Here is a 227,029-nt window from a genome sequence, read left to right as displayed (position 1 = left end):
TCTTGATGTGTTCACATAGTTCCTGCTCATCTCCACTGCTTACACATAGTGAGATTATTTGATCCAGTTTTTTTTTTTTGTTTGGTTGATTGGGTTTTTTGGTTTTGGTTTGTTTGTTTGGTTGGTTTTTGTTTGTTTGTTTGGGTTTTTTGTTTTGTTTTGTTTTTGTGGGTTTTTTGTTTTGTTTTGTTTTTGTGGGTTTTTTGTTTTGGTTTGGTTTTGTGGGGTTTTTTTGTTGTTGTTGTGGGTTTATTGTTTTGGGTTTTGGTTTTGGGGTTTTTTTGGTGGGGTTTTCTGTTTGGTTGGGGGGGGTGTTTTGTTTTGTTTTGGACAGGGGATTTAACTGTGAACAATTCCTGGCTTTTGGCTCCAGGCCCCATTTTGTAGAGGGGAAAATTCCGCGGGAATTCTCATAGGTAACGACTAATTCTAGGATTGCTTTGTGTGAGGTTCGCCACACCGAGAGGGCCCGAAAACAAAAACCCGTTTATCTAAGCATTCTCTTCCTCGCACTTTTCTTATTCAAGGCCAGACTTTAGCCCCCATCACGAGCACGGCTTGTGCTCTGCGCTCCCCCGCAGCAGTGTCTGAAGGCTCTCACAGAGCGCACCGAGGCTGGGTGTCCTCAGCAGAAAGGAGCCCCAGTCGGTTCTCACTCAGCGCCGAGTGCAGCCCGGCCATGGCCCGTGTCCCGCTCACACCGGGACTGCTCCCGCTCCTCCTGCTTGGTGCGTGTTGTCCCGAGGCGCGATGGGCGCGCACCTCCGAGCCGCGGCTGTGCATGTTAGAGCTGGGCTAAGACAGCTCCACAGCCGTGAGAGGCGGTTCTGATTTCGGCCCCAGCCGCCGTTCGGGGCCCGGCGCCGTCGGGGCTGCGGGTCCAGCCCGACCCGGCCGGAAGCGCCCTCAGCGCGGGCGGCGGCGCCACCTAGCGGCGGGCTGCAGGGGCTGCCGCGCTCCCCTCGGCCCTCGGGACCGACCAGCCTCCGGGATAAACCCCCTCAGTACCGTGACACCGACCCGCCTCCGGGATAAACCCCCTCAGTACCGTGACACCGACCCGCCTCCGGGATAAACCCCCTCAGTACCGTGACACCGACCCGCCTCCGGGATAAACCCCCTCAGTACCGTGACACCGACCCGCCTCCGGGATAAACCCCCTCAGTACCGTGACACCGACCCAGCCTCCGGGATAAACCCCCTCAGTACCGTGACACCGACCCGCCTCCGGGATAAACCCCCTCAGTACCGTGACACCGACCCGCCTCCGGGATAAACCCCCTCAGTACCGTGACACCGACCCGCCTCCGGGATAAACCCCCTCAGTACCGTGACACCGACCCGCCTCCGGGATAAACCCCCTCAGTACCGTGACACCGACCCGCCTCCGGGATAAACCCCCTCAGTACCGTGACACCGACCCGCCTCTGGGATAAACCCCCTCAGTACCGTGACACCGACCCAGCCTCCGGGATAAACCCCCTCAGTACCGTGACACCGACTCAGCCTCTGGGTAAAACCTCCAAAGCAGGCCTGCTGTCTATTTCAGCTCACCAGCACTCATAAGAAGGACTTTTATTCACAGAGTACCAGAAGGAGACATTTATAGGAAGCTTCAGGGAAATAGCACTGACTTTGGAAAGAAGGGTGCTGTTATTACCTCCCCAAACCCTAAAAAGCACCACCACTTTACTCACACCCACAAGTAAGCACTCCACATAACTTGCCAAACAACAGCAATGTAAAATCTTTGCCTAGCTAGGTCTGGGAAGTTTATTGCTCTCGTTTTCCCAGAGAGAACAGCAGAGCAAAGCGGTGGATGCTGGCTGGCTGATGGTGTGCATTTCCTGGAGAAAGCACAGGAGGGGGTGGATAAGGCAAGGCCTCCTGACAGCATTTGGAAAGGCAGTATCATTTTCTTGTGGAGGGATGTGGCTATTTGAAAAGCTGCAATACCTCTTGGAGTGGGAGAGAAGGATACTCTCTGCAAACCTTCCTTCTACTGGGCTGATTCTCGCCCTTTGAAAGATACATCCCATTCCAGCAGCCTGTATGGATGGATCTACAAAGAGCTTTTTGAGAGCTGAAGCCTTCTGGAGATGCAGAGCCCTGCCTCCAGAGGCCTGCACTGACTGGGGGCAGCACCTGCAGAGCAAGGGGGATCAGGCAGCACATCTCATCCCACAGAGCATCACCTTTGAAGCACCAAGACCACATCAGGCAGTTTAGGTAGAAAGAGAGCAATTGTGAATGCACCATTTCTTCAATGTTTTGTGTCTGGCCAGGCCCTGAGAGTTGTGGTGAATGGAGATAAATCCAAGTGGTGGACAATTGCTAGCAGTGTTCCCTGAGGCTATTTTGGGGCCAGTCCTAACATCTTTATTGATGATCTGGACATGAGGATTGAATACACCCTCAGTAAATTTGCAGATGACACTAAGTTGGGTGCAAGTGTTGATCTCCTAGAGGGTAAGAAGGCTCTACAGAAACATTTAGATTCAACCTGTTGGCTAAGGACAACTGCAGGAGGTTCAATAAGATGGAAGGCTGGGTTCTGCACTTGTGTTGCAGCAACTTCAGGCACAGCTACAGGCTTGAGGGTAGTGGCATGAAAGCTGCTCAGAAGAAAAGGACTTGGGCTTAATAAGAGGCAGCAGTGTGCCCAGGTGGCCAAGAAGGCCAATGTCATCCTGGCCCGTAGCAAGAATACTGTGGCCATCAGGACCTGGGAAAAGATCACGTCCCCACACTTGGTAGTGGCGAGGCCACAGCTCAAGTACTGCTTTCAGTCACTTCAGAACATGTCCAGAAATACTTGTGAAAGATGTGGAAAACTTGTCTTATGAGGAATGACTGAGTTTATTTAGTCTCAAGAAGAGGAGGCTCCAGGGGGACCTCATCACTCTCTACAACTGCCTGAAGAGAGCTTGCAGTGAAGTGGGGACTGGTCTCTTCTACTCTGCCAACAGAGAGAACAAGAAGAAATGGCCTAGAGCTGAGGCAGGGGAGACTCAGATTAGACACTAGAAACATTTTCACTGTTAAGGTAGACAAGCACTGGAATAGGTTGCCCAGGAATGTGATGGAGTCACCACCCCAGAGGTGTTTAAGAGGCATCAGGATCTGGTGCTGGGTGATGTGGTTTAGGGTTACAGTGGTAATGCTTGGTGGATGGTTGGACTTGATGATTTTGAAGGTCTCTTCCAACCTTGGTGATTCTGTGATTCTGTGTGTTGGCATAGATGCCCAACACATCTGAGGGAGCATGCCTGGGGCAGCTGTAGACAGACAGGAGAGCAGGCAGTTGCTTCACCAGGACCACAGCTGTTAGAGAAAGTGGCCCAAACAGCACCATGTAGGAGAGAGACCACCCCATTACTCCCATATGTCCATCTTCCCCTCTCTAAAGAGACCTTCTAAAGGTGGAAGCTAGTTTATTCCTATTCCCCAATACTTCAGGAAGCTGACTGCTCCTGCTTTTCCCACAGCTGGGGAAGGTGCTGTTACACTACTACCCAACATGCTGCCAAGTTCAGAGCAGGAGCCCTGGTCAGAGAAGGCTGGACAGGGCACAGGCTGCTGCCATCCCCCAGCACTGAAAGTGCAGTCCACTGCCTTGAAAAGCCAAATCTCATTCACCAGGTAGGAGCCAACATCCACCCAGAGGCTCAGGCCCTCAGACTCAGGCTCTGAGGCACATCTTGGCTTTATGAAGCTCAGTGACATGCTCTTTTCAGATGGTGAAACAACAGCCTGATTTTTTTAATATCTCTATCTCACTTCTAGCTCCTGGGTAGTGAGCTAAGGCACTCAGGCAGTACGACCAGCTGCTGACTGCAGAAGGGGTAAGCACAGAGGGACAGCCTGCTGGACACATCACTAACCCTCAGGAAGACACTGTATCGAGGTAGAGAAGGCAGCATTCCTCTCACAGTTCTGTATAAAGGTAAGTATGAAAAAGGCATTGAAGGAATCAATCAATCAACCCATCCATACATTACAGTATTTATTAGTTGTTTTAACACATCACCCAGTGGTAGACACATCCAGAGATGGATGAGTTGACTCTGGAACACTTCTGTCCCCAGCCCATGAGATTGGCCATGGGCTGGGACCATTGGCAATGCCTGACACACTCTGCAGGACAGAGCTGGACCCTGCTCATGTTTTAGGGTTTGAGGCAGTAGCTAGTCGAGTTAAATAGATTGTTTAATATTGCACAAGAGACACACCACAGGTAACAGCCATTAAAGTTCATGGGATTCAGTTCCTTACATCACAGAGGAGAAGAGAGAGCCCAGGCAGATCCTCTCCCTACATAACCTTAAAAACAGCAGGAATTTTCCATTTCAGTGCTGTTCCCCTTAAGTAATCGATTAGGGTTTCCCTACAAAGTAGCAGCAGGTTTGGGCTCTGCTTTTCCCCAAAACTGGGGACCATGGACAGGACAGTGCTGCTTTGAGAGGAATTTCCCTACATTTTTTCCAAGGAGAGTCTTGGTGCATACAGGATTCTATCAGTCCCCAGAAAGGAAGTGAGGCACAAGGCAAACCCAAGTGATGTAAAGAAGAAGGAAAAGTAGAACTGCAACCCCAAGGTTTCCAGCCTCCAGCCTCTTCCCCTTTCTCCTGTCACCAGCCTGCCACAACCTGCACCTCACTCTGGCATACCATCTACTGTAAGGCAGGAACACCAAAGGCCAATGTGCAAGTTACTCTGAAGGTTGTTACCCACAGTGATCTCTTCCTAAACCCCATCATATCCATCCCATCAGGCATTAGGCTTCCAGACAGAAGCTAAAAGTTTCCCCTTTCCCTTTCCCTCTCCCTCTCTCCCCACTTCCATCCCAATCTCTTCTTCCATCCCTTGGTTTTAATTCCACTTTGATTTCTGGGCACTTCTCAGGTAAGTCTCCCTGAAGAAGTTGTAGAAGAGAGCCAATAAAGTGGTATACAAGACAAATGGAGTGAGAAGCATTGGCCAGTTCATATGGCAGCCCTTATCATTCCTCCAAAAGAAGAGAAAGATGTTAAGTATTACAAATACTGCCATCTGCACAATCTGTGAAGTGGTGATTGCCATCATGATGGGTTTGGGTACCCGGAAGCCCATGGCTGTCACAGTGTAGTAGAAGTACACCACAGAATGGATACTGAGATTCAAGGCTGCGTTCCACGCCAGACCACTCGCCATAATCTTATAGCTATACCAGGATATAATCATTGTGAGAAGGTGGTGGTACCAGTGGAGGAAGATGAGCTTCTTTTTCCGGAGAACAATGAACAGAGTGTCACCTGGGGTTGGGGGAGAGATGTATCATTAGTCAGGTGAAAGCACAGCAGTTGCACAAGTTATTCACATGAAACAGAACCAAGCAAGCTTCAATGCTGAAGCCATTATGTGGTTTGATCCTACCAAAACCTAGGTTTCTGTTGAAATAATCTGTATTGAAAAACATAATTTAAGCATCCTACCTTCTGGCATGTTTGTAGTGTAAGACCCCCTTGCTCCAGGCTTGCTTTCCCAGATCTACCTGCACTGCATTTCCAATAGGCTCTTCTTTTACTTCTCTTTTATGAAAACTGTGTGGAAAGCCCAGTCCTCCCTGCCTGTCAGCTGTCCCCTCACCACTGTCATTCCATTGCAGAACTTCCTAGTCGAGGCACTGGCCTGGGGATCAAACTACAGCAGTAACATCAGGCTGCAAGCCCCTGGAGAGCAAGCATATCATCCAAGTTGAGCAATAGGGAGTAAGAAAATGAGTTACACATGCAAGGCTAAGCAACCCTTTTTTCCAAGTAACATTTGGAAAGAGACCTGTAAAAGAAAATCTGCTTGTAAAAGCAAAGCAGTTATAAACACACAGGATGAGAAGTTTCAGACTCACCCATTTCGACAAGTTTGCTCAGTGCAAATAGATAGATCCACAGCTTGGAAACAGGGTGGACAAAGAAAGATTTACTACACACTGATTGCTTAAATCCCTTGTTGAGGAGGAGGAAGGCCATCTGCTTCCAGATCCGCCAGGCTGCAATGATACTGCAAGAAAACCAGAGGAGAGCTGAACACTGTTCCCAGGGCCTCGACATACCCTCTGACAGCCCTGCATCCATGCATGTTTAGTTGACTCCATCTTGATCCTCAGGGCAATCTTGGAGATATTTAATCAAACTTCTGCCTTCTTAGACTTCCTACGAGTTTTAGCCAGGATTTAAAATCTATTCCTGCAAGACAAAGCAGCATCAAAGAGTATTCCCTCATTACACCCTCTATTTCCACTGCCTGAAGAAGCACTTGAGCAAAAGCTGCCCCACCTGATGAGAAAGGGAGGACAATTTTCCTGATGTCCCACCTTTTGACATGGGCCCACAGGACAGGCCCAGGGAGCACTTATAACCTCCTGTGGCAGGCAACTCCTACAGCTTATGGGAAGAAATACTACTTTTTCTTTGTTATCAGCCTACATGTTTCATTCACACAAGCTTGTCTCTGAACAGACCATGAACAACTGTCTCTTGACCTCTCCTCTCCCACAACATGTGATTTTACAGACCAATGCCATACCCTGCCCTGACAGAGGACAAACAGTGTCCCTTTGACCTTGTCAAAGTCAATAGGAATTACAGAGGCAGTAATCTAGTTTTTCTCTGTCCCACCAAACAGACAGAAATAGTTGTGGAGATTAGTGGAATTTTCTAAAATGGACATCTGCTTGTTTAAATACAGAGCATGGGCTGAAACATTTTCATGGCCACTACAGGAAACCTTTACCATAAGACTACACAGTTTGAAAACACATTTTAGATTAATGTTTTGTGCTTCTGTGAGTGTATCAGAATTTCCCCCCACCTCCTCCACAATGGGATTAGGAAAATGGGAGGGGAGGGGGAGGCAAGGGAATAGAAATAAATCTAAATTTTAAAGAGAAATAGACCTCAAATCAAACTTGCAATTTGCAAACTTGAAACTTCTTTGAATGAGGAAAGATGTCCGCTCTTGTAGGCTTCAAATCTACCCACTAATGATTTCCAAGCACTCTCTCCAGCAATACTTTTGTAACTCAGTAGAGTTGCTGGAGTATTTCTGGTGAGAAATAAATGACTTCTATAAGCAGGTCACTCCCCTAGTTAGAAAGGGCCTTCAAGAGGAAAACTAATTTATTTCTCTAGTGATGCAGTGGATAACCAGAACTTTCCATCAATCCAGTTCTGAGGGAAGACCTACAGCTGTCTCTAGATTTAGCAAAGGCTCTTACCTGAACAAAGTCAGGCTGAAGGACCACAGGACCAGAGGTGCACGCAGATTGAAGGGTCTCCGTTCCTTCATGAAATGCTGGATTCCGAAGATCAGGATGAAATAAATAATACAAAAAATAAAAGACTTTTGCCTGCAAGTAAAGAAGAGGGAACAGTCAGGAAAGGACTGACCTATTTTTAGCCAGATTTTGTAGCCCTGGCAAAGTACTCTCACCAAGAAACAAAAGATCTCCCATTCTCATGTTAATATTGGGTTTGGTCACAAGAAAGCTTGCCCTGACAGTGAGCAAACAAGAACCCTGGGGACTGCAAAAAGCAAAGCGAATTGCTACATCATGGAGATTTCTACAAGACCTTGCTGGGATGAGGCAGGTTCTGATAGCCTGTGAGCAGGATCCAAAGCAAACACATCAATGCATTTTATCCCTTTACACATGAGACTCTACAGGCAGAGGATGTACAGGATGTCTAAAAAGGCCAGTTTCATGTAAGCTAGAGCCTGAAGTGCCTTGTGTTACATCCCACATTTTCCAAGGCTTTAGTGCAGCATGGCAGGGCTGACTGCCCAATTTGCCAGTGCAAGAGCTGCAGTGGCCATCCGTGAGTGCTCTTTGCCCTCTTGCCATGTCAGCATCTCCCTACCAGCTGCAGCACCACCTGGACCACTGTTTGCTCTGCCACATGTCCTGCTGCATCCCATCCTCCACAGCCTCAGGTATGCAACCAGAGACCCCCGACCTTCTCCTCCTTGGAACTGAAGATCGGCACACCCGTTCTGCTAAAAGCAGCACAACCCGATAGGGTTACCCAGGCTCTGGAATTCACCAGGTTCGCAACCTCCTCTCCTCTCACCAATTCTCCTCCATCCATTTCTTGGCTGCCAGGTGATTGAAGTTCTTCTCGAAGTCATACTCCCCCAGCGGCTGCAGTTCCGACGGGTCAACGCTCTCTTCCATATTCAGCATCCCCGGGAGCGACCCGAAACGAGTCAGTCCCGCACGCTTCACCAGCAGATATAGTCCCGGGAATGCGCTCCGCCCCAACATCACATCGCGGCGGGGGGCGGGACCGGGACCCGCCCGGTCCCAAGGGGAACCGGAGCCTCCCACTGCCTGCGCTGGGTAAGGCTGAGCGGGAGGTGCTCCTGTTCCCCATCCAGCCCAGCTAGTCCTCAGCAAATGGGCAAGGTGATTCCAGCACTGACACCAGCAGCAGGTAGAAATTCCCTTACACTGGCTGCGGTTATCTGCTGTGTCTTCTTCACTGCAGACGGAAGCATCTGGCTGCTGCTGGAGGCTAGATGGGTTCTGGTAATCTCCCACTTCAGTTCCTGCAGCTGAAAATAGCTCTAGAACAGCCAAAATGCCCTGAATGCAGCATATCTCATTGCACCCTCTGGTCACTTCACTCATCTTGGTGTCTCTCCCAAGTGTCATGTCTTTGCACGTGTGCAGCAGCTGCACCCTACAAAGCTCACAGACTTGGGAGGGGTTTTCCTCATGCAGACATCACTGCACCTGCACACAAATAATCTGCTTAACTGCTGCCTCTTCAAACAGGCGAACATTTGCCTGGGTGAGACATTTCATATTGTTGTGGAATGCTTTGGGTAGAAAGGGACCTTAAAGATCATCTAGTTCCATCCCCTCTGTCATGGGGAGGGATATCCTTCACTACATCAAGCTGCCCAAAGCCTTATCCAGCCAAGCCTCGAACTCTTCTAGGGATTGAGCATCCAGAATTTTCTCTGTATTTGACAGTGCAGAAATGTGAGAAAGTCAGGAATGAATTTGATGTGCAGGAATTTAAATCCCTTGGTGATTTTTAAATCACCCCCGACTTACACTCCCCATTTTGGAGAGCACTTGCATGTATCTGTGGAAAGTTCAGCTTATACATGTCAGCAGCAGTGGTTTTACCATACCCTACTCAGAGAAAACACTGTTTACATCATATGTGCTCCCACTGTGCCTTGCACAGCTCTCACCTTAGTGTTTCCAGCTCCAAGGGGGTGCTTCAGGTCGAGGATTGTGCAGTCTCCATTCCTGGGTCACTTGTCTTTTATTGCCTATTTTGAGCAGTAACATCACCAGGCAGAATATTCAGCTACATGCTGAAGGAAACTTTCATCTATTGCAAGGGCTTCTGTACACCACAAGACAAGGTGCAACCACCAGTAAAGCCAAAGGTAAGAGCAGAGAAGCAGCAGCTCAGTAACACAAGCTTTTTGCACTTCTAATGCATACAAGTTAATGTTCAGTCTCATTATTCAGAAGCAAAGCCATGTTGGGAATATTATAAATTTATCCTTCTCCATGCTCTTGACAATGGTTTCGCTGTTGCTGACTTCTTTGCCTGCATATTGTCTGTGGATTTGCTATTCTTATATGTTGTACAGTTGTTAGCTGTTTGAGACACCACAAGTACAAAATACCAGCTTGTTTGACCTATGCTTTAGACACTGTTAAACAATGTCTCCTTTACATAAGACACCATATGAGAAGAGAAAAAACCTTTAAATACCTGTTGAGAGATGCAAGGATGAGTTGCATTAACTGAGTAGAAAATGTCCTGATATCAACATAATTTCTTATTCCTAATCTAATCCTAGGCTCAGTAGAGTTTTCATTTTGAAACTGTTCCATGCCACATGAACAAGAAAAAAGCCTCTCCTAGGGCAGGTCTGTCCATCCATCTCTCAGGTGGTGGTATGTACAGTTACAGGAGGAGCTCATGACTGCAGCTCTTTGGTGCCACCTGAACAGGCAGCTGGCAGTCCTTCCCAAGTGTCTCCTTGGCAGATGGGAACAAGAACAACACATGTAATAAACAGAAGCACATAGCAGGGATGAAGCACTTGGCATCCTCTGAGGCACATTTCTTGCTTAATAAGGCAGGATTTGTCACAGACTGAAATCTCACCTGCACAATCCAGATGCAGTTGTGACATTCTTGTTATCCTCTTTTCTCCCCGCTGTCAAATAAGTCTGTCTGCACTCCTGGATCTGGCTGGATTAGCATGCAGAGAGCTGCCCAGTCCAGTACCTGGTCACGGGCTCTGCTCAGAAACACTGTTGGACTCAGAATGCATTAGAAGCTGACATGCAATATAGACATGAGAGGCGACTTGTAAAAAACAGATGAGCTTGTTTTCACACATCACAGTGAATTGCACAGAGCTCAGCTGCTGCAGGTGAGGAAGCAGAGCCCCAGCAACACTTCATACAGAGCAGGAATATCAGGGCTGCAGCGCTGAATCAATGGGAGTGGAACACTTCATTCTTCTGTCCTCTAACTGAGTGGGAAGGAGACAGAGACCTATGGAACAGAAGCTTCCATGTCTTTATTTTGAGCCCAAAATGGCTAGGTAGGACCTCAAAGAGTAAGTACAATTGTGTGAGGACCATGAAATAACATTGTGGATCTCTATGGAGAACTGGATCTGATTAGACTGCTTCTACAGCATTTCAGAAATAATTCTTCTTTGAGGTAGCCCTAAATAGATAAAATTCTCACTTAAAACTTAAATTGCTATTTTCAACAAGAATTTCAGTTTTCTCGTAAAGATTAACTTTTTCACCAATACACTTGAAGAGAGAACTAGTTTCTGGTATGATGATTGAGCATCACCTATACTCTTGTTTGCCCTGTGGTCAAGAGTACAAGAGTACTGATTTTTGCACAAATACCACATTTTTATCCTAAGTCTTTAAAATTAATTTCCCGTAACAGGATAGTAAACAACAAATAGACTGTTTTGGTAGTAGATAGCACATTTGCCTTCTGTCAGCATGACAGAACATGAACCTCTGAACATTGAGAACATGAAGATACTTGTGAAAGACTCCAGGCACTGTTCTGAATGAGGAACAACAAGCCAAATCCTAGTACAATCCAAAGTGCAGGAAGTGGTTTCTAGAAAGACAGTATTGTAGTATTCTTTTGTAAGAATACTACAAATTAAGAAAACCAATACTTTAGGCAAGATAAAGGACAACAAGCATTTACAGCTCCCTAGCTCACAGATCAATGACTTCCATTGCAAGTGACACAAAAAAGACAACACAGAGAAGTCTGTAGGACTTAAACATAGTGGGTACATGGCAGGAGTCAAGAGAGCAGCTACAATAACTAGAACGGGGCAAAACATTATAACTGTGTGGGCCAGAGGCAATGTGGCCACCAAAGTCTTCAATTCCCTGTTGACTAGCTGACTGTCATTGTACTGCCACCAACTACCTACCTGATCCACACAGGTGGGGACAGGGAAACAAGGAGGCAGAGTTGTTTTTAAAAAAAAAAAAAAAGAAGAAATAGTTCCAGGTATGATATGCCAGTTCAGATTGGCCTTAACTATGAGACCTCTGACAGTCTGCAGGACAAGAGTACACACAGAGTCAACCTCACTCAAGCTGGGCTTTGCTGATCTGATTTACACTGCCATCTCCACCAGTGCAGAAGACACAGGTTTTTGCCTAGGAAACAAAGCTTCTGCACATAACCACCTCCATTCAACTTGTTGTACTGCCTGTGGTTGTTACTTGTGATTTACACATCAAAACTGTGAAAGCCATGGGGGAATCTCCTTGCACAAGCACTGCAAGCTTTCATCAAAGCTTAGGATAATGGCCTGATTCCATATGACCCTCTTGACCACAGAGAATATGACTTCATATATGGGCCTTCCCTGGGCAGCTTTTTCACCAGACTGACCATACTATGACAACAAAGAACAATCTTTGTGTTCTTGATCAAAATATCTTTTGACTCCTTTGCCACCAACAGAAATGGCATGACAGGTAAGGCATGATTTTACATGTATCACAGTTTGTTTTAATTAGGTTTAATAGGTAAGAAGAAATGGTAAGGATAAGGAAACAAACCTTCTCTCCTGATTGATTCCCTCCCTTTGGAAAGCAGCCTAGTTTTAACACATATTGCAGCAAAGACTTTGACATAAAGTGCTGGAGGAGTTACCCTGAGCTGTTATGCCTACACTCAGCTAACACAAAACTTAGGCCCACACAAGTGGTGAAACAGTAGAATGAATTGCCCAGAGAGATTGTAGATGTCCTGTGTCTCAAAACATTCAAGGCTGAATGTGGCTCTCAGCAAGGTGATTTTGTTAAAGATATACCTGTTCATCTCAGGGGGTTTGGGACTGGATGATGTTTGGGTCCCTTCCAAACCAAACCATTCTATGACAACCTCTAGATACAAAACCTGATGCAAAATGAGATATCATTTACATCTACTGGCACTTCATATGTGGGAAGCTCTGAAAAGTTGGGTTTTTTTTTGGAAAGAACAACAGCAAGTAATGCAACACAATAAATAGAATAGCTATTTGAAAACCAAAGCCTCAAGCACACAAGCACACACATTTTTGCATAGATTGAGACTTCATAACAACCAATCTACAGAAGATTATTAATAACTGGCTTGGGTAAAACCCAGGCAGTGGGCATCACTTGTTTCAAGGAGAGGGAAGAGTTGCAGTGCAAGTGCCAGAGGCAAACAGCTTCAGTCAGGAGGCAGGCAGAAAACTCAGGGAGGACTAAAACCTGTGCAGATTTACCAATTTGCCTTTAATGTCTTGCTTTGTCAAGTTTAGCTATAACCCTTTCTCCCAGCCACCATGGCACAGGTGCATTCCTTTGGAGATGCAAGAGAACACAGGGATAAACACCAGCAATCAGAGCTGCAGGAAAAGCTGGGTTCCGGTGAGCATACCTGGACCTCGATGCCTCACAGGTCTGCTAGCAAAGGGCACCTCTGGCACCAGGCACCATGGCTTGTGACACCAAGGTCTCCACAAAGGGGTTCTCAGATCTTTGGCCATTAGAGGGGAGCAAACACTGCAAAAGTGCAGGGAGGTATCACCTCCTGAACAGAGACCCAAAGGCAAGAGCAGGCAGGGGGCTTGCTGTGCCTCCTCCTGACTCTCTGGAGGTGTTAGCTGTCCTCCTCTGTAAAAACGTGTCCTCAAGCCCAGAGGGAAGAGAGGATCCCCTGCTGTTTGCAAGCAGTCCATCTATCTTCCTTCTGCTTCCCCAGCCTCAGATGGGCTTCATTGCTTTGCAAGAGTCACCCAAGCAGGCTGGCACAAATAGTTTGGGTTTAACAATTGCACAGTATCAGAGGAAACAATCCTTCCTTGCAGCTCCCTGCATGATGTTTCATTAGAGGCCATTAAGAGACATGGATCAGCAATAGCATCTCCTCTTTGTACCCTGGCAAGATACAGCCATAATCAGCAGCCCTTGTATCTCTATCAGACCTTCACTGTGCAGTGTTTAGGCATGGTCCTTCTCAAGGACATGTGTGATGATCAAGAAATTTGGGTATTTGAGAACAATTTTGCATAGAGCAAGGCAATGTACTGTCCTTTCATGCATACATACATACTTTTAAATTAAAGATACCTTCTGGGGAACACATTGGATGTGACTGCCTTCCCTCTGCCATGAAAGACATGAAAAAAACCCAAACCAGATGCAGTGAATGGGAATATGAGACCTCTCAGAGGGGACTACTTGGAGTCCTTTCTAGTGGCCAAGTTATTCTTTGCTCTCTGACCTAGTTACTCTTACCACTTTGAAAGATCTTAGAATAAAACCTAACAAAGGGGGGTAAGGGTTAAACATCCTAAGGGGTAAACAAAATGCTGGTGACATCAGGAGCTATTAATCCAAAGATGTCATAATCTGCAATGACCCTTCATGAGAATGCTATCAACTCTACGCTGAGTTACAAATTTCATGTAAAGCATCCATGATGCAAATCACCTCTAAGGAGCTCTTTTGTTGATACCCTATCATTTACAAACCCCTTTGCTCTCTAAAGCCTGTAAGTAGGCCCACTGGTGTTTGGAAACATTGATTAAAACAAGTACATTGAGTGGGCAGCTGGGCTTTTGCCTGGAGTTGCTGTGTCTTCAAGCTTTGTTTGGACAACTATAGTTGGATACACACAGAGAATCTAGAAAACCTGAGATTAGCAGAGAATCTGCTAATTTAATTTGTCAGTGTTTTCACAGTTGAAAATTTAGAGATGGAGACTAGTTTAACAAGTTCTTGAACCAACACTGGTACAGAAATCCCATTGAAGGACTTCTGATTAAGATCAAAGGTGTCCAACAACTTGTTGTGTGAACAACTCAATCAGCTATGCCTTTATCACAGAAGCCTCAAAGCTCAGGCTGAGTTTAAGAACATCTATAAACATTCACGCACATATGTATTTGTGTTTCCTGAAGTGTTCTTTAGAGAGAGACTTTGAACAAACATTCAGTATTTCTCAACTAAAATTAGTCCTGCACCTTAAATAAGAGTAAAACAAAACAACATCACAGTAACATTATTGCATAGATAAAATTGCCAATGTGAGCTGTTGCCTACGCTGGTCATGATGTGTAAGAGCTCTCCACCCTGCATTCTCAGAAATACAAAGCACTTTCTGCTTTGCTAAACTAAGCAAAAATGTCCAGGTTTGTTCACAGCCAGATCTTGTCAGATTTCACCACTCTCCACTTAATGATACTTGTGCTCCAGTCCCCAGTTGAATCATCTGCTGTCATACTTAGCAGAAGTTACACCAACACCAGACATGCACAAAATATCACCTCTTTCCTCTGACTGCAGTCTATCAAGACTGCAGAGTCCAGGTAAATTTGCCAATCCCAGATGACAATGAGAGCACAAAACCAAAGCTCAGTGCTTTGCATTGTAGAACACCTTGGCTACAGAAATGGGACTAAAGTGCTATTCCTCTAATCCCAGCAGAAAGTGTTTGTTTCTGCCTTTTAACAAAACTAAACTAATCAGCATTCTTTCTGCTTCGTTCTGCCTTGAAACTAATTTGATCCTCACTAAAGTTTGGATTGCCACCACCAGTTACCTGGCACTTTTTGCAGAGCCCCTTCTGAAACATCTTTGGAAAGTCCTGATAATGAGAACTAACATTCCTTTACCCAGTTCTGAAGTGATAGTTAGAAGACTCCTTGGTTAGCAAGGTATGACCTGCAAGGAGAAGTGTCTTCAAGCCTTTGTTCAGCATTTGGGTTTTGTTCAACTGATTTGTTAGAAAACTTACTGTGATGCAACTTCCCTGATCAGACCCAACCTCTCCTTACAGTATAACTGCTCCCTCTTTTTGCTACTGGGCAGTCCTGACAAAAGGTGGATGAGATATAATCCGAACACCCGATTGTGAAAGGTGTCTCTGTGCTGCCCAAAATGTCTGCAGTTGTTTCTTCAACTCCTCCCTACTTCATCACCCAAACTACAGGCAGGGTTTTTAAGATCAGCTTTTATCAGTTTTTTTCCTTTACTCTTGCCAAGGCCCTCAGCTTCTTACCTGTTTAGTTTTAATGAAAATTACCCATTCAACCGTCCTTACCAGTCAGTTTAGTTTTTAAAAATAATAAGAACTAATAATAATAATATTAAGAACTGCTGTTCTTAATAGCAGTCCATGTAGATCATTGGTGGATTCAGAGCATAGCCTTTAATATTTCCCTGCCTATAGCCCAAAACCCAGCATTACCATTGCCTGAACTAATAGATGACCTTACCCAAAGCTTTGCAGGAAGGGCACTGAAGTTCAACTCCATCCATAGCATCTGTTGAACTACATAGGCATTATAACACAAGGTATACCATTTGCAGAATGTGTAATATTGTTTCTTTTCCTTTTTTCTCCAGCAAGATACACAGGCTAATCTGTGTTGTTTTCAAGACTGCTTTGGCTATTATTTTTTTGTTTATTGATGCACTTGTCTAAAAGCAAATATTATCTATGTGGGGCTGTCATTGCTCTTGTGAACCATATGATTCTGTTTTCAATAAGTCCTCCAACCTTCCTTGTTATCTTGGATTTCTCAAAGCCAACTTCCTTTGAACTACAGATCTATGGTTCTGTATATCACTATAGCCACACTTATCTCTTCACAATCAAGCAGGATCCCTCTGCTTTTCCAGAATTGCCAATAACAGAAGAAAACTCAGCTCTGCAAAGCTCTTTACTAAAATAGCCGAGTTTTGCATCAGCACATGTATCTTGGAAGAACTTGTCTTATAGAAACTCTTATAACTGAATTCAAAGGAGACAAGATTATGCTAGTCAACAGCATCAGTACCATGGCACTAGCACAGATATATTGCTAAATAGTAATTCAAAAGTTTTCTTTAAAAACGTTACTACAATGGACACCACAGAGAGCTGATGTAAAAACCTGAAAAATAAGTGGTCCCAGCTGCAGCCCACCCAGAGTCTTTTATAGCAGCAGGTAGAGTGGTCCTGATGGGGGTAAATGAGCTCAGCTGGAGTGGGAGAAGCATCTTAGCAGCAATCCCTGAAAAAGAGGGAAGAGGCTGAGAGAGAAGGGAGGAGCTTTCTGCATCCTGAGACATCTGTCAGCTATTTGGAGTGATTGGCTGCCCTCAGCTGTCCTGGAAGGTGTAGTGCCCAGCTCCTGGCTGGTGTGTAATCTCTCTTTGGTGTTTGAAAGGATTTGGGAAGCCCTTCCAGAAGCACAGCTTGAGAAGAGCCATGGACATTTCTGGTTTGAGATCGTGCCTTCCCTGAGTACCTGGGAGAAGGCTGCTTTCCATCTGCTGCCTTCAGGACTTGTGCAGTTCCATTTGCTGTGACACAGCCCTGAGGAGGCCCTGGTGGGGACAGAGGGGCTGGCTCGATCCAACAGTGCTCTCGATGGCAAATGGCCACGATTGGGACTGGGGACTCACAGAGCTTGGCTCGTTGCCTTCCCCTGTAGGAAATATTTGTAACCTGGAAGCATCAGAGAACAGCACTGCCCACACTCTCAGGAGCATCACAGAGCTGCATGGGGGCCATGAGGAAGATACCCACAGGCGGAGATGAGAGGCTGGGGCTGAGCCATGCACAGGCAAAGGGAAGGGGTTCCTTCACAGAAGTACTCTTGGATTACTGTCATTAAACGGTGGGTAAATAAAAATCATCATTTTCTCTAGGCTTTCCTCTGCCAGATGGAGTGATTCACACTCGCCTGCAGAGGGAGACAGCTCCTCTTTATTAGCCGAATTTTGTTGACACAGTTTGGTGCTGCCGCCTTACTAGGCTAGAAAAACCAGATAGAGAATTGATGTGGCTGTTCGGCAGCCAGATTCTCCCATGGAGATGCTGCCAGTGGTGTGCGGAGACCCTTCCAAAGCCAGCGCTGGGGCTGGAGCAGCAGTAGTTTATGAGTTGGTGGCAAGGCCTTCAGGCCTGCTGTGTGCTCCAACAATGCTGCAGCTGCTGGCACTGGGCTATGGAGAGGAGTCACAACAACAGGAGCCATGCCAGCGTGGGGCTTCACCCCTTCCCTATTCCCCACAAGGAGCTGCTCCCATCAGAGGAGCTAACCGTAGCCCAAGGTTTGGGCAGAGCTGCACAGCCATCACCTGGAAAACACATTCATTCAGGGTGTTTCCAAGCCAGGACGGCTCCCAGTCACAGGACTGCCATGCCTCTCTCAGAGCAGCTCAGTGAGGAGCTGTGGGGCCGGGTGAACCTGAAAAGCTGGCTCAAGAGTGCCCCAAACACCTCCCTGCTGCACTCGGGGCCCTTGCAGGGAGATCAGCGCACAGCACCAGGGCTGGGGGTGCTGCTGCATCCTCCAGGTGTTGCTAGACCCTGCTTGTGACCTCCTGCCCTGCCAGGAGCAGGACAGAGGGACAGAAGGCAGCTTGGCACACTGGGCCAAACTCAGCTGGGGTTGCAGCTCTTGGGTGAGGCTTATTTAGTCTTCTGAACAGTATTGACTCACATCCTACTTTTGCTTGAGGGGGAAAAAAAAAGGCAAAAAAAGATCTCGCTCCCTGCTTGCTGTCTCATAAGCCACAGTTTCAATTTTTTAATTTCCCAAGTTACACCACAGCCCTGCGTGCCTGCCTCAGTACCTGTGGCAGGGAGGGCATTTAGTAACTGCAGGCATCGTGCCCAGAGATCAGGCACCAAGCTGAAGGCAGAGCTGCATGAAGGATAAAGCTCACCTACATCCCTTCCCCCACCGTGGCTTTTAATGTGTGTGACAGGCTACTCATTATTCCTAATTTAACTTAATAACTAGCTTAATGCCTTGCTATACTTTCATTCTGTATTGAATACTGAAAGAATAACAAGGAGAAAAGTAAAGAGAGAAAGCTATGTGTTTATTAGGAAAATATTTACAGAGGACAGAAATAAAGCTGGAAAAGCTAGAGGAGCCTTAGTCTTTATTAAGTTCATTCAAATACTTCTATAAAATCATCTTATAACTTACAGAATGGTTCCTGACAGTTTCTAAGTCAGTACACAGATTTTCTGAGGGAAGTCTTCTTACTTCATGGGTACGTTTTGAATGTCCACTTCTTACTCACAGGGTCCTTGGCCAGGTTAGTGCTTTACTCCATTAGAAATAGTTGTCACCAACATGTGGAATAATTTTTAATAGACTATATATATATATATTGACTCTCTGGATAGACATGCCTCAACTCTGCAATACCTTTGGGAATGAAAGCAGCCATGAGAAGTTCAAGAAGTTAAGAGCATGTCTGATAGGAGACAACACGCTAATGCTGCATGTGGTGCTCGCTTGAACTTCCTTCTGAAATGGAGAAGAGCAAGGACGAATCACAAGAAAATAGACTCACATTTCTGTAAACCCACACAGGCTCTTGGGTCTCAAATATTTGTCTGCTCATTTGCTTGCAAACAAAGCAGTGTGCAGGTCTCTGTCGTCATCAGGCCATGTTGCCTCCACTGGGTACCTGTTTGCAAACATGGTGTGTTTGTCTTCTCCCTCTTTTTTCTTCAAGTTCAAAAATGGCGTGTTTGTCTTCTCCCTCTTTTTTCTTCAAGTTCAAAACAATCCAACATTGTCACCAAGCTGCAAGCTTGCCAACTCTCTTGCTATATTCAGCCTAATCTAAACATCCGAACTCTCACGTAGGCAGCAGTAATGATCTCCTTCTTCCACCTCAGAGATGACAAAATGCCCCACCTCCACCCCCTTGCCCAAACTCATCTGCTAGGAGATGACAACAAGGTCACTATAGTGCAACTGGAAAAAGGCAGGAATGCTGAAAATTTGTGGCAGTATTGTTTCTATCTAAAAAAACCCCCAAATCCTATCAACCTCTTAATTTCAACTTGCAGACAGAAAGGTGCTAGGCAGACAGTGTTCCTATTACTTATCTCCAATACCCATTTTCCCACAAATATATAGTAGCACCTTGCTCTGATCTCCCTCTTCCTGCCCTTGGGGACTATTAGGCTCCACAGTCTCAGCTCAGAGGACATGAAGCCACAAAGTGCTGCTACAGAGCAAGGTTGATAGATCACTCAAAGTCACCTTCACCTAAGCCCCTCTGCAAGCTGAGGGCTGGGGAGGGAAGCACTGCTTGGTCTCAGAAGAGCCCCCAAGCCAGAGCCAGGCACTATCCCAACCTAGACCAGCCCAGGAGCCCAGCCAAACTGCAGTAGAAACACATCTTTCATCTGGAAAAAAAGCCCACGTGGAACAGCAAGAGAGAGCAGAGCCTAGAACCAGCAGTGAGGGCAGCTGTGGAAGTGGGGTTACTCTCCAATTACAGCTGCCAGCACTACAGTGGCCCCAGTGGGAGCATGGAACAGAACCCTTGATCCTCAGTGTGGGACAGTGGCAGTGGACAGGTTGTGCACCCCATTTAGGTTTGCCCTGGAGTCCAGGGTGAGTAAAAACACATTAGGTGTCACTCCATACCACAGCCCAAGTGGGGCAACAGTATTGTCTGTTCACATTGAAAGGAGCAGAGCTTGCTGCTTCTGAAAATGTGGTGTATGGCCCATTGCCTACGACTGGCTGTTGATTCTTTGGTCCTGGCATGTGCATCTGTTCCAGATTTTCCTTTCATTACAGGTTTGGAGATGCTATGGGCATGGGTGTGTGCCACATGAAGGCAGAGGAGGGACTGCTTGAAAGCCTGCAGAAAGGCCAAAAAAATTGCTGATGGAAGTATGTGAAAACCATAGTAGCAGTAATGAGAAGGAAAAAACATTTTAATTTTGCTTGAACAACTTTCTGTTACAAGAATCACAGGTTCACATTAAACCACGACCAGAGAACTGCCACATGGGAGAAAGAATATAAGTTTATTTTAAAAAATAATAATTTAGCTCAAACACAAACAGGATTGCGGAGTGTTGACTGAAGCAGGAAGAACAATATTTATCCACAGAACTTAAAAGATCAATTTTTCTCTCTTGTAGATGATACTTTCAGCGCCCTTCCTTGTCCACAGCTATGCTTCAGTTTCTCATCTGCACTTAAAGGCATCCTGACTCCTGGGGCTCTTAGTAACAAGGCAGAGGAGAAATGGTGTCTCCTGCACATGAAATGCTGTTCCTACCTCCAGAGCCTCCATGATCCAAAAAGCCAGAAGAGCAACACCAGCATCTAAACCAATGTGCAATACAAAGGGAACAACTTGCACTCCTCCCTGGAAGTCTACCTACCTATGCCCCATTCCCAGCATCCTGGCCAAGTGCTCCCACCCACGCCTGAATTCACCCCCCCGCCCACAGGTGCTGTACACAGAGGTGTAGACACAGGCCTTTGCAATACTCCTCCCTCTCCTTCTCTTCTCATCCAGACCTGCAGATCTTTCACCTCTCTCCCTGCCTGCATGCCACACATTTCTTGGCACAGCAGCAGTTCATTTCACAGTGATGGGATATGCCCTGGAACATACTGGCCACTACTGAAGTTTTTTCTCATCTGTGAAGTGGCCTTTCATGCAATTGCCATTCTGATACACAGGACTGGCCCCCTTCCTTCTGCACCAGACCACAGACTTGTAGAGAACAAATCCAATAGCAGCCAGACAGAGCAAGAGAAGAGCCAGTATGTCCAGGCAGAAGTACTCATACAGGGAGAGGTCGTAGACAGCCGGGCGAAGGTAGGGTGCCCCATCATGACGAAGGATGTACTCCAGCCAGTACACTGTCCTGTTGAGAGCATGCATTGGTCTGTCCAGGTGCAGGGCTGAGATATGCTGGGCTGCTTTTCTGTAGCTGCAAGGTAAGATGACAGGATGTTTACCTTTTGACAGAAACCTCATACCTGAGAAGTGGCTTAAGACATCCAGTGATGCTTTCAAATCCAAAATTATACCTTGGGAGAGGGGCAAATTTCTTCCTTTATTCTTCTGAAAGCCACTCAGATGGCACTCGCCAGCCATGAAGGCACAAGCCAGAGTGTATTTTACTTTGTGTTTTGTTAACAACACTGACAGTTTGGCTTGCAAGCACTTGTTCAGTGTAGTCACGTGTATGGTACTTTCTGAGGGGAGCTTGCACCCTAAGACCTCACCCAGCATCAAGCAAAAGTTACACACTTGATGAGTGGCCAAAACCTTCTAGGTACCTAATTGCAAAAACTCTTAATAGGTAAGAAATATAAAATATTTTAAAAATCAAGCTCTCAGCATTTAAAAAACCAGCAGTTGCATATGTTCCATTAAAAAATCAGGAGCCCTGTGCCCCTCTTCTGTTCCTGCTCTGCTTCTAGGAAAAAGCAGAGTATATGATTGACAGAAGGAGCAGATGGAACATTACCTGCAGCTCCCTCTGTTTCTACAGAAAGTTTTTGGAAAAGTCCAGGGAGGTCCCGATGGGAGGCTGTTATTTCACTCTCCTTGATGACAGCCTGGCATTAAGAGAAGAGGTCTGGGAACTATCTCAGAAAACAGGTGGGGTAGGGGTCAACAAAGACACACTGATCCCTACACACTGTCTGCACCAAGGAAGAGCCTGATGCTTCCAGATGCCTCACCTGGGATCAGAGATGACTGTGATGACAGCCTGGTAAAGCTCCTCTTCTTTTACTCTGCTCCAGTCCATGAGGATACCCATGCCCTTCGCCTGCACTCTGGTCATGATGTCAAACTGGTCTCCATAGAAAGGAAATCCCACCACTGGCACACCGTGATAAATTGCCTCGAATACACCATTCATCCCACAGTGGCTGACAAAAGCTTTCACGTTGGGGTGGCCTGCAGGTAAATAAATGGTAGCAAGTCAATGTCTTCCATGCTGCAACAGGGCTACCAGGGAATTCCTCAACATACAATGTTGATGTATGTTTAGGGAAAAACAGGCATGCTAAGCAGAAAGGATGCTACCATTTGGGAATACATCTGGCTTTTGGCAGCCCAAAACTGCTGAGAAGGGAGATAGGAGCCAAGCAGCTTCAAGCAGTTGTTAGGAGAGTTGTTCTGTACACAAGAAGCAACAGCCTTAGATCCACACAGGTGCTGCTATCCTTATGTGCCTTTGCTGTGGTTTGGGCTAAACTCCAGGGTTGTTGCTAGTGGCACACACATGCACAGAACCCAGCCTTACCTAACAGGTCATTCTGGGGCAGCCACCCCATCATCAGCGTATTCTCACCCAGGTTTCTTGGCTTCTGACCAAAATATCTGTGGGAGGAGACAGAGGAAAGAAAAAGGGAGAAGATAAACACACAGAGAATAATAATAATAATAAATTCAATCAGATCAAGAGACAGAAAGCAGATCCTCTGATTTGAAACAAATCACCCCTCAACATTGTTTTTCATCCAAGTCAAGTGCAAATGAATCCCGTTCCCTTTTCACCTCCACACCACCCTCTGCGGGAGGCGAGCGAATGCACCAGCCATCTTCTCCACCAAATCGCCTGGAAGAGCTCGGATCCCAATGCCAAAGGAGACAACAACGACGCCCGCCTCTGCTGCTTCCACCCAGAGACGCAGACCCTGTGGGCAAAGCACACACAGCTGCCCTGAAGTACTGCTGCAGAAAGGCCCTTCCCACTCTTGCCTCCGTCAGGAGAAAGCTGTCCACAGAGAAGAACAAGCAAAATCACCCAGAGCACAAAGCTACACAGTTTTCACCATGAAACGAACTCCAAAACCGCTGTGATTTTTGTACCCAGCCACAGAGAAATTACTTGAGCACCTGTTGGTCTTGGGAGTTTGCAGGGAGGTGTCCAAAACCTGCATTTCATAGTATTATCTCCTGCACTGGAGGTATCACAATTACTCTTTGACAAGAAGGGTTCTGGAAACAGAGGAGCTACACAGGAACAGCCAGGGCAGAGAAGGAAATTGGAGTAAAAAGAGGAAGGCTATTTTCCCATTACCACTAAGACAGGAGGTCTGTCAGGGTCTCTAGATGTAAGCTGATACAAGAGAAAAACATCACACAGTCAGGAACAACTTCTTCCTGGAGAGTTCCTACAAACTCTCCAATGTCAAAGGCTCCTGGAGGTGGCAGGAAGCCTTGCCATCTTGACAGGAGACTTTGATCCATCCTTGATAGCTACTCGCAGATAGCAGATTTAGTTTTTGATCACTGGACAGAGAGGTAGCTACAGATCCAGTAAACCCCACAGTTATTTGCCCTTCATTTAGAGGCTGCCTGTACTGCTACATAAACAGGCCTGTATCTAGAACACAGTCTGTACTTTTTTCAACCAAAGCCAGAAGATAGAAGAAATCAGCAACCACAGCTGCTGTGAAGCAAACACAGACTATTCCCTCTCATGCCAGGCTAGGCTGAGCCTATTGCTCATTATGAATTCTGTCCTGCTTCAAGTTTCCCATATATTCCAGTGAAGAACCTTTTAGGGAAGTTTAATAAAAATCTCTTTAAATATATATACCTTCTAAAATAAACATGTAGGAGAACATGAATTAAAAAAAATATTAAAAGAGTAAAACTAGAGTGATTAATTCAGAGTATTAATTGTAGTCTAAAAGTTAGAGGATCAGAGTAGAAAAGAATTATAAAGCACATCTTAGTGCTACTCTGATGTTACAGGGATATTTCTCCTTTGTTGGATGCTTCAGAGACTCAAGCCCATCTTTTCAGAAATGCTTAGAATGCCCTAAAACAATTCAAGAATCAAAAAGTTTGCAACAGAGATATTTTGATTTCTCCTTTCGAGTTTCACATCCTTTGAGCAGTACAATCTTTGAAATTGCTACAGAAGAGAAAGTGCTGGCTTTCCTTTTCTAAATAAAAGTACAATGACTCCTAAAGCAGATGACTATGTCATCCATTATAATTGGGCCATAACACTTAACATTCAGAAACTGCAGTGAAGTTACCAGGGAAGCATGGTTGACCACCAAATGTTCTCACTTTCTCTCAAATACATATCTATATTTAACCAAGTCCTAACTAGAAGCAATCAAAATCTTAGTGTTTCAAATAGGAAGAAATAAACATTTAATTACATTTCAGATGGGATATTCTTTAAGGTGCACCTAGACCTACAGAGGCTCTCTCCTCTGCTGCTATCCCACGATGTGAACGCAGACACACCTGCCTGCTAGCATGACAACCACCACCTACTGCAGGGCTCTGGACTTATCTCCATCATTCTTTCCTCAGGTGCCCTGGGGTCTGTTCTGGAAGCTGTGAAGCACATGAGTAATGCCCTAGCAAACAACTCCCTTCTTTATGAGGCAGGTGTGTACGTGGCCAGGTTGGACCAAGCCAGAGTTTTGCAAGAGCTGTGAGGCAGCCACTCTCTGACACAGCTTTCGGAGCACCCTACGTGCGTTTCATTACCTGCAGGCCGTGGGCAAGGCTTGTGTGCAGTCAGACACATCTGGAGAGATTCTTTTTAAGGCACCTGATCTCACTTTTTTTTAACTGAAAAATATTGGCATTCACAACATCAGTTAAAGTTGCCATCAGAGATCTTGACAGGCCTCTAATAAATTGAAAGTTGAAGCCTTATCTCCATTTCAGATCCTTAGTCAGGACACCGGGACATCCTGATTGCCCAAATTCTATTATCCAGGCTTATTTCCCCTCAATGTTTGTAAAGGTGGTAGGACAAGTTTTATTCTCTTCCAATATTTCAGCCAGAGGCGTTAGGAGCTTGTCTCTCTGGATTTATTCCTGGGATTAGTGAGGCATAGGATGGAGGAAGCCTTGAGGAAGTTTTCAGGACTAAACCTTGAGAAAATAGGGATGATACCCTTCAGTTTTCCACATTTTGTGATTCTGCACTGAATTTAATGAAGGAACAAGAATAGCCCTTCCCTGTGGTTTCTTAAGACAAGGGCAGAAATGCTCTGTGAGAAATAGGGTGAAGGAGGAAATTTTGGATTAACATATCAGTGACGAAACAAGGAAGATTAATTGTTCTTCCCTCTTCCACTTTAGCATAGGAGCAAACAAACTATTCATTATCAAGTCCCAGAGGCAACACTTTCATCGTAGTAATTCCACATGCCATTTTACATGGACAGTGAGGCCAAATCCCACTTCAGAGTGGACCACTTAATTCCACATCTTCCCTGCAGCCTGACAGCCTTCAGTGTTCTCCATCTTGCTGATGCACCTACAAGCACCAAAACACAGCAACCTTCCAGACACTTGGGGCTTCAGAACTTTTACAAGATTCTTCCAAACAAGATCAGAACTAAGTAGCTTCCCCATTTGATGTGCAATCATAGATCAAAGCTTTCTTGTACTTACCACTGGAAGGGGCTTTGCAGGCTCAGCAAGGATCCCCCCTGTGAAAATGACATGGGGGAGTGTTGGACGGGGAAAGTCCAACACCACATCATTACAGAGGAAGAAAAGACTAGTTCCATGAACAAGGTCCAACATGGATGTCTTGGGCTCCACCCCATGCTTCTCCATGAGGCGTTCAAACTTGGGCAGGATGACCAGTTTTGTAGCCACACGAGTGATTATGTAGACTAGGAGATTCCAAGTTCTACCAAAAAAGCCCATCCTATCTGTCATCAGGGAGTTGAATTCAGGGACATAGGCAATGGGGGAGGTGGCACCAATCTCTGCTGGGAACCAGAAACCAGTGGAAATCACAGCATATTTGACGTGCAAGATGTGAGCCAGGATAAATCCACACATCTCGTTGGGATCCACCAAAAGTAGGTCAAAGTTCTCCCACTGGAGTTTCTGCAGAATGGTAGAATTTCCCAGTACTAGGTCACAGTTTTCCAGGTACTTCTCCAAAAATGAGAACACCTCCAGAGAGGTCATCTTCCCTTGAAAGACACGCTTTATCTTCTCCTGCACCCAGGCATCTGCGCTCTCTGTGCTGAAGGTACCCCAGTACCTCTGCAGGCGGAAGCCAGGCAGGGAGGCTTCCACATCCCGACCCTCGTGGAGCAGCAGCACAGGGTCATGGCCCCGCTCAGTCAGCGCCTCTGCCACCCGCATGAACACTCGCAAGTGGCTGTCAAAGACTATGGTGGGCATGATCAGCACCTTGGCACTGTGAGAGGGCTCCACAGTGAATACAGTCACTAGGACAAGAAGAGCAGCAGAGCATGGTAGCACCTTCATCATCTTCATCACTGCAAGGAGACAAACCATTAATGTTGTATCTCTGTCATGCACTCAGCAACTAACAGCTGTGATTGTAGCTGCAAGCCAGGACTCTTGAGCTGGGAAAGGAGGGCAGTCTGGAGTTCTTCACTGGGGAACATCCCTCCCCATCCATTCTGCCTTGCCCTATTTAAAAAAAAAAAAAAAAAAAAAAAAAAAAAAAAAGGCCAAAAACAAACCCACAAAAATATCCCAACAACCAAAGTGAGATATCAGGGGAGTTTTCCAGAAAACCTCTTCTCTGTGCTTCTAAGGCTCAAAAGCCAGCAGACTGACTCGCAGAGAGGTACTGAGAGTGAGTGGCTGGAGGAGCTATGCTGGGTCACAGCACCAGCAGAGACACGTGCTGCTCAGTCCCTATTTACCGCTACAGAACCAGCTCAGCTGGATTTTATTTTTATTTCTGTCCAGCCAGAACAGCTGGTTCTCTCTGAGCCCTTGCTGTCTGTGCAAGCTTGCAGAGAGGCCTGCAGAGCTTGGTGGAAATGCCAAGAGGTGTGCTCTGGCTTTGGCCTTCATACAGCTGGCAAGGCACCTTGCTCAGCACACACGGGGCAGGAGCAAGTCCAGGTCACAGCAGGACCCGCTGACAGGAGCCCAGAGAGCACAGCAACAGTCGGGACAAAGAGCTGCTCCAATATGGATCAGTCATGGGAGGCTCTGGGAAAAGCAAAGCAGAAGAAGGCAAATCCAGAAAGCAATCCCAGAGATGACATGCAACAGCTGTGGCACACTGATGCCCCTTAGTCACACTCCTAAAGCCGTCATCCCCTCTTCAGTTTAGTGAAACACCCAAGATTTCTGTTGTGTAAGGGATGTTGCTACATCACTGGAAGCGAACGCGCCTCACCCACACCTAGCATTATTTTGGGAGAAGAATTATGTGATAATTATTTGGGAATAGTCAGAAGCACGGTAGTTTTCTGAGAGCCCAGTTCAGACACGCTAGGAAGCATCAGTGAGAAGAGGAAGAAGTTACAATGGGAACAACTAGAAGTGGATTTTGGAGGGCCCCCACACACTAAGCCCCAGTGGGGCTGCAGGGATATAGTAGAGTGGAATTTGGTACAAGATTTTCTGACAGCACCTCCATTAGTACTTGATTGATGAAGAGGTGGGAAAGAAAGTAATGGACAAGATTCTGCTAAATACAATCTTCAGACTACCCTCAGCAGGCTTCTCTCTGGCTAAACTAAGCACATAAGGGTGTAGAAATGAGAGAATAAAACTGCTCTGTTCTTTCTCCATTGCTTTCTTGTCCCATGTGGGGACAGGACATGGGAAAGAAACAGAACAGCTGCTAGTTGGGACCCTCCCCTGTTTCAAAGGCAATTCCTGCTAGTGCTTAGACTCCCACCCTTCCCACCCAGGGTCAACTACGTGGCTGTGCCTGCACAAGTGATTAAAAACATGAGAAAAGCTAACAGATACCAAGAGGGTAATTGGACCCACAGAACAAGAGCTCCAGGAGAATGTACACAAAGCTGATGGGCTGGAGGGGAGGAAGCATAAGTTCTGCAAGGGAAGTAAGGATCTGCCAAGCATTCTGCCTCCCTAACAGCAGGAAACAGGCTGTCCTGTGACAAAGTGTGGGTCACAACAGAGCTACAGCCCACAAAGCTGGTCTAGTACTCAGATTACTTGAAAGGCCCAAAGGGAACTTATCCTGCCCAACATCTGGGAAGGTAAAGCATTTGGCTATGACACTCACAGCAGATCCAGGAGCACATACTGCTTCCAAGAAGCAAGGGAAGGATGGCAGCAATATACTCCTGATCTCTTCTGGGATGACAGGGAGTTAAGGACAGAAGCAGGCTTAGGCTTGTCCTGGGGCACCTAGTGGGTCATACTTGCATTTAAGTGTGCCAAGAAGAGTAGAAGAGGTTTTATATGTGGGGTAGGGTGTTTTCTCATTGGGCAACAAGTAAAAGATGAAGAAATAGTCCAGGTAAAAGGTATACTTATTTAGAGAAAAAAAATTGTCACCTATCTTCAGCTAGGACTGTGTTCTGCCATAGACCTACGTGCCAGACATTGCTGAGACCCTCAGCTCAGCCAGGATCCTCTGGGGACTACCAAAATTCAAATGACAAGTAAGCTGTCAATCTCAGCCCTCGGGTCAGGGCCAGATGCTGACACAGTGAGACTTGAAAACTGCTCTTGGTGGTTTCATCTCTTCCAAAATCAGGAGCAATCCCTAAAGATGCTGGCTCAGGAGCCTCTTCTCCCTGCCCAAGCAACAAGGGAGGCTATAAATCTTGCTAAGAGGTGAGAGGATGCCAAGCTGCAGGAAAAGACCTTTTTTCCTACTTCAGTTCAATACCACCAGAGATAATCTCTGTTCTGTCCATGCCCAGAAAGGTACCCTGGTCATAGCCCCAGCCCTAGAGCTGTGCTGGATACACCAGACACATCCCTGATTTTTAGTTCTCTATTGGGGTATAATGAAGGCTAGCTACCAGCAAAAAGGGCACAAGGGCTCTCTGTCCCTTGTCCAGCAACTAGTCATTGTTGCAGTCTCATAGCAAAGGGAAGGAAGTCCTAGCCCTAGACAAGGGCTAAATGGCCCAGTTGAGGGAAGGCTCCAAATCCACCTGCTCACATCACTGGTTAACCTTTTACTAACACTGAACAAAAAAGCTGCTCCATGAGCTCTGCAGTAGGATCCTCCAGCCTGAGCAGCTGCTGTGGCCAGTGCAGCACAGGCTCAGCCCAGCTGTCTGGCTATGGGAGCTCAGCTACTGCAGGCAGGTAGTCTTCAACAGAAACCTTCAAACACATGGGCATGGAACTGTGATTCACAGTGAATTCACAGCTTATGCCTTGTGAGAGGTTCAAAATCCAATAAATGACAAAAAGTAAATGACAGATCCCACATTGGGCCTGAGAGCAAAGTAAACAGAACCATCTCCTTGTTTGTGGTCTAGAAGTGGCTATATCACATAAATACTGCAAGAGACCCTTCCCTGTTTGCATGATAAGTGCTTGGCAGAGCCATGCCAGCTGGCTGATTTACACAGAGCAATGCCCCGAACATCACAGTTAGCACTGGCAGCCAGAGTAAGGGTTCAAGGGAACTGTTGGAAAAGCCCATGCCACAAACGTCACAAATGTTTTAAGTTTCACTGCTGTAGCATTCAGGGCAGAGCAGGCACCTCAGTAAAAGCACGACCTGTGAAAGTCAGACTGTCACTGCAAGCAGCAGCATTCCCCCTACCCTGCACACCTGTCCACTTTCAGCTGCTGAGAAATTGCTTTCAAAGCCACAGCAATGCATTGACACTGAAAAGTGAGGCAGCAAAAAGTAAGCAGAGAGAGCACAGCCCTCTGAAATGTCCCTGAGGAACCTCTCACTGGGCTGAAATTTGTCCCATGATTTTGTCCTGTTTAACATGTTTGACAGGGTATGGCTTTGGTATTGATGGAAAATAGCACCAATCAACTTAAGTGAACTAACTGAACAACTACAGCTCTAATTTAATTCAGGTGCCTTTTATTAGGCTGAAGTACTAAAACTTCTGATGGGGAGCAGTCTAGGCAAGAGCCCCGCAAAGAAAAGGCTATGAACAGGCTCAAATGCAAGGTCTGTCATTTATATCTCTCCCTCACTTTTTTATATTACCTAGTTCCTGCTCAGGACCTGGAAGCCCATATACCTGGGACTTTATTAGTTCCCCTCCTGCATCCTAGTCTCTATACAGCTCTTGCCCACAGTAAGAAATGTTTCCACTGCAAACTTCTCAGGAGTTAAAAAAGCAGCAGAATTAACTGAAAACCAAAAGCAAAAGATATCTTCACCCAGATGCTCTAAACTCTTCCTGGAATAAGACACTGAAGTTTGCTTGTCCTGTTGGGTATGATCTAGAAAAACCAGGACCATCTGCTATTATCACATTGATGACAACCAGCCCAGATGCAGCTAATTTATGGAAGCCAAGACTCTGCGAAGGCAGGCAAGTATGCAGCTCCAAGAGCAACTTTGTCACTGCAGGAGGGTATTGCTACAAGCAGGGGATGCCCAGAGGAATCCCTAGTAAAAACCTAGACCATACAATACTGTAAGAAGCTAACAAAGCACAGTTTGAAACAGGGAAGTTTAACCATCACTCATATCCAGCTCAGGGCTTGGTGGGCATCTGTGCTCTGGTTTTGGTTTATCACAGACTCTGACTTAACCAGAGTCACCTGGGTAAATTACACTAACACTGAAATATTATTATTAGCAATACAGTATACTAATCACAGTACACCAATACTAGCATTAGTATTTTAGTATAGAAAACAATGATAAAGGAAAAAAACCCCTTCATATATAAGCATCCCCTGTCAGTCTACAACCCTGAGGGTTTTTTAAAATATTGTTTGCATGTAGTGCACACAATGAATAGCACACAGATAGTCTGCTCAAAACAACATAGCTTTCTAGCATTTTTCCTTCTATGTATTCATGGCAGCCCATGACAAGCACAGAGAATGAAGGAAATCAAGATTCCCAAAGGACCAAAGGGCACAATCACAGCAGTGATCAGGTCAGCATCAGAATGATTTATACTTTTCACCATATTGGTGCTACTGCTGCCATAAAACACCAGAAGTGCTCTGGCTCATCTGTTTTGGACAGAGATTGATGCAGTCCCCAAATAGTTCCTAACTTTTGGTACTTTGGACCATCTTCAACATCCTTCCTGTCTCACTAGAGGAAGAAGTTCTACAGGCAAGGTGGGAATCTGTGGGCTAACAGGAGGTTGCCAGATGATAGACCACTTCCAAGGAACCATGATACTAAAGGAAATACTGGTCTATAACAATGGAGAAAATGAATAAAGATCTGGATCTCAGTTTGTTATAGTATTTGAAACTACACACTACATCTTCAAGACCTTGAGAGCAGGGGATGGTGTCAGACACCACACATCTGCTTCCCCACCTGGCCTCTCATCATACATTAAATCTGTCTGGGTAGTAAGTGAGATTTCCCCCATTCCGTATCCACAGGCTTCCTGTTTGTCTTCTGAAAGGAACAGAGATAGTTTGTGACACCAGGGTGCTCTGCAATAACAAGTTCTTCCAGACAGCCTTTTTCTCTCGCTTACAACACAGCTGCAAGACAGAAGCAGCTGATGTGAGACTGTGCCCCTTTTGAGTGGTCTGAGGTCTGTAGTGTGGAAGCAAGTCAGAACATTATTTGTAATCCCTGGATGAAAGAGAAAGAACAGCTTGGAGCCATTTCCAAATAGTCATGTGAGCCACAGACCTCAAAGTGAGAGCACATGACAGAGCAGAGCATTTATTTGGTCTTAAGAAGAAATTTTGTTTGCACGACACTTTCAGACTGCAGAGAAAACTGGGAAGATACAGTGCACTAAACCTTAGGGAAGTAGTCAAGAGGAATGGAGAGGAAAAGAGTCTTCCCATTTACTGCCTTGTCACTTCAGGTTCTTTCTGCAGAGAAGCACCACATTTAAAGAAAAGTTATTTAACACGCCAAAAGGTTGAGAAATCTTGTGTAGAAAGCTATGGAGACTGATAAAGTCCTGACAGACAAGTCTGATCACATTTGACAGTGTTACAGGAGTAGAGAAGCTAAGGGTGAGTCTTATCTTCAATGAAACAACTGACGCCCTCATGTAAAAGAAACCCACAGCCAAACCAAAAAGCTTCTTGGCTCTGAGCACGCCAGAGGAATGAGACCTGGCTGAGCTACCGTAAACAGGGGTTGAAGAGGTTGCATAGGAAGAGGAGGCAGAACAGGAGATGGAAGATATTCCTGAGATTTAATCTTCTAAAGGAAGATGAAGCAAGTTACACAAAAGCGTTCTGAAGGGGAGTCCGTGTGCCAAGGCTCTGGTCCTGCGCACTGAAGCAGATGCTGAACTCGAGCCTCGCCGAGCAAGCCAGGCTGCACACACGCGTCCGGGCAGAGCCGGGACCAGGCTGACAGGCGGCAATTCAGACCGAGTCGCTGTCCCGTGTCCCCGGCCGGGCAGCTCAGGTGCCATCAGCCCAGCCCAGCCCTGCAGCGCTGCCCGGGGCGCGGCTGGCAGCCCCGCCCGCGGCCACCCCGAGCCCCGCCGCGCACCCACCGACCCCGCCACGCCGCGGGGCCCAAGGACCCTCCTGGCACGGCAGCCGGGCAGGGCAGGGCAGGACACCAGCCCAGGAGCCTCGCCGGTAGGACGGGCCCAGAAGCACCGAGAGGCACCGGCCGCGGCCGGGCCACCCGCCCCCCACCCCGTGCCGGCACCCACCTGCAGCGAGTCCCGGCGGAGCGCGGCCCGAGCGAGAGGCGGCGGTGCGGGAAGTGGGAGGGAAGGCAGGGAGGAAGGGAGGGATGCCGCCGCCACCGCCCGCCTTCCCCTTTCAAGCCGGCGGGCGCAGGTGGGGCCGGGCGGCGCAGCCTCGGCCCACGGGCCGCACCCCGGGCCGAGCCGGGGCTGTGGCACGAAGGCGGGGCGAGAGGGGAACGGGATGGGCACAGAGCCGCACCTGCTGCCCCGGCAGCTCGGCAGGCAGCGGGGCAGCGCCCGACGGCTGCAGCTTGTGCGCCTGATCGCATCTGAGCATCTCTCCAGTGACCACTGCCCGGACACCCCCAGGACCAGAACCCGAGAGGAGCGCAATAGGAACACGATAGTCAGGACAGCAAAAGAGAAAGGATGGTGCTCAAGGGAATCGGGATGTGAGAGACAGTGTTCCAGCACACAGCAGAGGGGGATGTCCTCTTGGTCCAGTTCCAGCACTAGTAACAGCTGTAACTGCAGCACTGTTGCACAGGGAAACCAGGCTTCTACAACAGAGCAGGGACGTAGGCTAAATATGTCTGGCAGCTGCAAAATCTTGTGAAAGGATGTTTTTCCCAGGAGTGTCAAGCACGTACTTTGAGAGTGTCACAAAGTATTTCCCACCCCAACACTTGTTGCACTTGCTCAGTCAGGTGCTGATCTGCAGCAAGACTAATGACATTCTTTACATCCTGTGCTGAAACTTCAGACAGCATTACATCTTCTCCTACAGCATCAAGTTCAAGGTGGAAGGCTGTGGCAAGAGTGTTGGTTACAGAGCAAGAGACCCCAATGCACATGGTGCATCATCCCACCCCTTCCTGAGAACCGTAGTGCAAGGGGTTAAATTGAGCATTACAGCACTCAAGATCACAAGGCCCTACCCATCAGCAAGTTGCTTTTCCTTGCACATGCAGGGGAAATCTAAAAGGACACACAGATTAGTTACTTTAACAAGATCTATACAGGGCTTTTCAGTTATGCCTATTCTTTCTTTTTCCTATATGCAGGTGTTTATATGGCCAAATGCCATACAGCTGATTTGGCAGCAATATTTGAGAAGACCTGATGAGATATTCTGAAGGGAAGGACTTATGAAGCCTCAGGTTTTGATAAAAGCTTTTACCATCTTACCCAAATTTCTCAGCCACTCACCAGCCAGCTGCACAGGCCACCTTTGATTCTGAAGATCTGTTACATGTTCACAATCATGTAAGATAACAAGCAGGTGTAGATAGATGTAGAGACAGCTGCTGTTACCCCCAAGCACCAGCACCCTCCCTTTTTCTACCCTCTATTCTGTATCTTTAACTACCAGATCCACTCAGACTACAAAGGCAGCAATCTTTATTTTCTGACACATTAAATTCTCACAGTTTATAGACTTCAAAAAACCTCAAAGCGCAAAAGTTTTTTAAAGAGTTTCAAATATAAGTTCCCAATAAACAAAAAAAAAAAAAAAAAAAAAAGAGGGCAAATGACAAGATGATGTTTAAATCCCCATGCAGAAATACTCTTCCTATCTTCCTTTGGCCTCTAACCTTTACTTTCTTGGTCTCCTGGGCCCCTCTGTACTGTAGTCTTGAATCCAGGCCCCAGTGATTGTGCAAGCTGGGGTGGGGGGGAAGTCCTGAAAAATGCTCACTGGAAAAAGTTGCCACTCATGTGCATGGGGGTGGCTCATCAGGTCTCATCCAACCCTCAATTAGGTGACGCTGCTTTGCACACAAACATAGTTTCCTGTAACCAGGCTCTTCTCATTGGCACCCTTTGGGGAGGGAATGGAAACATGGAAATGAGGCCCTGCATTACCTCAGTGGCTAGCAGTTTCATCACGTGGGGTAAGCATATCTTGCAGCCCACTACTCCATTTCCAACATGCACTACCACTATTCAACTCCTACTGGCTGTGAGCTCAACCCACTGCTCCTCAAGCTAGTTAATTTAACCCATCTAACAGAGGGCAAAGTATTTGGGGGAATATTTTCTATCAGATGCAAGCTGCACCTAAGTAAGGAAGCAGTCACACAACTGAGTGCAAGCCCACCCCTCAGTACACCACTATACTGTCAGTTGCTCATGAAATCTCAGTTTAGGCTGCAAGTTTCTCAACTTTTTTGTGGCTCCCCATACTGAACATACAGTTGTAGCTGGTACTCCAAACCTTACAGCACCCAGCGTTTGTCTTAGTGCAAGGGAAGCGGGCATTTTACTTCTCAAAAGGGATTTAACAGATGGAAAACAGCTCAAAGACCAACTCAGGAAAAAAAATTTAAGGCATTAATGATACATTCATCTAGACTAAGAAGCTGCAGCTCACACTGCTGGCAGTAAATGTAAGCTGGCACATTTTATGTTCAGGAGTAATGCCACACTGCAGCCAGAACCTCTAAAACAAAAACACTGCTTATCCACCTCTGCCTTTTGCTAAGAGGCCTCTATCTTCTCAGTTGTCTTTTCCCACCAAGTGCAACTTCACAACCCTCACACAGTCAAGCTTCTGTACAACTTCACTCCCCAGCTACATTAATGGAAGTGTTATCAAGAGTGCCACAACAGTACTACAGACCATAGTCTCTCTGACAATAGCTCCCACCTTGCAACTGCAATCGATACTGTCATTCAACTACTAAACCATATTTAGAGACTGCTTCTCCAAATACCCTGGTTAGTGGCCTCCATAGGAGTGAAGGAACAGGAAGGTACGTATTTATTGCAAGGTGGAACCACAAAACAAAACAGAAAAGCAACTGTCACACTACAAGGGTAAACTTGAAATGTCAGGTGGTGGTGGGGATTACAGCTAGAATGTAACAAATTAGTTGCTCTTACAGTAACTAATCAGAGGCAAGTGACATTACTTGCCTTTTCAAAGGCATGGGAGTTAAACTGGCTGAAGAAATGGGAAGTTAAAATACACGACAATGATTTCTCTTTTTTCTACTAGATGGGCAGGAAACCAAAAGTAAAAATCACTGCCAGCCTCTTAAAATAAGACCATAGAAAACGTAAGACTTGGCGGTCACCCTAGTGGTGCTAATAGCACCAGCTTAAGGATGGCTTCAAATCAGGAGATTAAAACAAAATTAGAAATAAAATGGGGAAACATCCAACCATTCTCCCACATCCCTACACTGGAGCTGCCTGCCCCCAAGGGGCTTGGGGAGGTATCATTCCAGGGAGGCTTGACATCCATAATGTCCATATGCCCACCCAAGATGTTCTGGTGAGCAGATGGTATTTGAACTCCAATATTCTCAGTCACTTTCAAATTTGATGGAATTGACTTGGGTTGATATAGTGCCCCCACGGTAGCTGCCTCGTTTTTTCTTTGTTTTCTCATGACGGAAAGATTTGCCTTTAGTGTATTTCAGGATGTTGTTAGCTTTCTCACCCCAGTCACCAGCTGCTCCTTTCTGTGAGGAATGGAGGGGAAGAAAAAGAAAATCAAGTCAGGACCCAAGAGAGTGAAGGCGATGCCTTGCACTTGGCCGTACCCAGCAAACCCCAGCACACTCACACAGGAGCTGATACCACTCTCCCACGCGCCTCCTGGTGGAACAAGTTCTCACCAAACCACTCCCCAGAAGCACACTGAGGCTGCTCTGCAGACTGTAATTCCAAAGACCAGTTGTTACCACTCTGGCACCACCTAGCCCTACCTTTGCTTCAAATGAGTTATCAGCCACACGGGCATCCACCTCAATCTCTTCTTCCCTTACGCGGCGGAATGGAGAGGACGGCTGTTGGAAAAGAAAATGAGATACAGTAAGCACATACAAACACACAATGTTCCTTTAGTAACAACCTCCTTCCTTGCCCTGCAAATACAGAACCCTGTTCACATCACCTCAATCTTTAAGTGTTTCTCAGATTCATTATTCTTTCCCTGCTTCAGATCAGGCAGCTCAGGAGTGCTCCTGTGCAAGTATATCCAACTAGCTTTGGCCAGAATGACATTCTTATGTGCACTCCCTAGGGCTCTCCAGATAAGGTTAAAGTGCTTAAGGAGAGAGTAAAAATACCAATAATCCTGTGGGCCCAACCACCCAGAAAAACCCCAAACCAGCCTACTTGTTCAGAAGGCAGAGATGCCTCTTCAGCCAGCTGCCACAGTCCACCCTCACTCACCCGTTTCACCTTGGGAACTGTGTGTGGTGTTTTGACTTTGATCTTTGCTTTTTTACTGTGTGGTGTTTCTGTCTCCTGAACATCTTCCCTCTTCTGTTTCTTCCCGACTGTGCCTGTTAGATGTACAGCAGTAGAACTTTAAAGGCAGTGTTGGGAAAAATAATGGCTTCTGTTCCCCAGAAAGCAAACCCAATGTTGACACAGATGTGAGAACTGGTGCTTGCATTACTTCACCCAGAAAACAGACTGCTGTACCAGACACTAACAAATTCTGAGCCGGCAAGGACCTAATGGATATAATTTTATGCAGTAGGGTAGCTCTATAGAATGATTTTGCATACTTGAGAGAGTTCTGTTGGCCAAATTTGCCAGATTTTGGATTTGTAGCATATGTACTTGCACTTATCATTAGTGCATCACTAGTTGTTTTCCTTCTGGAGGTTTGAAGACTGAGATTGTGCACGTCAACTGTGGTGTCCCACTCCACAAAGACAAGACCGTCCAGCAGTCTGCTTTGCTGTTACTGGATCTTGTGCATGCACAGACGGCAACTGGCAACAACTACACAGAAATGTACTTGACATTACCACAAATTTCACTGCCAGCAGCTATGTAACACAGACAAAAAGGATCCCACCAAATTCAAAACTAGCCCTTCCCTCTTACTACTGCACCAGATGGCACAACCTAGTAACACACAGAAGTTAGAATGAGTATTGTTTCAGGAAGCCTTCCATTCATGCTTTACTCAATAACACTGCCTGACAGACCCACTCCCCAGACTGCTGATAATACCTCCATTGACTTTTCCAGTCTCTTCTTCAGAGCTGCTTTCACTGCTACTACTGCTGCCACCAGCTGGCTTAGACTTCTTGTTGTTCACAGCTGCTGCAGATGCTTTTGCCTTCTCTGTGGAGGCAGCAGCTTTAGAACCGTTCTGCACCCCCTTTACTGCCTTTTTGGGCTTCCTATCCTCTTCACTGGAACTGTCTGATGAGCTGCTGCTACTAGAAGCAGCTGCCTTCTTCCCTGCAGTTGCTTTTGCTGCCCCTGTAGATTTGGTGGCTGGTTTTCCTGCTGGCTTTTCTTCTTCACTGCTTGAGCTATCAGAGTCAGATGTGTCTGCTTTGGGAGCTGGAGTAGAAGGTTTGGACAGTGGCTTAGCCACTTTGCCAGCTGGTTTAGCTGGAGGGCCTTTTTTCTTCTTCTTCTTCTCATCCTCAGAACTGCTGGAGCTGCTATCTGAATCAGAGCTACTTTGCGCTTTCTTTGTGGCAGCTGGTGACTTCTTTGCTGCAGGGGTTGCAGCAGGGGTTGCTGCTTTAGTTGTGGGCTTCACAGGAGCTGCCTTCTTGTCAGAACTATCAGAATCTAGAATGGAAAGAAAAAAAATCAAGACTAAGTCCCATTCCTTTAACACAAGGCTAACATTCAGATTCAGTGCTGATACACAGTACACTTCATCATCTGGCTGAAACAACACTGCAATGGATATTCCCATCCAACTACACCCTCAGACCCTGCCTAGAAACAGAAAGGTCTGAACAAGAACAACATGCATGTATAAATTATCCTTCTCTCCCACCCCTATACCTGAGCTGTCTGAGGAAGAACTGGAGTCTTTCTTTGCTTGTCCAGGCTTGACAACTACTTTTGCTGGTTTGGAAGTATTCTTTATCACAGGCTGTTTAGCAGGCAGCTTATTCCCTACCTTCTTTTTATCATCTTCAGAGCTGGAATCTAAAAAAATCCAAAAAACATTGAAGTTAATAGGCTTCATTTGCAAGTTACCTTAGTGGCAATATGTATGTAATTTATGTGTAAGTGAAAAGCAAAATGGCTTGTGGCTTAAGGCTGAGCCACTAGGTAACTGGCAAGCATCTGATGAACACTTGGATGGTCAAGGGACAGCATTCATTTTTGCATGCATCTTCTTTGCTGGGAGAAGGAGGAAACAAACAGTTTAAGTTCTTCACTAACGCATGCAAAAGAAAGTAAATACTTGGAGAATAATGTAGGAGAAGAAGTACTGAATAAAGAACTTCAGAGAAAGTACTAGTATCATCAAACTGGGGAAGAAAGAACACTGAAAAAAATCTATGTGGTAAGGTTCAAAAAGCCATACAAAAAATTAAGAGATAAAGTTGACAAAACATACAAAGTGAGGCAGCAACAGTACAGTATTCCATTTTAGCTACTTCCTCTATCAGATGAGGCAGCAGCAGTTTGCAAATGGAGAGTCTTGAGTACAAATACATCTTTGTATTGTGTTACATGAATCTGGAATACTAAACCTGATCTACTCCAGTATTTCCAAACACTTTAGTAACAGCAATCAAACTTGACAGTTTTGAGAGCACCTAGGTAACAAAACCAGAAAACAACTCTGACACTCACTGGAGTGTCACACAAGCTAGTGCTAGGGCTAGCTGTCTGCAGACAGAGTGGCAGCTGCCACCCAGTCCCTGCCATGGCACCAGAGATGCTGAGATATGCCACAGGAGCATCCTGAACTCAGAAGGAAATTGTGGCACCTAAAGAACATACATGGGAAATACCAAACCTCAAATCTGGTTGACAGGAGAGACAAAGTACACTGCTCCCATTTCTAGGGTCACATTAGGAGAAAGCAGGCATCTTCTAAGTTCATTTTGAATTTCATATGGTGATTACATTTTTACTTCAGAAACTTCTCCAAACACAATGGAGTAACGAACGCCAAAAATCTCAAGACACAGATACTCAAGAAGAGTTTAATCATTTAACTTCTGTGACAAACTCGATTCACAATTTCCTGTCCTTTCCATCCAGCAATATGGGGACTTTTCTGACCTGCCAGTTGTCTTGTCTCATGGCCACCCTCCACCTTGAACAGCAGGCTGCTGGTTTTCAATTTCACATCTTGCTAGCCATGAGACTCAGAAGCTTTTAAGCTCATACACTAAGGCTCTACACCACTGTAGAGCAACTTGGCCAGCAAAAACATTAACACAAAAGAATCAGAACTTGATTTACTGAATTACCTGAGTCACTGTCAGAACTGGATTCAGCCTTCTTGCTAGTCACAGCTTTCTTCTGGGGGGCAGGGGTTGTTTTGGCTACTACAGCTTTGCCTGCAAAAGCAAGTTCAAAATTAGAAGGCCACATCCATACCAAACCTTTGTCCCAAAATGCAAATCTCAGCAGATGTAAAAAAGCTCCATTCTCAGTACACCAGCCACTCAGCAGCCCACTGGAAGCCACGCAAGAACTTGGCTTATTCCCACTAAACTAGATCTCAATGACTTTTCAGATCAGCATGTTCAAATCCGACCACAGTTCAGATCCACAAATTGTACACAGTGTTATTTGGGATGCCTTCAAATTAATCAGAAGTTTCCAGAAGAGCAAACAGCAACACAGAGCAAAGACAAATGGCTTTTTCGAGGAAGCCAAGACCTTGCAAAGACCTAGGTGGCACAATGTAGTACTTCCCCTGCAGCCTTTCTTCCTCACAACCTACCTGCTTCTGCCTTTGAGGGCACCTGCTCTGCCTCATCACTACTGTCTGAAGAGTCACTGCTCTCAGCCTTTTTTGCAGGAGTCTTATTAGCAGGGCCCTTCTTTGTCTGTGCTCCTTGAGGAGGTGGTACAGCACTGTATGGACCTAAGAAGAGAAACACAGCATTCAGATGCCTGCATGATAATGTGAGCAGCACAAGATGTTTGTTGTAGTTAGAATTATACCCACCCCACTGTTACTTCCTTGTTTCTACTCTAACTCTCTTCTAGAGGTTCAGCTGACCCAACCATCTCTACAGAAGTTTTCTCTGCACTTTTAGAAGAACAGGAGCTTTTCAGCAAACTTTTTCAGAAAAAAAAAAAAATCTGAGTATGTCAATTTTTCATTGTTTTCATTTATTGCTTTCTCATATCCTCTGGTTAGAGTCAGACTGACCTTGGATGATTGACCCTCTATTCAGACCAGCTCTCTATTGGGATCCTAAAGACATTATACTACACTAACAGAGGCCCATTTAGCCCATCAGCTGGACTGCAACTGAACGGTCCTGGATACTCCACAATAAAACCTATCTAGTATTTTTTACATACCAGACTTTGGTTTTTGTTTTGCAGGTGGCTTTTCATCGTCTGAGCTGTCAGATGAGTCCTCACTACTAGAACTTTTCTTGGCACGTTTGGTTTTTCCAGGACATGCCTGAGTGGCTGCAGGTTTTGGCAGAGGTGATTTCTTGGGAACAGCCTTATCAAAAGAAATATACATTAAAAATGGAAATTGCAGAAACCTTGTGTGGACAACTAGATGTGGATCTTGTTTAATTCCACACCTCACTTATGAGCAAATTCTTAAGACAAAGGGAAAAAAATTAACAGAGGCTCTCAAATGCAAATTTTAGGAAACACGTGAGCATCATTATCTTTCTAGCTTCTCTGCTATTGTTTTCTGCTTCATGAACCCCTAATGAGGAGCTCCTCTGGACAAAAGAGCAGAGAACTTACTGAAATTTAGCAACTGTCACATTATTAAAAGCAACTGTGATTGTTTCTGTGTCACAGGAAATATTTTTAAACAATTTCTAGTGAAAAACTTGAAGTTACAGATAGCTAAACATGAGTCAGGCCAAAGAGGCTCTAGATAATGGAGACATTATCTATGCCTCCATTATCATATGGTTATGACATAACAAGATGTTTTCCTGTACAAGAAGGAGTAGAGAAAGTAGTAAAGAGTTATTAGGGAAGAGAGCAGTAAATAGAAAGATATCAGAACACATAACCCCACTGTATGAAGGAGAAGCAGGTGTGTTATGTCAAGCACAGCATCTGTGCAGTCTGTACCTGCAAGATTATAACACCCAGTCTTACTTGACTTCTACACTGTTTTCATAGCCTAATTTACCTTTTTTGGTGCAGCCTTTTCCTCATCAGAATCCTCACTGCTGCTGCTGCTACTGCTTGCTGCTTTTCCATTGGCAACTTTGGTGGCTGCCTGGGCAGCTTTACTTCCTTTTGAGAGAAGTAAAAAGGGACATTGCAAAACATGGAATGGTGCATGAGAGATAATTACATTGAGCAGTATCTTAGAGAGAAAAGAACCACAGAAGCCTATAGAACAGATAAAGGTAGTACTGCAAAACTGTTGGTTTATCCTACTGCAACCTTACAGAAAATTTTCCTGGAAACTGTGTATTCTAGCTCATGGGAAGTTCCAAAACTAAGGGCTTAGTAAAGATCTTCCCTGCTTTTTGAGGGGATGACAATGGTAAAAGCAAAACATAAACAGTTATTCAAACTATGCAGGGTTCAGGACCAGATGTTTTATTTGCGTTCAGCTCTACACCTCTATGTCAAAAGAGACTAGACTGGAGTGCAAATGGCAGTGAAAGCAGATTTTCAGACTGCTATGTTACTACATATGTCTTTGCAAGTAGGTACAGTCCCCAGCACTTCTCCCTAGCTTTTCTGATTTTGCACTGTACTCATGGTACACAGTAGCAGGTACCTGATTTAGGTGTTGCTGGTTTGGGTGGCTGCTTCTTTGGTGCTTCTTCATCTGAGCTGCTTGAGTCAGAACTGGAACTCTCTGCTTTCTTCTGAGGCTGGATTTTGGGTCCAGCTTGTGGTGGCTTCACCACAGGTTTTGCACTTTTCTAAATAATAGCAAGAAAAATTGACTAACCATCAAAGTCACGAAAAGAAAACAAGGCTAATGAGATGGACACATACACAGAGTGCAGAAACAGCTGTCTTTCACAGAGGTCACAATTTAGATTTGAAAACACCACTCTGCTTAGTGGTCAGGGTCTGAAAATCCTGGGATAACAGTTTTGCTCTAGAAAACCTGCCAGAAATGCATTGGAAGCCTCATTTGCACATCAATCTTCAGTTCTGCCTTCTCAAAATGGGGCAGCTCTAAGGCTGGCACCGTTCTCTTCCTTCTACAGATCACACTAGCTTGAAGATTGAAAATTCTGACTGGGCAACTCTAGCTAGTCTCCTCTAGTGTACAATGTTATCACTCTTCCTCCCCTGATATCATTCTTCCTTGCCTCCACTTCAAGACCATGACTGCAGCAAGAAAAAGGAAAGGTAAGATTCTCTTTTTACATAATCACACATCTATATATAAAGATCAAACTTACAGTAGCAACTCAAAGTAAATCTTTCTTTGCAAAGGAAAAGATGTCTTCGGGTAAAAGCAAGGGCCAGACTTGGATATGAAACAAAGCAGGTGCAGGACAAAAAATTATTTTTTTCTGGAACAAGTCCAAATGGCACTACAGAAATGTCTTTTTGCATTGTATCTGCAGCAGCATGGGCACTTCACAGTTCAGGATAAATGAGCCCAATTTCTCATGCAATTCTTGCTATTATTCATCATTGTCAAACATGCACTACAGATGCTGGAAAGAAAAGCCAACCTTTGCTGGCTTCTTCTCCTCCTCCGAGTCTGAATCATCACTGGAGTCCTCACTGCTGCTCTCTGCTGTCTTGGCTGCAGAAGCTGCTTTTGCTTTGGGCACAGCTGATGCTTTAGCTGCAAATAAGGGAGTGCATACATTGATGACAAGTTAATTCACAGTTTTCATGTACCTATATCCTGCACTAGTGGGTATCAGGGCATAAAAGATACATTAAGGTAATTAAACCATGTATGAAGTTCACAACACTGACTTGTTTCTCGAGCAGTGTGTGGCAGACTGCTCCAAAATGGGTAAGCAAAAAGATGAAACCAATTCTAGATTTTATCTTTGTCACACACAAATTCAAGTGCGGACTTCCATCACCAAAAAGGAAAGCCCACAAACTGAAGTAGTATTAGCTGGCTCTGCATACTTTCCAGCTTAAAGAAACTTGCTGAACAAGTACAGACTGGTGCTTAGAAAGAGAACCACTGCAATGCCATTTTAAGGCTCCAGACACCTACATGTGTTTTAGCCAGATCGACTTCCTGGTTACTGACTGCTGTTTAGTAATGTGGAGCAAAAGAAATAGTTTTGTTTCCTGTTATATTTACAACTGCCCTTATCAAATAAAAATCAGATCTAAGTTCAAATTCAGCTTTAGGATGGCTCAAGCTGAAGATGTATTTTCTTTCTGTGTCTCTCCCTCTTCTTATTCTTTCTCTCCTGCAAATATACTGCTAGACACACACAATCTTGTGTACAGCCACTAATGAAAGATACAAGAACAGTTTCAGATACAAGGAAAAAAGCAAAAAATGGATGTATTTTTTTGTAGTACTAGAACACGGATTTCAAAGAAAAAAGGGTAGCAACCTCACACAAGCAGCAGGTGAGTATGGATGCCTAGCATTTCTCTGGAATGGCTAAAACCTTCCATGGGACACAAACTCCGTTGTGCCTAAATTTTAACAAGATAAAGAGATCACCCTTAACTAAAATGAACGTATCTTCCACATAATGGGCAAAAGACCTGCCAAAACAGAGATCAGTCAATACAAACCTAATCCCTGATAGCTGCTGAAAGACCTCAGAAGAGCTACTGAAGTTGAGCTCTAAACGCACGTGAGAAGCCAATGCCGAACACCACGTGCCGGTCTGCACTAGGGCCGCCACAAACCTACCCGGCTTTTTGGCAGGGGGTTTCTCATCCTCCTCGCTGGAGCTGTCACTGCTGCTGGCGGACGGCTTCCTCTTGGCTTGGCCGCCGTTCGGGACCAGCTTTCTCTTCTTGGCCGCCGGAGACCTGCGGGCAGAAGGGCTGAGCGGGGCCGTGCGGGGCGCGGGCCGGGCGGAGGGGCACCCGCGGGCCGGGCGGACTTACCGGAGCCAGTAGGCGAAGATGTCCAGGAGGGAGGCCGCGTTGGGGTCCTGCTCCTTCTGAAGGGAGAGAGGCCGCGTTAGCCAGTGTCGGTCAGTCGGTCGGTCGGTCAGTGAACCCCCGTCCCGCCCCGCCCGCCCCGCTCACCGCCGCCGCCTCCCTGGCGAAGGCGCGCGCGGCGCCCTGGCAGCCGCTCTCGCGCAGGAACGCGAGCACGAGGGGGAACAGGTCGCTGGGCACGGGCCGCCGCTCCGCCATGATGCCCACGCCGACACGTGCCGCGCGCGCACGCGCCAACGCCTGCGTGCCTGCGTAAGTACGTACGTACGTACGTGCGTGCGTGCCGCCGTGGCTCCGCCCCTGCCGCTGCTGAGGCGCCCGAGTCGCGCAGCCTCGGGGCTCCGTGCTGGCGCGGATGGAGCTCGGGCAGGGACTCTCCTGTCGTGAGGGGACGGGGAGAGGCCGCCTCAGTGTTGATGCCTGCATCAAGGCAACGCGCAATGGCGAATGGCTGCCTGTGGTGCAAAGGCAGGAGAATGACTAGGAACCCGGGAGTGCCCACTCGACACTGGAAGTGGGCATAAATCCACTTAAACCTCACCAGCTTACTCCTACTTGTAATCCATTTTGAATCACTGAAAGGAGAATGCTGGAGAGCAGAAGTTAGGTTGCTTTAGGGAGGAATAGAGAGCACGGCAGAGCCCGCCCGGCTGGAACGCGGCGGGCGGAGCGCTGGGTGGCGCTGGCGGGATTCATCGGAAGCCTCGGGAAAGTGACTGACCCCCAACAGGGACGGAATACTCGTACAAAATCCATACAGGAACAAAGGGATTTGGTAAAAGTAACACCATGATCCTAAAGCGGCGGCCCGTAAGAGAGAGAAAGAAAAGGAATTTGAGACAAGGCTATCCACAATATAGGCTTGAAGGGCTTCAAGGCTGGAGATAGGGTATGAAACAGAGCTCAAGTAACTGCTGAAGACCCGGACCGAACCCAAAATGGAGTTTCTGGACCTCTGGAAAAGGGTGAATGTGGAAGCCCTAGATGAGGGTGAGCAGGATAAGCTTAGCGTGTTAGTGTACTCGGAACCCTGATGAGGATGAGATTTCATTCACCTGTTGCATTTTGCTGTGACTTGTCACTTTTCCAGGGAAGCTTTTATCCTGTAAAACTGAAGACTTGCTCTGTTGAATGTAGTTCTCTATTCTTGCTTTGTGGTTCTTGGTACTTTTCTTGATTTTCTTCAATAGAGTGTACTATAAAGCTTACTGAGGTCCAAGGAAGAAGAGAGTCCTGTGCTTAAAGCCTAGATTTAGGGCAGAAAAACCCCCAGTGGTAGGTAGGCAGAGTTTGGTTTTTTTTGCGTTTCCCCACCTAACCCTCTGCACTTAACTCTTTCCAAATATTGCTGTTCTGTGCTGTGTGGGTGTTCTGTGCCTCGGTGCCTAATGAACACACACAATTGGGTGGGCTCTATTCTCAGCAAAGCATGCCTGTTGCTGTGTTCCTGGAAGGCTCCCATTGTTTGCACTCATGGGGAAGTGGAAGTCAGCTCCTGTGGTATTTTGTAATGTAAGAGTCTCTCATTTTGTACAGGTGCTATAGCCTGTGTAGCAGAAAAGGGGTGTTCAGCTGAGGCTTGGTTAGATATGTTTACTTGTTTTTGTGATGCCTTGCCCCTTTTATGTACGGAATAACATGGGGCTGTGTTGCAGAAAGGAAACTGTTTGCAGGAACTAATATTTCTTAACTTTTTTTAGTTTCCCTCTACAGTAGCCTGCAGCTACAAGCTTCATTTGCAAAGCTCAGCAAACTTTTTTGCTTTTGCCTGCATTGGAAAGGAAAAGATGCAGCTTTTGCTGGTAAACTGTTGTTATTTTAAGCCCTGCTGTGTGAAGTAACTTTTGTGAGGAACCAGGGAAATTACTAACTGTGTTTGCTTTACTGGCTTACTTTGCTTCTCCTCTGGTTAATAAGTATCTCCCTCTCCTGCCTGGCCTTTGCCAGTTAGGTCTGTTCCCTGTGCTGTGTGGGAGCTTCTCTACAAAGGTGTGTGGCTCTCTAGGTGTGTTCCCCTGTGTTTTGCCTGCAGCTGCCCAGATGACCTGGCAGGGAAAGCTGTTTTGTCCTTGTGTTCCCCAGTTCAGAGAGCTGTGGGTGATCCTGGGATCTAAAAGCAAGCAAATTAAACTGATTTATGTTACTGCTTGTGAATTCCTTTGTTCCCCTCACCTACTCCTCCTAAGTCTTTTCAGTCCTCCCCTTCGCTCCCATATCTCTCCTGTTAAGGCTGCAGGGAGAGCTGTGCATGGAATCTTTTTAATATTAGTGACTAAACTGCCTCCAGCATCTGAGGCGAGGCTGCCCCAGTGCAGAGCACAGCAGGACAGTCCCCTCCCTTGCCCAGCTGTGATTCTGTCCCTGATGCCCCCCGAGGACACGGGTGGCCCTCCTGGCTGCCAGGGCATTGTCTCACATTTGACTTGCCATCAGCCAGGACTTCCAGGTCTGTTTCTGAAGCACTGCTTTCCAGCATCTCATTTCCCAGCTCATCTCAGAAGAGAATGTTTCCATGAGAGGTCTCAGGCCTTTCTGCTCTTTTCATGACCAAGAAAAAGTGAAAAAGGGTAGCATGGGTATTTAAACACTCCATCCTTTCTTTGTTACTGCTTTTAAATACCTAGCAGGGGAAAAAAAAAAGGTATTGCTAGAGCAATCTAGTCCTTTTATTTGGACAGGAGTAAGACAGACTCTTGAGAATAATGCTGCAAATGCAGCTATGTTCATATGCTGCAGTGAAGTGAGGAAAGACATACAGTCAATTTTGGGCAAGGTAGGATGAAATGCTCCCTCTATTTCCTTATTTCCCCTCTCTCTATTTTTTTTTAAATTATTATTTCTTTAGAAGATTTATTAGTGTTTGTTAGGCCTTTTTTCTGTTCCAGGGTATGAAGGGGCTTTTGCCTTGATTCGTCATCTAAGTTTTTAGTAGGAGGTTGTTGAAACGACACACTCCCAGTTATTTTACTTAAGCTCTTTTGTGGAGGCACATTAATTTCACTTTGGAGACCTGGGAAGTTTAAATGCTAAAGAGGTTTCCTGTGGACTTTGCACTGTTTAAATAAAATGCAGAGTATCTGATGAACACTGATGGACATGGAGAAGCCCTGTGTGTTCCCTGGAAGCTGACTCTGCTAACCTTCTCTGTGATATGCAAGGCTTTAAAGAGAGAGAATTTAGAAGCTCATTTCATAAGAGCATGTTGAAATTCTCATGTAACATCAGAGAGATGATTTTGTTTTTAACTTTATATATTGGAAGTTAGAAGATAGTCAGCTTAAGGGAAAATAATGTGGAACAGTCATAAAGTCATACACGTGGTTATCCATCTGTTTTAATAGTTCTTAATACATACTTGCTGCTCCATAATAGTAAAATAATTTTCTTAGAGACTCTCGTTTCCAGCTAGTTAACTTTTGTCTTTCACATGAATCCCAAGTTGGTTCTGTATTTGCACACTCTCCAGTGCCCATGTGTTCTTTATTCTTTATTTTGGGATGATTCAGAGGGGAAAGTTATGGTTTCTTCTTTGCATACCTGGAGTTACTCATCAGGAAGTGTTTTTTGTCCTAGTACTTCCCTATTGGGAAAACAAACCCCCTGGTTTTGAAAGACAGTCAGTGGCACACAGTTTGTAAGCTTAAAGTAGGTTTTGAGTAAAGAAAGATTTGAAGATAAGAGAGTTTGACTAACTTCTAAGATGGAGTTGATTAGTGGAAAATACTTGGGTTTTTTTCTGCTTTTAAGTCACTCTGTTCTAACATTAGTGGTGACCTTAAGCTGCATACAGAATGTCCACTGACTGCTCGGGAATGACTGCCTCGACTGGGAAGCCAGATTGTAAGGGATCTGCTTTTGCTGTACTGAAGTGCATCAATGAATGACCTCAACAGTACAAGTGAGTTTTTTGCTAAGTTTGCAAAGGAATAGGCTGAATAATTTAGACAGAATCTGTTGCTTTGTCTTCAGCGACAAAATCAGTAAATTGAGTCCTACTCTCTGAACAATAAGTGTCCTGCTGCTTATTGTCTCTACTCAAACAGGAGCATAGTCTTTCAAATGAGATTTACCAGTTTCTGAAAGACAGCATCTTCTAGATGAAAACACAGAACATCAAGCTACTTCGTTCTGTATGGAACAACTTGGCTTCCCCATAGAGAGTGTTCCTTGCCCATAGAAGAAACGACAAAACCGAAGTTAGGGATGAGTATAAAGCAGATATCGCCAGTTCCTTTCCACAACTATTGCTCCGGGTCTCTCGAAGCCAGTGTAGCACAACTTTTCCTCGTTGTAGCGCTGTTTCCTCGGCCACCTACGGAATGTGTGACTGGAGGCAGCTGTCAAAGGCCGTTTCCCCCCGTGGGACGAGTCCCGCCGGGTGCCGGGCAGGAGCAGCCCCGAGCCCGGCTCTGCAGGGGGCGCCGCGGGCGGGAGGCGGGGCCGGGAGGAGCCCGGGGCCGTGTCCTGTCCCGTCCCGTGCCTGGGGCGAGGGAGCGGCTCCAGGGGGATGCACCGCGCTGCTGCGCCGCCGGTGTGAGGGAAGGGGAGCGGTCCCTTCCCCGCCAGCCCCGGACCATGGCGGCCCCCGGTAGGTGCCGCGGGGAAGCGGCGGGGCTCCTCCGCCCGGCCGTGCTCCGGCGGGCGGGCTCTCGGCAGCTGCCCCGCCGAGGTGCCGGCCAGCGGAGCGCGGCGGAGCCCTGCCGCTCGCCGCTCGCCGCGGGCGGTGCCGCTGCCCGGCTCTGCGCGCCCCTGGCGCTCCGCTGCTGGGGACAGGGGAAGGGGGCTCCGCTCTCCGGGCTCCGCTGAGCAGCCGTGGTGCCTTTGCTCGTAGCCGGGCTGCCGCGCCTTCTAGCTTGCCTTGCTTCACTTGTCTGGAGTTCAGGGCAGCTGCTGGCAGAGCTTTCCTGCATCTTAAGCGCACTTCGGCTTGGCACATCAGCGAGCTCTGAGGGAGCGTGTTCTGTAGAGTAATTTGCCCCTATCCGCCTTTATCATTTGCGTGTTTTTCTGTGATGCTTTGTAGAGAAGTCAGCTTTTCCGAAATACGACTTTATCCTTCAGCACCACTTCCTTTCGGGCGTGTGACTTGGTGCCCACTTGCCGTAGTGGTGTAGGACCACAAGCTGAGCTAGTTTGCCGTAATTGAAAATCTTTTAGCTAGAATACGTGCAGTTAAACTATCTACAATAGAGCTGCAAACGCAGGGGGAGAGGGGTTTAGCCTGTATTATGCAAGTCTTGCTAATGCCCAATTTGCAAGTTCCTCTCCTTGCAGGGAAGCGAATGGGTTTTATCTAAAAAAGGAAAAAAACGTGCAATTCTCGGAGTGTAAAGTAACATTTGCGTTTCATTGACGCGTATCTCCCTGTGAGGTAAAAATAAGCTAAATGCAGGCCTCAGGAGACTTGTGGCCAAAACTACTTTTCTCCTTATAAACAGAAGGTGATTTCACAGAGACCTTAAAAGAGAACAGCTTTAGATTAACGTATCGTAATGCAAATCTCTTGTTCCTCTCTGTGAAGTTCGGTTTGAGAAATTTTATCTGCTTTGATTCTGCTATTTCCTCTTACTTGTTTGCAGCATTTTTATTTGAAGATTTTCTGTTCTAGTTGAGGTAAGAAGTCTCATTAGGATGTTAATAATTATTGCATGTGATCTCTATTACTCTGCATTCCATGTATGCAGAGAATTCATTTATTTCAACATACATCACTTAAATACACACACTTCACATATTGAAATGTGGAAGCTGCTGAGGACTTCTCTTGATGGCCCACCAGCAGTTTCTATCACCTCCTGGAAGTGCTCTCTCTTTTAAGAATTTGATTATTAAGATTTTCAAGTTGCATTTCGTTTATACCATAAACAGTTGTCTTTCATGAAAAGTGAATTCCCATCAATCATGGATTGTTATTTTGGAAATATTTCTGTATCCTCCGTACGCATGAATTGCAGCACATGCTGAAACAGGTTACATAATGCCTTTCTTATGTAGTCAGAATTCAGGATGGATTTTTTTCCTAGCAGATGAAAATAAATTGTTTGCCATTGCATATGATCCTCTGAGTTGGAGTTAAGGATTTGGTCTGGTTTTTTAACTACTCTGTGGACAATGAGAAGTCATGATCTACTTATGAGAGATATGTGAAAGATGACACAGAAAAGTTGTGTATTATTACAAGTCCTGAATTTCTTCACAGGGCCCAAAAGAAAAATGGAAAACGTTATGATCTTTAAATTGAAAAAAGGTCAAACCTTTTGGCTTATTGGATAAAATAATAGATAATAACAGCTGATAATGTAACATGTAGGCTTACCCAGAGCTGATATGCCAGCTTTCCACAGTAGTAGTTTACTAGTTGAAGCATTTCAGTGATAATCAGAACCTTATGATACGGCCATAAACCACTCTAGCATGTTTGGGCTGAACTTGAAGATCATCACCTTACTATTTGCAGAGTTTAGCCTGATTTGTTTGCTTCTCAGCGAGGGACTGTAAAGACATGACATGGTTATGCATACTTCTATTATTTTGCCATGAGTGTGTGTGATTTTTACTGGATTGTTCATCCTCTTCCATTCTGTGTGCAGTTTGTAAGCTAGGGAAAGCATTGTACCATGTCATTTGTGCTGTTTAATTTGTGGAGCTTACACTTCAATTATAGGTCTTAGGCATTTCTATGGTGCTGGTTTGTAATCTGATCAGTCTGTTGCTGTATAGTGAAGTGTGCAGCTAAACACTGAGGAGGCAGTTACAGCTGGAAAACAGTCCCAAGGTTATGGTTTATCATTGCAAACTTCAACAGAGCTGCACCTTCATGATTTTCTATGAAATAAATGAACATGCCTTGCAGTATTGTTATAGTGCTGACATTTTGTAAACAGAGACAAAAGCATTTTTAGTACTCTAAGCTTAGGAATCGAGTAACAAGGTATTGTTAAAATTTAAACTGGATCATACTTGACAGTGTGAAAGATAGGCTTGTGCCAGCCAACCATTTTTCTTCATCTTGCTATTGCATATAGTGTTCATATATTTCTTCCTTTAATTGAAGACTTTTCCAAAACCATCATATCAAAATGTTGTCAAACCATCCATCTAAGGGCAGGGTTTAAGGAAATGAAATGTTTGGTGTTCACCAAAGAATTTCCCTGTATGTGGACAATAGGTAGAGTATACATTATGTTTTGAACTGTGCCCTTTGGGTCCTTCTGATGTTTGAAGAATTGTGAAAAACCTTTCTGAAATGTTCTGTGGTCTTATTACACCATTCCCTGAGGACCGGACAGTAATTAGTGCTGCAAAGGCAGCTATTTGGTTAGACAAATAATACCATGATCCAGGAAGGAGAGTCCTGTGTAATTTTTTCTTTTAAAGGGGAATGTTGCAATTGATGTTATTTCTAGATTTTGGGGTTTTTTTTTTGTTTGTTTGTTGTTGGTTTTTTGTGGTTTTTTTTTTGTTGTTGTCTGTTTTTTGTTTTTTAACAGTCACAATGCTGACTTAAGCTTATTTAGCTCTGCAAGACCCACTTTCCAGTTTTTCATTTTTGCTTATAAACATGGAGTGTTACTTTGGCTGTACAAGTGGAGTCAGTAATTTTATTTCTCAGTTCTCATTTTAGGAGCATTGTTCCTCAGTTTATTGTGTAAAAGGCTGTTGGAGCTGAGGTAAGAAGGCCTGAGGAGAGCTGGTACACGGTTAAGGGGAACTGTGCTCTCATAGAGCAGTGCTAGCTAGGAAATCAATACCTTTCCTAAACACCAGAGGAAATTCATTCCTGCTGGATGCAAAGGTTGTACTGCTCTGGCAGAAAATTTGCAGCAGGTCTGTCAAGTTTGCATCCTTTATCTACATAGCGGAGAAGGGAGAGATTCTTGGATACTTTGTGCCCCTGCAGTGCAAGGCATTTTTGAAGTCAATGACACTTCCACATGGTCTCCAAGCACAGCTGCTTTCTTACATTGAAACCTGTAGAAGGGCCTGTTGGCTCACAGCTGTAGTTGTGGAAGCTGCGTGCTTCTGGAAAGTGAGTGGCAGGATTAGTTGTTCCATTTTACGGTGTTAAAGTGCCCAAAAGGCCACTTCTGGTTTTTCCAGAGACTGGAGCTGGGGCTGCTGCCAGAGAGCCAGACTCTAAGAGCTTCAGGCACACCTCAGAGAGTCCTTGTGTGGTTTCCCCATCTGTTGAGGTCGGGCTCAGCTGGCCATGGTGCAGTGTGTGGGCTCCATTCTCAGCAGACAGTTGTGCTGTCCTTTCCTACTGTATTGTGTGTAAATCAACCCAGGGCAGTGGAAGCAGAAGTTGTGGTATGTTTCCCTTTCTAGAATAAAACTTGAATTCTGCATGGTTTTCATGTTTTTGCTCATGTAATTCTGTGTTTGCCAGGTGGTGTTCAGCCACCATTAGTGATATTTTGGCAGTGGTGGTGTGCTCACTGGTGTGAAAGCAATCTTTTTTCAGAGCAGTTCTGCACTCTTAGCTTAAAGATCCCAAGGTTTTGAGTCCCAAGGACTCTGTTTTATGCATTTGCTGGATCCTCTCCTTTGGGAAACCTGTCTCCTACAAGCCTCCATCTGTGGTTCAGGAGCTGTATTCACTCTGTCCTAGTGACCATGTCAGCACTGCACTATCCATGTTCTCCACAGCTAGGATATCCTCCTTTCACTGCTAGAGACTTCCTTATAAGTTCCTTCATAACACTATTGGTCAAGCACTGACCACATCTCTATTCTTCTCAATTGTATCACTTCTGCTGAACTACAGTTTAGGGCTGCTAATTGTATAATTTAGGGCTGGGTTTAGCAACGTTGTTCCAGCCTTTATTTCTTAATAAAGGTTTTGGGGAAGGTGATAGAACTGAATCTTTGGGGGCTGTGCAATTTTGGTTGAATTTTTCTAAGGTGACTGCAAAACTGTCATCTTCAGTTCTGGTAGATTCACTCTGCGGATTCTTTTTGTGGCTGCCAAATTTTAGGCATTGCTCTCTGCTTTAATTGGAAAAATTTGCCTTTGCTTGCTTCATGACGGAGATGGGTTGAAAACGTTGACATTTCTAAAGAGTCAAACTGGAATTGGGAGACAATTTGTTAACAAGGTTTTGAGTGCTCAGCTCTGAAATTTACCATGGACCTGAGGTGTAAACCTCAATTTTGAATAAACTTCATCACAGGTAAATGGAAAAATTAAATTTAGACTTTAAAGTTTCCTTGAGATAGATGGGAGAACACTGCCTCATGTCACACTGGTTCAATTTGCATCTACACTTAGCAAGCTGTTAACATTTTTAAGTGCTTTTGTGCCAGAACACTGAAATGCATGAGTCTGTAGGTAGAAGCTGTCTCTAGAGGATTACAGAAAAAGTCAACTTTGGTGAGTGTATTTTGGGCTGTCTTATGGCCACCGCTATTGTATTAGCTCTTTCCTTCTAAAGAGAGTGTTTGTCATTCCAAAAATTGTTGGGAAAACTTTCTATGACAGTTTTGAGGAAGGACTTTAACACGGCCTTGCAAAATGCCTGAAGTGGCTGTGGTGTGAGCAGGGGGGCTGATGTTCCCTTAGTTGCATGCATGCTTTGCAGCCAGTTTGCTTTCTGCTGCATTGAGAGCAAATATCTAACACCATGAGGCCGTAGTGACTTCCTGTAAGTGCTGTGTGACCTCATTTAAATAAAGGACTTTGTTATTTTTGTTGTGCTGTTTGGTGTCTGCTCCACTTGGGCGTGTAATGATCTGCAGTTGTGTTGCAGAGACCCTATAATTGCCTAAAATTATTTTAACTTTCATGTGATAGCAAACTCCCTTTTCAAGCTGGTTTGTTTTGAAGGTCTGGTTTTTGTGGCTTTCTTTTTTTCCTATCAGAATGCTTTAAATCTGTAAATCTCTTGTGTAGTTTGTTCCACTTGAAACTACATAGGAAATGCTCTTCTGTATAGGAAGAGCATTTTGATTTTTTTCAGTTTTAAGAATTAAAACACTACTTAAATGTAGTGGAGTACATGCAAGCGGGAGTTCATTCACCCTTAGAATTGCTTTGTTGCTGTGAACACCTCACTTAGGATAGAACTGTTCTTTTGAAATGCTTTGTAGTTTCTGACAGGAATTAGAAACAATGCTGTGGGTGTTTTTTGTTGCAAAGCTGTGGGTCAGTTCATGGTTTGAATTTAATCCTTTTTCCTGTGATCGTCTTGCACCTGTGCAGGAGCCCCTGGAGAATATGATGTGCTGATTGTGTATGCGAGTGACGCCACTGAATGGTGTCAGTACCTCCAGAACATCTTCCTCTTGTCTCGGCGCGTTCGAAAGCATCGCATTCTGAGCTACCAGCTGCAAGACGACTCTGCCATCTCCCACGAGGAGCTGGACCTGTTCAGCAGGAGTCGGAGCATCATCCTTTTGCTGTCTGCTGAGCTGGTGCAGAGCTTTTACGTTCCTCACATCCTGCAGAGCCTTCAGGAAGCTTTATGGCCCCCGTGCAAAGTGGTCAAGCTGTTCTGTGGTGTTACAGACTGTGAAGACTATTTGACTTTTTTCAAGGACTGGTATCAGTGGCAAGAACTCACAAATGATGATGAGCCTGATGCTTACCTTGCAGCTGTTGAGAAGGTTATTTCAGAAGGTAAGACCGTAGCTAGGAGCTGTGCTTTCTGGTTGGAGAAGGGAAATACATGGTACTGCTAATTCTTATTTTAAACTGGTAATGTGCTTTACTCAAAGAGCAAACTAAAACAAATTGTCCAACCCTTGTAAACTAGAAAGTTATGCAAGCAAATTTTTCTATGCCTGGTTAGTCTGAGCCTAATTCAGGAGAAATTGCCAGCAATGCACAGAGAACTTCGGAATTTGAGACTGTCTTGGGTGCCTGCTTTTGCAGCAAATTGAAAATGAAAACTTTCTATTTTTAAAATTCTGCTTGCAAACATTGTACTCTGCAGTTTATTGACCCAAATCAATGGAAAATTGTCTTTTATTTATTTAGTTTAAGGAAAATAATTATCTTTTTTTCCCTGACTTGTTTCTGTCATGCCAGAACCAAAATAAAGTCTTAATATGTATTCCCTAGCACTGGGCCTAAAATCAAAGATGTAACCATATTGGCAACAGGTCACTTTTTAAACTATGATTAAAAGGCAAAGAATTGCACTGATGGCCTTAAAGATAACCCAGCCAGTTTGAAAGTGATCACCTTGTATCTAGTGCAGAGGATTTACTAGCACAGAAGTATTAACAGCTGGAGACTACATAAGCCCAATCTACTGAGTTTGAATGGATTCCAAACTTCCCTAAACTCTAGAAGAGTGTGTAGAATTGCTTTCTCATAGTTTCTGTTGAAATGAAGGTGGAAAGCTCTGGTAAGTCATGCTAGTCTGGGTATTTTTATGACATTGCCATAGATAGGATTATAGTATTCTTTGTCAGCCTCAGCAAGGCTGGAATCCTGTGGTTGCATCTTGGTTTAAGATTTCTCTATTGCATGGCATGAGTGAGGCAGTGTCTAGTGTTATGTGCATAAAGGTGCCTTGTGCCAGGATAACAACTGCAATAATCATGAAGACAAATTTATCACAGCAAAAATAAGTTTTGAAAGTCATGATCTTTGCTGAAACAATTCTCCTGAGTAAAGATTTCTTAGGGATTATGCTGAAGATGTCATTCTTAGGTAACCAGGGCACAACAGATACTTTTTAGTATGTTTTAAAAATCTCTGTAAGCTGAAATTTGCTTCTTCCTTTCATGTACCTCTGAAACATCTTGTTTTCCCAAAGCTACAGCTAAACCAAACCTAGAGCTCACATAATCTGGCTCCTTTGCTCTCAGTGTGGAAGAAGACAGAAAACAGTGTCTGAACTTTTATACCCTGAAAAATAAAACTGAACAGAGATTAAATTAGCCTTTCTGACACAAGCAAAATTTAGGTACTATTTTCCTCCAAACTAGGGTCTAGAACACAGAACCAATATTTTATTTATTTTAAATATGATGTTCAAAACTGGGGAGATTTATTTGTGTTAGTGGTTTTACTAAACATACCCAAGGACTGTGAGAGTTATTTTTGGCCAGACTAGGAGTAAGTTCTAGTGTGGTTGAAGAGTGTGTGAGAGTACAAAGGGATTTTGATTCTGAAGTCTTTCCCCAGAGGCAGTTCTTGCCAGTGTTGCCACCAAGCTTGCTGCATTCTGAGCAGCAATTTAATGGGCTGTAAGGCTCTAGAGTCTGACTTCTCACAGTTGATCTGAAGTCCTCCATCTGTGCTGCATATTAGCATGCTCTGAAACAAATTGTGCTTTGGCTTTATGTAGGTGGTGTTTTGAAAGGGATTTTGTGCTTTGGATTTTTGTTGCTGTTTCTACATAACAAAAAAATCAGCTTGTTTTCTGTTTTCTCACTTGGATAAGCATACATTGATCTCAGACTGACTCCAGTGTATCTAGAAAATACTTGACTGAGAGAAAAAAATGTGATAAAACTAAACTTATTTGCTGTGGAGTCTGCTGTGACATGTTCAGGATAGTTTGGTACACAAAGACTCAGAATTTCTGGACTTCTGTTACTGTTATGGCAGTCATAGCTGATGTGGCTGTCACCTGCATGCCATGTCAGGTTTTTAGTTTGTGCACATCAGAGCAGTTGCAAAGGTGAGCCATCTGCTGTCACTCTAATTCTTGTAAAGGAAGAACCTATTTAAGATGGGCTACTTTCATGGCCAAAGTATTTGGATTATTGTATCAGATCCTACTTCTGTGTGGGGAAAAAATGACTCTGTGACCTCTTCTATTGTATGATTCTACACAAGTTTTGTGAATGGCCTCAAATGCAAATGTTCTGATGTTTGCCCTGAAGACAGCCCCAGGTGTACATAGTTCCTTTTTTGGGTGAAACTGTGAAAACTTTCTTCTTGAGTGGTAAAAAAAAATCTGCTGTATGGTTTGGTTGCAGCATGAGTAATTTAAAATGTTTGTGACAACAGACCTCTCCCACAGAGAAACACAGCCTCTGTTCTGGTCTTAGTTAAGTTTGAATTTTTCCTAGTTAAGGCAACCCTTAATTCTTACAGCACTTTGCAGAGAAAGTTCATGACCATACTTGAAATTGTTTGGGTCTGGGTGTGTTTCTCTGGGAAGTACTTCACATGCACTCACCTGTACTTTTAACAGCAGTGTCAAAACTAGGCCTGATGCTAAAATGACTCCACTTCAGCTTCCTGATTTCTGAATCCTGAGCTAGTGAGGCATGGTGCAGGATGCAGTCAGGGCAGATCCTTCTCCAGAGGCTGCACACTGGCCCTGTGCAGGCTGAGCTGTTGCCTCTAGCACGGCTGTTGGCTGTGGTTTGTTTGAGGCATCATGGAGCATGACACCCCCAGGCATCACATGCTGAAACCTATTTTAATTTTTATTAGTTTAGTATGAATTCAGAAATGAGGAACAATGATCTAGTTGACAACTATGTGCTGATGCTGACTCTTTCTGTCTTGTAGATGTGGTATTTTTACTTCTAAAGTTTCTCAATTCTGGCAAACTACAGAGCACATGAAGGTTTGCATTTGCAGGAACTCCTTTTATCTGTGGGGAGGTTTTTCACACTATTCAATAACTGTGCTAAGGAGATGGAAATCATAGAATTATTATGGCTGGAAAAAATGTTCGAGATGGAGTCCAACTACTAACCTAACACTGCTAAGTCTATCACTAAATCATGTCCTTCAATACCACATCTACATGGCTTTTTGAACAGTTCCAGGGATGGTGATCCCACCACTTACCTGGGCAGCCTGTTCTGATGCTTGACTACCCTTTCAGAGAAGAAATTTTTCATAGTGTCCAATCTAAGCCTCACCTGAAGCAAGATGAAACTCTTTCATCTTGTCACATTGCATGTTGCCAGGGAGAAGAGGGTCTACAGCTGCCTCTTTGATAGTTGTAGAAAGCAGTAAGTTCCCCTCAAGTCTCCTTTTCTCTTGATTAAACAATCTTGTTCAGGAGATCTCTGTACAAACGAGCTCAGGTCCAGCAGGGAGTAGTCATTAGCCAGGGTGCAGTGACCAGCCTGCTGCTTAACCCCTCTTGCCTGGCTTGTGATAGCTGTGCTGTGTGCATTGAGCAGCTGTGAGTCTGAGCTGCACAGTCAGAGTCAGTGACCTTTCTCTTCCTCATCCTTTTCCTCACTTGGCATTTCAATCGCTCTGGTTTATTTGTCCCTACCTATGTTATTTTGAAGCATTTCAAATTTCCCATTTTAAAAGCTGATGTTTCCAAAGCATTTGCTAATTAATCAGTGGCTTTGAGCTTTCTGTATCTAAACAATCTTTTGTGGGTAAAAACATGGGGAAGTCCACATCTGCCTGAGATTGCTGATAACAGAATATGTCAGCAGCTGTGCTGCTGATAGACAAGTGCAGCCTGGCTGTGCAGAGCTCTTGTGCACTGGAACAGACAAGAATGCATGATGAGTACCAACAAACCTTTTGTGAAATATGAGGGTCAGAAGTCAGTGTAAGGAATCATACGGTTAAGACAGAGGGCCTTGGACAGTTGAGAACTCTTTTTGAGCTTTGTAGATCCAGAAGAGCTAAAGTGTTACTTCATCTACTGAGGGGCTCGTTGAGAGATGCCAGAGACCAAGGCAGTGAACTTTTTTGAGAGGGAAATGGCATAAGCAAAACCACATAAGCTGTATAATTCTTCCTCCTGTTTATGTCAAGGAAATGAACTAAATTCCTGGCTTTCTTCTGTTGCACTCATGAAACCACAATGAAACTTGAGAGCATAACATTCAGGTTGGAAGGGAGATCATCTAAACTTGATGCTCAAGCATGGTTAGATAAAACAGGTTGCCTAAGACCATTTCCAGTTGGATTTTGAATGTCTCTGCAGGTGGAGACTCTGCAGGACTTCACAGTCTCTCTGAGTAACCTGCTCCAATGTTTGACCAAGCTCAAGGGTAAAATGAAGTGTTTTCTTGTGGTCGGAAGGAACTTCATGCATTTTAGTTTGTGTGTATCGTCTCTTTTCCTGTCAGTGGGCACTATGGAAAAGAATCTGGTTCCCTCTTATTCATTTCTTCTTATTTTGTCAATATAAGATTCCCCTGAGTTGTCTTTTCTCCAGCTGAAGATGTCCAGCTCTTGCAGCCTCTCCTCTTATGAAAGATGCTGTGGTTCCTTAATAATCTTTATGGTCCTGTGCTGGACTCAAGCTGTAAAGCAACCTTGGAATAAGCTACTCAGAATTTAAGGTCACGTTGGACAGATGTTCTCAACTGTTTCTCAACCCAGATAGGTGAAGTTGTAGTACATGTGAAATTCCCATCAGCTTTATGCTTCTGTAATTATTTGATTGCTTACTTTTGCTAATAGTTGCCATTTATGACTAGGGACATAAAGTCACAATGTATTTTTAAGTCGGGCAGAAACTGCCATGTGGTGTTCACTTCTGGGTCTCAGTGCTCTGTGGAGGAATATGTTCCCAGTGGTTCTGGGAATTACATCCAACATTGACTTCTGACAGCTTATTGAAGTGGCCTTGAAGACACAAGGTGGTAGCATGCAATACTCTCTCCCATTTGATGGGGTAAAATGAAGTGAATTCCTAAAACTACATTTTTCTCTATTCTATTGTGTTTAAACTTAAGATGTGGTTCTTTGACCTTGCTCATTGAAGAGGAGTGGGTGAGCTATTAGTCATCTCTCTGGGTGCAAATGAGAGCTTGCTTTGTTATGTGGGAGCTCAGCAGCCTGGCTGGTTCTCACTGCCTGTCAAGGAGAGGAAACTGTGACGCTCTTGCACAGGAGTTCAGGTTGAAAGAACATGCTGGTAGCATGCCTATCCATGCATGGGTATACATGACTGATGCTGGAAAGTCAGACACTCTAAAGAGCTGGTTAAAGCAATTGGAGAAACCTTAACTAAGCCCTCAAGTGATACTGTGAGTTCTCTGAGGGAAATGCAGGGATGTTCTTATCCATATGTAGCATATGGAATCAAGCAGTTAAAATCTTTGCTTGATAAATTGTTTGTCATTAAGGTGTTCTGTGAAGTCCCAATTTATTGATATAAAAAGCAGTACTTCATGGATTTTTTTTTTCATGGTAGTATAAAATTCAAACAGTGCTAGTTTAGGTGTATACAAGCTTTCTAAGCAGAGACAATGAAATGATAGCCCAGAAATCATAAAGGACAGAAACTGTTGTGGTTAAGAAGCTTCAGACTATAATAGTCTTTATGCAACTTATAAATACTAATTGTATTTCTCTGTGGCTTGTGGTTCTGATTATCTCCTCGCAGGTTGCTTTGTGGTGATGTCTAAGACTAATTCTAGGTACCTGCTAGTGAGAACTGCAAGGCTTTAGGACACTTAAAGTAAGAGCCCAGTGGCCACCACTGATCACATTAAAGTGTGGAGCAGCTGAAGTAATTTCTGAAAAATCTTGGCAAAAGTATGTGGTCAAGTCTTCTTTGTACTAGGACAGTTGTTTTGCTTCCAGGGTTGAATTTTGTAAGATTTTCATGGCTGTTTGTTATTACCTCAGTAAACTTCTGACATGTTTTTCAAAAGTGACTTGAGAATAGTGACATAGGCTGACCTTAGCATGGAGTGCTGCAGAAGAATGACTGCCTCATTCTCCACCTCTCATCTGTCTGGATGATTTGGTGTGGCAATGGACTGCAAGGGTGGTATTCCAAGAGAAATTATTTGAAGAAGAGGGAAGATGTAACTGCCCTTGCAGGAGTAATGTGGTCTTAGATTTACTGAAACCACTCGTAGAACCACACATTCAGTCAAACAGTGGCTGGTGGGATGTTTCCAAACAGCTGCCCAACTTTCTGAGGTGGAGTTCCAGTTTTGTAGGCTTTTATGGGGTCTGTCTTTTCTGTCATGCAAGCATTCCACATTGCACTTAAATTGAAGCAAGGAGTTACTGCAAGAGGAGATAATGGATTAGCAAATTGGATGTTCTTATTTCTTACCTGTTGCTTCTCAGGAAGACTTGAATCAGTGATGAATACTTTGTGATTCTTGGCACTCTTGAAAGTCATGAGAGCGTGGATATGCCTTGTCAGTATGTGTTGTCTCTTTCTGCTAAAAGTAATGGGAGTGAGCTATTCCAGCCTCTCTTGCTTGAGATTTTGTTCATGTACACAATGTCTGTTGCCTGGGTAGCCAGAACTCTGCTTCTCCTTCAATGTCCTCCCTATCTCTGTCCTGTTCCTGTGTACCTCAGCTAGTTCTTTAGGTTTATACACTTGATCCAGTACCAAATTGACCACCAGACCTGCAAGAACCTTTACAAAACTTCACATAGTAAAATGCATCTTGTTTCCTTGATGGAGGGTGCGAAATAGTTTATTGTAGTTTCAAACTCTGCCTAACATATGAAACATGACTATGCTCTTTGTAGAACTGATAATCTGTTCATAGGTGCTGTGCTTCTGGATAAGCTACTTGGGGTGAGGGGTTTGGAGAGAAGGGGAGATGTTGCATGCTTTTTTGGTTCTATATGGACAGTTCTACAAAGTTTTAAATTTTCCTGTATTTTGTTCTTCTCACTTGCTGTTTTTCTGCAGGCTTCTCTCCACTCAGTTGAAATGGGAAGTAACACCCAGTTTTGAGGACTTATCACAAGATGTTTCTCTGATGGGTGTTTATCTCATTGGTGAAGCAGGGGCTCTGATGTTAGCATGATCAAAGATAACTTTCCCTCCTTTCCCTGACTACTTGTCAGTACTTTGCTTCTTGCAAAATGTAGCTGAAGTTGTTCTGTGGGACTCAATGTCCTTACTAGCACTTGGGAAATGATACTGGCCAGTTGCAAGCTTCAGGTAAAAGCAGGAGCTCTCTTTGAGGGTCTTCCCTGTTGCTCTGAGCAGGAGGTGAGGTGAAAGTCTGAGGTCTTGTGAGAGCAAATTGTCCCAAGTGGTTGATTGGCAGAATGGGAGGTGTTTGCAGATGTCAGCAAGGGGCAGGTCTGCACACACAGAACTTAAGAGACAAGCTGTTGCCCAGTTGTGCCATTGGCATTAATATCTGGGTGACAGAGTGCTCTGGACAGGGTGTTGACTTCTTCCAAGCGTTCTCATGTCCTGTGATGTGAGGGCTGACTTGTGAGAAACCACAGCTGTTGGCTCCATGCTGATAGCCTGCCAGCTTTGCCAGGAGGAAATGGATGATAGGGCGTGCTGTGTGTGCTCTACGGCAGCAGGTCAAAATAACTGGCTGCTTCATGAGAGTTTCTAAAGCTAAATGGCTGTTGAGCACATGTATGAAGCCTGTGTTTTCCCTGGGCTTTTCCCTGGGTGAGTGTCTGCAGGACAGCTGTACAGAGAGCCCAGCAGGCTCTCTGTGTGAAGGGTGTGAGGCTGCTCTCTGCAGCTCAGCTGCTGACACGTCCTGGAGGGGGGCACGTTCTATAAGGGGAAATGTGGTTGGGTTTCTTGGACCGCATCTCCTCCCCTTGCTGCTATTCTCACAAATATTTCACAGACTGCCAAGTGAGGCCTGAGGTAGCCTCTGTTTAAAAGGGAACAGAAAGGGAGAGCCTCCTACAACCACGAGTGTTGGCTGACAGCACATGGTCATGGAGAAGCTTAATTCAGGTATTCATTTAACTTTATTGAGTCTGTCTATCCCCTCAGTGATGGCCTCTCCAGGCTGGCTATTATTGCAATGTTGTAACTGCTGAATCTGTATATGCAAATGGGTTGTCATTACTCAAGTATCTTAGTGGGTGGGAAACCTGCTCTAACAATGCTTTGGAGCATGGATATTATCAAATGTAACGGGATGGTTTCCTCTTCCAGTGCTTGCACGTTCATCAGTCAGTCATTAGCACATGACTAGAACTTGCAAGATGAATCATAGGATCACCTCATTGCTTACGTGGGAATTTGGTGCTTTGCAATTTCAGTATTTTCTGAATGAAAAAACAGATGAATAATTCACATCCGAAACTGAGTGCCTGTTCCTTTAGCTATTAATCCAATTACTGATTAACATTGCATGCTTCTTCCTGTATTACTTAACAGCTCTGTGTTCATGTGACCTCCAGGCAGTCAACTCTCTTACAAGAATGCAGAAGTGCAATGCCAGAATTTCTTAAAAGCTCTAGTTATTCTTTATTTGCCAAATGGTTTCTGATATCGAATAACACCATGAAAGCAGGGGGACCAGGGGGCTTATTCTCTCCTTGCCCCCCCTCTTATCCTTGTTGTGTGTGTTGTCGCTGTGATCTACAGCTTTGGTTTGCTTTTTCTCTGAAAAGGACCATATGTTGGCCAAGTGAGGTAAAAATTACCACACTAATGGTTCTGTATTGGGTTAGGGATGAAGCCCTAAGGGTCAGGATGCTGGCAAGTCTCATTTGTGCATATGTTGCAGGAACATCAATGTGTTGCTGTGTTTTGGTCATTGTTGGCTCTTCTGCCTGCTGTGAGCTTAGTCTTTGTAATTAGTCATATTGGAAGTAACCAACAGAGATTACAGTGACACTATTCTAGTAACTAAGTTGCCTCTTTTCCCCAAAAGACGTGGCATCTTGCTCTGCATATGCCAAACACCGGAATTGATAGCTGTCATATAAGGGAAGGATGTGGGACCAGTGCTTTTTCTCCTGTATGCAGCTGGGCACTCCCAGGTGGGAGTAGTCCATGTTTCTCTAAGAGAAGGGTTCCCAAAATGTGTCTGGTTCTTGCAGCTGGTGACTTAGAATAGTATCAATTTAAATACTGAGCTAAGGAATATAATGTCTCAGTTTTCTCTAATATTTGGTACCAGTCTGAAAATCCCAATGACCACCTTCAGTTCAGCCTTGTGTCAAAGCAGTTGCTTAGTCAAATCTTCAGATTTGGTCCAGTATTAAATTTACATGTTCTGTTCTAGGTTTGCTTAAGAGATGTTGATGTTAGTGGTCATGCCTTACTTGAACTTCAGAGCTGCAAATTTTTGGCTCTGTTCTTTCTACAGCAAACATTAAAGCAGCAATCTACTTGTACTCATGTGAGTAGGTTTATTTGCCATGTGGAGAGATTCACATACTTCGTTTAGTGTGTGTGCACCACAGTTTGTGAAAAAAAAATTCAACTGGATGATTTACTAAAAGCAAAGTTGATTTCATACAATTCCTAAAATCCCATGTAAAAGTATTGAAAATACCTTTTAAAGAATTGTGTGACAAAGCAGTTTAAGTCTTTGTGGCAATAATAATGAAGTCTACATTGAAATTCTAGCTTCAGTTCATAACTAGGAAGACATGAACTCCTAATGGTGGCCTGCTTATAGTTTATTATAGAAAACTGATGTACTTGGAGACTGGGGGAATCTGAGTGAAATCTGAATTCTTGGCAGCTTCACTGTATGGATGCCACAGGTTTGACAGCACAGTTGATCACTTAGGTCTTTCTCATCAGGACTGAGCATTTAAAATAGAATATTTCTTACTGATATACGAACAATGACAGTCCAAGTCTGAGATTATATCTGGTAAATAATTTGTACTACTCTAAATTTACAGGCGTATTTTATACTAAGTAGTAAATAACACGTCAATTCCAAAATGGTGTCTTAAATCCTTGACTGCTCCACAGGATTGCAAAGTTTGGGAAATTCTGACCACAGGGCATAGTTTTAAGAAGTCGTGATAGTCTTCTGACAAAATTGAGTCAGTGACTCTCACCTTGTGTTCTGGGAGATGGGGGGGGTAATGCTGTGAACCATGCAAATCAAGAAGTCCAAGCTAGCTAAAAAAGTGTTATGTACAAAGTAGCTATGTAGTTGTCTTTTGCTTGCTTTCTCTAGCTGAGAAAAGTATTTCCTGGCAGGGATAGGTAATCTGTTTGCTATTCTGGCTAGGTTTTTTTTCAGCCAGTGGTATCGATTCAGTTTGTTTGCACTACTATCAATATCCATGCTGGTTTTAGGAAACGAGAATGAGAACATTGTTTTGTCCACACATATTGTAGGCTTACATGTGTTTACCAAAACAGAATCAAGAGCAGAATAAAGTGTTGTTACTTTTCAATGCAAAGGCTCTGGTACTTTTCAATTTCACCCTTGTATAGATTCTGGAGCTTATGGTTCTTGCTCAGTGAACAGAACCCCTTCAGACTATGTCTTCATGTTTTATTTTTTGAAGCAGTAATGAGCTTGGGAGTTGGGGTAAGCAGCACTGAGAAAAATAAAGATGCTACTGAAACGACAAACATTGGTTTTTATTATTTAATTTAGGCAAGTAAGACTAAAGGCTGCTGCCCATCCTACAGTGCATCAGAGTGCAGCTGAAGTCAGATGAGTTCAGATACTGATCATTCTTAAATTAGATATTCACATGCTAATTTTGCTGTCTAACACGAGGGGACTGTCCAGCTCAGCAAAGAGTGCCACTGTTATTTGTTCCATAAGCATATTCAGTGCTACTCTACTCCTTTTATGTCTTTGTGAATTTCCCCCTCAAATCCTCTTAAGGGAAAAAATAAAGAGGAAACTCTCTAGTTTCCATTTCTTCAACTAGATCCCCTTTTCTGAGCATTACTTTGGGAGGAATAGCAAGTTACACCCCACCACTTTCACAGCTGTTTTTCAGGATGGATGTGTGTGATAAGCATTTTCAGCAAAGGGGAGTGTTGCAACAGGATTGTGTATACTTTATTTTAGACTCAGGCTGTGACTCTGTGACTGATACAGAAACAGAAGACGAGAAGAATCCAGCTGACTCCCACAGACTTGCCATGAGTGAAGAACATGAATCATCCAGGAGCACTGGGGACCATCCAGTGGTGCAGCCCAGCCGCATCCAGTGTGGGGTACTGTATGTCCACTCCTTGGGCTGTGTTCTTACTGTGAGCTGCTGCAACCCATTCTGCTGCATTATAGTGGTCAGCTTTACAGGTCTGGAAAATAGTCCTGAATTCTTCTTCTGTCACCTTCCTGCTTAGCCCCCTGTTATTCATGTTCCATGGGTTTGGCTCCCTAGCCCCAGGAGTAACTTGGTAGCTGTAGTGCTTAGTGCTGCCTAGGCTGTGGTGTCACTTAATGACTGTCTCACTAACATAGCTGCTTGGCTTGGGTGCTGTGATGCAGGTACACACTGTTCCCTTCCTCTGTTCTGGTGGTAAGTGGTGTACGATGACTGTAAAAACGGATTAACTCCACAGTCAGTATCCAGTCTAATATGACAATTCTGTTGCGTGCCTTGCAAGTGACCCTGAAAAGCTTGGATCGTGTCTTCTTGCCTGAAAAGCAGCACTTCCTAAATATAGCATCTCCTCAGATGAAAAGAGTCTAAATTTCTTAATTTTGTTTCTCTTTAGAATGTGGCTGTGCTGCTTAAGGGAAGAGATGGAGAGACTTGAAAGTAAAGAATTTTATAAATCTAGCCCTAATCAGTTTATAAATCTGTATAATAAATCTGGAGTTCTATCAGTTTAAGGCTTTTATCTATACTGGTGCAAGCTGTAGCAGAACCCACCTGCCCATTTAGTTTGTGACTGGAAGATGCTCCTGAAAACAATTCAAAAATGTGAAAAAACAAAAAATGATAGATGGTAATTGATGTGTTAGTTGCAATGTGAACAAAATCCCTAGAAAATGGACTTAATAAAGTAAGTGTTTTTATTTTGACACTGTGTATTTTAATGCCTTTTGTCTTAGGTGCAGACAACAGTTTATATTATCATGAAATGTAAACTAGATCGTGAAATGAAAACTGAAGTTGAATTTTATCCAGAGAATGCGTCCTCTGTGCGTGTGCTGGCTGAGATGGAGAATGAGTACACAATCTCTGTGAAGGCTCCAAGTAAGATGGACTGAGATTTTACTTTTTTCCCCCCTCTCCTTCACTGTTGCATCCTTTCTATCCCAACCTGCCTGTCCTGAGAAGTGCCAGGGGAATAAGGGTGAAGATTATAATGCAGAAAAACTTGGGTCCAGAAAATCTTGAACTTACATTCTCACCTGTGATACTTTTGATGAGGAACTGAGAGAGACTTCTGCTTGTGGGTTCTGTTTTCCCTTCAGCAGCAGTAGGGTTGCAGGGTGGAAACACCTTGCTGGGAGTTCTGAAAACAGATTGCATCTTGTAGAGCACTTTGAACTTAGCTGTGTGTTATAAGCACCACCATATTAGCATTGGCAGGGCACCAAGAGAGAAGGTAAGTCCCAGTGAATAATTACATGGCTATAACAGCATATGTTTAATGTGTAGTGATCTCTGTGATCAGAGCTGAAACTATTCTGGCTTGCCTTTTAATTTAGGTATGTTCTGTCACTCTTAATATTTACATTCACAAAACTGAAGGTAGTCTAAACTTTAGGTTCTGAACTTTAAAGGCATGATTTCAGAGCCTTAAAGATTGATATTATTTTTCCCAGCATTGTTTTATTTAATCTATTTTGGTATGTCTTCTTGAAGAGTCACTGTGCCGTTTTCTCTGAGAATAGAGACTAATAGTCATTATAGCAACTACCATAAAGTCAGTGAAATGGGTTGATTTAAAGAAGGTGACCTCATGAACGTATAAAGGCTTAATTTAATCTGTTTTAAGTCAAGACTTATGATATAAACACTGACCTGGAAACTAACTTTTACTTTCAATTATAAACATGACCTTTACATTGATGGAGTGTACAATGTAAGGTCTGAAGTTTCTAACAGTAAGAGAAAGAATTTTAATTACTTTGTGTTATTAACTGTTTCATCATTTCCTGAGTTGTTAACATGGAAAGACTAATTTTAGTGGGATCCAAAATATCTGTGTTTCAAAGAGAAAGATTCCTTTGTTTTTATTCAGAGACTAGCGAGGCTGACAGAGGTTGCAAAATCTCTAGTGACTTTTCTGATCTCTCTCCCCTTCTTCCCCAGCTCTTTGTATCTATGGTATGGCTTTATGGCTCCAGAGAATCCAGGGGTGGAGAAATGTGAGGTTTTCTCATTCAAGGTGGAGCACTTTTAACTTTAGTGGTACAGTCTACTGTTAGCAGAGGACCTAGCAGGTTATGTGCATTGACACTGCTGTATAGAGGGTAGTTCCAAAGTACTTTCATACCTAGTGTTCTAAGATCATGACTGTCTTCATGACTTCTCATTAATTCAGTATAGCAGAAACTGTCTTGGTATCTGTCTGGCAGTATATCCAAACTCCTCCTATCCTCACAGGATGTCATGGAAGCTCATGCCCATTGTTTGTGCTAATGGTGACTTTTGCTCTTTCTTTTCAAAGATTTAACCTCTGGGACAGTGCCTCTGCAGATATATTCAGGGGACTTGATAGTGGGAGAAACAAGTGTCACTTACCATACTGACATGGAGGAAATCAGCAATCTGTTGGCTAATGCAGCCAACCCTGTACAGTTCATGTGCCAGGTAAGGACTTTAGCAAACAGCTGCTTTGGAAACCAGCTCTTTCAGAGGCTAGACAAGTAGGCATGAGCAGAAGTACTTGCCATGAAGTAGCTCTTCTGAAATGAAGAAATGTAAGGTTATTTAGGGATTTTCACCTAACTCTAATGTCCCCTTTTATTGAAAGCATGGGTGTTTTTTTCTGTCTCTGGAGCACATAGCTGGCTGAGTCAGGTTATCAAACTAAGAAAAAAAATGCAGCAGATCAACACCCACATTTAGACCTTGATGACTTCAAAAGATTGGAATGACAGAACTTGATATAACAGAAAGTACCATAAAGAAATAAATTGTTTTAGAATTTGTACCTAGGCGTTACTAAATAAAAGATGCAAATAGTAGCAAAGATTCATGTTGGAGGAAGCAGAGTAACATAAAATGTTTTGTTGAGTCTTTTTCAATGCAGCCACTCAGTTTCCCTATTCTGTTCTGCTCAGTTGGGGTATCTGAACCCTAATGGTGGGGTAAAGCTTGCACAAGAAGTTTTCTGCTGTGTTGCCCTATTGCCTGCCTGCCTGTTCCTGATCTGCCATGTAGTGGAAACCTAGAGAGTAGCCTTGTTAGAAACCAACATACCTGGGGCAGGGAAGACTCTTTCCCTTGCTTTTTAGTTCAAGTTGTGAAGCAGTTGGTACTGGTTGGTGCCTCTCCTTAGGGAATGTGCTTGCTTCCCATTAGTAAAGAACCAGTTCAAAAGCCAAACCCAGAGTGTGTACCTGAATAATTTAAAATGGACTAGTGCATACTTAAAGCAAGAGTGACATTTCATTGGAACAGAAGTTTCAGAAGTAAGTATATACCTGCCAAGAAAGTAGGAAGCAAGTTTTCTGTACTTCCAGTTGCATGAGTGACTTTCTCATTGTGCTCTGTCTTGTGGAGCATAGGGTTCTCATCTATTAAGGTTGATGATACTCTGTTTCTGCACCAGAAAGCAATCCAAGTTCTTTATTTGACCTGAACATTTCTACCTTCTGTGTTTATACCTACTGTTTTCTGACTGTGTTAAATAATAAGACCATCATATAAATCTCACCTTTACTGGATCCAGACTCTACTAAACAAAAGTGCTTTCCATTTATCTGTAGGCCTTTAAAATTGTGCCATACAGCATAGAAGCCCTGGACAAATTGTTGACTGAGTCACTCAAGAAGAACATTCCTGCCAGTGGTCTACACCTGTTTGGAATCAACCAGCTGGAAGAAGAAGATATGACAGCAAGTAAGTTTAAAGACTCTTGGTTTATTTTTAGCTTTTCTTTGTATCAATTGCTTTACCTTGAAGCACCTTAACACTGCAATGCGTGGGACCTGCACAGGCTGTTGCAAAAACCTTGGATCTCAACCAGGAAGCTAAATTTGATTATGTCTATAGAAAGGGGATTGCCATTTGAGTCAGGTGACCCTTTTTTTTATTACATGTATCATTCTCACTTCCCTGCACTGTGGCAGATGCTGCTATGTAGACAGCCTCAAAACAGAGTGAAAAGATGATGCTCCCCAAATGTTTCCCAGATTTTCTGCTTTGTTCTTCTGTCTCATGTGCCATTTCTCTACAGCCCAGTCCTTTTCCCCAAACTCCATAACTCTAAATGACACAGTGGGCACTGAGCAGTTGGGTTGGTATGCTGTCTTTTTGTAATGATGGTCTAAGAAGTCCTTGCAAATTTGTGATCCTACATATATTTAAGCTATTGCAGTGCCATATTCCCCACTTAAGGTTATAGGACTTAAACCTGGAGATGCATGAGATAATTTGTGCTGCTAGCTTGATTTTGAAACCATATATATGCTTTCACAGATTTCACAGCTGCTTTGGTCTGTGTGTTTGCTCTGTCTTTTTCCCACCTACTGGCTCTGTTGCTACTAGAGAAAAACTGAGGTTCTAATGTGTCCTGTTCTCACAGATCAGAGGGATGAGGAGTTGCCAACACTGCTTCACTTCTCTGCAAGATATGGGCTGAAGAACCTTACTGCCTTGCTGCTTACATGCCCTGGAGCACTGCAGGCCTACAGCGTAGCCAACAAGTATGGCCACTATCCAAACACCATAGCAGAAAAGCATGGCTTTAAGGATCTCCGCCAATTCATTGATGAATATGTGGTAAGAGGAGCTGAGCAGTTTTTCTGCTTTATCACACCCTGGGTGCAGGCTCTGGCCTGAGCTTGGCACTTAGTGTTGCTTCAGCAGGAGTGATGGGTGATAAAGTGTGTTGTAGGAGGGTGTAGAACACAGACATCCAGCCACACTGAAAACTTGCAGGCTGGAGAGTTAGGTGTGTCTCTGGAGCCAGGGAAGTTCCTGGGGATTTTGCACAGAGCAAGTAAGATGGAAGCAAAGACTGCCATGCTGACTTCCATTCCTCCATCCATCTAATGAAGTTTCTGCAGGGATGTGGTTGGTGCCTAGTGTGCTCTTTTAATTCTGATCCTGGGAAAAGAGCCCCTTCATCTGTCTTACTTTAGGGAGTAATATGAGAACAGAATGTGTTTGGGAAGATGCAATCTCAGGTGCTCTCTTAGTTGTAGTGTGGTCAGGATTGCTTACTAGCTCATTCACAGCTGATCTGTGTAGTCTGCTTGTTCCACTTGATACCCATTTCTCCCTGCATTGGTATAGCTGTCCATTCCCTATTTGTACTATCAAGGATCCCAACAGACAGTTCATTTCTCTTTGAGCTAATCCCACCCCCAGAAAACAGCACTCTGATTTTTCCAGATTATGACATGGACCTGGCTCCAGCTGCACCAAGCAGCTGTTTCTGTGCAGTACTTGGGTATGCACAGAGTTTCTTCTTCTGTTTCAATTTGAGCTGTTTCTGGCCTGTATGCTTCAGAATAACAAGGAGCTCCTTGACTTAGGTCACATGAATTCTATTTGCCTTCGCTTTAGGTTGAAAAGTTATGTTTCATTGTCCTTAACATTGTCTGAGTGCTGGGTGATAGATCTGCCAGCCAATTGCTCTAGTGTTTAAGCCCTATTTAGGAGGCGTAGGTAGTTCTTGGACTTGGGCCTTGTTTCTTGACATTATACATTAGAGCTAAATAAAAGTAATTTAATAATCTGAGATCAGGAGTGCTGCAGAAACTATAAATTGTGTGATAAAAATCTTTGCATTGGGGTAAGTAAGAGATGTGCAAGAAGTCCTTCCAACCTCTCATTGCAGTACTGTGCTCCTCCCAAATTCTTTCAACTAGCACAGTGACAGAGCTGTGTTTAGGAGTAGGTGCTCCTTACTGACCATCAAGCTGTCTGTGCAGCACGGTACAGAGCACACAAATCACCTGCAACAGTGTGACCACTGCAAGGTAGTGATCGCTATCACTAGTAGTATGGATGTCTGAAAATCCCAGTAAACCTCCTTACCCACCTAATTCTCTCTCTGGCAAAGGTTCCTTTGCACCTCTGTGAAGCATTGCATGAACTACTGGCCTTACCCATTTTGACTGTGGAGGGAAGCATCTGTAGATAGCTTTGACACACATGCCCTGTGGATTGAGGACCTATGAATTGGCATTTGTGGATGGAAGAATATCTTGTAGTATTGCAGCTGTTAAGATGACTGAGATTGTGACATAATTGGAATTTGAGAAGGAGAATGGGATGGAGCTTTACATTTTGCTTCCTTGTGTGTGATTTGTTAAAGCTCTGCCTTCCCCACCTGTTCTATGTTGCAAATGCTAAGAAAGGATTCTGCTTTTCTGTGAAGTTGCCTGTATTACATGAACTGCTGTCTGCTGTGAGGTTTCCTGTTAATATCACAGAAAAGGGTCTATGTACTCCCACTCTGGGTGTTACATGCTGCTGCTAATGCCAAGAAACTGAAACTGAATCTACATCAAAGCTAAAACTTTGCTATTTTGCAGGTGCTCTGCATATGATAAGCTTCACCCCTTATGGTTAGCTGTGCATGCCCCAAAATAGTCTTTGACCAGCATTTGTATTTTTAGAGTGAGCTGTGCTTATGTTCTGGGAGTTTGCAGACATTGGGTAAAACATGAATGTGATGGGGTGAGAGGCTGCAATGGCTACTCAGAATGTGTCAGCACATAGATTGTTAAATTGCAAATAGATCTCAAAGTTTGTCCCAGACAGCTGTAGTGGGGATTTAAGACACTTGAGAAGCCTTAATCTTTGGGAATGAGCTGTCTTCAGATGTTTTTTCTATCATTGATGAAAAAGTGAATTATCTTTCATTTGCTTTTATTCTCAAGATGCTTTATTTAAGAGATTTGATTTTTTTTTCTTGCCCTCCTTCCTCTCCAGGAAACTGCAGATATGCTGAAGAGTCACATTAAGGAAGAGCTGATGCAAGGCGAGGAGGATGAGTCTGTTTACGAGTCCATGGCTCATCTGTCCACTGATCTGTTAATGAAATGCTCCTTGAATCCAGGCTCCGATGAAGAGCTCTATGAATCCATGGCTGGATTTGTCCCGGGTGCCCCAGAAGATCTCTGTATGTATATTCATAGAATTACAGAATCATGGGAAGGTTTGGGTGAGAAGGTACCTCTAAAGCTCACCTGGTCCAAGCCCTCTGCAATCTTTAGATCAGATTGCTCAGAGTCCTGTCTCTTACACACAGTAGTGCCTCAGTTACAGCTTTTCTGCACTCACCACAAGGAGATTGTGCTGCAGTTCTAACACTGACTGACAGATAAAATTGCTTTATACCTTTTTTTAATCACTAATGCACCAGATCAAGAGCTGTTTCTTTAGTGTTTTGAGGACTCCCTGAAAAAATAAATTAACATATAGAAATGAGACTAATTTTTCTACCATGTCCTGCTTTTTCCTCCTGAGGACTGGGTTCCTAGGAACATTCTGAGACTGACAGAAAAGAACAGTATGTAAGGTGTGATTTTACTGACAGCTGGGAAACTGAAAAACAAGAGCTGAGATTCTAGCTCAACAACTTGAGAGCGAAAGAAAGTGAACATCTGGAAATATGTTCTGAAAAGATTACAAATGAAAAAATTGTTTTTCTAATCTACTTGGTTTATTACTAAAAATGAAGAGCTTATTCTGATAAATATGCATATGTTTAGTTTTTTCACTATTGCATTAATATTCAGTGAGGCCAATTAAAAATACCAAATTAAGTACCTATGTTAAGCAATTATAAATTTGCTGTTCTTATTCACCTGTCTGTTTGGTCTGACTTCATCCCACTGATCTATTTTATGATTCCCATAATGAGCAGAGAACTTAACTTCTTATAATTTAAATATCTCCTTAAGGTACTTTAAGGACTTCTAGTATTTCTGCAGTTTTTGAGTGTGCTGCCTCAGGGGAAAAGCTTTCTTTTTGATACACTTGTGCTTATGGGCTGTATCGGTCCTGGACTCTTTTTGTCCTCTCTTAGATTTAATTATACTGTAAAACACATTTTTGTTGATTATGAAGTCCAGAAGACTGTGTTGATTCTTTCCTTGAAATCTTAAACTCTTTTCTGCCAAGGGTTGTTGACCACTGTAGGAATAGTTTTGCTACCAAAACCAGGATTATTCTGCCTTTAGGTGGAGATACGCAGTAAATCAGGTTGGACTTGTAAGGAACAAAGCTGCTCTTGTTTGCAGTAATGAGAGTGAGAGTTTGTAAATGCTTGGTAGGTCTGCCTGTAACCAGTGCTCTTCTGAATGGGGTTGATTGACTAAGCCTGTGGAGGGTTAAAAAACAAGCTCAACACTACTAAGCCAAACTTCCCTTCTTCCAGGCCTGAAATGCCCACATCTCCCAAAAACTATGCACGGAATTTTCTTGCAAACTGAGCTCCCTATAATTTCACACTTTTGGACTGGAATCTGAAAAGGCTCTCTTTCCTGCTTCTTCTGGAGTTCTAGTGTGTTGCCTCTGCACACAAAGCTCTGCTGCCTTCCATTCAGCAGATTTTTATGGAAATACTCTATTTTCCTTACCTGGTCTGTTAGTCTTTGCCTGAAAAATATTCACAGCTTGTCTGAACAGTGCTTAAAGTCTACCTGTATCATAACAGTTAAGTTTAAACTGGCACAGTTCTCAGCACCTAGATTGATTCTCTCAAAGTGAAAGTGTTTCAATGTCATTTAGAATACCAGCACACAGGCAAACCCTCACAGAAATTAATGGGAGTGCTGGCTGGTTTATCACAAATAAAGGATTTAAGTTTTTGTACCCGTCTTGAAGGTTTTGGAGGATGGCTCACTAGGAAATCATAACTTATTTTGAAGCACTTTTTCTAGGAATTTCCCTTATGTGAGTAGATATGGCTGTGGTGTAGAGGATAATACTAGACCTATTTTAGTTGTAGCCATACTGTAGTAGTGTGCCCCTTCAATGTTATCAAGATGTGCTTCCACCACAGTTTTTCAGAGATTGATCAAAGGAAAATTAGGTACCCCAGGGTCGATTTTTCTGGCAGGAACTTGTTTGAGAATAAGGTAACAGAGGACTGGAGCCATTGTAATGACTTAAAAGTATCTAATATTCTCACATGTAACCCAAACTATCTAGCTTACATAGCAGTGGATGTATGGCATAGAAATAGATATGCCTCAAAAATCCATTTAGACCAATAGACCTCAGAAATCCATTTATATCCTTCTTGATTTTAATATCATTAGGAACATGGTTTCCTAACATTTTATTTTAGTTTTATGATTGGTTTTAGCATTATGATGAAGTTGACCTTTTTTCTTTAAAATCAGAATTCTTTATGTCTAAACACTGAAATAACAAAGTATCTTATTGTATGCTGTCAGTCCTTTCTCAATACCAAATTATCATTTGACCCTTTAAACACCTTACAGATCCAAGTAATTAACTCATACAACTGTTTTGACTTTATTCCAATAAAAAAACCACTATTTATGTGTCATGGGAAAGTTGCTTTTAATGTCTTGTTTTTCGAAATCACACCGTTTCCTCTCTAGAGCACTGTACAGAGGCCAAAACTTTCACCTGGCCAACACATGCTCAAGAATAGCCAAAATTCAGTGCCTGCTTGAAGCTTTGTCAGAACTTCTCAATAGCATTGTGAGTCACTCTCAAGTGTAAGCATCAGGCAGCTGGGAAAACTTTGTGCAGAGTAGACTGAACATAGCAACTTAGAAGCCTGGTCATTTGCCCATCTTCTTTGATTGTCACCATAAAGTAAAAGTCCAGTTTGTTATATTGTATTACATTGTTCCATTTTTTTTTTTTCAGATGTAGAGATGCTTCAATCCAAACCAGACGCTCCAGTTGCTGGAGATGAAGTTTCTCTAACTACAAAAGACTCAATGCTCCGCAAGTTTTTAGAAGGTGAGACCTATTTTGAGGGAAAAATGGCAGTGGTACAGTTAAAGCAATGAAACAGAACCTGAAATTTCTTCATGAACTCTCAAGGATAGAAGATAGCCCACACTGATTGCTTTTTTTAGACAAAGGACTAATTCTCTGTAGTACTTCACAGACCATCACACATAGCTTTTGGAAACCATTGGTCTGTTTGATTTATTCACTACTAAAGTATGTTAATTAACTGAAATTGATTAAACTAACTGTTCCTCAAATTCTTAAAGAGAGTTAGGAGATTTTTCACTATTTCTTCAAAACAGATGGTACAGGCATAGTGGCAAATGGTTACATGCTACTAGATGTTACTGACATTATCAAGTCCTGTCGTGAAGGTCTTTGTTACGTTTAGGGCACTGCAAAACTGGATGGTTTTGGCTGTGAAATGTCCAGCTTGGTAAGAATGTGGTACATGATGTTTCTGGAGGGAACCAGTGTTCAGTGAAATGGCCAGGTTGCTATGCTTACAAACTCTACTCTGTTATAGGTGGTAGCATGGATATACCAGATTCTGGGGAAGGAGGTCACGAGCAGTATGGTGAAGATGTGTACTACTCAGTGGAACAAGACCCTTTCCCAAAGGAAATGGCTAACAGACCTCCAGTTCCTGTTCCAAGACCGGAATCTAGCTCTCCACAGCCAGACAATGAGCTGTACATCTCTAAAAGTGAGTTGGTTACCAGTGGAAACATAGACCAGTAAACTGTAAAATGGCATTGACATGGGCTCTAGTTGCCAAATAAATGCCTGGATCCCTTAATTATTTGACTCTGGAGTTAGGTTACCTTTGGGATGCAATTCTACATGTGTTTTTTCATCTTTTGCCTACTCTGAAAATGTGGGGATGTCATATCCCAAGATCTAAGCTTGCTCTTCATGAAAGCAGTAGCATGACAGATTACTCCAAATGGTATAAACAAATCCAACTAAGTAGGAAAGATCCTGATTTGTTAATGATGCGGTCAAACTAAAATTGAGACATTGCTGATCTGTAATGGTATCATTGATTCAAATGTATTTGTATAGGACATGATTTTATACCTCAGTACCTCCCTCTGAGGTGGAGTTTTATTGAAATTAAGAAGATTGTTCTTCTTAGCTCATTAGTCAACTTTGGAAATCTTGGTCATATATAATGAACATTCTAACAAGAACCGCAGTGATGTGTGAGAGAGTAATTTCAGTGACTTCTTCCTGCTGTGACAGGACTATAGAGAAATCACATCCAGATTTATCTTAAGGTGGCTGAGCTAAATTCTTTGAGGTCAGTAGAAGGGGAATTCTACTGTACAAATCTTTGTTTCCTTCAATGGACTTAAAAGGGTAAGAGAAGCCATAATGCAGTGCAAAATTGTGTCTGCTTACCATATTCATCCTTGCTATTTCTGTATTCACGAGATGCATTTCAGTATCTAAAGAATGTTTCTTTTGCAGTTTTTGCACAGAAGGCTCAAAGACCTGAGAATCTTTATGTCCCTAGAGGAAGAATTAAGAAAGGTAAGGCAGAAGTTCACCCTGAAAAATCTTTCAGTAATCCAAAACCAGATATGTTATAGTAGTTTTATTTGTATGAAATATGACAGAATAGACTGTTTTGCAAAGCTCTGGGGATAACAGTCCTCTATAAATGACCCAGTCTTTTTGACCTTTTGTGACACTGGAAGTGCACTAGAAGTGCAGAGTGTGACGGGAGCACATCTCATGTCTTGGGAACTCTTCTTTGTGTTACAAATGAGTTAGAAAAGGCCAGCATCAGTAGAATGAGTTTTCAGTTTCTGAGCTTGAACTACACAGATTACCTAGATTGAGTCTTGTTTTGTGACTGCTAAGATAAAAGCTCAATTCTGTGAGTTGCTGAGGAAGCTGGGCACTTTAAGGAATACGTTTTGTGCTCTTTAATTATGTTTTTAAGAGCAGAGCTTGACCCTGGGAGATATTTGTGTACAAGGCTACCTCTCAGCTGGGCTTTTAGACCTGACAAATAGTAGGATGGCCTAAGAAGAAAACACTTCGTAGGAAACACTGTCTGTAATTTTTTTTTTTCTTTTTTTGTTTTTCTATTTAATGTCTGCTGGATCAATGGTGCTTGATCTCTTTGTATTCAGTGAGGAAGGTAGATGCCACAAGTTTAATAATATTTTTTGGTGTTCTCATTTCAGAGACAATAGTCAGGCCTGTAAGGGACCTGTCTCAATCAAGTATATATGATCCATTTGCTGGAATGAAAACCCCAGGTCAGCGGCAGCTGATTACGTTACAGGAGCAAGTGAAAATGGGCATCCTCACTGTGGATGAAGCTGTCCTTCATTTTAAGGAGTGGCAACTGAACCAGAAAAAGAGATCAGAATCATTCCGGTTCCAGCAGGTACAGACTCATGCTACTGTTTAAGAAATACAGCTGTCTCTCTGGTATATATCAGAAGCTTCTCACCCTGGGTACATTTTTTCGCCTGGTTGAAGCAGGAAGACTGCTAACATAGTCCCCAACTAGCAGAGTTCTCTCCTGCCATGGAGGAGCTCTTCCCAGTAAGCAGTTTTACAGATCTGATTGTCTTGCAGTAATATTGTTAGTTTTTGAAGAACTATATACAAGGAATTGGATCAAATCCAGTTTGCTAAATCACCTAGCACCTGTGTGCTGGCAGGGGACTTCTGTGATGAGCATTTAACTCATTGATTCTCATCCATTTCAGATCAGTGAAGATTCTGTGTCCCAGATGTGTATTGGCTGTAAAGTTCTAGTTGGTAGATGATCTGATTTCTCTCTTGATGGCTACAGGACTTTTCTTTGCAGCTGGACTAGGTCTAGCAGTCATGAGTAAAAGCAGGGTGTTTGGGTGGCTTCACAGAAAGGAGGAGTCATTCTGTTGGCAGCAGTGGCATAATGACCGGTGGAACTATCAGTTATAGTTTAAAATTTTCATTCTCAAGTTAGCGTGAAACACCCTCTTTAAAACCACTGCTTACTTCTTTTGGAGCCTTTTGTTCATGCTGTGGCAGTGTGGTCTCCAGTGGGCGATGTTGTTTTGGAAGTTGTCAGAACAAAGGCAAGGCTTTTCTCCTCCTGATTCTCACTTAGAGAGGTTCTCTGACGCAGAAACAGTCAGAGGAGTCTCTTCTTCTACCAGAGAAGAACACAGTGCTATTTAAGTAAATTAATGTAGAAGACATGAAGTGGCATACTCTGTGCCCCATACCATGAGCAGCTTTCAAAGTCTCTGCTCCAAACTTTGCTTCATAGTATAGCACTTGCTTCATCTGTTTTTCTACCTATTCAAGGGTTTCCTCCTCCCAGATCTGTACATATTTCCGTGTTGAATATAGTTGTCTTTTTTCTCCCTACCTTTTTGTACTGTAAGGTGTAATATGCTGCCACATGGCAGCACGTGAAGAGTCTTTGCTCCCAGTTACATTTCTTCATTTGGGATACCTTGAATTCTGAGTTGTACCTCACACTCTGGGATGCATGCCAGCCTTTTGTGTCCCTGCAGTCAGAATTACCTATTGATTAGTACAGAAAGAACTGTGCAGTTACCTGATGGTGGGTCTTGTTTCTGTGCTAGTTGTCACATTGCAAACAGAAAATGCAGGGAGTTCTAAACTCAATCTGCTGCTTGTGTGCAACTCTCTGTGAATATGTGATTAACATACATAATGAATACCAGAAAAACTTGGCTTCTGAAAGGCACACATGGGTTTCTGAAAGGAATAGGTTAAAACCTGTTGACATGGTTTGGACTTCAGCCAGGTCTATCAAGCTTTGTTGTAGCTTGACTGCAAAGTTAGCTAAAATATAATACTGGTTGTATCAGAAAGCTGCTCATCTTCCTTTATGCAAAGCCCTGAACAAAATATCTTGTGATGTTTTTAGGAAAATCTGAAACGTCTACGAGACAGCATAACCAGGAGGCAAATGGAGAAGCAAAAAAAAGACAAAAGTGCAGGTAACAGTCTTACAATTGTCCTTAGGCAATTGTGTTTAATTCTGTCTTTAAGTGTAAAACTGTCTCTTGGAGGCTGTAATTGCATAGACCATTCTGAGATGTTCATTTTCCCTTCCAGATTTAGAAATTACAGTACCCATTCGACATTCTCATAATACTTTGGGGAAACCAGAATGTGGAATATATGAATATACCCCCAGGAGAAACTTTTTTCCACCAAAAAAGGAGTTAAAACGAGGAGACTGGAAAACAGAAAGCACATCCAGCACAACAAGTAAGCAAGCTCTGAGTGTTACTGTCCCTACAGGAAAGCTGGATGGAATGCACTTCCCAAGCCTGACCTTGGAGTCAACCTAGGGGACAGGCCTTCTGATCCTGAATCCCAGCACTGACAATGCCACTCCAAACCTTGCATGCCTCAAGCCAGCTGTTCCCAAAAGTGTAAAAACAAGTACACGTGTGCATCCAGTGTTTTGGGCATCATTTGTCTGCATCTATGCAGGAGAACCTGAAAGCTGTGCAAAAGATTCTCTTGAGCCTTCTCAGGGAAGGCTGTCTTCAGTTCTTAAACGTAGATGGCAACTGCTCTCTCATTGGAAGGGATGCTCCCATGCTGTGACTGCCAGCAGGCTGTGTACTCTTCTGGCCTGAAGGGTTGTTGTATTTCAGTCTGGAAACCAGTCTCTACATGTTGTTTCTTCAATTATTTTACATAAAGGACAGCATTTTTCATTGGTAACTGTGGGACCTCTTGAGTCACTTGAGCAGTCTGCATATTTTTATTATCTTTGCTTTTCATTTTGTTTAATTTGTGCAAATTAAATCTCTACATTCTTGCTCTTACTGCAGACTGAGCAATTCTCACAGAAATAATTTAGGATAATTTGGTCCTTTGAAAGGAAACCTGACATCCTGCGAGGCTGCCACCTTTGTGACACTTGGCAAGATGCAGCTGGCATACATCCAGAATAGATGCCAGAGGCAGCTGACTGAGTAACTTGCATACAAGCTCATGTGAGAGAAGTGTTAACAAGCCTGCAGAGCTCACTGTATGCAGCTTGGGCTCTTTCTCATGGTGTGATTGTGAGAATGGATCCTACCACAGTATTTAGCACTCTTAAGTGCTGCCGTTTGTACCAGCTGATGAGACTTACCAAAGCTTGCAGGAAGGGAGTGGATTTTAGGAGAAAACCTCTCTAGCCACCATTTCAGTGTAGACGTTTCTGAGTGTTAATGTCCCAGTATTTCACAGCCCTATAGAACGTTATCTATTTATGGCTGAAAGCAGCCATAGCAGTGTAGGATATGTTTGTGAGATGATGTCATCTTTAAAGTTGGCATGACTGATTGCAAAAACAACCCCTACTCTGAGTCCATGACAGTTAAATAGGTTTGCATAGATGGGTGCTGAAGGTTGTTTGAACAAACTTGTTTTAGCTTGGAAATAGACTAGGAGAAATTCTTGTGATGAGTGAGGATTGTTGTAAGAGGGGGTAGTAAACAGTTATTTATTTGGAACAATAACAACTTAAGCAGTCACTCCAGGAATGAATATGACAGTGCTCAGAGCCATCTATCTCCATGCAGTTGTTAAAGATATAGGGATTGATAATTTAAATGTACATAAGTGTTGGGTGTGTAACCCTTGCGAAAATATTTGTCTGATTTGCCAGATGATATTGGCACTGGATCTTTTCAGAAGGATAAGGCAAAAAACTAGAAAGAAACCATAATTGAATGGCTTGGTCTTGTAGACTGTGTTGTATGAAATGCTGTTGTTTGGATCCTGAACATATGAAAAAACCAGTGAAAATAAATGAATCTACACAAGCATTAATTATGTGTGCAAGAATTAAGCACGTTAGAAAGAGCCTTGAGTTGGGGATTTGCAAGTTAAATCACCAGGGTTTATTAATCAGGTTTTGTTTTTTTTTTTTGCTTACTCCAGGTAGTGCAAGTAACCGCTCCAGCACTCGGAGTATACTGAGTGTCAGCAGTGGGATGGAAGGGGACAGTGAGGTAAGCTCTCACCTCTGCTGTGTACTGCTCTGCTCTCCTTAAGTACATGCCTTTGTTTTCACGCAAAAAAAAAAAAAAAGAGCTCACAGCTGGCATTGCACTTAGAGAAATGCCAAAATGTAGCCACTTCTCTTGTGAAGATACCAAGTGTTCTGTAAACACTTCTCTTTACTTTTTAGGATAGTGAAGTCCCAGAAACAGCAAGGAGCCGCAGCCCAGTTCTCCACCAAGTAGAGAGGCTTCCTTTCCCAGAAAGGCCTCCCAGAGTGCCCCCTCGAGGTGCAAGCAGGTAAAACTAAAGTGCAGCTCAAAATGTGTGCTTTCAGTGAATCCACGTGGAAGCCTTGAAAAGAAGGCAAGGCAGTTATCAAGGCAGAAAGTGAGTGCGTTTTTGAGCAAAGTCTACTAGGCTGCTGTCTGTCTACACACACAGTTAGGAATTGTAAGGTCACTGTTTCTCATCTGTGTGTGGAGGAATCTGTTTCCTAGTTGTTAACAAGGCTGTTGCAGTGCTGTCCCTGTGGTTCATGCACAGCCAGAGGCAGCACTAGTGAAGCACATGACTCTTGCCATAGTAAGACTGACCCAGGTGGAGTCGTGTGGAGGCCAGTGCCAACAGAGTTGCATCCTGCCCTTGGCAGAGATTGGTACCTGACCCTTCTGAGAATATCCTCTTGGAACATACAAAGTGTAGTGTAGCAGGAAGTCCTTTTGGCATTCTCTTGGACTTTATTTTTACATAGTTCAGATCTCTGCAAAGCATATATGTTTACACATGTTACTGGCCCTCAAGGAAAGCAGCACTGGTTTTATAGAAGGTGTTTGAGAGTTTTGACTTGATTTGATAATAAACTTAAATAACTTGTAAATGTTCCTTTAGTCTAACCAGTGCAAGTCTGTGAAGTCTATTCCCCAAAAAGTTCTCTCAGTACAGCTATTAATAAAATTCTCCAACTGTTAAAGCAGTAATTGCCACTATGTGGGTGCAGCAAGGTCTGTGTTGTTGGCTTGGCTTTAGCAAGGATATAGCTGGAATTTATCTGCAGTTAGTTTGAAAGAAGGTTTTGAATCTTTTGATCTCTTCCTATTGCATCTTCATTTTGGGAGAAAGCTGACATAATATCAAAGTTTCATTCCAACTATTACTGCATCTCTTTCCAGTAATAGTAGAAATCCTGCAGCTGAAGAACAGAAGAAATAGCTCAGATAGGAACAGTGCTCTGGCAGCTTGGCATCTGCTCTGCTGCTCAATCAGCCTGCTTTTCTTCTTGTATGACAACTGATTGTACAGTATGCTTATATATGATGTTATTGCATACAATGTGTTGCAAACTCCATTTTCTACAACTTTTATATGCATTTTCATTCTCTGTTTTTTTGTAGGCCTGCAAGCTGTGAAGGCTTTTATCCTCCACCTGTGCCCCCAAGGGGTCGCTGAATCTCTCAACATCTGTGGAATATGAATTTTTTTCCTGTTTATATATGTGTTTGTACAGATTTTTTTGGGGCTGTCTTAAATTATTTATAAGTGGGACCCAAATGATTTAATTCCCTTCATCCTCCCTGAAGCTCTGGTGACTTTCCCCATGATTTTCACTGGGATTTTTTTGAGTTCTATAACTTTTTTTGAGTTGGAAGAGTTTTGTGCTTTGGGGCTTCAAGAAAAGGTATCATCATTGGGAAGAACATTGATTGTGTCTTGGGAGCCCTGCACCAACATGAAGATGCCATTTGATCAAGAAAGCACATAGCACATGTGTCCTTTTAGGAACTAAATCCTGATAATCATTGTTACCAAACCTCTCAATACAGTCTACCAGGGCTTGGCTGGAAAACATGCTCAAAAAGTAAAGAAAATAAGATGTTTGAAAAATGCTTATTACAGCAGGAGCTGGTGAATGCACTACTGCTTGGCAGAACATTTTGGATACAACTATACTGACCTTTCAGAAGGTGTAGCATCCCCCTTTAGCAATAATTAAACCACGGGGGGATGAGAAATTGTCTTCAAGAATGTATTTTGCATACAGCCTTGAAAATGCCTTTCCTTTTCCTGCTCCCTCCTTGAAGAGTACAGACAAGGGGTGGTGTGTGTGCTGTATTTACCATGAAAATTCCCAATTCAGCTGGTAAGGGACCTTTGTGGTATCATAAACCAACTGTACTTAAACCTTTTTCAGGCAGGGTGCAGGTATGGTGTTACAAAAGCACATAACTGAGCTCACAAGTTAGAGAATGAATTGGTGGCAGTGCTGTTTTCTGTGTCTTTTACATGTGGTCATTACAGCAGCAATATGAGGGCATTTCACTTCATACCCTGAAACAGTAGGGAGTCTCCAATTATCAGTGCACACCCCTCACAAATACCAGCTGTATTTTAGGTGGCTGCATTGGGAACAGACAGCCTGGGGGCTGGACTCTGCTGGCTCTACTGTTCCTTTCTACCAACGTGAATCTCCAGCAGCTATGTCCAGCCTTTTTTCTGCCTGAGGGCTTACAAACTTAAGGAGGCTTCCTGGTTTGGCTCTCTTCCAGACTTTGAAATCTTCTGTGCATATCCCAACCCCTGGGGGACAAGTTTAAGGCTCTGGTTGTCCTGTGAGTGACAGAGATGGAAGTCCTGCAAGATAACATTCAGGGTATAGAATTAAATATCCTTGCATGCTTGGTTTTCATGGATGGAAGAGAGGGAATGGCTTGAAAAGCAGGCAGATACATTGGTGTTAGGTGATCCCCCAGGTGTAGGTAGGACATGTAGAGCTTCTCTCTGATCATGTCAGCTCCCCTTCATCTGTAGGAGAGCAGAGTTGCAGTTCCTTTCTCTTGTAGGGTAGCAAACCCAGTGTGTAAAACTGCAGAAGTGACAGCAACTGTGACTTTACCAGCACTGATTGAAGGTGGAAAAGACCCTTCTGCTTTCAGGGATATAGGCATATGCTAAATATCATCTGTACATGAGACTCATAGGATTTAGGTGACTCTAAATTGTAGTTCATATACACTCTCCTTTTGATGGCAGAGGGATGTAGGTGTTGTGATGCATACATGGCACAACAGATACAGGGGTGTCCTTTCTGTTTTTTGTTTTTTGTTTTTTTTTTAATTTTATTTTTTAAAGGAACCTCAGTGCTGTCTCCAGTAACTGCCACTAGAGACTTTCAGTGACAGTTTGCTTTTGTTCACCGTAGCCATGGGAGTGGTGAGGTGAGAGCTGCCTTCCTGTGCTCTTCTTGAAATGAAACAAGGTTTCTAGCACTATTAGCTCAAATTGGAAGGAGGGAAGGAGGATTTCATGCTGAAATCAGTAAAATAGTAGCAAGAATAAATGAAGAAATTAGGGATAAAAGAGAGAAACCAAAAGAAGAAATTCATCAGCTTGATTGTCTTTAGCTGTCACATGCTTTGGTTTGCACACAGCTTCCTGGCTTTGCTCAAAAATTCCCTATCTTCTTGTCTGCTTTCACAGCTGCCAGGTACAACATAAGGTAGAATTGTAGGATGTGGGTAAAACTGTAATAAAGCAGGAAAGGAAGAGCAAATTAGATGTGTATCATGCAGATTTTCTTTCAGCATTATTGGACTGAAGCAGGCCAAGAGTCCATCTTCCCAAGCTAATTTTTAATTCTGCATCCCCTCCATGTTATAGCCAAATGTCCTGTATGGGAGGGATTTATCTGAGCATTTGCCTTTGCAGGATCCTAATACCATAGCTATGAACTGGATATTTGTTACTTGTGCTGTAGAGAGATGGTTATATCTGAATTGCTGAAAAATTACTCATGAGTAGCCTTACAGTTTCTCTCCCATTTGAAGCTTAGATACTTCATTACTCTGACCTGACCTATCACATAAAGCCAGATGCTGGTGGGGCTCTGGTTTGGAGGTGAGCTGGGAAAAGGGGAGCTGAGCCATACTGTAGATATACTATGCATTCTGTTCAGGCCCCTTCTGCACTGCTTGAGGGAAATTGAAGATGCAGCTGTAGTTTCAGATGTTCCTGTCCCACTGCTGCTGAATTAGTGAGGGATCTCAGTAACCACCAATCACTGCAAGACTCTCACCCTACTGAGGAAAAAAGGAGCAGCACTAAAATGGCTTTACTATTAATGCAGGTAGACAACTGGATGCAGGCATGTCTTTCAAGCCTCTTACAGGCCAACAGCAATGCACTTGCTTAGCCACTAAAGTGTGTATTCCACACAGATTGGATTAATCTAGTTGCTTTCAGCCTCTTACATTTCAATGCAAGAAGCCGCTGTATGTCTGTATTTTGTGCTGGTAAGCACGTGGTGTATGTTGCTTCCACCCAAGATGAGAAATGCACCGAAACTGAAGATCAGAAGAGACCAGAGAAGAAAATAGCATGCATGCAGATTAGTGATTGCTGGTTACTTAAGAATGTGCTTGGGAGGGAAAGTGAAAAGGGAAATATGGACAGGTTTCTGATGCATATCAGAGTTCAAGGACTGAAGAGATAATAAAATTGCTTGTGAAAACTTAAGTGGCCTAGCCAGTTGTAGGGGCAGCAACCAATCCACCAAACTCAGGTGCCAGCTGGCAGGCCTGGGCAGTGTTTGTTCTTTGTACAGCATGCCTTGCAAACCCTGCTGCAGCAGATGGCTCTGGTTGGCCCTGTTGCTGACTGAGATTTAATTACTGAATAAACTGAAGATGCTGAAGCCTCCTCTCTCTGTCTCCCAAGGGTAAGCTACTCTATTTTGGACCGAGATGCAATGACTAGAAAGAAACATATGGTGTTATCAAAACTGTCTAGGTTTTCTTTTTTTAAGACTGTATGTGTGTGTGTGTAATGCAAGCATGGTTTTTGCATGGGTTTTGGCGAGTATCTCTTCAGGGACCTTGCTTCTACTGATACAGTGATACACTGTCTCCTGAATCTCTGGAAAAGGCTTCATATAAATATACCTTGTAAAATATGTTCAGCGAAGGTAGACTGAATGTGTAAAACCACAAGAGGAAAAGCTTTTAGAATAGGTATGATGGTAACAGGGAAATCTGTTTTCTGCATAATTTCTGCAAAGCATGTAGGAATCACCTGTAACAGCATGGAGTTCCTACCTTCTGCTCATGTCATTTGTTGTCTGTCTGCTTATTTGTTGGCTTCCTTTACTTAAGAAGTTGGTATAGCCCCTCCTTTTTTAAAAAGAATGTATACAATAGCTTTGAAATTTTTTACTGTGTTTCTTTAATTTAAAAGTTGTCTGATGAATCAGTGTTCAATACCATGAGCTTTCTGGATTGGAGGCTTTGGTTTGGTTTTTTTTTTTCCTGTGGATTTGTAGTTTGAGGTCGGTCCAAGTTTGGAGGCAGGTTTGTGGGTTCTGTCTTAGGCAGCACTGACAGAAACCTCACCCTGCACAGGCTCCAGGTGTGGCTGTGCTGCCTCCGCACCCGCAGCTCTGTGTCCTCCCGCTGCTTGTGCGAGGGGAGAAGACAACGTGCCTGTGAATTTCACTGAATCACAGAACTGATGAGCTCGGAAAAGACCTCTGAGAGCACCGAGTCCAACCTCTGCCTCAACATCACCGTATCAACTGGACATCGTGTCCAGTCTTTCCTTGAACACTTCCAGGGCCAGTGCCTGCACCACCTCCCTTGGCAGCCCCTTCCAATGAGGAAATTGCGCCTGGTGTCCAAGCTTGAGGCCGTGTCCTCTTGCGCTGTCAGTGGTTCCCTGGGAGGAGACCGACCCCACCCCACCAGAGCCTCCTTTCAGGCATTTGTAGAGTGATGAGGGTCTCCCCTCAGCCCCCTCCTCTCCAGGCTCAACAACCGCAGCTCCCTCAGCTGCTGCAGAGGGTACTTATACACAGCCCCGCGTCCTGCCCTTCCCAAACACCTCAGATTATTCTATCCATCAAAACGAAATGCCAATCACAATTCGATCCCGCAAGCAGGGCGCTCCCAGGCGCTCCCCCTGGCCGCGGCGTATCCCAGGCACGCTGCCCCTCCCTCCCGCGCTCCGTGCCCGCCCGCGCCCCGCGGGCTCCCGTAGCGCTCCCGGCGCGCCCCCGCGGTTCCGGCGGGCGGGCGGGTGACGTGGCGGGCGGGGCGGAAGTGGCGTCGGCGGCGGGCGCGGGCCGGTGCCGCGGCGGGGCCTGCTGGGGACGCCGAGGCCCGAGATGGCGGCGCCCGGGCTGCTGCTGCTGCTCCTGCCGCTCCTGCCGCTGCGCGCCCGCGCCGACGAGCACGAGCACACGGTGAGGCGGCGCCCGGCTTCCCCGGGAGCGGCGCTCGGGCCGCGGCGGCGCGGAGAGCGCGGCTCGGTGGGCGGGAGGGACGGGGAGCCACGGGCCGCGGCCCCGGGGGGAGCGGGCGGCTGCAACCCGCGGGGCTCCCTCCGCGCCCGCCCCGCTGCTCGGGCCGTGCGGGCCGGGGCCGGGCCCCGCGCTCCGGCTCGGGGCGCTCGGGGCAGGGCCGCCGCGGTCTCTGATCCGGTTTGCACATCCTTGTGCGGCGGGCGGGGTGTCCCAGCTTTTCCTGGAGCAGATAAACGGCCCGGCAGGTACGCGTGCTTTGTTTGGAGAGCGCTGTTTGCTCTGCCCTCCTCTCGGGAGGATGTTTGCTCTGACTTGGCGCAGAGCCCGCGGGGAGGGGGCCGCTCCCCGGGAAGGGACAGCGTGGGCTGGGCTGGGGCCGGGAGCGGGTCGGGGGCTCTGCCCGGAGCTGCGGGAAGCGTGGCTGTGTGAGATGCTGCCCATCTGAGCGCTCGCCGTCGGCCTCAGAATAGTTTTTCTGAAGTGCTCGCAATATTACCCAAAAAGAATCTCTAGGAAAAAAATACCAGTGCTTCGTCGGTTTCTGATTTTATATCCGAGTGCTGTTTCCCGTGGCTTTCAGCGTGAGGAAGTGGAAGTTCGTGTGACAAGCTTAGATGTGATTTTGGAGCGAGACTTTCCTGAAAACCATCTCTGTTTCCTGCAAGTGGAGTGGATTTGAATGTGTCTGTGATTAAACACTGTGTCTCTCTGACTGTCAGGACTTTTTTTTGCTCTCGAGCAGTGTGTCTGGTGAACACTTGCTGAGTTTCTTAACATAGTTTTCTCAAGGTGAGGTGTGGTGGAGCTTACGAAGTGTTCTTAATAAAACAGACAAATAGTATTGATAGTTTTTGTATAAGTGGCCTCATTCCACGCATTTTTGAGGATTTAAAAACTGATTAGAAGTGTGTTTATTGTTTGAAAGGGAAAGGGATTTATTGGTTCTGCTGTTAATTATGGAAAAGTTAATCTAATATTCATTATTTTTAGGAAACAGATATTCTTTTAACTAGTTTAGGTACAGTTTTGTTGCTGAACCTGTGCTTTAGAGTGAGGCTTATGCAGACGTGAGATGGTTTTCAGCATATCACTGTGTTTATTTTAAGGGCTGGTTGACTTGAGGGATTATTCACTATTAAATTAATATTGGACATCTTCTAGAGAAAATAATAAAGCTGTCACTGAATTTATCTGGGTTTGAGCTCTCCCTACAAAGTGAATTCTGATGTGTTTTAGGTCTTCTGAATGATTACCTGAACAATTACCCATGGAAATCACAAATTCCTTTTGAAGACTTGTGATTTTTTTCATCTAAACTACTGAACTCTGAGGGATTATAAGTTTATTTTGGTTTAGTATTCTTGTTCACACAGTGTGCAGTTTATTAACTGGATAGGTTATGTGATAGGTTAGGAATAGTTGGTGTAGAAATAGTTACCTTTTTTTGGAAGGCTGGCTCCTTGCTTGGGTATTTTGATATTTTAATCTTGTGTGGGAGATTGGAGTGGAAGCATTAATAGCATGAATGAAACGTGACCAGGGTTTGGTAGTAGTATACTGATCTTAAGATAAAGAACCTGAACAAAATATTCCTTTAATACTGCATTTTAATGAATTTCAGTTTTAAATATGATTGCAGTTGGAAGATTTTTTTTTTTTTTTCTTACAGTCAAAAGGCTTTATTACATTCTCAAGGCTCTGCTCACTTTTGGAGAAGGGGAGGGGAAATTTAGGATTTGGTAATCTCAAACTGAATTTTCACTAACTTTAAGACTTGAGACCTGTTGGTGGGAATACACATCCTTATCCTTTTCCTTTTCCTTCACATTCTGAGTGTGCAGCTCCCTGGGGGAAGGTGTGCTGGTTCATCCTGACACAGCTGTACAGGGTGTTAGCAGTGCTCAGCATGTTGGACATACAGAAGTGCTGCCTTAAGCTTTTAATGCAGCTATAGTATGGAACAGTATGCAGTGTGTGCTATAATGTGTGTTTTATGTGTCCTTTTTTTCATAGTTGTGGACTTCTAAGCAAATATTGTAAAAGGTAATTGTGAGAGGACTCTGCATGAAGCTCTGGGTCTATGCTATTGTTTCTGGAGATATTAGCTATGGGTAGTATCATTGAATCAACAGCTGTATGCTTTATCTTAAATTTGAATTAGTCTTTAGAAATCACATTTGACTTTCTTTGGAGGAAGAATAATGTAAGTATAATTGTAAGATAAAGACATGGGTATTTAAAATGAATAGTAAGGAAAGAGAAATCTTTGATACATCATTTGAAATCTGCATTGTCTAAAGACAGTACAGCAGCATAACTTCAGAATACAACAGAACTGTTTATCAGGAACTAGCTGAAAACTTGTCAGGTGATTCTTTAACTTTTTTTTGTGCTTCAGAGCATGTAATGTACTTGCTCATTGCCTGTATTATAATAATTGCAACATTTTTTGTCTGTTGTCCTTTTGTTTATGGAGGCAATAGTATCAATGGGGTGCTGGTGGCCTTATCATGGTGTATTCTGAGCATGCAGAAACAGGGCTCCTGCATGGCCTTTGCTTTCATATCTTCTGTTGCTAGACTTGTTGGAATTGATGATGAAATAGACAAACCATAAAACATTCTGAAATATCCTGTGGTTTCTGTTGCAGGAGAATGGTCTAGAGAGTAGGTAGCATTTTAATTTTAATGTTGCTTCCCTTTAATTTTCTGTGCTCTGTAAGAGTAGAAATACATGAAAAACATTGAAAAATAAACAAAACCTAGCCTACATTGTATAGCAAAATTTCTAATTCAGTATGGTTGAGAAAAGCATTTTTGCTTGACTTATACCCCGAAGAAGTACATTAAAATCCTGAGCATGTAAGGCTTATTTAAAATCAGTATATAAAATCAGGAACTTTGTATAGTATCTGAAAATTGTCGGTTAGAGAAACACTGTGGAAAATATTTCAGTTCATGTAAAATATTTATTTGCATGTGAAGTTGTGCACAGATGAGCAGCCTGATTCCTCTTTGAAGTTGTGTTTGCATTTTGAAGAGGTGAAATAAATGTCATGGAAGCAGGACAGGTTGTGCCTGAGCAATCTCGTGCATCTAGGAGTGTAACTGTGAAAGTACTGCATGTACAGTAGTGCAGCCTGTGCCACACATCTTGGTGAGGCCTAAAATTCAGAGAGAAATAAAGAAGTGTTACTAGAAATAGCCTGCTTTGTCCAAAGGAGGGCATGAGGCTGAAATCCACAGTTTAATAGGGTGTGGATGTGAACTGCAAACATTGAGTATTAGTACAGTGCTCGACAGATAGAATATCTGTAAGATACTGAGGCCTACAAACCTGGGATTTTACTTGCCAAGTGAGTCTTGCTTGCTGCCTCATGTATATCTTGTCCTGCTTCTACATTTTTGCTTTGCCAGCAACAAATAATGTTGGTCCATTTTTCCCCCTGAAAGATGTGGAGAGCGTCATTCCAGACTTCTATTCCAGAAAAGGAGTAAAATTGCATATTTTCTGAAAGAAACTGTCTTGATTTTCATTTATTTTGCTGAATCATCACATGAGATTTGGCAGCTGTAATCCTCTTTTTGTCTCCCATCTTTTTTTGCAAAGTCTTTTCCTGGTTTAAAGAAGAATATCAGCAACCTGACTCAACCAGTCTTATGTATTTTTCTGCAACCTTCCATATACTGACTTAATAAAGCCTTAATTGTTTTGTAAAATAATTAGTCTATTTTTTAGGGTTAGCATGCTAATTTGTACAGTTGTGCAAAGAGAACACGAAGATAAAGTTGCTTTCCACACCACATTGGTTACCCTGTTGGGTAACATGAAAGAAGGTGGATGTGCTGTACTGAAGGTAGTGTCAGTATTGCTGTACATGAATAGTTTATAAACTGTAAAGATGTATGGAAACTGTCTTTGTATTAAGCCTCAAAGTGGTGCACACCCCCAGTTTTTCACTAGTTGTATTACATAGAAGAGATCCACTCCTGGCCAGGTCAGACTGCACAAGCTCCCTGCCAGTTTAGTGTTCTGCAGGGAACTAGAATGGACACATCAATTCCAGCAAGAAGGAAGAGCTGTAGATGGGTTGGATGTGATTTTACCTTTCACAGACACTTCCCTGCAGCCCAGTGCTCTGAACAGGCAGCGTGACCATATTGTGCTGCTTTGGAACAGGTGTCCTCAGCTGTGATGGGGGTTGGAGATGATATGCAGTTGCACTTAAGGTGCAGATTGCTCCTCCATCACCTGGTTGACAATTACAGAAAAAAGTTTCTGAAGGTTTGTCTCCCTTAGCTTAGCAGCTGTATGGTGGGTAACTTGTGTCAATGCTGAGACTTTTCAAGCTGCATCTATAAATATGTCATTGTATATTCCATGTAGTTACAGAAATTACTGAGCTGATATTAAGCTTAGTACAGAAAAATATGCAAAGCTTACAGACATTTTTTCATAAATTACAGTAAGTGAAACAAATAAAATTCTGTTTTCTAGCCTTCTGTCACATGGGAAGTACTGAACTATATGAGTTGTGACACTGTGACCAAGTTGTTAAATGCTTGTGTCTGTGAATATAATCAGGATCCCTGAGCTGCATGCAGTATATTATCCCTTCATGTGAACCAAAACCAGAAGAGCTTGCTGAGATACACCAGAATACAGATTGCAGCATCTTATTTGTTGACCTTCTTTGCCTTGTCATTTACTATGTTCATCTTGGCTTATTTTGTGTTCTCTCTCACAGCATGACCTTTTTGCTGAAAGGTGTGTTATATGAAAGCTTTCTCAAAACCTAGCAGTCCTCACAAAGAGGTGACAGTACAGTCTCCTACAAGATATTCTGGTGTTTTGTCTTGCCTAAATACATTTTCCTTTGTGCTGGTACTGTAGATGTTTTGATATTATGAAGGCACTAATGAAACAGAAAAGCCAGACAAAAACCCACCACCAAACTGCCTGCCACACTTGAACTCTTTAATAGCCATCCCTATGTTCTTGCAACCAGATTACCCTACCACTAGACTAAGAATGCAAGGACAAGAGATGTCATGTCAGAGAAATGTATTTAAACATGAAAGCTCATCCTCACAATGGACAATTAGCAAAACCTAGCAAATATATGTAGAAGAAAATATCCTTCAGTTCCTGCTAGACACCATCCCCAAATTTAACCCAAAGGTGGTTGTTTTGCTCATTACAGTGCTCTTAATTTGAGGAGGCCGCCGGGAGCAGGGAGCACCTGGTGTATGGCAGAAGCCCTGCCTGAGGGCTGCCATGGGTGAATGTAGCCTGGGCTGGCTGAGCTGTTGTGTTTATGTAGCAGTCCTAAAAAGAGTTATCTCGAGCTGTTCTGGGGTGTTTGTGAGAAAGGAGGAAGTAATAAATGCAGACTGAATTCTTTGCATCTGTTTGATGTGGCCCCCTTTCCCTCCAGAGCAGGCTGATGGCATCTTGGAGTCATTGTGGGAAAAACTTGTAAGCACTGAAGAAGGACTAAGCCCCATGAAGATAAGAGACAAGCAAAGACCAGATTTGTAATTGCTATTTAGTTACATTGGTAGATCAGAAAACATAGCAAGATTTTGCATGTTATGTTCTTAATCTGTGGATTTCTGCCTCATCTGTCACTTCTGGTATAGTTCCAAAAATGTGGAGGTCCCAGCTCAGTCTGAAGCATGTCAGAAACAAGCAGCTAAGAAAAGCAGTAGTCAGTGCTTTCTTTATTCAGGCAGTCGAAGATGATCTCACAGACCTAAAGATGTTGTCATATTCTATTACTGAAGGTTGAACAGAGGCATAGGTCAGCTCACATGTAAGCTGTTTGGTACAAGTAGTGCTAAAGTGAGCTCTTGACAAGTTAAGACCATTTTGAGAAAGGGCTGGAAATATGTTCTGCAGCTGTTAGAGGAAGAAACAGAAGACATGATAGAAATAACAGGCTAGGCAGAGATATGGACCAGCATGTCCCGTGCTCCCTTGGCAAGAGCAGATTCCACTGTCTGCTTTCAGCTGAGGGGGTTAGAACTGTGATTTTGCTTTCTTTCTGTTTTCTTTACCAACTTTTTTGGAGAACTGTGCTGCACTGGTATAACCTTTCTGGTTGCTGGCAGAGGGGAGGAATGTCTACTTGCTCTTGCTTTTTCTTGTTTGCTTTTTATTTGATGCTTCTCTGACATTCTTTACCTGTCAGAAGTGCTCTGACGTGTGTGCTCTGCAAAGGCTTGTGAAACTGGGAAGTGTTTGGTCTCTGCTTCAGCTCACAATGAAATTAGTAAAATATTTTAAGTTTCTTGTTGGAAATCACTCCTGTAAGAAGATGGAATGACCTTCATACATCTTTGTGAACAAAAAAGATGGGCCTTTAATTGAGATGGTGTATTAGTTTAGAGGGATTAAATTATTTTCCAAAGTGTGTTTGTTTAAATCCTTGAGTTTAACTTTTAAACACTTCATCTGAAGATTTTTTTTCATTCTGCATGTACCTAATTATTTCTGCATTAACCTCTTGGAATGACTGGTTGTTCAGAATAAATGGAGTTTAAGAGCCTTTGTTCACTTCTTAAAAAAGGAGAGCTGTATTCAGTATTTCAGCTGTGCACTATATAACAGTTATGTCTAGTTAACATTTTGCAGTCTTTTCTTCTCCAGGGTGTTCTGTGTCTGTATTTTGGTCTTGTAATAGTGCTTTATGCTTCTGTACCTAAAAAAAATCAGGACCTATATAGTGATTTGCTTTCATGTACATATAGTTATAAGTAGGGGTTTTTTCTGCCTTAGAAGTTATATCACTGTCCCTGTCCCTCCTATTCTGTTGAAATTATAGGTGAAGAAGTTGTGTTGAGTGATAGACTTTGTGTAGTAATCAGCAAATCTGATACCTCATCCAGATGCATACAGATATAGTGCAAATTATTATTTCAGATCATTTTCCCAAATTTATCCAGTATTTGAATACTGATAGATTAATGACTTTAAATACTTTTTTATTGTTCAGAAGTAATAAGGGCTTGGAAAAAATTGCTGGCTCCTAGACAAGTAAGATGTTTTCATGGCTAACAGTAATTGTGGAAAGTGAAGAGTGAATGTTCCCAGAGAGAATTTCATGGCAGCCACCAGACTTCTTGCTGTTCTGTTTTTTCACTGTGGGAATGTTGAAAATGCATCAAAATACAGTTCTTCTGTCTGACTTTGGCTCTTGGCTACTGTAGGTATTCAACAGTTTAATTTTAGTGCTTCCTGTGAGGCATTGTGCTCTTCTGGGAATTTTGAATGCAATTTGTACCCTTGCTGAAAAGAAAGCTGCATTTTAGGAAAATACAGAATATCTGTCAGTGTGGGTAGACTGCCTGAATACTCTGCTAAGATCTTGTTTAACAAGACATAAATTTGGTGTTTCCTTCTTTCAGTTGAGACAAGCAGAGTTTGCTTTTATCTGATCTGGTTTTTTATAAAAATTAGTAAAAGCTTATTTATTTTCAAGACTTCTGCATTTTTCCACTTCTGCTAGCTGCATCTTCTACATCTTTCTTAAATCCCCCTCACCTGATACTTCACTGATAGGCTCTAAGAAAGTGTATGATTAACTTGGCTTTTTTTTTTTCTATGAAAGCAGGCTGAAATTTTTTCCTAGAATCCCTGTCATGCAAAAGACAAAAATGCTCAGCCGTCTTTAAATGTGACTGTTGTCTGTGATTGAGCAACCCTGCTACTGAATATGAATGAGAGCTTCTTGAACATTTTTATTCTGCTGGGCTTCTCATCTAACACAATAACTTTATCTTTCAGTACCAAGATAAAGAGGAAGTTGTTCTGTGGATGAATACTGTAGGACCCTACCACAATCGTCAAGAAACATACAAATACTTCTCTCTCCCCTTCTGTGTGGGATCAAAAAAAAGCATTGGCCATTACCATGAAACCCTAGGGGAAGCACTTCAAGGAGTTGAATTGGAATTTAGTGGTCTTGACATCAAATTTAAAGGTAAGTGATTTAAAGTGCATTTAGTCATTTTAAAAAATACATTGACTCTTCAGGCTTGATCTTTTAATGATAAGAACTGAAATTTTCTTGCTGCTAGCAACTGAGTGCATTTTGTGTCATTGATTGGTACACCCTGCAAGGTTACTACCACTGACTTTTGAGCTTACAGTGAAGGTTCCATCTATGTGCCCTTGAAGGAATATGCTTCCAGCAGATATTACTTCTGAAGTGACTGATAAAATTTTACAAAGTAAAACTAAGTTTTCTGTGTATGAATGTTTGATTATTTTCTGGAAGTACCAGTTTTGAAGATGTAATTTTTTCCTGTGATGATGAATACTTGCAGACTCACTGCAATTGCAAAGGAATAGCAGGGGCTCAACATCTCCAAGTTCCACCTCCACACAAAGTTGATGATTGTATCCTTCTGATTACTGTCTAGTTTAAAATAACTTTGACAAATACCTTTTTAGTACTGTCTCTAACTCATCTTATGCCAGTCAGGATGGAGCAGGATTAAGCTAGTTTGTTTGGGTTTTTTTTCCTTTCCTGTTGTTTCCTGTCCTCACCATCTTGCCATACTGTTCCAGGGAAGACATTTAACTTCTTTTGCAAATACATTTCTTGGTATTAAGGCCTCTATTGCATAATTTCTCTGTTTGTGTCCTTTCAGACATCTGTAGCTAGTAGTTGAAGAACTTCAAATAATAACAGATTCTTTTTGTGTCTTGAATTTTAACGTTTATGAATTTAATTCAATTTATGTTTCTGTGTATCTTTTTTTCCAGAACACTGCATTTCATTACATCACTAGTGGTTAACAGGATGGAGAACTTAAGCATAGTATCTCTTGTCTGAGCATTTACAGTCATGGGATTTAGTTTCTATAAGCTGTAAAAGTTTTATCCAAAACTGGACTTCTTTAAAATAAAAGACCTAGTGATGTTTGTGCTAGCAGTAGGATAAGGATCTTGAATAAAAGATTTTTAGGAAATTTATTAATACCTTAACTTCTTCATAATTTTAAAATTTACGTAGAGGATAGCACTGCCACACTAAAGGAGTTTGGAATTGAATCTTTCCTTTTAAGAAAGAAACAGTACCTGTACAAACATTAGGAAACAGTTCTACTACTGGTTTGTAACGCTTGTGGCATGCTGAAAATTTTACTCAATGTGGGAGAAATAGTTTTCTTGTCAAAGCTCATAGAATGTCCTCAGAAACACAAAATGGAAAGAACAATTGAAGGCAACTGGCAGCAATTCAACACAGTGATGAAAATTAAGAAAACTTCTGTTACCAGAATATGGTAAATGTTTGTTTGTACAGCCAGTTCAATGTGTAATTTTTACTTTCTCTAAGTACCCCAACTCTACAAAGAGATTCTCATATTCAAGTGTCAAATGCCCTCTCTAGGTGCAGCACCAAATGGAAAAGACCAGAAGGTTTGTGAGTTGTTGTTTACTGCTATGATGTAGCCAATGCACAGAATTTTTAAAAAATTTAATTATTGATATTAACACCGTGGAGTTCAGTAGGTTGATAATGCATATTGGACCTGCAGTAGATTGAACTCCCAACCAAAGTGGCTGCAGGTCAGATGTTTTCAATAAAGCAGATTGCACATGGTAGCTGGTTTATTACCAAGTATATGTACATGATGTGTGAAGCTATACATATGCACTTCTAGTTTTTCTCTTGTAGTCTGTGTCCTCTGGATAAAAGATGAGGACAACAATCTCTTTGCTGTTGACTGTTACCCAGCAGCTTCTGCATCAGGAGCTGTTTTACTATTTCTAGCAATGCTTCACAAAGTGAAATATGAATGGGAGTCAACTCTGTTTTGCTATCCTTAATCTGCTGTTAAAAGTATTAAAATTCTATTTTTTCCACATTTCAAAGTAACAAGTATAAATTAATTGTAACACTAAATATTAGTATTTAATATGAAAGTAGTATTAGTATTTAATATGAAATTATGTAAAATTTCTCTAATTTGAAACCACTTGACACAGGTTTTAAAAATAAAGAAATAGAGTGCAGGATTGCAATACTTAAATTCATTTTTTAGAGGTTCAAAAGCTGTCATCAACCCAGTACAGTTTATATCCAATTTGTGTGTTGTAAAATTTGAAATTCATAGACCAGTCCTTAAAGTTTAGCATTTGTGTAAAGAATTCTTTTCCTGTTTGATTGTTGAAATGTGATGGTAGCTCAGTTTTTTGGTGACAATTTAATGGCAGACCTTGTTCTTTGTGGAAGTGGTGGTCACTTCTTTTTTTTTTTGTAATTGTAACTAGATTGCATCAGTGAAATTGAAATACTTTTTTTGGAATGGATAAGTTTTATTTCAGTGTGATTGATACAGGCTTCAACTCTGCATCAGTGTTTCAGAAGCTGATGCAATTTAATTGAAACTGGGCACTTGGTGTTTCTGTGGTGGATTAGTTTTTTGGTTGGTTTTTGTTTTCCTTTTTCTTTTTGTTAACAGAAGCTTGGTTCGTACCAATAGATTCATATGTTCTTAAGTAAAAAATGCAGTTTGAAGGAGTTTATCTAAAATCTGCATCTGAAATAATTAAGATAATAAGTAATAAACTTGAACAGATTTTCTTAATGAATATGTGAATCATATCTAAGTTCTGAATTAACAGGCATCTCTGCTTTTCTTTTTGTACATTTGGCATTATGGCAAAAATAACAGTTGCAGGCATTTTTCTTTAAAGTATTGTATGAGTTTACAAAAGTAAATTAGATTTGAACTTCATACTTCTAGGTTTTTATCCTCTGAAGTGAGTAAAAGGAAAATAGAATTATTCTAGTAAATTAGCTTCTGCAATAAAAAATAATTCCTTTCTCAGCATTGTTTGACTGGACAGCAGTAGCAAGTAAGGGTGAATCTGCATGTTCATCATATTCCAAGTATTGTTTAGGCTACAGTTGTTATTAGCTGAAGTACTAAACTACATAAGTAAAACTGGCACTTGAATCAGTTGGCATTGCCTGTTTTTTTTGAACTAGAATAAAAACATTATGATTTTGCAGAAATGTGCCCTTCTGAGAGTGAAGGTTTGTACTTGAACTCTCATAATGGTGACTGGTTGGGCAAATCTAGTGTATTCCAGTCTCCATAAAGTAGTGTTTCTTGTTGTATTAAGTGTAGCATAAGGAAAGATACATGCAATCATATAAGATAGCTGGATTTTCCTTCTGTTGCAATATGAACAATCTTGTTCTTATATCACAGGTCTCAAATCTGTATAAATATTGGTGTGAAGGAAGAAATGAATTATTAACATACTCATATTGTAATGTAACTTTTAAGTTTTCAGTTGACTTAATTATCTTGTCAAGCTAAATCTAGGATAATAATGCTTTCTAATTCATATGTCAAGTTCTTTACTCAAGTATTTGAATGACATCCTCTGTTACACCTGAGACCTAGTAAATTATTAAATGTATTGAACATTGGTATCATAGTGACTTCAAATTATAAATCTATTTTTTATATTACCATAGAGTGCCATTAAAGAAGATAAATTTAAAGAGGAAAAGGATGTTTTAACAAAATTGCATTCTGTACTTCTTCAGAAATGTTACTAAATGACCATATTTCTAATGGAGAATTCTTCACCCAAACTTTTTTCTGCAGCACTTCTAGAAGGATGACATTTAGTGTTGTCAGATATAATGAAGTTTTGTATGGCACACATGTTTGAATAAAACCCCATAGATCTGAATGTCTGTAGGAAATTTGAAATCTGGCTAAGCATACTTGCTTTTCTAATGAGTCATGTTTTAAAAAATTTCCTAAATGTGCTGCTGATGTTATTGAAACTTTTGCATAGGAGATATTACCTCTTTGGCATCCCTGCTACAGAGGCACCACAAAACCTGCCTTTAACTTGGCTCTCCTTCTGGATACACATCCAGCCATAACTTGATAAGAGTTCTGTAACATATGCAAAACCTAAGATCAATGTGGTGATTTGTGAAGGTTTCCTGAAAATTTTACCTGTTGAGACCTGGACAGTCTCCCTTGTACCTGACAAGGACCAATCAGTGTTGGATTTTTAAGATTTTTAATGAAGTAGACATTAGGTTCTCCAGCCACAAACTGCTGTTCTTTTATTTAATCATTTAACACAGTGGATTTAAGCTTGACCACATAGTCCTGTAACTAAATGACAGCTTCAGCTGTTAGTGGCTGGAGAAAGGAGCACTTGTCTTGCTTGTTTTGAGGAGAGGTGAGGAACTGTGCTGTGCAGTGTGGCTGACATTGTATTCCATGTGTAATGACATGCCTTTGTTTTGCAAGAATTGAATAAAATTGTTTCTAGTGATTCTGCTGGGGTTTTGTATGTGTGCCCTGGAGAAACTTGTAACACAGTTAGTCTAGATTGGATTGTACTATCTCTGTGATGTCTTCTGGTATTCTGAATGCTGGGAATAAGATCTGTAGAAGTGGGTGAAGACAGGTTTTTTGGTGGCATGCTGCTCTTTGCAGCCTTCGTTTCACTTGAGATGATACTCCAAACTCTTTTATTTTAAAAGCAGCAAATTTCACTGTTTATATCCTAAAGCATTATATGCAGAGTAGCTCATTTCAATTGGTAAAACTAACAAACAAGTGGTAAATTCTGAAAGCCCGTGGAGTAATTTAGAGTAGGTTACAGTCTCACCTACCTGTGCTGGTACCACTGTGAACTGCAGAGTCACCTGAAGCCAGCCTGGGTTCCATAATACTTCTCCAAAACAGACTTCTTGCTTTGGCCCTGGGAAATGTTTCCTTTAGCAGCCTCTGTCAGTTTCTCTTTTACCTGTATTTTTATTCATGGCTTCTTTTCTTTTGGTCTGTGTGTTGAACAATCCTCCGCGTCAAAAATGTAGTATTAGAATTGTAGTATTGTATTGTATTAGAAATGTAGTATTATTATCCTTTATTTGAACATAGTGTCACAGTGAAGTGCCAGATATTTTGGAAAGAATCCTCACTTAGCAACAAATCCACGAAGTAATGATTCTGGGGTTTGTAGATTGGCTTTTTTTCCCCCTTTTAGTTAATGTCAAGACAATTTTAAAATCTGTTAAAATGAAAAAGTGCCAAGCAGAGGCATTTTGCGGGTGGGGGGAAACATAGTCCAAAAACATAGAATCCAGCTCGGTAGAGGCATAAGTGCATGCTTGAATTTGCACATCTGTCTCAGCTGTGGTGCCAACTTTAATGGCTTTCTTCTCTTGAATGTACCAGAATGGGCCCTGAGAATGTTGTCCATGCACTAAAAGTCTTCTTGGTATGTTTGTTGACTTGAATGGTTTTGTTACTTTCTTTTTTTCTCCACAAAAAAAAAAGTTTTGTTGACCAGATGTACTTGTATTTTGATTTTTGTTGTTATCAGAAAAATTATGTTTTGTGTTAGAAATATTCTGCTTGCCTGTGCTCTTTTTTTGTGCAGGTGATTTGATTTTCCTTTTAGGCTTTATATTGGAGTTCGTGTATCGAAGAAAGTAAGCTGAATTTTGATGCAAATTAGAGCTGTACTTAAGGCATAAATTAATTTTATCTACTAAAATGGGTCCTCAATTCCAGTGATAACAAAAAGAGAAGAAGCTGAAATTCTTTACTTTTGCTGTGTTTCATTATTTGCAGCATGAAAGCAATTACTGAGATGTAGATGAGGGAGCTCTGAATCTGTTGCTATGTGAAGTCTTGTAAATATGGGGCCTTTCATCTTTCTTCGCTTGAAAAGAAGACATTAGGGAAGGAAACTGGGATGGAAAGAATGGCTGCTAACAGTGTAACTTAGGAATTGCAGATGGGAAGGATAGCTTTCTGGATGAAAGAAGTCGATTTATTTCCAAATGCAGCCTCTTGTACATTATTTGCATTATTCCTATTTTTGTCTTCTCGCCTTTTTCTCCCCTGTCTTTACTCTGATTGCTTTGTTTTTTCCTTAGTGGTAGTTTCTTCAAAATTGCTGAGAACTTTAAAAAGTTTTAGGTCTCTTTACAAGCATTATTCCTAGTCAGTGAAGCTGATTTTACTAAAACAGAGTGATAATGTTGTATACAGTTTTAGGTATTTGTTAATAATTTCATACCTCTTGTTAAAGTCATAGAGATCTGTTCAGGTGAATCTGCCATCAGCTTTTGTACCTTAATTTAGTGCAAGTGAAGCAGCAAAAGGATGCTGTGAAACCTTTCCTTGTCCAGTATGTGAGAAACCTCTGCATGCAGAAGTGTAGATTTCTGAACACTGTCATATATTTGCTTTAATGGGTTTTTTTTAAAGTGTCCTTTCTTGTTATCTACTTGAGGATAGCCCCAAGAGGGCTTGGAGACTTCAGCACTGCCCATTCCTCCATTTGCTTGGTTTACCTTCACTTTGAGCCAGCTCTTTAATAAATGTTTAACTGTGCTTTAATTTTTTGCAGATGATGTAATGCAGACTACTTACTGTGAAGTTGACTTGGACAAGGGAAGAAGAGATGCATTTGTGTATGCTATCAAAAATCACTATTGGTATCAGATGTATATTGATGACTTACCAATATGGGGTGAGTGATATTATTCATTAATGACTGGATTACACCTACTCAAGATCTGTACTAATGGGCTTCATGGAGTGAATTAATGACTAAACTTCCTTACAAGAATTTCACAAGAATCTGAAACTCAAATGCAAGTCAAATTCACAAGAATGTGAAAAGAAGTAATGGAGGACATAGTCTTAAGATGCACTAGGGGAGGGTTAGGTTGAACATGAGGAAACATTTATTCACAGAAAGGGTGATCAGACTTTGGAGTGGGCTGCCCAGAGAGTGGTGGAATCACCATCCCTGGAGGTGTCTAAGGAAAGACTGGATGTGGCACTCAGTGCCATGGTCTAGTTGACATGATGGTGTTGGGTCGTAGGTTGGACTCTGTGATCTCAGTGGTCTTTTCCAACCTAATTAATTCTGTGTGATTCTCTGTGAAATAAGTTGAAGGCTTATTGCATGGAATGAACAGTAGGATGGCTGTACTAGCAAAGTACAAGAACAGTGAAAAGCTGTTTTGTTTCTCAAGCCCTGATTTAATAACAGTAAGTTCTTAGGTTTAAATTTGTTCAAATGTTCAAGTGAGTGGTAATTAGAGAGGTTACACAGAAGGTCCATGTTACTGTGATCATGAATAATGAGTTTGATAAAATTATTTGAGAGTTGAAACTTTATTTTGCTACTTTTTTATTACTCATGCAAAACCTATTTTGTTTACTTCTGTGGTGATTTAGTAGCTGTTAACAGTGTTGCTTTGTTTATACAAAGTTTTATTTTACTTATTCTTTTGCAGTTCTCAAAATTTCTCTGCTGAGTATTATTAATGTGATCTTAGAAGTGCTCATGTCCTGAATAAAAATGTCTGTATCTTTATTGCCATTGTCTCCTAAGGTCTCTGTGTTTTGTTGCTCCCTCATAACCTGTGATCATGTATCTAGTAAAGAGTGCTCTGCAGATTGCACTTTGCCCTGATAGCAGTCAGCCAAATTCTCCAAGGCCTAATCTCCCTGTTGTAGATAAAAACTGAAAGAAAATTAAAAACTGCCATAAAATGTTTTGGTGAGGTAAGGTCTTTGTTGCCTGTGTTCTCTGAAAGAGGTAAATCTGCCCAAACTAAACAAAATCCCATAGCACCTACAAAAATGCAGTTCAAGTCATGCAAGAAAAGTTCTTTGATAGCTGGTATGAATAATGTTACCCATCATTCACTCATTTTGACAAAGAGTGCTTTTTTTAAGCTTTCTTATTTTAACTGGTTTTAGAAAATATCTTTCTGTTGAACATGGTAGAAATATTAACACTTTATTTATTATTTATCTGGTAGCCAGGAAGGTCTGGTTTTTTTTGGTTTTGTTTTAATGTGTCTGTTTTTAAGAGATACCATTATAATGCCTGTAGAGAAGTATTTCAGTATTGATTTTGTTCTTTTCAGCTGATTTGTTTATTGTGTGTAATGGGCTCTGTAGCCAGGCTTGGAGTAGAGCAGAATTACTCTGTGTGGCCTTTACTGTGCTACTTGTGCAATTGCTGTTAGGCTTCTGTAAAGCATGCATGAGTGACAGTTGTTGCTGCAATATTTTCTATGGCTTTGGCCTTTCAGAAAAAGACCAATCAAGTATTTTTCTAGACTAGTAGCAGGTATGTAGACTTTGAATTGCCCAGGGATGATGGATGCTAAGCTGACTTTTTTTGGAATCCTAGGTGGCTAACAAGTCTTGGAGATGGTCTTTTATTAGGATTTTTTTTTTTTCTGGTCATGTTTCATCATCCAAAAGGTCAAAGAACAAAAATACCTGTTAAATCTTCTATACACTGACAGATTTTATGCTCTTGGCTAAAAAAAATCTGTTTTCCTGTGATTCCAATGTTTTTAGTGTTTCCCAATAGTACGTTTTTTATGCACAAGAAGTCAGCTAGAAAACATGCAGAATCTAGGTATCAGATTTCTAAGATATTAAAAAGCTGCTTTTGATAGTTTGGAACCAGGATCTCAAGCTGTGCTGCATAATGAGGGACTACAGGATCATAAATACTGGTAATATTATGTAAGGCTATAATCTGACATCAGGTGTGAAAGCAAGTGGTGCTGACAGTTTTGGTCTGTGTCTCCTGTGGATTAGGTAAAAGTAGCAGGACTGCAGATTGGTCAATATTAGCCTTTTATTCAAAAGAATTAATGAGTTCTTGGTGGGGGGCTGAGAACAGAGTGGATGCACTTGAACCCAATCAGAAATGTTTATCTGCAAGTCTGAATGAATATTTTGGAACTTTGTGTTTCCAGTACAGTGGAGAAAACTGGAAATATAGCTTATCTGGAATAAATTTGGTTTTCCTGAATCTCTTTTCAACAACAGCAATATTTCAGACTCTGAGTGCTGCTTGAAACTTAAAGCACTGAGACTTGCTGCTAACTGAACAATTTTTATTTTAAGATTTCTGTTATGAATATGGCATGAATGATACCATACACATGCCTCTACCAGCTTGCTGATGCCTTTGAGTGTGTTGTGTAGACTTGTCTAGTACCACCTAATGTGGTGGCAGGTAGAGATATTGGCAGGTAGAGACACTAAAGAAAACAAATATCTTTTGCTTGATTGTCATTGCATAGCTGTAACTATTTCTAAATAGTTACTAAATTTCAGTATTTATAATGAAGGAAACCATTAGGACTATTTAAGATATGTGTGTGTAAGAACTGAAGTGGTTATGATGGCATCTCTGAAATACTCTGAATACTGAGAAGGGGTGTTGGTTTCATGAAGATAGTGTCCAGAACTGTTTACCCTCAGCTTACATTAAGAATAGCTTGTGGTGAATGACTCTGTTACTGTGTAAAGGCTATCATATAGATCCACTTCATTTGGATTACATATCCTGAGCACCTTACTAGCCAGCATGTATTGTATATACTGTATGATCCAGTATCTTCATTTTTTTCATTGTTGCTTTGCATCTTGTACCTAGATTAAACCAAAATTTTGTTCCCTAAATATAGATAGGAGCTGGAGTCCTTTTTTAGTGCTGCCTAAACAAAGTTATCTCTGAAGACTGTAAAAGAAAAAGATTAAGATGGTGCTAATGTTTGCTGAGAATTCTGGGCAACTTCTCTTTAATTCTATTCTTAAAGCAGACCATTCACTTCTCTGGGGTCATCCAGATGCATTCATGGCACTCTTCCTGTCTCCTGGCAAACTTTTGAGAAGTTCATCCTTTATGTTCTTTATGGTTTTCCACCTTGCTGTGGCTTACTGACATCAGACATATGCACAAACATTAATTCTTAACATTTGCCCTAGAATTCCTCAAAATACCCTGTAAGGAGTACTCTGTTTTTCAGTAAAGAAAGACCAGGCAAAAATTTACCTTTCTTAACTACTGTTAACTGAAGGTAATGACATCAAACTGCTGTTTGATGGCTCTGGAAGGTTTACACTGTTTTTAATCTGAAAAAGACAACCAGATCTTTTGAACTGCATTCAGAAAAAAATTACTCCATTTTATATTTTTGCCTGAATTGCTGTCCCGTGGTGGAGACACTTGATTGTTTCAGGACATTGCCTACCTATGTGAAGCAGTGAGTTAGTTCAGTACTTCAGTGAGTGATTGATCAGAATGTCCTTTAGGTGGTTATTGTCATGGTTCTGGATACTGCCATGGGAGCAGATGGCTTGGCAGGTGCCAGGCTGTATGGTGGAGGCACACACTGGCACATGTTTCATGTAGATGACATGTACAAGGCAATCATGACTGATGAGCCTGAGTATAAAACTTGACAGAAAAATGCCACCTTGAAAATTAAAACACAGGTGATGCACACAGGCCCTTCCTTCATATACCTGGTGCTTTGTGATAGCCTGTTCCATGTCCTTCACCTCCTTGTTCTCCCATTCCCCTCACCTTGTCTGTCTTGAGTGCTGGTTTTTTTGTGACTTTCCAGCTTGTACATCTCTTGACATCAAAGCTGACACTTATGGCCTGGGAACTTGTTGACTGTTGTTTCTCTGTTTTCACCCATCATGGCACAATCTCTGGAATTCTTCTGTAGTAGATGAGACATTTTGCACTAACTTACTGAAAATTGAGAACTTAATCATAGAATGGTTTGTGTGGTTTGAGTTGGAAGGGAACATAAAGGTCATCTTGTTCCAACCCCCCCTGCTCTGTGCAGGGACACCTTCCACTAGATCAGGTTACACAGAGCTCCATCCTTGGACATTTTCAGGGATGGTACAGCCACAGCTTCTCTTGGGCAGCCTGTTCCAGTGTCCCACAATCCTCACAGTGAAGAATTTCTTCTGAATATAAAACTACATTTTTGGCAAGCATTGGAAACTTGTGTGCAAATGAGAGCAAAAACCATGTGTTGGGAAGTCTACTAATGACCATTATAGAGAGAAAGTGTAATTTTTAAGAGGAAGAAAAATTAGTGAATAGATAAATGAAGATGGGGAATTTTAGAGGTCTTGGCTAAGTTCTCTTACAGAAAATGGATCTTTGTTTAGCTAGTTATTTATCTGGTAAGAATTGCACATAAAAGTAGAGGCACTGTTGTTGGGTCTTCTGCAGTGTTTGTAGCTGCATGCTTTTTCTTCTAATGCCTTTACAAAATGCTGCTTTCAGAGACCCATGCCTTGAAAGTTCAGTCCAGATATTAGAGTTGAAAAGAAGAGCATAAAGTCTTCTGTGTTCTCTTTATGTTGCTTTTTTAGCTGTCAAAACTTTTGTAATGCATATTTTTTAAAAAATAAATGCAAAATGTCTGAAAAGCACACCTGTAATAGATGCTTACACTTGTTTCCTATGCAGGGATTGTTGGAGAAGCAGATGAAAATGGAGAAGATTATTACCTTTGGACTTACAAAAAACTGGAAATTGGTTTCAATGGAAATAGAATTGTAGATGTCAATTTGACCAGTGAAGGAAAGGTGAAATTGGTACCAAACACAAAAATCCAGATGTCATATTCAGTAAGTAATTTGGTGATGCACTCATAATAAGAAATTCTACATGATAAAATAGCTCAAAAATAGGCACTGGTATACTACAATATGTACTGATATGTTGGGCCATATTAGAGGAAGATGCATCTTCACCCCTTCAATTATTTTGTTCTGTTGCTGAAAAGATATGATAGATTTATTAATAACAAATGTCAAATTATCATTTTTGGAGTACTCCAAATAAATTGTAGCTTCTATAATGTGCAGAAAAGTGTTTTAGTGGGAAGGAAAGATACCCTGAAAGGATGGAGATTAGAAGTACAGAGGATCTGCGAGTAGGCACACATTGTCTTCATGTTTGGACTTCTGACATTTGTATCATAGGTGTGAACTGGATTCTGAGCTAGAATAAGAACCCATTGCAAGCCTTTAAGCTTTGCAAGCAGTTAATATCAAAATTTATTTTGTTTTGCAATTCCAGTAGATATTTTTTAGCATGGTTAATAAGGTTTTAAGTTTCTTTTTCTGCAGCTCTCTGCTATGATACTGAGTTGCTATGATAAAAGGTAATGAATAAACAATGCTTGCTGATTGAGACAAATTTTTTTTTTCAGTTTTTCTCTATTTAGATGATGTTACTTAAATCAAGTGATGGTTCACTTGTCATGTGCAGCACATTTGTACAGTGAAACCAATTTTAATGCATTGCTTTTCTTCCATGTGTTAGCAGTGGACGTCAGTGTAGAATTTTATTTCAGAGAATATTCTTGCCACAAATACATTTCTCTTGTGCTGAATAAGTTGTATAGTTTGAAGTACAGATAACTGGGTTTTGTATGTGCTTTTTAGAATTACATTTACACTGATTTCCCTATTTTTGCTGCAAAACTGACAGAAATTTCACAGTTTGCTATTTCAAATTCTGCCAGCATTGTGAAGTCCATTTGCTCTAAATTTTAAGTTGGTTAGCGTTGGGTAGCAGCCAGTAGATATAATAAGATATAAGTAGATATAATACAAGTATTAAAATACTTTTTTGACATACAAAGCTCAGGACTACTCTATCAAATTCTGTTGGCACCATGGGGCAATTGCTGGGCTGGCCTGTGTGTGGTGTTTAATTCACAGATTGTCACTGGTGGGTTTGTTCTAAGCTGTGCTTAATAGTGGCAGATGCTCTAATGAGAAATGTATCTGCTTGAAACAATTTTGAAAGCTATTAATGTTCTGAGCTACTAATCTTGAACAAGGTTGTAATTTGAACTAAGGAACATTAATATCAAAACTCAAAGTGAGTAGTGCTGGCATCTTGGGGTTTTTAATATGTCTCAGGACTGTGGTGAGTGATTGGGTTGTTCAGTCTACATTTATATGCTTTCTTCTATACTCAGTAAGAGAACTGCTTTTGGAGGGGATAGTTCCTTCTCATGTATTTTAAAATAGATATGTACAAGGGGGCTGCATTTGTTTTAATATCACTAAAAATCCTGGTAACTTTTGGCATGCTTTTGAAAAACATTTCAGGGTAGGCTCGTATTTAGTTTCTATAATTGTTTTAATTTAAATTTTCAAATGCAGTCTTGCAAAAATTCTCAAAAATACTTTGTGCTACTATATTAGCACCATATAGTTCATTAATGCAATTACATTTCCCAAATCCAAAACAGTCCTCTCTGCAGCTGGTGGAGAGCTGACAGCAGGAATATGTTGTTACTCTGTGAGATAGTCTGTCCATAAACACATACTTTTCCAGTTGGTTTCAGAGTAATTTATTGGCAGTTGAAGTGTCTAGATTAATAGTAATTAGATAGATAGATAGATAGATAGATAGATAGATAGATAGATAGATAGATAGATAGATAGATAGATAGATAGATAGATAGATAGAATAATCATAAAAAAGATTTGTTGTATTTGACAACTACAAATTTGTATCTTTGGTTAGCCTCACAGAGACAGTGAGAACTGAGGCAGTGCAGTGATTCTTCCTTGTTCTTAAACATAAGCATGGGCAAGATTAGATCCATGAGGCAAGGTGGCTGATGTTCATTCTATGCCTGACCTGTAGATACCAGTCTTTAAGAACATCATTCCATTGTTTTTTGCCAAACCCCATTCATATTGAAGAAAATATCTCAAGTGGATGATTTTTAATATGTGTTCTGGGTTTCTGCATATGGGTATAGATAAAAATACTGTCAGGAGCTTTTCAAATATAAACATTTCTCTCTTCAGGTGAAATGGAAGAAATCAGATGTGAAATTTGAAGATCGATTTGACAAATATCTTGACCCATCTTTCTTTCAGCACAGAGTATGTATTGTTCTAAAACAGCCTAACAATATATCCCTTTAAAATTTAAAACATAGCCCTTTAAAAATTAGCTTAGATGTCATGAAATTTTTGGATTAAATTTTTGAATATTCAGATTCTGGGACAATAAAACAGGGAGGTCTGACTGTTAAGTGGTAGTATTGCTGCTAAAATAGAATGGCTCCATTTTTTTAGAGTGTGTTAATAAATCTGCAGGCAAGCTTCAAGCTTGCAGAAAATACAGGGTTATTTAAGAAAATACATTCAGGTGACCAGAAGCAATGAAACTTCAGGGAAATGACTGTGCAACTGTGTAAGCAGAATAAGTGCAATTGGCCAAAGGCACACTTCTTTCTGAAGTAAATGCAGAACAAAAAGCATTACCCTAAACCAGCTGGCACTATCAGTTGTGTTTAAATCTATGGTTGTAATCTCCTTAAGGGTAGTGTACTGAGCTGTGCTACTTTCTGAAAGTAGAGTCTTTTTCTGTTTGGAGCTCTGAAAAGCAGAAGGATATGCTTCTGAGAGCAAAAATAATACTGCTGCACATTTTGATCCTGTGCAAAGCATTAATTCCTTTGGCTTTTGTTTCTTAAACCTCTTCTTTAGGAAGGCAACAGTACATCGTGTTTCCTTTTGCTTACCAAGGGAGTGTACACAGCCAGTTATTTGCTGCTGTGTAACTAAGCTGTGATAACTTTGTTCTGGGCAAGACTGGCTGTTAAAAAGGTTCTTGTGTGGTGTTTCACAGGCCATTTTTAGTGTCACTTTCTGAAAATGCAGTGTTACTTACTATAGGGTTTGTTGTTACTTAGCTAGTGCTGACAAGCTGCCCTTACAGGCATCAATTTTATCTTTCTTGGAACGATTTGAAACACATTTACAGTTCTGAACCTTATGGGCGTGTTGTCTTTTTGTAGATTCACTGGTTTTCAATTTTCAATTCTTTTATGATGGTGATCTTTCTGGTTGGCCTGGTGTCTATGATATTAATGAGAACTTTGCGAAAAGATTATGCAAGATACAGCAAGGAGGAAGAAATGGATGATATGGTAAGATCTGCATTCACGCTTTAAAAACTTTCTTTAAGGCTTGCTGCTTTCTTGTTGTACATTCATTGTGTTAGCAGCTCTGAATGGCTTTCTTCAATTGGACAGAAAATGCCTTTTGTGTGTCTTGAAAGTGTTATTGCTTTTCTTTATAATATTCCTCTAGGCTGCAACCCAAAAAGCTCTCTGTAGTCACTGTGTTAATGTTCATATCCAACCTTAGGATAAACTAGTTCCATTCTGACTTGGTAGCAGAAGACTGATGTACTCCTAAGCACCTCAGAGGTTCTAGGGACAGGAAGGGATTCTGATAGATTTTATTGTGTCATACATTCAGGTAGTAATTTGTTGTTGTCTTCCAGAAGCTTCTGAAAAGTAAACTTCTCTCTTAGTTTTGATCCATTCAGAAGAGGAGACACACCCTTCACTTGAAGTTACTTTATTAAAATCAGACCTTTTGTTTTTATGTAGCTTGTGTGTTTGTCTTTAATTGTCATGACTAGACTTAAAATTTGTTGTTGTTGTTCCCAGGACAGAGATCTAGGTGATGAGTATGGGTGGAAGCAGGTCCATGGAGATGTGTTTAGACCATCCAGTCATCCTCTAATATTTTCATCGCTTATTGGTTCTGGCTGTCAAATTTTTGCTGTGTCTCTTATAGTCATTATTGTTGCAATGATAGAAGATTTATACACAGAGTAAGTATAATTGTGCCATGTCTTCCATATATAAATGTTTAAGTGAACAGAATAATTACAAAAATTATTGTTTTAACTGGCCTGAAAAAAAGTGTTTGAGAGTCTTTAGTCATAATCTGTAGATCAGATGTAATATTAAGAAGTGCTCTTCTAATTTGTAATGAAACTTTGTCTTATTGTTACTACATTAGTCAGTCTCCTTTGATTTTCTTTTAGTGCTTGCTTTTTGAATGATTTATTATGAAACCAACTTGTTCTGCTGAATCGCTAGTAGATAATATGGGAAATATATGTATTTGAAGGTACATATTTCACTTCTGGTTTCATCCAGAGTAACAAAATGCTAGTATATTTCTGACCCTATTTCCCCACCATGTCCTATGAAGAATGAAATGAGAGTGTGCTCTGTTGTGAATAGTCCTGTTTTCTGCTGACAAGTCAGTATTAAGTCAGTCTTATCACAAGTCTGCTTGGGATTGAAAATGTAGTTCCTTAAGTTCTTTTGAACACATAGTGGTCAACCTTTGTTGATGTAAAATCCCAGAAATAGGTGGGCTGTGGTCCTGACTGGAAAGAATCAATTTAAAAGAAGAAATAATACTCAAGTTTAAATTAAATACACTGCTTGTAGTTCACCTGTTTTCTTCCTTTACCTCTTAATTTGATTGAAGTTTTTGGGTTACTGGGTAGACTTCATCTGTTTCTGTAGTGGTGTATTTTGGGTATTGGAGGGAATTATTGGCTTGTGTTTTGTGGGTTTTGGGTTTTTTACAAGTGATCTGTTTTAAGCAGTAACTAAACTTTCATCAGTAAATATCACCTGTCACTTGATTTCAACCAGTTGTAATACTTCTAATGTGCCACTAGAGAGAACTCTTGCTTTTCAATTTAGTGGCCTTTTAACAGTGTGTTTAAAAAGCCATTCTATAGTACCAGCAGAATTTTGACATATTTTCATTTTTCCTAGGGTGTTATTCCTCTCCTTGTCCCTCTTGGTTATATTTCTAGATAGACATACATGCACACTTTTAATTGTGCAACATGTCAGCCCTTCAGAGGACAAAGTGAAACCATTTATGTGTACTGTAGGGAAGCTGTAAGTTAGTCATATCAGCTGTAAAATGTATCAGAACAATATTTTTTAAAAATATATGTTTTCTTAGTCTTTTATTGCAATAGGCCTTTCTGTCACTTTCAAAGTGAATTTAATTCTGGGTGTGTAGTGGAACAATTGACCAAATGTGGTGCAGACAATTCTTATATTTAGGAAAAAAGCATCAAGTCTGGTGTTTTTACTGGTAGCCTGAATTTACACAGTGGCAGTGCCATTTCAGACTGTGCCTGCTCTTGGGGGTTTTGCATGTGTTTCTAAATTGTCTTAAGTTATGAGAAGTTTTTCGAAAACGAATGTTGGCAAAACAGTTTTTCAGTGTGTGTGACCAGCAGGTGTATTTGCTTTGGTCGTGCTGTCATGGAAGCTTAAGTGCTAAAGATTGCTTCTTTGAGTACAGCAGGCATCCAGGAATGGTTCCTCAAAAACCAAAATGGCAGTAACTAGAATGTCTCAGCAACTAATTTGAAGAAAGTACAGTAAGTCAGCTGAAAACCTACTGCTATTTGCTGTTGAAGAATAGCAGAGGGATGTGGTGAAACAACTCTATTAATGAATAACATTTATATCCTATTCTTAGATCTGATCTTTTAAAATGTATCTGGAAATGGCTTCTTTGATTTAAAATTATTAGCTTTGCTTGTAAAATTTCAGAAAAATTATGCCAAAATTAGTAGTCCAACATTTAATGGGGTGACATTTAAAAATTACTGAGCTCTTCTGATTGCACTACTTAATGCTGATTTGTGACTTCATTATAGTATTTATAGTTTCTAAATCTAATTTTCTGCCAGATGAGCACTTTCTATCTTAAAAGTTAATTTCTGGAGGATGGCAGAAACATTATTCACAATCTTAGTATATTTTTGTTAATAGTGGCCTTTTGACATTTTATCTGCAGTTGAATCTTACACTTAATGTATTCATGTAAATAGTTATTTATGCACAAAGTACACACGTCCAAATGTCAGAGTATATTTACCAGAGGTGAGATTCTGTATTCCAGTTAAAATAAATGCACATTAGAAAAGAATGTAGTATCTCAAAATTCTCTTTCCTACATTGAATTAGACTTGGCCAAAGCCTTGTATACAAACAGTTCTCATTCTTACACAGATTTTACAGTTTAAGCACTTCTAAATATCTGTATTACGTAAAAATATTCAATAACTGCTTTTTTAAAATCATGTTTAATTTTGTATTTAATTTACTTAAAATATCCCTTCTTGTAGGAGAGGATCAATGCTTAGCACAGCTATATTTGTTTATGCTGCAACATCACCAGTGAATGGATATTTTGGAGGAAGCCTTTATGCTAGACAAGGAGGTAAATTATTTTCATGTTTCAGCATTTTTGTTGTATTGTTTAATGGAGAAGTTATTATTTTCTGATTTGCACCAATGTAGAAGAGTCCTCATGGAGTTAGATGGAATCTATTAGATTTTTAATAAACAGAAAACATTTTGAATATATTTAAGTTTCACATTATCTTCTCAGTACTGGCTAAGCTTTCTAAAAAGTTAACTGAAGTTTTAGGTTAATTTAAAAGAGCTAAACAGCTGTTAACAGTTGTGACTTCTGAATTGCTTGTTATACTCTTGTGTATAATTTTTGGCTCATGACATCCACAGAGTGTAGTAGCCTTTCCCTTTTGTGTAACACATTGTTAAACAGCTCATGTCATCTTCTTCAGGTGACTCCTACATGGTCCTCTTCTGTATGTACCAGGGTGTTATGTTAGGCTAACACAAAAAGGATGAGTATAGATTATTTACTAGACCATTAATTGTGGATGGGAAAACTGCTTATATCATCTTTTAAAGAAAGTTGTTCTACTTTCCAGTATATGCTCTACTTTATACTTAACAAATCAAAGTGAGCATCAATAGAGAGCAGAAGCCAAATAAAATTGACAGAAGATTTCCAGTTAGATTCTTGCAGTGCAGTAGCTTCATCCATTCCCTGTGCTGCAATAAAAGAATAATCAATATCTGTTATCTTTTAGAGTGCTTAGAAAAAATAATTCTGGGAAGTTCACAAAAGAAAATATGTGTCTTTTTAGCATGATATACCTGTTAGTATTCAATCTCAACTGTACTTTGAGTTTGGAGGTTAGAAGTTTATTTTTGTGTGGCTTGTTTATAAACAATAAATTGTTTATAGCAATTTGTACAAAACCAGATCTAGTTAGAAAAGAGTTGCTGTGCTGTAATGTATTGTGCTCTATAGTTGAACCAGATATACGTTTTTTTTCTTTACAGATAAACATGTATCAAAATGTGAAATGTTGATTATGTTGGCTCATGGTGAAAATATATATGATTGTGTTGAAAAATATGCTTTTAATTTTTTTTTTTACTTACTGCATATTAGTATCATGGTGTATAAATATAGACAATATTTAAGAGCATAAAAAGTACAGAGAATACAGATGGGGAAATTTTTGAGGTATTGCCCAAAAGGATTTTTTTGAGCTCTTTGGGGAGCTCTAAACTTAGTAATAACTACTAACAAGAGTTCTGTTCCCTTGATGCTTGAAGTTTAGAAATCACTTTCTTTATACCTTTTGTGCTGTTGAAGATGCCAAGAGCCCAGTTTTCCCATATGCTAAATGCTGTGGCATTTTGCTTTATACCAGGCATAGCCATTTCCTTAATGCATCCTGAGTGTGTGTGATCAGTTTGGTTGGATCAAGCCAGCCCAGAGCAGGTGCTGCCTGGAAGCAGCTGCAGTGCTGATTTGTCCTGGGAGCAGTGCTGAGCTCTCCTGTGCTCTCAGAGTGGGAGCAGCTTCTGCACAGGGCCAGCTCTGCTTTCTCTATCTCTTCTCTTCTGCAGCTACATATACCCTTAGGTTTCATTCCTCAGGTTCTTTGGCCAGCTTAGTCAGCATATCCTGTTCTTCAGCTGAAATGTTCTCATGCTGTATCCTTCTCTTGTCTTTTCACCTGGCTTACTAAATTGATTAATGTGCTTCATCTTGGGAGTTATCAGGAGTCAGATGAAACTTCGTTTGCTCTTAACTCTTGTATTGATGTAGGATGTTGTTACTTGTTTATTTCACCTTTTTGTGGGAGAAGTAGTCAAACATGTACATTCTGGAGTGTTTGTTAATAAAGTTTAGTAAAAAGTAGGCTGTATCTTACCAGTCCCACTGACATGTCCCTTCTTACAGGAAGGCGATGGATAAAGCAGATGTTCATTGGAGCCTTCCTTATTCCAGCAATGGTGTGTGGAACTGCCTTCTTCATCAACTTCATTGCCATCTATTACCATGCTTCAAGAGCTATACCCTTTGCAACCATGGTGAGTTGTTGTATTAGAGAATTTAAACTACATTGTACACACAGAAAATCATATGTTTTTAATCTAAATACATTTATAAGTCGTAGCTTTAGCTAATTAGAAATTTATCATGGGAGGGAGTTAAGGTGCTTCAAGTACAATTCATTTTAATCACAATAGCAACAGCTGCTGGATGCCAAAAACAGTCTATGTCTGCTTAGTGACACTTCTGCTTTGTATTCATGCTTAGTGTTTTAACAACGTGCAAAGTTAGCAACTTGAATTTCCTTCTGGATGGCCAGTGCATACTGTTTATAATATAAAGTGAAATACAAAGGGATTAAAAGTGAAAAAAATAAAAATAAATGATCAGGCTACAATATGAGACACTCTGAGCAGATCTGTCTTTATAAAAATGGCTCAATTTTTTCACTTTGTTTAGTGTTATTTTCTGTCCAGTCATGGTCTTGTGTCTGTACATTTTCCCTATCACTTGAAAAACTATGCTGCTTGTAGTACTTTTTCATTTAGTCATGATGACTTTCTCTGTTTCCTTTGTCAGTACTTTGTGTTAGCCCCTTTCAAGCAAATAATCCTGCGAATAAAATGTAGGAAATAATCACATACCACTTGAGCTTGTAAGGATTAGTGTTTTAAAGCAGAATTTTTTTTAAAATATGCACTATAAGATTGCTTTTTCTACTTTTGTGCAGTAGCACTGTTAACTTTAAAAAATATTGTAATACAGGAAATCTTGTTTTCTTTTCAATATTATCTGTAGCAAATCTTGTAATTTAACATTTTTTTATAGATTTCTTCTTTGGATATCAGTTTTTGTGATATGTTAGTTTGCTCATATAATTCGGAGACATTCAAGTAGCCTTGGGTCTCTTCTTAGTTTAAATCTACCACAAAAAGATTTAAATCTACCACCAAAACTTAGTATCAACAGTTTGTTTGTGTCTTACATATTGTATTATTTGGTTTTGTGATGGGAATTCAGTATATAACTGAAAATACTTTTAAAGAACACATTTTTAATGAAAGGATGTGATAGAGATTATAAATGGCAACAAGAAGAGAGACAATTCTTCAGGCCAAGACTGTCAATCACTAATTTTTTACTGATGGAGGAGTCATTTGTGTATGTTGCTGGTTCTAATCACTCCTTATTGTCAGTGTTTTCAGAGTGTGCCTAAATGCTGGCTTTTTGCATTGAATTCATTTTTGTAAAAACACTAAATGTAATATAAAGCTAAACATGTTTATAAACTCTTCAATTACTTTTTCTGATTTTCTTCTTTGAGAAATTAAATTAAAATTCTGTCTTTGAGTATGTGTGTTAGCTGGTCAGTGTCCCAAAGCAACATTGTTTTGTTTTTTCTTTCCTATGCCAGCAGCCATATACAATACTGTCATGAAAGTTTACAGCACTGATCTTTGATATGTGTAAAGAGACTCTGTTGTACTGCTAAACAAGCAGTTATGGTATCCCATTTCTCAATTCCTCTCATCTGGAGGCCAGGAATGCTGAAGGAAGGCGATTCCACCTGTGCTGAAATTTGTCTTGTGAATTTGTTCAACTGATTTGTATTTTAAGACCATGGGCACACGCATGGAAGAGCTAATGGACATATAAATCATCAGGGTTCACTTCATCAGGATGTTAGGGCTCTCTATACACAGTGATTTTAATGTTTGCAAGGTTTTATGAAAGTGTTTGAATCATTGTGACTGTGGCAATTAAACTTAAGTGGAGTTAGCAGGCAAGCAGGTTATGAATCGGAAACTTCATCAGAATGGGCAACGCTCTAATGACTTCAAATCAACAAGCTGGTTGGTAGGAGGAAATGGAAATTGTTTGCAATTACTGAGTTATGCTTCAGGTTGAAGTCCCCAGGAAGCCCTCTGGTTTTATGGATGAGATCCCTTTGTCTCTCTCCACCTCTGATTTCATTGTAAAGAAGCTTCCAGAAGTGTCTAGTGCAAATTTGCTGCTTTCTTAGGGAAATAAAACCTCTGCCACCTAAATGTACTAGAGCACAGAAATAATTTCCTTTACCCTGCCGTGTCTTGAAACCACACTCCTTGATTGAAGTTGCTGGGAAGTACTGTCCCTTCATCTTGACTGTTGTAAATCTGGAAAAAGCAGAAACTGAGTTGCTGAAAAAAGTTCCTTAGCTAAAAGGTTGCTAAGAGATTAAGTATGTCATCCTGCACTTTGCCAGTTCTGCAATGACGCTTCCAGTGAAATATTCAGTAGTCTCTGTGACTTAATTCTTCCCTCCAGAGGGATTTTCCTATAGAATTTAGGCAAGGGCAGCTGATAGAATCAAATCCAGGGCATCCAAACTAACACCTAGTTGCTGCATCTTCCACCTACCTGGTATCTGCTTTTCTGTACTTTGTCTTGAAGTCCTCAAATTGATTGGACTCTTCAGGATCTGCATGCATCTTGTCTGTTTTGAACTTCAAAACTTCATTCACCTTGTATAACTCATTCCTGGTGTCTGGAATCTCCCTGAAGATGTTGTAGGGCCTGGGAAGATGCAAAGCTTGTTTCTGAAATCAGTCTTCACTCTTAGGACTCTGCCCTTACCCCTTTTAGATACACTTGCAAGCTGTCTTGCCTATGGGATGGCAAACCTGCTGTGAAACAAGCCATGAGCATGAGCAAAACCTTAATCTCTTCCTTGGGGTAGTTCTTAGCTGCCCTTCCCTTCAGAATGATAACAGGAATATGACAGATTTTAGACCTTTTTAAAACTTAATGCATTAAAGCTTTCCGGAGCTTCTGGAGGAGACATAAAATCTCTGCTTTTTTACCCATCCCTTCACCTTTATAGAAATGCAGTGGTTGCTATTCAATTATTCATGCCTTTGGACTCCAAACTTAATTCTTTGGTGTATTTTGTTTCTTGTGTCCTCTTACTAGTGAGCATTGAGTTTTGAAGCTATTATACATCTTGGCTTAGTTTCTGTTGATGTTTATCAGTCTTTCTGGTGTATTTAACAATCATCTTTTTTTTTTTTTTTTTTGTGTTTGAATTCTATGTAAAAGGTGGAGCATGGAAGATTTAAGAAGAATTTTAAATAATAGTATGTGAAGTGAATTCTCCAGAATATGTTTGAGGAGTATGGTACTAGTTCTATGCAGAAATACTGACTAATGCAGATTTTCTTCAGAGTACAGTATGATTGGATTTGAAGGAACCATTTTAATTCTGGCATTTCATAAGTTCTGACTGCTTACGTTCTTCTGTGAGTGATGCATAATTTAAAGATTTCCATTAAGGCTACTATGACTAATGTAATAGTCTGACTGCAAAATCTATGCAGCTTCTATTAACTATTTTAAGATTTATGGTTTTTGTTTTGTTTGAACAGTAGGTTCCTTTGTGCCTAAGGTTTCCAGTGTGCATTTTTAATGATCTAATTAAATAAGGTTAAGCACACTGTATTTCTCTTGGCATTGAGACCCTATTCTTTGCATCTTTTGTACCTTTTTTTGAAAAGAAAAAAATATTTTCTCCAACAGATAGCTTAATCCAAGCTGCAGCTTTCCCTGACAGCTTTGAGTTGATATGAGTATTGACTTCCACTAAAAAAAGAGGACCTGGTAGTGCCAATGATTTTCATGCCTTGAGCCAGATAAAGAAATACACCTGGCTAAAAATAGGACAAAAATCCTGTTACATACATTCAGTAGGGTGCTTCCTCAAATTGCTTCAAAGTGACTGTGCAGCCCTTGGTCAAACCTCTTCGTTTTGCTAAAAATAGTCACAGCTTAATTCTTCTGCCTACATTTTCAACAGTTCAATTTATTTCCCAAAGCAACACTCTAAATTAACAACTTAGTTGTAATAAAACTAATAACACTTTATTTTGAAGCCTTCTATTCTGTTCTTTTTCTTGTAATGTTTGGACAATATGCAGAAAACTGTTGTGTTATACAAATTTAGTAACCACTACATGGGAGGGAGTCTCATGACTGAGAGTGCATTTTGGAAGCTGACAGGGAAGATCAAGCTGCTGCTTTGACAGTTAATTTTTATTGCTTCTCTTCCCCGTGCATTAAGCAGACATGGCACCATACCCTGCCAGTAGCTGTTTAATATTAGATACGCTCATAAAAATTTTAATTATCACCTTTGAAAGAAGTTTAATCTACAGTTGTCAAGAAATATGAAACATGTGGCACTAGGAAATAAATTATATCCTTCTTGACAATGTTTCCTTTCAAATATGGAAAACTAAATTCTGCACATTCAGTCAAGGGCAGTAGAATATTCTTTCCCCATCAAAACAAAACAAAAAGGAGTTAGAAAGAATGCAGGCTTGGTGAGGTTGACAATCTCTTCTGTGGCAACTAAAACCCACAAGCTAAATCGGGTGCTAGTGTATAAATAAGATATTTTGTACAACAAAACTGCAACAGTCAAAAGAAGTAGTTTTTGATGTACTGGCTTGGTACAAAAAGCTCACGTAAATTACTCATGTAATTTGTTTTGGGTAACATGGATTATAAAAAACCTCTGCTTGTTTGCTTGATGAAAATACAGGTTTGAAGATGTGATGTATTTGCCTCTTTGAATAATTTGTGTTTTATGAAGCAGTAGTTAGAACTCTGAATTTCTCATGGCTGATGTTACAGTAATTACTCTTAAAGCACTCATAAAGCCATAACTTTCTTATTTCTGTCACACAACTGCTGTTGTTGGGATCAGATTTTTTAGTATGTTGTCAGTGACTTTGGCAGGAAGGTAGAGCAGATGTGTGTTGATCTTGTCTTCATTTCTTCTTTCTATTTGTGATGATGGAGGCCATTAAGTGCCTGAACTGCTTTTCCCATTGTATTCTTACTCCTGCAAACCTTTTAGGCAGCAATCTTGTAGCTTCATCTTTAAGACACTTGTTACCCCAGTTCCCTGTGTTTGCTTCAGTTGGGATTTAGGCTCTGTAGGTTTGCATATTGCCCAGCTGCAAACGCTGTCCTTGCCATCTGCAGCTACAGGCACTCACTGCCTGTTTAGTTTGAGAGGAGGGGCACTGATTTTACCTCAGACCTGTAATTAAGAGGAACATGCCTGAAAAACACCAGCTATCTCTTACATGCAGAGAAGGCTTCTTATTGCCAAGAGTGAAGAAAGTTTTACCAGTCATCAATCTGAGCAGCTAGATTCAACATGGTGTGTACAGCCAGTACTGGTTTTGTTGGTTATCTTACTAAAAGCAGCAGGTTGCTGTCATTAGGATGGTCTTACCTCAGTAAAAAGAACATGCACATCAGCTTCATTTTGGACAGCTTATCAGAGCCAACTGGGAGTAGGAAGCATTCCTGAGCCTGTGCTCTGGTTCATTCTTGTTTGCTCAGTTGTGTCTCCTTTGTACTCCAGAATGAGCTCAGATAATTTTTAGACTCCTGAAATTGCTCCAGGATAAAAGGAAAAAAGATGTGCTTCACTTTCAGGTATCCTCAGAACCAGCATAGCATTAAGACAAGTGGCATTTCACTGTTTAACAAAATGTTGACTTTATGTAATGCTTCTGCTAGGTATCACTGAAGATGCTGGCTATTCTATTTGAAATCAGTTAATTTTTCAGTCAGATGGATAACAGAATATAAGATGTTACACCGTTATCAGTCATACTTTGATCTGATAATGAAACTTTGATCTGATAATGAAAGCACTCAGATTTTCTGAATGATGCCAATTATAAGTGTACTGGGGTAGCTTGCCTGTACTTACTAAAGTTGTTGTTCAAGGAACCTTGGTCTGTCACAGCTTGTTTTATGCAGATGAACATTTTAGATTTCAGAGCTACTGCTGAGTCAGTTTCCTGGATAACACAACTGCCAAGCTCTGCTGGATCAAGTTGAGCCCTTTCCTTTCCCACCTGATATGAAGGCATTGAACTCTGCAGAGGGTGTCACAGAGTGAAATGCTACTGACTGCCTTGTTTCATCCAGCAGTTTGCCAGCTAATCAGTAATTAGACTTGGATGTTCCTTGCTTAGCTCCTTGTCCAAGGTTATAATCTTTCTGTATGGATTCTGTGAAATAGACACATTTTGCAAGATGTACAAATACAAAATGCTAAGTGTTGTTCCAGGTGAGCTTAGAGCCCAAGGCTATTCCTGGGCAGTTTCTCTATGCAGCAAAGCTCTTTCTACCACTGTCTCCAGTCTACAAATTTCTAAGATCAGGAAATCAAGCTACAGTCATCTTAAAATATGCACTATAGAAGACAGTTGTGGCTGCATGAGCAGTACAGATGCCCTTTCACACTGGCTGGATCTGAGCTTTGTGCCTCAGCCAGCTGTGAAACCTGCCTGCCAGAACTGCACCACAGAGCACAATGCACCACCTGACACATCCAGAGGGCCTTGCTGCAGGAAGCAGAGCACACTCTTCTCAAAAATGGAAGTGGTTTCAATATGTTCAGCTCAGAAATTCTTTGGATCCTATCCAAGCCTTAGTTCTTGAACATCTCTTCTACCCACTGCACCTCAAACAAGCTGGGAATTTTTGGTGAGGATTTTAATAAATGTAACACTCGAGACTCGAGTTCTTTGATGTTCCTGGTATTTTGACATTTTTCTCTGAAAATTCCCATCTGCTTATTCATTCAGACTGAACAGTTTTTAAGGGCAGAACTTGTATCCATTGAATGAGTTTTATGCTTCTCCTGAAATTTATTCTTAGGCAACCTCAGTGTCCTACTTAAAACATTATGCTTCCTTACCTGTGTTTTTTGAGTAATGGAAGAAGATAAATGGGAGATACTAAATTAATTGTAAAAACTGCTTTATTATTATTGATGCTTCAAGTGTAAGTACAACTTAGCATCTCCTTATTTACCAGTGACACTTCATATTTTAGTGGCTTATTAAGTAATTCTTTAATACCCTCTCCTCAAAGATACACAGAGCAGTCTGGAAAGTGCTTCTGCTTGTTGACCCACCAGTTTGGTGTACCCCTCCTGTGAAGCATGAAGGCTTGCACCACCCAACCCCAGGCAATGTTTTCCCTCACATCTGACCTAAGCTAGCCAGTAATAGAAAAATAACACACTGACTTTAGTCAAACATTGCCTTAAATTTGTATGATTCACCTAATGTTAAGTTTCTATTGAACTAATATTGTTGTGGCTTTTCAACTGCTTGCTGTAGATGTCTTAGATACAACATACAGGAGCAGCTTTTATTTATCCTCAGAGTAACTGTTTCTTAAGTCAATGTGTGCTCTTAGATCTGTTCTGCTCTCTGTTGTTTTGCATTAATTTGCTGCCATGGACTTTGCATTCTGCTGAATTGAAGACAAATGTAGCTCCTTTGCTCTGGAGGCACCAGGGTGTACACAGAGCCTCAGGCAACAAAGCCATTAAAAGGCAATATTTTCATATGTTTGCATAGAAAAGGTCACAGGGTCAGTATTCACTGCTGTGATGATTGCATTATGGGCAACTGTTCTGTCTTCAGTTATCAATATCAAAAAGTTACCAAATAAATTATGTTGCCTTTAAGAAATAGAAAAAAAATGGAGCTGCAGAAGTAGAGTGGCATCAAAAGATTCATGGTAGATTTTTAGAGAGGCTGTTCCATTAGAAGGAGCTGGAGCATTGGCTTGACCTTTCCTGTGTTGTGCATAAACCTGATTTCTGTATGTCACTAGGATCATTTTGCTCCTAAATTGTGTGCTTTTGCATACCAGTGGTCACTGGTTTGTCAGTCTATGTTCTTAATTGCCTGGTGCATAGTGGAAAAAAAATGAACCCAAAATTTCTAGCATTCTGACATGGGTTTTGGTTGGTTGGCTTCTTTTTTGTTTTTTTGTTTCTTTAATTGGATTAAAAATTTTGCACCCAACAGTTGTAATTTCAACTCCCTAACAGCTAGATGTTAATTCCCAGAGGTAGCACTCTCTGCAAAAGACACTGACAGCACTTTCTGTTGTGAAGTACCATGAAGATTCCTTTTATTTCTTGTGCAATGTATTGTGTATAATGATTAGGTAGAAACAGTAAAGCAGTCTGTAATGGTACTGTTCTCTCAACTGATGAATGAAGATATTCTTAATAATGCTTATTAGACAGTTTCTCAGGGAAAAAAAATGCTTCAATTTGATAAAATATGTGTTGACTAATGCTTCATAAGTAGGAGTATGATTCTACAGCAATAACTACTAAGGACTAATAATGGTGGATTATCTTCTATTGTTGTTTTAGACCTGTTTTTTTAATTGCAACTGTAATTTTTTGCTTGCAGGTGGCAGTGTGCTGTATTTGTTTCTTTGTCATCCTTCCACTGAACCTTGTTGGGACTATTCTTGGCCGAAATCTGTCAGGACAGCCCAATTTTCCATGTCGTGTCAATGCGGTGCCTCGTCCTATACCAGAGAAGAAATGGTAAAGACAAGCATAAATGTTAACTAGAAATATTTACTTCAGTGCATTTAAAATAGCTTTTCTGGTCTTCAGCTTTAATGGAATAACAACTTTTAATTTAAATTCAGTTGTGCCTAGAAGAACCACTCAACTGACATTTTCTTAATATGATTTTGCTTTTGAATTAAAACACCTTGGTTAATAGTTGTAGCAGTGTCCTGGATCACTGATTTACATTTTGCCTGAAATGCTCTTTAATCCCTGTGTAAAGGGGGTGCTGCCAGCTCAGTTCTTATATAGATATTGACATTAAAACCTTTCCTCTACAGTTAATACCTTTTACAGGTTTAGGATTGAGTGTGCCTTGGAGGCAGAAATGTTCTGATTAATGGTCTCCTTACACAAGCCAAGACATATTTGCAGGGTTATGGTGGGGAGAAAGCTTGCAATGCTGTTTCCAATTCTGTACTTTTGTTGATGGCACAGAACCTAAAATATTACAGGTGTATGGCTTGAACTGTGAAGAAGCCTTTATAATTTCTGAAGTGAATATAAAGTGGTGCCTGGTCTCAAAAAGTATACTTAGGTTTTTGGAAAATTATGAATGCAATCACTTTTTCCTATTAATTTAATTCTGAGGTGAAAATAGCAAGCTACGGAAATTAAAATATCCTCACAGGATTTTTTTTTAATAGACTTTTCTTGCTTTCCCTGTTCAGAGGAATGGAACAGACAAAGTGAAAGGGGCACTGAAACATGTAAGCCTGTAATGTCCAAGAAGTGCAGCACACTTAGTCTCTTGTTAGTGGTGGGTTATGCAGGTCAGATGTTAGAATTTAATTTATATTGTGACCTGTATTTTGGAAATCTGCTGGATTTTTCTGGATCAGCATGTTAGTTAAAGATATTTCTCTTGACAATGATGAAGTAACATACCATCAATTTAGACAAGTCTCCCTATAAATAATAAAAGAGGCTGAAAATTAAATCTGGTTACTAGCTGGATTCGGCATCATCCAAGTGCTACAGATAGGTCACTTTTTAGTGACAGTGTCTTCTACACATAGCTGGGCATTCATTTTTAGCCATATGTTCATGACTCAGTATAGCATTAAAAATGAGCACTGGTTCTTATTTATATAACCATTCTCCTTTGAAATTCTGCTTGCACTTTTTGCTGTATTTGTAGTCATCAGCAGCACTGTGTTTTCACTGCCTTCATTCAGGGCTAGTGGATGTCATGGGGCTTGATTGCTTAGGCCCTTTTTGTCAAGAAAGATTCTTTCTGTGGCCTTAAGGCTGGTTAGAAGGCTAGCATTATGCCTGCAGGTGATAGGCATGAGCCTCATGTTTTGTTTCAGCTTTTCCCTGGACTACCTTCTTGTTTTACCCATATATGTGACATTTTTGAGAGGATCTTTCTAATCTGCTGGTATGAGACAGAAATGTTCTTGTTAGCATGCCTTTTAAACAATATTCTGTGCTATGTATTATCTGCTCTTAATATGTTTATAAATGAAAAATTTCAATTGTCCCTAAACTGATCCTAATATCTTTCAGGTTCATGGAACCAGCTGTTATTGTTTGCCTAGGTGGAATCCTCCCTTTTGGGTCAATTTTTATTGAAATGTGAGTACACCAACTATTTCCCAGTTTGATTAAAAATTACAATTTGAGTTAAATTACAATATCACCTGCATATTTTGTTTGCTCTCTTCAGGTATTTCATTTTTACTTCATTCTGGGCTTACAAGATCTACTATGTGTATGGCTTTATGATGCTGGTTCTGGTTATCCTCTGCATTGTGACAGTTTGTGTGACCATCGTTTGTACGTATTTCCTGCTAAACGCAGAGGATTACAGGTGGTAAGTGTAGCATTATTTTCATAGTTAACCAGATTGTGAGACTTTTGTAGAAAAGTAGTGTTTCTTCAGTCCTGAGAGTCTTTTCCAAGTGCATTGTGCATCTTCTTGGGAAGCCTTTTGGCTAGTTGTATGATGGACATGTGTGTTTACTTCTAGGCAGTGGACAAGCTTTCTTTCTGCGGCATCAACTGCGATTTATGTTTACATGTACTCCTTTTACTACTACTTTTTCAAGACAAAGTAAGTGATCATTTTCTTGCTTGAATATCAGATTACTGTATTGCCAAGTAAGTTTTATTGAGAAAAAAAACAGGGGAAACACCTAACATAAGTTTTTATCTTCCTTTTTCAGGATGTATGGCTTGTTTCAAACATCATTTTACTTCGGTTATATGGCAGTATTTAGCACAGCTCTGGGAATAATGTGTGGTAAGTTCCAGATATTTTGATGGTTTTCTAACAGATTTTTTTCAGACTTGTATTTCTGACTTTAGTTTGTGGTTTTGATGGTTTTGGAATGTGTATGTCTGCAAGATCTCCTCAAAAAGTCTTAAAGAAGAACCTGAAGAGTTTTCTTCTTATACTTCTTATACTTGGAGATTTCTGTGGATTGTGTCTTCTGATAGGAAGGTAATTTTCGTACTGTGCAGGGAATTTCGCCCTCTGTGCAGGCTTGTAAAACTCAGTATTTGGCAAGAAAGCCTGCAAAATAAATTCCAAATAAAGTTGAGACTGTCCTAGCATTTTGCTTTGGATTTTTTACTGTCACGCAGAGGAGAAGCTAGGTGCACCCAATTGAGGCATCAATGATGGCACAGTACTGATGGCACTACTGTGTGTATCTTGTGGCTTGTGTATATGAGGGTGAGCAGAACAGAGAACTGAGAGCTTGAGGTTAACATCTGAGAAATAAATATTGCAATATTCACAGATGAGGACAGTGCAGGGTGCTCCTGAGTGCAGCTGGATTTTGTTGCTTTTTGACAGATGTTTAGAGAAAAACATCATTCATGGCAGGGAGGTCATCTGATGAAGCCAAACACTTGTTCACATGTTAACTTTGTTTCTGTAATTTCCTTTATGACCTTCAGAAAGTGCTTCATGATTCTTTTGCACTTTGGGTTTTTTTGAGTGATCTTATTTAGCAGTGTCTTAGCAGTGTCCTATAGCTAGTGGGAAGATTTCTTAGAGTTTGTTTGAGATGTCTTACTGGAACTTATTTCTGTAAAGTATACATTTCTTGATATCTTAAGAAGGTGGATAATATCACAATGCTTTATAAAAAGAGGAGGAAATTCATCACTTAACTGCAGAGTACCTGCTCCCCTTTTCTCTCATACAATGTAATTTTGCTTCATCAGGTTCTTGGCACATTACAACACTTCCCTGCTGTTTTGGTAGTCTTGCAGCCATTTTTTTTTTCTTTAATAGGCTTATACTTTTCAACCCTAATGTTTTCTTTCTAAAGTACTCAGGCCAGTATTGATTAAAATGTCTGTGATGCAGAAGCCAAGCTTGTCCACCAGTTTCTGTAATTAAAATGTTTTTTAAAACACAAAAAAGGAAAATTGTCAAATGCTTTCTTCTCATGGTAGGGCAGTATTTGATGGAATATTAGAGTAACATCCAAATTTTTCAAAATCAGAAAATAGTTTGTCACACTAAACTTTATTTCTACAACTCTATTGAGATTTCTTTTTGTCTTTTTAAATGTGTTGGAAGAGAAGCTGTGAGATTCCTTTTCACTGAGAAGTGCCATTTTCAGCATGTGGAGTGGAGGAAAAAAAATCCCCTGTCAAAAAGCATTTGTGTAGGGAACTTGCAGCCATTGAGGTCTAACAAAGGCATTTGTGTTAAAGAATTGTGCAGTGTGTGTGCTACTGGCTGTAGGTCTGTGAAAAGTGTGTGGAGCTGTTCCTTGGAGGCTCACAGGGGTGGGCGTGTTGGGTATCACAGTTGGATGGGAGATGAACTAGTTAGGGCCCAAAGCAGCCACAGGGGAACTCTGCAGGCATGGATCATCCAGCTCTGGGTTTAATGCCCTTGACAATGCCTGGTGAACTCAATCCCACATGTACTGGGATGCTGTGCTCCACAGTTTGCTGCTCTCTGGAGAGCATCTCCGTTCTGGAACCAGACCCAAGTAGGGAGCACGTGAGAATTTCCAAACCTTTTGAGCTCCTCGTGTTTCCCTCTTTGTGGCAGAAAAGGTTAAAACTCATTTCCCAACTTAGTGGAAGGCTTAGGTGCTACATAACATAGAAAGGCCTCTTGCAATACCACACTCCATTCAGGTAAATACTGTAAGCAGTTATAATTAAAGAGCTTTAAAAAAAACCTTGGTGCTTACGAAGCCACAATGGTAGAAATTGATAATTGGTTTGAAGTAATAGATGGGAATTAGTCTCTTTTGGCTTTGTGGTTGTTCTTCCTCAGTATTTGGATTTTTCTCTTTATTGAAAAGCTTGTTGTTCTGCTGAAATATGCTTGCAGTCTATTTCTGCTAAACCTGTACAGACCATAATCAGGTTATTAATATTATTTGGTAAGGTGTTTAATAAATAAATAAATAAATGTGTTTAATAAATAAATCTTTTCCTTTGCTACTTTTTTTTTTTTTTTTTTTAATTTAAATGAACCAGCTGCCTTCCATTTGAGTCAGGAGGATATTCTTTAGTTCTCATTGCCCAGGGTTTCTGCCTCCCTGGCCCATGTTTTATTCAATGCCTGGGAGGTAGCCTTGAGGCTGAACCCCTGCCTTGGGTATTGGCCATTTGTGGCCTTCATGGATAAGGTGCCTCTCTGATTCAGAACAGGTTATGATTTGTTTATGGGGATGAGAGTGTATTGTGGTCTCATGTGACTGCTATTCTCTACTCCTCCCCCTCACTTCCACCTCATGCATTCTTAGATCCCAAGTGAAACACAGTTAATGCTTAGTTCTCTCAAGTCTCTGTGATAGCTGGCATCACATCACTAGAGAAGCTCTTAAAGAACAAGTCTGGAACATATCTCAGTTTAGCAACAGAAATAGGCATTTAATCTGTTGGCAGTGTTTGCTTTAACAGGAAAAGCTTGGTGAGTCTAAAAGCAGGAGTCCAGTGCCATTATTTTGTTCATTTATTTCATAAGACAGAAGATTAATTTCTTGACAAGCTGCAGAAAAATCTGCATGTGCTTCTGTATGACTCCAAGGTCACATCACCTGTTCACATCCTTCTCTTGGGTCTGTCCAAGTTGCTGCACTGGTCTCTCCTTGAACAGTCAGACCTTCCTTCTGCTACATCTTCAGATTGCTTGCAAGCAGCAACCTGATCTTGTGTGTGCTGTACTTGTTTTAATCAAACTCTACTTTGCCCGAGTTAGTAATGCAAATCCCTTGTTTGCTGGCCAGTGGAATGGTTGCCATGATATTTATACAACTTGGAATGTTGTGCTGTACAGAAGCTGGGTCCACAAGCTCATTACTGCTCCAAAAACATTGGATTGATTTATTATTATTTATTTAGGTTTGCCTTGTGCAGATTTCTTGATTGGGTATGAATGTTGGGCTTTTGAGGGTCTAAAAATCAAAACTTTGTGTCAGCTTAATGGCTACTTCCTAAGTTATCCCATCAGTCTCCAGGATTTAAAAAACACTTCAGGACCTGAATAATTCCACAGTCAGCAATGCCAGCTGCAGGTCTGTACAGCCTTAATTTGCAAAGGCAAAACATCCACTTAATATTTTTACTGGAAAGTTTGGCATAAAAATTTTAGCATGGATTTGACTTCTATATTTAATATGTCTTCTGCAGTTCTGGTGCATCCTAGTTGACTGCAATGCTTAGTTCTGGGCTTTTCTTCATTGCTTCAAGGAAGGAAAAATCTTTTCTTTTAAGAGTGTTCTTACCAAGCATCCAAGCATTTGATGTTAGGAATTTTCTGCAGTGATTTACAGCCCCCAACTTCTCTATCAATCCTGTATTGTATGACTGTGTTGGCAGTCAGACAGCAGTTGTCTCTAATTCTTGCCCGATTTTCAACTTCACTTCAAACATGATGATTAGCCAAATTGACTTACTCTAATTTTGCTTGGAAGAGTTGGAGACATTCCCTGCTGATCTTGTAAGACCACAGTATTTACTGAGCCTGGCAAATCTGAGGTTCTGGGTTTGACCAGGTAGGTTGCTGAATCTCTTCCTGGGAAGAGGCCTTAGTCCAGTACATTTCTTTAATTTTTCTGGATGTCCTTAATACTGCAGTATTTTGGGTTTAGCATAAACTGTTGCCCCTATCAAAAACTCAGTGACCTGTTCTCTTATTACTGCTGTGACAATGCATACTTTGCTCATGACTCCTACTAATTTGAAAACCACAGGTTGCAATTTCTTTAACTACTAACTGCTACTTGTTAATGTCTTTGTACAGACCTCCATGGAGTGTAAGACTCCTGGGATGGGGATCTATTATTATTTGTGCTTTGCAGGAGGGAAGAAGCCATCTGCCAATAAAACACTCATCCAGAAGGCATGTAACTTATAATAAAAACCCTCCCTCCCATCCACCTTCCCTGCAGAGTGGGTGATTGTATGTTTTTTACCCTCTGCTCAGAAAAAATGGACTTGGTTATTGGCAGCAGTGGGGAGGCTGCTATATTTATCAAGGCCAAGTGAGTGTGGCCTCTTGGTAAGATGGCTTAATGGATTTGGATTGCTAGACAGGGGAAGTTCCTGTCAGCCATTCAGGGGGAATGTGGATAATTGGAGTTTGAGAATAAGTATTGCAGGTAGAGAAGTTTCTGTGTGCAGAGTATGTGCTTTATGTGACTTTCTGTTGAAGTGTGTGTGGTTTATACCGCTGGCTTGTTTTGATGATCATCTCTCTGACATATTCCATGGTTTTGGTTTATTTTGCAGGAGCTATTGGTTACATGGGAACAAGTGCCTTTGTTCGTAAAATCTACACTAATGTGAAAATTGACTAAGGAAATAAGAAAATTGAACTATGGATCAGCTCCTGTTCTCCTGGGGATGAACTTGCACAGCAAAAAGCGCGAGAAGAGATTTGGGTTTTAACACTGGGCACTGTATGGGTCTCCATTTTGTGGATGGCTTAAAGTAACATCTATTTCATTGATCCTAGGTTCTTACTGACTGCTTTCTCCAACTGTTCACAGCAAATGCTTGGATTATATGCAGTAGGCATTACTACAGTACATGGCTAATCTTTCCCCCCCCAAAAAAAAACCAACATCAAAAAACAAAAGACCTAGCTCATTAAAGATGAATAGACTAGCTCTCTTCAGTGAAGAGGACAAACAGTTTGTTTAAAGCATTTGTTCCATTCAATAAAATGAGGGAAACTTGGCTGCTAAAACTACTTGATTAGTAGTCTTCCTGGTACTCAACATTTCTAAATTATGTAAAAGTGCTGTTCCAGAAAGATTACTCTTCTGATTTTTACTGCCATTGCCAGGATAGGAGGTATGTTTTGTATTTTCAACTCCAGGTGCTTTTTGGTTTATTTGCAATATCAACTACCCTACATTCATTTGTTTAAAAAATAATTTAAACATATATAAAATTCCCATATGCATGTAATATATCAGCTATTGTTCTAGTTGGACCAACTTCCCTTTATTTATCTTTAAAGTAATATCCAGCTACATTTTAAATCCATCCAAAGAAAATACAGTCTGAAGACGGGGTGTGTTCTCTGCAATGCAATTTACTGTACAGTTAGAAAGCAAAATGTTAAATGAAGAGGATTGTTTGTTTTTTAATAAACACTCTGAGGTTTAGATTAAAACAAAACCAACATTTTAACTGAATGTCTAAAGTGATTCTCCTTTTTTCCAAGTTAGTCTTGCATATTTTTTTTTGGGTTTGGGTTGAATGAAGATTTTCCTTTAGACATCATACAAGGGGTAATAAGTGTATATAACATTAAATAATGTAACTTAGGTGTAGATCCCAAATGTATTTGGATGTACAGATTTACTACAGAGTACTTTTTCTGATGATTCGGTGTAAAAATGTGTGAATTCGGGTGGCTTTTTACATCTTGCCTGCCATTGCATGAAAAGTTGGGGTTTCTTCACAATGTGTGTATGTCATGCATTTCTGTTCTATTTCTCAAGCTCTTACAGGAATTAAATTTGTAATTTAGAACATTTTAATTTTGTTAATCCTATCTGAACACTTGTGTAACATCAAAAGCACAGTTGCTTTAGAGTGTTCAGAAAACTAAAATAAACTTTTCAGACAAAAATGTTTTGATTGTGAAAATAGATGAGTTTGCAATTGAGAATGTTTGAAAAGGCAATACTGCTGAGTGCCAGTTTCTGTATACAATATTAGTGTGGTTTTCAACTATCAAGCCCCCCTGCTTTGAATTCAGAATTTGCTTACAACTTTCTTGTACAATACAACTCCAAAGTGAATGACCAACCCAAAAAGATTCTTCTTGGCTGTGAAGAATTGTTTTGTGATCCAGCCAGTGTACTGGGGGTAAGTGTGGACTGAAATAAATGGGCAAATAAAGGTTAAGTCTTTCTAAGATGACTGTTAATTATGCACTGTATTTAGTTAGAAAGATCCTGAATGTGTTTGTGACAGATTTGAGAGCCACTGGGCTTGATTTTTTAATGAGTTTTTTTTAGACATCTGCCATGTTTTCATCAATGTGGCTGTCTGAAATAGAGCACCTGCCATGGAGAAGGAAACTTCCTGAATTTAAAAAATGAGCCAGATATTTTTATTGATTAGCACTGTGCTGTTTCTATATAAAAAGTACAGATAATGCAGTAGCCACAATGAGAAGCATCTGTATTTAGCTTGGGTGAGCTGTTCAGGTAGGTAATAGTGGGAAGCAGTGCATGCTGCTGCATATGGCTTCTGAAAGGTGTTTGAGCTTTCTGCTCTGATTTCCCTGGCCAGTTTTAACCAGTCTGTCAGAAAATAAAATTTAAGTTTTGCTTCAAGTGAATCATTAGTGTCTGTAGGTAAGCAGTCTGCTGCTAAACAGATTTTTTTTGTTTGTTTTGAAGTATAGGCCAATTTTAAGATGAGCATATAAACTGGGTCAACAGTTAGTTCATCTTTGTTCCAAAACATGGAGACTTAAAGCAAATAATGGATTTTGTACTAGTACTTGCTAGTGCATACAGCTGTGGGAAGCCCTCTTTTCATCCATGTTCTTCTAAATCTGAAGTGAGAACCCATTATCTCCACACAATAAATACATTAAGTACTCTGCCAAGATAAAAGTTTTTTTAAAGGGAATGTTTTGATAATGGGTCTGCTTCTCTGTTTAGAGCACTGCTATGTGATTAGTCTATCAGAAACTTCACTAAACCATTTGTGAATTTCATTTAATCACTTTTTAATGCCACAGAATGGTGGGCTGCCTACTTGCTTTTTCTATCCTCTGGCATTACTGGCTTTTGCATATCCAGATAGGATTGTATATCTTCTAAAATGACATTGGAAAGATACTGCACAGGCATTGCTTTTGTTCCTGCAAGCAAGTTCCTCTGGAGAAATACTGTGTTTAAATAATTGACATTTTTATACAGCCACCCTAGCACATAAGCTGGGAGTTTGCTTTGATTTCCCCCTTTTGGTTTCTGAAGGAGTGCAAAATGTGACCAGTTTTCAACAGCTTGTCTTCATGGTTGCTGTTTGGGGCAAGGCTGTTTGTTCACCTTTACCCTCCTTGCCCTCCTCCCCAAAAATGTGGGTATACCTTGAACCATCTTGCTTAATAGAAATTGGAAGCTCTCTGCTTAGATGATGTAGTCCTTCCTCTTTTATGGAAGAAATAAAGATCTTACAGACAATACTCCTCTTACCATTGTTGTTTCTTAAGAGTTTCTGGTTCTTGAATTCAGGCTTTCTGATAACTCTTCAGTTGGCTGCTCAGTGCTTCTCACTTCTTGGTACAGGGGCCAGGAATTTAAGTAAATAGTTGCATAAGCCATAGCCAGTCTTGACCAAATATTTTAGATAAATACAATTGTAAATATTTTCAGTTGAGGCAGAGTGCAACATAGAAAATGCTTCTTGAAATTCATATATGAAAATATATGGTGAATGCTGGATTGGAAGGAATGGAGACTCCAAATAATCATTACATTATGGGGTTGTTTTGTTTTTTTTTTTTTTCATCCGTGTTTTGAAGCCACAGTGTCTATTAATTCCAGAATTACATTCCAAAGTGTATAAAGGGCACACATGGTTTTTTTTGAGGGTAGTCCTAGGTGTGTTTCTTTCACTCAAGTTTCAAATTTAAAAACAAATCCAAAATACTAACACTTTTACAGTTCTGGTACTAAAACAGTAAAATTGGTAGGAATTTCTTATCACTGTCATTACTGCAGAGCTAACACAAATGAGAAGGTTACATTTTGCTCTAACTTCAACATGACCAGTATCTAGCCAGATTTGCCCAATGAAGTATATATACACAGCTTCACTGAAGACAGCAAAATTCTGTAATTGTGAGTGCTTCAGGAATTTCTTCACTGGAATGTGTCCGGAAACCATCAGCTCAGGGAAAGACAAGTCTCCAGTCTGTGGACTAGTAAACTGAACAGTTGGAGCTGGAGTTTGGGTCTCCTGCTATCTTGAATGAATTCTTGACTCTGCAGCTTATGGTTCAAGTCTGTTGGAACTGTAGATTGACAAAGAATTTTGGATCCCTTGGATCTTTTCCAGGTTAATGCACTGTGGCAGAGCAGCCCTGCAGTAGCTGTTAGCACCACTGCCATCTAAAATCAGTGTTTCATACCAGGGGTTAGCCCTGGAGTCACGAAAGCCCCTGCTGTTGTGGACTTCTGTTGGAATAAAGCCACACTTGAGAGTGTTTGAGCAGTGTGTTTATGGCTTGCATTCTTCAAGAGCATTGTATCTCATTTAAGAAAAAAAAAATTTTGGTGCCATTTGTTTTCCAAAGCCTTTCAAGGGAACATTTTCATTCTGCTAAATGGCTTCAGTGAGAAAATTCTTAAAACTTGGAGAGGAGACATCTGTATGTGTGTTCTGCAAGTAGTATACTTTTATCCAGGGGTACATTTTCAGTTCAGGAAAGGGGTTCTTCCTTACTTTCAGTATTTACTTTCATTCAATGGTTCTGAAATTTTTATTCCAATTTTGGGGGCTTGACTTTTGTGGGAAAAGTTTAAAGATGATGGAAGGACCCATGAATCTGGAAGGCTTTGTGTAGTTCTTGGAGACAATCACTTTAAAGGGCAGAAATTCATTTGGGAAAATGATAAGAAAATGGCTTTTTTTTTCTGCTGCACTAACCTATTTGAAAGGCAGACCTTGGAACAGATGTGCTGTTAACAATGTCATTGCCCCCAGCCCTGTACCAGTTACAGCATTTTTATTTTCATCAGTGTATTTACCACAGTGCAAGGCTTCTGCAAAAAAACAAAGACTCATCTGCTGTGAACAAGGGAGTGATACTGCCTGGTACCAGCAATTTTTGGCCTATTGATGCATTGATTTCCTCACCAGCCCTTAAAAATACAATATAGAACAATTTGTCAAATATCTCTGAGGGTTCTACCATGCTGAGACTTGTTTTGTTATGAAAACCAAACCCACTTAAACTTTCCTTATGTTCCATATACATCTCCTTCAGGACCATGAGCATTCCAAAACACCTTCACAAGCTCCTGCTTATCCTTCAGCTGGCATCAGGTGACACAGCATTCCAGGAAACACATTTATAGAAATGGCAGTTTCTCTGCCTAATTTTACAGAACAGTTATTTTGGGGTTCTCCTAATACTGTGAAGTGTGTTTACCCATATGATGCAGTGGTTACCTAGAGAGATTCCAGTTCCCCAAAGCCTAGACCCAAGTCCTGTAAACTGGAAATGCTGGGTCTGGGTGAGAAAGGCCAGTCTCCAGCAGCTCTGTGTAACAACCTGCCCAACCTAGGAAAGCATGCTGTGCTTAGACACCACACAGTGAATATTATTTTCTGAACTGTGTCACAAGCTTTTATTTGGTTTGTGAAATGTTTTGAGAGCTGTACTAACTTTTTCTGAGATGCTTCGAAACAGGGCTGAGAACATCATGTGAAGCTCGATTGTGAACTTCCTTGAAGAATTCAAGGAAGTTTTTGTGGCTGCTTGTTCTCATTTTCCAAAGGTTTGTATCAGGAATTTCAAACTTAAAGCACTAAGCAAGCACAGTGGTTTTCTGTGCTACTAGACATTTAATTCTTTAGATTTCATTTTATGCTGTTCTGGATCACTTGTCTTATCACTTTATTGGGCTGAGAAAAGTGGGTTATGTAATTAACTTAGTGTGAGGCTTCTCTTGCTCTGCTACACAGGAGTAACTACAAGAATGGGATGGAAATACTATCCTTACTTTCTTAATGTCTGACCAGACATTAGCAGGTGAATAGTGAACATTACTTACTGTTTGCTTTAAAAAGATGTGACAGTTTTACAGAGGCAGGCACCTGATTGCCTGCAAGAATTGGAGATCTGTATAATAAAATGTTGAAGCAATACTGTTAATTACTTAAGTTCTGCATTTGGATTCTGCAGAATCCTTTTTAGTAATTTTAATTGGCAAGATAAAAGGTGATTTTTGCTGAGAATTTTTTCCCATTTATCTCACTACCAGAAAGTCATCAAACACCCACTTTTGTCTGAAGCTGAAATTACCATAAATTTTAATTATGTGTATAGCAAAATAAATAATGAAGGAGGAAATCACTGTTCCTGGTTTGAGTAATCTAAAGAGTGACTTCTGAGATTAACCTATTTTAAGGTGTTGCTTAGCTAAGAAGAGGAAATTACCTGCATGTTCTCTGTGGTTTGGATGAAGATGTTTAACTATAGTTAAAACTCAGAAATCCTGTGCAGAAGTTGTCACTGGGAAAATTCTCTTAAGGCAATTTTTGATGGAGCAACATTTCTGCTTTTCTAGGAGATCCATTAAATTTTACCCACTTGTCAAGCAGCCTTAACTCAGGTAGTATATGTTCCATTCTCTGTAAAGGATGCGTGTCTGTGAACAGGGAAATGCAACTATCCCATCTTCATCTCATAACAGAGGATTGGAGATATGTTTATACTTTCCCAGATTTATGCCTCTGCATAAAGAGAAGGGGGAAAAAAGTCGTATGGCAAAAAGTACTTTGGGAAAACCAATGGATTCAGCTCTTCAAATTTTGAACAGCAGATGCTTTTCCAAAGATGTTCCCATGCCCTTCTTCTTAACCTTGCAGCAGAGATCACCAAAACCACCAGCTTTGCTCAGTGCTTTCCAAGCATAACTGACTCCTGTGTGAACCCTGAAAATGGATTTTAAGTGAAGTAATGAAACATCAGTTTGACATGCCTCAGTTTGGGAAACTGGTCAAGCCAAAATTCATGCTTCCAGATAAGACAGATTTCTCTCCCTGCCTCCCACAGCTTGTCCCTATACAACTCAAAATTACCCCAGAATTATCTTGGTTTTTCTCACATAGTTCAAGGATTGCATTAATGATGGAAAAAATGTTTGTTGCTTTTTTTATGTGGGGTGACTTCAAATCCTTCCCGCTGCTACTTTGGTGAACAAAAAGGAATTTTCCAACCATGGCTTAGTTCTAGTTTCTCTAAGTGTCACTGCCTGTTGTAACAAGGCTGTTGTTAATTATACATTGAGTTGTTAATGCACAGGTGAATGTGCCTGTAACTGCAGTGAGCTCTGTACAGTGGATTTCAGAACCCCTGGAACACATTTAAGCATGTATGTGTCAGCATAAAAGATTCCTTTTAGGTAGCAAATCATTTAACCTTATGGGAGGTACTTCCTGAGGGTTAATGCAATAAACTTGATTTGAAAATTACCCACCCCCAATATACTGCACAATTAAGTAAAATGGGTGATGGAAAGAAGAGAGAGCAGGAGTTGATACTTATTTTATCACTTGGATTTATCTGTGATGCTCAGAGAAGAAGGGACATCCCAAGAGTGGTCAATTCTATGAGTGATAAGGGAGTTGAGAGCAATAGACTGCTAGATACAAACCAGTCAGAGAAAAAAGGGGATGGAGAAGTGAAGAGGTTTTGTCAGAGTGAAAAGGCCTGTAATGGTACTTGGAGTAAATGAGCCTCTGCTGGAAGGGGGTGAAGCAAAGGGTGGGTGATGGTTCTGCAGAGGGCCCCTTGGTGCCTCTAGGCAGGGATGCAGCTCATTGGGCTAACCTGCAGCAAGAGTTTTTTCCTACCATAAAAAGAAGCAATGAAATAAGTTTAAGAGGGGCACTAGAAATGCAGAGGGAAGAATAAAGAGAGTGCTCTGGGTTCAGAAGAGTCATGCTCCATCTCTCCAGGAGTCTATCTGCCCTTTCATTGGTGATGCGAATACCTTGGTGTGTTTGGTTTTTTTGTAAACTTGGCAGCAGCTGTGGAACCAGCAGTGGAACAGGCTCCAAGGCAGTGGTGCCTCAGTCACTTGGTTAGAGCTGGTGGACCCCAAGTGCTGGCAAGAGGGAAGAAGCAGGTCTTGTGGAAGACCTAACAAACTTTGTGTGTGTTTTGGCCTCAGGACACATTGTGTGCATTAGCACTAGGTAGCTCACACATAGCTTTGCTCATGGATGGTATTCAGAAAGAGCTGTGTGCATTCCTGCTCAGCCAGCCTTGAAAGGACAGGGGATTTTGTCTGTGTGTTGGGCAGGAGAGGGTTCTGCAAAGGAAAGACTGCCTTTGACAGCAATGGATATCGATTGTTTTCTTTCCAGATAATTAACTATTGGTGTCACGAGTTGCTCTGCTGATGTGAGACTTCACTGACTTTTTAACAGCTCAGATGAAAAAGATCCTTTTCACGGGACATTCTGTGTTCCTTAGTTGCACTGATGTGGCCCTGACAACCCAGATGAGCTGATCTCCTAAGCACCAGGTAACTAACAGTCATTGCTCTGGGTATGCTGCTTTGGCTGCCAGTTGCAAAGTGCCATGATTGTTACTGAGAGCTATTTCTAGAAGGTTTGAGCAGTTTTCATGTTAGAGACTTCCAGAGTTCCTCATAGTAAGCCCACATTATTTTTTATATGTGGATAGTAGTGATAGACTCCTCTGAACTCCCTCACAGACTCACTCTAATTGCACAATTAAGGATCTGTATTTTAATTTGCTCTCCTCCTTCAAAGCTGTAGGATGTCCTCTTCTACATTCATCCATGTCTATAATAGAGGTTGTGTGTGCAGAAGAGGCTGGGCTCCCCAGTGTAAATGTCATGCTGGAAGAGGTTAACAAGCAGTTCCCATGTGGTCAAAGGACTGTTCTTAGTGGGTGACAGCCCAGCTTTCCACAGGGATAACAAGGATTCATGATGCTGATCAGGGAAGCTGTTTACCACCCTTACAAAGGTTCAAGCTTTTGTTTTCCAGCTTCCCATACCCTCAGCAAGTTGTATTGCCAGGACCTTTTGGCAGAGAGAAAAGAGCAGCTAGTGCTCATCCTAAAAAAGCTAGGAGTTCTGAAACACAGACAGGTGATCAGCTTCTCATTTTAAAATAACCATGAGACTGCTCTTCCATCTGACAACATCCAAGAAAGCAAAAACCTAATACAAAAAAAGTAAAAGTAGTTAGTGTGTAAATGGCAGTATAAAATTCAGAAAATTGATAAAGTTACTTTACTCAGTTTAATCTTGATGGCTGTTTGTGTACACTCCTCTTCAAAAACATAGAGTGATGGAAACTCCCTGGTCCTTCATGGCAATCTGCTCTAGGACTTCCCTGTTTTCCAGCTATAAAGTTTGCCTGAAACCAAGTTCTTCCTTGGTTCATTGAACACCAGCTGTAAGAAACTCCAGTGTGTTTGATTAGCAGAGCTGATTACCAGCATCTTTATGTCAGAGTTTGATGCAGCCTTTTTGGCTTCTGTAAAGGTTTGAAGACAATTTTAAATATTAAATGAGAGGCAGGGGCAACAGTCAGGAGCAGTTTGCAGTAGACTGCATTACTGCTGAGGAGATGCCTGAATCATGATCTGCCCTTTCGTGCTGAGTTATCATTCATTGCTGTGGGTTGCAAGTGAAGTGACAAATTTATGGATGGCAAATGATTGTCTGAGTGAAGGGAGGGCTTGGAGCCTGTGCTGTATTGGAAATGCTGCTTGATGATGCTGCTGTGGGAGCTTGGAAGCACACAGCTGAAGGAGCAGCTTTGTCCCAGGGAGATGGTGCTATACAGGTTCACCCCAAGAACACCCCACTGAGCTTGTGCCCTTGTCAGCTCTGCTCTGCTCACCAGGATGGCAGCTGTACCCTCTGTGCCTAATGCTGTGTCTGCTGAGCAGCCTGGGCACAGATGACCAACCTGAAAATACTGCTCCAGCCTCAGCCTAACATCTTGGCAGACCAGTGCCTTGCTAGGCAGTGTTGAATTCACATGGAAGCACCTGGCTGGCCTTTGTGAGGTTATTTGTAAGACGATTCAGCACTCAGTGAGATGGCTGGGCTTTGGGCATCTGCCCTTTCCGTGTCACTGCAAACAGCAGAGTCATCGTGCCTGTGTGATCTACCTCCACATCAAGCCAGCAGCCCTAAAAGTATGATGCTTTCCAGTGTGTTACCCCATGCTCTGCTGTTAGAGACGTTCCAGATATTGTACAGGCTCAGACAACCACTAGATCTAATACTAAGGTGTGGATTTTGATGCAATTGAGCACCTTGTATGTGATCCATCTTCCTGATTTCCCCGGCTTTGCTGTATATGGATCATCCCAAAGCCCAATTTTCCAGTGAAACAGCCTAATTGCCCCTGAAAACTACTGTAAAAAGCAGGCAAGAGGTATAAATAAATACACATCTTGATGTTTAGTGCAATCTTGTTTAATTTCTCCCGCTCTTTAGTTCGGAGTGTTTTTTTCCCCCTCGTTCTCTATCCACGGTCTAACAACTCCACTCACACACGGGTTTTGAGGCTGCGAAACGTCGATTCTCCCGGCGGCGCATCAGCTAATTCTCTTTGGCTGCCCCCGAAGTACCGAGGGAACACAACACTAGACAGCGGTAAGTAGTAACCAGCCGTAGCACCGATGATTTCTGATGCTCAATGCACGCTCCGCTCGCCGCTGCGGCTCCGGTCCCCGAGCGCGGCGGGCGGGGCGGGGCGGGGCGGGGCCGGGCCGCGGGCGCGGCGCTGATTGGCTGCTGGCCCGTGAGTGGCAGGCGGCGCCCCCCGGCCGCGCTGGCCGCCGCGCAGTGCCCGCAGCCCGGGGCAGCCGCGCCGCCGCTCCGCCGCCATGGGCCGCGGGGCCGCCCCGCTCCGCCGCCTGCTGCTCTCCCTGCTGCTGCTGCCCGCCGCGCCCGCGCCCCGGCCCGGAGCCGCCTCGGCGCCGGGGGAACCGGAGACGGCGGAGGAGCTGATGGAGTACCGCGACCCTTGCAAAGCCGGTAGGGAAGCGGGCTGGCCGCAACTCTGGAAGAAGTTTGGAAGCGCGGCGGCGGCGGACAGGTGTCCGTGCGAGGCGCTGCTCGGTGCCGCGGGTCCGCCCGGCCGAGCCGTGCCCGTGCTCACCTGGCGGCGGGAGCATCCCGGGCATCCCGCGGCGCTCCGGGCCGGCTGCTCCCGGTGCCGGGCTCTGCTGCCCGCCTTGCCCGGGGCTGGGAGGCTGTGCCCGGCTCTTTCTGTGACTCGCCTCGCGCTCCCGCAGCGCTCCCCACCTGTCCCGCTCCCTCCCGGGATTCCCGTCGGCAGAGCCAGGGAAATGCCAGCCGGTGATTTGCGTTTTGGGGTTGAGGGTTCCCCCTCCCCCGTCGCCCCCGTGCGTTTTGGCTTTTTCTGTGCGTTTTCTGTGCGGTTTCGTAGCCTTTAGGCAGCTGCTGGAACGTGTTCCGGGCTCCGTCCGGCCCGAAGTTGCGGTGCGTGTCCCGGGAGCGCTCGCACACAGCCCGGGCATCCCGGTGCTGCGCGGTGCCCGTGGGCAAGGTACCGCATCCTCCCCGGGCAGCTCCCCCTGCTCCCTCCATCCCCTTCTAGGAGTTTTCGTTCCCTGGTCAGACCGCACTATGCTCGTTCTGAGCTCGTTGCTTTTTATCTGTTTGAGTTCTGAAAGAGCTGCTGTCATTCCTAGGTGTTGTGTACCCTTAATTTAAAGAGAATATGGACCCAGATTTTCTCTTTAAAAAACTAGGAGGTACTCTTGATGTGAGTGTAACTCGTTTTGGTTCTAGCTATTGGAGAATGTTGTAGTCTTGTGAATTGCTTCTCTGGTGACAAACTGGCAACTGATACCTTTTTAGTTGTGTTACATTTATAGATAATTTTGTGTGAAGTCCTGTTTTCTTAATGGTGTAGGAGTTGGAAAAAGAAAGGTGTTTCTTCGTGTGTGGTGTTCTTGGTCTCTTGAGTTAGGGCTTTTACCCCGAATGTGCTCCTCGCTGTTGCCGTGTCCCTTGGTGATAGCCTCTCTCGTTATCAGCTCTCTCCTGCCTGCTTTTGCGGCGCTTGCAGCCGTATCTGCTCACAGAGACGAGCTCTGTCAATGTAATGTCTTTCAGAGCTTCTCTGCCTGGTACAGCAAGTTTAGCTGGCTTTGTATAGGCTGAGTGTGGTGGGTTTCCTTCCAAAATTCAGCTCAGTCCTCTCCAGAGGGTATATTCTGCACAAAACATTCCCTTGATCAGCAAGTCATCTGTCATTTGATATATAGTTTGGTGTGTGTGGAGGTTAAGTCTTTGTAATGAATATGGGATCCAGCCCGAACATGCTTCACTGTATTTGTTTCTGCTTCTAAATGGTAACAAATTGATCTCTCTAGTGAAACTAGTTGTTAGCGACACACCTATGGTTTAGACTTGGAGAGTTACAGGTACAGTGCTTCAGCCTTCCCATCTCAAAATGTGTTATCCTTGCTTTCTCCTCAAAATTATACCATCATCTCTGCTGCCTCACTTGCCCTTGTGACTGCTGGGTGCTGCTGTCAGATCAAGTACATGAAGGATGGAGGAATGCTTCTTTAAGGAGCACATAGGGAACATTTACTTTATTTGACTTCTCTACACCTAACAGGCAACCTGTGGCAGAAAATTATTTTCCCGGCCTTCCATTTACCTGTCTTCATTGCAGGACCTTTTATTTTTTTTCTCCTGCAGTCCCCTCATTTCCCAAGTTGTCTCGCTCTCCACTTCTGCATGCACACAGAAAAGACCCTGGACTGCCAAGGACAGCCTCCCTTCATTTACATCAGCACCTCTTCTTGTGGTGGACAGAAAAACTTTGCGTGAGTTATTCCTGTAAATTCAATTCAGGCAGCATCAATCATAGAAATTATCTTTATTTTCTGACTTCTCAGTGTTTGCCTTTTATGCTTTTCCAATGTCTTCTTTCCTGTAGAAGAGAAGGAGTGAACAAGACATGTGGAGGTCACACAGGTGATTCCTTTTCCTCCCAGGAGAGGCTGGTGTTTCTGGCAGTGCTGGCACACAGCTGCCTGTGGTGGGGGCTGCCAGGCAGCCTAGCCCAGCACTGCTCTGGCTTCCTGACCTGAGGCTCAGTTTGAGTCTGCCTTTCTCACCAGTCTGCTCGTGTGGAGGACAGTAAGGGCCTTCTGCTTTGCTGCAGCCTCCTGCACTGCTGAGCACCATTACCAGCTTTCTCAGGTTTCAGTCTTGTTTTCTGTGGAAGAAAGACACTCTGGTTCTCTCAATGTGTCCTGACTGGTTGTGTTTCCAGGCTCTCTGATCCAGTTTCTCTCCATGGGGCTGTGTCTACCTAAAGTGCAGAGCACTTAGAGAACAGGACACTCCTTCCATGCTCTCTCAGTGTACTGAGTAGTTCCAATTTTTAAAGTTAGCTCCAAGACAAACCAAACAAGGCTTGTACCACAAGGACCTGTGTTAGATCCTACCCTGCATTCACAGTCTTCTCCTTCCTGTCCTAGACCATCAGCACCTGGTGGAGCTGGGCAGGTGTTCTCTGCTGCAGGCACCATCTGAAAGGGTTAGCTGAGCTAAGATTAAAGAGTGATCTTTTTCTGTTGGTGAAACAAGGTGAATAGAGTTGTTTCTCCAAGAGGGCCTGTCTGGGCTGTGGTCTAATGCCTGTGTGGAAGTCTATCACTCTGCTCCTGATGAACTGTAGCAGTGACAAGTCTTCTTAACTCCCTCAGGCCTGAGTTCCTCCACTCGTGGGACAGTGTCGGGATCTGTCGAGAAGCACGACAGGAGAGGGCAGTGGCTGCAGACCTGCTGTGAATTGCTCAGGTGGCTGGTATGTTTTGCAAGGGGAAACAGGTGGTCTGTGAAACAGAGCTGGCACTGTGAGACTTGTGCTGATGCTTCCATCACCACTGTAGGCACAGGCTCCTGTGGCTGCAGACTGTGTGCAGGCTCTTAGCCCGTTGTGAAGACAAGCTGCTGCTCCTCTTGCATGATTTCCAAAGCTGTTTAAACTATAGTGCTTTACTTATTTCTTTTTGTTATCTTCTTTTAATTTTTCTAATTTCCTATGGGCTAATGGCTGTGGCCCAGAGGCTGTGATGGGTTTAATCTGGCAAGTGATGATGTGAAAGTTTGGCAGCTCCTCACCCCTGCAGCTCATGCCCTGAGGTTGAGTGCAGACTGTCCATGGTTGTTCTGCTAGACTGGGAGTGGAAAGCCTGGCACATGCTCTGCTCCTTTGCATTAGTGGAGGATGTAATGATCTCCTGCAGCAAGGCAGCAGGGACAGCTCAGGGCAGTGGCTTCCTAAAGCACTGCAATCACTGAGCTGTTGGTGTGGACACATGTCCAGTTACCAGGGCTTGGGTGATGGGCCATAGCTCCTCTGCTGCTCAAGCTCTTAACTCCACCCATCCAGGATTTTCTTATCCTAATTTGGCTGCTTTCCTGCCTTTTTATAAAGCAGAAAGAAACAAGGAGCTTCCTGAATGACTGATCAAGGGGCAGCTGAGGCAGCACTGCACTGTAAGGTTGAGTTGCCAGGGAAGGTGGCAGTGCTGGCTCTATGGGGTGGATTTTGCTGAGTGTTGTAGCAGTTCACTGGAGCTTTTCAAAGGGAATAGTACAAAGGTTCCTGCCCAGATCTGCTCTCTAATAGATGGGAAAATGTCATAAGCTTCACATGTGCTTTGGATGGATCTGCTGCTCAGAGGATCCAGTTAAGGACACCCAGGCCATTGTGCAGGTCTGAGTGAGGTGGTATGACAGGCAGGCAGCAGGAGGAACTATGGATGCCTTCTAAACAAAACAAGCATGTCCTTGTGAGACTCCTCAGACAAAGTGGAACCAAAGGAATTAAATGAGTTGTAATTTGTTCTGGTAGCTATTTGGGTGCAAGCTTGTACAAACTTTAATTTGAGGTGAAGAGAAGAATCTCTAAGGTTCAGAGTGATCTCTGGGGATAATATAATAAATTTTATGTTAACAAGGGGAGGTGGGGGGCTTGTAAATAGGAGGGAGAGCTGGGCACTGAATAACTTGTCCTCTGGATGTGTACAGGCTTGATGACCCCTTCCTCCCAGCTCAAACCTGCCATGAGGCTCTTTTCCACTTGCCAGGTGGGGAGAAAAAGCTGCAGTTTGGTTTCTCCATCCTGATTCCCGGGTACTTTGGCTCCTAATGTGGTTCTTCCTGCCTTTTGTGAGCTGGAAGTGCAATCGCTCATCCCAGGGAGGGGTCCATTGAGGGCGTTTGTGTTGCAGTCCTGTTTCTCTCTGCCCTGGGCAGTTCACCCTGGTGTGAGTGTGCTGCCTGCAGGCTGACCCAGCCAGGACAGGGCCAGCCTGCTGTGTGCCCCACAGGCCAAGGGCACTGTCTGTGCAGGTGTTTGCACGGGGGGGTTGGCAGAGCTGCCAATGGGCTCCTGAGGCACAAAGGGGGCTTGGGCTCCTGCTGCCTCTGTGTCTTGAGTCCTTCAGAGGGTTTGTGCTGCTGAGGAGAACTGCACCAAGGAGGAGTTGTTCATAGGTACAAATGATTCCTGCACTCAAGCTCAGTTCTTTTTGTGAGGCTTTGATCTCTCCGTGGCTTTTGCTCTGGGCTGTTGCTTGCAGGGCTCTGAGTGGGCAGAGCCTGGCCTGGGGAGGCTGCAGAGCACAGAAGGCTCTGGCAGGGGATAGCACCTAGAAATTGAGTTAGTCCCCATGGATTTTGTGGAGTTCTCAGGATATGAGCTCAAAAGGAGAACTGAGGCAAGAGGTATGAAGAGGCATCAAATGAGAAGCAATTTCTTATCTTGGACAATGATAGATCATCTTTTCCTCCAAGCCAAGGCTCCTTCAAGTGTGGATACTGCTGTGCATCCTTATTCCAGCTCCACCTGCTGATTTGATCCACTAACTTCTAAATGCCCCATGTATTTAGAGTTCTCACACCCAGTGCTGTCCTGACAGTTCTCAACTGTGCTGCCTTGTTGTTCTGTCCCTCACAGCTCTTCCTCTGTAAAGGCACAGTGCCTTTTGTTCTAGGGACTGCACATTTCATTCAGGCTGTGGTGCAAACATCTGAAGTCAGGTGCAGACATTTCTCTGGGCAGCTGAGGAATTTGCCATTAGGAAATGAAAGCCTCGAGGGGGTAATCAAATGAGAAAGGGGAGAGAGCATCTGTAAAGTCTGGGTTATTTGAATGTTGCTTGGGTTTTGAGTGGGATGTAGATGCTGTTTTCCCAGTTGGAAGCATAGATCTATCATGGTAGCAGGGCAACTGCTAATATAGGAGTGCTCTGAGAGAAGAGTGTGGGGAATCTTCAGTGCTGAGCTGATGGAAACTTTTATAGAGCAAGGAGAGAGCTCTCACTGGCAATCATCCCCTTTGCATTTTTTCCCTGGTACATTGCAGGAAGGGTTAACTATTCAAGGAGGAAATTGACTCTTTTTGGGTGGTCTGGGAAAGAATGAGAGACCAGACTGTTCAGTCTTTAATTTACCTGCTTTGGGGAGATGACAGCAGTTACAGAACGGAAAACAGGTGGGTGAGAACTCCTGGAGCCACTCTTCAGTGATGCAGCTGTTTGCCATTGGGGAGGTGTTTTACAGCAAGGTAGAGCTGCAGCAGAAGTTTCCTCCTCAAAGGGAAGGTTTAAGGTGACTTTGATTACAATCCTAGCTGAGCACAAGCTAATGGCTCTGGCTTAAAGAAATAATAACCAACCCTTTTATTGCACCTGAGATTCCTCAGTGGGGAAGTCAATGGCCTGGGGAATTTGAGAGCAAAACCTTCTGATCACTGCAATTTGAGATCTTCCAGTGTTTATCTGTCTTCTTGGGAGCTGACAAATCATGCCTGATCTTTGGCACTTCTTGGGGTGTGTAGGATCTGCTTGGCCTGTGGGAGATGTAGCCTCTATGCTATACCTGCAACTTGGCATTTAGCAATGGACAGGACACAAGATGGGCAAATTTAGGACAGAGAACTTTTTTTCCTACTTTAAGAAGCCTGGTAGGGTGGGGAAGAGGTGCTTGCAGTCTCATAGATACTTCTCCACAGCTTTTATTGAGTTTCCTAGTCTGGGTGCAGTTCACAGGTGTGTCCTCCACCACATCCTGCACAGGTGGAATCAAGGAATGCTGCTTGTTCTTCAGCTGTTTTGTAGCATAAGATTAGTAAGTCACAGAGTCCCAGAAAAAGGCATTAAGAAACTGTGCTTTAAGTCTTCCAGGATTTAAAAGTACACAAAGCTGAGGATTTTGGTTGGAGGCACTTTGCATATGTGTAATTACATTATACCTTTGCAGCTCTGCTTGGAGATTTTATTCTCTTCCTGCTCTAACCTGTGTAGTGTGCCTTGCTAATGGTCGACACAAGAAGTTGCTGCATTCACTGGTAACCCTCCTCTTCCTTGCTGCTAAAGCTGTGCCTGTGGGTGTCTCCCAGGTGAGCAGGCTCTAGCCCAGTTGTGTGGTTATAGATACCCACTGCAACCTGCTTGGGCTCACACATTGTCCTTGGGAAATTGATAGTGCTGTGCCTGACACACTGATACATTCTGCTTTCCCTGATACTTTAATTTCCTTCTTTTTTCCCCTGGCATTTGCTGCAGAGACCTTTGTGCTCTCTGCCTGCTTCCCTCTGTGTTTCCTACAGATTCATTTCAGATGTTCCCCCATCTCCCTTTTGCTGAAGCCCTCTCCAAGCCCTGCCTGGAGAATTGCTTCCTGCCTCAGGTGTTCTGCCTTCTCCCCCAGGCTTGGGGGATCCTTGCTCCCCCAGGAGCAGCCCTTCTGTGAATCCCCCTGCTGTGCCCTTGATCAGCCAGCTCTGTGCAGCAGCTGTTTGCTGTCAGAAATGGGCTGCTCTGCCCAGCTCCCCTTCCCTCTGAGAAACAGAGGGGGATGTTGGCTGCTTCTGGGACTCAGTGCAGAGCTGAGCGTGCTGAGGAGGGGACTGTGGGGCTGGGGGGACACTGACCTGACAGGGCAGTCTGTGGCTGATTTGGAAATGGACAGGCTTGGCAGAAAGGAGCCACCTCTGACACTGAATGACTCTGTTGTCCTGGATCATAAGTATTTCAGGTATTAAGCTGCAACAAAACCACTTTCAACTAGTGCTGAAATGTGATTTCAGTACTCAGAAGAGATAGATGACTAAGCAGAAACTGGCTGTTGTTTTCATTCAGCTACTAGGACTTCTGGGTTTGTTTGGGTTTTGTTTTATAGGTTTTTTTTTTTTTTCTCCTTTGTTGCAGCTGAGCTTCCAGAAATGCTCATCTCCAGGCATACTTTGATGTTCCCATTCTAGCACATCGTGAACAGGAAAGTTTCTTGTCAATAGAAACTGCTTGAATGTGCAAGGAAGCCTTTTATTAAAGAACTCTCAATTACTGATTACCCCTTCTTGACCAGCTTGTGTCAGCCTAGCTTGCAATGGAGAAAAATCTCTAACTGCATGTTGAGAAGGAAGCCCCCAGGAATTCCTAGTAACTGGTAAATCCTGGTTTCTCAAGCCTCTGGTTTGAGTGGTACAAATAGTCAGAGACCCATAGCTGCTGCTGGCCCATGAATCAGCTCAACTTTAGACCTGAATGGAAATTCACATCCTCTCAAGTCATTTTGTGTTCATTTAAATGTTAGTACTCTAGTAAAAAGCATCTGTTTAATTTTTCCATCCACAAACCCCGATGCCATTCACAGAGCAAACCATACTACAATGTTATGAGACAGAAATTGAAGTCTGCTGAGTGCTTTTTCTCTTCCTGAGAGTTGCTGTTGGGAGTACAGCTGGGTCCCTCTGCCTCCTTATTAGAAGAGACTGATTGATACAGTACTGGATGCTGAGAATTACCTTTCTCCACTTTTCTTGTCATCGAGGGTGTTGCCAGTCTCACACTCCTCCATCAGTGTGACTGAACTTAGCATTGTCTGCAAACAGCATTGCCTCAGCAGCAGTGCTTCCCTTAGCTCAGAACTTGGCAAAATTGGCTGGTTTGTTTGGCATTGTTGCATGCTGAGTTTCAGGTGGGATCTGCTGGAGGTTGTTCATTTCAAAGAGCAGACCCAGATGCAATTGCAAACTGTGCCACTATTCCCACTCAGAGTGGCTGTGGGTGACAGGAGGGCCTGTCCCAGCTCCAGGGACAGAATCTGCTGTGAGGGACTGTCCCCACTGCTGTGTGTGCTGGCAGGGTGTGTGTGATGTAGCTTCAGTAAGGACATTGGTTTTGCTTTGAAATTCCTCAGATATAAAAATCCTTAAACTCACTAGACTTGCAGAGTCAAAACTCACAGAAATGCCAGTGTTAGGTTTCCTTTGGAGCTTGTGGTGCAGTTCCTTGGGTGTGAGGGCAGGTGATGTGACATGGAGCTGTGACTTGAACAGCAACAAATCTAACCTGAGACTGCATTAAATGCAAGTAGCAAATGGGATTTCTGGCTGCATTATCCATATCTCTGGCAGAAATTGGGTAGTGAGCAGTAAACAAGGCAGCTGCTGCAGGAGAAGCTTGTGCAGCTGCATGGCAGAGGTGTTTGAGCTGTGCTGGAGTCAAGATGGCCCAGACTGGGAACATGCAGGGGTAAAGAATTCCTGCAGTATAGTGGCCTTGAAAAAAGATGGAACTCTTGCACCTGTGTTTCCCTCCCTCAGTACCTTGGATCTGAGTAGGTCTATTCCTTGGGTCACTTGTTGTCAGTAGCTCAAACTAGATGTGGGTGGGCAGAGGAGTGATAAAACAGCAAGAGTCTGTGCTTTATTTGTGGGGAGTGCCTGAAGGGCTCCAGAATGCATCTGGCTTCAGATCTGTTTGATATTCCAGAGGTCTAATTCAGCCTTCTGCTATCACCAGATCTTGTACCCTGCCATTGCCCAGATGTTTCTTTGTTGGTTTTTCGTTTGGCTTTTTTTTTTTTTTTTCTGTGCATTTCCAAGAAAGGTAAGGAACATAACTTTGTTTAAAAGTGAGTTTTGAGAAGTTTTGGCCAGGAGCTGTCTGTGTGATTTGCACAATGTGTTTTCTGGTGCAGTCTGATTTTCATGGTTCTATTGCAGTTACCCACATCAGAGACCCAGAGTTTTGTGTTGGTACTGCTGGCCCAAGCAGGCAGAGCTGAACCAGAGCAAAGGGCTGACCCTTTGAGGGGGCAGGCTGGTTTTGCCCTGGAAGAGGAGGCTGTAGCTGTGCTGCAGGTGTGGCAGTGTTTTGCTGGGTGACACTGAGCTGCAGCTGGTGCCTGTAACGAGCTGCTGCTGTGCTGGGCAGCTCACCGCTGTCTGGATTTAATCTCTAACCTCTGATTGTTCTTGAAAACATGTTCTAGGGATTTCATTCCCACCCACACTGCTCCTGTGACCCCTTCCATTTCCTGGGTGTCTAAGTACAGAACAGAAAAGATTCATTAACCTGGTAAGTAACCTCTTTTTATGAGGGAAGTGATTTTCTGTCACGCTCTGTTAGATCCTATTGATTTCTGTTTTTCCCCTCGTTGGCCTCTTTTGCCATATATTCTCCTCTTTGTCATGCTTCAGTAGGAAGGTGATACGTGATATGCTGGTTTGGGTGGTTTTTTTGCTGTTTCCTGGGCAAAGAGCTGGGATCTCCTAAGGCCATTGCTCAAGTGCCCAGTCTCTGCCTTTTCTTGGAAAGCTTTGTTGTCAAGGCAGACTGCTGGCTGGTTATAGGATGTTGAGGAGAGGATAAAACCTCCTGGCTGCCCTCTTTTGTTTGGATTTGAAAAGAGCATCTTTTTCTCTCTTTGCCTGTTGTACAATCCCTCATCTCTTGGTAGAGGTGTGACACATCTGCCATGGGGTTTGCAAGTGTGCATGAGATGGAGACCTCAAACCATCAGTGTGCCTGCTCTGCCTCTCCTCCTGGGTCGTGGCAGTGGCTGGATCCTGATGCTCTTGTGGTGAAGTGGAAGGAGCTGCCAGGTTTGGGCTTGTCATTACAGAGACTGATTGTGGCAAGTGTGGGGGGAAGAAGCATCTCCTGGATCTGAGTGGGAGGGCTTGGGGTTATCCCCTGTTCCAAAAGGGTCATGCAGTGCAAAATTCACACAGGGAATGAGGAAAGTGTTTGCTTCCCAACCAGTTCCCCTCCTACTGTGCACATTTGTGTATTTCTCCCCTTAGACAGCTTCTCTGTGCTATTGCAGGTATTGCAAAGATAAAAGACTACAAATATTACTGTGCTAAATACAAGACACCTTGGTTTTGAGAAGGCTGTTGTTGTTTTCTGGTGTACTTGATTTTTAGATTTTGATTTTTAGGAGCCTTTCTGTGATTCAAGGCAGATATTTCAGTAGCTGGAGAAATAGTTTTCTTTCCAAAGGTACATCTTCATCTTTTGTGTTAATATCTCAACTTCCATGGTTCTTGCTAAATTTCTTTTCTTTATGTATAAATGTTCTGTGCTGGTCCTTTGTTGAGCTATTGTGACTGAAGCATCACCCTCTGATGAAGCTGGGTAGGGCAGTGACCCTGATCTCCTGGCACATATTATCTGCTAATGGGCCATCTTTAAACCAGCTGCAACCCATCCTCCTTCCAGGAAATATCATCTGCTGCTGGCCCATTCAGTCCCAGTGCATGACTGATAAAATTACATCATCCCACTGGGAGATGCTCTAGCCAGGGGGAGGAGCCAAGCCTTTCCCACCTAGATAAAAACTGAGATTTTGGACAGCAAGGTACTTTCTTTCCACTGGATTCCAGAGGAAAGCCAGACCTTTCCACATCATCCCTGGAGCTTCAGAGGAAAACTGCACCTTCTACAGGAGCACTGCTGCAGCTGAACCACATCTGCCACTGCAGGAGGATGCAGCCACCATTGAATGGGACTGCTACCAACACCCTGACTGACAGGGTGTCAGCTTGGATTCTGACTCTGTCAGGGTTGGGATTGTTCTTTGTAATACTGAACTTCTATTTTAATTTTCCTAGTGCAGAACTGTTATTCCTAATCCCCATATCTTTGCCTGAGAGCCCCTTAATTTCAAAATTATAATAATTTGGAGGGCGGGGCTTTACATTCTCCATTTCAAACAGAAGATTCTTCCTTTATTTGCAGATACCTGTCCTTAAAACCAGGACAGGGATGGTGTGTTCCTGGTGAATGCAGGACTGGAGCTTGGTGACCTCTTCCTTCAGGACTTTTCAGAGGACACTTGCACAAGTGTCCTTTCAGAGTTGGTGTGAAGGCTCAAAGGATGGAGTTCAGGGGTGTGCAGGTGTCCTCCTTCTGTGTTTGGAGGAGTGCAGCTCTGCTCTGCCTGCTCTGCTCTGCTGCTGGGTGCTGCCAGCACCTTCTGTTCAAGGGCTGGTCTGAGGATGCCATTGTCTTCTGAGGAGGGAGATTCTGGAATAAGCCATGTCCTGAATAGACTGGATGTGAGGGACAGGGCTGTGCCTCTTCTCTCCTGGTTTTGCTGGCGTGGAGGCAGAGAGGGTGACAGATACAGGAAAAGTTCTGTGCATCCTGAGGCTCTTGTTACTCATTGTCAAAAACTGCAGCAAACTCTGCTACCTTGTCACCAGCCAAGGTCCTGGCCTTGTCTCCATCCCCCTGCCTTGCCCTGAATTCTGCTAACATGCATGAATACAGAGTCCTGAAATTCAGGTTCATGGTTCCAAAGTTCATGGGCTTGAGAATAAACAAAAAACTATTGTGGTGGCTGAGAGCTGCATAGCCCATTAACCCAGAATCATGAATATTTATCGTGATGGATTACAAAAGAACATAGAGACTATATTGTATTTCCTATAACTTTATTTCCATGGCATCTTTTCTTGGTGGGTCACTTTAATGTAAGCTTTGCTTATTTGGTTGCACACTTTAAGCCGATTAACTTTTTACTAATAAAATGTGTGTTGCCTCCCTTTGTCCCAGCTACCGTTTGTTTGTACCTACACTCCTGTGACAAAGAGTCCCAGAGAAACGCTTTAAGCTCTGGATAAATCCCACTGCTGGAGGCTTTGACCCAGCTGAATGTGTCTGAGCTGATTTCAGCCTTGCATTTCCCTTTCCCTCTCTTGCTGCCTGAAAGTGGGACCCTCGCTCAAGGTCTTTGCCTCAAACACCTTTCCACTCTTGGAACCATTTGTGGTTCTCTGGGGCTAGCAGAAATTATTCAGCCTGTTAGTGCTCTCTGAACTGGGCTAGAATAAAACTGTAAGTGGTGGAAATTGGGGTTTTTTAACCTTGAAGACTAGTCTGTGGCTCTGCATCTTCAATAGTTTCCCAGCTGGTCACCATGCTGTTCTTTCCTGCTTACAAAACTTTCCCTGTCATCCAGTGTCTGACATACTGCATGTTTTACTGTGAATTCTAAGAGAAGTATCATCCCAGAGGGACATCCTAACATTTTGTTAAAGACCCTCTATAAAAATTACCCTATTTCACCAAGACAATTTAAACCAGAATTTTAAAGTTAGTTGGGAGCCAAAAGGCATGGATAAGCACTTGGAAAATACTTTCTAAAGGCCTTTTATTAATCTGTTCTTTTATATTTGGAGCCTTGCTAAAGTTAAAATGATCCCTTAGAAATGTACTGTGAATACTTAAGAATGACTGATCTGCCTCAAAACAAACTCTGCAACCTGTTTTCATTGGGGCAGCAGTAAATGCCAAAGGAGATGTAGAAAAACAGGGTAAGACAGAGTGGTACACCCAGAAAGTGTCCCTGACTGCTCTACAGTCCCCTGTCCAGAGGTGGCCCATTGTCTTTAATGGTATTGGGTAGCTTTGTCTTCCATCTGCTTTCTTTTTGAGCCTGTGTAAGCTTTTAGCATCCATAGCCTGCTGGAAGAAGAAGTGCCAGAGCTTAACTGCAGCATCCCTGTGCTCTTACCTGTGAGGGAGTCAGAGCATCTGGTGTTCAGGGGTCTAGTTAGTATTGCCTACCTGTTTCCATTCTTGTTTCCTTTTGCACCAAGCTTCCCACATGTTGGCTCTTGTCTTGGGGAGATTCAAAAGAAGTCAGCTGTTTTTAATAGCAGAAAATGCTCACTCTTTGCTGTTGAAGGAAAGTTCCTTTCTTTAAGGAGTCTGAGCTCACACTGGCTGTGGAGGAGGAGGAGGAACATTGAGGGCTCCACACCTTGTGGGAACTGCTTAGTGCTTCTCTGCAGCAGATCAGACAAGCTTATAACTGGCTTTCAGCTGGTTTGGGATTCTGCTTAGGAGCTAGGGGTCACCCAGGAAGGGCAGTTTTAAAGAGCAATGGATAAGGGCACTTCTTAGCTTGTGAGAGTTCCCAACCTGTCCTCACTCTGTGGCACCTGGAAAGCATGAAGTGGCAGTGCAAGTCTTTTGTGTCGCTCAGTATTCCCTGCTGATGGCAGAAATATGAGTATTTAGTGTAGTGCATTGGTTTCCTTCTTCAGGAGAATATTTTGGGGCTTATTTATTGTTTCAGGTCTGTGAAGTTCCTTGGTTTTCTTCCCCGGACTTTCCCAATGACTGCTTGTCCTCTCTATAGGACTAGTGGAGTATAGGAGGTTTCACATGAGTCACAATAGATTTTCAGCATCAGCTGTGTGGGTGTAAAAGGGTGTATTAGCAACAAGCCCCAAGAAATGCACTGATGTGTTCCTTCTTTCCCTTGCTGTCTCACTCACTTGTAATCTTGTAATCACACTTGTAATCTGTTCTGTGCTGTCAGACCTGGTAAGGAAACAAAGCCAGGCATCTGAAGCCATCAGCAGCCATGGAAATAATGGGTCCCCAGCCAGTGACACCCAGTTCTGTGTGACAGTTTTGCCATGTCCTGCAGTAGGGACACTTTTGATGTTAGAGAACATTGTGAGCTTATCCTGGCTAACAAGCATGTTAGTTGCTTTGTTGAGGAATATGGTACCTTGGAAATGGAATTATGTTGTCTGAGCTTCCTTGAATATTACTTTTCTCAGCATCCTCAGACTCCTAGACCCTGGTCCTTTTTACCAGTGGATTTTCCATTCAGCTCTTCAGTGTCTGATGGTGAGGGAGCTCTGCCTTCTCTTGCACCCAGGTACAAGAAGATTGGATAAAGATTTGCTCCCCACAGTACTGCAGGTCTGTGCAAAACCTGGAGAGGAATAAGAAGAGCTCAAACCTCCATGTTAGGCCATGGTGCTTTATGGTTTTTAATCTAGTGCAAGCTGTGTGCCAAGCAGGGGAGCACTGGCATCTGATGGGTGTTGCTGTGGCTGCAGAGGGCTGGCTGACAGGAGGGGGAGCAGATCTGCTGCTGCTGGGCTGGTACAGTGGATGAGTAGCTGGGAATGTTTTATGATGGGGCAGCCTTTCTGGAAAGTGCCTGCATTTTCCTTTCCACTGATCCAGAGCTGGCTCTGAGAGGGTGAACCAGAGGCCAATCTCTGTCCTCATCCTCTGTGCTAATGGTGGGAGGGAAGGGGTTTGCTGCTGCTTCCTCAGGCTCTCCTGCTGAGCTAATCCCCTGTCCATGGCATCTTCTGGAGGAGCAGGAGGGATTGAAAACCAGCAGCCACTGGAACAAACACCTGAGCACCACTTCTTCTTTCTAACACAGGACAAGTGTCCTGCAGTAAACAAGCCACTTTCTATTTTGGTGCCTTCCTTTTTTTTTCCAGCAGGGCTGGTGACCCTGCCTGCTGCTGATGCTCAGGGTTGTTCATGATAAGGCCCAGCTTAAAGCTGTGGGACAGGAATTAGATTCTATTTTGCAGGTTTTTGAGTTGGAATTTTCCCTGGCTAGTCTGCCTTTGGCTGGGAAGTGTTTTTAGAGCCTGAGCCAAAAAAGGGCTTTGTGGTCTCAGGGCTAGCCTTGCCCTGAGACCACACTGGCACTGCTAAATGCTGGCAGCTGCCTCACAGCAGCTCTGGCCCCTCTTGTCTTTCTGCTTTTGTCAAACTGCAACCTCCCACTTCAAAGACACACACACACTCCTGACACAAGACTCTGCTATCCAGAGGGCACAAACTTGTCAGGGGAAGAACTTGTCTGCATAATGACATTTTATTACAGCTGAGAAATGTCAAAATGGAAGTTTTCTTTTGTACCTCCAGCCCTACCCTGCTCACATGTTGTGCCATTGCTAATGCAGCCATAGCCTGATCAGGAGTAGATCCACTGGTGGGGCAGGGGGCACTGATTTGGACAGAGATCCTTTCTCTTCTCTTGCAGAGCCAGGGAGGTACACACAGAGCAAGGATGATAAAAAACCTTGCTAGCCTTGTGCTGTACTGAGTGTTTGGCATAGGAGCATGTGGATCACTTGCACAAGTGCCAAGTCCTTGCTGTCACAAAGAGGGGAGCAGAGCTTTGGCAAGGACTGGGCTAATGCACAGGGTGCAGCTGAGGTGTTTCAGAGGGGTGGCCAGCAGAAATGATTTATATTTATATGTTTGTATAGTTGAATACTTACAATGTCAGCTTATGAATGTTTGTGAAGGCCTGGGCTGAGTACCTCTGGCTTTTGTATTCAGGACAAAGCTGGAAAGCAAGGGTGGGCATACTGAGGCAGAGGTCCCCCCACTGCCTAAGGGTCTAACAACTGCCCTGTGACCCAGCCACGTCCACTGGTGCTGCAGCATGGCCACCTCATTCCAATTTAAAGCTGGGCTGCTGTTGAGGAAGATGGTCTTCCCTCCCCTCCTCCTTCTCCCAGTATCAGTGAACTGTAGGAACTGAGCACAAAGAGATCTGTTTTTTACTCAAAGCCAAAAGGTTTTTTCCTTTCCAATCCTCTGAACACTTGTAGTAGCACAGGAAAGGCCAAGTGATTGGAAAGGAAGATGGGACATAAAAGATAAGCCCAGCTGCCTCTGGGAGAATAAAGGAACAATTCTGCAAGCTGCATACCATCTACAGTTGATGTTATTTAGTTGTGCATGTGCTTGTCTCAACCTGCTTGCTTGTCTGGAGAGTCATGGCTGTAGTTAACCTTCCCTGAAAGGCCCTAGAGTTGCCATGAAGTTATAGGACACTTCATGTATTGACAATGAGATATGACTGGGAAGCACTCAGGTGAATTAGCAGTTAATGGGGGTGTGAAAGGTAGGTGATATTTGCATATACATGAAGCATAAGCCTTGTTGAATGTCATCTTCTGCTGGATGCCTGAGGGAGCAGAGCTCAGCTCTGGCCTTCTCTGGGAGGTGAAGGATTAATGGTGCTCCTTTAAATTGCTGAACACTATTTCTATGCTTGCTCTTCACATCTGCTGTGGTGTGATACAGTGCTAAATTCCATGAAAGGCCTTTAAATGGCAAACAGCTTCCACCTGATCCTCCTGATTTCATAGCCTTTGATTCCAGTCTGGACCTGCAATCTACAAGCAATTCTATTTTGTATGAGTTCCTCCATCTTGCCTGTGGAGATGGTGGTGTGTTGATTTTAACTCCGTTCCAAATTTTCAGTGTACTGATTTCTGTTCATGAGAAGACTTGTATGTTATGCAGTTATATCCCCAAAAGCAAGACTCTGATGGAGAGCCTGGATATGTTCTGAGCACTTTCTGATACCAGGCTTCCTTTACTGTAGGCTCACATGTGCTCCAGGCTTCCTGCAAAGTTTAGGGCATGAAATAACTCCTGTAATTTGGACCCATGGGAAGAAGCTGAACTGGAGAGGACCCTGCACTAATGGTGGAGGAAGCAGGGGTGGCTGCTGTTAGTGTGCTGAATTGCACAGCATTTTCATTCATTCCAGCTGTTTAATGGGATTACATGAGGAGTGGCTTCTGCCTGCAGACATTTAGTGCCTATGGAAATCTGCAGCTGTCTGAGTCGGTTATGTGCAAATCCCACGTCTCCCCTTTATACACAGGAATTTCTGAATGACAGAAACCATGTGAATCAATTGCATGAGTAATTTTTCATGTGCTTCACCCAATATCAGATTTGAGGGATATTTTCCATTAACTGTGTCTGTAGTCCCCAACAACTTCCCCAGAGAGGGAGGAGATGCTGCAAGGTGGCCACTGGATGTGGGAGTAGGATGGGTTTGGTGAGTGTGGATCCCTTTACCTTGAGCAATGGGAGACAGCCCAGTGCAAGGCAGTGTGGAGCTGGATGTTCTCATGCTCCACTGGGTCTGGCTGCCCTTTCTGCCCCTTTCTGGTGAAGTGGCAAGGAGCAGACACCCTCCATCCTCAAGGAAGGGAGGGGAGCTCCAGCAGTGGATGGTCTGTGTAACAGTGCAGCACTGAGGTGGATGGGACATCAGCTCTGTCCTGGATTCTATAACCATAAAATAATCACTTCTTCAGGACAGACTGAGAAACATGTCTGTGGGTGGCTCTTTGAGGCACCTGTTTGGTGCCTGCTCCAGAAAGCTCTGTCTGAAGAGACAGTGTGGATTTTACTGTGCAAGGCCAGTTCCAGTAGGCAGAGGCTCTGCTCTGCACCTCCCTGGGGTGCAGGTACAGTGTGCCATTGTTGACAAGGAAAACAGTGGCATCTGTTTACTTTCCTCTTTGAATTTTTAAATCCTTCTAATAGCTTCCTGTCCATTTCCAAACAGAGATACTTATTGTATGCTTTCCTGGCTGGACTCGACCTCTTGGAGAGCAGTGACCCTGGGTGAAGGCCTTACTGACAGTCCTCCCATCTGCACATCTATAGACCATTAGTTTGGATGTGGTCTAGCTGTAATATGGCAAGTGACCTCTTGGCAGGCTGGGATAAAGAAGAAAGCCACTGTGTGTACTTTAGAAGTGAAATGGTAGCTTCTGGTCACAGCAACACGTGGAAACATGAAATTATAGCTTATATGGAGACACAGCTTCATTTATGCTTTAAGCAATTCCAACAGTTACAGCCTGGTGCCCAATGGAAATGTCTGGATAAGGACTGAGCAAAAACCGTGGCTGTTCTACGAGTTAGTAACTTTTTCTGGAACAAGGAGCAGGAGGTGGTTACCCTGATAGAAGTTAATGAAACACTGGAACAGATTGCCCAGAGAGTGGCAGATGCCCCATCCCTGAAAGCACTCAAGGTCAGGTTGGATGGGGCTCTGAGCAACCAGATCTAGTTGAAAGTGTCCCTGTTCATTGCAAGTGGTCAGAACTAGACCTTTAAAGGTTCTTTCCAACTCAAACCCTTCTACCATTCTATGATTTCCACATGCTGAGGTGTTCATCACTGGTCTGTTCCAAAGTCTACCTGCCCTAGTCTGTCAAGTGTTGCCCCAGTGGCACGATCCCAGGAGGAGGCAGAGTTTGGACTGGTCAGCAGCATCTGACTGTGGAAGGGGCTGGGGAAGCCCAGGCAGACCTGGGAACAAAGGAGCTGTTGCTCCAAGATGAAACTTTTCCCTGTGGAAGCCAGACAATCTTCTCATTTATTTGCAAGTGGCATTTGGTCACAGCTCTTTGGCAACATATGGAAACTGTTTAAATTAGCCATATGAACCATGCGTGAAACAGATGCATGTTCTTGAGCAGGCTTTTAGTGATGTTGGAGCGAGTGAAGGGTGCAGCTGGCTCGCCTGGGAAGTGAGAACATGTCCTCACCCAGATGGAGTTAAGTGCTTGAAACTGAGCTAGCACGTTAAAGAATGTATCAATAAAGACCAACTTCTCATGGGTACCTATTGCATAAATAGTTTGAATGGAGGTGATGACACTTCACCTTTCACTGCTTTTGTGGCTGCTCACAGCTGGTGCAGGATCAGTTATGCTAAAGAAAAGGTGCATGGCTTCCTTGCTAGCATCTTTCACTTGTATGTTGGACTATCAACAATCTAGTTTAAAACTCCAAGGTCTGATCAGAGCACAATTCCACACCTTTCTGAGCAATCTTGATAAATAGGAGATAAATGAGATCTTGTTGAGGAAAACAGAAAACTGTGGCTGCTGTGCCTTTTGGATGTGAATCTTGAGAGCAATTTTGTGTGGTGAGAAATTGCACCCAAACCTGATGCTTCTGTAACTGGAGCTGCAGCAGCCTCTGAAGGTGTGTGGGGCTCTGTACACTGGGAGCACTGTGTTGCTACACAGCCCTAGATGCTCCCTGTGGTGTGTGTATAAAAATGCCCTTGAACATTGAGAGCTTTGAATTTATGCATGCCTAAAGCTGTGATGGACAGACCAAGGTGGGAGTCAGTGAGAAATCAGTGATTGTTGCTGTAGATGTTTGGGTGACTGTGACAGTGATACTTAGAGAAGGGGGAAGCAATGAACATTTTGGGACAGCAGAAAGAACCATCTGAAGGAAAGCCACATCAGGATGCAGACCTCACTGTGATTTTGTGTGCTGCACAGGGATGTCTGCACAGTGCAGTATTTGTGGAGGGGTGTGCTGCTGCCAGATTTGTGGCACTCACCATTGCAAAGCAAAGAGTGCCTGCTGGAGCAGGCTGGCTCCATCTCTGCTCTGTGTGTGTCTGCAGGGGCAGCTCCAGAGAGGCATTTGAACAGGTTGCTGGTCAGCCCCATCAGCCACAGAAGTGAACACAGGAGATCCTGTTTACTCTGTATAAATGATGAGGCAATCACTGTTGGGTTTTTTTTTCTTATAGGAGTTTAAAACAGACAGGGAATGACCAGAGAGGCATGTGGTACTTCAGGGGTTCTAGAACCAAGTGCCTCTCTGAACCAAGAGCCCTTTCAGCAGCCTGTGCTCTGGGCTGTGTTACACTGAGCTGCCAGCACAGTACCCATCTGGGGCACCACTGTGTCCTGCAGGATTGTCCCCTTCTGGGGAAGCCACCTCTCTGAATCACATGATGCTAGAGGGCAGTGACCAAGGTGAATTGCCTGGTAAATGCCTCTTTCTGGGCAGGCTGGTGGTACAGGGAGTTTCCCTGAGTGCATGGTGTGGTGTGAGTGCCCCTTCTCAGACATGGGTGGGCTGAGCCCTTCCCCGGGCTTGTGGACACCAGCAGCCATCTGATGAGCATGAGCAGCCCTTGTGAGAGAGATTGCCATGGCTGTGGCACCAAAGGCTTCAAATGCACAACCAGTGCATCTTCAATAGGTGGACCAAAGAGCTGTTCCTGATGACAAATACTGATACTTTGACTGATGGATGAACCTGGGTGGAACAGCTCTTGTGAAGTGTTTTGACCTCTTGTTTGTTTTTATTCATGTGCTTCCTTGGACTGTTTTTGCTGGCGATGAGACTCTCTGGGAAGCATCCTTGTCCCAGGTGTTACTCCAGCAATGTTTTGTGTATTACAGGGGTGGAACACTTCATTTTGCAAGGTTTTTTTTAACCTCTAAATATTTGTGGTGAGGCCAGTCCAGGATGGTGACTGGACAGTAGGGAAGGGCTGTGTTCCCTGCCAGGGTGAGTGATTTCCACTCCTCCTGCTGAGAGTGGCACTGTAGTTTTTCATGTGTAGTATCTCCTTCCAGGGAGTGTTTGTAACATTTTTATAGAGAAAGGTGAAGAAAGAAGTTGAAGTCTGCCGGTCTCTTTTTGTTTTGTCTTTGGTTGTTAGTTTAGGGATTTTTTTGTTTTTTTGGTCAGAGGAGAAATACATGTTTTTTTTTTTTTTTTTTTGTTTTGCCCCTTGTTAACACAGCATAAATGCTATGTTTAAGACTTATCACAGCTCAGCATGTGCCTGGGACAGTGCTGATGCCAACCTGGAACAGTTCTCTCTGAAACTGGAATTGCCAGTGTTATGCTCACCCATTTCCTCTGCTATCACCTCTTGCTTTTCACTGATGCTGTGACTTTGCAGCTTGTGAGGGTTGTTGGGACCCAGTCCTGTGGGTTGCTGAGACCTTTCTTCCCTGGAGTGAGCTGTGGTCCTTTCTGGCTTGCAGAGCAGGAATGTTGTCTTTGCCTAGTTCCTGAGATCTCATGCAAGGATGACTTTTTCTTGTCTTTTTAGCTGGGACACCTGTGCCTGGCTTAAGCACGGACTCTGCTGGGATCTGGGGTGCCTTTGGTTACATCCCATGCCCCCAGTGCTGTCAGTGCTGCAGCCACTCTGGCTTCTAATCTCATTCTGATCTCTTCATTGTGGTGTTTTTGGCAACCCAAATTCCCCACCCAGGCCTGAGAATTTAACATCAGCACATTTGCATGACTGATCGGATTTGTCTCGCTTCTGTGACGACATTGTTTCTATGGAAAATTAATGGATTCTCACGTTGTATTTTTAATGGCTGAAACCACCTCCCTGCCCACCCTCCCATCCCCAAGCTTTCAGAGGGAAAGTCTGTAAACAGCTCAAATTAGCTATCCTCCATAAATAGCTCCCATTTCTTTCCTGCCTGCTGTCCATTTCTTTTTTCTCTTCCAACGGTGCTGCAACACTCCTCTCCTGGTGTTGGTGGATAAAGAACAATGAGTAAAATGAGCCTATGTTTGCTTTCCTTGTCTGGCCCTTGAATAGATGTGATCTATCATGAACTGCCTCCTTTCATCCAGGACCATGTGGTTTTAAATTGTCAGCCTGCCTTAAAGTTTGCTCCAATCAAAGTTTGCTTTGCTGCTTTCTTTTCTGAGGATGCAGCTCAGTTCGTGGCTCTGCTTCTGTTCATTTCTGCCATGAGCCAGTTTCTTCTGTGGGTGGGCAGGGAATTTTCTGCCTGTTTGGGGTCACCCATTCCCCTGTTGCAGTGCTTGAGTTGAGAACAGTGAGGTTTTGACACCTGAGTGTGTCTGGCCACCTGAAGGAAAAACATCCCTGCTCAAAAGATGCAACTGGAAATGAAATGTGCTCAATGGGGGGACAGTGCTTAGCCACTGAACCATTCCAAACGAAATTAGAAGAGTTTTAGTCTTAAATTTTCTTCTGTCATCTCTAAGGTTATGTTTCTCTTCTTGAATTTGAAGAATAAATCCAGGGCAAGTCCCATGGTATGGGAATTACCTGAGGAAAAGGTCTGACCTGGATGTCTCCTCCCAGAAGACAGAAACTAGTGGCCATAAGGGTCAGAAAGTCTTGTGGGACAGCTGCTAAGGGACATGCAATATTTTAGGTCAAGGTCTAACTCGTGGTACCAAAACCAGTAGTGATGAACAGGAGCCTGAATTCCTGAGACACAGACTGCTGGCAGCCATCTCCATGCCTGTTCTTGAGGTGATGCTGGGTAAGAAGGTGATCCCCAGCTGCTCTCATCATTAATGACTGGTGTCAGTCAGGGCATGGGGTCCCCAGAAGACAAAGGAGAAGGTCCAATGAAAAGAGTTTGTTCCATTGCTGCACAGCTGGGCTGCACTTGGTTTTCCCTGTACTGGGGTGTGCTTGCTGCTGAAGATCCTGCTGTCAGCCCCACAAGCCCAGGGTGGGAAACTGTGTCTTGCTGAGAGGGGGCCAAGGTATTAGGGACTTAAGCTGAGCTTTTTTTCCTACCTTCTGATTTTAGGTCCAGATGCCTGCAGTACCAAAGCAGCCTGGTGCCTCAGCTAGGAAGTTGTGTTTGCCAGCAGAATAGGATTTCCATTAGTGCTTTGGTAATTGAGATGCACTGCTACAAATGGCAGCAGGAAACCACAGGGACCTGATGTGTTAGTTACTTAGGACAAAAACATTGTCAGTTCTTTAGGCAAAAAATGATGAAGATGTGGAAATGAGGTGGTTGCTTTGAATTTTTGTGGTGTGGGGAGAAAAGGGGGCAAGAGAGAATCTTCTCTGTGCTGGCAGAGGCTGTGCTGAAGCAGTGGACTGTGCAAAGTGTTACTTTTCTGGATGTTATTGTTGCTTGGGGCTTTGGATTATATTAGCATGGAAAAAATGCCTCCAAGGAAGGGGCACAAATCACAGCTTGGCCAATAGGGAAGGAAAGAGGACTATAAAACAGAAAATCAATTTAATACTCAGTGGGTGTTTGCAGCGTGCTCACCCTTCCTTCAAATTGCCAAAGGAAAGATTAATTAAAGTTATATTGAGCAGCAAAAATGACGAAGGGGGTGAGATGGGGCTTGTGTAGTTCAGCTTTCTCCATAATTAATTGACAAAAGCATTCTTGGATTTCATTACCCAGAACCTTGCCATCTCCTGCTCTTAAAGGGCAGCTGAAGCAATGCTGGATTTCCAAGACAGCATTGCTGCCTTGCAGGTTGAGCTAATAGGGGTCACTTCATAGGCACTTGGAGAAGGGGCTTCCTCTGTGAAATAGTGCCACTGTGCTATTTATGGGTGTATCATTTAGCATCAGACCACAAAATCTTTTTATCTGGTTATGGTCTTGTTTCCTGGTTTCCACTTCTAGTGAGGTTGAGAGCTGTGTGGGGTGCAGGTGTTGGCAGGGGATGGAGACAACTTGGGGCCCTTGTCTCTGTCTGCTGCCTTCATTTAACCAATATAACTTTGAGCAGGCTGTGACAAGAGCTGTTGGAGAATCATGGCCATGGTGGAATGGACAGAATCCAGGAAGGTTGCCTGTGTCCATCAGGTAGCAGGTGGGAGCCAGAGTTGCCTGGTCAGGAAAGCCAGGTGAGTTGCTGAGCTTAGTTTCACTTGGGAGGGAGTGAGTCTCCAAGTGAATTTGCCTGCTTTTGGGGTGGCTGTGAGAATGTTGGGGGCAGAGCTCAAACTGCATGTGTTTGTGAGTTCAGGATAGTTTCTCCCTAAAGTCTGTTCCTGCCTACACAAAAAATGTGGCCAAGAGGCACTCCACAGATTATGTACAGCTTTCAGGGAATAAAATTCAGAGATGCACAGCCAGATCCCTGCCTCATGTCAACATTGCTGTGGAAGGTGCATCATCACCTAGAGCACAGAACAGAGTGTTGTGAAGCTCCCACAGCTTGATTTACTTTCTATGGAAACACAAAGGGTTAAGCTAGTCTCTTGTGTTTTGCCTCCCTCATTACAGGGGAGCAGCTTCCTTAAACCTGTAAGGTGCTCTGAAATACTGAGCAGCAGAGTCTCATCCCCAGGCAGTGCTCCCTGAGCAAGGTGCAGGTGTTTAACCATTTCAGGGCCCATAGAGGGAGCTGCTTTGCTGCTTCTGGCATGGATTCCCAGCTGCCTGTGTGTTCACAGATGCCCTCCTGCACTGCTCATTTTACCAGGAATGGCTTCTTAAATTATTGGATTGGCGTGGCTGCCATGCTGATGTGGAAAAGATGAAGACCTTGAGTGAGGAAGTAACCAGCAGCAGCAGGGCTGTGAATTTTAAAATGAAAATACTTTTCTCCTAACCTAATTCTGGCAAGCTCTATTGCTCAGTTCATGGTTAAAATAACATAGTATTCAGTCCAGGGACAGCAAAGCTGGGCATTGTGCAGGCTCACATGGATGTTTGCAGTTTTGAACAAACTCAAGCCCAAAGCATTTCTTTGTTCCTGCATTGTCACCTTCTAGGATAGGAAATCCATTGAATATATTAATTAGGATTTCTGCCCTAATTGGGTCTCCTGCAATCTCCTCCCAAGAGAGGGTGCTTTGGGAGCACTACACATGATAATTTAGGCAGTTAATGTTGCTGCAGAAATCTGAATAGGGATTTGGACTCTGATTCCTAGGAGATTTTGATGCAATTGAAATATTTGTAGCCGTTTAGAATCAGACCATGTTCATATGTATTCCTACACAAACTGAGGGCAATTTCTGAAACAAAATGTGCTCCCTCGATTCTATCTTCCCCTGAAGATAGAATCACCAAGTCCCTATTGCCAGGAAAGCCCACTGATGCCAGACACCAGCTGTGGCTCCAAACACCTTTGCTGAGTGCAGCTGGGACCACCAGAACTCCCCAAAGCTGGCCAGTGGGCAGCTCCTGATCATTCCTGGGGAGAAACAAACTGATCTGGATGACCACACAATGGCTGAATGCAGCAGTTTTGGTGCTTTTTGTTTACTAGTTGCTTGTTTCCCACCTTCCTTTGTCTTGAGTATTTGATGCTCACTATCTTACCCTATTTACACATTGCTGGTCTGGTATTTTTTCTCTGTCTTTTTTCACTGGTTTCTGCTGTATTTTGAAGCTTTGCTTTCCCCTCTGACAGCTGTTACTTTGCCCTGAGGAATGTAGGGAGTTTTTTCTCGCAGGTATAAATCTTAGCATACTTCAGAATGTTGTTCTGTGGGTTCCTGTGCCAGCAGGAGGTTCAGCAGCAGACCTGTCTTCCTGCAAAGAAAGAAATATGGAGGTGCTGGGAGCATGCTTTGATCTGTTGATTTATTTTCTCATTATTGGACTGCAAAGTGTTAGCCCTAACAAGAGCATGGCCAGCCCTGAAAATTAAATCTCAGACCTGCCAGGTTGGGAAGCATTCTGCAAATGCTCAAAAATAGCTTGGCATGGTTTTGGCAGTGCATGAGGAGTCACATTGCTGTTTGCCAGGGGGTGGGATGTGTTACCATGTCTGCATGTGCCCAGCAGCCCTTGCCAGGTGAGAGGGACATTGTTTTTCTCTTGTGCTGTTTGGATGTGGTACAGTCAGGTCTAGAACAAAAGGAAGAAACTGGTGCCCTAGGACCTTTCCATAATGCACATGATGGACAGCAGAGATGTGGGGAGGGATAGGGATTGTAGAAGTGCAGCTGTGATTGATCTCAGGGATGGGTTCAGAGCACATTCTGGTTTGCTCTGTGAGCCACAAACAGGGTGTGGCTCATCCCTGGGGTGACACAGCTGGGTCTGTGTCAGGCTTATCCATCACCTGCCTGGGATGCTCACAGAACTGGAGATGTCAAGGTTAATTGGACAAGCACTTCTTCCTTGTGTATTCTGTGTAACAGTGGTATCTGCACCACTTAATTAATGGCTTATCTTCATTTTCTTCTGTCTTCAGAAGAGTCAGGATTAAAAACACAAAGGAGACAAATTTTCTCGTGTTCAGGCTTGGTTGATTATTAAGTCTTATCTAAACTACAGAGAGTTCAGCAACACTCTTAGCTATCAGCTAAAAGCCAGCAAAATGGAGCTGAATTTAGCTTGTTACAAGGTCTCTTAAAGCTAAACAGTCCAATAGAGAATTAGCACCTATATTATTTATATCTTTGACCCAGTAACCAAACTCCTGTGACCCTCAGTGCAGTACTAGCTATCCAACCAGAAACTACTGCCTGAAATCGTGAAGAAGGAAGAAGACCAAAAGAAACAACACCCAAAATATCCTCCATCTTGTCCCATACCCATTACTATATTCTAAAAACCCCAATTTTAAAACCCTTTGCCATGTGCAATCACGCACTTTTATTTAACTACACACCTGTGGCTTTAACTCCATCAATTTGGGAGCCTTCTCCAAGGCCTTAGGTCAAAAGCAGTGTTATACAGATGGTCAGTGTCAGAAAGCTCAGAAATCCCAGGTTTCTGGGATTGCTGGCACAAGTCATGAGGTTGCTCTGCTTGGGAGCCCAGCTATTACCTACATACAGGGGTTGGAATTTTTAGTTATTTTCTAAACACAGGGGTTAGAAGGAGTTTTTAGTGAAAACTGAGTCTGAGTTGTGAGTATTGATGAGACAAACCTGAGGCACCTCCTTGGGTTCACATTGCTCAATTTGTCTTGAAGTGTTATAGATAGGCCTGGTTTTAACAAATTGCAACCATACATTTCGGGTTGAGATGTATTTTTAGGAACAATATTATTTAGTTTTCTGTCTGAATACCATAAGCTGCTTTTGGTGATTTATTCTTTTCCTTACCTGTCTTTGAAGGAGAGAAAAAACCCCAGAAAGTACAAGATTCCTCTTTAAAAACCAGGATGAAACACACTTCTAATGGAAAATGAAAGTTTTAAATCGTTGAACACTTCTGAATTGAATTCTTATGGAAGACAGCAAAATTATTTTTCTCACCTGAAATAAGATTGTGCTACTCAGAACCAGGGAAAGGAGAAAATGCAAGTGGGGAATAGGAGAAGGAAGGGCAGCATTGGAGGGGGGGAAAGCAAGCTGGAGGTGATTTGCAGTGAAGAGTGGTGAAATTTTTAGAAAGAATACTTTGTGCTGTTACATTGCTAAGGACTCCCCAAAATGTTACTGTGGGAAATGAGGACTGTGAAGATATTGATGTTTTTGGGCTCTGGCTGTGGAGGAAGCACCTGGAAGAGCTGCTGTGCCTGTCCTGTGCCCAGAAGGAAGTGCTCTCTGTCCCAGTGCCACCTGCCGTGCTTTCCTGGTGTCACAGCACCTCTATGCTCAGCACACCATTCAGTTGTCAGTGTGTTGGCTGTTTTCCTGTGGGAGAAATGTGCTGAGAATGCAGACAGCTTGCCAGGCTGCTTTTTTCATTTTGGTCTGAATTTGTTTATTAAACACAGCCATCCCTCCCCTTTGCCCAGCAGACAAATGCTGTCTGGTTGCAATGCTGGGGGTGCTGAGGTTCAGCATTCAGGTGCTTGCTGCAGGTTACCAGCCCAGCAGAGAAGCAAAGTCTCTCACATTGGCTCCATCATGCTCAGAAAGAGCTGCTCTGTTCTTACTATCCAGAGTGATTAATGCATTTTCTCAAAGAAAAGCTGGCATGCTGTTGCACTGTGTTAAGAGTTTGCACCTGGGTGTACACTACAGAGCTCTGCCAAGAGAAACTCTGGTTTCCAAGCTTGTTAGCCTGCTGTTTGGAGATTTATATTTTTTGTTTGTTTCTTTTTTTTTTTTTTTTTGGAAATCCTCCCACATTAAATTAAAAAGGAGAACTTAGTAAAAGAAACCAGAAGGGATGGTTTGAGATGCTTCATTTGCCAGCAGTGTCTGAACTTGTGACCCTTTAAAATAAAGTGCTTGGGCTTTCCTGTGGGATGGCTCCCTCTGGGTGGAGGCAGGCTTTCAGGCTTGCATGTCTTTAGGAAGGGGCCTTTGACAGCACAGGAGAAGTTGCAGTGTAGCATTCTCAGCTGGGACTTCCAGCAAGGAAAATTGTTCAGCTGGTCGGGGACTGTGATAAATCATGGTTCCCTTGGAGCACGCTGGGACTGCAGAGAGCTGGAAATAAATACTAGGGAAATTCTGCTTTTGTAGTGGGCTATCTTTCAGGATGATGTATGGCTTTGTAAAAGAAAGAGATCCCTTTGCTAGAACTGGGAGAAAACTGCTGCCTTCCATTGGGAAGGAGAATGTAACAATTCCCTTGGTGTAAATCCACATTGCAGGCTTGCCCTGAAAGCTGCTCTGGTATGGGCTGCCTTGGCCTGGGAAACAAACTGGATGGTACTAGTGGAAAAGAGCCTCTGAGAGCCCAGGGTGGTGGCAATTAGCTGGGACAGGAGGTTTGACAAGGGGGTAGGGAATGCTGGTGACAGTACTGACTTACCCAGCATGGCTGGGGAGGTGTTTGGATGGCCTGGGATGCCATCTGCATCTCTGCCTCTTCACTGCCACATTGTTCTGGGCAAATAGTTTCTGTGGATGGATGAAATGTCTTCTCTTCCAGTTGCAGTCACGGGAACCTATGTCACTGCTTTCTTCCACTTTCATCCCAGTCAGCTTGGGATGTCTGGCTGTACTGGTAGACTTGTTACCTGGTGGGATCTGCCAGTGTTTTGTGTTCCTCTCTGTTCTCAGTGACAGCTTGGATTGCTCAGAAGTTGGGGAGAGCCTGAGTTCTGTTTTGTGTAGCAAATGGAGGGCCTACCTAGTTATTAATGATATTAGTCTGTGTTTAGATTTGTCTACTGTGTCCTCTTCTGGAACTGGGTTTTGGTAGCAGTTTTAAGGAGACCAGTCAAAAAGCTGGAGCCAGCCTCTTGAGGCTGCCATGGCCAGGTGAATGGGAGACAGCTTTGTCCCAGGGAGAGGGAGAAGCAGTAGAGTCACCCTCTGCTCATGCCAGGGCTCTGCTGCTTGAAGCAGACTGTGGCAAGCAAAGGTTTCTTTCCTTGCCCACATCCCAGACCAGTGACATTGGCAAATGCTGTTGTGCTGGCTGAGGTGCTGAGATGCAGAGCAGAGAAATCAAGTGATGCATCAGAACCAGTAACAGTGCCAGAGGAAAATCTCTGAGTTAACCTTTCTTCAGTCAATTGCCACAGATCTGATTGCAAGTTTCTGATATTCAGGCAAAGGTCCATATTTCATTTGGACCAAGAATTCCATTCTTGGCAGTAAAAGTGAGATGATTGGTAAAGCACACTGGTTTCTCAGGCCTGACATACTTTGATCAGTTATGTTCCTAGTGTAGCCAAGGGATGTTTTTTCCCTTCAAGTAATGTAAGTGTTGACTTTATAAGAGAAGTAAAAAGAAATTTCTTCAAATCTGGTCACTGTTGCAGACAGTGCCTTAACATTGTTCCTTGTCTGTCTGAGTTCTCTTCAACTATATCATTAATTAATTTGCTCTGTTTTTTCTTCTTTTTCATCAGCCTATACAGGCTTCTTGTATGAGTTTTAAGAGCTCTGTTTGTAATCTGTTTATCTCTGAAAGATCTGCTAGGCTTGGTCAACTGCCTCATTACATGTGTTTATTTTGTTTAAATTCTCAAAACGCTACCTATACACTATGCAGCATCAACTCAGCCAGGATATTCCAGGGGTATAATCTTTTCCACTGAAATGGTTTCTAGTCTGTTCCTCTGAGTTGTGAACCTCAGGTGATCTGGTTTTTCCTGACTTTTGCTGACTTCTGACTGAAATTCAAAGATTTCTACAAAACTGAAAACTCTGCAAACCTAAATCTGCAAGGGGACAAATAGCTGGTGTTTCTCTAGTGAAGTGGGAATGGTAGGCTGGCTCTGAGGCTGGATTGGACCAAGGCCATGTGTCTGGGTGTGTGAGGTCCTGCAGCCTGCAGATACACACTGCTAGTTCAAGGGCTTCAGTGCTGTCCTCCAGGCTCACATCCCTTGCCTGGGGATGGTGCAGTGCAGCACCTCAGTAAGGATCTGAGCTCTGACTTGCCTGGTGCCTTCAGAGGAAATAGGACAGTGCAGGCTTTAATGAGTGAACACCACCTTGCTGACAGTCACACCTGTATCAATGAGTGTCACAAGGAATCCCAGATAATCACCTCATTTTGGTGGATCTGTGCTGTGAATTAATGTACCTGCTGTCACTGGGCCTCCACTGATGTTCACTGTTTCTGCTTTTAGAACTGCAGCAGCCTTTGGCCTTTTTCTGGTCCTTGAAGTCATTGCCTTTTAGGTGTGATACAAGCCAGATGGGAACTGGACCTTCCTTCTGAAATGAAAACTAAACTAATTGCACTTTGTTTCTCTCCAGCTGCCTTTTGGGGAGATATCGCTTTAGATGAAGATGATCTGAAGTTGTTTCAAATAGACAGAACTGTTGACTTAACAAAGCACTCAGATGGCAACGCAAGACACACTTCAGGTAAGGGCAGCCCTGCTGGTGATGCCTTCTTTCACCTGGTTTTGTCCTTAGGGAGGGAGATTTCCATTGCATTTGTGGTGCTGTTCCCACAGCCAGGGCAGTGCCTGCAGAACTCAGTTATGGCACTGAGGGTGGGATCCTACTCTGAGCTTTGTTTAGTAAGAAAAAAGTCACAATTTGATGTAGCCAAATCCTGTCTTGTCCGAGGGAGATTATCAGATTTATAGCACTGGTCTCTTTCTGTGAGGAGCTACCTTTGTTGTTGTTTGCAGTTGGGTTACTCAGTTTGTCAGGAGTTCTGACTCTTATTGTGCCCCTTTTTCTTTCACTGTATGATCTTAGTGGAATAACACTTTTTTTCAGCTGTCTGCCTAGTAGAACCCACTGCAGTCATACAGACTGCCCTAGAAGTGATATCCTGATCAAAATAGGTTAAGAATTATGTTGATTTTCTGTAAAGCCTGTGCTCATTTTGTCTCCCTGTGCACCTCTAATTTAAGCTCCATCTCATGCCGGACCAAAGGTGTTTCTTGACTCAGGAGCTCTGACTGGACTCCAGCTCTGGTTCAGAGGGCTCCCCACAGTGTTTTTCCCTCTAGTTCACTTTATGCTGCAAGAGAGAACTAGCTGTAAGTCTGAGCTCTGAGAGGTACCAGAGGGACGGGAGACAAGGTCAGAGCCAACTTCTGTTTTTCTCTGCCTCTAGGTTAGCAAGTAGTGTGAGAGGGTGGGAAGAGGCAAAAATCACTAAAATTGTATATTCACCTGATCCCTGTGCAACTCAACTCATATATAATTTGAAATCCCTGGTAGATGGTTCTCTTTCCTTGTAACTGCCTAGCTTTGGCTTCAGAGCATCTAAGTATGTAGATCTGGGGATGAGTGGTCCAGCTTCCTATCAGGATGAGTGTGAAAGACAACACATCCAACACAGGCATATTTAATTGTCAGTGTAACTGAGATGCTGGATGGAGAAGGGCTGTCAGTTGTTCAGATTATGGGCAACTCCCTGGCAATGCCATTGTCCTGCATTGCTGTGTCACTCAGTCCATTCACATCATGCTTTTGGCTGTCACACATTCCTAGATGGTAGTTATTAGGAGTAGAAGATCTGTTAGAAAATGGGAACTAAGTGGGACAGGCAGCATTAATCTTGTTACATCCCTTTGTTGATTCCTGAAGTTAGATGAGGACACTGCTGGGAAAGCAAAGTCAGATGATGTTTGAATGTATCAGTTTTCTCTGGTAACTTTTTAGTTGTCCTGTCTAGCACATTTCTTTCACTTGGCACTGGAGCCGGACTCGTGCCATCTGGAAAATGAACTGGATTTTATAGCTCACATCTGTATCATGTAATGCTGGCACTGGTCTCTTACAGCCAGGGCTCGTGTGGTGTGGTTGAATCAGTCTCTTCCCTGCACTTTTTACTGGTGCCTCATACAATGCTTTGCCTTGGGTGAATGGAGATGTCACCTCACTCACAAGGAAATCTTGTCCTCCTCTCTAGCAGGTTTCATTTGTACCCCTGGGAGTGCAGCTGACAAATGGGCAGCCCCTGGGACTGTGCTGCTTTCTGCAGAGCACACACAGAGGGATCTCTGTGGTCACCTGCCCTGTGGGGGCTCTCTGCTGGGGCAGGAAGGGTTGTGAGGCTTGTTTGACACTCATGTGAATTTTAAGAGGGTGGCCTACTTCAGCATGGTGTGGATTGGGCTCCATTCTTCCCTGGGAGAAAATCCTACTCCCTGCTTTATTTCCAGTGGGAAGAATGCAACCTCTGTACAGAAACAGCCTAAGACCCTTTATGAATGGAACCTCTTGAATTATAACATTTCAGAGTTTCCTAAAGCTGTTAATCGGATTAGTTGTATAGTGGAGGAAGTACTTAATACCTATACACAGACACACAGGCTCTTCCTCTCTGGGAGCTGCAGTCCTGAACCTGTTATTAGGCCAGGCATTCTTCTGGCCCAGTGTTGTTCCCTTGTTCCCAGAAAATGCTGTTCAGCTGGGAGGAGAAGAGAAAATTGTGCCATTTGACACTGCTGGGCTGTTTATAGGTGTGCACCCTAATAGCTTGTGTGGAGCTTCTGCAGCTGTCAGGCTCTGCAGGAAGATTGGGGTTCCCAGGTACTTAGGAGTGATGGGGACACGTGGTCCTCTGGATCCAGTGACATTTCATGGCTTGAGGGAAAGCTTTGCCTTGGCTGGTAAAGACAGACACTGTCAGATGTTTCAAGTTTCACCCTTCTTCACCCTCTCCCAGTCATTGTTTAAAAAATAGCTAGGTGCTTCTCTGGGTCCTTGAGAGAGAGGGGCAGGGAATCAGAGACTGCTTGGGTTCTGCCACAGATCTCTGTCCTGAGCTTGATTTCACAGCATGAGTGAGCTTCAGGCTTGTTTTCTCCATTGATTTCCTGCTTGCAGAAACACCATGGTCATGTTTCAGAAACTAAAGATTTATGATCTTGCTTGACAGTAGAATGCCCTGAAGTTCAGTGCTTCTAAGCATTTTCTCAGCAAATATTGGAGTTAGTGTTTTATTCCTAGTATCTGAAAGCAATGGACCAAATAGCATTCTCTCCTTGGTAAAGGCACAGAGCAGGATCATGGTTCCTTCCCTCTGGGGAATGCTGGCTCAGAACTCTCTGGCAATCCTCTCAAAAACTGCTCATGTGGATTTGAGGGGTGGCTGTCTCCTTGGTACCTTACTTCAGTGCTCCAGCAATGATGTTCTTCTTTGGCTTTGTCTGGGTTTCTTTGTCCAGTATACCCAGATTCTTTTGTGTTGTGGTCACATTGGGAGCTGACATTACACAGGGAATTGCATCTCTTGTGTTATGTGCTTAAATCCTTCTGGAGTGCAGCCTATGACCTGATAGTCCTTACTCATGTGAACAGTTTTATCTGTTCCTAAGGAGCTTCCTTCCTCAAAAATTATCAGGAAGAGTATTTATCAGGTCAAGCATTGAAAACTGCAGGAGGTTTTCAATAGCATCTTGTGTGCAAACATCCTTCTGTGGTGCATTTGTACAAGTGGAGTTTTCTTCAGACCCTGTTGAGGGAAAGGCAGGCATGGTGGTGGTAAGTGGAGCCCATTTAATCCAAGTAGTTGTGAGAAGTCTGCACATTGATCTTGGCTACAGCTCTGAGCTGTGTTAGTAGAGGGTATTTGCAGTGCAGATTAACTGTGAGTGAATGTCAGGAGATGTGCTCTACCAAGAGGCCTCAGAAGCTACCAATTAATTAATTTCTTTTTGAGACCCTTTTGTGATTTCCCTGAAGGTTTTTTCCAAAGTACTGTCCTCCAAGCCAATTTTAGATTGTGATCATTACATGACTTCTGGGCTCCTTTCTACAAGTCTCTCAACCTCAGCTGTGTTTTACCTGAACCTAGTTTTATTCTAATCCGTGTTCTGGCAAAAGAGCTGTTTAAAGTTGAATATTTTACCTTTCTTTGAGTTGAGATAAGGTTTTCCTAATTTTCTAAACCAGGATTTTTTCCTCCTCATTGGCTGTTCTCTTTTGAACCTAAGTCCTAAACTCAGACTTGCTTGTGATGTTTTTGTTTGTTGCTTTATATTCCAAGGAATTTTGCAGATTAAACTATGTCCTCCACATCACCTGCTCACACTGCTATCACCATCTGTAATACACATAAAATCTGCCAAACAAGGAATTTCTCCTCTTCCTGAGAAATGTTTTCCAGCTCAAAGAAGGGACAAACAATGAGGCACATTGTTAAAATGCAGGTTTTAGCTGCCTCCCTGTCTCTGTTTCTGTGGGATCGAGTTTAGATGTCATGTTTACTATGAAAATCAGGTGTTCTCATGCAGTGGTGTTGAAATGGATGCCCTTAGGATTTGGACCTGTAGAGAGACAGTAATGGTTCAGAGCCTAATGAAATGAATGTGTTACCTGGGGATCTGCCAGTGAGTGCTATCTCAGCAAGCCCATGTATCACAACTCCTAATCACTTTGATGAAAGATTTTTCAAAAAGCTTGCAGTTTTAAAAGTTTCTTGGTTTTTTTGTATTTTTTTTTTTTTTAACTCTAGTGAAAATATTTGCTGTTACAATATAATTTAGTGTAGAAGAAATTTGACTGAAAGCTTTGAGGATTCATCTCCTGCAATGGGAAAAAAAATAATCCAGAGGCAGGATAGAAAATTGCACAGTGTCACCTCTCTTCTGGACCCACGTGAGTCCACTGGTACAAGGTGATTATCTGGTGAAGCCCTAACCACAGAGGAAGAATTATTTCTTGCCATGCCTCTTAGAGGTATGTGCCTGTTTAATACTAACTGGCTTGATTTAAGTTTTTATGGGCATTTTAGGGATTTTGAAGACTTTTCTGATCCATTACCCCTTTACCTGATCTTTGTATCATAGAGCCAGTTTCTAGTCCTGAAAGGCACCTCTGTGAGCAAGAAGGGAAAGTTTGTCTGTTCAGGGTTTGGCAGCAGCAGGTCAGAAGCCAGGGGAGTCTGGCTGCCCTCACTGGTGCCATGCTGTGCTGGACTTGCTGCTGAGAGGCTGACTCCACATCCCACTGTCGCCAAGAATGCTTTTCAAGAACAGTCAAAACACGTTTTCTTCACCTCTCATCTGAGAGGTTTTGAGGCTCATGGCTTGATGAGCCTTTCACACTGTCACAAATGACTGGCAGAAGAAATTCAAAGGGCACCTTTTCTAGCTAAAGTATTGCTCCAAATAGCAGTGCAGCTGGGAGAGGAATGTGTTTGAACCCAAGCTCTCTACTGAAATCAGGAGAGACAGAGGCCACTGTCAGTGACTGGAGGCTCTGACAGTAAATTAATACAAGCAATTCTCTGACAAGGGAGACAGACAGGAGTTCTGCATTAAACCTTGTCTTAAGAGCAGGGCCCTGGTTCATTGGCACATCTCTGCAGTTCTTGAGTGTGCAGTGAAAATACAGCCAGCTGCTTTTCTGCCTCACCACATCTGCACAAGAGCCTGTCTGCAACAGCATGCTTTGCTTGTTGCTGTTTTAAGATGCTCAAGGTCACTGTCTCTGGTTGCATTCTTGAGGGAAGGCATGGATTCCCAAGTAAGCTGGGTTTACTTGCTGCTGGAGTGCAGCTCTCCTGCTGAGAGTTGTGCTGCTGAACCTCAGCGTGGAGAGCAAGACTTCTCCAGTGGAACCCTAAGGTACTGGTGGCAGTGGCAAGCAGGGTTCCTGCTGTTTCACTTTGGGAGAGCTTCCTCAGGGTAGGGGCTGTGGCCAGTAATAGTGCTGCACATTACTGCAGAGTCCTCTTCAATGCTACTCATGTGTTTCTAGTGGAATTTAACTTAGTGCAAAATATACTTCTAGAAGACTGCAAAATCCAGGGATTTAGACCGTGACTAACTGAGATTCCAGGGAAGATCTGATTTATGGATTTGAAAGCAAGACTGTTAAATTCAGCTGACTGGATGCATGCTTGCCAAACTCAGCTGGTTTTCCCCTTGTAACTCATATTTGGTGCTCTACTGTAGTGTCACTTGGTTCAGGGTAGGAGTGGACTTCAGCATTGCTGGATTGCGCAGAACCACAGAGTCATTTAGGGCTTCTTGGAGCCCAGCCTTTAATTCATTTAGCTTAGAGCAAGTCTGTGAGTTATGCTAAATTAACCTGAGCTGTGTTGGTCATAATTGGCCAGGAGCAATGCAAGTAACCATGTGCATGCTGTAACATAACCCACATCTGTGAGCTCTCTGCAGGGGTCTGCTCTTTCCCTGGGGGATTTTAGTGAAGGTTGCTTCCTCCTGTGTGAGTAGAGGAGCATCTTTGTTCCAGCAGACCTGTCTGAGGGCTCTGTCCAGCTGCCTGCATACCTCCTTTCAGTTTTCCATAGCACCTGATATGCACTCTGGGGATGTCCCTTTGCAATCCAGGCACATTTTAACAGGAAGAAGAGCCTCAGGAGTGGAAAGATAGGTGCCCAGAGCCTGGCCTGATGCTGAGGTTTGGTTAGCTGTGCCAAATGATTTTCCTATGATTAGCCCAAATGTTTACTTCTGTGAGTCGGTTCAAACAGGGGTTTTACCAGAGCAGACAACCATGAAATGAATTTCCCACAGTTCTGTAGTTTGCTAAGGCAAAGCAGGAGCTCCCCTTTGGAACAACTGAGTAAGTCCTCTAGGGCTAAGTGTTCTTGTTTGCTCTGCTTTTCTGAGTTATCCCTGTCCTAAATCTATACTTCTGTCCAATAAGCCAGTGATCTCTCTGCAGAAAAGCAGATACTGCTTTTTCTTCTCCCAGCCCAGAGTCTTACAGTCCTATTGCAACCTTCTCAGACTTGTCTGATTTTCTCCAGCATAAAGATAACTGTCTAGAAATCTTATCCCCTTAGCTGGTGAACCTTCTAATTCCCCTTGTAGTTAACCCTCTTCCACTAGAACATGCCTGTCTTTAGATTTGATATTTTCACACCAAATGCTTTCCTTTATGTGTTTCTGAGTTCCAGCTTGAAGTGTTTATGGGAATTATTGAGAGGGATTTTTCTCATCTTAGGGATGCACTTTTTCTAGTCACAGAACTAGAATCTGCCAGTCTGGTGCTTGCTGGTAGGAGAGCAGAGAAGGTGATCAAGTCAAGATGCAAAGCATGGAGTGTGTATATGTGCAAAGGGGACATCTCCCTTGTAGGGTTGGAGAAGAAATCCCGAGTCAGGACAGCATGGCAGTCAGGAATGGGGAATTCAGATTGCTGGCCACACCTGCCTGTTGTCAGGGGCTGTCCAGTGCCTCCTGTGCAGTGAGTGCTGCTTGTGATCTGCCCGAGTAGCAACAAGAGGTGCTGGAGTCTTCACTCCACCTGTCCACCTGCAGATATGCAGGCTCTGATTTTCTTTCAACTTGGGTCTTTCCAGTATGGCACGTTGCTTTGAAACCAGGTGGGACTGGTGGGCTTGCAGTGTTCCTTTACTTCCAGATTTGTGACAAACAGAAATTAAATCAATCCCCTTTTCCCTCTTGGCTTGTGATCAAGGTTCTGCAGGGCAGGTGAAGACAGTCCCAAGAAACAGGTGCTGAGTACACCTGAATGGGCAGAGCACAGCCCTGTTACTTGCTCCACATTTCCTGTGGACTAAGATGTTCTTTTTTCTCTTGTCTAAGTTCTCAGTGGCAGCTGGTCACATGCACCACAAAGTTTGTTTTGTAAATGCACTGTTCCCTGAAATCAAGTTTTCTGGATGGTGGCCTTCCACCTGTCAAAATAAAAGGTTTGATTTCTGCTGTGCAATCAGTGTTCAGCCTTACACAGTTTTTTTCAGTGGTTTTATGAACTCTGCAATATTGCTCAAATGAATCCAACCAAGCAATAAATCTTTCTCCATTGTAACAAAAATCCCCTGCTATTTCAAACTCTGTCACTTACTTGTTCTTAGTGGAAACTTTAGCTGTGCTTATCTTGTGAGTCATAATTCATATGCTTCTTTCAGAAATCATCCAGGAAGGCAAGTAACTCAGTATCACTCTTGTCAAATGCAGCACTTCAGTAATTAAATAGCAAGGATTTTGTTAATGAGCAATTAATATTATTTTAAGATCATCTGCAGAAACTATCCATTGATGCCATGGTTGAAGCTGCTTCCAAACAGCCTGGTTCTGTACTTTCTTTCTCTTCAGCCTAGTACCTCCATCAGCTTTGGGCATAGCTGCTGCAGTGCTCCTGCAAGGTGATGCCAAATCCCTGCTGCTCCCTGCTTAACTTTTCCAGGTTTTTGGATCCCAGCCCCACTACTTTCCCCATCCTCAGAGGTCTCTTGGGCACATCTGAAGCACCAGGAAGCTGGTACTGGTTGGCACTATTAACCCTTTCAAGAGCTGGGTAATCACCATGTAGGAGCATTTATAACATCTGATTTCTGTTTGCAACTGTCGTGCTCTTGATCGCTCTTAATTAAATTTTCTTTTGCTCTCGTCTACAGCTGGTGTATCACATTTGGAGGCTGTTCCTTTTACTGGTGCCAGAAGACTCTGAATGCTCTTTTGTGTTTAAGTGGAGGTTATTAAATAGCTTTATATTAATTAACTGTGATGAAGGGAACACATGGGCAAATGTACTTGAGGAGATCAGTTTATCCATATGGAAATTACATTGAAAGTTCAATCCATTACCCTAATTGTAAAATTCGACAGTGCTTGGCCAATAACTGTGGGATTGACTGAATCATGCATTTGTGCTTCAGAGCTGGGCAAATGCCTAATTTCCTTGAATATTTGCTCAAATGAAAAATTGCATTTGCCTCAAGTGCATAAGCTGCCTTGTAATTTCTGAGAGTGTTTTAGGCAAATGAGTTTGGAGGCAGAAACAGTCCAAGAAAGAGTAGGGTCTGATAAGCTCTGAGAGCAGTCACTGCAGGATGGTCACTCTGAAAGACTGGCTGGGTTGTCTTGACCCTCAGGCTCTCTACTTTCAAGCAGAATGTTGCTGTGTTCACAAAATAAAAGTTGCTTACACTGGTCAGAAAAACGTCTGGAAGGTCCAGGGAACAATCAGTTGCCAAAATAGCTTGTTGGACAATAGCAAAAACCAAATAAATTACAAGCTGTAAACTGCTCGTGGTTGATTCTGAGCAGAAAGGGGTTACATTTGTGGAATAAATGTGTTCACTTTGAGACACTTGTTCAGGCTTAATTTGGAGACAAGGCTGATGCTTGTAGCTGCAGTGGACAAAACCCCTTTGCTGCAGCTCCCTTTTCAAATGGTGAGCACAAAGTATTTATTCAGCTGTCAAGTGGGGAAAGAAAGCAAATTAGTTTTAGGCTGGAACACTGGACTGTGTTTGCTGTTGTGTTTCTGAGGCCAGATGGTGACTTGGACAGCCCCAGGGAATGGGTAACAAGTTTCTCCAGGGCAAAGATCAGAAGCAAAAGGAAATATTCAGATTATCTTGCAGTTCCACTTCCTAGAGAGAAAAGGGGAGTGTGAGATGCATCAGGCAGTGTTAGGGAGGGGATTAGCCTCTCCTTTCCTTCAGTTGTTGCTGAATCCTGGAGTCAGTTTGTGGTGGGTTTGGGACCTGATCCCCCTGCCAGCTGCAGCTGTCCCTGGAAGGACAGGGCAGCTCACCAGCCCCTGCTGGGGCACTTGCTCAGTGGGGAAAGTGCCCCTGCCCTGAGTCTTCAGCTCCCTTACTGCTCTTCTAATGATAGCAGATGATCTGGGCACCTGTTTCACCAAGCAGTCAGGAAAGATCATGGGCAGGGAGATGCTCTAAGGTTACCTAACAGTGGCTACATTTGGCTTGTGCTGCCAAAGTGTTTTAAGTCCCATTTTTCCAGCCTCAGTGCTGCCTCAGTTTCCCTGGTTTGGCAGGTGGTTTCAGGTTTTTAAATGAGCTGTGGTGGAGTTGGTAGGTAACCAAGCAAAATCAGGTGTTTCAGCAATATCTACTTGGTCTGCTCAACTCTCTGTTAAACATGGTTCAGGCTCCCAGGGCATAAGGTAACAAAAACTCTCCAAGAAGCTCCAGGACTGTGAGTGTCTGAATGTCCAGGCAGAAACTGAAGTGGAAGAAAGGTCTCTCTAGCAGCACAAAACATTCTCTGTGAAAGGAGGTTTAATTCAATTCAAACACAACTTAGCTTCCCATGTAAGTGTTTTCGTTTTGAGTTAATTTTTATCCAGTATAAACAAGGTATGAGGAAAACAAGAGGATTAGGAAGGCTGGAGGGGAGGAGCAGCCTGGCTGGGCTGCTGAGAGCCCCAGGCTCTCCCTGGAAGCCACAGCTGGAGCAGGGCAGGGATCTGCTGCAGGGCAGCACAGGGATAGTGCATGGCCCTGTCTGCAGCAGCCTGGGGTGCACTGAGGCTGAAGAAATTACACTCTGCAGGTCAGAAGGAAAGGAATGTCAGCCAGGGAGGACTGTGAGGTTGGTACTGTCTGCTAGGACTGAAGTGGGTGAACCCAAGCCAGCTATTACAGTTTCCTTTATGCCTGCAAGTTCACTTGTTTCTCTTTCCTTCCAAAAGAGAGACAGGGAGGGAAGGTGGTTTTTGTGAATTGAGAGGAATGTAACAGTAAGGCAGATGCTTGTTACAAGTAGATCTTGACTCATCAGATTGGCAAGAAGTCAGTGCAATTGGATGGGGATAGTTGGTACTATGCACTACTCAATTTATATACTGGGAGGGGAGAAGTCTTACACCGTGTGTGGGTACCTGACTAACAACAGAGACATGCACATTGCCAAAATACTCATATACTCACTTTAGCCTTCCATTTTCACTTGCCTTTGTAAAAGTATTGCACTTGCATGGCTCTTTCTCATTGGAATAAACCAGTGAGATGACATAGGTTGTAGGTAACTTTTTTTTCTTTATTTTACCTGTCATTTATCTGTCTTTTTACCCTAAGGAACAAAAGTGATTGCTACAGCTCACAAGAAAAGATCCCCTTCAGTCTCCTCAGTCCTTCCTTTTATCCAGAGAATGTTGATCCCCCTAAGCATTAAGTCTCAGTTGAAAGGTTGGTGGAGAGGTTGGGTCAGATTTTCCCCTTTCTTGCAATGTCTTCTTTAAAAACAAGATGCATCACAATACTTTACACTTCCAGAAGAGCAGGGAGTATCCAGGGAAAATGCAAGGTGTTTGGGAATGGTGCTGCCTGCACTTCTGCTCTGCCTGCCATACTACTCCAAATACAGCTGGGCAGCAGATCTTGGTCCATTAAGTGCTGTGCAGCTCATGTCTATGGCAGCCCTGGGTTTGCTTAGCTGTGCTCCCTTCCTCCTCTCATGAACTTCCCTGTGAGGCCGGTGTCCTCCTTCCCTGCACAAGCATTCACAGCTGATGTGGGGATGACACATCTGCCTGTCAAGCCTCTGGACCTTGGGACTCTCCTGAGTTATTGCAGCTAGTCAGTTTACTCTGAATATGAAAAACAGATTCCTGCAGGGAATTTGGGGTTCAGAATTCTTCCTTTCTTTAATTTATTTTTCTTTAAGTAAATTGAGGGAACTTCAGCTCTTCCACTGACAGGAAACGCTGAAGGATATATCTCAAATCATTTGCTCAGATCTCCAGGGTATGGGGGTTTATGAAAGGCTTTTGCTATAGACTCTCCACCAGCTCTGGGAAACATCTGTTCTGCATTCTGGATGCATTTTCCCAGCAGAAATTGTTTTAATAAAATCATCACTTTTTCTGTGCTTAGAAAACCCAGTGAAATAAAGTTTTTTCCTATGCTAAACAGTTATTGACCACTGGTTAATGAAGTAAAAAACTGCATGTAACATTGTTTGACTTAGAATGTTTTTCCAGGAGCTTCACTGATGGTCATAATATGACAGAACTCACCAGAACTGAAACTCTTAAGAATGGCTAATGTTTAATGTTAACTTCACTACTTGTTTTTGTTGGTGCTTCCTTGCAGTCTCTGTTAGAAATCCAGTCTCTAAGCCATGGCATGTGAATAGCCTGTATATTGAGTGAGACTCTGAGAGCAGGGTATTCTAAGGCATGGGTAGGGGAGGTAAAATTGTTAATAATTTTTCAAAAGTGTTTTTTTTATCACTGTGTTGTAACCCAGCTCTGAAATGGCCTTTTCTCCACAGTAAGATAGATTAGAAAAAGTCTTGCCGTGGTTCGATTCACCTGAGAGCAAATAATTATGTGCACAGCCAAGTTACTCTCTGCTAAATCAGAAAAATTGGAAAATCTGTCAAAGTCCTCAGTGGCCACTGTGGACTCCTTTGTGCTCAGCAGAGGGAATGAGCATATGGGTGGTAGCTGCCTTCAGAGTTCATCTGTGGATCCCTTTCCCTGTGTGGACAGCAACTGGGAAAGGGAAAGGAAAACTCTACGAACATGAAAAGATTCCTCATTAGTCAGGAGAGGAAAAATTATCCTGGCTTGATCCTGCTCTGAAAGTGGTTTTGATTTTAATGGGAACTTTTACAGTTTGAAAAAAAGAGAGGTGTTGCAAGCTTCATCCCATCCAATTTCCTGTGTAAGAATATTCTGTGTTCTCAGTCTGCAATAGGACAACTACAATTCCTGTTATCACTAGTTGGGTTTTAGACTAATATTATAGATAGGCATAATTTGAAAATGAAGATTGACTCAGGCTAGACTGATGTTTTTCCTTTGCTTTCAGCTGGGTAACTCACCTTGCCTCAGAGCAGCATTTTCCAATGAAAGCTCCAAAATGGATGGTGCTAAAATGTTTTGGAAGTCACCTGCCCCTCAAGCAGCTTTGAGGTCTTAAATGGATCCAGTAGGAGGATGGTGGCTATTTCTGGGCCAACTACCTGCATTCTGATTCACCAGCAGGCTGCTTCACTGCTTTGCCTGGCTTTCCTCTTCTTTTTTCAGACAAGAACCGCTTTATGGTCCATAAACAAATGGAAGAAGCACAGAAGCTTTAGTGAGATCTGATTGTCTCCTCCTTGGTAGTTCAGACTACCTGGGCTTAAGCAAAAAAACCATACCAGAACATGCACAGCAATAAATACCCTCAATCCTAAATTGCATCTTGTAGAAGTCATGTTTTCAGGTCTGATATATTACTACTTCTCCCAGTCCCACCCTCTGCTATTGGAAGTAAGGGTGCTGAATGGAGTCTGCTTCCTGCTCTTCCTTCAGGTTGCACATCTTTTGCCTGTGCTAGTGGTGCAAGGGAACTGCAAACAGAATAGGTTTAGTGGCATGCTTTGTGCACTCTCTCTCTCTTAATATCTTGTCCTTTATTCTGGTTTCAGCTGAACAACTTGGACTTCATTTAACAAAATTGGATTTTCATTTTCCTCTCCGGGGAGAGTGAGAGAAACTGCTTTCTTCCCAACAATGCCCCAGTCTGCTGCTTTCTGCTTCACTGGACCCTTACTTACAACCTCAGGCTGCTGCTAGTTCCTGAACACAATTTATGCACCTGTTCTTCAGCCATGCTTGCAGGCATGGTGGATTTATCTCAGATTTGTGGTGCTTTCAAGCTACTGGACATTTCCTTCAGTTAGCCAAGCTCCCTTGGCAGTGCTGGTCTGTGAGAAATAGAAAAACAAGTTATTGTACAAGTGCGCTGTAGGTAGAAGGTGAAATATTCCCTAGCCTGGGTAGAGGATCTCTTTTGTGTCTCTGCAACACAGAGAGAAGAAAACAAAACTCAGGCTGAAGAAAGATGAGGGCTGGTCTAGCACAGCAGCATGTGGAAAGTACTGGGGATGAAAGTGATCTTGGGGGGCTTGTTAACTGCTGGGTTAAAGTCAGTGTCATGTCTTTGTGGGATACCAAGCCTGCTTTTATTGGCTTTCCACAGAGCACCATGTCAAACTGACAATCTCACTTCTCCTCTTCAGTCTTTCCAGTGGTAATGGGCTTCAGTACATACATGGGCATTTTGTGCTCTGGAGCGGTAACACTGGAATATGTTCTGCTTTTGGGTGTGACAGAGTGGTCTGGTAGAGAGGTACAACTTCAGGGATGTGTTGAGGGATCAACAGGACCTACACATTCCCTGCAACCTATATGCAGCTGCTTCCAGATACAAGGTGCATTTCTTGGCTTTCTGGTTTATTGTCAATGGCATATCAGTTCTTCTGAGATCCTACCTTAGCTCTCTCTTGGAAGGAATCAGAAGAGGACTAAATGTCTGTCATTTTTCGCTTATCTTTAGGCATCAGGATGATAAGGATTGTCTAAAAACTCAAGTGAATCAGAAAAGGATCTTCTAAAATTGCCATGTTTGATTCCAAACACCCTTATGGGACACAAGCCTGTGGGTGCTCCCTGTCCGTATGAATTAAATTAGAGTTTGAAAATATCTGGCTTTTGTGTAGTGCTCTCCCTTTTCACGGGCTACAATAAGACAAAATATGCAAAGATGTTGTAGATTTCATTAGTCACACCAGTTTATTCAGAGCTCTTTGCATAAGAAACCAAGGCCTGCAGTGCTCTCTGGGAAAGAATGTGCGGGAGCAGCGCGGTGCGCGAATGGCACCGGCACAGAGGGGTCAGCAGGCACAGGGGCCATCATTTGCAATTCAATCCCAGGCAGCCCCTCTCAGCAGAACAATTCACTAAATACAGAGTTGTTCTTTTTCCCTAATTCACCATATAATTCACCTCCTAGGTTCAATTAAGAAGCAATCTGTTTGTGGCTGGAAGCAAGCTGCATTTATTTAGAAATACAAAATTATCCTTTGCCTCAGCAAAGACTGCGTGCCTTAATAATTCTGGTGATGAATGGCTAGTTGGGGTTTCCTTTAAATGGAATGAGATATTGTGTGAAGAATAGCATACTTTTTTGGGGGTGGGAGTGGGAGAAGTCCTGGGGATGTAAAACTGAGAAGAGGAACTTTTGTTGAGTTTGGGCTTAAGGAAGTGAGGAGGACTGGGCATGAAAGAAAACAAAGGGAAATCTTAGGATGGGACATTGAAGCTGGAAAAGAGTGATAGAGTTCAGAGCAATCCATCTTGTTGAATCAGGCTTGTTCCTGTTCACACATCTAATGGCTTTTGTCCAGCCAGGCACTGTTAAGCTATGGGACTTCCTCTGGGAGACAAATCCCTGATTTACTGTGTCTCTTGGACCAGGAAGCTCTAACCAGCTGAGAATCTGGGTATTTTATTTTCTTCTGAATTGTTTTGTAACTATCTTTCATCGTAATTTTCCTGATACTCATGTCAGTTACAGTAGTATAATGCTGGAGATTTGTTACCATCCTCTCAGTCCTTCTCCAAGGTGCCAGAGATGCACCTTTTCCCCTGTCCTTGCCTCACTGGACAGGCTGGAGAAGGATTTGCTAGAAGCCAGCTCCAGAGCAGAGGAGAGTTTTCCAGCTGGCAAAGTAAGATGCTTCAATGACTGGAAGATGTCCAGCTGTCTTGAAAGTGAGACATCCCTCTTGGAAGTGTCCACACTGCATCCAGCAGTGCTGTGTGACCAACAGTGTATTCTTTTCTGCATGTGCTGGTTTGCCATGCTCTTCATGCTTAATCTTGCCACCAAGACTACAACAACTTGCTCTTGCAATACCTCTGCAGAGATCAGCTCATTCAGCTCCTGCTCCCATTAAATCTCCATGAAATTAGCCTTCCCTAGAAGAGACATTCTGCCTATTCAGCATATGGAGAAACTTAGGCATGGTGTGGTAATGAATTGCAAGGTATTGCTGTAGGCTAGGAAGAAATCCAGGAAAAGTGCCTAGCTTTATCCAGAATTTAGTCCCTGCTCCCTGAGGAGGGAATGCAGACAGTTTCTGTGGCCAGCAGATCTCCAGCTGGCATTACTGGTAGCTGATGTTCTTTCCTCATCAGAGCTCTGCCAGTCAGAGATGAGTCTCTGCTCTTTTTTCCTTTGCAGGAGGCCTGGGAGAAGAGGTGCCAAGTGAAAATGCCACTTCAACCAACCACAGTGACAAAGCAGTTAAAAAGGGTAATGTGGTACCCCACCCAGACCTTTGGGTATCTTTTATTTACTTTTTTTATCCCCTGTAAAAACGTATTTTTTGCACATGTGTGCCTCTGTGACTGGGAGATCAGCCCTTCCCAGGCATTTTTTGCTGTGGGTGAACTCTCTGAAAGGGTGGGTTTGTGGTGGCACAGAAGAGTGGACCCAGAGGTGTGTGCAGAGCTGCTGCTGCATCTGGCACGGGGCAGACACCTCCTCACCTGGTTTGCACCCAGGAACTGTCCATGTGCAAGCCCACAGAGATTTTGGGCAGGCCCAGGACAGTTTGTGAATAGAAGACACTACTTCTGTCTTGAGACCCTCTCCCTTCTAGCTGTGGCCCTTTTCATGCCAGTGCCTGTGCTGGTGCCTGGTACCAGCAGCACCAGGTGTATGCAGGAGTGTGGTTTTACCTTTGTGGGGAGAACCCCCAACCTTAGAGCATCTGCCTTCCAGGATCCAGCAGCTGGCCTGGGGATGGGGCAGCTTCTGAAATGCCAGGAAGGTGCTTAGGAGTGAGAGGAACAAAAAGCAAATTCCTGTTTTTGTCCTGCAGCTCAGAGCAAGGTCTTCAGCAGGAAGGGCTTGACCTGGTGAAGCAGGAGGGAGGGTTTAAAGTTCATTCTTTTCATTCCCCTACACTGCCTGAATTTCCTTCCCATTGTATTGATCCCCTCAGCCTTGACAGTCGAGGTTTGCTTAGTGGTGCTTCAGCTGGAGGGATGAATAGGGGAAGAGGCTTTCAGTAGCCCCCCTGTCACTAGGGGAAGGTCTTAGCAAGACTTGTGCTTTTTAATAACCCAGCAGCCCATGTCCCTGACATGGAGAGCAAAGCTGTGGCCAGTCTTGCTGATTTACATACAAATTGCCATCTGGGCTTCACTGCAGTGCCCTGGTGAGCCACCAGCAGCAGTGCTACTCCTCAAGGTGGCAAGGATGCTCACCTTGGTGTGACCCTTCAGGCCAGCACTGAAGGCACAGCAACCCCTGGGCTCTGTTGTTCCTTTGCCCTAGTCCAGCTGATGAGTTGGCTGTGCAGCACTGGGAGCTTATCTAACAAGTGTCTGCACACTGAGGTTTGTGAAGCCCAGCTGGACTGTGGCTGCTTTGAGAGTTTGAGTTGCCCATGGGACCCCAGTGAGGGAATGAACAGCCAGGAAGCTTTGAGTAAAGGATTTTTTGAGTAAAGGTGTCAGACTCATGCCACGTTAGAAGTGCAACTCATGTAGGCATAACTAGAACCTGAGCAGAGCTGCAGCAGCACAGATGCAGAGCAAAGTGCAGGGTCTGCCTAGAAGCCTGTATGAATCCTCTTGCAGATTTTAAGGCCAGCACTAAGCACTACATAGCCAGGGCTCCTCTGCCCTTTGTAACAAGAAATGAGTTGTGTTCTGCTTTCCCTTTGGTATTTTTGTTCCTTTTTATTAAAATGAAAAGTTTCAGCATGGATGGAGATTTGCACTCCTGTTATTCCATCCTGAGCATCCCTGCTCCAGGAGAGATTGTCCCATCTTTGTAGATTTCCAAACCACCCAAGACCTGGTCTGTGAAACCAAAGTAATACTTTTCAGACATGAGTACAGATTTCAGAGTTAGGAGTCTGTCACCTTCTTCCAAGGCCAACTCAAACGAGTAGTTGTTGCTGTGAAGCTGTTCCTAATGGAGCAGCATTCTCTGCAGGTGAATGGATAGGCATGTTGAGGATATACAGTGGCATCTAGGCTTGTTTGATTCCTACCTCCTGTTCCTCTTGTTTAAATACTGTGTCCCCATCTCTGAAGTTGCTGTTGCAGAGAGTGAGAGGCGAGAGACAGGAAGGATGTGCTTTTACATCCTAATGGGAGAACAGCTTTGGCATAGTGAACATGGAGGCCCCAAAACAAGAAGGGTCAGTTTTCCATAGATTAGCTGTCTCAAAGTCCCAAAAAAACCACTGGCAAATCTGTCTATGACTTCTGGTTTGGTTTAACACTTTGCTTTTTCTTTTTATCTTTTTCTGAAGCTGAGGGCTGCAGGTGGAACTAAAGAGGATTTAAACACTGTTGCCACTCTGTGTTGCAGACGGCAGGCAGAACACAACGCTGGCAAGGAGCCCCAGGAGGAAGGGATCCAAAGAGGAGTCTGGGATGGATGCACACTCCTCTGCCAGAGTGCGCAGGGCAACCACATCCAGGGCGGAGAGGATCTGGCCAGGGGGGGTCATCCCCTATGTGATCGGAGGAAATTTCACTGGTCAGTCCTGGGAACACTGCTGGCTCTCTGCCATGGGCTCTCTGGTCAAACTGGGTGGGAAATCTCTGGAGCAGTGTTCTCCCACAAACGACTCAGATCCTTGGGGATCTGTCTCCTGAGGTAGGGTGGGCATGTCATTGCACAAGGGATTGTGCACTGTGAAAGCCTAAAGCTGAGGTGAGCAGTGAGATGGTTCTTTTCTTGAAGTCCCAGAAATATTGAGTGACTGAGCACTTCTCTTAAGGGGCCAGCACCTGTGAGCTGTGCTTGCCCCCTTTTTTTCCAGAGGAGAATCCTCTCTGCTGTTGGAAGAGCAGGAGCAGAAGTACTCTGGGTTCCTGACAATAGCTTTGCCTTAGTTTTGAGGAGCATCTGTAACACTAATGAGATTCCTGGGTCTTGAATGTTGTGCATGGTCATTATTTCATACCATGAGAGCAAATTTGACACATCACTTAGTAGCTGGTGTTCAGATCAGAACACCTAGCAGCTCTGCTAGAATGGCCTGTACCTAGAGAGGTGACATGTTTTATATTCACAAATATTGATGTACTTAATCTGTAAAGTTTGCTACCTGTTTAATTAGAGCAGTAAATTCATCAGGCACAGGGAGAAAAAGATGATGCAGGAAGGTAATGCTGTAGGTGGAAGTGGGCCCCAGAGGCCAAGAGGAGTCTACAGGCATAAGATTGGCTGCGTGAAAGGTTGACTGGTCCCATATCCAGATGAAATCCTTTAGAGATTTTCCTGAAAGCCAGCCCTTCACTGTTTGCTCCTCTTGATTTCTTTTCCAGGAACCCAGAGAGCTATCTTTAAGCAAGCAATGAGGCACTGGGAGAAGCACACTTGTGTGACCTTTGTGGAGAGAACTGATGAAGAGAGCTTCATTGTGTTCACATACAGAACATGTGGGTAGGTGATGCACACATTCCCTGCAGCTCTATGCTGCAAACAGAGCTCTCAGTGACTCGTGGCTTTGTAAGTCTAGCCCAGAACAGACCAATGGCTACATTGGAGAACCTGTCACTGAGATGCAGCTGGACACTTTAGTGAGGATTGCTAGGATAGTTTAGTATTTTCTCAGAAGGTGCTAAGCCTTTCTGGATTCTTTTTTCCTGGCATAGCACTTAAGTGTACATGTGCATATTTATAGATACACACTTTTTAATGTTTTCTTTGTATTTACATGTAAGTACATATACTGTGTTAACTGCTGTCTGTCCTGAACCCTGCCAAATGCCATCCTCTGTTCCTGTATTTTAGAGTTCCTCAAGTCACTGAGATGCTGCATGGGTTTGTGGGTTTCCTTTTGCAGGTGTTGCTCCTACGTGGGTCGCCGAGGAGGGGGCCCTCAGGCTATATCCATTGGAAAGAACTGTGACAAGTTTGGAATTGTGGCTCATGAGCTGGGTCATGTGGTGGGTTTCTGGCACGAGCACACACGGCCTGACAGGGACCAGCATGTCACTATCATCAGAGAGAACATACAGCAAGGTAAATCACACTCAGGTTATTCCACCTGGTTTTGGTGGGTAGAAAACTTTCTTGCTACACTTGTGGAAAATGCTGGTGGTCAGAGGGTTGGGATGGAGAGGAAATATTGCTGTCCTTGTCTAGAATAAATAGCTATATGAATAGACATTTTGGATGTCCAGCTGAAATTATTGAAAGATAGGGGCATATCCATTCCATTCTAGGCTCCCACAGGTAGAAGTCTTCTTTTTTTTCTCTCTAAGAGTGGTTTGTTTCTTTTCCTTTTTGTTTGTCATCACAGGTCAGGAGTACAACTTTTTAAAGATGGAAGCTGGGGAAGTGAACTCACTTGGAGAGACCTATGACTTTGACAGCATCATGCACTATGCTAGGAATACATTCTCCAGGTGATAATTCAAGGTTACATGTCCTTAGGATTATGTTTTGTAGTTGTGGTTGACTCTGTGGGCTATATAGAGCCTAGAAGGAGACCTCTGATCCATTGCTGCATTGCAAGGCTCAAAAAAGATTTGAAAAAGCAAGGTGGGTGTAGTGTGGTGGACTCCTCTTTCCCCCTTTCCACTATATTTGCTCAGTAATAATACTGGTAATCTCAGAGAGTTTCCAAAGCCTTGCTAACATTCTTTGCAGCCTTCCCAGGCAGCACATGTATATCTGTGAGCATATCTGCCCATGTGCAAGTTGGGTAATACTAAAACAAAGCTTTGAACCTCTTGGCTGTCCAGCTTATGCTTTAGAGTCACAATGCAGCTGTCAGAGACTCCAGTGGTTGTGCCAAGGGAGAGTTTAACTCTAGATCATGACCTTTAATTACTTGGGTGTTTTTTTAACTGTTTATGCATGGCCTCTATGTGGTTGTGTGTGACTGGGTTTTTTCATGGAAGAGTTATCAGTCCTGCCCCAACTAAGTGCCAGTTTCTGCATAGGCTGTTTGTCCTTGACTCCCATCTCATACCTCAGGATGGAGCCCATTTTCTGATCAGCCTGTTCAACAGGATAGAGAGGTGATCTAAACATAGTTAAGTCATGTGTTTGGAATGAGAATTACTGGATGACCAGATTAATTTTGCAGCACTACTAGAAGTTTACTTGCATAAATCATACTATTGCTTTTTCCCAAGAGCTTTCTGTCACTACATACTGTGAGTAAAAGGGTTGGAAGGTACAGTAGAAGTATTCATACTCTTCGAAAGTTTTTGTTGCAAAAATTAAAGATGTCTATGGGACTTCTTAAATTTTCTTACCCCCCAGTTGTGTTGAAGGGACAAGCCTGTTGTTTTGTGCAGTGGAAAATTGTCAAACATGCTGAAATGCTGCTGCTTTGTGGCAGGAGGAGATGTCCGGGCAAGGGTGTTTTGCAGACTTCAGAGATTTCTTTTCATCAGATATCCAAAGCAAACAATTTTTCTTCACTTGAGGCATCTGCTGGACCCTTCCAGAATTTGCTAAACTCTAAATGGTTAGAATGGCCTTGCACAAAAGCAGGATTAAGTTTTTACTGACTTTTAAATTATGGATGCCTTTGAGTCTGTGTCTGTTGAAAACTAGGGTCCTTTAGAGCACTGCTGGCCCAAAAGGGAATAAAAATGGCAAGAGTCCTGCTAGATTTAAATTGGTGCTCTAGAGGATTTTTAAGTCTGTTTTCTTTAAGCCCTTAGTCTCTGTGACCCACCCTTACCCCAGTTGCAGTCTTTGTGCAGCAATTGAACTGAGCACTAAGTGCCTCTCTAGGCTGGTGGTGCTCTCACCACAAACAAGCAGTGCTGGGAATTGGCTTTTACTTTGCCAGAACCTGTCTTGACATCTGCTCTCCTAAGGGAGCCATGCATTGCCCAGCCAGAGGGACTGGTGGATGTATGCACCTGTCCTTCCCACCTCACTGAGGTTTGGGAGTGCTGTCCAATTGCAACCCAAACTGGCAGAAGGACAGAGTCCATGAAGAGAGGGAGTTCCAGCAGGTTTCATTAAGGTCAGAGTCTGGGAAAGGGAGAGGGTTCCTGCTTGGCCCTGCAAGGGAAGGGTTGCACTGGAGTTGTTGTTTCATTAGCAGACTCCAGAAAGTTGACATAAGCTGGTGTGAGCACCTGACCAGTGGAGATGGGATGTGTGAGTGAGCAGGGTAAGGTCACAGAGTCATGTCTGTGACCTGCTCTCTTGTAGCAATTCTTACCTGGCACAACCTTGTTTATAACTTCAGTCAATACTGATTATAGTAAATCATATGGTGCTTGCCATGGCCAAATGCTGCTGTAAATCCTGGGCCCTTTTTATTCTAAACTTTTTTACCTAGGACAGAAGAGTACAGATTTTCTGAGATTTGATGAGTACTAGCAGTGGGAATTGTTTCCAGTGATACTTTTGAGAATTGGTGTAGAGTCACTCCTTCCCCTTTCATAGTGAAATACTTATTTATGTCTGTGGCTAATACAAATAGGAGTGTGGCACAAGAGACTGTAATGACAGCAGAAACGAGTTTTTACCATTGGAATTTCTTTTCTCATCTATGCCAGAAATGTGCAGACATGGCAGCAATCTAAACTGAATGTTGCCATATCATGAAACAATTTCTATTACCGCTGTCAAGACCTATAAATGGCAGTTTAGCAAGAAGAAAGTTTAAACCTCCACAAAGCCCTAAGCAAGTAGCTGTTTACCTTAATTCAGCAAGTGGTTTGTTAGTAGATGTGACAGCACAGTCTGGAGTTACAAAACACAACCTCTGCAAAGCTCATGTTCAAATCAGGCAGCACTGCCCCCATGTCAGGACAGCATCCTATGTTTGCAATGCACTGTCCTAATCCTGCACAAGGCATGCACAGATCCTCCACAGCTTTTACTGCATGGACAGTCATGTTGTCTCTCTTCTGCACATGGAGGTGCAGAGCTGGGACAAAAGGGAGCTGCCTGCAGCTGGGTCCTTAACCTGCCTTGAATGTCTGCTTCCTTGAGTGTGGTTTAGGCACCTGTAGTTGTTACCCTGCCACTGGGACATGAATGTTTAGCATTTGTTGAGATCAGTTGATAGTTTCATAGCCTTGGGCTGGCACTTTGCACATTCAGGGTGTTGTGCAGATGCTGATGACTTGTGTGAGTCTCTTCTGTTCTTAGCTGGTCAGAGTGGTGGGGTGTTGTGCTTGGCTGACAGCTGCATGGGGCAGCTAATGCATGTTCTGCCCGTGGCTGGACAGCAAGAAAATGTGGCAGCCAGGATTTGTGGGTTCTTCTACCTCTGGGAGGAGAGTTTAGGTATTTTACTCAAGAATGGTTCTGGTGTTAGAATTCCTGAGCTGTTCTATTTAATGATGTCTGTTGTTTATTAACTTTTGAGTGAAAGTATTTGCACTTTTAGAGACACCAAATGTGCAACTTTACACTCCAAGTGTTTTTAAGCAGATGAGGTTTGGGTGGACAGCATGGGACTTCTGGAACTTGAGTGGTTTGGGCCAGACAGACTCTCCTGTTGTTGGTTCCTTTGATGGCAAAATGAGAGAAACTGTACTTACTGCTCTGTAGTTGGGAGTCATGTTCAGCAAAGCATGAGGTATACACTGTGCAGAAAGCTGAGGGCTGTGAGTGCACAGTTGTGAGGAATAGGAAAAAGAATCAAAAGTTTGCATGTGCAAGTGGTGCTTTTTCTATTAAACTCTGTCATTCTTTCATGGTTGAGCCTAGAGATCTGCAGAAGATATTTCAGAGGCCACAAAAATATGTCCCTGCCAAATGCTGAGTTCTTCTGTGAACTCCTGAGGAGACTTGAAAATCTACTTTGAGCAAACTCACCTGTTTCTATGCTTGTGGTGTTTCTGGAGTTGGAAGATTTATTTTCAATACATAAATAAATTCAGCCCAAGGCATGCAGCTGGCATATAGAATAAACTGAATTTATACATTGAAATTTGAGGGACTCACCTCAGATCTTCCAAGTATTAGTTTTGGTGCCGATCAGGAATTTTTCTACTGCTGAAGAAATGCCAACATCTCCCATGCAACAGCTGATTCCACTTTTCAAAACAGATTAAATTCCTTTGCCTTTATTTCTTTCTTCAGTTTGAATGTTTACAAAACAATTTTCCCCCTTTCCTTCCCACCTCTGGACCAGACAGCACTAAAATTACTGCTTCTGTCCTGATTTCCCATTGGACTCTCTGGACAGTTACACCCTGTCCTTCACAGTCTGCCTCACTGAGCTGATGCTGAGGGTTCAGCTCAGTATTGCCTTGGCATCCCCAAGCCTGTTTGGCATTCAGGGGTGCAGTGAAAGGTTCCTGTGGACTGGACAGCCTGGCTGCAAGAGCTTGGATTTTGGCAACCTGGAGTTCAGATTTCTGATTCCCTCCCTCCTTCCCTACAGTCCTAATGCTCCCTTGGGGTTTCTTTTTGCGTGCAAGCTCTTGCTTGGCTGCATGGACTGCATTTTGATAGAAGTGAGGCCTGAGCTTAAATCCTTCACTGGACTGAGATCAGAAGTGCAGTGAGGAGCTCCTGAGTGTGAAACACATGGAAGAAATAGTAGCAAGTAAAAAGAGGCAGAGACAAGTGGAGTTACTAGCTTGGAAACTCATACAGAACAAAGGTAGAGCACACGATCTTTTCCTCCTGTCTGTGGCAGCCCCAGTCACTGCCAGCCCAACCCCATCTGCTACTGGGAAAACTCCCCTTTCCTCTGCTTCTTTGGCTCAAACACCAGATCTGTGTTCCTGCTGAGCCAGATGTGCCATGAACCGTCTGCAGGAATATTTCATTGCTCTTTCTGATTTATGGCAAGTAATGTGCTACCTCAAACGGAGGCAGCAGCAGTTCTGAGATATCCAAGAGGAATTTTCTGGCTTGGCAGACTTGCTTGTACATTTGGAAGCTGTCTGCTATAGTGAACAGGCTGTCTTGAGATAGTTAGCAGTTATTAGAAGCTGAACCACTGTTGCTTGTTAGCATGGGATATATGGTCAGGGTGATGGGGCGTGGGAGGCCTGCCAGCTCTGCTTTCTGCTCGTTGTGTCCCTTTGCCTGCCTCACTGGCCCGTGTGTCTCTGCTGTCCCCTTAGAGGAGTTTTCCTGGACACCATCCTGCCGCGCCGCGATGACAACGGGGTGCGGCCGAGCATCGGCCAGCGCGTGCGCCTGAGCCAGGGGGACATCGCCCAGGCCAGGAAGCTCTACAAGTGCCCAGGTAAGCGTGGCTGGGGACAGGAGCCTGCTGCACTACAGACACATGGCTCATGTGGGGGGAGATCAGGAACACCTCAGGGAGCCCTTTGAGGAAGGAGCCTTGGGCAACACAGACTATCAAATGCTTTGGGCTGGACTCACGGGTAGAAGTGAACTTGCCTAAATGTGTCTCCTGTTAGTACTTTGCCAGTATTCTTGTTGGGTTTAGGGCTTCAGGTTGGTCCAGTGTAGGCTCTGTTCATAGGAAATTAAACCAGTGTACAGGACTACAGGAAGAGTGGAGATTAGGAGTTAGCAGAATGGTGGAAAGGTGTCTGGGAGTCGAGGCCCTGGAAAGTGGTGGGTAGCTGGTGTGCAAATCCACTGCTTTTCTGTATCCAGCTACAGGTCAGAAGGTGTGAGTCCATAAGGGTGTAGAATGAATTCTGAGGACTTCAGGTTCTATATGTTTGAAGATTACTGCTTTTAGTTTATAACTTTCAGGTTTATTAGTTCTAATTAACATTTTTCTTTTTTAACCTCATAATTACATTTTTCTTTCTACACTTATCATTATATCTAAATTGCTTTTGTTGAATAAAATGCTGTTCTTGCAAAATTATCTCATGGATTAGTTTAGGGGTTAATTTGTTTTGCATTATGTTGTTTTGGTTGAGTCTGGCTTAATCCAACCAGGCTTTTTATTCCCATAGCTGGAAGAATCAATTACAGATTTAGATTTCTCAAGGCAGGCTGAAAAGCCACTTTGGCCTGAGGTACTAACTAAAAGCTACAAAGCACCTTTCTTTACAATGAGAACTCTTCTGTGAGTCTCAAGTTTTCCATTTGCAAAGTAGAACTTTTCCTTTTACTTTTTTTTTTTTCCACAAAGCTTTAGCAGAGGTTATTACAGTTCAGAACATATTAGGCAGCAAAATAATTAGAGATTTAAGCCTACTAAATATTTTTTCAACTATCTGTTGTTCTGCTTTGATTTGTTTTTTTATTATTTGAATCAAAATTTATACACAGGTTGCATCTTAGGAGAAGAGGTGCAGTATATTTAATGACCTTAACATCTTCATCTGGCATTTGAATCTGTATCTTGAAAAGTTTTCTTTCTCTGCAAAATACAAAGCAAAGGAGTTCAAACCAAAGGACTTCATCTGTGTGTTCAAGCAGGGTTTGAACAAGACTTTAGGATGAAGATGCTGTTTGGCAGTCAAGCTGAGGATTTTAGGGTAAAGTGCAGCAGATAATTCAGAAGTTGAGTGGCAGATGGCTTCCTTGTAGAAAGAGAGTCTCCATCTGAGAATACCTAATAATATCTCCCAAAAAACCCCAGCTAGTGGTGGAGGATGAGTTACAAGCATGCACTGGAATCACTGCAGTGTCTGTTGTAGCAAACAGGGCTCTCCAGCTCATTAGACTGGAGCTCATGTGCCTGCTACACTTAGGGCTTGCTTGGCTTGTCCATTCTAAAACCCTGCTGTTTTAAATTGCTCTTAATTCCTCAAAGCTTACACCTGCTGAGTTAAAGTTAGGGCTAAGCCAGGTGAAATCAAGTGAAATTTGCTGAAGGAATTTCTGGAAGGCAAGATGCAGTCTGCTACATGGTAGTTAATGCTAGATTTGCTATGGCTGCACAGTTGAGGATTTGATTACTACAGTCACTACAAAAACTTCAAAACAGCTCATCAGCTGTCTTGTGCTGTGCTGAAGGAAGAAGGCTTGTGTAGCTGTGCTAATTGTGCAGGAATGGTTAAACTGTAAATTGACAATGGTCCTGTGGTGTTTAATTTCCTCCAGTTCTCTGGGCATTTTCAAAAAGATACAGCATACCAGTAACCAGCTGATGAGCTGTAAGTGCCTGTCACACAACTGCTTCATTTACAAATGAGTTCTGAAGCATTCACCTTACTGCTTTGCTTTTCACCTCTGTTCCTTTCTGCCTACTCAGTTTCTTGGATCCCAGAAGTACCCAGCAGTTCCTTTATTGGACCTCTTTTCTTCTTTGGTGCTCAGTGGAGTACAGTCATTGCTTTTTAGGGTGCTCTGCAAGAGGTGGTGCTGTCCCCACAAAGATGCACTGCTCACTATTTCAGCAAAGTAGTCTTTGCAAGTAGGCACAATAGCACCTGTTCCATAATTACAGAGTCTTGCCAGTAGCTGTGTAATTGCACTCTGGGAGAATTGTCTGGGCTGTTGGAAACCTACACTGTGGTACAGCTGAGGGCAATATTCTCATGTCACTATGGTCATGGTGTGCATGTTTCCCATGATTAAGAGCTCCCTTTATCACTTCATGTTTGTTTAAATAGATTTTTGAAGAGAGAAAAAGAACTTTTATTTACCCTGGTGAGTTATGGATTGGAATTCCCTCTATATTAAAAAAAAAGAATGAAAAAACTCCTTTCTGTGTCCCCACATTTGTTCATCTAGTTTGATCTGTCAAGCTGGATCAAACTTGCTTAGGGAAATTAAGTAATTCTGGACTAGGTGACTCCTTCTCCCCTGCTTGAACATATTAAACTTTTTCAATGGAACCAGTCTCTTTTCACCTCCAACTGCCAACCCACCCATCTAAATGTAGTCATGGCTGCAAAATTACCATGTGATAGCATCAAGCAGAGCAACAAGCCTGGCATTTCCATGAGAAAGGGAAGGTCTTGTCAGATTTTTCAAATCAGGGATTTTTGGGAACTGCCTTGCCATCTCTGAGGAAACAGAGTTGCAGATCCAGGGGAGCTTTATAATATCAGTTGGTTATGAAATTGGAAAAACAATTGGGAAGCAGGCAAGCCAAGGTCCCTGTTTCTTGCAGTGGGCACTTGGATGTGTCTAGTGGGCACTGCCAAGGAAATGGGAGCTTTGATATTGTGGTGCTCCCATCCAGCTGTTCTGCAGATGTGGATGGTCACCCTTGTTCCAGCTCAGCCATCCTGGTCAGGGAGCAGAGCTACAGTAGTCACAGCTTTTCCAGATGTTAGAAGCTGCAGTTCCCTAAAGGATCATATGCATGTGCATGTTCTTTGCTTCCCAAAAGTCACTCTGGGATTTACATTTCATCAAGTGCAGGAGGTCACAAAGCAGGAAGTTGAAGAGCAATGGGCTGCTGTGCTCACATTTTGTCCTGTGCAGTCTAGTGGCCAGGAAGGTGCTGGGCAGCTGAAGCATGAGGGTGATGGGACTTGCCTTTTGTTAGGATGTTTTAAGCCCAAAAAAGACAATTTACAATGATATCTAAGGAGAAATTCATTGAGCAGCTTGTAATGAAGGGAAAACAGATCTGCTGGCAGCAGCATGTGGTTGTGAGGTGGGGTGGGGTTAAAACTTTCCTTTTGATTAGTGAATGAGATATTCCTCAACTGAAACCTGAGAGTGCTGGCATGTGGAAGGAAGATGAAGGAAGAAGGGTGCTTCTTTAGTAGCTGCTTCATCTGTGTCCTTGCAGTGATCATCATCTATCCCAGAAATTCTGACAAATTTCACATGACCCTTTGGTGTGATGACCTCAGGTGGTCAGTGACCTTTGGCCAGTACCATGAATGAGACTGTTGGAGCACCAGCCACCAGCCTGCACACAGTTTATTAGACTCTGTCTTTCAGAGTCACTCCTTTTTGATAGGTTTTTTTTTTTTCCCCTCTCTCCTGCAGCTTGTGGAGAGACCTTGCAAGACTCAACAGGTAATTTCTCAGCCCCTGGCTTTCCAAATGGCTACCCCTCCTATTCCCACTGTGTCTGGAGGATCTCAGTGACCCCGGGGGAGAAGGTACGTGCCACAGCAGCACAAGGTGCTCTGCACTTCCCTCATGTGATGACAGTGTTAAAACCTCCCAGAAGATCTCTGCATGCCTGGTGGGCAGGAATGGAGCCTGGAAAGGCTGCTGAGCACCACTCAGGAGAGAGATGGAGTCAGAAATACTTGATTTTGAGCAGTGGTAATGCTGGAACAGAGCCCCTCACATATCTGGGCTGTGTGTTGCTCTCTGATCCTCCCTCAGTTTGAGACTGAGCCCTGCATGGATATTTCCTGCCACCTGTTAGCTTTGGCAAGCACACATTCCAGAGCCAGTCAGATGAGTTAGATAGAATGTGCTTCAGTCTGAAGGGAGCTGAGGAGCCTGAGTGACACCCGTGGCCTGACCCTGTCATGGGGACATAATGTCCCTGTCAGGGAGCTCCCACTTCCTGCCTGGAAACGCCAGGCCCTGCTGCACCATCCATCACCCAGCCTGTCCACTTCCCTCCCAGCTCCTTTTGTTTGATTGATCTTCCTGCAGGAATGAAATCTCTCCTTAATCCAGCCACAACAGCCCTTCAGGCCTGCAAGAATGGGCAGCCCAGCCTGGGGCTCCTTGGCAGAGTGACTTTGCTGAGAATCACCCCAGGACATGCTTAGGGCTCAGACCTGGACTGTCCTGGTTTGGAGGACAGGTGTCTGCCAATAAAGGCAGGAGCTTCTTTTTGAAATGGAGAATGTAAACCCTCTCCTCCAAATTATTGTAGTTTTGAAATTAAGGGGCTCTCAGGCAAAGATATGGGGATTAGGAATAACAGTTATTTACTAGGAAATTTTAAATAGAGCTACAGTATTACAAAGAACAATCCCAACCCTGGTAGAGTCAGAATACAACCTGACACCCTGTCAGTCAGTCAGGGTGTTGGCAGTAGTCCCATTCAATGGTGGCTGCATCCTCCTGCAGTGGCAGATGTGGTTCAGCTGGAGCAGTGCTCCTGTAGAAGATGCAGTTTTCCTCTGAAGATCCAGGTATGCTGTGGAAAGGTCCAGTTTTCCTCTGGAATCCAGTGGAAAGGAAGTACCTTGCTGTCCAAAATCTCGGTTTTCATCTGGGTAGGAAAGGCTTGGCTCCTCCCCCTGGCTGGAGCATCTCCCAGTGGGATGATGTAATTTTATCAGTCATGCTCTGGGGCTCAATGAGCCAGCAGCAGATAATATTTCTTGGAGGGAGGATGGGTTGTGGAAAAGATAAAGATGATTGCCCCAGCTGGTTTAAAGATGGCCCATTAGCAGATGGTATGTGCCACAGAGATAAGGGTCACTGCCCCACCCAGCTTCATCAGAGGGTGATGAAATACACATTTCTGGCCACATCCTGTATTGCAACCCAAGACAGACAAAGAAGCACAGAGCTGTTTGTTTTGCAGCAAATTCCTGGCTCCTGTCACCTGCAAGCCCTGTCCCTGTCCCATGCCATGCTGAGCTCCTGCCACCAGCTGCAGGGAGGGCATTGCTGGCGCATGAGGGCCAGGAGCCATCCAGGTTTGACAACTGTGAGAGTTTTGTGGTGTCAGTCTTACTGTAAACCTTCTCTTTGCTTCTTAGCCTCTTCACAGCTGTGTTGGGAAGGACACAGCATCTAAATGCTGAACCACTAATGTTAAAAATGGAAATAAAGAATTGATTTCAAATTCAGTGCTTCAATTTACCTGTTTATTCCAATGCAGTGGTTGGTGCAAATTGTTGCACTGAGGTGTTAGTTGAGAACAGATACTGGGTTTATAGCATTCATCAGCTTAGAAACTGACAAATCTCCTTTTGCTGTCCAAAGTCAGAATACTGCAAAAAATGTGAAAAAAGTGAGTGACATCATTACAGACTACACTCTGCACATCCAACCAGGACTTTGGGGAAGAGCATCCATTTTAATATAAAGACATTTCTGTGACTGTGTTCAGATTATGAATGTAAATGAATTATATGGGTCAAATCTTGCCAGAAAAAAAAAATGCAAGTACACAGCAATGGTGGCTTCCATAGGTGACCTCCCAGACCAAGGCCAGCAATCCCTCTTAGAGGGGAGGGAGACCAAAATAATAACATTGTAATGCCAAGCTCTGTTTGGTAAAGCCACTAAATGCAATTCCATCACAATGATGGTGTGAGTCTGATGGTCAGGATGTGGAACCTAATTAGCAAAATTAGATATTTCTTACAAGTATCATTTATATGCAGGTATAGATCCTAAACATGTGTGGTTTTTGACAATGTCTCTCTATGATTTTAACATTACTCAAAACCACAGGGTTTAATTTTAAAAATGTAAACTGGGCTTTTTTTAAAGTAACATTTTAGTAACTGGTAAGTATTGAATTTGAATCACAGAGTTGATAGTAAAGGGCTCTATGTTGTCATATACAGTATATGTTTCATTAAAACACCTTGAGACACCTTTCTTTTTGAGAAAAGGTGGTGTGCAAATCCTACAAACAGCCCAACTGCCTTTGCCTGCACACTCACTTAGGCAGCACTGTAGTGAAAATGGAACAATCTCTAGGATCTTCTCTTTAAAATTACTCCATCCCCAAAGAGAAATGTGCACTCTCTCCTTTCAGATTATGTTGAATTTCACATCGATGGACTTGTTCAAAAGTCGCCTTTGCTGGTATGATTATGTGGAGGTGCGTGATGGCTACTGGAGGAAGGCTCCATTATTGGGTGAGTAACTATTTCATTTTAATTGCATTCTGTGTGGTGTTCTTGATGCTTTGGAAAGTGGGTGGGGAAAACAAACAGAAACAAACTTTTGCTTTACTTGAAGGGATCCTAGGTCAGTGCACTGGCCATCCCTTAGTGTCTCCATCCAGACATGTCAGTGTACTGTAATCACTCCCAATGATCCATGCTCCAAGCCCTGTGGTCACAAAGACTTTATTCCTTCCTTTTCCAGCTTGAGAAATGAGGCAGGGAGGGAAGCAAGCCAGGGCCCTGGCTGGGACTAAAAATGTGGTCTCTGGAGTTTTGTTATTGCTCTTTCCTAAGTCTGGGGAAGAGCTGTTAGGCAGTCAGAATGAAGCAGCTGCACAGCTCCTGACCCAGGCTCCTGCCATTATTTCTCATGAATCTGTGTTTACAAATACACAGTACTCTGTACTCTGAGCCTCTGTAGTCCTAGCAGAGAACTTGCTAGGCCATGCCATGTCAAATTGTACAAGAACTCCACTCTACTTCTGCTCCCAGAGATCTCTAAGCAGTGCAGCTCCTCTGTATTCTCCCTGTTTTTCTGCCTCCTGCTATCATGACTGCAAATCTTGAGTGGTTTGAGTCCCACCTGCTTTGCCACTGCCTCTGATCCTGACCTCGTCCTCTAGGCTTGGTGTCCCAAAGATGTAAGATGTGGCACTGCAAACACCCCCTTCTGCCTAAGAGGAAAGAAGCATCATCCTCAGCTGTGTTAGAGGGGCTGCACTCCATACTGCAGCCCCTGGGCTAGTCAGCATTGGGGCAGAGGGTTTCGGGAGGTTTGGCTCTCCTAGGCCTAGGACATCCTAGCCCTGGCACCAGGAGAGGTGCTGAGGCTGAAGCCATGCTGCTTCCCAGGTTTCAGTGGGCTACCTTTCAGGACAGCTGGCAGCTGGTTTTACTGCTCACTGCCTATTTTGGGGTTGGCAGCATATACTGCTGTTCTGTGCTGCAGATGTGTCAGGTAACATCGCTCCAGCAGCTGCAACTTAGCTCCTCAAAGGGTTGGTTTTTTTCTGCTGAGTAATTTAAAGGTACTTCAGAAGCCAAGCAGCTCCCTAGTCCTAGTGCAGGTGGGCTTGGGAGTGTTTCCATCTGGAAGGAGACGCTGCAGGAGTGGCCATGGCTCCCGCATGGGGCTGAGCCCATGAAATTAGGTCAGAAGAGGCAGACAGACGGCAATTCAGCAGGGGGTGAGGAGGGGGATTAGTGTGAATTGTGAAAGCACGGGCTTCTTGTGGAGAGAAGAAATACATGTGTGCTGCATATTTTCCCAGGGAAGTGTGTGAAAACCCAGCCTTTAAATGGTGTATAACTTTTTATGAATGGGCCCTTTATCACACTGAGGAGCTTGCTCATTCTCGTTCCTCATCTGCGTTTCCTCTTCTTGACACCCTTGTTAAACTCCAAGCCTAAATCAAGGAGGAAGTTGCTCAGTGACCCTAGAGGAAGAGCTTTGCAGTGCTGATGCTGTTTTTAGCATCCCCTTTGGGAGTGGAGATGCAGAATGCTATTGATATGCTGCAGGGCTGTCATGCTGCCCCAACAGCACTGGATAGGTTGGGGGCACAACAGTAGCTGAGTAAAGCTGGGTCGAATAATATTTGTATGGGTGACTGTACAAGGGAAAAAAAAAGCTGGTAGTGAAACTGCCAATCCCAGCCAGTTAATGTGCAATATGATGCTGTCTTCAAGGTAAGGCATTAACCTGGTTTTTACACAGTTGCAGTTGTTCAAAGATGCCTTTGCTTGGTGTTGGAAGGATGAGATCCCTATCACTGCTGTCCTGACTGAATTCAACCTGAAGAACTGCTCTTTCTCAGATTCCAACTGGGATTCAGTTGGACAGGATGCCAAAACCATGTTTAATTCAGTGTATAGCCCTGCTGGTGTCAGCTGAAGTGAAAAACCATGTTTGTTCTGTGCAAGCTCCTGACCCAAGTGCAGGTCCCTGCCTATCAGTGCATGCTTGGTGCTTGCTCTATTTCAGTGAGGAGCTTCTGGCTTCAATAGAGGAGCACCAAGTTTGGTTTGTTGAGGCTGTCCACACTGCAGAGGCCATCTGCAGCTGTTCTGTTTCAGGATTCATTCCTACTGGCAAACTGGGAGTTTACCAGTGCTGGTACATGCCAGAGAGCTCAAAGCTGGGGGACTCATGGAACAAAATTGCTCCTGGTCTCTTTCTCTTGAAAGAAAGTAAATTACTGCAGAAGCTTAACTGGGATTTATTGAACAGAGAATAAGTGTTATTTTCTCATCAGCATGGCCCATGTCCTGCCCTTGGTTTGACTTGGTGTATTTGCTCCTGGGTGCACAGTGCTGAAGGAGTTTTCAAGGCTTAGCAGGTGGAAAGAACATTCCCTAATGCCACATCTCTAGAAGGACAGGGGGATGCTTCCCCACCATGGTAACTCATTTGCTCAGTTCCATGATTGAGACAAGAGCCCTTTTGTATTTACCAGGGCAATAGAGGCATCATTCGTAATAGCTGGATTCTGCTCCCTGCTGAAAAGAACTTTAATTCACTTAATAATGGAAAAGAATATGAATTAAGGAAGGGGGGACACAGAAACTAATTCAAAAGCACGATTGATGGGAGTGAAAGATGTTTTACACAAGCACACTGCTTTAACCAAAGACTCTTTGCTCTCCAGACTCACAGGTGCCTGTTATGCTGTGCTGTCTCTCAGGAGATGATAGAGATCTTTATTATCTCTTTCCTGCCTTCCAGGTAGATTTTGTGGTGACAAGATTCCTGAACCAGTAATCTCCACAGACAGCAGGCTGTGGATCGAGTTCCGGAGCAGCAGTAACATCCTGGGCAAAGGCTTCTTTGTGCTCTATGAAGGTACAGCCCTTCCCTAGAGGTCTGCACTGTTTGGGGAGGTGGAGCAGGATGCAGGGCTTTTATGGGATCAGCAGGAGTTCTGCTGCACTGTGTGGTTAGATACAGCCATACTCCTGTTTTTATGGGAATTGGCAAATTTTGTGGCTTGTTTCAGTAGACGAGGCATGGATTTTCCAACTAGTTTATCACATTTTTGGAGGGCACAACAAGATGGCAACACAAAGCAATAGGTTCCATATTTAGGCCAGGTTCTGTTTGCTCTAACCAGCCCCTGCTGCCCCTGTGTGGACCAAGAATTTCTTTATTTTAACAGGCAAAGTTCTGTTTGGGATTATACATCTTGTATCACTTAATACAGATTGCCTTGGGGTGTTTTTGTTTGGTTGGTTGGGTTTTTTCCTCAAATTCAAAGATAGACTTTTGTTTCTCCTTTATATGTTTTACTTACAGAAAAGTGGAAATTAGTATATCAGATCTACTACAGATCAGGTATTTTAGGAAATTGTATGGGACTGAGATGATGAAACCACTTCAGAGGAGAAGCAATGCTACCACAGTCATTAAAAATCAGTAATTTCCCTTTTCCATATATGCTTGGGTTTGTTGGTTTGTTTTTTTTTTTTGCTGTAATGGTTCTAAAATGTATTGAAAGCCCCCATTGTTTTCTGGGCAGCAGGCATTTTTCTTAGAAATATTGTTGTCAACAGTATTGAGGTTGCCTGTATCAATATAGACATTGCATCATCTTCTTTCTTCAGCCACAGGAACGAGCATAGTGCTGGAAGCCCAGTGCCCAAGTGTCCCATAAACTCATGAATAATGATACTAACAGAGGGAAGTGAAGCAAACATGGGACTGTTGGGGAAGTGCAAATAAAGCATATGAGGATTTCACAGCAGTTTGGGGCTAACAAATCTGTTTCACAGGAGAAATATCTGGTTTCTGCAGGAATTGTTGCCCCAGAGACAGAGGTAGCTTGCCTGGTGTTGGGTTTTTTTAAACATCTCTCCTGAAAAGCAGCTGTTGCCTGGACCATGTGGTTTCTAACACCCCCTTTATGGTAGTTTGGTGGAATTAGAAGTGTTCAAATTAGCATGTATGGCATCATCCTTCATACTGCTAAATGGTATTGGGAGAAAAATAATTTTACATTGGCCGCATTCCAAAGTCACTTTGCAAAGTGACTTTGTTTTCCCTTGACAATTTCCCACATTTCCTGCTGATTAATAAATGATCCCTAAAGATTCAGTAAATATGAGCTTGCTTAACTTAACTTCTGAATAGAGCAGCTGAAGGTGGAATGTGCATCTATTGGTCAAACAAACTCCAAGTTCTTATTTTCCTGCCTCTTCAAGAGTGGCTTTTTATATAACCCTTTCCTGCAAGAAATTTTCTGTTGTAAGGCTGTGAAATCCATGGCTATGCCTGAGAGCAAGCAGAGTGTGGCTGTTGTAAACCAGCTTGTGCTGCAGACACAGTGATAGCCCATTGCACAGTTCCATTCTTATCTCTGGATGATGAAGGGAATGCTTAAGCATTGGATATCTCAGCCTCTTCTTGTCAGAACAGCAGGTAGAGAGATTATCTACATGTCTCTCCATAATTTATTTGCTGAAATAGGAGATTTTTTAAAAATCTTCTTTAATCCCTATTTCCCTCTTAAGCAAGTTCTGATAATATCTAGTTTCTTTTGCCCTTTACAAAGTGGCTTGCTCAGCTGTTTTGTGACTTCTGTGCTTAGGCAATAAAGGTAGTTTTTAATGCCAGAAGAGATTGCGTATAAGTGTTTAATTTTCTATGAATTTTTGTCCAAAATCTTTCTCTGTTGCCATTAGTTCCTCTTTTTCTTTTGAACTCATCCCTCAAATTTAGCACTGCTTCTCTGTCTTCTGCATTAGTGACAGTGCATATGAGTGGTCATGCATCTGAACTTTTCTGGAAACTGTGGGTGAGGACTGATCTTTGGGTTTGGATTCCTCCAAGTCTTGGCCCTAAAGTTTTCAGAAGATGGGAGGAAAGAGGCAGAAACATGCAGCCACATGACAGTAGAACTACTTGATCCTTAATGACAGTTTATGTAGTGGAAGTGTCCTCTTAGTTCAGTCATTCTGTTCCCCTTCTTTCATGAGAATTAAGATGGGAAGATGGTGGTGGTTTTGCCCTACAGCACTGCTGACAGCCCCAAATTTGCCATCATTATCACCTTCTCAGGCTCTACTAGCAGAGATTATTTCCATTTTGCAGTAGGGCTCTTCCTGAGCGTAACTGATGCTCAGCTGTATGTCAGTGTGAACTTCTGCAGTGGACAGAGGAAATATTTGTTGGCTGTAAGTTTCATGGCTCTTAGAAAAGAAAGTCCTCTGCTCTTGTAGTCCTCCTTCTGTTAGGTGGAGGAGACAGTTCTTTAAAGGGTCCTTCAGAGGTTTTCTCAAGCACCACTTGTAGCTCTCAATATATGAACTCAGATTGCAATCTAAATTGTGCTCTGCAGCTGAATTTTTGGGTGCAACTTTGTGATGGTGCTTTAGCACTGATTCTCTAAGAAAGAGGTTAGCTGCACTAATGCAGCAGTACTTTTAACTCAGTTACATCAGCAGCTTACAGTGCAAGACCAAGACACTGTTACCCAATGCAAGCAACTTGCAGGACACTTCATGGAGACCCATATCTGAACTAATGCAGTGCCTTGTGGGGAGAAGCCACAGGAAGGAAGGTTGATATGTGGCAGGTGTCATTGCAGTTCCTTGTGCTTTCTGAGGTGCTTTTTGTTTACTGGACTTTAGGCATGGCCAAAACATTCATGTGTTTTGTAGGAAACATTAATTTGTGTTTTGCATAATGGGTAACAGGTTTTAGCCTATGATCTTACTTTCATTTCTTACATAGTCTTGCAGACAATTTTGCTGAACTACTGTTGTCTTCAAGATCTTTACCAGCTTTGTATTAAACCAGATTTCCATTAAATTTTCTATTTTAGTGTTTAAACTTACTCTTATATTTGGCACTAAAATGTAATTTTTCATGCACAGCATTCAGGCTGATGGTCTGGTGGTGATCAGCTCAAGTTGTGCTTGTTAATATTGCCATCGTGTGGCTGGATTAGATTTGCAACCTCTCCCCTTCCCATGCCCTCCCCACAGCTTTTCTTGGTCCTTAATGGTGGTAGCAGGTTGAAGGAGTATGAATAACACAAATGTATAAAAATTCTCTGCCCTAATGATCTCACCTCCTGAGGACATTAGTTCAGCAAGATAGGAGATACTGTCATAAGACAAAATCTTAGATTTGTAAAAACAGCCGTGACTTGTGTGTTGTTTCTCTCTAGCAAGCAATACTGAAACAGATTTGATGAGAAAGGTGTCTATGGAGCAGACTTTACCTGCAGAGAAACTTGCAATCTTGTGGGTTTGCTTTTTGTTTTTCATGAAGCTATTTGCGGTGGAGAAATACACAAAGATGCTGGCCAGATCCAATCTCCCAATTACCCAGATGACTACAGACCTTCCAAAGAATGCATCTGGAAAATCACAGTTTCTGAGGGTTTTCACATAGGAATCACATTCCAAGCCTTTGAGGTGAGAAATGTCATTGCATATTATATTACAGATACTATTTTGCTTCTACAATCCTTTAAAATGAAGAAGAAAGTGATAATAAATTTATTATTATTATCATCATCATTATTATCATCATTATTGTTATTATTATATTTTGACTACTTCCGAGTATCATTAACCTTAACAGATGTTTGCTCAGAGATTTTGATTTTTGAAGTTTAAAATATGCTGAGTTTTCAAAAGCTGATGCTCTAGACAGAAGGAATTAGAAGGGACTCAAAAGTATTGATGATGTCAGATAGGGACTCATGAGTCTGTAAAGTTTCACTCCAGTCAAATGGAAGTAAATGGTCACAATCCAGTCAAAAAACTCTAGGTATCATTAGGACGTGTCAGATTGCAGGATGTGACTCCCTGAAGAAACACCATGGTCCCAGATGGCAGACAGATATTGAAGAGCTCACAAAAAGTTTTCTTCTACTGGTTATAGGATGTCTTACACTCTTAGCTACATGCCAGGGATCAGTCTCTGATTACTGATGTTAAGATGGGACTGGACAGGACCTTGGTTGGTGCATAAATCTCATTTATCTCACAGGCTCCTGTGGCTTGTGTGCACCCACCAGAGGGCTGACACCACTACCTTCCCCACAGCTATCCCTTGAACCTTTTTGCCTGTAGTTCTGCTCTGTGTCTTACAGCTTCTCTTGCAAGAGCAGTTTGTAGGCAGTCAGGGGCTGGGTTTCCCTGCAGTTTGGTTTCCACACAGCAGTAGCAGAACTGAGATGTGCCTGGGCTCAAATGCAGTTTGAACTGCAGAAGAGCCCAGTGATTGCCACAGCAAGTACCTAGTTGTGGCCAGTTGTTTGGGGAGCTGGTCTGTGGCCAAAGTGTGTGTCACCAGCCTGGCTGGAAGAGCTCTTGCTAGTGAGGTAGAGCACACACCTTTGCTGTTGCAGATTGAGTGGCACGACGCGTGCTCGTACGACTACCTGGAGATCCGGGATGGCCTCTCTGAACAGAGCCCGCTCCTCGGCCACTTCTGTGGCTATGAGAAGCCTGAGGACATCAAATCCAGTTCAAACAAAGTGTGGATGAAGTTTGCATCTGATGCAACCATCAATAAAGCAGGCTTTGCAGCAAATTTCTTTAAAGGTATGTGATCTAATACCTCTCACAGTCAAAGCTGGGGACAATTCATCCCTCAAGCTGCTGCCATTAACAAATCAATTAATTCTATCCGTCAATTCACACATTATCATTTTATGTACTTGTACTTAGGATTTGTTTGTACAATTTTTTTGCAAATATCAAATTTATGTACAAATTGGAGAGGGGGATGATGCTGAGGCAGGAACACTTCCTCCCTGATTAGGACAGAAATCAGCTCTGCTGGGCTGATATCAGCATTAATGTTGCAAGCTGGATGGAATGTCACCTCCATTTAGCCATGCCAGAGGACACTGACATTTTCAAAGAAGTACTAATACTGCACAAGGAGTGTTAAAAACAACTCTCTGCTAAAGTTCTATTCTAAAAGAAACCTCTGGAGAGAGGGTAAATCTAAATGCAAGTAGAGTCCCAGTAAAAAAATACTGAACCTTTGGGAGACAAAGGTGTTCCTAAACTGAGATTCTCTTCAGGAATATGTAAGATTAAGATTTTTAAATTTTTTCTTTTTTTTAAGAACTGAACCCCAGAAATTGTTTTTTACCAGCATCCTGGTGACTTGATAAAGGCAAGAACCAAATATCTAACTGCTTGAGAAAATACCTGTGGAGCTGCTGGGGGGAAGACAGTCATGCTTGTCTTAGGTTCAGTGGCACTTGCACAGAAATAATGGTTATAATACCAATATTTGGATTGCATAAGTCCTTTATTTATTTCTACCTTAACTTTTGTCTCGTGTTAAGGGTGTCATGGTCCGTTTAGGTTTCTCAGATTTTCAGGAGAACGTATTCCCTGAACCAAACTTTATTTCATGAACTTAAGACTTCAACAAACAAACATGTCAGGGCTGAATCCCCTTGGCTCAGACTAGTCTATCCTATAAATTTACTTATTCACCATTCAAGGCACAAAATGTCGTAACTTATAACCCATAATTCTTAAACCACGCACTTAAGTGCAAAAAAAACCCCAAAAGGTAAATAAAGTTTAATTCACAGATTATATTGGCCTGCAAATTTGAGAGGTCTTAATGGACTGTGACAAAGGGTGATTGCAAGATCACTGGCAAATACTGTGACATTTGATCTGAGTCCCTGGACAACTCTCACAGTACCTAGACTTCCTTGCTTAAATTTCTCAGGTTCCATAAAGGCACAGAGAATACTTCTTGCTGAAGATATTTTGGCTCCTTTCAGGAGTGGACAGTGCAGGCTGACTGTGGCAGAGATGTCTTTCAGAGATTAGCACAGCATGGAGACACAGCAAGTAATTCTCTAAAATTTGAGTTTTACCTACAAGATTGTAGGGGAAGAAAGTTATACCTGAACTTTGAAGTGCTTTCTCTGTGATACAGATAGTCAGAAACAAAGTTGTTTCTTTTTTTTTAAATGTAAAAATGTGTGAACTTGCACACTAGTACAACTGGAGACCCAGATATTTTCTGTGGAGGTTGTGCTGGCAGACCAGTTATTTCAGTGCCTGCTCAGACTTCTCATGTCTGAACCAGAAACCATGCAGTTATGGATGGTTAGAGCATTTTTAAGTTCATGCCAGTAAATTCAGCTGAGGAGTGTTTTTGCTTGAACCAAGCATCACAGTAGTCCTAGCAGCACAATTTCCAGCCAGCTTGCACTGTGGACAGAGCTGATTTCTGTGTGCAAAAGCTGTGTAGACACATGTGCAGGCTACGTGTGGAGTTTGAAACTGGAATCTGAAGTCTGCAGTCTCTGCCTGCATATCCAGCAGGATTGTGGCTATGGGCACTGCATGGGCAAAGGGAGCAAATTAGATGGCTCTGCAGGCACTCTTCAGATTCCTTCTCATAGCTGATTGAGCAATGGGTAAGCTTTGCCTTAATGAATTATGGAAGGAATAGAGCTTCAAATAAATGTCTTACAACACAAAGAAAATAGCAGCCTAAAAATCAGATCTAAGGATGGAATTGAATGCCATGCTTTGTGAGAACATGCAATTATAGTGTCTAAGTTTTCAGAGAAAATAAATCTGCAATCAGCTTAGAGAGCATAAACCATTGGTCACACCCAAGATGCATTGCCAGGAAAATATGGAGAGCAAGTACCTCATGTCCACCCAGTCAGGTATATCTCATGTGATATCTCCAGGAGTATTCTTGTTAATTATCTTCAATTTGGCAGCTAATTGTTTGTATCAATGAAGCCTATTTTATATGGCTGAAGTGTTAGTTCATCTACTTGGAGTGGGGGAGAAGAATAAGGAGGAGCAGCAGGGTCAAGCACTGCCTGTGGCTCCCCATCCCCTCCTGCCTTTGCACACCCATGGCTTTGCTGAGTGTAACTTGTAGGGGTACAAGGCAAGGGGAGAGGGGCTTGGAGAGAAGTTGAGCCAGGAAGGGGAAGCAGAAATATGTTTTCTCTAGGTGTTTGAATGTATTTGTTTCCAGTTTTTGTTTCCCCATACCTAAATAAGCACTCAAATATTTATATTGATTGGCAGTAAATTAAGTTAAGTTCCCCAAAACTGAGTCTGTTTGAACAGAACAGTAATTGGTGGATAATTCATCTGTCTCAACCCAGGACTTTCTTGCTCTTATTTTTCTTGTTTTCTTCCTCATTCCATGGGAGTGGCAGGCCAGGGAGTGAACCAGCAGCTAGGTGGGAATTTGGCTGCCAGCTGAGGCTAACCCATCATAGCCATGTTTATAAAACCATCTGTTAAGGGGTGCATGTGGAATCAGGGGTCAGGGTGAGAAGCCAATATCTTTATATTAAAATGTCAGTTTAGGTTGTTGAGACATGATTGAAGAACCTGACTTCAAAGTCTAGGATAGCAAGAGTTCATGTGCCTGTGAGCAGGCAGAACTGATTGTGTGTCCTGCCAGCTTCCATGGGGTATGACCTCCCTCAGCCCCATCGCTGTGTGTGCCACGATGGGCTGGTTCCTGGGAGCTCTGGTTACTCAAGAGTATGAGGAAATTAAAGCAAACAAAGCAAAGCCCAAAAAAAGGTGTATGAGAGCAGAAGTTTTTACAGGAGGCAGAGTTTGTCTGCTTGTGTCCAGAAGCAGCTTTGCTGCAGTGCCTGCCCCACAGTCCTGGCTCAGCAGCCAGTGCTCTGTTCCTGCTGTCCAGAAGGGCTGCATGGGGAATAGCAGGGTGTTTGGGTGGTCAGGAAAGTGCCACTTGCTCTGGTTTTCCCCTGACAGAGATGGATGAGTGTTCCCTGCCGGACAATGGTGGGTGTGAGCAGCACTGCGAGAACACGCTGGGCAGTTACAAATGCACCTGTGAGCCTGGCTATGAACTGACAGCTGATAAAAAGAGCTGTGAAGGTAAGTACAGATTGAGCCATCTGACTGCAGGATAAGTAATACAGCGAAAAATGGAATTGAACAGTCTTGGAAGTGATTTCCTTGCCCCTGCATCCTCTTTATTTCACTTTATCTTCCCCAGCTATTTTTTTTTTTTTTTTGTTAATATCAACCATTGAAAAACAACTTTTGGTCAAAAAAAATCCTAAAAATACTCTGATTTATACTGCCAAACACCCCTAAAACCAGTTGTCCTTCATGGCCAGAGATTGCTGTTCAGACCAGATGTCCCACAGTGCAACAGCATAAGGGAAGTAGGCATTACAGCCTAACCAATGAGTGCCCCAAAAGTATTTCAATCTAATGCTGAATTTATTGGCTTTTCAAAAAGGAATTTAAATAAATTTTATTTTATTTATATAATTTAAATAAAAATATCAATGTTTTGTCTGCATGCAAAACAGGCTTTTCCATCCTGAGGAGAATTTTCCTCCCTTCCTCTTTTACGGAGGAAGACACCCCCATGTCTATAATAGAAGCTGTTTATGTCAGCTTTCCAGAGAGTTAATCTCATGCAACAAGTGTTGCTTCTGCCAACAATACAGCTGTTGGTGTGCTGAGAATCCATCCACTGTTCTTGTCTCAAAACTCTCTAGGAACATTTAGGGAGCTCCACATGCTTTCAGTGGTGCTCTAACATCACCTGGTTTGCCCTGACTTTTGCTTTTGTCAAATTGTTTGGGTAAGAGTGCTATTGACTTGGTGAGGGCAGTCAGGTGTGTGCAAAAGGCTTTTGAAAGCTTTTTATTTTTTAAGTTATTTCTTGCAATTTTAGCAAGCCAATTGCTAAGTTGCTATAACTTGGCAGGGTTTTTTTCTGAATTTCACTCTTAACCTCCTGTTTTAAACTTAATTTGTGGGCAAAACAGAAAGGATAGTCTTTGAAACCATAGCAATATATAGCAGAATAAATTGCTTTTTTTTTTCTTCCAAAACTACTTACTTGCTAGTCTATTTATATTGAAGCTGCTCCCTTGGGTTAGTCCTCTCAATGCAAAATTATGCTGGGAACGAGACACAGAAAGCTTTTATCCCTGTGGGTTTTGAAGATGTGGCCATATCTCATTATTCTCAAGAAACAGCAAGAAAAAAAATTGCTTTGTTGCAAATAGAATTTTGAAGGAAATTGAAGTTTACTCCTTTGAGGTAACAGCCCTGCCCTCCCACAAGAGGATGAAGCTGAGATGTCTTAAATTTTTAAAGGAAATGAGACAATAAAGCTAAGTCTTGTCTTTGCCTTCAACTTTCCCTAGAGAAGATGCAGTCTAAATATAATAAACCAATGAAGAGTTGACAGGAATGTCTTCCCCAGGATTCCATTATCTTGTAATTATTCCATTACTGATAGACTTGCAATAGTAGGGTTTGTAGCACTGAGTGTAGGTGAATTTACCAAGCTGGCCTTTACAACTGTGTTGTGCATGTCAAGTCTACTGATTCACAGTAAGCCCAAGGACAGAGTTAAGAGGAATTTACATGGTGGCTCTCAGGGCCACAGCCTCACTGGGTGTGTTTGACTGGTGATTTACAGCAGGTGAACTTTCTGTCTTCACACTTCCCAGCATTTTAAGCCTGTTCTGGAAGCTGGGATTTGAAATGTGCCACCAGCCAGGATCTGGTTCATTTGCTAGTTAACACTGTGGCCCGGTCTGTGTGTCTGAACAGAACCAAGTAAAACTTGTGTTCATTTATTGCCTCTCCAGCTGCCTGTGGGGGCTTCATCACCAAGCTCAATGGGACCATTACTAGCCCTGGATGGCCCAAGGAATATCCTACTAACAAAAACTGCGTCTGGCAGGTGGTAGCTCCAGCCCAGTACCGGATCTCTCTGCAGTTCGAAGTGTTTGAGCTGGAAGGCAATGATGTACGTAACCAGTCCCTGCATCTCAGAGGTGGGACTACTGGCTAAATCACAGCTGGATGAATCCTTGGGGTACAAGGAACAGGAGGCTCTGTCTTACTGGTGGAGCTTCTGGTTGTTTTCCCACCCTCAAAGTAATTACACTGATAACAGTGGCTGTTCTCCTTGAAGTCTGGATTTGCTTTCTCTATAGAGTGGAAGAATTAAAGCTGTTCTATTATAAGTGGATGCAGTGGTTTAACCCAATCTGGCAACTAAGCACCACACAACTGCTCATTCACTTTCCCCCATTGGAATGGGGGAGAGAATCAGAAAGGTGAAAGTGAGAGAAACTCAAGGGTTGAGATAAAGGCAGTTTAATAGATAAAGCAAAAGCCACTCATGCAGGCAAAGAAAAATGAGGAATTAGTTCACTGCCTCCCATGGACAGGCAGGTGTTCAGTCATCCTCAGGAGAGCAGGGCTCCATCACACATAATAGTTACTTGGGAAGACAACATCATTCCAAATATCTCCCCCTCCTCCTTCTTCCTTCTACTCATTTTATATACTGGGTATGGTGTCCTGTGGTATAGAATATCCATTTGGTCAGTGAGGATCAGCTGTCCTAGCCATGTCCCCTCCCAACTCCCTGAGCACCCCCAGCCTCCTCACTGGTGGAGCAGTACAAGAAGCAAAAAAATGTCTTGACTCTATGCAACTCCTACTCAGCAATAACAAAACATCTTGATATTATCAACCCTTTTCTCAGCACAAATCCAAAACACAGCCCAGTACCAGTCATTGTGAAGAAAATTAAATCTACCCCAGCCAAAACCAGCACAATGGGCTTCTTTTCTGTACTAGTTTTGCATAATTGTAGGTATTTTCCATCCCTAATAGGTGTCCCACCTCGTACCTCCCCAGTGCTGCTTTTGCAGGAAAATGGTTGGAAATTAACAATGAAGTAGAGCTCTTCAAGGATAAAGGAAATAACAGGAAAAAAAGTCTGTTCTCTGCCGTGCACGGTGGAGTTTGAACAAAGCATTCAGGTCTGAGTTTCCCTACTGAAAATGGGAGCAGTGGCATTTCCATAATTCAGGAGGCTGCTAAAGTTCATTCAACACTGTCAGGTTCTTGGATAAGGTGGAAATAATTACTTTTGCTAAATTCAATGGAACCTTTGCTATTCTGAGAAACACACTCATGTTTTAAGATCAGGGCAGCAAGTGGAGGGGTGAGAAAACTGACAGAGGAGATTTTGGGCAAGTTAGGAGTTCAGTTGAGTACAGGGCTGTTTCTGTTCCTTCTCAGTGAAGCCTCTGTCCCCTTCCTCTGAAACGCTCTGTTCCAAGGCCACAGAGCTGAGGAATCTCTTGCTCTCTTGGCAGGTCTGTAAGTATGACTATGTTGAGGTTCGCAGTGAGCTGCCTTCTGATTCCAAGCTACACGGCAAATTCTGCGGCTCGGAGAAGCCCGAAGTGATCACATCATACGGCAACAACGTGAGGCTGGAGTTCAAATCAGACAACACTGTCTCCAAGAAAGGCTTTAAAGTTCACTACTTCTCTGGTATGTGACTGGATTGTTTCACTTAGCTGTCTCCTCTGGCTGAACCTCATGGTTTTAGTGAACTTTGTTCAGCATCCTGCCAGAGCCTGACATGGTTCGTTACATTTAAAAGCATGGTTGCTCTGTTCTGTGTCACCTTCTTCTTGGGTTCTCAGTGTATGATCCAGTTTCATAGTGTGGTATCAGGAAGATGCATGAGTTCCATCAATGCCTCCAGTCCTACAGCAGGAAGCAATATGGAACCTAACCCTAGAAGTTATTTCTGTCCCTAGAGCATTAAAGGAAAGTTTTCTCCTCTGAAACTAGAAGATTTAGAAGATTTCCAGTAGTGTTCTATATAGCAATCATTCCCATCAAAGCAGCATGTACTAGTGGAAGTTTTTAATCCTCTGTTCTCAACCCTTTCTCAGTGTTGCCAACCTTGTTGGCAGGCAGTACTGGATGCTGTCTGTCATTTGGAAGGAGAAATTCAATTTTGTTCTGTCTTTTCAGCAGAGTCCTAGGAGTATTGATGCTTTTGAAGAGAATGATCAGGAAAAACAGCCTTGAACTAGGACAGATACAGAGTAGAATGAGGGCTAAGGGTTTGACTTATTAAATCTAAGAAGGAAGAAAGGATGGGGTGGGTATGATTCATCTAGAAATACATTTGGGAGTGAGGAGACAGATTAAGTTAATAAGAGGGCATTATCCCAAGAAAAACTGGAGATAAATTTCTTATAAATTAAACTGGGCTGGAAACCATGAGCAGATCCTATGCTCAGAAAGTAAGATTGAGGAATGCATAGTCCTGAACACACAGGAGTCAAGATCCACTGGGGATTATTTCAGCTTCAGGGAGGAGCTTAGACCTTAGATCTTCTTCATCACCTGTTTGAGCTCAGGCAGAGCTATTTAGATATGGAGGCTCATCAGAGCATATAAAAACTTGAAAATATAAAGTAGATTTTTACCTCAGCTAGTGAATTTGTGAATTTCCTGGACTCTATTCTTATAGAATGAGATGCTATTCTAGGTTTCCATTAGACAGGAGTCTTTAGCCAATAAACTTACATTACAAAATACAACATATTTGGGATGCATTTTATGGAATGTGAGGCAGTTGAAGAGAACAGGATCTGGGCTAAAAAGCTGACTGGACTAATCCAGCAGCAGAATTGGAGGTTTGCATTGCTATCTGCCAGCCTGGGTGTGGGGCTCTCAGCTGGTGACTGTGGTATCGTGTGTCACTGTCAACTGTTGGTTTGATCCTGCCAGACAAGGACGAGTGCTCCAAAGACAATGGTGGCTGCCAGCACGAGTGCATCAACACCTTTGGGAGCTATATGTGCCAGTGCAGAAATGGCTTCATACTGCATGAGAACAGCCATGACTGTAAAGAAGGTAAAGTCCCCACTCCTGCCCTTGGGAAAGCCAAGGTACTTCAAACACTGTAAGCAAGGCACTTAAAAAGCCCCACCAGCTGAAAAACTGGCTAGAAATAGGACCATTCCCATTCCTCAGTCTTGCTCTCTGCATGCCCACAGGGTGGGGCAGGGTGGGGATGAGAAATTGGACTTGCAAAAGGAGCAGTTGTGGGACATCATCATTAGACTGGTCACTGCTGCTTCATTTAGTTAGTGTTTGAGTCAGAAGAGAAAGGATGGGCTGGTCTAACCATCTTCTGGTGCCAAAACTACCTTTCTTCCTGCACCCCTATCCCTGCTACGTGCTCCCATGGCTTTCCTGTATATGGTCTCTGGTCCTTGTGTGACCTCTCCATAAGCTGATACAGCTCTCCAAATGGGCAAAACAATGCAAGGCTGAGATAGCACCAGAGTCAACAGTGTGGAGGGCTAGACAGCATGGCCCTAGGAACAGGACAGATGGGGTGAAGGAGTAGGAGAAGGATTAGGGTGTGAGGACATGGGTTAGGTGAATGAGGCCCAGGGAAATGAGGGAGTCCATTTCACCATCTGTCAGGTTAGCTCAAAAAAAATACAGCACAAACCCACCAGAGCTGTGGAGTAATAGTAAAAGGTCTTGTTTAGTATATGAAGCCTTCTGTCTCTGCCCTGTAGAGGGTCCCAGTGGGCACAGAGGACCATGTAGGACACTGCAGGGTTGCCATGTGAGACTTGCCCCAATGTGATTTCTCTCTCCCAAGCTGGCTGTGAGCACAAGCTGAGTGGTGCAGAGGGAATGATGAGCAGTCCCAACTGGCCTGACAAGTATCCCAGCAGGAAAGAGTGCACCTGGGACATCTCTGCAACACCTGGCCACCGGGTGAAAGTTGTGAGTAACCACACAGTGGGCATGTGAGGCAAGAAGCAGCCTGGTTGTGAGGAGCTGAAGTGACTTCCCACCACCACTGTGTGAGTGGGGGGCTGATGCTCTCTCTCAGGTCCTGCTTGGGGTTCTTGGAGGCTCTTGGAGAGGTTTTTAGGAGGCTGCCCTGGCTTGTAAAAGGGCACAAGGTCTCAGAGGGACACAAGGCAGAGGAGAGGCAGCTTGGAGGAGATCCAGCAGATGACAACTGTGGAGTATTGCCCTCCATAAACAGATGGTATAAATGCCTCCCACCCCTACCCGTCCTGCTGAGCCATTGTTGGGGCCATATCTACACAAGGTGGTGGCTGAGCCAGCCCCCAGCCCCTCTGAGGGAGAGGTATCAGGCCCATTCTACAGCATGACCTGATGCAAATGGCAGGACTAATGCCTAAAGCTGTGCAGATGGCCCATGTATTGGGGGAAATAATCCCTGTGCTCAGGGGAAGTAATCATCACACCATCTGGTGTGCTGGGTAGAATTCCTATCCAGAAGAGTAAGTGTTATAAGGCTTGCAGTTGATAACTGCAGCCATGCACCCATGTGAGGCAGCAAGGCAGAGGCTACACAGCACACTGATTGGGAATTCTGATCTTTGCCACCCTGAGATCACTCTGATCTGAAAGCACATTATTCTGTTTTAGTTAGTGGGGAGAGTGGCACAGATGTTCAATTTGATCTGTTTCTCACTTGGCATTCCACCCTATGCTAAATTGCACACTCAGATTTACAGCTGTCTTAATTCTCCATATTCTTACTCTAGACCTTCAATGAATTTGAGATTGAGCAGCACCAAGAATGTGCCTATGACCACTTGGAAATGTATGATGGGCCCAACAGCAAGTCACCTATCCTTGGCCGCTTCTGTGGCAGCAAGAAACCAGACCCTGTAGTGGCTTCTACCAACAAGATGTTCCTCAGGTTTTACTCTGATGCTTCTGTGCAAAGGAGAGGTTTCCAAGCAAAGCACAGCACAGGTAAGTGGTTGCCTGCCAATACCCCAGTGCCAAAAGATTTCCCTCAAGTCTCACTACACTACTTGCTAGGTATAAACAGACACACCTTTCTCCTAAATAAGCTTAGCCTAAGTTTTAAGTGGTGTACATTCTGTTCCCAGACTGCTGCCAGTACCATACCATGAATACCAGCTCCCATAACAGCTCAGAATTCTCTTGGTATTAGACATTCCTGTTCATGCTCTTTTGTTTAGATTGGAAGTATTTGATTGAGCAACAATCTGTTTTGATCCACATCAACCATTGGAAAAGGAGGTGATGCAATTTAGCCCACCCTCAGAACAGGCCCACATTTGATTATGGTAGAAGCAGAGCTGTGCTGTGGACAGACACAGCTTGAGCCTCCTGTCTGTGGCAGCACAGAGGTGTGCATGTTGTGGCAACATTAATTCCTTTGAAATCCCTTCCACTGTAAATAGATGGAATATGCTCAAAGTGGCTGTGCACATGGCACTGTGAAGAAGTGTCTTCCTCATTGGCTGTGGGAAAACTCTGCTAAAGCACACATGTTCTGCACAAACATAGGGCTACTTTTGTGCATTGTGTGGCCAGAAAAGGATTGTTTTGGTCCCCATTTTTCTGATCTGTTTCTGCTTCCTGCTGACAAAATACAAGGGGTCAGAATTTCATCTACAGGACAAGTGCAAAGAACAAAGCAATTGCTTTCTAATACAATTTCCCAGAGTGGGTGTCAAGAACCCCTATCCTGACAGTTCAAACTGATCACCTCTTTCCATATGTGTTTTGTACCACAAAAACCAAGTTCCTCAAAGCTCTGTGGGTCTTTGGGTTCATGGTTGACTCTAGAATTCACTGGTTTATTGTAGTTTGGTGCAGTGTTGAATTACCTTCTCTATTGTACTTCAAACTGGAGGTCTTGTCTGCTTGTGACTAACCCAAGCATGGGATGAGTCTTTGTTGTGAGTAAGGACATTGAGAGACTGTTATGTGTCCTTTTCTCCTTTCAGAGTGTGGTGGGCTCTTAAAAGCTGAAGTACAAGCTAAGGATCTGTATTCCCACGCTCAGTTTGGGGACAACAACTACCCAGGCCAAGCCAACTGTGAATGGGTGATTGTAGCTGAAGATGGTTATGGGGTGGAGCTGATATTCCAGCTGTTTGAGATCGAGGAGGAGGCTGACTGTGGGTATGACTACATGGAGGTTTATGATGGTTATGACAGCACTGCTCCCCGTCTGGGACGCTTCTGTGGCTCGGGGGTAAGCCTGGGAGTGGTGATTGCAGAGGGGTGGCTGAGGGGGGCAAGGAACTATCCTCATACTGCTTTTGGAGAGGTGCAGCTGTCACTAACTGGTACTGAGAATGCTTTGTGGCTGGGTTTTGCTTCTTTGCCTTCTGCAGGACATCACAGCCATTTTATCTGATGCACAGTGTTGTCTGGAAATTCTTGCTGACTGACTGTCCTTTTGACCCCGGGGCCATGTACAGCACCATGAGACTGCCACTCTGCTGTGCCCCAGCCCTGCCATGGAAGTGTTGTGTAGATGTGGGAAAGGCTTCCAAAGGCCAGTTTCATCCTCTGCTGCTTCCTGCCACAAGCCAAGTTATGTTGTGGCCATGCTGTGGCAAGAATGAACAGTGGGGACTTAGAGCTGTGTGATGCTTGCTGCCTTTAAGCTGTCTCCTAAACTGTCACCTGCATCCCCATTACCAGGAGTGGCTCTAGCATGAGTAATGGTTTGTGGTTTTTGAAATCAGAAGGTCTGTATTTGATTTCTCCAGGCCTTCAGCAGTGAAATGGAGGTGTTTCTTATTGAATGCAAAGAGAGACAATCAGGGAGCAGGTGTTTGAAAAAATTCTCACAAACTGGGGAAATGATCTGGAAAGTAAACAAAGGCATAGCAGCTTGGTCAGAAGAAGCTCAGGGCAGCTTGGTAGTAATCTACCTACCTGCACGCTGACACATGAAGAATGGTTGGTAAAGGGAAGCACAAGGAGATTGCAGCAGGTCACAACAGTGTGGGACATAGCCAGAATTGTCATGTAAGATAAGTACCTGAGTTATGTGAACCCTGGGAGAGCCTCAGCTGCCAAACAGGTTCCAGTTTCTATTGTCTCCTGAAAAGACAATAACAAATTAGAGTAAAGCTGAAGATGGGAACAAAAATATTCAGGGAGGCCTGTGTAAAAAGTAACTGGAATTATAGAGTGGCATTGTAGAGTGGACAGGCACCAGTCTTCAAACATAAAGAGCAAAGGAATGTGCTTAGAAAGGCAGATCAGGGCAGGAGTACAGAGCATTCAGCTTCATGTTTACTGGTCAGTCTGTGTTCACTGTGGACTTAAACTCTAATATCATGGTGCAGACAGTTATTTAGTGTGCATACTTGACCACTGTGTACTGTCTTCTTTCCTCTTCTGCAGCCTCTGGAAGAAATCTACTCTGCAGGAGATTCCATTATGATTCGATTCCATACAGATGACACCATCAACAAGAAAGGATTTCATGCCCAATACATAAGTACCAAATTTCAGGATGCATTGCACATGAGAAAATAGTTTGACTGCTCCTCACAGATATTCCCCATCTGAAGATTGAGACATTAAACTGTGATCTTTGTCTTTTTTTTTTTTTTTTAAAGCTCCTGTGCACTTGGCCAAAAGCAGTGTACAGTATTTTCTGTAACTAAAACTAAATCCAGTCTCAAAGGTTTGCCTCTGCAATTATTAGCATGACCCTTTCTTATTAACCTACCCAGGACCAAAAAATTGTCTTTTGATCATACCTGCCAGGGCATAAACATTGTATTTTGCACAACTTGCCATGGGGCTGAATGAAGACTGAACTTGAACTGAGAATAGCCTTCATCTCTTGTATATCTTGTTTCTAGGTGACATTTCCCAAGCATCCACATGAGCTATCTGAACATATTTTCTGGAGCAGGTGTTTTGGACAGACAACCAGTAGGATTTTTTCAAAGGACTTTGTGAGCCACCTGCTCTCCCCTACCTGCCCCAACTACTCTGTGCAATAAGAGAACAGCCAGGTGGCTGTGCCTGCATCGCTGTTTCTGTCCTCTCTGTTATTGTCTTGCTTCTTGTTGAGTGGAGAGCAAGGCAGGAGACAGGGATAGTCTCTTCAGGGCTCCTAGCTACTTGGATTCCAGGGAAGGAGAAGAACCCAGTGTTTGGTTTGTAGCAATTATCATGGTATATGTTGAATGGAAGTACTTCAATGCAGTGCCCAAGGGAAGGGTGGTGGCTGACACAGAAATCCTGTGGTGGGATGCAAGGCATCACTGTGTGATGGTGGCAAAGCTCAGTGACAGGAGTGCTGACAGCGTGCTCCAGTTACACCACCGTGCAAAGCAGCTCAGGAGGCTGTGGCAGCAGTCCAGGCACTGTCTTAAATAAGGAATCTCCTTCTCACTCCACCCATGCCTTCTTTACACTGCTTCCTGTCCTTGCTACCACTTCCCTGTGAGCCCTTCCTTTTCACAGCTGAGCTGCTCTCCCCAGGGCTCCCTACCAAACCTAGGAGTGCTCTGTGGCTTCAGCTGGCCAGAACATCTCACTGAGGGAAGCTCTGGGGCAGGGGTAGTAGGGTGTCCCTGGGGCAGAGGGACACAACCCGTGCCACAGGTCAGCTTTGGTGATCTCTGGGAACCTGTCAAACGTGTGCAGGCTGCAGGCATGGTGCTAGGGGTGGAAGAGTTCTGCTTTCTGCTTCCTCCCCCTTTGTCACTGGTGCATGGCCCAGTCTCTTAACTTCATGGCAAGGGTGCAGGTGAGATGGTGACTGACTTAGAGTGCTCAGAGCTGTAAGGCTCAGACATGTTCTTGTTCGCTTGTGAAAGCTACCCAGCCACAGGCTTGAAGAATTAATATGTAGCTTGGTGCTTCTTTCAGAAAAACATAAGGAAAAGTGTGTTTTAGGGAAACCACTGTAACTGAGCAGTTGACATGGGAGGAAAAAAATACTTTATTCTGAATGTTTTATTAAGGCACTCATGGGCAATTATGAGCTACAAGCTGAGGTATGTTAGCTTTAATAAAGTATTTATAATCCAAGGATTACTATGTTTACATAACCATTGTGCTGTCAGGCTTTGGAGTGGCACCTCCTCTCTTGTGGAGACTGTGTGACTGTGGAGAAGTGTGGGGCCAGTGCCACTGTCCGACACAAACAACATTCCTGGAGATAAGGGCATTTTCAGATGGATAATAAATAGACCCAGCCCTCTCCAGAAATCCCTTAATAGATTATGGTCCAAGTATTGTGAATACTAGGAGAAGCAAATGCATGAAAATATTTTCTTGCTTAGAACAAGAAAAGTAAAGTAATTTATACACACACACACAGAGGATTATATGTATATAAAATGTGCATGTAGAAGACGAGTAGTCAAAGCCTTAATAAGTGTAATGTGAACAATACTGTACCATTGACTATAGCTTTATTGCAGACTGTATAAAATCCTGTTATCTCTGTTTTGGTTTTGCTTTTTTTGGTTTTATTTTAGCTCTTTGTTTCCTTTTTTTCAAATTTTGTGGCATTTTTACAGGCAAGACCTCTGATCTCAAGCTGTTTGACCATGCAGGTCTGGGGAAGTGAGCTCTGCTAAATGGTGTGTGTGTTTGTCCTTCTCTTTCTTGCTGCAGTTCAAGCAAAATTACAGTAACTCAGGTCTGGAAAGAAAAGCATGGCATCAATCCCTGTGAAACAGAAGCAGAGTTTCAGGTGGCAGGCAGCAGTTCAAGTTTCCTGACCTTTTAGTAGCAGCAATGGCTCTAGGGAAAAGTTACTGTAGCAGGTTCCCATGTACTTTAAGATCTTTGTTCCAGGGTTCTGATAATTTCCCATCCACCCCAGACTGGTTTGATGCAGATGCTTGCAATGTGGTTTGACATATCTACTACACTTGTTAGTGCTCATCCAGGTGTCTTTTGTGACAGTGTGTTCACAAATGTTATACTGTGCATTCCAACCAATGATCTATGTAGAATATTTCTGCTGTACTGACTGGACTTAACAGTCAATAATTCTAAATGAGTGAAATTTTCATAAGAAAAAAATCAAACCCTCTGATGTGTGAATATGTATTCTGGTCTTTGTGTGGTTTTACATTTCACTAACTAAAATAATTTTTAGAGGGGGAGAAGAAGAGGGTGTGGGGACAATCACAAATGTACCTGTGCCCAGAGCAAATCTCTGCATTCATTAAAGACTGTGGATTCAGTTGCACATTCTGTTGTATGCATGCATTTTCCACTTCCTTGAGGGGAGGAAATTTCTTATTACAAGGAAATTCCTTGTTCTGCCAACTGTTGTTTGTGTGTACTTCTGATACCAGGAAAGAACTTCTGTGTGGGCACTGGGTTTGTACTGGCTATTGCAATCAAGGGAGCATTTAGAAAGTGGGGCAGAGTAACAAGTTGGCCAGCCAAAGGGCTGCATTGTCCATGTGTTGCTCACACTTCAGAGGGCTGAGATGCAGGTTTGCAGTGATGAGTATCAGGGATCTGGGAATCACTCCTTAAGTATTTTTCAGAGGACTAGCTCATGTGCTACAGGCTATGGCCTTCAGCAGCAGGTCCCAAAGACCCAGAGATATGAAACTCCTCTGTGAAGGGCAGCAGGATGAGGCAGATGTTCCTTACTGCAAAATTTTAGTCTGCTTTCTGTGGCAGCAAAATGCTGATAAGGCAGTACCTAAAATGCTTTTCTTTCTTTCTGTCCACTGCTTGATGTTTACCCTGCTTGCTAAGGATTATGTCTATGTTCTTTCCCCAACACACACCTAATTAATTTGTGTCCCACCACCCAGAACAGTTACAGTGGTGTGTGTCACAGCTACCCAAACCTTCATGGTATCTGAATTTCCTCCCAGCTGTTCCCAAAGGCAAAGCAGCAATGGAGATTAAGTAAGAAATAAGCACCTCCATGTAGCCTCCTGCACCAGAGTACCATGGCACAATATGACCCAGTTGCATGAATTACTTCAGACAAAGAAAGATGCCTCAGACCAGACAGGCTCACTGGGATCAGCATCAAGCCATAGAAATCTTCCACTTTGTCCTGAC

At 43.1% G+C, this 227,029-nt stretch overlaps 6 protein-coding genes across 10 annotated transcripts; 3 read left to right on the top strand and 3 right to left on the bottom strand.

Moving 5' to 3' along the window:
- Positions 1-3,989: 3,989 nt before the first annotated feature.
- On the bottom strand, positions 3,990-8,481 carry ELOVL3 (ELOVL fatty acid elongase 3). The gene is made up of 4 exons (XM_079312021.1): positions 8,109-8,481; positions 7,256-7,387; positions 5,888-6,039; positions 3,990-5,294 (listed from the first exon to the last, which is right to left on the bottom strand). Exons 1-4 carry the CDS (start codon positions 8,300-8,302, stop codon positions 4,873-4,875), a joined length of 900 nt encoding a protein of 299 aa, XP_079168147.1. The 5' UTR covers positions 8,303-8,481; the 3' UTR covers positions 3,990-4,872.
- Positions 8,482-20,285: 11,804 nt separating this feature from the next.
- LOC306804878 (2-hydroxyacylsphingosine 1-beta-galactosyltransferase-like) lies at positions 20,286-33,079 on the bottom strand. Its single transcript, XM_079312020.1, has 6 exons — positions 32,908-33,079; positions 25,781-26,628; positions 22,901-23,040; positions 22,647-22,723; positions 22,078-22,297; positions 20,286-21,317 (listed from the first exon to the last, which is right to left on the bottom strand). Exons 2-6 carry the CDS (start codon positions 26,624-26,626, stop codon positions 21,002-21,004), a joined length of 1,599 nt encoding a protein of 532 aa, XP_079168146.1. The 5' UTR covers positions 26,627-26,628; positions 32,908-33,079; the 3' UTR covers positions 20,286-21,001.
- A 1,191-nt stretch (positions 33,080-34,270) lies between these two features.
- On the bottom strand, positions 34,271-45,162 carry NOLC1 (nucleolar and coiled-body phosphoprotein 1). 2 transcript variants are annotated; one of them, XM_079312821.1, is made up of 14 exons: positions 45,004-45,162; positions 44,860-44,915; positions 44,660-44,781; positions 43,494-43,609; positions 42,575-42,722; positions 41,972-42,078; positions 41,164-41,314; positions 40,574-40,717; positions 40,095-40,184; positions 38,665-38,811; positions 37,867-38,442; positions 37,072-37,184; positions 36,603-36,683; positions 34,271-36,356 (listed from the first exon to the last, which is right to left on the bottom strand). In XM_079312821.1, the coding sequence occupies exons 1-14, from the start codon at positions 45,112-45,114 to the stop codon at positions 36,198-36,200; spliced, it is 2,121 nt and encodes a 706-aa protein (XP_079168947.1). In that variant the 5' UTR covers positions 45,115-45,162; the 3' UTR covers positions 34,271-36,197. The 2 variants fall into 2 exon arrangements, with proteins under 2 accessions (XP_079168947.1, XP_079168948.1); XM_079312822.1 differs by lacking the exon at positions 37,072-37,184.
- Positions 45,163-49,357: 4,195 nt separating this feature from the next.
- Positions 49,358-86,026, top strand: PIK3AP1 (phosphoinositide-3-kinase adaptor protein 1). 2 transcript variants are annotated; one of them, XM_079312820.1, is made up of 17 exons: positions 49,358-49,504; positions 55,118-55,534; positions 66,592-66,710; positions 67,558-67,702; positions 69,126-69,268; positions 70,390-70,522; positions 71,208-71,404; positions 73,568-73,757; positions 76,487-76,582; positions 77,103-77,282; positions 78,050-78,112; positions 78,775-78,980; positions 80,487-80,559; positions 80,678-80,833; positions 82,508-82,578; positions 82,758-82,867; positions 83,962-86,026. In XM_079312820.1, the coding sequence occupies exons 1-17, from the start codon at positions 49,492-49,494 to the stop codon at positions 84,014-84,016; spliced, it is 2,367 nt and encodes a 788-aa protein (XP_079168946.1). In that variant the 5' UTR covers positions 49,358-49,491; the 3' UTR covers positions 84,017-86,026. The 2 variants fall into 2 exon arrangements, with proteins under 2 accessions (XP_079168946.1, XP_079168945.1); XM_079312819.1 differs by having other exon boundaries at positions 66,562-66,710.
- A 2,622-nt stretch (positions 86,027-88,648) lies between these two features.
- On the top strand, positions 88,649-133,577 carry TM9SF3 (transmembrane 9 superfamily member 3). Of its 2 annotated transcripts, XM_079312843.1 has the most exons (15): positions 88,649-88,799; positions 96,648-96,843; positions 103,278-103,400; positions 108,192-108,352; positions 110,561-110,638; positions 111,559-111,690; positions 112,219-112,385; positions 114,729-114,823; positions 116,672-116,802; positions 125,050-125,189; positions 126,729-126,797; positions 126,889-127,035; positions 127,192-127,275; positions 127,388-127,464; positions 131,934-133,577. In XM_079312843.1, exons 1-15 carry the CDS (start codon positions 88,722-88,724, stop codon positions 131,999-132,001), a joined length of 1,746 nt encoding a protein of 581 aa, XP_079168969.1. In that variant the 5' UTR covers positions 88,649-88,721; the 3' UTR covers positions 132,002-133,577. The 2 variants fall into 2 exon arrangements, 1 of the variants encoding a protein (XP_079168969.1); XR_013775166.1 differs by lacking the exon at positions 131,934-133,577 and having other exon boundaries at positions 126,889-127,039; positions 127,196-127,275; positions 127,388-127,442.
- Positions 133,578-142,287: 8,710 nt separating this feature from the next.
- TLL2 (tolloid like 2) lies at positions 142,288-226,717 on the top strand (the record flags this gene model as incomplete). Of its 2 annotated transcripts, XM_079312804.1 has the most annotated exons (21): positions 142,288-142,438; positions 172,457-172,567; positions 187,884-187,955; positions 190,032-190,202; positions 190,997-191,114; positions 191,518-191,696; positions 191,977-192,082; positions 196,739-196,863; positions 200,499-200,614; positions 203,200-203,302; positions 206,058-206,174; positions 209,604-209,749; positions 210,691-210,886; positions 214,085-214,210; positions 215,953-216,113; positions 217,480-217,660; positions 218,918-219,043; positions 219,807-219,934; positions 220,732-220,945; positions 221,953-222,203; positions 223,370-226,717. In XM_079312804.1, 21 exons carry the CDS (start codon positions 142,288-142,290, stop codon positions 223,502-223,504), a joined length of 3,033 nt encoding a protein of 1,010 aa, XP_079168930.1. In that variant the 3' UTR covers positions 223,505-226,717. The 2 variants fall into 2 exon arrangements, with proteins under 2 accessions (XP_079168930.1, XP_079168931.1); XM_079312805.1 differs by lacking the exons at positions 142,288-142,438; positions 172,457-172,567 and having other exon boundaries at positions 187,902-187,960; positions 223,370-226,715.
- Between the last annotated feature and the right edge of the window lie 312 nt (positions 226,718-227,029).

This window comes from Erithacus rubecula (genome assembly GCF_903797595.1).
Source record: "Erithacus rubecula genome assembly, chromosome: 9".
Classification (NCBI taxonomy): Eukaryota; Metazoa; Chordata; class Aves; order Passeriformes; family Muscicapidae; genus Erithacus; species Erithacus rubecula.
The sequence above is the reverse complement of the archived record's forward strand: the minus strand, read 5'-3'. Positions and strand labels throughout refer to the sequence as shown.

Bases quoted from the DNA above. Each gene is read 5' to 3' on its own strand.
- LOC306804878 (XM_079312020.1), bottom strand. From the start codon at position 26,626: ATGAAGATGATGAAGGTGCTACCATGCTCTGCTGCTCTTCTTGTCCTA. The intron at 23,041-25,780 runs GTAAGTACAAGA...CTTTGCCCACAG, and splicing joins CTGCAAAGCCCCTTCCAGTG to GGTCTGCGTCTCTGGGTGGA. The intron at 22,724-22,900 runs GTGAAAAGGGAA...CTCCTCCCACAG, and splicing joins CCGCAGAGGGTGGTGTGGAG to ATATTTTGGTCAGAAGCCAA.
- TM9SF3 (XM_079312843.1), top strand. From the start codon at position 88,722: ATGGCGGCGCCCGGGCTGCTGCTGCTGCTCCTGCCGCTCCTGCCGCTG. The intron at 108,353-110,560 runs GTAAGTAATTTG...TTCTCTCTTCAG, and splicing joins AAATCCAGATGTCATATTCA to GTGAAATGGAAGAAATCAGA. The intron at 112,386-114,728 runs GTAAGTATAATT...CCCTTCTTGTAG, and splicing joins ATAGAAGATTTATACACAGA to GAGAGGATCAATGCTTAGCA.
- ELOVL3 (XM_079312021.1), bottom strand. From the start codon at position 8,302: ATGTTGGGGCGGAGCGCATTCCCGGGACTATATCTGCTGGTGAAGCGT. The intron at 6,040-7,255 runs GTAAGAGCCTTT...GTTTTCTTGCAG, and splicing joins TTCAGCCTGACTTTGTTCAG to TATCATTGCAGCCTGGCGGA. The intron at 5,295-5,887 runs GTGAGTCTGAAA...CCCCAACCCCAG, and splicing joins GAGCAAACTTGTCGAAATGG to GTGACACTCTGTTCATTGTT.
- NOLC1 (XM_079312821.1), bottom strand. From the start codon at position 45,114: ATGGCGGAGCGGCGGCCCGTGCCCAGCGACCTGTTCCCCCTCGTGCTC. The intron at 44,782-44,859 runs GTAAGTCCGCCC...TTCTGCCCGCAG, and splicing joins ATCTTCGCCTACTGGCTCCG to GTCTCCGGCGGCCAAGAAGA. The intron at 38,443-38,664 runs GTATAGGGGTGG...TTTCCATTCTAG, and splicing joins TTCTTCCTCAGACAGCTCAG to ATTCTGATAGTTCTGACAAG.
- PIK3AP1 (XM_079312819.1), top strand. The intron at 70,523-71,207 runs GTAAGTTTAAAG...CTGTTCTCACAG, and splicing joins AGAAGAAGATATGACAGCAA to ATCAGAGGGATGAGGAGTTG. The intron at 82,579-82,757 runs GTAAGCTCTCAC...TTTACTTTTTAG, and splicing joins GGATGGAAGGGGACAGTGAG to GATAGTGAAGTCCCAGAAAC.